We start from the raw sequence: 288,358 nt of genomic DNA on the forward strand, positions 1-288,358 counted from the left end.
TGAATCAGCAGGTGGGTTCTTTACCACTAGTGCTCGTGTAAGATGAGAGTTCGAAGTCAGGGGTCAGAGATGAGGAACAAAATGTTACAAACTTGTTCAAAGACAGTCACAGGCGGGCATCAGTAACCCAGTAATTGAGTCTGGCAGTTCAGTGGCTCTGTGGCCTTCTTTCTGATATGTTTTATAAAAAAGAGGAACCATAAGGTTAAGAGAGTGTTGTAAGGGTAAGCAAAGGATAATAGGTGCAAAATGTAGCTCCTGCAGAGTTAGGGGGCAGAAAAGCAAACTTAGTTACAAACATACAGAGTTAGGAGCAGTTAAAGTAAAAGAAACTAGGAATGTTCAGGCCTGCTCACTGTTCTTTTTATCTCCTTCGTTCTCAGGAAAACTCATTCCTCTTTTTCCTTTCCCCTGCAACAGACACAATTTGCCAAAACTCACACCAGTAGAAATAGACAACTTGAATAGGCCTACATTAATTAAAGAAATTGAATCGATAATTAATAACCTTCTAAAACAGAAAGCACCAGGCCTGAATTCACCAGTCAATTCACCAGATGAAATTCTGACAGACATTTAAGGAGGAAATTGTAACAATTCTCTATAATCTCTTTCAGAAGGTAAAAACAGAGGCAATACTTCCTAACTCATTCTGGGAGGCTGTTATTACCCTATTACCAAAACCAGACAGGGACATTACAAGAAAACTGTAGACCAATACTTCTCATATACGTGTAAAATTTTTCAACAAAATATTATCAAATCAAATCAACAACATATGAAATGAATTACATACCACAGCCAAGCAGGCTTTATCTTAGCTATGCAGGACTGAATCAATATTCAAAAATCCATTAATGCAATCCATCACATGAACAGGCTAAAAAAGACAAATCACATGATCATATTAATAGATGCATTTGACAAAATCCCGATATAATCACAGCACAGAGTTCTTGGTTAAAACTCTCAGGAAACTAGAAATAGAGAGGAACTGCATCAACTTGATAAAGAATGTCTACCAAAAAACCAACAGCTAGCATCGTACTTAGTGGTGAGAATCTCAGGGCTTTCCCACTGATGTCAGGTACAATCAAGGATGTCCTCTCTCATGACTCTGGTACTGAGCATTCTATCTATTCAGTAAGACTAATAAGAAAAAGAAATAACAGGTACACAGATTGGGGAGGAAGGAATAAAACTGTTCACAGACGACATGATCATCTGTACAGGAAAATCTAAACAATCAACAAAAAACTCCTGGAATTAAGTGATTAGAACAAGGTTGCAGGATCCTGGAACTAAGTGATTAGAGCAAGGTTGAAGGATACAAAATTTATTAACTTGACATTAAAGTCTATCACTTTTTTTATACACCAGCAATGAACAAATATAATTTGAAATTAAGAACACAATACCATTTAATTAACACCCTCCAAAATTAAATACATATAGATCTAACAAAATGTCTGCAAAATCTATATGAGGAAAGTACAGAACTTTGATAATGAAATCAAAGAAAAATGAAATAAATGGAGAGATATTCTGTGCTTATAGACAGACTCAGTACTGTCAAGATGTCAGTTCTTCCCAACTTGATCTGTAGATTCTATGCCATCTCAGTCAAAACTCTTATGTTATGGACTTTGGCAAACTGATTCTAAAGTTTATTCATAGGGGCAAAAGACCTAAGATAGCCAACACAACTTTGAAGGAGAAGAACAAATTCAGAAGACTGTCACTACCCAACTTCAGTACTTACTGTAAAGCTACAGCAACCACAGCAGTGTGATATTGGTGAAAGAAAAAGCAAATACATCAATGGAACAGAATACAAAGCTCAGATATAGACCTACCGAAGTATAGTTAGGGCTTCCCTGGTGGCTCAGAGGTTAAAGCGTCTGCCTGCAATACGGGAGACCCGGGTTCGATCCCTGGGTTGGGAAGATCCCCTGGCGAAGGAAATGGCAACCCACTCCAGTACTCTTGCCTGGAGAATCCCATTGAGGGAGGAGCCTGGTAGGCTACAGTCCATGGGGTCGCAAAGAGCCTGACGCGACTTCACTTTCACTTTTCAAGTATAGTTATGCTTTTAAACTGTGGTGTTGAAAAAGACTCTTGAGAGTCCCTTGGACTGCAAGGAGATCCAACCAGTCCATCCTAAAGGAGATCAGTCCTGGGTGTTCATTGGAAGGACTGATGCTGAAGCTGAAACTCCAATACTTTGGCCACCTCATGTGAAGAGTTGACTCATTGGAAAAGACCCTGATGCTGGGAGGGATTGGGGGCAGGAGAACAAGGGGACGACAGAGGATGAGATGACTGGATGGCATCACCGACTCGATGGACTTGAGTTTGAGTGAAATCCGGGAGTTGGTGATGGACAGGGAGGCCTGGAGTGCTGTGATTCATGGGGTCGCAAAGAGTCGGACACGACTGAGCAACTGAACTGAACTGAACTGAAGTATAGTTAGCTGATCTTTGACAAAGGAGCAAAGGTAATACAATGGGACAAAGATGGTCTCTTCAACAAATAGTGCTGGAACAACTGGACATGCACATTAAAACAGACCTTACACCCTTTACAAAAATTAATTCAAAATTATAAAACTCATAGAAGATAACATAGCAGAAGCCCTAGTGGCCGTGGGTATGGTGATGCCTTTTTTGATGCAATGCCAAGGCACCTTCCATGAAAGAAATCATTGATGACCTCAGTTCAGTTCACTCACTCAGTCATGTCTGACTCTTTGCGACCCCATGAATCACAGCACTCCAGGCCTCCCTGTCCATCACCAACTCCTGGAGTTTACCCAAACTCATGCCCATCGAGTCAGTGATGCCATCCAGCCATTTCATCCTCTGTCGTCCCCTTCTCCTCCCACCCTCAATCCTTCCCAGCATCAGGGTCTTTTCCAATGAGTCAACTCTTCACATGAGGTGGCCAAAGTATTGGAGTTTCAGCTTCAGCATCAGTCCTTCCAATGAACACCCAGGACTGATCTCCTTTAGGATGGACTGGTTGGATCTCCTTGCAGTCCAAGGGACTCTCAAGAGTCTTCTCCAACACCACAGTTCAAAAGCATCAATTCTTCAGTGCTCAGCTTTCTTGACAGTCCAACTCTCACATCCATACATGACCACTGAAAAAACCATAGCCTTGACTAGATGGACCTTTGTTGGCAAAGTAATGTCTCTGCTTTTGAATATGCTATCTAGGTTCGTCATAACTTTCCTTCCAAGGAGTAAGCGTCTTTTAATTTCATGGATGCAATCACCATCTGCAGTGATTTTGGAGCCCAGAAAAATAGTCTGAAACTGTTTCTAGTGTTTCCCCATCTATTTCCCATGAAGTGATGGGACCGGATGCCATGATCTTAGTTTTCTGAATGCTGAGCTTTAAGCCAACTTTTTCACTCTTCTCTTTCACCTTCATCAAGAGGTTTTTTAGTTCCTCTTCACTTTCTGCCAAAAGGGTGGTGTCATCTGCATATCTAAGGTTATTGATATTTCTCACAGCAATCTTGATTCCAGCTTGTGCTGCTTCCAGCCCAGCATTTCTCATGATGTACTCTGCATAGAAGTTAAATAAGCAGGGTGACAATATACAGCCTTGATATACTCCTTTTCCTGTTTGCAACCAGTCTGTTGTTCCATGTCCAGTTCTAACTGTTGTTTCCTGACCTGCATACAGGTTTCTCAAGAGACAGGTCAGGTGGTCTGGTATTCCCATCTCTTTCAGAATTTTCCACAGTTTATTGTGATCCACACAGTCAAAGGCTTTGGCATAATCAATAAGGCGGAAATAGATATTTTTCTGGAACTCTCTTGCTTTTTCTATGATCCAACAGATGTTGGCAATTTGATCTCTGGTTCCTCTGCCTTTTCTAAATCCAGCTTGTACACCTGGAAGTTCTCAGCTCATGTACTGTTGAAGTCTACCTTAAGGATTTTGAGCATTACCTTGCTAGCATGTGAAACGAGCTCAATTGTACGGTAGTTTGAACTTTCTTTGGCATTGCCTTTCTTTGGGATTGGAATGAAAACTGACCTTTTCCAGTCCTGTGGCCACTGCTGAGTTTCCCAAATTTGCTGGCATATTGAGCGCAGCACTTTCACAGCATCATCTTTCAGGATTTGAAATAGCTCAACTGGAATTCCATCACCTCCACTAGCTTTGTTCATAGTGATGCTTTCTAAGGCCCACTTGACTTCACATTCCAGGATGTCTGGCTCTAGGTGAGTGATCACACCATCGTGATTATCTGGGTCATGAAGATCTTTTTTGTACAGTTCTTCTGTGTATTCTTGCCATCTCTTCTTAATATCTTCTGCCTCTATTAGGTCCATACCATTTCTGTTGTTTATTGAGCCCATCTTTGAATGAAATGTTGCCTTCGTATCTCTAATTTTCTTGAAGTTTTAATTTTATTGATGACCTAGACTTCACTGGAGAAGGCAATGGCACCCCACTCCAGTACTCTTGCCTGGAAAATCCCATGGACAGAGGAGCCTGGTAGGCTGCAGTCCATGAGGTCGCTAAGAGTAGGATACGACTGAGTGACTTTACTTTCACTTTTCACTTTCCTGCATTGGAGAAGGAAATGGCAACCCACTCCAGTGTTCTTGCCTGGAGAATCCCAGGGATGGGGGAGCCTGGTGGGCTGCCGTCTATGGGATCGCACAGAGTTGGACACGACTGAAGCAACTTAGCAGCAGCAGCAGACTTCATTAAAATTAAATACTCTACCCTGCAAAAGACAATGTCTAGAAAATTATGATAAGCCACAGACCTTTAGCAATCTGATTAAGGACTGTTATCCAAAATATACAAAGAAGTCTTAAAACTTAAAAACAAGGACTTCCCTGGTGGTACAATGCGTAGAAATTTGCCTGCCAATGCAGAGGACATCGGTTTCATCCCTGGTCTGGGAGGATTCCACGTGCCGTGGCGCAGCTAAGCCCTCGGGCCACAAGAGAAATCACCACAATCATAAGCTTGTGCACAGAAATGAGTAGTAGCCTCTGCTCACCACAACTAGAGAAAGCCATGAGCAACGATGACGATCCAGCACAGCCAAAAAGAAATAAAACTAAATAAATAAAAATTGTAAAACTTAACAAGAAAACAACCTGTTAAAAAAGATTAAATACCTTGACACCTCACCAAGGAAGACATACAGATGGCAAATACACATAATAAAAGATGCTTCATATCATATGTCATCAGGGAAATACAAATCTAAATGAAAATGAGATACCAGAACACACTTATTAGAATAACCAGAATCTTCAACATTGCATGGTCCACCTCTCACACCCATACATGACTCCTGGAAAAACCATAGCTCTGACCATACAGACCTTTGTCAGCAAAGTGATATCTCTGTTTTTTTAACATGCTGTCTAGATTGGTCATAGCTCTTCTTCCAAGGAGCAAGCGTCTTTTGATTTCATGGTTGCAGTCACCATCCAGAATGATTTTGGAGCCCAAGAAAATAAAATCTGTCATTGTTTCCACTTTTTCCCTTTTATTTGCCATGAAGTGATGAGACTGGGTGCCATGATCTTAGTTTTTTGAATGTTGAGTTTTTAAGCCAGCTTTTTCACCCTCATCAAGAGGCTCTTTACTCCCTCTTTGCTTGCAGCAGCTTTATTAATAATTGCTCAAACTTGGAAGTAACAGATGTCCTATGTACATGAATGGATAAAGAATCTAGTACATTTAGATAATAGAACATTTCAGTGCTTAAAGGAAGTGGGCTATTAAGTCATAAAAGATAGGGAGAAACCTTAAATGTCTATTACTAAGTTAAGAAAAAAAAAAAAGAAGAAGCTAATCTGAGAAGATCATACACTGTATGGTTCCAACTACGTAACATTCCGGAAAAGGCAAAACTGCAGAGACAATAAAAAGATGGGTGGCTGGGGTGGAGTGGTAGGATGACCAGGCAGGGCAGAGGGGGTTAAGGCAGTGAAATGACTGTGTATGAGGCCATAAAGCTGAGTAGATGCCATTGTCCATTTGTGCAAACCCTCAGTGCCTGCACAACTGAGAAAAAGGCCTAATATAAACGGTGGGCTTTTGGTGTCTTTCATGTGTCAGTTCATTGTAATGATGTGTCGGTTCATCAGTTCTAACAAATATACCCTCTGGGGGGGACGTTGATAACGGGGCAGGCTATCCCTGAGTGGGCGACAGGATATATTGTCAATTTCTGTGTCTTCTTCTCAATTGTGCTGTGAACCTAAAACCGCTCTAAAATTTTCGTGTTAATTGAAAAAAAAAAAACAAAAAAGACATCTAGGATGTTTTGATCCCAGGACATAAAGATGTGGTTGCAAACATCCTCTGCTCCAAACATCCTTCATTTGTAATCTGTGTGGTCAAAAGGAAACAGGTGGTCTTTATTACCATTGATTGTATGCTTCCTTCTCTGTCTCTGATCATTCCCTCCCAGGATCCTGTGGATCCTCTTGTTTCCTGGGTTCTGCCCCTTGAGCCAGCCTCTTGCCCCTCACTCAGGCCAGCCTCATAACCCAGCTCCTGTAGCAGGGTGCCACCCACTCCTGACTTGCTGTCTCTTCCTGTGGGATCACTGGTTCACGCCTTATCCGTGTACTCAGTGTTCACCAGAAACTCATGGAGAAACCCGTTCATGTCAGGCTCTGTTCCAGGTGCTAGTGTCCCAGAGATGCTTACAAGGAGGTCCTGCCTTGGTAGAGCTTATATCCTGCTGAAGGAGACAGACAGTATATAGCTCCCCCAAACAAGGAAGAGAATTTGAACAGGTATAGAGGAGTGAAGAGTGAAGAAGAGTCCTAGGGAGGACTGCTTTGAAAAAGAACCCTTTAGAATTATAGGGTTAGAAATAATATACACATACACACACACACACACACACACACAGAACAACAACAACAAACAACGAATAGGTTTAACAGCAGGTTGGATAGAGCTGAGCATATGATTAGTGAACTGGAGGGAAAGTCAGAAAAAGCTACACAGAGAACAAATAGAGAAAGGGTGAGCAATTTTGGAGAGACACAGTGATAAGATCTCACAGCTGCAGAAGAAGGGAAGTTAGTTTTCAGAAATTTCGGGGCATTTCAATACATCCAGCTGTACAATGGAGAAGGAAATGGCAACCCACTCCAATGTTCTTGCCTGGAGAATCCCAGGGACGGGGGAGCCTGGTGGGCTGCCGTCTATGGGGTCGCACGGAGTCGGACACGACTGAAGCGACTTAGCAGCAGCAGCAGCAGCAGCAGCTGTACAATAAACGAGAAAAATCAGAATTGACTTAGTTGTAAAGAAGTTAAATGTCATTACGTTAAAGAATTTTTTGAAGTCTTAGCATTTTATGTGCTGTGAATTTTTGAGATGGAGAATGAAACTTCGGAAGCAAGGATGTTCATAGATACAAGTAGATGGAACTTAGGGATCATAGTTATTAAAATAGAATTATTAGGAGGCCCTGGAGTTGTCTTAATTGATGAGCTAAATAAGCAGATGAACTTACCGAGGAAGGATGTGTGGAGCCACTTTCAATCCTGGAGAAACTTCGATCACTAACTGATGAACTTCGTGACATCTGATGTTTTACTTCACCATCTGTAAAATGGTTCCGATATCTCCTCTTTAGGCTATTGTGCTGTTTGAAAAAGATTTCTCAGTAAAACATCCAAAACAGAGTGCAGGCTTCGTGGCTGGAGGGTAGTAACGGTTCACGAACCGTCAGCTGAACCCAAAGTTCATGGGGAAAGTAAACATGACCTTATTTATTAACGCAAAACAGAAAAAGCTCACAGACTTAGAGAATGAACTTATAGTTACCAGGGATGAAGAAGGGTGTGGATAGATTGAGACTCTGGGGTTGACATGTACACGTTGCTGTATATAGAATAGATAACCAACAAGGACCTACTACATAGCACAGGGAACTCTGCTCAATACTCTGCAATAACTACATGAGGAAAGAATTTGAAAAAGATGAGATACATGTGTAAAACTGAATCACTTTGCTGTACAGCAGAAATTAATATAACATTCATTGTTAATCAACTATACTCCAATATAAAATAAATTAAAAACAAATTTTTAAAGTTCATGTGGAAAGTAAACATGCACAAATCACTAGAAAATACCTACGTGGAAGGAAATAAGGCAGAAAGAAGAGAACGAAGTCCAGATATGTACAAGATTATCACACACGGCACTTAATATGAGGAAGAGACATTTCAAATCGATGAAGGAAGGTTACCATTCACCAAACAGTGAACAACTGGCTGAGCAGCTGCAGCTTGAATTTCCATCAAAACTTAGTATAGAGGAATCAAATATTTTGATTTAAAAATAAGAAAAGATAGGGGAAAGGGAGGGAGAAAAAGGTCTTTCTAAGCTAAACAAAACTATGAAAAGAAAAATCAAACATGTTTTAGCTGACAAAAGAGAAAAATTTGATATCCAAAGTAAAAACAAACAGGGAACAAAATTTTTTATTACCTGCAATAAGGAACTAATAAATATAAAACTGTAAAAACTGTAATACACACTTTATAATTCTACATCCCTGTGTACAGCAGATGTCCCTCTGTGTAGGAAGGGGGGCTTTGCACTATAACCAAGGTGTTCCCCCCTTGCTATTTTAGTTGCTTCACATCAGAATGTGTTTTAAGGGAAGTCCCTTCTTAAACAGCAGTGCTTTCTCAAAGTAAGCAAGTGAAGGTGAAAATCGAGCAGTAAAAATTTTCCTTGAAAAGCCCTTAAAGGGAGCCATGCACGAACACTGCTAGTGGGTGGGGAGGAGGGGCACATGTCCGTGAACACAGCCTCCAATCCGGGTCTGTTCTGGCAGAATCTCAGGATTACTGATAGACAAGCTCAGCAGTTCTTCTAGGAATTTATTTACTTTTCTTCACTTGTTTGAAACAAGTTGTTTCAAACTTGTTCTATGTGAGAGGTTTTCATTACAGAGTATTAGTCCTAAAAGAAGGTGGAAAAGAAACAGCTGAGTTAGGGAGCTAATAAACGGTGATCCATCCTTGCTGTAGGATGCTCTGCAGGTGTGGAAAGATGAAGAAAATCTCTGTGTGCGCAAGCAGCAGGCTCTCCAAGATATCTTGAGAGGCAAGAGGTGGGTCAGAGTGAGACTATGTTAGTTTAAGTGTTGGCGGGTAGGGATATTCTTTTTTTTTTATTTTATTTTTTTAACTTTACAATATTGTATTGGTTTTGCCATATATCAACATGAATCTGCCACAGGTATACACGTGTTCCCCATCCTGGACCCTCCTCCCTCCTCCCTTCCTGTACCATCCCTCTGGGTCGTCCCAGTGCACCAGCCCCAAGCATCCAGTATCGTGCATCGAACCTGGACTGGCGACTCGTTTCATATATGATATTGTACACGTTTCAATGCCATTCTCCCAAATCATCCCACCCTCTCCCTCTCCCACAGAGTCCAATAACCCTGTATATGAGACAGCAAAAGAGACACTGATGTATAGAACAGTCTTTTGGGATATTCTTATTTAGTTGAATATGTATAAAGAAATTCTGGAAGGACTCCCAAGAAGTTAATAACCTACTAAAAACCTATTGGTTTTCTATTGGGTGGAGAAGATGCAAGAGTAAGGGGGCAATTTATTACTATCAACCTTTTAATATACTTTTAAAAATTGAACCATGGGAACTTCCCTGGTGGTCCAGTGGTTGAGAATCCACCTGCCAATACAGGGGACACAGGTTTGACCTCTGATCCGGGAACTAAGATCACACATGCTGAAGGACAGCTTAGCCCTTGTGGCAAAACTACTGAACCTGAGCTCTAGAGGCTGTGAGCCACAACTTCTGAGCCCGAGTGCCGCAACTACCGAAACCTGTATGGCCAAGCCCGTGTTCCGCTAAGAGAAGCCACTGCAACGAGAAGCCTGCACACTGTAGCTAGAAAGTAGCACCCGCTCGCCGCAACTGGACGCAAGCCTATATGCAGTACTAAACAGCCAGCACAGCCAAAAACAATAAATAACTACAATTTAAAAAATTTTTTAATAAAATTGAACTATATACATGTATTATCTAGTCCACAAATTACTTCTCAGAGCTCCTAACATAATCAGAAAAAAAAAGTTAACAACTTAATAGAAAAGTGTGCAAAGTATATGACTAGATACTTCCTGGGAAAACAAACAGGCACCAATCACAAACGGCTTTTAAACCTATGGAAGTATGCAAAGGCCATCACTTTAACGAGAGAGTCAATTGGAACAATACTAAGTTTTTTCAACAATACGCTGTATAGATCAAAAAGTTGGATAATGTGTCAGGATGGATATGAAAAATTGGGATTCTCGTGTGCTGCTGGCTGGCTTGTAAATAGGTGTAACTTCTCTGTTGAGCTGTGGGGAGTATCTGGTAAAATTCAGAATTCACATACCCTTTAATTCAGTAATTCACTTCTAGGAATTTACTTTAAATCCACCCCTATATGTCTGCCAAGACAGATGCATAAAGGTGTTTCCTGCAGCATTGTTCATAGTAGAAAAGCCTGGGAAAAAAAAACAAAATGCCCTTCCATAGCCTATTTAAAGAATAGAGGACTTCCTTGGTAGTACAGTGGATAAGAATCTGCCTGCCAATGCAGGGGACACAGGTTCAATCTCTCCTCCTGGGTGATCCCACACACCATGGAGCAACTAAGCCCGTGTGCCAAACTACTGAGTTTAGGGCCCAGGAGCCAGAACTACTGAAGCCTGTGTACCTCGAGCCAGTGCTCCGCAACAAGAGAAGCCATTGCAATGAGAAGCCCATGCCTTGCAGCAAAGAGTAGCCCCTGATCACCGCAACTAGAGAAAGCCCAAGCTAAGCAATGGAGATCCAGGGCAGCCAAAAAAGTTTTTTTAAAAAAAGAAAAGGATCACCCAACAATAAAAAATATGGTTAAAAGATCTACAATCCAACAATAAAAGACGGTTCATCAAACAATAAAAAGAATAGAAAAAAATAAAACAACGAAAGAATCCAACGGTAGAAAAGAATACAGGAATCCACTATAACAGGCCAATTCTGTGTGCGCTTGTGTATATAATGCTCTCTGAGATGTTATAACATAAAAGGTAGGTCGTGAAATACCATGTACAAAATTATAGCTTGTGTATAGAAAGGATGAGGGACTCATATGTGGGCTTGGGTGAGATAGCTCTGAAGCCTACAGGAAATGCTTGGGACAGTGGTGGTCTCTGAGAAGGGAACTCTGGACTTGGGGGAAGTACCTGTGAAGGAGAGGGGACTCCTATGAAACAGACTTGCTGGGTGGGGAGGGGCTGTGAGAGGAGAGTTTTGAGAATGAGCTGGTGGCCCAGGAAAGCATGAGGTATGGAGTGGGGATGAAGCAGAGGTTATAGGAGTTTTCAGTGCACATTTATTTTCAAAAAAGTAATGTGGCCTTATACCAGCTTCCCAGGTGGCTCAGACAGTAAAGAATCTGCCTACAGTGTAGGAGACCTGGGTTCCATCCCTGGGTCGGGAAGATCCCCTGGAGAAGGGAATGGCTACCCACTCCAGTCTGCTCCAGGAAATGAAACAGTTTTCACTTTGATGTGTTTCCAGTCTCTTTATATGTACCAGTGTCTACTGTTTCTTCCTGCTTTGCCACTTAACATGTATTTCACGTACATGTTTCATGTGTATTACAAGTAATGAATGCTCCTGACAGCAATCATTTTAAATTCCTTCATAGCGTTACAAGTGGTGACAGAGTAATTTATTTGAACAATAACTCCGTCATTTGTCACTCCCTTAGATTTCATTACCTTTTTCAGTGTTGTGTGTACATGGCATTTCTTCTTTAAAGAAAATTCCTTAGTACAGCTCCCCAGACATGGAACCTATGTTGTGTTGCTAAGGAGAACTTGAGGAAGTTTCTCATAGACAGTGTGAGAATCGGGAGTGGGGTCTGGAGTACGGTGATTACAGCAAACTGAAAGCAAACAGTAACCTAACTAAGTACACTGGAAAGTACAAGACTACAAAAGAAACTATAGAAGACACGAAGAAATGAAAAGACACCCAGTGTTTATAGATCTGAAGGTTTAATATTGTTAAGCTACCCATAGGCTTCCCTGATGGCTCAGACGGTAAAGAACCTTCCTGCAATTGAGGACACCCAGGTTTGATCCCTGAGTTGGGAAGATCCCTTGGAGAAGGAAATAGCAACCCACTCCAGAATTCTTGCCTGGAGATTTCCACAGACAGGGGAGTCTGGCAGGCTACAATAGGGTCTCAAAGAGTCAGACACAACTTAGCAATTAACACACACATACACACACACACACACAAGTCACCTATACTACACAAAAGCAATCTACAGATTCAATGCAATTCCTATCAAAATATTTCTGCTTTTTGCAGAAATAGAAAAATCCATTCTTGGGATCATATGGAATTTGAGTTGATTCTGAACAATTAAAATAACCTTGAAAAAGAAGAATAAAGTTGGAGGGCTCACACTTCCTGATTTCAAAACTTATTATAAAGCAGCAGTCATCCAAAAAGTGTGGTACTGGCATAACAACAGACTAGGAAGTCTTTTCAACAAATGGAGTTGGGAAAAACTGAAAGTCCACATGCAAAAGAATTAAATCAGACCCTTACCTAAAACCATGTACAAGGAAATTAACTTGAAGTGGATTCAAGACCTAAAACTGTAAAACTCTTAGAAGAAAACATAGGAGGAAAGTTTCCTGACACTGGATTTGATAATAATATATTGGGTATGATACCAAAAACACAGGCAACAAAAAGAAAAGTAGATGAGCCAAATAAAAACTACATCAAACAAGACTTCTGCACATCAAAGGGCACAGTCCTCACAGTTAAAACTATGAATTGGGGGAAATATTTGTCAACCATATGTCTGATCATGAGTTAATGTCCAGAATATTTAAAGAACTCCTACAACTCAACAACAACAAAACCAACCAGATTTATTAATAGGCAAATGACCTGAACAGACATTTCTCCAGAGATAATATACAGATAACCAACAAGCTATGAAAAGATGATCAACAATACTGATATATTAGAGACATGGAAATCCAACTACAATGAGCTATCACCTCACATCCTTCAGGATGACTACTATAAAATAAAAATAATATGTTGGTGAGCATGCAGAGAAATTGGAACACTTGTAAAATGGACTTATTAGGCCTGTAAAATGGTGCAGCCACTGTGGAAAACAGTATGGTAGTTCCTCAAAAGAATTAAAATAGAATTACCATATGATCCAGCAATCCCACTTCTGGTACATACCCAAGAGAATTGAAAAGATATTTGCACACCTATGTTCATAGCAGCATCATTTACACTAGCCTAGAGGTGGAAACAACCCAAGTGTTCATCAAGGGACGAACAGATAAAGACAATGTAGCCTATACATATAGTGGAATAGTATTTGGTCTTTTTTTAAATTTTTTATTTTAATTGGAGGCTAATTACTTTACATGAATATTGACAAAGCTATACATTGACATGAATCAGCTATGGGTGTACATGTGTTCCCCATCCTGAACCCCCCTCCCACCTCCCTCCACACCCCATCCCCTGGGTCATCCCAGTGCACCAGCCCTGAGCACCCTGTCTCATGCATCGAACCTGGACTGGCGATCTGTTTCACATATGATAATAGTATTTGGTCTTAAAAAGGACTGAAATCCTGTCTCATACTACAACACAGATAAACCTCAGGTTCATTATACTAAGGGAAATAAGCTGGTCGTAATAAGACAAACACTGTATGATTCCAATTATCTGAGATATCCAAAGTACTCAAAGTCTGAAAACAGAAAATAGAATGGTGGTTACCAGGTGCTAGTGGGGAGGGGATGGGAAGTTGATTAATAGGAGCAAAGTTGTAGTTTTGCACGATAAAAATGTTCTAGAGTTCTGTTGTACAAAAATGTGACTAGTCTTAACATCACTGAACTGTACACTTAAAAGTGTACATTTATTTTAATTTGGTAAAAAGTGATAAATTTTCTGTTAAGAGCACTTTTGACCACATTTTTTTAAAATGAAAGCAAACTCAGAGATAAAAGCTCCATCTCTGAAATGAGGTGAGCTCAAGACAAAGATGAGATGAAACCCACACTCCCTTTAATGAGCTGATGCACAGTGTTTAGCGTAGTTGTTAGGAATAGTTGGGAAATGACTTCTGAGTAGCACCATAGAGCAGCTCAGAAAAGCATCCAGACTGAAATGTGCCATGCTCAAGCCGGTTACCCTTCTGGAGTCCTGGGGTGAAGTGAGTTAAAGTCGCTCACTCGCGTCGGACGGTTTGCCTCTGTAGCCCACCAGGCTCCTCTGTCCATGGACTTCTCCAGGCCAGAATACTGGAGTGGGTAGCCTATTCCTTCTCCAGTGGCTCTTCCAGACCCAGGAATTGATCTGGGGTCTCCTGCATTGCAAATGGATTCTTTTCCAGCTGAACTACCAGGGAAGCTGGAGTCCCAGAGGAGGAGTTAGAGAAGGAATAGAGAAGGAATACAGACCCCTGTCTTCTGGGTGGGTCACAGCCAAGCTTCCTTGGCCCCCCACCACCACCCAGGGTACTTTGGAATCTTCTGGGCTTTCTTAGGGGAGCAGAACTTCAGGAGCCAATAGATCCAGAGGGTGGTGCTCCCTGCCTCTTGGGAACTCTTTTTTCCACAAAAGTGACCAACTGCCCTTGGAGCTTTAACTTGCCCTTGGGAGTCTGAGTCCACCATGACTTTCAAAAGCCCCTACAACCTGATGGATATCTGGAGTGCAAGCCATCTGTGGGTGAGAAGCAGCTCTTTCTCTTTGGAGATGTTGCGTCTTCTGGGAAGCTCACTTCCAACATCTGCTGGCCTCCCGCTCAAGCATGCCTGGCCTCCTGGAAATTCAAGGACCTGCAGCCCTGCCATCCTGACCACGGGGCCTGGGACATTGTTCTGTTTTCCACGATCAACTGCCGGAGTCAAGGAGGAAGCAAGAGGCAGGAGACTGGGCTGTGCAAACAGCAGTGGGCAGAAATTTCTGGAGGAAGTGAAGAGCCTTAGAACAGTGGCTGTGGTGACCTGGACTTTGAACCTGGATTCGGGTGGAACATCTTAAAAACTCAGAATATGGCTATCTTGGCAGTCTCTTGACCTTGAGAGACGTTAATTGGGGTCTAGAGCTGCCAACCATAAAGGGAGGGCGTCCTCCCTTCAGAGCAAAACCCTCTGGTTCTCTCTGATCCCCTAGTCAGCCTGGGCTGCTGACCCAGAGCTCCAGGGCGCCGCCAGCGCACCTGCCGCGCTCACCTGCCCCGCCCTTACCCGCCTGGCACACCAGCACACGCATCTGCCCGCCCTCCTTGCCGCTGGCCTGCCCCCCAGGGCGTGTCGCCCAGTGGTCAGTCCAGCCCTCGAGAAGCTCTCTCGGTCGCCCGGAGCTGCGGCCAAGGGTCAGAAGGGCCCGAGCCGCACCTGGAAAATGCGCCCCGTGGCTGCCGGTGAGTGCAATCCCCCACCGGAAGGAGGCGGGAAGGGGGGCCCCGGCACTGGAGAGTCGCCCGCCCCCTCGCCCTTCCCGGGACCTGCCACGCGGAGCCAGAGGTGGGGGCGGCACGAGGAGGGTCTTCTCTTCCGGGATCAGGGATGCGCGAAGCGAATCCAGCCGCGGCGCGAGTGGGCTGAGGTTTCATCCACCCTCCCGCCTGTCCCCACCGCCCTAGCGGCGTGCAGGGCGGAGCAAAGGGGGGAACCAGTGACTGTGACGCTTTGCCTGGAAAGCAGGCGGTGGCTGAGCGCAGCTGGAGCGGAACCCAGTGAGCCCTTAGGCGGGAGCTGCTCAAGTGCCCCCTCGCTCCTGAGCGGGGAGGGGTCCGCCCGAGCCGGTCAGAGGCCGTTGTGAACTGCACTTGGGGTCCCTCTGGCTGAAGCCAGGGATCCTGAGCCACAGGTCCACCTGACGAACCCAGAGAATTATGAAAAGTGCAGAAACTGAGACTGTTTTAAGTCACCTGTCTGCGGGTGGCTGGGAAGTGGGGGCTCATTATCAAGGAAGGCCCCATTGTCCCTTTTATGACAGTTCTGGTAGCATCTTTTTATAAGACTCCCTACTCCCCACTCCTCACCTCCAAACTACTTGAGCCTGCAGAAGGTTTGGGGAAAAAGTAGGAAAGACACTATTTCATCTCCTAGCACTCGGTTTTCCCAACAGTGGCCTCTGTGCGCCTCGCCCTCCCACCTGCCTGTGAATTCAGGCACTCTGGGGTCCATGTGAACCTCTGGTTCCTGCCACACATTCCCTTTCTAATCGATTTTGCTGTTTCTTCCATAATCTGAGGAATCTAGATTCCTCCCAGAGTATGGCAGCATAGTGGGAAGAAATGAAAAGATCAAAAGCATTCTCCTGGACTCTCTAGAGGTCAGCCCTCCATCCCTGGGTGGCAGGTGATCTCCTTCCTCCCTGAGAGGCTTATGGTTGTATGACCACACTGCAGAGAGTCCCACTCACTGCCTTTCTGCTCCATGCCCAACATGTAGGAAAGCCCAGTTTTAAGATTTTTGTTGTATTTGTGTAAAATATCCGTGCTTTCTACAAAACCATTTTCCTACGAACAGTACTGCTTTGGGTAACTTGCATGGCTTGCCGGATAAATGTGAGACGATGCACCTATTTGCTTGGGGGAAAATATATCTCTTGGGGCACTGACTTTTATTACAGCCATTTTGGAAGAATTTTTTTCATTATTTCTACGTTATATACTTGGGCTTTCCAGGTGACGCTAGTGGTAAAGAATCTGCCTGTCAATGCCAGATACAAAAGAGGCGTGGGTTCAATCCCTAGGTCAGGAAGATCCCCAGGAGGAGGAAATGGCACCCCAGTCTAGCATTCTTTGCAGAAGAATTCCATGGACAGAGGAGCCTGGTGGGCTACAGTCCATGGGGCCACAAAAACTAAGACACAACCGAGCATCTGAGCACAATATGTTATTTGGTATATACTTATCGTATGATTTTGCTGCTGACTGGGTGGAAAATAATTGAATATTATTAGATTGCTTTTCCCCCCACCTACTACTTTTTCACACGCAGTCCTTGTGATTCATTTGTGAGTTATGTGGTCCTTTCATGTCAAGCTTTGAGGTCACACCGAGTTTGCATTTATCTGGGTGTGGCTGCCAGAGAGAATACTCACAAAAGGTCAAGGTTATGCCACTTTTGATTTTGTTAGCTAAGGATCTGGCAGTGTGTGGAAGTAGCATTTCCCTAGACACTTCAGTCAAGCCCCAGATTTGCCCCGGGTAGGGCTCTAGGAAGGATCTAGGAAGGACACCCAGACTGAAGGAGAAGGGCAGCCACCTGGAGGAGTCATCCCAATTCCTTAAAAGTAAGGGCGCTGGCGGGTGAACTCTGAAAGGTGGGTTACCTTGCAAACCTGCCAAGATGCTCAGGTGTGACACTTCCCAGCCCTACTGCCAAAAAGCCTCATTGGCAGGACTGTGACAGTTGTGGCCACTGGGGCTAGCAGGGCCTGGAGCCTCAAAGCTGCTGAAATCCAAGTCTGGTTCACCCACCCCTCAGCGCCCCCAGCCTCTCAAGGACAAGAAGTGCAGGTGTGGCTGCTCCAGGGTCCAGGGGATGTGGGTCCCTGTGGGGAGGCTGCCAGTGACAAACAGCATCCTAGTCCACTTGATGTGGAAGGAATCCCTCTTGAGAGTGCTCTTGTAGGTTCAGGATTGGATGGGCAGGGGGATCCTGAGACCCTCCTCACCAGTATCCTGCCTTAGTGTGCACTGGCTTTGTCCTCCAGCCTAAGTGGTCAGTGCCAGCCTGAAACACCTGAGAATCTGAGGGAGGGCGGCGAGGGTAGGGCATGCACACATGTGCCCTAACAGAGGGTCTCTAAGGAGGAAGTTCCAACTTCCTACCTGTGCCCAGGATGGCCTTTGCTCTAATGCTCACGGGTGACTGCTGGTGGAAGTGCTCAGGACATGTCTGTGGGCTGATGACAACTTTATTGCCTTAGGAGGAAAGGCCAGATCCTGGTCACAGAATCACAGAAGTTCCTGGACTCTGTGTACTTCCTCTGTCTCCTCCTCCACGTCTGAAGGTGCTGGACCTCTCCTGCTGGGGTAGACCTCCCCCTCCCCGCCCCCCGCACCGGGGCTGGTCTTGAGCCCCCACCTTTCCCAAGAGGAATCCTCAGCCATGCTCCCCACGTGGCCCCAGGTGCTAGCTCCACCACCTGCTCGTGCCTCATCTTACCGTAAACTGGTTCCAGTGCGTGCTGTGGGTCTGCCCTCCCTCCCCAGGAGGGATCTGGCTGCAGATCCTGGCTCCTCCCAGCCACTGTGGGAAATCTGGCCTGGGGATCAGCAGCTGCACCCCTCCCCCGGAGTTCCAAGTTCATGATTCTCCACGTAAGGATGTCTGGGCTTTTATTCTCTCTTCATTATCTTCCCTGTCACTGCCACCGGTTTGTCCTTGTTCACCTAAGAACAAAACCATGCCTCCCTTTGGAGTGGGAAGGCATCAGAGAGGTGGCACCCCATTCCCTTTCAGTCTCCTCCAAACCAAAGAGCAACCCTTTGCTCAAAGATCTCACGTGTGACATTGAGAAGATCTGAATAAGCTCCGCTTTGCCAGTTTTCTTCAAGTACGACACTTGTTTGTGAATTGACACATGGGACACAGTGAACTATTGTTTTTGAACCTGAGACTCTTTTGACGCCGAATCCATGTTTCCAGCAGTCGCATCACACGGTTCACTCAGGGCGCATCCAGCAGCCTGTTTGGAACACCCTGTGACCCTCGCACCATCCCAGGTGTGCAGCACAGACCTGGAGGGGAAACATGGTGGGCAGCGCCGATGTGCTGACCTGAGGGTGGCCGTGCAGGCCACACCCAGGAGGCCACAGATCCGCGCGGGGGCCGTTGAAGGAACAGATGGCCAGGGGTCTGGAGGTGGGCACCGTGGGGGCAGAGGGACAAACTCACCCCCAGGGTGCAGATGGAGAGGCCAGCATGGCAGCGGGTCAGCACGGCTGGAGCTCAGAACAGACAGGGGTTTCCGGGACAGCATGCTGGCTTCCCCTGGCCTCTCACTGAGTTTTCTGTGGCTGGTTTTTCCAGCTTGGAGATGTCCCTATGCCAGGGACTGCAATGACCACACTGTCTCAGTCATTTTCCAGCAGGAAGCCTTCTCTGCATTATGCTCTAACCTTCTCAGAAACCGCATGGTTGGAAAAAAGAGGGAATGGATGTTGAAATTATGCACTTGAAAAAAGACTAAATGATCCAGGTGAGGCAGAGGGGCCCTGTTTCACCAGGTGACTACCTAAGCTAACCAGACACACCCCTCCCCAAGCACCTGCAACACTGATGGATATAACCTACCCCATGTTAGTACAGGTCGGCGGGGGAGGGGCAGGGGAGAAGGGAATCTCTAGGTACTAGGAAGGAAGAGGGAGCTGAGATCCGGGGCTCAACACGGCCAGACTGACAGAGGTTTGCATTTCATCATGGCCAGAGAAAGAGGATACCCAGGGCTGGGTTCTGGAGAGTTGGAAAGGGGGCTGGGGAATACCCACTGGTCTCTGCTCAGGGCTCTGGGTGGGGAGTCACCAGCCCTCTGACACGGACTAGGTGTCCAGCCATTCAGTTCACCTCTGACACCCACCACCCACAGGAGGCGCCAGAGCCCAGGCCTTAAGGGCAGTGCCCTCTGCAAAGCTGCCCTGTCTTCAGATGCCAGCCTCAGGGGCCACCCACACTTCTGAGCAGCCGGCTACAAAACTGGGGGTTCCCACAACTCCTGGGTCGGGGTAGGGGGTGGGGTTCTGTAATTTGCTGGAACGGCTCACAGAAACACTGCAAGCACCACTATATTTGCAATTACAGTTTCATCCTTTAGGATACAAATCAGGAGGACCAGCCAAATGCAGGGCTTCCCAGGTAGTACAGTGGTAAAGAATCTTCCTGCAATGCAGGAGACGCAGGTTCCATCCCTGGGTTGGGAAGATCCCCTGGAGGAGGGCATGGCAACCCACTCCAGTATTCTTGCCTAGAGAATCTCCATGGACAGAGGAGCCTGGCGGGCTCCAGTCAGCGTGGTCGAAAAGAGTTAAGACATGACTGAGCAACTAAGCACAGCACAGTGTGTTTACTGAAGTGGGCATTTTGTCTAACTGGGAGTCGGGAAGCTGGTTAGTAATGATCAGGGGGCTTTTGGCAATGGTTACAAAGGGGCTCAGTCAGCTTCAGAGGTGACCTTGATTCGGGGTTCTGCTTCCACTTCCGTGTGATCTGTGCAAAGCCTCGCACCTGTGGCCTGCAGCAGAACTCAACAACATCCTTCGCCAGGAACCGTGAGTGTCCCTCCAGCCTTGTCTGAGGATAATGACAGTCTGGGACCATTTCCAGTGTCACAGGGGTGGCTGCCTGCTCACGGGCACCAGGTACCACCCTCAGCACTGGTGACACGGTAAACACACCAGGGTGCCTCCGCCACCCGCTGGGTTTCTGTTTGCTTCCAGGAGCTTCCTAAGTCCCATGGGCTCTGGAGGGAAGGGCCTCGTCTGTCCTTAGGCCAGGCGTCAGGACCGCCTGACAAGCCCTTGATGTGAGCCCATGAGGAAGCTCTGAGACCCAGCACAGCAGCAGATGGGAACCTCAGCCCGACCGCCTTCACATCCCACTCCTGTCACCCGCTCATGTCCCCTGATCCTGTTCCCCTCAGCAGCTGTGCTCAGAAGCCAATGGGCTCCACTGACTGGCCCCAGGCCCTCGCCGGGCCACCGTCCTGAGGAATTCCCCATGGGGCATTCTGCTAAGACTCAAGGGTGCCATCAGGAAGGCCTGGATGGGGTCAGGAGAGCAGGTGGGGGCACCCACATGCATCTTGTCATCTGTCTGTCCACAGGCACCCTGAAGGCAGTGTTCTTCATCTTCGCCTCCCTGTGTGCCTGGTACTCCGGGTACCTGCTGGCACAACTCATCCCAGACGTGCACCTGTCCAGCGCCGTCTACAGCATCCAGAGCATTGGCAAGAGGCCCGTCCTGAAAGGTGGGTACCACGGTGGGGTCAAGGCAAGGACTTGCAGCCCTGCTGCAGCGGTGAGACTGGGCTGTGGTCTCTACTGCCAATTATGTTGATGAAAAAGAGGAGGAGCAGGAGGAAGAGGAAGAATCCTCTACCATAGTTCCCACTCCATTGCCCTGCTCACACCCCGTGAGACCCCAAGCAAGCCATGATGTTAGGAAAACAAGCTTTGTATGTGGGATGCATTAAAAATTCACACTGGAATTGGGGATGAAGTGAAATTACAAAATATCCACTAAAAGTTACATTGGAAAATGTGTGAGACCCTGAAGTCATCATCTGTACCCTTTTCCACAATCTCATTGTAAATAGGTAGCTGATATATTTTTCACAGAAATAAATGATACAAAATTAATTTTCACACATATAAAGAGCCAGGTAATGATTTTAAAATGTTATAAAAATCATTCCTTTTCAAACTTAATTACCTTTTGTGGCCAGAAAAAAAAAAAAAAGAACTTTTTATGTATTGACTATGACTGAAGTGTTTTTAAGTAGGATTTTTCACAGTGAATTTGCTTGTAATCAGATGGATTTTATTGCATGTGGATTATGGATGAGGCCAGTACCCTGGGGGAGACCCTGAGTGTTCAGGGAATGGATCTGCTTTCAAAGGGCTGACTTTCTCATTTTCTCCAATTTTACACAAAATGGCAAGTCTGTTCTGGCTGAGGGCTTGCCTCCAGGAGCTGCCTCTAACCTGATCTTTTTATGCGGGCTAGTTCACGTGGTTTCTGATTCCCACCAGGGGAAAGGGGAGGCCCTGTCACCCTCCCTCGTGACAAAGCACGTCGAGTTATTGGGAACCAAAGGTAGTGCTGAAAGCCAGCAGCTGTGTCCTGGATCCTACTGGCTTGGAGCCTCTGCTCTGGGGGAACTCATGACTGCTCAGGAGTCTGATGGACCCAGAGTGTGGAGGTTGTATCTTGTGATTCATAGTCTGATGCTCACATGTGTTGACTTAAAAAATATTCACAACCTAAAAGTTGAGAGTTATGTTTTATTTGGTGGGAAATTTTAGGACTTTAGGTCCAGGAGACAGCATCTCAAGTAGCTCTGAGAGAGAAACTCTGAGGAGGCAAGGGGAGGAGTCAGTATATATAGAAGTTTTGCAACAAAAGGCAGGTAGTCTGAACATCAAAAGATGATGGTTAATTAAAGAGAACCAGATATCCCAAGTTAAGGAATTTAGCACTTTAGCACCCAAGAATCTAGGTGCACTGAAATCATTTCCTTTTATTTGCATCTCAGCTCTCTGGGGCCAGTATCCTGTTTTGTGTCCTGAGTTCCTCAGAGCTCACCGTAGGAAGTGGCTTCATTCTGACGGCTGCTAGATGGCAGGTGTTCTTTCCTTCCTGAGTTCCCTCAGGGCTCACCGGCTCTCGTAGGAGGGCTGCAATCGCTGATGACTGTGACATCCTTGTTTACTGATATGGCAGGAAATATTCCATTTCTTACGTGGATAAAAGATTAAAAGGGGACAGCGTCATCCACAGGGTCAGGCTGGCTTTGCGGCCACACTTAGTCTGGGCTGTTATCCACAGTGTGGCTGGGGGAATGGATGCTCCCCAGGGACAGGTGCCCCCTGTCCAGGTGCCACCTTTAGAGCCCCTCTGTGCCTGGCAGACAGGTGGGTAGAGGATGCTTTCCTGGCCTCAGGACCAGGTTCAAAGACAGAGCACAACTCCTGCAGGCCTCAGGGCCCTGGAATCCTCTGTTACTTTGGGCTCCGCACAGAGTTTGACCTACATTCCTCAGTCCCCAAGGCTACGGGCCACTGTGAGTGACACATCCACTCAGAATCAGCAGCAAAGGAAGATCACGTGGAGGTGTGAGGTCAGTGTCGGGCACTGAGCAAAATGAACCTTGAAACTGGGGCTCTGAGCACTGAAACCCTATGGCCAAGGCCCTGGACTGAGACCATCTGCATCCACCACCGTGGGCTCCCACCCCTTCATCCTGGCTTGGCTTTTCCCACTTCATTACCTATTCTCTTAAAATGGCCCATTTCTTGACATAGCTGTGGAGGCCCTTGATCATGGCTTTGGAATTCCATGAAGTTGACCCTTCCCTTTGTAAATCCAGCTCTCCCTGGGTTCACACCATCTGTCAGTAGATTGGGTGTAGCCTCCCCACCATATCCGTGTGATTTTGCATGCATGGGCAAGTCCCACTGACTTGGCTTATTTTCTAGAGCCAGTCTCCTCCTGCTCAGGAACCTGGGCAGTGGTTGGAATCTGCCTGGACGGCAGGTTTTCATCCTCTGGCCTCCCTGCCTCCCCCTGCTGCAGCCAGCACAGCACGTAGGGATCAAAAGTGGTCAACACACAGTTTGGAAAAAGGAAACTAGAGACAGAATTAAAGTTTTAAAGATGGGACCAGGGGACTCATGACCTCTAGGATCAAGGGCCCTGCTGACCAATTCCACATCACTTTTTTTGAGCTCTTAGTATGCATAGGTATCTGGTTTTTAGATAACATAAGGTTCCCATGCCCCTAGTCAAGTCCCAGAGTTCGTGCTCTTCTCTGTGTTTTTATGTTACCTCCTAGTACCAAGGGCATCACACAGCCAAGGTCAGCAATCTTCACAGGAACATCGGAAGAACCATCAGTGTTTCCGCAAGCAGTCTTCTGAACTTGCACTGACCCGGAGTTCCAAGGTCCACACCATGTTCCTCCTTAGCTCAGCAAGGCATGACGAGCCCAGCTAATCAGCCCGATGTATGTTTTCTTTAGATTATACTTAATTGCTCTATCTCACTTTTATTCTTTTCCTATGGTGTTCTTCTCATGACTTAGCCAGAGTAACAGGTAGCTGACTATTAACCCCTGCATTTCCCCCTTTTTGTTTTTGTAGCAGAACATATGTCAATCTCACGACTTCTTTCTTCATTAGTTCTTGGAGGACTTTCATGTGCCTCTGAAGACTAAACAGAAGATTATAGTGAAACAACAAAGCACGTGTAATGTTTTAATGAGACCACCTCTGATACCTTTGATCCACTCAAGAGGACTCAATGAATTAAGGCCCTTTGCTATTCCTTGAAGTATATCTGTTCCTGGTAGTAGTCTAAGAGAAGCATGCTGCATGCCCATGATTTTTGCTTGTTTAATATCTAGAGTAAGGTTGTCAGCCATATAGCCCTGCAAGTGTTGTCTAATATTTTCCCAGGTATGTTCAGATTGCTTATATTCCTGAGGGGGGGGCGGTCACACAGAAATAGTAATGTTCCAGTCACACTTTAAATGCATTTGTAATTTAAGATTTTGCACTTCTTCCCCTAAGAGTAGCACTGCAGGATGTAGGTTCCTTTCTACATCCACCGACCTGTTGTTAATCTCCTCATCTGTATGAGTTTGGGCTCCCCAAGCGGAACTGGCATTTTTATGCCACTCCTGCACAAAAGTGGTGGTTTGTACCATCTGATGGAGAGCTACTCCCACCACTGCCACTGTGGTAGTGATGGCAATAATGACCATTATGGTGGCAATAAGGAGCCCAATGAAACGCTTGGATCTTTTCAAAATGGTATTTAGTACTGTGAGCAAAGTATGCATGTCAGGGGAGAGTTCCTAAAGCCTGCTTTAAGTTACTGGCAGCCAGACTCCTAAACATCTGCGCAACATCACATAGGAATGGTTACAGTTGAATCAAGCAAGTATATAGTTTGCAATCCTGGCAGGTTAGGTTCCTTTCTGTCTTGTTAATAGTTATAGTGCCAGTCATAATCACATATGGATCCCAAACACAAGTTTGAGTATAAAACGTCCAGTTTGTTGATGTATTGAGTGACAGAGTATAAATTGTGGAATGAGAATAATTTCCATCCCAAATTCGATATCTCTTCAGGCTTATGGCCAACTTCCATATTTATGTTTGAGCCCTACCTGATTCGAGCTGTGGCTGTGGTGAAGTCATGCCACTGCCAGGCCAGATAATGGGGTATTCTCAGTGTGTAGTAATAGTAGTGTGATTGCACTCACATACATGCCAATGCAACTTCTTTTAAGGATTGCAGGGTGAGTTACGGTGTAAGCAATTAGAGACTGTATGCCCCTCAGGGGACCAGTCCCGGACAATTCCATAGGAACCATTAAGTCAGATCACCCCCTCAGTCCCGCGACAGGTATCCCATTGTATTTGGTCTTGTCGGTTGGCCCATATGGGTCTGTTCTCACATGGGTCTATCTGATGTGGTAGATTATTTTGATTAGTTTCTCTATATCCAAAGCTCAATCCAGAAAGCAAATACAGTTGAGCCTTAGTGTGATTTCTGTTCAAAGAATTTACAGAAAGCCACGCCCGCATTGATAGATTAAGACAGCCCTGGTCAGCACCCAGGCAAACAGGCCAAGGGTCAAAACCCAAAGTACTATTGTAGGGGGTCCCCTTTTCCTTTTTATGAAGGGCAAACGCTTCTCTTCTGGACCAGGGATCCAGGAGGATTCATTAACATAAATAGGGATAGATCCTTCACCCCAATTAACAGGCCTTAGCAATGGGGGAATTAGGTACACAGGCTCAATAGGTATAATTCTTTGCTTCTGCCAAAGTCAGGAGTATACTCACTGCAATGGTTATCAGGGCAAACATAGCCATGATCAGGTTGCCTGGAGTCACTGATTGTTTCTGCTTGGTTTTACTCTACGAGCTGGAATCCACACAGGTTCTAGACCTTCTCCTGGGGAGATACAAGCAAACGCTCTTCCCCATGTAATTAATGTAATTAATTACAATGTAATTACAATGTAATTAATTCCCATGTAATTAACTTCCCCAGTAACAGCATTTGTTAGTGGATCTGCCACCAAATCACAGGCTTAGTTTTATTTGTGGATGTAGCCTGAAAATGTCACTCAGCTGCAGTTTCCGTAGTTTGTGCTGAAATATTCAAAAATTGAGAGTAAATAAAGCTTTCTTCAATATTATTTATTGTCCTGTGGCATCTCCCCCTTTTTTTGTTTTTGTATCATATGTTTAAGTGATTGATTAGCCCTCTCCACTATGGCCTGTCCTTGTGGATTATAGGGCATTCCAGTAGAATGTTTTATAGACCAAATTTTAAGAAATTGTTGGAATGCTCTACTGGTATAAGCAGGGCCGTTATTAGTTTTTAGAGGTTTTGGTAGTTTTATAACAGCAAAACAAGCATATAAATGTCTTTGTACACATTTTGTAGGCTCACCAGATTGAGTAGTGGTCCATATAAATTGAGAGAATGTATCAATAGTCACATGTATGTAACAGAGATTACCAAAGGAAGATATATGAATTATATCCATTATAACTATGGGTTTCATATGGAACTATATACCATTATTGTATCAGTGGCTTAGTCACACATTTGATAATGTAAGGGACAACACTTTTTGAAACAGGCAATATAGAAAGCAATATAGTTAGCAGTAATAGTAAAATCATAAGTAAGAACTTAAGTCAAGAACTTTCATTAGGTATAGCTCAGTAACATCTCCAGGTCATCTGACTTAGTTTGTTAAATGACTATGGCCTGTTGTTAATTTGCTGGTTGTAGATCCTGGAGCATCTGATCTTCATTCAAAGACTGGTTACTGATATAATCTTTAGAAACAAACTTAGAGTGTCCTTTTAAATAACTTAATTAAACCTCTTAGCAGTGTAACATAACCACGAGGAACTAGCCTTCCAGGCTCATCTGTCCATGAATTCTCCAGTCAAGAGTACTAGAGTGGGTTGCCATTTCCTTCTCCAGGGGATCTTCCCAACCCAGGGATTGAACCCAGGTCTCCCGTATTGCAGGCAGACCTCTATCATCTGAGCCACCAGGGAAGCCCCCTTAGTAAATACAGATCTTATTAACAAAACTAGAACTGAAGATTCAGTGAAACAGATGTTATAGGCCTGACATCAGTTGGGTGGAGATTTCTTTTAGAAATCCTCAGTATACTCTGAGATTTTTGTAAATGTCTGGAAACCGTCCTTTTTACCTTGATGAGGCTGTTCACAACCCAAATGTTTCCAGTTTCTGGAGGGACAAGGTAAAGAGAAAAGAGAAAATGTTTTAATTTTACCCACAGGTGTAAATGACTAAATTGTTTTAAACCATCAGTGACTTGAGGAGAAGAGCTTTTTTATATCTGAAAACAAAAATGAGAAGCCAGTAATATGTCAGACAAAAAGTCATGAAAACTTTAGTCATATTTAGCAGTCTGTTCAATCTCATGTAACCAATCCCTTTGTTCTGTGGTCCTTGCCTGATGACCAAGGACATCAGTAAAAATGATAGTCTGCAAGAAGTTTGTGAAGTTTTTTGCCAATGTCTGTATGACCTGTCCAGCAAAGTGGATGACCCAATCACTGGAGATTGTAGAAAACACATTTTAACCTTTTTTTTTTTTTTTCTATTGTGAGATATCAACCCTGAAGCCAGGAAAGGCTTTAGCTTATGAAATAAAAGTGAGGTTTGAAAGGGACCCAGGAAAAGCCACGTGGCTGTCTTGGACTTCCCATAGCCCTGACTGTTTGGTTTATGCTGCTACTGCTGCTAAGTCGCTTCAGTCGTGTCCGACTCTGTGTGACCCCATAGACGGCAGCCCACCAGGTTCCACCGTCCCTGAGATTCTCCAGGCAAGAACACTGGAGTGGTTTGCCATTTCCTTCTCCAATGCATGAAAGTGAAAAGTGAAAGTGAAGTCGCTCAGTCGTGTCCGATTCTTAGCGACCCCATGGACTGCAGCCTACCAAGCTCCTCTGTCCATGGGATTTTCCAGGCAAGAGTACTGGAGTGGGGTGCCATTGGTTTATAACCATTGTTTATCCTTTTTAAATTTCCTGATGAGGGGTTAATTTTGTAGAAGCAGAATGATCTTTGTCCATGTGTGCCATAGTCTCCATAGATCACTGTGAAATAGCACTCATTCATTTTATCAAAGTAACAAAAGATTTTATAAGCAAGTATGTACTTTGGCCACCTCATGAGAAAAGTTGACTCATTGGAAAAGACTCCGATGCTGGGAGGGATTGGGGGCAGGAGGAAAAGGGGACGACAGAGGATGAGATGGCTGGATGGCATCACCGACTCGAAGGATGTGAGTTTGAGTGAACTCTGGGAGTTGGTGATGGACAGGGAGGCCTGGCGTGCTGCTATTCATGGGGTTGCAAAGAGTCAGACACGACAGAGTGACTGAACTGAACTGATAAATCACTTAAAGACAAAGAAATTTGTATAATCTGTTATCAAAAGCCATATTCCAAACTTTGTTTGGAAGAGAAAACCAAATTCCAGCTTGGTACCAGCTTATATTCACTGTAAAATAATAGCTTTTTTACTTAGTCAAAGTAACAATAAGACTTCAAAGGCAGTTTAATGTCTTAAGAAAATGTACCATGCACAAAACTCTTCTTTCATTTGCTGCAAACCTTTTTCACACTTTTTTGTATTCATCACTTCATTTATCTATTTAGCAAATAACCACCGGTAAGTTTAGGCTCACTTCTTTTTTAATAGACTGTAATTTTATTTTTCATACCTTTTTTTATTAAAAACATAAATCTCATTTTCCTTAAACCATAAACTGTCTTTTATATTAGCATTTTGTAGATTGGTGAACATAAATACCAGTTTTAATTTTTTCTTAACAGAGAACATCTCAGGATGGCACTAAACATATTTATTAATAATCCAAAATCTCTTTAGTTTCTCTGTTAGTGTTCAGTAATTAATGTTTCAAAATCTTAATTTGTTTGGAAATGACCTAGCTATTTAATAAACTTTTATCATTTAGTTTAGCACAACCCTAGAAATTTAAGTTACCCCAGTCCTCAGATTATTTTAGATAGACATTTCTATAATATAATTATTTTAGTAGAGTTTATCTAAAAGTTTTCATCTCATATATATTTGTATGTGTGTGTTATTTTTGAAGTTTCTTCACTCGAGTTACTTTCCTTGTCGACAGATTTAGTTTACATTAAGCCTAGGCACAATCAAAGTATTACACAATGTTGATGACTCAAGACATAATTAGCTTAACAAAAAAAAACATTAATGTTAGATAGTTAATATTGAATATTTCTCAGTTCATGTGAACCTGAAATTAAATAGAGCTCATTTATAAATTAACCTCATATTATCCTAAAACAAAGACACACACTGAGATACAGATAAATTTAGACAGACAGACGGACAGAGATCTCATAGTTTTCCTCTTGAAATTTAAAATGTCTCTTTGCGTCTTCTTTTTTTTTTCTTGGTTTAAGTTCTACCAATTTGTTCATGGCTGGAGTCCCAGATAGAATGGGCTGTGTATCCCAAGGACAAGATAAGAGTTAACTTCAGGTTTTTTCCCAGGCCTGTTTTTGTTTCTCAGGCAGAATTGAAGCTCCAAAAAAGTATTTTAACAAGTCAACTTTTTCCTAATTGTACATGCAAGAAGAACCGGTTTTGCAATTTCAAAAAAGATTTTATTTTAACCAGTTTTCTCTGGAGTCTAAAGAATATCCTGGCCACTCAGTGTCAAAAATGTCATCTCTCTTTTTTGTAGTCATTGTTTCATAGCTAAAAAATAAACCAAAGCGTGTTCAAATGGGCTCTAATGACAGGTGTGGCCTGACTGATAAGATGTTCCAGCAGGGATTGTCTCTCTGGAGCGGTGAGGTCTTCTCTTAAAGTAAAGAAAGCCTGTCCTTTAACCTCTATTTTCTCCCAGGCTCTTCTGTAGTATCGCCTCACCTGTTCTATAGCCTGATCTTCCATAAGCACTTGATCTTAAGTTCTCCCCCAATTTCCACTGCCTATCAATTGATCTGAAGAGATGGGGATCTACCTGACTTGGTCATGAGCTTCCATTATCAAAAGGGAACCCTCAGCTAGTCCCTGCACTATTCCCATGATGAAAGGAGAATTTACTCCATAATTCTGAACAACTTGCTTAGGTTCCTTTAATATTTTGAATCTGCTTGTGTATAGCCTCACATACCCCACTAGGATTATTAGGATCTGTCCCAGGAGCTATCCGTTCATGTATTGTCAATGGAAACGCCCTAGCCATAACCTCCAAATCACCCCTCCTGTCGAGCGCCAAAAAACCTTTCTGGAGGGGTGACAGAACTGCTGTCTGTCCTAAAGAAGCAAAAGCTTGAGCTGCTCCAGCAGTTAAGACAAGAGGGGGAGGAAGAGGAGGCAGAGGAAATTCCTTTCTTAAACAAAGGCGAAAAGGAACTGCAGCTTGTTCTACCCCCTTGGGCTCTGTATATTCAAGTCCTCCCTCTGATGGGGTTTCACATTCATCCTCACTCCCTTCTGAGCTTTTAGGGGTCGGAAGAGGTTCCAAAGCAGATTTTCAGTGTCCAATTGACCTGATAGATGCAGGCAAGGGCACTCCCTTGCAAAGAAGTTTCTCTAATTCACTACCTACCTTCTCCCATGTTCCTAAATCTAAAGAAGGGAACCGCCAGCAATGTTTCTCAATGGTTGGTAAAAGCTCCAATAGCCGGCCCTCACTGATTTTTGTCCCCTCCTCCACCCCGGTGCCTCACCTCTTAAAAGCTGCCTTACAAGGCATATATACAGCGGGTCGGAGAAGGCAGTGGCACCCCACTCCAGTACTCTTGCCTGGAAAATCCCATGGATGGAGGAACCTGGTAGGCTGCAGTCCATGGGGTTGCTAAGAGTCGGACACGACTGAGCGACTTCACTTTCACTTTTCACTTTCACGCATTGGAGAAGGAAATGGCAACCCACTCCAGTGTTCTTGCCTGGAGAATCCCAGGGACAGGGGAGCCTGGTGGGCTGCCGTCTATGGGGTCACACAGAGTCGGACACGACTGAAGTGACTTAGCAGCTAGCAGCATACGGCGGGTATTGTTCCGAGCTTTTTGAATTTCCCATGCTTAACCCCGGTTTCAATGCCTGAGAGAGTGTTACTTACTGCAAAGGGGGATTTCCAGAGGCCTCACCCCACTTTTCCTCGGGACCCTGCTACAATTGTTTAACTTTAGCTTCCCTCTCAGCGATCCTTCACTTTCGAGCCCCACATTGGGCACCACTTGCTGCGGCCAGAGCAGCAGGTAGGGATCGAAAGTGGTTAACGCACAGTTTGGAAAAAGGAAACTAGAGACAGAATTAAAGTTTTTTTAATTAATTTATTCATTTTAATTGGAGGCTAATTACTTTACAATATTGTAGTGGTTTCTGCTGTACATTGACATGAATCAGCCATGGGTGTAGATGTGTTCCCCATCCTGAACCCCCCTCCCACCTCCCTCCCCATCCTATCCCTCCCTTCAGGGTCATCCCAGTGCACCAGCCCTGAGCACCCTGTCTCATGCATCGAACCTGGACTGGTGATCTGTTTCACATGTGATAATTTACATGTTTCAATGCTATTATCTCAAATCATCCTACCCTCGCCTTCTCCCAGAGTCCAAAAGACTGTTCTATATATCTGTGTCTCTTTTGCTGTCTCGTGTATAGGGTCATTGTTACCATCTTTCTAAATTCCATATATATGTGTTAGTATACTGTATTGGTGTTTTAAAGATGGGACCAGGGGACTCATGACCTCTAGGATCAAGAGCCCTGCTGACCGATTCCACATTGCTTTTATTGAGCTCCTGGTATGCAGAAAGTATCTGGTTTTTAGATAACATAAGGTTCCCATGCCCCCAGTCACATCCCAGAATTAATGCTCTTCTCTGTACTTTTATGTTACCTCCTAGTGCCAAGGGCATCACACAGCCGAGGGGCAGCAATCTTCGCAGGAACATCAGAAGAACCATCAGTGTGTGCACAAGCAGCGTTCTGAACTTGCGCTGACCCAGAGTTCCAAGGTCCACACCATGTTCCTCCTTAGCTCAGCAAGGCATGACGAGCCCAACTAATCAGTCCGATGTACTTTTTGTTTAGATTATACTTAGTTGCTATATCTGGCTTATATTCTTTACCTATGCTGTTCTTCTCATGGCTTACCCAGAGCGACAGGTAACTGACTATTAACCCTTGCATCCCCCTTCTCATATTTCACGGGGAGATTAGGACTTTGTGGAAGGTTCTGTGCTCGCCTCCACGACAGGACAAACACACAGTCTCCCTCCCCCTGAGGGGTAAGGCTTCCCACGTCTCTCTTCCTTGACCCACTCCTTCCTTTCCTCCCTGTCGGGCTGTCCCCCAGCAGGCCTACAAGCCCTGCACTTGCCCAGTTTCAAGACCCAAGAAAGCACCCAGAGTCAGCAACACAGACATCATTGGTTTAATGGATGGGGGGCTTACACATTGGAATCAGGGTCCTGGGGTGACACCCACACTCACTGTGCTGCCAAGGGAGCAGGTCCTGGTGGCAGGTTTTGCTCCCGGGGGAAGGGGGAGGTTATCAGTTACAGGGGACACTGAACCAGGTGGGCTCTTCGGTTACCAGGGAAGCCAGCAGAGAGGCAGGCCCCTCACTGCCCCTTTAATAAGAACTGTCACTAGGTGGGCCTGGGACAAGTGTCGTAGGAAGGAAGGTCAGGCAGGTGAGTGGATGGATGTGAGGCAAGCACTGGTGGAGCCAGGGAGGGACAGAGAGCAAGAGGACAGCCATCTTCAGTGGTCAGAACCTCTGGACTAGGAGTAGAGGTGACCTGCCATGGACCAGGCTGCCCTCACTTAATTAACTAATTAATTAAAAAAAAATTTTTATTGGGAAAAAATACAGTGTAGCCTTAGTTTCTGCTGTACGGCAAAGTGAATCAGCCACATATATACATATATCCCTTCCTTGAATTATACTGAGTAGAGTTCCCTGTGCTCTACAGTTGGTTCTTACTAATTATCTATCTCATACATGTGTTTGTGCTCAGTCCCTCAGTCCTGTCCGACTCTTTGCGACCCCATGGACTGTAGCATGCCAGGCTTCTCTGTCCATCACCAACTCCCAGAGATTGCTCAAACCCATGTCCATTGAGTTGGTGATGCCATCCAATCTCATCCTCTGTCATCCCCTTCTCCTCCTGCCTTCAGTCTTTCCCAGCATCAGGGTCTTTTCCAATGAGTCAGTTCTTCACATCAGGTGGCCAAAGGACTGGAGTTTCAGCTTCAGCGTCAGCCTTCCAGTGAATATTCAGGACTGATTTCCTTGAGGATTGACTGATTTGATCTCCTTGCAGTCCAAGGGACTCTCAAGAGTCTTTTCCAACACCACAGTTCAAAAGCATCAATACTTCAGCACTCAGCTTTCTTTATAGTCAAACTCTCACATCCATATGTGACTACTGGAAAAACTATAACTTTGACTAGACGGACCTTTATCAGCAAAGTAATGCCTCTGCTTTTTAATAAGCTGTCTAGATTGGTCATAGCTTTTCTTCCAAGGAGCAAATGTCTTTCAATTTCATGCCTGCAGTCACCATCTGCAATGATTTTTTATTTTCGAGCCCCCCAAAATAAAGTCTTTCACTGCTTCCATTGTTTCCCCATCTATTTGCCATGAAGTGATGGGACTGGCTATCATGATCTTTGATTTTTGAATGTTGAGTCTTAAGCCAGCTTTTTCACTCTCCTCTTTCACTTTCATCAAGAGGCTCTTTCGTTCTTCTTTGCTTTCTGCCATAAGGGTGGTGTCATCTGCATATCTGAGGTTATTGATATTTCTCCCAGCAATCTTGATTCCAGCTTGTGCTTCATCCAGCCCGGCATTTCACATGATGTACTCTGCGTGTAAGTTAAATAAGCAGGGTAACAATATATAGCTTTGAGGCACTCCTTTCCCAAATTGGAATCAGTCTGTTGTTCCATGTCCTGTTCTAACTGTTGCTTCCTGACCTGCATACAGATTTCTCAAGAGGCAGGAAAGATGGTCTGGTATTCCCATCTCTTTAAGAATTTTCCACAGTTTGTGGTGATCCATACAGTCGGAGAAGGCAATGGCACCCCACTCCAGTACTCTTGCCTGGAAAATCCCATGGACGGAGGAGCCTGGTAGGCTGCAGTCCATGGGGTTGCTAAGAGTTGGACACGACTGAGCGACTTCACTTTCACTTTCATGCGTTGGAGAAGGAAATGGCAACCCACTCCAGTGTTCTTGCCTGGAGAATCCCAGGGACGAGGGAGCCTGGTGTGCTGCCATCTATGGGGTCGCACAGAGTCGGACATGACTGAAGCGACTTAGCAGCAGTAGCAGCATACAGTCAAAGGCTTTGGCATAGTCAATAAAACAGAAGTAGATGTTTTTCTGGAACTCTCTTGCTTTTTCAATGATCCAACAGATGTTGGCAATTTGATCTCTGGTTCCTCTGCCTTTTCTAAACCCATCTTGAACATCGGGAAGTTCACAGTTCACATACTGTTGAAGCCTGGCTTGGAGAATTTTGAGCATTACTTTGCTAGTGTGTGAGATGAGTGCAGTTGTGCGGTAGTTTGAACATTCTTTGGGATTGGAATGAAAACTGACCTTTTCCAGTCCTGTGGCCACTGCTGAGTTTTCCAAATTTGCTGGCACGTTGAGTGCAGCACTTTAACAGCATCATCTTTTAGGACCTGAAACAGCTCAGCTGGAATTCCATCACTTCCACTAGCTTTGTTCGTAGTGATGGTTCCTAAGGCCCACTTGACTTTACATTCTAGGGTGTCTGGCTCCAGTTGTGTGAGCACACCATCATGGTTATCTGGGTCATGAAGATCTTTTTTATACAGTTCTTCTGTGTATTCTTGCCACCTCTTCTTAATATCTTCTGCTTCTGTCAGGTCCATATGATTTCTGTCCTTTATTGAGCCCATCTTTGCACGAAATGTTCCCGTGGTATCTCTAATTTTCTTCAAGAGATCTCTAGTCTTTCCCATTCTATTGTTTTCTTCTATTTCTTTGCATCAATCACTGAAGGAGGCTTTCTTATCTTTCCTTGCTCTTCTTTGGAACTCTGCATTCAGGTGGGTATATTTTTCTCCTTTGCCTTCAGCTTCTTTTTTCTCAGCTATTTTATATATACATTATTAATGTGTATCTTATACACAGTAGTGTATATATGTCAATCCTAATCTCCTAATCCATCCTTTCCCCCACTTTCCTCCTTGCTCTCTCATTTTATTTATTTCTCCCTTTATCCCCACTTCCCTCTCTGACATCACCCAGCATCCCCCAGGCCTCTAATGCATCTCCTCCTTGCTCTCTCATTTTATTTATTTCTCCCTTTATCCCCACTTCCCTCTCCAACATCACCCAGTGTCCCCCAGGCCTCTGATGCATCTAATGACACCCTTCTGATGAACACCTACTTGCATGCCAGCTTGTCCTGTTTTGCAGGCGTGCATTTCGGTGCTTCAAGGACCTGGTTCTTGGTGTCGCTCAGCGCCATGCCTGAGGCCCTATCTGGCTGTGGGTGCCTCTCCTCTGAGGCTGCTCAGGCTGCATGGTGCCTGGGGCTTGAGTCTTCGCATTTTCCTCCTCTTTCTCTTGGGAGTGGGGGCCAGCTCCCCGTTGCCTCCAGCTTGTCACCACACAGATGCTGTGTAGCAGACATCCCACAGGTCTCCTCGTGGACATGGCTGAAACTTTTCTTGGTATTTACATACCCAGGAGTGGAACCACACCGCACCTGTCAGTTCAGGTGACTCAGTCGAGCCTGACAGTTTTCCAGAACTGGCTCCTGTCTCCCGCCATCCTCAGCAACAGGCGCAGTTCCCAGCTTCCCAAGTTTCCCAGTGGGACAGGCACAAAGCAGCAAGTTGCCGCTGTGATGAGCATTTCTCAGGCTTCCAATGACCTTTGGAACGTCAAGCCCAATTTAGACAACTACAGTCATCCCCCTTATCTGTGGGAGATTGATTCCAGGACCTCTGCAGATGCCAAAGTGCACAGATGCTCAGGTGCCTTATATAAAATGGCACAATTTCTGCATGTTACCCACCCACATCCTCCTTTATACTTCATCTCTTTTTCTTTCAATTTTATTGCGATATAATTGATATACAGGCGGATTCTTTACCAGCTGAGCTACCAGGGATCCCATAATTGATATACAGCACTGGATATGTTTGGAGGCTTCTCTGGTGGTCAGTAGTAACAAATCCACCTGGCAATGCAAGAGACATGGGTTCAGTCCCTGGGTCAGGCAGATCCCCTGGAGGAGGGCATGGCAACTGACTCCAGTATCCTTGCCTGGATAATCCCATGGACAGAGGAGCCTAGCGGGCTACAGTCCATGGGGTCACAAACAGTCGGACACGACTGAGTGACTAAACAACCAAGTATAAGTTTAAGGTGTGCAGCATGATGACTAGACTTACATACATCATGCGATGGTTTGCACAAGTTAGTAAATATCCACCATCTCATATAAACACAAAGTTAAAGAAATAGAAAAAAAATTGTGATGAGAACTCTGAGCATTTGCTGTCTTAACAACCCTCCTACATACTTTAAATCATAACTAGGTTACATACAATGCCTAGTACAATGTAAATGATATGTCAATAGTTGTAAATACGATGTAAACGCTATGTAAAGCATTGCCTGCCAGACGCAAATTCAAGTTTTGCTTTTCGGGTCTTTCAGAAATTTTAAAAAATCTTTTCAGTTCCTGGTTGGTTGAGTCCAAGATGTGGAATCCACAGAGAGAGGAGGGAGGGCTGACCTTATTTTTCTTTCTGACAGGCAGGAGGAGGAACAAGGGCCAGTTGAGGGAGGAACCCCAACTCCCTGGTGCCCAAGCACGCTAGGCCGTCATGCAGCTGTGCTTCTCAGAGAACTGCCAGCTCCCGCTTTCCTTCCTGCTCTCAGCTGGCAGCCTGCTGCTCCTGCCTCGGGCACCTGTCATGCAGGGGCACGCAGAGGCCAGACCTGGGGCTCAAGGGCCTGTTGCTGCTAGAACCCAGAAAAGAAGGGTGAGGAGTGACTACCCGCTACTTCAGTGTCACAGCTTATTTCTAGGAGAAATAAACTTTATATATATATATATATATATATATATATATATATAAAATATATATGTATGAAAGTGAAAGTGTTAGGCACTGTTTATGACCCCATGGACTATAGCCCACCAGGCTCCTCTGTCCAAGGGATTCTCCAGGTGAAAATTCTGGAGTGGGTTGCCATTTCCTTCTCCAAGGGATCTTCCCAACCCAGGGATCAAACTCAGGCCTCCCATACTACAGGCAGATTCTTTACCATCTGGGCCACCAAGGAAGCCCATAAATATGTATATATAATACATATTATATATAGTATATATTGTATAGAAAACATTATATATAATACATAAACTATAACATTAATATATTAATAAAGTATATTAATACTTTAATATATTGAATATGCTATCATTGAATATACTATATATAGTATATATAATATATTTGATATATTTAACATGTATTTAATATATATAATATAATATACTTAATATACTATATATAATTTAATATACTATACTAATATATTATACTTTAATATAGTATTATACTTTAATAAAGTATAATAATAAAGTATATTAATATTACTATATATAAGGCTCCACTGGTAGAAGTATATATTAATAGATACATATATTAATATATACTATTATTAATATGCATTAATATGTTATATAATGTATTAATATATAGTGTATATAATATATATTAATTATTATAATGTATATGTATACAGGCATACTGTAGTTCATGGGATCACAAAGAGTCCAATATGGCTTAGCAACTGAACAGCAAATATGCATATATATATATGTGTGTGTGTACATACATATATATATATATGTATATATGACTGAAGCACTTTGCCACACACCTGAAACTAACAACATTGTAAATCAACTATGAGCTGTTCTTCCATAAAAAGGAAACCACTCACTGCTATTTTCTCAACATAAAAATGTATTTGAATCTTATTGAAATCATATTAAATACATAAAACTGCATTTGATATGTTTGCAGGCACAGCCCTTAGCTGAATCATAAAAAGACAGGCTATTTTTTAAATCTTCCCAACATTTTTGCAAAACGGGCTCTCTTGCCTTATGGCCTTCTCCTTCCCTGTTACTCAGAAGTTGAATTCCTCACCTGAGTTTAACTTCTCTCTGCTTTCTGGGCTGTGTCATGGAATCCCTTACAGAGCAGGCCTGCTCAGGAGATAGCTAGCACAGGGTTAATGGCTGGGAACATGGTTGGTTACACCCAGGACGTTGTTGATAACCATGGACCCTCAGAAGCAGCATGGGTGATGCTTTGCCCAGGTTCCGGAAGACAGGCTGCCTCTTTCACCCTGTGGGAATATTTGTCCCACTTATTTGTGATGTTACCAGGCCCTGTTTGCTTCTCTTTTTCCAGCTGGCTTAAAAATAGAGTAAAATACCATTTCCGGTTCCACGCCCTGCCTCCCATACTAATCTGCTCTCATTCTGTCTCCAAACTACCACTTCCACTGGGGGTCAGGAGGTACAGTGTCCCCATGACCTTGGGATATTTTAAGCAACACTGGGGCTGGGCCATATTAGACCTTCCATCTTGCTGGTCACACCACAGCTGTCTGCACGTCCAGAACTCGGTGAGGACAAGAGGGTTATGTAGCCAGGGCACCCACCAGCATGGTGATGATGGCAGAGGGCCTGGAAATGTTGCCTTTCTCCAAGAGCAGGGGGAAGAGGAATCTCAAAGAAGTCCTGCCAAGAAGAGCAGGGTCCACTGAGCAAGTCTGTATCCTTGGGAAGAGAAATACAGGTGGCAGGCAGGATGAGTGTGGATCCCACTTTAGGAGTGTTCTCTCTAGACAGTACAGAGTCTCCTTGGCTTACCTTTTTTGAGGGCTGTGCTGGGTCTTCATTGCTGCTCTCGAGCTTTCTCCAGTTGCAGCAAGTGGGGGCCTCTTATTGCAGTGACTGCTCTCCTTGTGGAGCACAGGCTCTAGACATGCAAGCTTCAGTAACTGTGGCTTGTGGGTTCAGTAGTTGTGGCTACAGGCTTAGTTACTCCGTGAATGTAGGATCTTCCTGAAGGAGGGATCAAATCCGAGTCCCCTACATTGGCAGGCTGATTCTTAACCACTGGACCACCAGGGAAGTCCCGCTTCCTTGACTTTACAATAGAGTTGCATCCCAATAAACCTATCGTAAGTTGAAAATATCACAGGTCAAAAATGTATTTAATACACCTGAACATCCTAGCTTAGCCAAGTTTACCTTAACTGGGCACAGAACATGTACATTAGCCTACAGGTGGGCAAATTCATCTATCACAAAGTCTGTTTATAATTGTGTTGATTATCTCCTGTAATTTGCTAAAAACAAAAAAAACAGAATGGCTGTCCACATACCGGTTATTCACCCTTGTGATCATGCGGTTGACTGGGAGGAGCTGTGACTGCCACTGTCCAGCATTACAAAGGCACTGGACCCCACAGCACTAGGTGGGAAAGGATCGTTGTTGTTCAGTCACTGAGTCGTGTCCACTTTCTGCGATCCCATGGACTGCAGCATGCCAGGTTCCTGTGTCCTTTACTATCTCCCAGAGTTTGCTCAAATTCATGTCCATTGAGTTGGCAGTGCTATCTAACCATCTCATCCTCTATCGTCCCCTTCTCCTCCTGCCTTCAATCTTTCCCAGCATCAGGGTCTTTTCCAGTGAGTCAGCTCTTCACATCATGTGGCCAAAGTACTGGAGCTTCAGCAATAGTCCTTCCAATGAATATTCGGGTTCTCTGCCACTGAGCCACCAGGGAAGCCCTGGGAAAGGATAGAAATTCACAATTCAAAGTATAGTTTTCTCTGAATTCATATTTCTTTCACACCATCATAAAGATGAACCATCATAAGTTCATCATAAAGATGAATCATCATAAGGAACCAACTGTACACACTCAGGATATCAGCAGAGTCTGGAAACAGACTTTAGGCAGCGTGTTAGTTACATTTTTAAATATTATGCTCAGTGTGTTTTTAGGTAAACTACCCCTGAATTCAAAGTAATGAGCATTATCATTAATTTTTTAAAAAACTAAAATAAATACACTTTCATGTTCAAAACTGAGAAACATTGAGAAGATACTGTATTTATAGCACTTTCGCATGTTAATAGTTGGACAACTTGCTTTAAATTTAGGTAACTGGAGATTAAGAAAAAATGTATTTAGTATATTATAATATATGAAAATGTAAGTGAGGTAACGTATATGTTCATATATGTTATAGATAAACTGTTTATATATTGTTAATCCATGTTTTCCAACTTTGCAGATGTCCTCTGCAGGCATAGAAAAGTCCAGAAGAAAATATACCAAAAGAGAAAACAGTGATGATTACTTAGAATAATACATAAGACTTTTTCCCTTCTTTTTGCCTTTCTATTACTTTCAATTTTTTTCTTCAGAAATTAGATTAAAAAAGATAAAATCCCAAGGTCCTTTGTTATTACTAAAAGCAAACCAGAGCTGCTGTAGCACATGTACAGAAAGCCCTGACTCCAGGTTGCTCATCCCCTTTGTAGTGGGGGAGCAGGTTCAGTGGCTCTGAGTTTTCTGCCAAAGTAAGTAAAGGTTTCTGCCTCACCAAAGGGCCAGATGTCCATTCACTTGTTACCGAACCAAACCTTGATATGCTCACCTTCTTGCAGTAAAGCCAGTCTGCTGACACTGGGTTGTACTGCAGGAAAGTACAGCATTTATTCCAGGTGCAAAGCAAGGAGTCCAGGCAGCTAGTGCTCAAAAGACTAGACCTTCCTGATGGGTTTCAGGGAAGCATTTTTAAAGGCAACCTGAGGGAAAGAGCCTTAGAGTACATGATCAACTTGTGCACAGTTCTCTGATTGGCTGATAGAGAGGTGACAGGGCAGGGTACCAGGGGTTAACGTAATCACTCCTGAGGCTCCAGTAGGTCTGGAATATACATGCTAATAGTGGTCATCGGGTGACTTCCCAGTGGCACTAGTGGTAAAGAACCTGCTTGCCAGTGCAGAAGATGTAAGAGATGTGGGTTCAGTTCCTGGGTAGGGAAGATCCCCTGGAGGAGGGCATGGCAGCCCACTCCAGTATTCTTGCCTGGAGAATCCCATGGACAGAGAAGCCTGATGGGATGCAGTCCATAGGGTCACAAAGAGTCAGACACGACTGAAGCAACTTAAAACACACACAGTAGTCATTGGGTAGTTAACCTCTTCCTTTTGGTGGTGGTTTTAGAACCTGGAAAACAACTCAGTGATGTGCATGAGATACTGTTAGCCCTGCTGTGGACCTCAGGGAGGAACTAAAGATTCTGTCACTGCCATATGGCTGATTTACTGTTTGAATTGTTACCAGTTCTCCTGGCCCAACTGCTACTTTTGTCACTATACAATCACATACCTTCAGTCATTAATCCTTGAGTCAGGCTTTTGTGACTCTGGGGAGTCCTGGGAGACTAAGCTCTTCTACAGACAAGAGGCAGGCAGAGGACTGTGGGGCCAGGGGGAGAGTGGGGATCTGGCCCAGGAAGACCCCATAGGGTCCTGCTCCGTTACGTATTTGTTCAACATGTTGATGGAGCAGCTGCTTGTGCTGCACACCCACTAGGTGCTGGGGGTGCTGTGAAAATAAACAGATGACATCCTGTCCTCATGCAGAAGCTTTTAAAGAGGGAACTATGGGGTGTTAAACAGTGATGAGCGCTAAGCAAAAGAAAATAAAACAGGGCAAGCTGGACGGTGCGAGGTGGGTTGAAGCTTTGGTTAGTGATGGGGGTAGTGCCAGTGAGGGGAAGAAAGGTGTGAAGAGCTAAGTGCGATGTTGGGGTGCACTCCCCCCAAGAACTCTGTGGCCTCCTGGGCACCAGGACTGGGCATGGACCAGCATCCGCATGATCCCCAAGCAGCTCAGCCCTGGTCCAGCTCAGCCCCATGGCGCTTGGCCATCACAACACTCACGGGTAGTCCTGACTCCCACAGCAGGGCCTCCCAGCCACCCTGCCGGCCGAGCTTTCATCCAGGTAGATGAAACAGAAGAGCACTGCAGGGATCCATAAGGCAGCATGTCCCCACTCAAACTGGAGGAGTGGGAGCACTTTCTGATTTTCATTTTTTTCTGGAGACTCAGGATTACAATTTAAGCCCAGCACAAGACTCTGGGTTCTGTGGGTGATGACAGATAGCTGCACCTGTGAAAGGAGGGAGACACAAGTGATGGCAACGAGGCACCCAGTAGTGGGAGATGCAGGTAGTGCCCAGGGCTGGCTGACCCCATCCTCCCCAACTGCTGCCCTCTATTGCTGGGCAAGACATCTCTGGGGCCTGCCACCACTGACATAGCAGCCCAGGCAGAAAACCTCAGTGTCTCCAGCTTAAGGGAAAGGAGAGAGGTCAGCCAGGGCCAGAGTGGTGTTGTGGAGGCAATCTGAATGTGGGTTGGAAAAGAGTTTCCAGACACAGAGCATCTCAGAAGGGAGTGAGTTTATAGAGACTAAAGAGCAGAGATAATGTGGGTGCTGCGAGCTAGCAGGCTGATACCTCCAGACAGACCAGGGAGAGCCGACCCCTTTCGTGGATTAGTAGCCAATTTTTATAGCCTCAAAACAAAGAAAATTTGTGCTGGAAGGGTGGCATTAGTTGATTGGTTAGGGTGAGCACTGGAAAGGGCATTTTTGCCTAATATGGAGTCAGGAGGCCTGTTCATGAAGATTAAGGGGTGGCTTTTGGCAACGACGAGGTGACCTTGTTTCTGGGCTCTCCTTCTGGCCTTGGTACAAGGTCTTGCACCTGTGGCCTGGGGGCAGGACTAACAGTAGTCAGGAGTGTGTGTGTGTGTGTGTGTGTGTGTGTGTGTGTTTTAGGTATGTAAATTCAGAAGCTGGACAGATGTTCCACAGGCTACTGGTTGGTTCACCATAATACTTAACGATTAAGAGTGATTCCCAACTCCTTTTAAATGGTTCCACCTACTCAGCATCCCCTCCTTTTGCATATTTGGTATTTGAAGACAAAAGCAGGTTCAGTTAGCTTCACATCTTCCCAGTTTTCCTCTACCACTGCTGGCATGGGAGGCCATTCCCTCCTCTGGGGGATCTTCCCAACCCAGGAATTAAACCGAGGTCTTCTGTGTTGTAGGTGGATTCTTCACCATCTGAGCCACCTGAGAAGCCCTCTACCACTCCTGGGATTTGCCAATACGAAGTCCTGGGACAGACAAACTGCCATTCATAGCCAAGCAGTGGTTTCTCCTGATCAGTACTGTGTGGTGCTAACTGTTACATTCTTGTTTGTTGCAGCCCCAACCCCAAAAAGGCAAAAATGTGACCACTGGTCCCCGTGTCCTGAAGACACCTACGCTTACCGGTTGCTCAGCGGGGGTGGCAGGGACAAATACGCCAAGATCTGCTTTGAGGATGAGATGTAAGTATCAGTGCAAGAAAAGAAAGCCTAGCTCCCCTGCGTGGTTGTTTGCCTTCTCTGAGGCTGAAAAGTGAAAATGGAAGTCGCTCAGTTGTGTCTGACTCTTCCTGACCCTATGGACTCCTCTGTCCATGGGATTCTCTAGGGACGAATACTGGAGTGAGTTGCCATTTCCTTCTCCAGGGGATCTTCTCAACCCAGGGATCGAACCCAGGTCTCCCGCTTTGCAGGCAGAATCTGAAACTGACTAGGCAACAAGTCTGTCCCAGGAGAGAAAGGCATGTCTTGGACTTCAGCCAGAGGCTAGGGGCATCCGAGGGGAGCTGAGAAAGCCTGCTGTGCCCATGGTGGGGTGGGGACACATGGATTGTCTCTCGTGGTTTTATGTGTCACATGTTGAGCTTCCATCTGACAGCAGTCAGCACAAAACTCAGGGCTTTCCAGGCGGCACTAGTGGTAAAGAACCCATCTGTTAATGCAGAAGATGTAAGAGACGTGGGAGTTCAGTGCCTAGGTCAGGAAGATCCCCTGGAGAAGGAAATGGCAACCCACTCCAGTATTCTTGCCTGGAGAATCCCATGGACAGAGGAGCCTGGCAGGCTCCAGTCCATAGCATCAGAGTCAGACATAACTGAAGCGAGTAAGCGCGCTTGCACACACACAGCACAAACTTCAGGATATATTTTGCACTCTAGCCATTCAAAATCAGGGAAACACCAAAACTCAGGACATAGCTGTCCTTGCATTTGGGTTTTGAGTCTCACCCTCCTGAATAGTCAGTGTCATCTCTCCCTACAGCCCACACCCCTTGCTCAACTCAGTCCAGGTTCCCTGCAACTGCCTTACCCTTAATAGCCCACTAATCCCTGGCACTTGGAACACTCCTAGCCCAGCGTGTTCCATGACTAGAGCTGCATAACAAAGTACACAGACAGTGCAGCTTAGGCAAGAGACATTCATTCTCTCACACTCTGGAAGCCAAATGCCAAGATCAAGGTGTGGGCAGGGCTGGTTCCTTCTGGGGCTGCTAGGGAATGTCTGTCTCAGGCTCTCCCCTTGACTTGCAGATGCCATTTTCACCCTGGGTCTTCACATCACCTTCCCTCCTTGTGTCTTGGTCCCAGATTCCCCTCTTTGAAAGGACACCGTTCATATTGGATTGTTGTTGTTGCTCAGTTGCTAAGTCATGTTCAATTTGTTGTGACCCCATGGACTGCAGCACACCAGGATCCCTGTTCTTCACTATCTCCTGGAGTTTGCTCAAACTCCTGTTCATTAAGTCGGTGATGCCATCCAACTATCTCATCCTCTGCCACCCCCTTCTCCTGCCTTCAATCTTTCCAGGCATCAGGGTCTTCTCCAATGAGTTGATTCTTTGCATGATGTGGCTAAAGTATTAGAGCTTCAGCTTCAGCATCAGTTCTTCCAAAGAATATTCAGGGTTGATTTCCTTTAGGATTGCCTGATTTGATTTCCTTGCTGTCCAGGTTTGATTTCCTTGCTGTCCAGGGGACTCTCAAGCGTCTTCTCCCACACCACAATTTGAAAGCATTAATTCTTCGATGCTCCTCCTTCCTTATGGTCCAAATCTCACATCCATACATGATGATTGCTGGAAAAACTATAGCTTGGACTAGACAGACCTTTGTCAGCAAAATGATGTCTCTACTTTTTAATACACTGTCTAGGTTTGTCATAACTTTTCTTCCAAGGGTCAAGTGTCTTTTAATTTCATGGCTGCAGTCACCGTCCACAGTGATTTTGGAGCTCAAGAAAATAAAATATGTCACTGTTTCCACATTGTCCCCTTATATTTGCCATGAATTATAGGACCAGATTCCATGATCTTAGTTTTTTGAATGTTGAGTTTTAAGCCAGCTTTTTCACTCTCCTCTTTCACCCTCATCAAGAGGCTATTTCATATTGGATTAGGGTCACTCTAAAGAACTTGTTTTAAATGAGTCATCTCCTCAAAGGTCCTGTGTCCAAATGAGGTCACATTCTGAGGTTCTTAGGATTAGTATAACATTTGAACTTTGAGGGAACACAGGGTAACCCACAACACCCAAATTAAGGATGGTTTGGGTGATTAAGTGATTACTGCAGATAAAAGAAACTGAGTGCTCCTAACCCTGAGTAGGAGGTCATTTGGAATCATCCCACCAATTCCCCCAAAGCCAGGCCAACCCTCCCTTCTTTGTTAGTTACTTGTTGCCTAGAGCACTTGGCTCATTCACATTTTCCTCCCTCCATCTCAGTCACTTGTCTCTGCACACACCTCATCCACCAGGGAGTGGGCAGCATGCTCAGAGAGGGGGTCAGATTCAGTTCCACACGCCTTACTTGGTCCTGGCATATCCTTTGTTCAGTATTTATGAGTTGGGTAGAAATAGCCCCTCTATGGGTCCATCCCTTCTCCAAGCCCCATTCACTCTGCCAGACAGTTTATTGACAAACGTTCATCCACCAATGAACCCCCGGGGGTGAGGCACTCAGTGGAGGGACCCTGACATGGAACATGTGGCTCCTGCCCAAGAAGCTGACATCACAGTTCAGGGTTCGCCACCTCAACCCCATGGCCACAAGGGCCTGCTGGTTCTGTGTGGTGGGGGCCTCACTGGGCATTGCAGGCTTGGCAATTCCCCAGGCCTCCACCCACTGGATGCCATAGAGCCTTCCCCCCTCCCTCTGGCTATGACAACAGCACTCATCCCAGATATTGTCACATGTCCCCAGGGTGGCATAATCCTACTCCCCACCCCATTAAGAACCACTGGTATGGAGAGAACAAGTTGGCAGAGGAGTAGGTGGACGTGGAGTACATCTCTCTCCACAGATACATCAGGAATACACCTTCAGACACAGAAGTGCATGTGGAACACCAGCTGAGAGCCAACAGGAGTACCTGACCAGTGGAAAAGAATATATAAAACCATGCAAAACTCAGTAGCATGAAGGAACTACGGGGAAAAACTGGAGTGTTAGTAGGACTGGACCTCGGCGGGTGGGGGACTGAAGCAGGGGTCCAATCCCCACATCGGGTTAGTTGTCTGAGGCAGAGGAGAGACATTTAGGGCTGAGAGTGAAAAAGCTGATCTGTGGCAGCCTAAATGAAATGAGAATCAGACAGTCCTTGCCACAGCCATACATACCCCGGACAGGGACACAGGTCCTCTGGAAGACACAGCGGCTAGGAGCTGAAGTTTAGGGATTGTGGAGCAATCCCAGGGGGAGGGCTGCTGATGACTATGGAGAGGTGGATTGAGGGGATGTGAGGTAAGAGATTGTGGAGAAAAGATTCCTTTTCCACTGCTCCACTGGGCAGCCATAGGAGCAAGGCGAAACTGCTGAGTCACATGTAGTGGGTGGGGCCATCACCATAGGCTCTCTCTCCCCACATGCCAGCACTGGCAGCTGAACAATAGAGAGGCTGGCCTGTCAAACGCCTGATGCACTGAACTACAGAGCAGGACCCCACTCGGGGTGCTCCTTTAAGTGCCTGATGCGCTGATTTACAGAGTAGGACCCCAGTCAGAGGGGCCCCCTCTGTGTGCCTGAGGCACCAAACAACAGAGAAGGACCTCAGGGAAGGGAGCCCTCTAAGTGTCTGAATGGGCAGAGTTATGGAGAAACACTGGCCAAAGAGGCCTTCTGATTGCCAGCTACAAGAGGCTCGAAAAAAGACTCTGATAGAGCCATAACTCCTGCGGTGGAGGCAGTCTGTGTCTCTGCACACTTGGTGCCGCCAGGGTCGCCTCAAGCCAAGCAGCTGCGCTGCCTTCATGTTCAACTCTCACTGGGGCAGAGCTGCCACAGGCAAAAAAAAGTCTTTCATCCATGTGCGCAGGGTCGCTTCGCTCACGTCTGACTCTTTGTGACCCTGTAGACTGCGGCCTGCCAGGCTTGTCTGTCAGGGAGGGGGTTCTCCAGGCAAGAATACTGGAATGTATTGACCAATACTGGTTGCCATACCCTTCTAGAGCACTGTGTTTCCTGCTGCCCTAGCCGCCAACTCCCCTGAGTTACCTGGTGCTGCCAGAACCCCTGAAACCCAGGCAGCTTCACGACCTCCATACCTGGCCCTCACAGGGGTAAACCCAAGTCCTCCAGGGAAGACTCAGGAGCAAACTTCAGTGGATGACCCACATACAGAGGTGGAAATAAAACCACAATTGAAACCCAGGGGCAGTGTGGCTAAGGAAGACCCAAAACCTTCCCACCAGCTGTACAAGCTGCAGACAAAATCCACACAATCGACTAGGCAGACTCTGTCTATGAAATATATAAAAGGGCACTGAGAGCTCCCACAGAAGAAAACGCACTAGTTCTGATAGCTGTGGACATTGGAGGCAAGAACACACAGGAGAAGGACCAGATTAGAATCTGAGCTGCCCCCACAGCAGGTACAGAGATCAGCACAGTGTTGGAGGGCATTCTAGGGAGGTGAGGTGGACTGTGACTCCAAGCCAAGGAAAGGACTCTGACAGCAGTGACTCAAGAAAAAGGTTTATTATTCTAATGTTTTCACTTGTTCTGTAGATTTTTTGGATTTTTTCCCCCTTTTATCCCCTCTCTGTTGGAGTTGACGATTTTATCAGCACTATGAAATCTAATTAAGCTTTTGAGCTTGTTTTTTTTTTTTTTCTCAGCCACATTTTCTATTGTTGTTATAAACCTCTGCCTCTATGTTGGGCTTTTGCAGTTCTGTGGAGTTTTTTTTTTTTTTTTAATTTCATTTTTATTTTCTCTTTTTTAAATTTAAAATTTTTTAAACCTGTTATTATTTTTTCTACATTTATACCTTTGTTTGGCTTTCTTACTGTTCTTTTCCCCTTTAAATTAATCTTTAATATATATAAATCTTCTTCATCTACCTCGATTTAACCTTGCATGTCTATTCTTTATTTCTTTCCTTTCCTCTCAACATATTTGTTACTTTTGTTTTCATCGCTTTATTTCCCCCTTGGCACCTTGTTTTAGTTTTGTTTTCCAGTTTGTGCTTTAGTTAGCTTTGTTCTTATAACTGGTAAATATAATTTTTGATTTCTTTGTTCACTGGGTCAATCTACTGTACTTTATTTTTGTTGGACTGTTTTATCTTTGCTCATGGGTGTATATGTATATGTGTATATTTCATTTTTTAAATTCTCATTTGCCAGTTTTCTAACTGCCATTTGTCTGCAGTTCATCTTTGGTTTCTCATTTTTGGATATTTGTTTTAATCTCACTTAATGCCATAACAAACCACTTGTGGAATCTTCATTCCTGAAAAGAGATCAAGCCCTGAGCCTTTGGAGTGGGAGCACTGACTCCAAGACCCTAGACTACCAGAGAACTAACTCTGCTGCTGCTGCTAAGTCGATTCAGTCGTGTCCAACTCTGTGCGACCCCATAGACGGCAGCCCACCAGGCTCCGCTGTCCCTGGGATTCTCCAGGCAAGAACACTGGAGTGGGTTGCCATTTCCTTCTCCAATGCATGAAAGTGAAAAGTGAAAGTGAAGTCGCTCAGTCGTGTCCGACTCTTAGCGACCCCATGGACTGCAGCCTACCAGGCTCCTCCATCCATGGGATTTTCCAGGCAAGAGTACTGGAGTGGGGTGCCATTGCCTTCTCCGGAACTAACTCTAGGGAGTATCAAATACTGAGAACTCACATAAAGGAAACCAGTTGAATACAAGACCTGGCATCACCCAACCACCAGTATCACCCTGTGCAGGATGCCTCATCTAAACAAAACAAAACAAAAATGCAAACCCAATCATCAACAGACAGGATTACCACCTAACTCAACCTTGACCATCAGAGGAAAAACAAACAAAAACTCAGCACAAATCTCACCCGAAAAGAAGCTTACACAAACCTCTAAGGACCAGCCTTAGAGGGCAGAAACCAAAAGGAAGAAAGACTTCAACCTTGAAGCCTGGGAAAGTTCAGTTCAGTCTCTCAGTCGTGTCTGACCGACTCTTTGAGACCCCATGAATTGCAGCACCCCAGGCCTCCCTGTCCATCACCAACTCCCGGAGTTCACTCAAACTCACGTCCATCGAGTCAGTGATGCCATCCAGCCATCTTATCCTCTGTCGTCCCCTTCTCCTCCTGCCCCCAACCCCTCCCAGCATCAGGGTCATGAAGTGGCCAAAGTATTGGAGTTTCAGCTTCAACATCAGTCCTTGCAATGAACACCCAGGACTGATCTCCTTTAGTATGGACTGGTTGGATCTCCTTGCAGTCCAAGGGACTCTCAAGAGTCTTCTCCAACACCACAGTTCAAAAGCATCAATTCTTTGGTGCTCAGCTTTCTTTACAGTCCAACTCTCACATCCATACATGACCACTGGAAAAACCATAGCCTTGACTAGATGGACCTTTGTTGGCAAAGTAATATCTCTGCTTTTCAATATGCTATGTAAGTTGGTCATAACTTTCCTTCCAAGGAGTAAGCATCTTTTAATTTCATGGCTGCAATCACCATCTGCAGTGATGTTGGAGCCCAAGAAAATAAAGTCTGAAACTGTTTCCACTGTTTCCCCATCTATCTGCTATGAAGTGATGGGACCAGATGCCATGATCTTCGTTTTCTGAATATTGAGCTTTAAGCCAACTTTTTCACTCTCCTCTTTAACTTTCATCAAGAGTCTTTTGGGAAAAGGAGACCTCAAACATAGTAAGTTTAAAAAAAAATAATGAAAAGGCAGAGAAATGCTACACAAATGAAGGAAAAAAACTAGAAACACAGAAGTACAAGTAAATGAAGAGGAAATAAGCAAACTACCTGAAAAATAATTGAGAGTAATGATAGTAAAAAATGATCAAAACCCCTGAAAACAAAATGGAGAAAATGTAAGAACCAATTAACAAAGACCTAGAAGAATTAAAGAATAAATATACAGAGACAAACAACACAATTACTGAAACTAAAAATACTCTAGAAGGAATCAATAGCAGAACATCTGAGGCAAAAGAATGAATCAGTGAGCTGGAAGATAAAATGGTGGAAATAATTTCTGAAGAGAAAAATAAAGTAAAAAGAATGAAAAGAACTGAGGATAGTCTCAGAGACCTCTGGGACAATATCAAATGCACCAACATTCAAATTATACAGATCCCAGAAGAAGAAGAGAAAAAGAAAGAGTATGATAAAATTTTTTAAGAGATTATAGTTGAAAATTTCCCCAACATGGAAAAGGAAGTAGTCAACCAAGTCCAAGAGGCACAAAGAGTCCCATACAGGATAAACCCAAGGAGAAACATGCCAAGACACATACTAATCAAACTAACAAAGACTAAACACAAAGAAAGAGTATTAAAAGCAACAAGGGAGAAGCCACAAGTAACATACAAGGGAAACCCCATATGCTTAGCAGTTGATCTTTCAGCAGCAACTCTGCAGACCAGAAGGGAATGGCAGGATATAGTTAAAGTACTGAAAGGGAAAAATCTACAACCAAGACTACTGTACCTGTCTAGGATCTCATTCAAAATTGATGGAGAAATAAAAAGCTTTTCAGACAAGCAAAAGTTAAGAGAACTCAGTACCACCAAACCAGCTTTACAACAAATGTTAAAATGGCTTTTATAGTCAAGAAGTACAAGAGAAGAAAAAAAAAAAAAAAGATCTACAAAATCAACTGCAAACAATTAAGAAAATGGCAATAGGAACAAATATATCAATAATTACTTTAAATGTAAATGGATTAAATGTTCTGACCAAAAGACACAGACTGGCTGAATGGATACAAAAACAAAACTCATATATATGCTGTCTACAAGAAACCCACTTCAGACCTAAAAAGCACTTATAGACTGAAAGTGAAAGGATGGGAAAATATATTCCATGCAAATGGGAAGCAAAAGAAAGCTGGAATAGCAATCTTCATATCAGACCTTAAAATAAAGATTACAAGAGATAAGAAAGAACACTACATAATGATCAAGGGATCAATCCAAGAGGAAAACATAACAATTGTAAATATTTATGCACCCAACATAGGAGTACCTCAATACATAAGACAAACACTAACAGACATAAAAGGAGAAATTGACAATAACATAACAATAGTAAACTTTAACACCCCACTCACGTGAATGGACAGATCATCAAAACAGAAAATTAATAAGGAAACACAAGTGTTAAATGACACATATGATGAGATGGATCTCATTGATATCTTCAGGACATTCCATCCAAATGCAGAAGAATACACCTTCTTCTCAAGTGCACATGGAATATTCTCCAGGATAGACTACATCTTGGGTCACAAACCAAACCGCAGTAAATTTTAAAAAATTGAAATCATTTCAAGCATCTTCTCTGACCACAATGCTATGAGACTAGTTATCAATTACAAGAAAAAAGCTGTAAGACACACAAACACATGGAGATTAAACAACGTGTCTCTAAATTACCAACAGGTTACTGAAGAAATCAAAAGGGAAATCAAAAATTTTCTAGAAACAAATGACAATGAAAACACGACAGCTCAAAACCTATGGGATGCAGCAAAAGCAGTTCTAAAAGGGAGGTTTATAGCAATACAGTCCTACCTCAAGAAACAAGAAAAGCACCAAATAGACAACCTAACTTTACACCTAAAACAACTGGAAAAAGAACAACAACAACAACAAAAAAAAAAAACACACCAAAATTAGTAGAAGGAAAGAAATCAAAAACTCCAGCGGAAATAAATGAAAAACAAAAGAAAGAAACAGTAGTAAAGATTAATAAAACTGAAAGCTGGTTCTTTGGGAAGATAAACAAAATTGACAAACTTTTAGCTAGACTCATCAAGAAAAAAAGAGAGAACAGTCAGATCAACAAAATTAGAAATGAAAAAGGAGAGGTTACAACAGACAATGCAGAAATACAAAGGATTATTAGAGACTATTATAAACAACTATATGGCAATAAAAAGGATAACCTGAAAGAAATGGACAGATTCTTAGAAAAGTTGAATCTTCCAAGACTGAACCAGGAAGAGATAGAAATTATGAATAACTCAATTATAAGCATTGAAATTGAAGCTGTGATCAAAAATCCCCCAAAAAACAAATGCCCAGGACCAGATGGCTTCACAGGAGAATTCTGTCAAACATTTAGAGAAGAGCTAATGCCTATCCTTCTAAAAGTCTTTCAAAAAATGGCAGAGGAAGGGACACTTCCAAACTCATTCTACGAGGCCACCATCACCCTGATACCAAAATCAGACAAAGACAACACAGAAAAAGAAAACTACAGGCCAATATCACTGATGAACATAGATGCAAAAATCCTCAGAAAAATTTTAACAAACAGAATTCAGCAATACATCAAAAAGCTCATACACCATGATCAAGTTGGGTTTAGTCCAGGAATGCAAGGATTCTTCAATATATGCAAATCAATCAGTGTGATACACCATATTAACTAATCGAAAGATAAAAATCATATGATAATCTCAATAGATGCAGAAAAAGCCTTTGACAAAATTCAGCACCCATTTATGATTAAAACTCTTCAAAAAATGGGCATAGAAGGAACCTACCTCAACATAGTAAAGGCCATATATGATAAACCTACAGCAAATATTATTTTCAATGGTGAAAAACTGAAAGCATTCTCCCTAAGATCGAAAACAAGACAAGGATGTTCACTTTTACCACTATTATTCAACATAGTTGTGAAAGTCCTAGCTATAACAATCAGAGAAGAAAAGGAAATAAAAGGAGTCTAGATTGGAAAAGAAGAAGTAAAACTCTCACTGTTTCCAGATGACATCAAACTGTACATAGAAAACCTTAAAGATAGTATCAGAAAATTGCTAGAGCTAATCAGTGAATTTAGCAAAGTAGCAGGATACAAAATCAATACACAGAAATCACTTGCATTTCTATATACTAACAATAAAAAATCAGAAAGAGAAATTAAGGAATCAATCCCATTCACCATTGCAACAAAAAAAAATTAAATATCTAGGAATAAACTTACTTAAGGAGACAAAAGAACTGTACACAGAAATTTATAAGACACTAATGAAAGAAATCAAAGATGACATAAACAGATGGAGAGAGATATTCCATGTTCCTGGGTAGGAAGAATCAATATTGTGAAAATGACTGTACTACCAAATGCAATCTACAGATTCAATCTGATCCCTGTCAAATTACCAATAGTATTTTTCACAGAGTTAGAACAAAAAAATTCACAATTCATAGGGAAACACAAAAGACCCTGAATAGCCAAAGCAGTCTTCTTGAGAAAGAAGAATGGAGCTGGAGGAATCATCCTTCCTGACTTCAGATTATACTACAAAGCTACAGTCATCAAGACAGTATGGTACTGGCACAAAAACAGAACTATAGACAAATGGAACAAGACAGAAAGCCCAGAAATAAATTCATGCACCTGTGGGTACCTTATTTTTTTACAAAGGGGGCAAGAATATACAATGGGGCAAAGATAGCCTCTTCAATAAATGGTACTGGAAAAACTGGACAGCTCCATGTAAAAGAATGAAATTAGAGCACTTCCTAAAACCATACACAAAGATAAACTCAAAATGGATTAAAGACCTAAATGTTAGACCAGAAACTATAAAACTCTTAGAGGAAAACATAGGAAGAACACTCGATGTCATATATCAAAGCAGGATCCTCGATGACACACCTCCTAAAGTAATGGAAATAAAAACAAAGTAAACAAGTGGGACCTGATTAAACTTAAAAGCTTTTGTGCAACAAAGGAAACTATAAGCAAGGTGAAAAGACAACCCTCAGAATGGCAGAAAATAATAGCAAATGAAACAACTAACAAAGGATTAATTTCCAAAATACACAAGCAGCTCATACAACTCAATACCAGAAACACAAACAACCCAATCAAAAAGTGGGAAAAATACCTAAACAGACATTTCTCCAAAGAAGACATACAGATGGCTAACAAACACATGAAAAGATGTTCAACATCACTCATTATTAGAGAAATGCAAGTCAGAACTACAATGAGATATCACCTCACACCAGTCAGAATGGCCATCATCAAAAAATCTACAAACAATAAATGCTGGAGAGGGTGTAGAGAAAAGGGAACGCTCTTGCACTGTTGGTGGGAATGTAAATTAATACAGCCACTATGGAAGAAGGTACGGAGATTCCTTAAAAAACTAGGAATAAAACCACCATATGACCCAGCAATCCCACTCCTAGGCATATACCCTGAGGAAACCAAAATTGAAAAAGAGACCTGTATCCCATTGTTCATTGAAGCACTATTTACAATAGCTAGAACATGGAAGCCACCTAGATGACCATGGACAGATGAATGGACAAATAAGTTGTGGTACATATACACCATGGAATATTCAGTTTCAGTTCAGTCGCTCAGTGATGTCCGACTCTTTGCAACCCCGTGAACCACAGCACACCAGGCCTCCCTGTCCAACACCAACTCCCAGAGTTTACCCAAACTCATGTCCATTGAGTCGGTGATGCCATCCAATAATCTCATCCTCTGTCGTCCCCTTCTCCCACCCTCAATCTTTCCTAGCATCAGGGACTTTTCAAATGAGCAGCTCTTTGCATCAGGTGGCCAAAGTATGGGAGTTTCAGCTTCAACATCAGTCCTTCCAATGAACACCCAGGACTGATCTCTTTCAGGATGGACTGGTTAGATCTCCTTGCTGTCCAAGGGACTCTCAAGGGTCTTCTCCAACACCACAGTTCAAAAGCATCAGTTCTTTTGTGCTCGGCTTTCTTTATGGTCCAACTCTCACATCCATACATGACTACTGGAAAAACCATAGCCTTGACTAGACGGACCTTTGTTGGCAAAGTAATATCTCTGCTTTTTAATATGCTATCTAGGTTGGTCATAACTTTCCTTCCAAGGAGTAAGCATCTTATAATTTCATGGCTGCAATCACCATCTGCAGTGATTTTGGAACCCCAAAATAAATTCTGTCTAAGGAAATGGCAACCCACTCCAGTGTTCTTGCCTGGAGAATCCCAGGGACGAATCCCAGAGAATCCCAGGTGGAGCCTGGTGGGCTGCCGTCTATGGGGTCGAACAGAGTCGGACACGACTGAAGCGACTTAGCAGCAGCAGCTGTTTCCATTGTTTCCCCATCTATTTGCCATGAAGTGATGGGACCAGATGTCATGATCTTCGTTTTCTGAATGTTGAGCTTTAAGCCAACTTTTTCACTCTCCTCTTTCACTTTCATCAAGAGGCTCTTTAGTTCTTCACTTTCTGCCATAAGGGTGGTGTCATCTGCATATCTGAGATTATTGATATTTCTCCTGGCATTCTTGATTCCAACTTGTGCTTCATCCAGCCCAGCGTTTCTTATGATGTACTCTGCATATAAATTAAATAAGCATGATGAAATATACAGCCTTGACGTACTCCTTTTCCTATTTCAAACCAGTGTGTTGTTCCATGTCCAGTTCTAACTATTACTTCCTGACCTGCAGACAGGTTTCTCAAGAGGCAGGTTAGGTGGACTGGTATTCTCATCCCTTTCAGAATTTTTCACAGTTTATTGTGATCCACACAGTCAAAAGCTTTGGCATAGTCAATAAAGCATAAATCGATATTTTTCTGAAACTCTCTTGCTTTTTCGATGATCCAGCGGATGTTGGCAATTTGGTCTCTGGTTCCTCTGCTTTTTCTAAAACCAGCTTGAACAACTGGAAGTTCACGGTTCACGTATTGTGAAGCCTGGCTTGGAGAATTTTGAGCATTACTTTACTAGTGTGTGAGATGAGTGCAATTGTGTGGTAGTTTGAGCATTCCTTGACATTGCCTTTCTTTGCGATTGGAATGTAAATTGACTTTTTCCAGTCCTGTGGCTACTGCTGAGTTTTCCAAATTTGCTGGCATATTGAGTGCAGCACTTTCACAGCATCATCTTTCAGGATTTGGAATAGCTCCACTGGAATTCCATCACCTCCACTAGCTTTGTTTGTAGTGATGCTTTCTAAGGCCCATTTGACTTCACATTCCAGGATGTCTGGCTCTAGGTGAGTGATCACACCATCGTGATTATCTGGGTCGTGAAGATCTTTTTTGTACAGTTCTTCTGTGTATTCTTGCCACCTCCTCTTAATATCTTCTGCTTCTGTTAGGTTCATACCATATCTGTTGTTTATTGAGCCCATCTTTGCATGAAATTTTCTCTTGGTATCTCTAATTTTCTTGGAGATCTCTAGTCTTTCCCATTCTGTTGTTTTCCTCTATTTCTTTGCATTGATCACTGACGAAGGCTTTCTTGTCTTTCCTTGCTATTCTTTGGAACTCTGCATTCAAATGGGTATATCTTTCCTTTTCTCCTTTGCTTTTCACTTCTCTTCTTTTCACAGCTATTTGTAAGGCCTCCTCAGACAGCCGTTTTGCTTTTTTGCATTTCTTTTCCATGGGGATGGTCTTGATCCCTGTCTCCTGTACAGTGTCACGAACCTCAGTCCATAGTTCATCAGGCACTGTGTCTATCAGATCTAGTCCCTTAAATCTATTTCTCACTTCCACTGTATAATCATAAGGGATTTGATTTAGGTCATACATGTATGGTCTAGTGGTTTTCCCTGCTTTCTTCAGTTTAAGTCTGAATTTGGCAATAAGGAATTCATGATCTGAACCACAGTCATCTCCCGGTCTTGTTTTTGCTGACTGTATAGAGCTTCTCCATCTTTGGCTGCAAAAAATATAATCAATCTGATTTCAGTGTTGACCATCTTGTGTATTACTCAGAATGGATATTACTCAGCCATAAAAAGGAACACATTTGAGCCAGTTCTGTTGAGGTGGATGAACCTAGAACCTGTTATACAGAATGAAGTGAGTCAGAAAGAGAAAGATAAATATCACATTCTGACACATACATACGAAATCTAGAAGAATGATACTGAAGAACTTATTTACAGGGCAGCAACAGAGAACCAGACATAGAGAATAGATTTATGGACATGGGGAGAGGGGAGGAGAGGGTGAGATGTATGGAAATAGTAACATGGAAATTTACAATACCATATATAAAATAGACAGCGGATGGGAATTTGCCGTATGGCTCAAGTAACTCAAACAGGGGCTCTGTCTCAACCTAGGAGGGTGGGATGGGGAGGGAGATGGGAGGGAGGTTCAAAAGGTAAGGGATGTATCCCTATGGCTGATTCATGGTGAGGTTTGACAGAAAACAACAAAATTCTGTAAAGCAATTATCCTTCAATTAAAAAAAAGAAGAAGAACCATTGGTATAGATGGATAGAACAGAGTTTGCCAATGTCCATGGTAATACTTTCAACAGTACATGAACCGTGAACTTCCAGATGTTCAAACTGGTTTTAGAAAAAGCAGAGGAACCAGAGATCAAATTGCCAACATTCGTTGGATTATCAAAAAAGCAAGAGAGTTCCAGAAAAATATCTATTTTTTCCTTGTTGACTATGCCAAAGCTTCTGACTATGTGGATCACAACAAACTGTGGAAAATTCTAAGATGGGAATACCAGACCACCTGACCTGCCTCTTGAGAAACCTGTATGCAGGTCAGGAAGTAACAGTCAGAACTGGACATGGAAAAACAGACTGGTTCCAAATAGGAAAAGGAGTATGTCAAGGCTGTATACTGTCACCCTGCTTATTTAACTTATATGCAAAGAACATCATAAGAAATGCTGGGCTGGATGAAGCACAAGATGGAATCAAGATTGCCTTGAGAAATAACAATAATCTCAGATATGCAGATGACACCACCCTTATGGCAGAAAATGAAGAACTAAAGAGCCTCTTGATGAAAGTGAAAGAAGAGAGTGAAAAAGTTGGCTTAAAGCTCAACATTCAGAAGACTAAGATCATGGCATCTGGTTCCATCACTTCATGGCAAATAGATAGGAAAACAGTGACAGACTTTATTTTTGAGGATCAAAAATCACTGCAGATGGTGACTGCAGTCATGAAATTAAAAGCACTTACTCTCTGGAAGAAAAGCTATGACCAACCTAGAGAGCATATTAAAAAGCAGCGACATTACTTTGCCAACAAAGGTCCGTCTAGTCAAAGCTATAGTTTTTCCAGTAGTAATGTATGGATGTGAGAGTTGGACCATAAAGAAAGCTGAGCACTGAAGAACTGATGCTTTTGAACTGTGGTGTTGGAGAAAACTTTGAGAGTCGCTTGGACAGCAAGGAAATCCAACCAGTCAATCCTAAAGGAAATCAGCCCTGAATATTCATCGGCAGGACTGATGTTGAAGCTGAAACTCCAATACTTTAGCCACCTGATGCAAAGAACTGACTCATTGGAAAAGGCCTTGATGCTGGGAAAAATTGAAGGCGGGAGGAGAAGGGGATGAAAGATGGTTGGATGGCATCACCAACTCAATGGACATGAGTTTGGGTAAACTCCAGGAGTTGGTGATGGACAGGGAGGCTTGGCATGCTGCAGTCCATAGGTCTCAAATAGTTGGACATGACTGAGCAACTGAACCGGACTGAACTGATGGTTATGCTGTATGGTAATTGTGTGAGTCCCTTGGACTGCAAGGAGATCAAACCAGTCAATCCTAAAGAAATCAGTCCTAAATATTCATTGGAAGGACTGATGCTGATGCTGAAGGTAAAGCTCCGATACTTTGGCCACCTGATGGGAAGAACTAACTCACTGGAAAAGACTGATGCTGGAAAAGATCAAAGGCAGGAGGAGAAGGGAACAACAGAGGATGAGATGGTTGGATGGCATCACTGATTCGATGGACATGAATTTGAGCAAGCTCCTGGTGTTGGTGATGGACAGGGAAGCCTGGCATGCTGCAGTCTATGGGGTTGCAAAGAGTCAGAGTGGACACAACTGAGCAACTGAACTGAACCTAATTGATATAATTTCAGAGGTGATGGCCTAATGAACAGAATTGTCATGAGATATGTTGAAAACTTAGCAGGATCCCTTGGAAAGGAAGAGGTAGGAAGACCTGGGAGGACTGGGCACAGGGGGTCAGGTTGCTTATCTAGAATCACATCATCAGAAGGGGGTTAGTCAGGCTCAGACCCCAGAGCCTAGGAGTCGCCCTGCTCCACAGTTCCGGACACCTTCTCCAGACCATGACATAGGAGTATATCATCCTACCTGGTACACACCACCTCACTTAAACATTAACTTCATATGACTCCCTCTGAGGTAGTTACCATTATGATTCCCATGATACTGACAAGAAAACCAGTCACAGAGAGGTGAGAGGTTCAATCACCTGCCCCCCATCACACAGCTGTTAGTGACAGGGCCAGGATTCCACCCTGGTGAGCGTAGGATCTGCTGAGTGGACCACCTTGAATCCAGTCATCTAAAGGAACCACTAAATCTTTCTATGAATGTGTAGCACCCAAAGATAGCTTGCTTGCTTCCAACAATATTCTAGATGTTTTTCAGAATTCAATGCAGAATAAAGCAGGATAAGCAGAAATAAAAGCAAATTAAAAGGAACAGGAATAAATGCGGGCAGATGCCAAGACATTTGTTTGTGGCTTTAGCATTGTATTTTTCTCGTTACTGACTCCTGGAACAGACAGTTCAGGTTGTAGAGACCTCGTTGTCTTATATAGAAAAGAAGCAGATTTGTGTAGAATGACAAGTATTTTGTTGGTTTTTTTTTTTTTTTTTTGCATTTCCTTCAGCCCTACAAATGTCATGGTCTGGGCACCTGCAGGCACTCCTGCCCCAGGAACAGCCCCTACAGTTGTCAGCAGAGCTCCCTCCTCACTTACATCCCTGCCTCTGATCAGCAAGATTATACCATACTCTCGTTTCCCTGTTTTATCTGCTGCCTTGCCCCAGTAGGTCAGCTCTCTTTCTACTGTGCCACACAATTTCTATTCTCTTTTCTTGGGCTTCCCTTCTGACTCAGATGGTAAAGAATCTACCTGCAATGCAGGACACCTGAGTTTGACCTCTGAGTTGGGAAGATCCCCTGGAGAAGGGAACTTGCCCCTTGGGAGCTTAGCTGTCTTCTATTGTATCACACAATTCCTGTCCACTTTCCTTACCATTGTTCTGATTAATTCACTATACTGTCATCGTGGTTTGAGCAAAATTCATCCTTTACATGATTATAACTGTGAGCATAAAATTCAGAGACCTTTAATTGATTGGAATATTTTACCAAGTGAGAACCCAACTTCTGGCGAACAAGGATACTTCCAGCTGGAAGGTGGTTAGGAGGTGTGGCTCCCAGTGCTCACGACTGGGTTTATAAATCTTGTATGAATAAGTGCCTTGTCTTCTAGTGTGATTTGTTACTAGAAACTTACATGTTTTTGTATTGCATGAGCTGACTTGTTCATAACTGCAAGTTCATGATGACATGAAGAAAGTGTAGGTTTTGTTTAAGGTCAAAGTGAGCACTGGGGGGACGTCAGGAAGGTTTTAAGTTTTGGTTATGTGGCTGTGAGGGTCCGTCTCAGGATATATTCAAACTCTAGCCTCTAGTTTGGTTTTTTACTAATGGGATGAAGCAAATGTTCTTCACGACTGAAGCGTGTTGTGTACAATAATTACGTTTTGTTTGTGGTCGACTCTCTTGGTTTTCCATGAACTTAATGTCAATTTAATCCCTAAATTTCCTCCAGTTAAAATAAATCTCTCACATCAGATATTTGCCAACTTCACCTTGTGAAGCTTCTGTTCCGCTCCAATCAGCCAGGTTGTCCTGAAGCCACTGTGTGTCTGTCATCCCAGGACCCCTCTCTAACACCACTCTGGATGACCTCTGTCTCCTTCTCTGCAGTTGGAGCCCCTGTTTCCTGGATACAGTACCTTCTGCTTTCTTAGTTTTCACCTTTGTTTTGCTGGAGCACACCTTCCAGTAACATCTTGAGAAAAGGGTACAAGGGGAGGTAATTTTTTTTTAAGATTCTTTATGTTTAAAGTGTATTCATTCCCACTCACAATCAACTGATAGTTTGGCTGAGTACAGACTTATTGATTACCGCACACTTACTACAGTGTTACTATATAAGTGGGCTTCCCTGGTAGCTCAGCTGGTAAAGAATCCACCTGCAATGTAGGAGACCCCTGTTTGATTCCGAGGTCGGGACGATCCCCTGGAGAAGGGATAGGCTACCCATTCTAGTATTCATGGGCTTCCCTGGTGGCTCAGACAGTAAAGAATCTGCCTCCAATGCAGGAGATCTGGGTTCAATCCCTAGGTTGGGAAGAGCCCCTGGAGGACGGCATGGCAACCCACTCCAGTATTCTTGCTTGGAGAATCCCATGGACAGAGGAGCCTTGTGGGCTACAATCTGTAGGATCGCAGAGTCGGACATGACTAAGCACAGCACAGCACTGTATAAATAGCATCCACTTTGAATCTTAAGTCATTGCCTGGAATTAAGCAACTGTCCCTCCAGCAACATTTGAGTGAGGTGACTGTGAGATTGCACTTCTCAGATTTCTAGTGGCAGGAAGTTCATTGAGGAAGAGTTCCAGCTGCTGCATTTTGAAATCCCTAGAAGGTTTGCTGGAGACCAGGCTTCCCCTGTCTGCTTCCAGCTAGTGACTGAGGACTGTTACAGAAAAAAAAAAAAAATGTTCATGACATTTTGTGAAAATGGCCAGTCAGACTTTATTCAAGGGAGTGATGGCAGTAGATGTGGGGACAACTGCCGTGAGGTCCTGCAGTGAAGGTGAGAAATAGGATTCAACTCCAGATACATCGTGGGCAAGAAGTGAGAGCCAAGAAACAGTGTGGAGACCATGGATGGAAGCCTACCAAGAGGAAGCACCGGGGATTAGGGCATTCTGGCTAAACAGGCTAACAAAGATTCTTGCTAAAGGCAGGCCATGGTGATCAGACATCACCTAGAGGCTAGGAGGATAAGGAAACTGATTTTATATGGGTGATGATCAGATATCAAAGGGGGGACATTTAACCACACCTTTAAACTGACTTAGCAGAATTCCTACTTAAATTGGAGAATGTGAAGATAAACATCGAAGTTTATCCAAAAGTCAAGCCTAGTTTAAAAAGATTTCAGGGCAGGGCTTCCTTGGTGGCTCAGTAGTGGTAAAGAACCCACCTGGCAATGCAGGAGTTGTTCAGTCACTCAGTCGTGTCCAACTCTTTGCGAGCCCATGAACTTCAGAATTGTAGGAGACACAGGTTCAAATCCCTAATCTGGGAGGATCCCACATGCTGTGGAGCAACTAAGTCCGAATTGATCCTGTGCTGTAGAGCCTGGGAGCCACAGCAACTGAAGCCGGAGCTTCCTAGAACCCATGCTCCAGAGCAAGAGAAGCCACTGCAATGAAAAGCCCACACACCGAAACTAGAGAGTAGCTCCCACTCGCCACAACTAGAGAAAAGTCTGCACAGCAACCAAGACCCAGCACAGCCAAAAATTAAATAAATAAATAAATAAATAAAATTATTTTTAAAATTTAAAAAAGAGCTTGGAGAGCTTGAATACATTTTGGCCAAAAAGATAATAACCCTTGTCAGAACCTAGAAGCAGGAAGCTCCATTCCTGAGAAACATAAGCTCAGCTGAAGGCCAGATTGAGGTCTCAGATGTCCAGTGACCTTGCTGTAACCTCCTGAGACTGCCTAGCAGCCTGGGACATGTCCACCCCAGCTTTTCCTCCCCTTAGAGTCAGGCTTGAGTTGGGGTCTGCCCACCATCCCTGTTATCTTCTCTATTTTCACAACAAAAATTCTTGGCATTTAGCTCTGTTTCATTATCTGCTTCTCAGAGGACTCAGATGAACACAATGAGAATGATGGCTTCCTCATAGTCTGTCCAACAAAGCATGTTGACCCATATTTTTATTTTTTTCCATTCCAAGAGAAGAACGTTCATCTCAGATAGTGTTTTACTCTCATCATTCTTGCTGTGAGTGAACCCAAGTGAATCCAGGGTCTTTTCATGCTAAAAACACCTAGCTGTATGTCAGCTCTCCCCCTCTATGTCTATGATCTGTGCTTGGTTGAATCCACTGATGTGGATCTGGCAGATACAAGGATCAGTTATGCAACTTCAGCACTTGGATTTGGGTGTCCATGGCAAATCCTGGAACCAACTCTTTGCAGAGACTGAAGGAGGATGATATGTCCTGTGAACTGTTCATATCTCTTGCCCATTTTATTACTATCATTGGGCTTCTAAAATTGATTTCTTTATGTATTAAGGTAGTTAGCCCTTTTGTGTTGTAAAACTGTTCTCCATACTTTGCTTTTTATTTTTTAGACACCTTTTTTAAACATGCTTATCCATGAGTTCTTTGGTGGCTCAGATGGTAAAGAATCCACCTGCAATGCAGGAGAGCTGGTTCTGATCCCTGGTTTGGGAAGATCCCCTGGAGGAGGGAATGACAAGCCTCTCCAGTATTCTTGCCTGGAGAATTCCTATGGACAGAGGAGCCTTGTGGGCTACAGTCTATGGGGTCACAAAGAGTCAGGCATGACTGAGTGACTAAGCGCAGCACAACATGATTTAGTTTTGGCTTCCCAGGTAGCCCAGTGGTAAAGAATCCTCCTGCCAGTGCAGGAGCCACGAGAGACATGGGTTCAATCCCTGGGTCAGGAAGATCCTCTAGAGTAGGAAATGGCAACCCACTCCAGCATTCTTGCCTGGGAAGTCCCATGGACAGAGGAGTCCATGGGGTCACAAAGAATTGGACATGACTGAATAACTAAGCATGTCCATGCTGTAGTTAATGTAGGACCTTTAACAAAGCAAATACACCCCATATAGTGAAAGCAAAAGTTTAAATATTTGAAAAGCAATGAAAACAACCCAAGTATAAAAGCATCACACACACACACACACACAAACCAAATATATCTCACATGTTAATAAGTGGCCTATAAACTGCCAAGGTGACTCTTAGATGAATCACAGCACAAAAATCCCAAATTATGCTGTATATTAAAAACATGTACATACAAAATAATTGAGATCACAGGGCAAACCACTACCCTGAAAACTGGAGAGACAGGCAGATTCATAGAATCACAGCTTACCTGGAGCAGAGAGCTCAGCTGGATCCCACATTAGGTAGGAACCCTTAAAGGTGAAGTGACTAACTGCCGGAGATTGAGCTTGGACAGGCTTGAGAAATTAACTCCTGGAAGCCAAGCCTTGGAGGAGCTCCTAAGCCTTCCTGAGTTTTTCCTCCAAGAACCCTAACAGGCTTTCGGAGTGAAAATCAAAAGAAAAAAAAAAATCCCCTTGAGCTTCTGGCAGTGGCAGTGGAAAAGTGCTGTGCTGTGCTGTGCTTTGCTAAGTCGCTCAGTAGTGTCTGACTCTGCAACCCCGTGGACTGTAGCCTGCCAGGCTCCTCTGTCCATGGGGATTTCCCAGGCAAGAATACTGAAATGGGTTCCCATTTCCCACTCCAGGGGATCTTCCCCATCCCAGGAATCAAACTCAGGTCTACCACATTGCAGACCGATTCTTTACCAACTAGGGCTTCCCTGATAGCTCAGTTGGTAAAGAATCCGCCTGCAATACAGGAGACTCTGGTTCAATTCCTGGGTCCAGAAGGTCTGCTGGAGAAGGGATAGGCTACCCACTCCAGTATTCTTGGGCTTCCCTTGTGGCTCAGCTGGTAAAGAATCCACCTGCTATGCAAAAGATGTGGATTCCATCCCTGGGTTGGGAAGATCCCCAGGAGAAGGCGAAAGGCTACCCACTCCAGTATTCTGGCCTGGAGAATTCCATGGATTGTGTAGTTCACAGGGTCACAAAGAGTCGGACATGACTGAGCCACTTTCACTTCTTTACCAACTGGGCTACCAGGGAAGTCCAAGAATACTGGAGGGAATCCCTTCTCCAGGAGATCTTCCCCAACCCAGGAACCTAACTGAGGTCTCCTGCATTGTAGGCGTATTCCTTACCAGCTGAACTTCCAGGGAAGCCAGTAGAAAAATAGCCCTTTTGAAATAAGTTCACAGTGTTCTGTTCTCCTTAACAATAGCCTGCCTTCAAGGGAAGTGGTTTTACCAGAGTCTAACCAATGTAGATTTTAACAAAGGCTGACCTGTGTTGGGGAGGAAAATACCCAACTCCAGGCCCCTCTGGCCTTTCTGTCTCACCTAAGGAGTGAAAGAAAAAATAAGGTCACTTGTGAAGGCCACAACCCAGGGGCACAGGCTCACTGAGAGACTGAGGCCTAGTCACATGACTAGAGAACACGTCCTCATCCGACGTCTCTGTACCACATAATAGGGCTCCCGTAAAATAACAAAGGATTAAAGCTGAGAAGAACCGAAAGTCTCAAACCCAGTGTTAAAGAGTCTGTTGTTGTTCAGTCCCTAAGTCAAGTCTGGCTCTTTGTGACCCCATGGACTGCAACACACCAGGCTTTCCCGTCTTTCACAATCTCTTGGAGCTTGCTCAAATTAATGTCCATTGAGTCAGTGATACTATCTAACCATCTCATCCTCTATCACCCCCTTCTCTTCCTGCACTCAATCTTTCCCAGCATCAGGGTCTAAAAAGCCTATAGGGATACTCAAGAAGGCAGGGAGAAATGTTAGCCTCTGACGCAACCCAACTCTTTGCCAGATGAACATAAAGTTCAGGTTAAACACTGAGTTATCTATGTCTGGCTTTCAGCAAAAAATAACAATGCTTATTAAAAGTAAAAAAAACAACAACAACAATTTAAAGAGACATAAAAAGCATCAGTAGCTTATCCAAATAGAGCAGAGATTTTGGAATTAACACAAAAGGAATATTAAAACAACTATGGTTAATATACTAAGAGCTGTAATGGAAAAAGTGGGCAGAATGCAAGAACAAAATGAGTAATGTAAGCAGAGACATGGAAATCCCAAGGAAGAATCAAAAGGAAAAGGCAGAAATGAAGAACACCTTTGATGGGCTCATTAGTGGACTAGACACATCCAAGGAAAGAATCAGTGAGCTTAAGAATATGTCCGTAATACCTCCCAAACTGAGAAAAGGAGAAGAAAAAAAGAGAAAAACTTGGAAAAACAAAAAAGAAGAGAACATACAACAACTGTGGGACACCTTCAAAAAGTATAATAAATGTAATAAGAATACCAGAAAAAGGAAAAGAGAAAGCAACAGAAATATTTGAAGTAATACTGCTGAGAACTTTTCAAAATTAGACACAGACTCCAAACCACAGATTCAGGAAGCTCATAGAATTCCAAGTAGGATAAATACCCCAAAATGTACACCTAAGTAAACTGTATTCAAACTAGAGAAGATTGAAGACAAAAAAGAAAATCTTGAAACTAGCCGGGGGAGGTGGGAATAGCCACAAAACAAAAAACACCTTACCTGTAAAAGAACAGGATAAGAATTACATCAGACTTTCCTTCAGAAATCATGCAAGCAAGAAGAAACCATGCAAGAAGAAATTGGAGTGAAATATTTAAAGCAAAGTGAGCATACCATTTTAATTCCCTATCTATGTATAAGAGTTACAGTTTAGACACTATATTCACCAGTGCTTGGTATGGTCAGTCTTTCTACTTCGGACATTCTAATAGGTGTGCAGACTGTGGTTTAAATTTGCATTTCTCTAGTTACTAATAATGTTGAGCCTCTTTTCGTGTGTTTATTTGTTGTAAGTGTATTTTGTTTTGTGAAATACCTATTCAAATCAGCTCATTTTTAATTGGGTTGTTTTCTTATCAATTTCGAGGTTTCTTTATATATTTTGTATTCAGGCTCTTTATTAAATATAAGATTTGCATACAGATTTTCCCATTTTGTGTCTTGTGTTCTTCTCCTAGCTGTGTTTATCAAAGCCCAGAGAATCTTAACTCTAATGAAATCTAATTTACCAGTTTTTGTCCTTCTACAGAACATGTGTTTCATGGCATATCTAAAAACATTCTGTCTAACCCAAGGTCACAGATTTTTTCTCCAAAGTGTTCCAAAGTTTCTTTTAAATTTCTGGAATTTTGATAGTTTTAGGTTTTCACTTTATATGAGATGATATATCCATTTTGAATTTTTTTTTTGCAAATGATGTGAAATGTGAATCGTAGTCATTTAAAAATGTGGCTAATTTTCTACAACCATGTGTTCATCACACTGTCTTTCTCTACTGAATCCTCTATGGAAACTCTATTTCCATATGAGTTTTTGAATAAACTTATAAATGTCTATACAAAAAGCCAACTCGCTTTTTTTTTTTTTTAATTGAGATTGTGTTGGATCTCTACATAATTTGGGGGAGATTGACATCTTGGTAATATTGAGTCTTTTACTCAGCTCCATTTATTTAAATCTAATTTGTCTCAGTAATGGTTTGTAGTATTCAGTGTATGCATCTTACAGACCTTTTGCCATTTTTAATCTCTAAACATCTCACACTTTTATGCTATTGTGCATTTTTTTTAAATTAAAACCTACAAAATAAATTTAAATTTTTAATTTCCAATTTTTTGTTGCTAGTATATAAAAGCAGTTGATTTGCATTTCTGTATAATATTGAATTGCATAAATATAGTACAATTTATTTATTCATTCTCCTGTTGAATGACATTTGGGTCATTTATACTCTGGAGTTGTGATTAATCCTGGTGCTATAAATAGTTCTATTCATACTTTTGCTGCATATGTGCATATATTTTGGTTGAGTATTGGGGGAGGGGCATAAACACCCTTAGTTTCAATGACTAGGACTCATAAGACTAAAAAAGAGTTAATACTACAGATAAAATTTGTTACAGCAAAAGACATGGAGCAAAAGCTACTGAATGGTTTGCTGGTGGAGAATTTTCTAAGTTTCAAATCTCTTTATTTGAATGTCTTTTTCAAATATCTTTATTTCATCTTCATTTCTAAAAGATTTTTTTTCTGTGGTGAGTTGGCTATTATTTTTCTTTCAACTCATTCAAGATACCATTCCATCGTCTTCTGGCTTCTATTGTTTCTCTTGAGAGGTCAACCAACAATCTAAAAGCTGATACTGTAAAAGTAACTGTCTTTTTTTCCCCTCCCTCATCACCTTAAAGACTTTTTTCCTTGTCTGTGGTTTTCAGTACTTGCACCTTCTTTGTCTATTGTTTTTGTTGCTTTATCTTGTTTGGAATTTATTTGGCTTCTTAAATATGTGCCTATTGAAGTCCATCATCACATTTAACAAATTCATCATCATTGAATCTTCTGCCCCATTCACTGTCTCCCATACTTCTAGTACTCTTGATGAAACGTATGCCAGACTTGGTTGCTATGTTCTCTGTAAAATCAGTTCAGTTCAGTTCAGTTCAGTTGCTCAGTCGCGTCCGACTCTTTGCAACCCCATGAATCACAGCACGCCAGGCCTCCCTGTCCATCACCAACTCCCGGAGTTCACTCAGACTCACGTCCATCAAGTCAGTGATGCCATCCAGCCATCTCATCCTCTGGTGTCCCCTTCTCCTACTGCCCCCAATCCCTCCCCAGCATCAGAGTCTTTTCCAATGAGTCAACTCTTCGCATGAAGTGGCCAAAGTACTGGAGTTTCAGCTTTAGCATCCTTCCCTCCAAAGAAATCCCAGGGCTGATCTCCTTCAGAATGGACGGTTGGATCTCCTTGCAGTCCAAGGGACTCTCAAGAGTCTTCTCCAACACCACAGTTCAAAAGCATCAATTCTTGGGTGCTCAGCCTTCTTCACAGTCCAACTCTCACATCCATACATGACCACAGGAAAAACCATAGCCTTGACTAGACGAACCTTTGTTGGCAAAGTAATATCTCTGCTTTTGAATATGCTATCTAGGTTGGTCATAACTTTCCTTCCAAGGAGTAAACGTCTTTTAATTTCATGGCTGCAGTCACCATCTGTAGTGATTTTGGAACCCAGAAAAATAAAGTCTGACACTGTTTCCACTGTTTCCCCATCTATTTCCCATGAAGTGATGGGACCGGATGCCATGATCTTCGTTTTCTGAATGTTGAGCTTTAAGCCAACTTTTTCACTCTCCACTTTCACTTTCATCAAGAAGCTTTTGAGTTCCTCTTCACTTTCTGCCATAAGGGTGGTGTCATCTGCATATCTGAGGTTATTGATATTTCTCCTGGCAATCTTGATTCCAGCTTGGGTTTCTTCCAGTCCAGCGCTTCTCATGATGTACTCTGCATATAAGTTAAATAAGCAGGGTGACAATATACAGCCTTGACAAACTCCTTTTCCTATTTGGAACCAGTCTGTTGTTCCATGTCCAGTTCTAACTGTTGCTTCCTGACCTGCATACAGATTTCTCAAGAGGCAGATCAGGTGGTCTGGTATTCCCATCCCTTTCAGAATTTTCCACAGTTTATGGTGATGCACACAGTCAAAGGCTTTGGCATAGTCAATAAAGCAGAAATAGAGGTTTTTCTGGAACTCTCTTGCTTTTTCGATGATCCACCGGATGTTGGCAATTTGATCTCTGGTTCCTCTGCCTTTTCTAAAACCAGCTTGAACATCAGGAAGTTCATGGTTCACATATTACTGAAGCCCGGCTTGGAGAATTTTAAGCATTACTTTACTACCGTGTGAGATGAGTGCAATTGTGTGATAGTTTGAGCATTCTTTGGCATTGCCTTTCTTTGGGATTGGAATGAAAACTGACCATTTCCAGTCCTGTGGCCACTGCTAAGTTTTCCAAATTTGCTGGCATATTGAGTGCAGCACTTTCACAGCATCATCTTTCAGGATTTGGAATAGCTCAACTGGAATTCCATCACCTCCACTAGCTTTGTTTGTAGTGATGCTTTCTAAGGCCCATTTGACTTCACATTCCAGGATGTCTGGCTCTAGGTGAGTGATCACACCATCGTGATTATCTGGGTCGTGAAGATCTTTTTGTACAGTTCTTCTGTGTATTCTTGCCACCTCCTCTTAATATCTTCTGCTTCTGTTAGGTCCATATCATTTCTGTCCTTTATCGAGCCCATCTTTGCATGAAATGTTCCTTTGGTATCTTTGATTTTCTTGGAGATCTCTAGTCTTTCCCATTCTGTTGTTTTCCTCTATTTCTTTGCATTGATCACTGAAGAAGGCTTTCTTATCTCTTCTTGCTATTCTTTGGAACTTTGCATTCCAATGGATATATCTTTCCTTTTCTCCTTTGCTTTTCACTTCTCTTCTTTTCACAGCTCTTTGTAAGACCTCCCCAGACAGCCATTTTGCTTTTTTGCGTTTCTTTTCCATGGGGATCGTCTTGATCCCTGTCTCCTGTACAATGTCACGAACCTCATTCCATAGCTCATCAGGCACTCTATCTATCATATCTAGGCCCTTAATCTATTTCTCACTTCCACTGTATAATCATAAGGGATTTGATTTAGGTCATACCTGAATGGTCTAGTGGTTTTCCCTACTTTCTTCCATTTAAGTCTGAATTTGGCAATAAGGAGTTCATGGTCTGAGCCACAGTCAGCTCCTGGTCTTGTTTTTGCTGACTGTATAGAGTTTCTCCATCTTTGGCTGCAAAGAATATAATCAATCTGATTTCGATGTTGACCATCTTGTGATGTCCATGTATAGAGTCTTCTCTTGTGTTGTTGGAAGAGGGTGCTTGTTATGACTAGTGCATTTTCTTGGCAAAACTCTATTAGTCTTTGCCCTGCTTCATTCCGTATTCCAAGGCCAAATTTGCCTGTTACTTCAGGTGTTTCCTGACTTCCTACTTTTGCATTCCAGTCCCCTATAATGAAAAGGACATCTTTTTTGGGTGTTAGTTCTAAAAGGTCTTGTGGGTCTTCATAGAACCATTCAACTTCAGCTTCTTCAGCATTACTGGTTGGGGCATAGACTTGGATTACTGTGATATTGAATAGTTTGCCTTGGAAACAAACAGATCATTCTGTCGTTTTTGAGATTGCATCCAAGTACTGCATTTTGGACTCTTTTGTTGACCATGATGGCTACTCCATTTCTTCTGAGAGATTCCTGCCCACGGTAGTAGATACAATGGTCATCTGAGTTAAATTTGCCCATTCCAGTCCATTTCAGTTCGCTGATTCCTAGAATGTTGACATTCACTCTTGCCATCTCTTGTTTGACCACTTCTAATTTGCCTTGATTCATGGACCTGACATTCCAGGTTCCTATGCAATATTGTTCTTAACAGCATCGGACCTTGCCTCTATCACCAGTCACATCCACAGCTGGGTACTCTTTTTGCTTTGGCTCCATCCCTTCATTCTTTCTGGAGTTATTTCTCCACTGATCTCCAGTAGCATATTGGGAACCTACTGACCTGGGGAGTTTCTTTTTCAGTATCCTATCATTTTGCGTTTTCATACTGTTCATGGGGTTCTCAAGGCAAGAATACTGAAGTGGTTTGCCATTCCCTTCTCCAGTGGACCACATTCTGTCAGATCTCTCCACCATGACCCACCTACCTTGGGTTGTCCCACGGGCATGGCTTAGTTTCATTGAGTTAGACAAGGCTGTGGTCCTAGTGTGATTAGATTAACTAGTTTTCTGTGAGTATGGTTTCAGTGTGTCTGCCCTCTGATGCCCTCTTGCAACACCTACCATCTTACTTGGGTTTCTCTTACCTTGGGCGTGGGGTATCTCTTCACGGCTACTACAGCAAAGTGCAGCCAATGCTCCTTACCTTGGACGAGGGGTATCTCCTCACCGCCACCCTTCCTGACCTTCAATGTAGGATAGCTCCTCTAGGCCCTCCTGTGCCCAAGCAGTCACGGCGTGGGGTTGGTCTCCCCGGCCACCGCCCCTGGCCTCGGGCTTGGGGTTGCTCCTCCCGGCTGCCGCCCCTGGCCTTGGGTGTGGGGGCATGGGGTAGCTACTCCTACCCGCCGCCCCTGGCCTCAGGCTTAGGGGCGTGGGGTATCTCCTCTCGGCCGCCGCCCTGACCTCTGACACGGGGTAACTCCTCTTGTTGCCGCCCCTGACCTCGGATGCTGGGTATCTCCTCTCAGCCGTTCCTGCGCCATCGCAGTCTGGCACTCTTGGCCGCTGCCCCTGACCTCGGACGTGGGATAATCTGCCGTTAAATTATTAATTTTAAATATTCTATTATCCGAACTTTATTTTTCTAATCTATCTTTCTTTTGTAGTTTCCAGTTCTGAAATCTTCAGTCTTATCTGTCATCTTCTTGAACATATTAAGTATGGTTGTTTGAAAGTCTGTTTGATAATTCTACTATTTGGGGTCCATGAGTCTATCCTTATCATCAGTTTTTTTTTGGTTGTGTTGGTTCTTCTTTATGTTGGCTTCTCTCCTTACATGCAGTATGCCAGAGAGTACATTTGATAAATTGCTTTGCTTTGGGTTTTGTTGTTTGTTTTGTTTTTTACTGAGGCATTAGATGGTATTATCTTCTACTGAGGATTTTTTTTTTTTTTTTTGCTTCTGATAGGGATGCAGAATCTTTAGTAAAACAGAATGATCTGAATATATGTTAAGGATTGAGATTTATTTTTCTGAGCCACCCATTGGACTTAAAACAGCATCACAGCCATGCAAGTTCTTTTTTTTTTTTTTCTGATTCATTTTCACTTCTAGGATTCAATTCTTTTTGACCCCAACCCAAACAAAAGTGGAGGGTTTATCAGGGCCCTCCCTTTGGTTGGCCCTAGCTTCCAACCTTTGTCCTCCTTGCCTCAGATGGTTGTCAGAAATGCTACTCATCTTTTGTACTTTCTCTGAAATCAGCAAATGGTCCTAGTATTAAAGTGACTTTAAATGCTGGTCACCACCTTGAAATTTAGCCTTCTCAAAAATCTTGGCTAAGAATGCTTTACTACTTACTAGGTAATCTAGCATACTTCAGCAGATCTTCTTTTTTTTTTTTTTAAGTTCCATTTAAAAAATTTTCCCTATAAGAGAATAGATTTATAATACCCATTTTTTCTTTCTTCAGATTGTTATAGGATATTCTCTAAAATTGCCCCCTAAAAGCTACTCTCTGCAAAAGGACTTAGTTTGGAAGATCCATGGGGACTTTAGGTAAGCATGGCAAGAACAGAATATTCCAGGGCCGTATTTACTGTTCTAAAGCATGGAAAGAGGAGGACAGCTTTCAAATTCTTTTTATGAAGCTATCGTATCATTGATTCTAAAACTTGACAGAGGATGCGTGCACACATACAGATGGACACACACACACACAATTCCAGAGGTCTTCAGTAATGTTTCCCATTTCCAGGATAGTCAGTTTTCTCCTTGGTTTTAAGGCATAATCCGCTTGAACCTGGGCATTTCATATTCTCCAATTTAAAAGTAAAAATTAAGTGAGATAGTGAATGGAATTTATTTAAGGAGATAAACAGGGTTACTTTTTGTGGTTGGATAAAAGGATTCTTTGTTGTTCAGTCGTTCAGTCATGTTCGACTCATTATGACCCCATGGACTGCAACAGGCCAAGCTTCCCAGGCATCAGCAAAAGCTCTGTCAGAGCAGTGAGCGGAACAGGATGAATAGAAGCTGACACCAGAGTTGGATCAGACCCAGCTCTTTTCATTCACCTCTTGTACCTCATTTTTTCCAGCCAGCCAGGCTGAATGTGTCAGTCATGTTTGCCACCCCCTTCTCTGTGTGTCTCACATCCCACCCATTGTCAAAGCCCAGCAAGTATACATCTTCAATATCTCTTTACTTTGCCATTTCCTTTCTCTTCCTATTTCTCATCTCCTTGTTCATGGTCTAGTAAACTTTCATTAGACTATGCAAGTAACCAGGTAAAGTATGTGTGTGTGTGTCTGTTTGTCTACAGACTTTCTGGCTTCTAATGCATTCTATTGGTGGTTGTTCTCCATATTTATATGGTTGGAAAATGAATGCCCTCCCATGAGGAGGTTAAAGCTTCAGTGAGAGAGTGTTTGCAGAAATGCTGTGCTAAGCAAACACTGGTGTTTCTCTCCCTGGCTGTTTGTGTAGATTATGAGACTATATGCAATTCCCAGATTCCGTGAGGGATTCCATCTACAGACCTGTGTGTGGGAATGGATATGCATACAGCAAGTGTAGGGATGACTTTCAAGGGAGCTGGGCCAAAGCCAGTGTATATCTACAAGGAAATGATAAGTGACAAAGGATAAATAGTAATTCTACCAAGAGAAGATCTTATAGAGCAGGGAGGGCTGCTCACTGCTCAGCGAGAAAGTTCTGTGATTGATGCTTATTTACATTTCAGGCTCATAGGAGAAAAGACTGGGAATGTTGCAAGAGGAATAAACATTGCCATTGTCAACTGTAAGTTATTAAATGTTTTCTTTAAAACACGTCTAAAAGCTTTGTGATTGGGTATTCCGTGGTACCTTGGGTTTCTTTATGATTTTTGCACACAGTCTAGTCTAGGTTTATATTTTAATGCACTTAAGAGTATATATTTAACTATTTTTACAATGCCTCACTCTATAAATTTGTGATTCTTCCCCCCAAAAAATGAAATCGGATATAAATTTACTAAGTTTTATTGGTGTATAATTGCTTTGCAGTGTTGTGTTAGTTTCTGCTGTACGATATAGTGAATCAGCTATGTGTGTATACGTATCCTCTCCCTCTTGGGCTTTGCTCCCTCCATCCCACCCTTCTGGACCACACAGCACCAAGCTGAGCTTCCTGCGCTTTATAGCAGGGTCCCACCAGCTATTTATTTTACATATGGTATTGTATATATGTTCTAAATTTTCAACAACAGATGAATGGATAAAGAAGATGTGGTACAGCCACTGAAAGGAACAAAATAGGGTCATTTGTACAGACATGTGGACCTAGAGTTTTTCATAGGGTGAAGTCAGTCAGAAAGAGAAAAACACATATCCTGTATTCGTGCATATCTGTGGAATCTAAAACGACTTTAAGGAAACAAAGAAGGACCTGCAGAAGTCAGAGCTAAAACAGGATCAGCAGACCTGAGCACACAGACGCCCTGGGGGTGGGCCTCATGTTTGCTCTGCTGCCTAGCAGAGGGTGATACCAGTTCCTACCTTGTCTGATGAAAGGACCTCAGAGAAGCACAGCCTGACCTCCTCTTAGGCCTGGAAAAGAACACCTGTCCCTTTTGCCACTGGGACCCCTGACAGTAAGGACGGTAGCAGGTTTAGGGAAGGGGCTTCCAGTGGTGTCTGTCCCTGTGAGCGAAGTGAGCACAGACTCCTGTGATCGCAGGCTGTAGGATCCTGAGGAATGTGTGCCTGCTCTGATAATCAGGCAGGAAGATATACAGAGGGAGCAGAAAGGGCTGAGGGCGGCCCCAGTGTTCTCAGGAAGAGGCAGGTGCCCTGCGCAAGAGCATAGATGAGAATCTAACTGGAAGCAGGTGGGAGGGAAGCTCTGGGCAGATGAGGAGCCCTACCTTCCTGACCCACATCCTTGGGGGCCCCTCCAGGGAAGGCAGGCCTTTCCTTCAGGTGGGACCAGACATCATGCTTCCTAGAAGACAGGGAGAAGGAACACACCATTTTCAGAACTTTGGTATTATTGTTCAGTCTCTCACTTGTGTCCAACTCTTTTTGACCTCATGGACTATAGCCCTCCAGGCTCCTCTGTCCATGGGATTCTCCAGGCAAAAATCCTGGAGCAGGTTGCCATTTTCTCCCCTGTGGGATCTTCCAGACCCAGGCATTGAACCTGCGTCACCTTCATTGGCAGGCAGGTTCCTTACCCCTGAGCCACCAGGGACGCCCATTTTCAGAACCGCAGTACCACACGTGCACCCTGAGTCTCCATGAACCATCTTTCAAAAGCTGTTTCTTTCATTTCCAGATGTGACTGGGAAAGTGATAGCAACACAGTATTTCGATATGTACGAAGGTGGTAAGAAAACTCTTTTCCTCTTAAATTTAAAATGAATTATATCAAATTAAAATGAATTGAGATTAAAAACCCGCAATCAAAAATGTCAAACGTTCTTATTCTGTCTACCAAGAAAGCTGCCAGAAGTGCACGTGAGTGCTCTAGAATGGTCTGACACAATCCTTGTGGTCTCTAAGTGAGTTTGTTTCAGTTGGAAGGCATGATCTAGAGAGTGTCTCTTCTCTGCTCACACTTGTCCTGGAACTTTGCTTCTGCTCCTTCATCAGATAAAGGAAAAGAGAAAACATCTCTTTTTGTTTTAAACCAGACAGGTAGAATAACGTGCTCAGTGCCCAGTCCTGAATGTCGTCATATATATCGTTGTCTTCCCTGTGATGGGCTTGTTGGTCGGCATGACTTTGGAGACCATGTGCCCACCCTCCTCCAATGATCCCTCCATTCTGGGCTCTGAATCTCCACTGCAGTTATTTTTATTTAACCCTGAGAATTAACAGAAACAACTCTTTGTAAAGGTAATGGAGAGGAACAATTAAGAAGTATCCCAATGCCCTTGGGAATACTGTGTTTTCACTGTGTCATTAAACTTGATCGTAACTATAAATAACAAGCTCCAATGGTAAATAACGGGGTTTGAGCTGAGCCTTTGTTTTCTCCCTGTAAGAAACAGAGGGGTCTCTTAGCAAAGACTTACCTGTCTGGGTCAGGCATGTATGCCTCCTATTGCTCCTCAGTGTCCTAGGGCCACTCAGCTCTAAGATGGTCACACCAGGTCTGGTGCTTTCTCAGTGATTGTAGAGAAAAGCCCACCTGATCTGTGAAGTCATTGCTGGTTGGTTTGAGAGTCAACCACAAGAGTCTTTATGATCTGATCGTGCTGCCCACTTCACGTGGCCCCACCGTGGAACCCAGGTCATTTACATGAGGGCACTAGAGGATCAGGTGCATGGTGGAGAGACAGCTCTATAATCAGAGGTTCAGAACACAGAGCACAGAGCTGAGAGCAGAGCAACCTCTAGGGTCACAGCCTCAGCTGACGGAGAAGGTCCTAAATCTGATGTACGTTGACCCGGCAGATAACTCTGGACTGATGACAAAGTTTATTCAGAGCGCTCCCTCGAAGTCCTTGCTCTTCATGGTAACCCACGATGATGGCAGCAGCAGGTAAGTGTACAGTTGTATCACCGCAGGGGCCAGAGTCAGAGATGCCAGCTGAGGGCAGAGTGCCAGCCTTGTCAGGGTCCCGCAGGACACCCTTTGGGAGAGAACAGAGCTCCAAGGAACAGGAGGCTCCTTCAAGGAGAAGGAATGGGAGGCCACAATGAACAGATTGCATTTCCACAAAAATGATGAGCTGGTGGAGCACATGAATCCTAGAAATAAGAACTATTTCCAGGTAGCAAGACAAACTCATCACTGACAGTAAATAAAATAGCAAAGCTAACCCTTGGCCAGAGAGCTAAACACAGAGTGGGACTTACACACACACACACACACACACACACGTGCACTCAGATACAGTGCTTTTATGAGAGAGAAAGTGACCTGGCTCAGTGTTTCTCCAGATGTGCTCGTCTAAGTAAACATGTGCATCTTCACTGCATAACTTCCGAGAACCTCAAGGTCCTGATTTGCATTGTGACTTCCCAAGATGGGACTACTGAACAAGACATTTCCCAGATGTGTTTGAATTCAGATCTTCTTCTTTAATAGAGTATCTTCCCGGGCGGAAATTATTTGGCATATGCTTTGAAAAACTTGGATTTAGCCCACTTAGGAAAATCTGAGCTTATTTTTTTCTTTTCCTTTCTGCCCTCTTTCCTTTGTGAGCTCTAAATGGCAGCTTTCTACAAAGTAAGATTGTTTAGGGCTTCCCTGGTGGCTCAGCTGGTAAAGAATCCACCTGCAATGCAGGAGACCTGGGTTCAATCCCTGGGTTGATGATCCCCTGGAGAAGGGAATGGCTACCCACTCCAGTATTCTGGCCTGGAGAATTTCATGGACTGTATAGTCCATGGGGTCACAAAGAGTCTTAACGAAACTGAGTGACTTTCACTTTCAAGATGTTTAGGTTTTTTTTTTTTTTTCTTTTTTGATACTGACTTTTGTGAATATGAAAGATACAGTTTTGACATTTGCTTTCATCTTTCAGCATTTTCTGTCTGTTTTATCCTGTGGTCAGTAAACAGGCAGCAGCAAGGACCGGAAATTATGTTGTTTGGGGGTGAGGATAATTGGACCATAAGCCCAGGGCTTTTCAGAATTGAGAATTAAAACTCTGTGCCCAGATTGAATCTAAAACGGTCCTTTGTTGTTGCTGTTCAGTCATTCAGTCACATCTGACTCTTTGTGATCTTCCCTGTCCACTGTCTCCCAGTTTTCTCAAACTCATGTCCATTGAGTTTTTTATTCATCATCTAACCATCTCATCCTCTGTTGCCCCCTTCTCCTCCTGCCCTCCATCTTTTCCAGCATTAGGGTCTTTTCCAAAGAGTCCTGGATGTGGCTTTATGGGTAACTAGAGGCTTCCCAGATGGCTCAAGCAGTAACAAACCTGCCTGCCAATGCAGGAGACACAGGTTCGATCCCTGGGTCAGGAATATCCCATGCAGAAAGAGATGGCAACCCACTCAAGTCTTCTTGCCTGGGAAACCCCATGGACAGAGGAGCCCGGCAGGCTACAGCCCATGGGGTTGCAAAGAGTCGGACACGACTGAGCACACATGCACACAAAGATGTGACACACTCAGCCAGTATTCACGTCTCTCTCCTGCCCTGTGCCCCAGGATAGCAGATGCTGCTTTAGAAACCTGTCCTAGGACCAGACTGTGTTCTAGGGTACACACCCAAGTCTGCAGGTGAGACATTCATAGGCTTCCCCCCTTTGCATCCCTCCAGGCTGAAGGAAGATGCCAAGAAGGCCATAGAAGCCCTGGGAAGTACAGAGATCAGGAACATGCGATTCAGGTCAAGCTGGGTGTTTGTGGCAGCAAAAGGCTTTGAACTTCCTGCAGGAATTCAGAGAGAAAAGGTGAGTGGTTGTTAAACATCCCTTCTTCTCAGACAGTTACCGTATGTCCTAGCAATTCCATTCACAGATGCACAGCCAAGAGAACAAAAACACATATTCGCACAAAAACTTGCGCAGGAATGTGCTATTACTCCTAACAGCAAAAAAGCAGAAACAACCCAAAGATTGGATGAATGGACTTAAAAATGTATAAATAAAATAGATATAAGTGCCCACTGGAACATTATTCAGGCACATAAAGAAATGAAGTATTGATATATGCTGTGACATGAGTGAACCTTGAAAACACACTGAGTGAGGAAAACCAAAACCAAAAGGCCGTATACCGTATGATTCCACGTGTATGAAAGTTCCATAACAGTCAAAACCCAGAGAGAGAAAGTAGATTAGGAGCTGACTGGGCTATGGGGCATGGTGAGTGGATATGGGCTTTCTTATTTCAGGGGTGAAAATGTTTTCGTTTGTGTTTTGCCAGGATGTGGCTTGCAGGGTCTTAGTTCCCTGACCAGGGTTTGAATCCAGGCTCCACCAGTGAAAGCACCAATTCCTTACCACTAGACTGCCAGGGAATTCCCAGAATATGTTTTAAAATTGAGTGTAATGATGGTTGCATGTCTCTGAATATACTGAAAACCACTGAGTAACCACTTTACCATTAAAACCAGTAAAAACCACTTTAAATAGATGAATTTTATAGATATGCAACAAGCAACACAGGTTTACTATATAGTACAGGGAACTATAGTCAATATTTTGTAATAATCTATAACAGAAAATAATCTGAAAAATAATATATGTGTACATGTATAACTGAATCACCTTGCAGTGTACCTGAAACATAAGTCAGTTATCAGTTCAGTAGCTCGGTTGGTCTGACTCTGTGCAAGCCCATGGACTGCAACACGCCAGGCTTCGCTGTCCATCACCAACTCCCGGAGCCTGCTCAAACTCATGTCCACTGAGTCGGTGATGCCATCCAACCGTCTCAGAAGGGGATCCTCTGTCATCCCCTTCTCCTGTCTTTAATCTTTCCCAGCACCAATGTCTTTTCCAATTAGTCATTCGTCGCATCAAGTGGCCAAAGTATTGGAGTTTCAGCTTCAGCCTCAGTCCTTCCAATGAATGTTCAGGCTTGATTTCCTTTAGGATGGACTGGTTGGATCTCCTTGCAGTCCAAGGAACTCTCAAGAGTCTTCTCCAACACCACAGTTCAAAAGCATCAATCCTTCAGCACTCAGCCTTCTTTATGGTCCAACTCTCACATCCATAAGTGACTACTGAGTAGGCTGGAGCAAATCCCATTCTAGGAATTGATCCTCTTTTCTTATTTTGCTCACAGCTGCACATTAAACATTGTTGATTAGATGAATGGATACATTAAATCCTTTTCTTTCCTTTGCACAGATCAACCACTCAGATGATGTGAAGAACAGGTATTCTGGCTGGCCAGCCGAGATCCAGGTAGAAGGCTGCATACCAAAAGGGCCCAGCTAACACTGCCCCGCCTCGATAAATGGGCTTCTTATAGACAAATGCATCCTGAATGGACTACGGCCCTTTTCCAATGGTCAATATTTGATGAATATTTCAGGTTTGTCAACCAACCAATCAAAATATTTGCCAGTTGTATAAAATCTTGTCCCACAGACTTTTTATGCCAGTGTTTATAGAGTGAAGATGTTGAGCTGAAATACACGGGAGTGTTCAAGAGGATTCAGTGACATCACCTGGGAAGCAGCCCCTGCCTGTCCAGGTGTGGAGCTATTTTATCATCAGATCCAAGTTTGACCCATGTGGTCCAGATAGCTCTGCAGAGAGAAAACCTTTATTCTCCGACCACGGAGCACACCCTTGTTATGGACGGTCATCTCATAGGGACAATGAGCAGCAGCCATAGGGCTTAGCTACCTTCTTGGGTCAACCTTCTTGAGCTCTCCCTGCAGGTCCCTGAACTTATTCATTCATCCCACAAATGTGGGTGCGCCTAACTCAGGCACAAGCAATATGATGGTGAAGAGATTCAGTGTCTGCCTCCATGCAGGGGTGTTGCTCCAGTGGCACCTTGTTTAACAGGATGGGGAGGAGGGATCTCTGATGGGCTGGGTGGGCAGGGGCTGCTCTCAGGAGGACCACTGTACAACCCAGACTTCCTAGGAGACACACAGTAGATCCACATACCAAGATGCCCAGTGCCTTGGGGTTAAGAAAACCAAGTCATTGCCAAATGCTCTTTCTGACCTCCCTCCCAAATCTGGCTCCCAGAAACGATAGGAGACTTTGATGCCAGCTTGATAGTGCTTATCCAGCCTCCAGTTTCTCATCTATCCATAGAGGGGTTGGAACAGATGAACGGTTTTCTTTTTTTTTTTTTTTGAATGGTTTTCAAGTACGTTTATCAGCAGGCCTCCTTTTAAAAACATGGCAGTATGTGTCACCCTGAATTTCAGCATCCTTGCAGGACCCGACTCCCCAAGTCTCAGTGGCTGACAGCAGTGCTGAGTCCTCCATGGTTGTAGACGGGCTGCAGGGCAGTGGAGGCTCAATTCTGAGCATGGGGGCCAGGCTGAAGGAGGGTCCCTGTCAGGCATGGAAGCCAGAGAGAGCACAAGTGCAGATGTTTGCCAGAGCTCCTGCCAGGACACATGTGAGCCCTCATCATTGCATCCCGCTGCCAACCAGGGTGAACGTCAGCCTCCTGGCAGTGGCGGGGGGTGACCGTCGGCCCCTCAGGGAGCCTGCGTCTCTTTCTGCAGAGGAGTCTGCAAACCACTCGGTGGGATCTTGGCTGGGGCCCTGTTACAGGCTAGACTCTGTTCCTCCCTGACTCGTGAGTTGAGTCATAACTAATCGGCAGTACCACAGAATGTGACCTTGTGTGGAAATAGGGTCACTCTTGGTGTAATAAGTTCAAGTCAGGTGGCCCCTATCCAGTGTGACTGGTGTCCTAACAAAAAGGAGAAATTTGGACACAAACAGGCCATCAGAGAGAACCCCCTTCTGGGCTCTGAACCACCTTAGAGGAGGCCTGGAAGGGAACTTGAGGGTCACTGAAAAGGCAGCAGAATGGAGATCCCAGGAGGGTGGGGGCTGGAGGAGGGAGGGGTGATCAGGACTTGAAGGGCAGCAGACTCCTCTCAGGACTCACGGTGGGCGCCTGGCATTACACACTTGTCCAGACCCACTGGGCGTCCAACCCCAAGAGTGACCCTACTGTAAACCATGGGCTCTGAGTGATGACAATGTGTCAGTCCCGGGGTCACCCCTCTGGAGGGGGGGGAGGGGGGGTCGACAGAGGGGAGGCTGTGCCTGTGATGGGGGGTGAGGCAGGGAGTCTAGGGGAAATCTCAAAATCTCTGTATCTTCCTCTTTTTACTGTGAACCTAAAACAAATAAAGTCTATTACAAAACAAAGCTGTCAAGGAAACAGACTCAGATGGGCAGCCACCCGTCCTGAGCGTCTGTCCTCTCTCCCCAGACGCCCCACCCTGCCCCCATGTGGAAGTCAGCCTGAGCCTCCCCTACCCCCAGCCCCACCCTAAGAACTTTCCCAGCAGGGCCGCCCCGCCTCTCTCTGCTGCTGGAGAGCGGGTGGACCTGCAAGGACTGCCCCTCCCATGAGAAGGCAGGGCCTCTAACCTCCACCCTGTGAAAGGCAGGCACTTCTGAGCTCTAAGAATCTCTATTACCAATATGCCTGGATTTTTTGACAGGCTTCCCTGGTGGCTCAGCGGTAAAGAATCCGTCTGTCAATGCAGGAGATGCGGGTTCAATCCCTGAGTCGGGAAGATCCCCTGGAGAAGGAAATGGCAACCCACTCCAGTATTTGTGCCTGGAGAATCCCATGGATAGAGGAGCCTGGTGGGCTGCAGTCCAAGGGGTCTTAAAAGAGTGATTGAACACACACACACACACACACACACACACTGGACTTTAGACATCACAGATTCAGAAATGGAGCATGTTCCTGTCTAAGGAGCCGAGCCCCTCTACTGCCCAGCAGCCCTTTGTCACCCCCTAGCCCAGACAGACACTGCCCACCCAGGCCTGTCCTCCGTCCACAGGCACCATGCATGCATGAGGGCAGACAGCCTCCTAGCACCTGCCCTGAGATGGGTCACCATCATCCCCCAGCCCCGCCCCTGCACCGCTGGAGCAAGGGGGGTCCAGACAGTGACAAGTTGGGGGATTTCCACCCACAGAGGCCTCTGCCACTCCACCACCCTGCACAGACACACACTTAGAACTCCTCACCTGTGCACAGGCTCCCAGTTCCTCACCTCCTCAAGCCATTAGTGGGGAAGACACTGCATGGTCTCTGCGCAACCAAGAAAGCAAACTCAGAAGGAGCAGTCCTGCTGAGGGTGTATGAGCACCCGGGCCAGCCCTTCCTCGGAGGGTCAGTGGGCCGGGTGGGATGAGGGACCCCGGCCAGGGTTCATCACCAAGCTCCGGCCTGAAACCCCGGACAGCAGTTTACGAACTAGTCCAGCACCTTGATGCTGCTGAGGCCCTGATCCTTCCCAGAGAGACTTCCTGAAGGGCGTGCCGAGGGGCGCTGCTGTGCTGCTGGGGAGGGTGGGTCCTCAGCCACCTCCTTAGCGAACTTCCCTCGCTGCCTCCATGGAAGTGGTCCCACTTTGTCTGGCCTCTGCAGTGTCTTCCCTGTGCCTTTCCTGGAGCTGCAAAGGCATCCACCCTGTGACACAGTTGATGAATCAGAAAACTCACTGCAAAGTCAGCTGTCCAGTTCTTCCCTCCATCTTCCTCCTCTGCCCAGGGGTCTCTGGATGGATGACCTGGGAATCAGGTCCTGCAGGACGCAGATCCTGGAAACTCCCCCCAGGACCTCTTCATGCCAGGCTTTGAAAACCATCTTTTAAGCCTCCAAATTTCTTCTTTAGAGGAAATTTTGCCCACAAGTCAGGTGAATGAGCAAAAAAGTGCTCGGGATTCATTTTATTAATTTTCTAAGATTTTTTGCTTTGTTTTGGAAAGCCTCATGGGTGTGACGCTGAGACGGAGGCAGAATCCCCCCATCCTGTGCCAGCCCAGAACCCCCAGGTCTCCTTGGGGCCCCCAATACTCTGGTGATGGGAGTGCCCAACTCACCCTCACTTCAGTCACAGCGAAGGGAGGGCTTTGGGACCCCCAGGGGGTGCATACCTGTAGTTTTGCAGGCGAAGTAACCCACACAGGACCAGGAAGTCAGGCTCACTCCTGGGAATCAGCCCAAGTGTGAGGGTACGCACCTCGCGCTTACATGAAGGATGCTGTGGAGGAGCTGTGGATGTCCCTTCCTGGAATGTTCAGAGCTTAATACGGGCAGAGAGTGGCAGCACACAGAATCTCAGAAAGGCCTGGGCAGCGCCATGCTAAGTGACCCATTCTCCAAGTGTGGTCAGCCCCGGCCTGCCGGAGAACCTGTTAGCCCCGTTACCCGCGCCCCCCCACCCCGCCCCTCCCTGTGGTTCACGAGCCCACCAGGAGACTGATGCAGCTGAAGTCAGGATCACTGTGTGAAGCAGCAGGAAATGGATGGACGCTTCAGGTTTCATTTCTGTGGCAGGCTAATGGTTTCGTTTCTAGGGCAAGCCGTTAGTTTCATTTCCCTTACTTCTGGGAAAGCAAGCCACGAGGGCAGGAGGGATCCTATAAAAAGAAAGGGAGGAATGGGCAGAGATGACTTGCCGGCCTCCCTCCTACAAGTGCACAGGTAAGAGCTGGGTCAGTGCGGGGAGGGCTGCTTAATGCGTTTTCCTGCAGCAGATCTGCTTCCTGATAAACGTGGCTTGTGCCAGAAGGCTGGAGGCAGAAAGATGCTGTTTCTGAAGTTGCCTGCGTTGTGCGCTGGTGCTGGCCCCTAGCCATCCCTGCATGCACGCTCTAGAAAGGGAGCGGCGGGACTGGGAACACAGGGGGTCCCCATCTCCCCGAGTCTGGCCAAAGACCTTGTGACCACTCAGAGGTGGCTTCTGGAACCTCCATGGAAGTTGCACATCCTGAGGAGGGGAGAGAGTTTCATGCTCTGTGAAGCTGTGATTTATAATAAGAAATATATTAACTATAGTCACCTTGCTGTACATTGCATCTCCACAGCTAATAATGTGTAGCATTTTAGAAAGTTGCTAAGAGAGTAGAAGGCTTCCCAGGTGGCAGTAGTGGTAAAGAACCCGCCTGCCAATGCAGGAGACTCAGGAGATGCAGGTTCGACCCTCAGGTTGGGAAGATCCCCTGGAGAAGGGCATGGCAACTCACTCCACTATTCTTGCCCGGAGAATCCCATGGACAGAGGAGCCTGGGAGGCTACAGTCCATGGGGCTGCAAAATAGACACGACTTAGAGACTAAACAATAACAACAAAAACAGTAGATCTTAAAAGTCCTCATCGCAAGAAAAAAAAAGTAAGTATGAGGATAGATATTAACTCATCCAGGTGACTATTTCATAATATTCACAATTGTAGGGGAAAAGGAGAGATTATTTGGTCTGTGTCAGTTCCAGCCTAACAGGTGTTCCTAAAACCCTCAGAAGCGAGGAGAGCGTCGGCTTCTGTTATGCTAATCAGGTGATGTCAGGTCCCTGTGTTATGTTAATGAGATGGGAGCCGGTTACCTAGGTGAGCGGTCACGTGACAGAGGACTGGCACTTCCAGCCACTCCCTTCCTCCCGGAAGAGAAGCAGGGCAGGAGGTTGAGTTCAATCTCTGATGGTCAGTGATGAAATCACTCAGGTCTATGCAATGAAGCCGCCTGAAAACCCGAGTGTTTGGAGGGCTTCTGGAGCGCACTGGAGATGCGGGAGAGCAGCGCTCGCAGACGGAGCGTAAGCTCCACCCTCGCCCGGCGCCTGCCATCTGGCTTTTTCCGAGCTGGGCTTCCCTGGCGGCTCAGCTAGTAAAGAATCCACCTGCAATGAGGGAGACCTGGGTTCGATCCCTGGGCTGAGACGATCCCCTGACGAAGGAAAAGGCCACCCACTCCAGTTTTCTGGCCTGGAGAATTCCGTGGACTGTGTAGTCCATGGGGTCTCAAAGACTCGGACGTGACTGAGCGGCTTTCACTTTCACTTCTCCTGAGTTGTGTCTGTGTGCGTGCGATTTCACTCAGTCATGTCCGAATCTTTGTGATCCCACGGACTGTAGCTCAGCAGGCTGTCCATGGAGATTCTCTGGGCAAGAACACTAGAGTGGGTTACCGTGCCCTCCTCCCGGGGATCTTCCCCACCCAGGGTTCCCACCCGTGTCTCTTTTGTCTCCTGCATTGCAGGCAGGTTCTGTAAAGAACTAGCGCCACCTGGGAAATCCTTTTATAATTAACCTGTGATCTAGTCAGTGAAAGGTTTCTGCTCTAGCAGATTATTCAAACCCAAGAGGGGCGGTGGGATGAGGTTGGGGGTGTCTTTGCTAGCAGTTTGCATCTGAAATGGGCAGTGTTGACTGGGGAAAAAATGCACATGAGATTTGTGAGTTAAGTTCTATTTGGGGCAAAATGAGGATGGTAGACTGGGAGACAGCGTTTTGGATAGCTCTGAGGAGCTGCAACAAACAGCTAATGGGGAAGTCAGTAATATCTGATTTTAGTGAAGGGCGTACATGCAATCAAGCACGCATTTCGGCAGAAGCTCACTGCTAGTCATGAGGAGCAGATGTCACTATTACTGATTTTAGTGCTTTTCTAGATATGAGGAGATTCAAGAATTGTGCTCATAAAATCTTCTCCGGAAAATATCTATCTGAATACCTGTTCTGCCAGTTTTTCCCAGAGCACAGAGGGCCTTGTTCCTGATCTCCATCCTGAACTACTTTCAGGGGAGCTACTGCAGTGGCTCAGGATTTAATCCTTGTAGAGTTAGATATGTGTGTGTGTATGTGTGTGTGTGTGTGCTCAGTCACTCAGTTGTGTCCAACTGTGACCCCATGGACTATAGCCCAACAAGCGCCTCTGTTCATGGGATTTCCCAGGCAAGAATACTGGAGTGGGATGCCATTTCCTTCTCCAGGGATCTTCCTGACCCAGGGATCAAACCCAAGTCTCCTGCATTGGCAAGCATATTCTTTGCCACTGTGCCACCCGGGAAGCCTAGAGACAGATGACAAGTGCCCATTTGCAATTGGCAGCAGGATGGGGTGGGGGCAGGTGAGTAGGGTGCACCCCATCTGATAATAGTCTGCTGTCATCTCCCGGTAGATAGTGTCTGAATTGAGTCAACTGTTTGATGATATAGAATGACACACTTTGGAACTCGTATCAGAATTGAAGCCCCAAAGCCTGATCTCAGAGCTTCAGGATCCCTCTTGCTTGAGGCAGTAGTGGCCAAGAGGCCTCCTGACACTGTTTCTCGAGGGGCAAGGACACCTGCTTTCTAGCATTTGCTGATTCCCATTGTAGCATGAACTGGTGGATTATTACACCTTCAGAATTTTAGAATTAGAGACAGATATGATGCCAAGTCCACCCAGCAAAAAAGGCACTTGGGGGGAACAGATTAGGTATAAACCATGATGCTTTTGAACTGTGGGGCTGGAGAAGACTCTTGAGAGTCCCTTGAACAGCAAGGCGATTAAACCAGTCAATCCTAAAGGAAATCAACCCTGAATATTCATTGGAGGGACTGATACTGAAGCTGAAGTTCCAAAAATTTGGCCACCGATGTGAAGAGCCGACTCATTAGAAAAAACCCTGATGCTGGGAAAGGTTGAGGGCAGGAGGAGAAAGGGATGACAGGATGAGATGATTGGATGGCATCACCGATTCAATGGACATGAATTTGAGCAAGCTCCAGGAGACTGTGAAAGAGGGAGCCTGGCATGCTGCAGTCCATGGGGTTGCAGAGAGTCAGACACGACTGAGTGACTGAACAGCAATGGTGTGTGAGTGTCCTAGGGTTGTCATGGCACAGTATCCCAGACTAGAGGGCTTACAAAATGAAAATTTAGTCTTTCCCAGCCCTGGAGGCTGGAAGATTGAGATGGAGGCATTAGCAAATCCTCCTGAGATTCTGCATAGAGTCCATCCCTGTCTCTTCCAGCTTCTGCTCATTGCCAGCACTCCTTGGCACTACTGGGGGAAAATATCTGAGGATGCTGCCAGCAGGATGAAAACCAAAAAGCAGAGGCCTTTTCATGGGATCATACTTTCTCTAGACACTTGCTGAAGGGTCATGTATTTTGTAAGACGAGGAATTTCGTGGAGGAGACTGGCCCCATGGGAAACAATCAGATGCAGAACAGAGAAAAGGCTAAACCTCAGGGACTCAGAGAAATGAAGAATAGAAAGATGCAAAACAGCTGTAAAAACCCAGATTTAGTTTTAGTCCCCAACCAGTGGGAGGGGCTGGCTGAGAGTCTTTTCCTCTAAAGCTAGCCACAGGGCATTTGAGGGCTGCGTGCCAGCAATTCCTGGCCTGGAAGTGCCCGCTTCATCCCCCAGCAGCCCCACACATCGGGAATTGGCTGACCATAGATTGGGGTTACCTGTAAGATTGGCCTTCCACCCAACACTCAGCTGAGCAGTCTTACTGCCCTCATCCACAGGAGGGAACAGAGGTGCTGTCTTAGGATTTCAGCACCGAGATAAGGGTGCTCCCTCCACTGGACAGCCTTTGCAGGGCTCCCCCAGGAGCGGGGCCGAGCCTGGGGGGGTCTCCCTTTCCTTAGGGTCTCCAGGTCAGTGGGGCTGACTGCTCAGAAAAGTGCAGGTAGAAGACTTCTCCACCTCCTTCCAGCCCAAACCCGAATGTCAGGTCTAGCCCCAGCCATGTCAGGAAAGGCCAGGGCACAGCCTGGAAAGAGCAAGGCAGAGAGGACCAGAGGGGCCAGCCCCCAATCCCAAAGAAAGGAGCCGCCCCTGGGCTGGGCTTTCTGAGCCCCCAGGAGACAAGTGTGCTTCTCCCCGTTCCCTGAGCTCATTCTGACCTCAGGACCTTTGCACTTGGACTTGCTCTGCCAGGAAGGTTCCTCCCCAGGTCCTCAAATAATAGTTCCTCTCTTCATTCATTTCCTGTTTTCTGTAAACACGGACACGCCCTCAAACAGCCCCTGCCTCCACCTCTGACACTGACCCCAGCATCTGTCACCCACGCCCTTTCGTCCAGACACTCCATCGTCACCTGGGGTTGCATTACTGCAGGCTTCTTCACTGGTCGGCTTTCTTGTGGTTTTTTTTGGGGGGGTCCCCCTGACAGAATGTGTGTACCGGAGACAGGGACTTCATCTGGCTTGCTCACCACTGAATCCTCATGGCAGGAACCACCTCGCACATAGTTGGTCCTCGTATTAGTTTGCTCAGGCTGCTGTAACGAAGTGCCGCAGGGTAGATGGCTTAGACAACAGAAATTTATTTTCTCCCAGTCTGGAGGTCAGAAGTCCAAGACTAAGGTGTCAGCAGGGTTACTTTCTCCCGAGGCCGCCTGGGCATGGAGACGGCGGTCTCCCCGTGTCCTCATCTGCTCTTGCCTCTGTGTGTATTTGTCCTAATCTGTTTTTTCTAAGACGCCAGTGAGATTGGATTAGTGACCTTGTTTACCTCAATCACCTCTTTAAAGGGCATCTCTCCAGTATAGACATACACCGAGGTCCTAGGGGTTAGGGCTCTGACCTATGAACTTGGGGACACAATTCACCCTGCATCAGTCCTCAAAACACATCTGTTGAATGAATGAATAAGTGAATGAACCACCCGCACTTTTAAAGCTAGGCCAATGGCACACACAAGGCGATGAATGTGCAGATCCAGTTTGAGGGAAGGTAAAAAAACCTGGCCCAGTATTCGAGGTGGCATCAAATAGGAAAAGGTAGGTTAGGACCAAATTCTTTAGGAACTTTGTTCTGAAAGAAAAAGACCCCAGAAGTTTTTAGAAAGCGCAGTGACAGGATGAGCCAGGGTTTAGACGGGAAAGGGCCACAGTGTGTGCAAGGGCGGAACCACTGTTGTGAGGAGGGGATGGATGGAGGGCTGGAAATGGGGCACACATGGATGCCCCAAGGGGCAGCTATGGGGTAGGCACCACCTCGAGACTCCAATCCTCCCCACTGGTTAGTGCCCTGGAGCTGGCCTGACAGATGCCCCCAACTCAGACACACAGGACATCTATTCTCTCCCGGTTCTCAGGCCAGAAATTCCAGGGTGAGGTGTCGGTAGAGTTAGTTCTTCCCAGAGGCTCTGAGGGAAACCCCTTTCAGGCTCCTCTCCCAGCTTCTGGGCCCCTGATCCCCTCGGGGGTCCCTGACGTGGGGCAGCGACCCTCCAGTCTCTGCCTCCGTTGCCCTACAGCCAAGGGGCTCTGAGTCTCAAACCCTCTCCGCCTGTCTCTTCTTGCATTTCGGGCCCACCGTCATCCCCAGATCTGCCTCAATTCCACTGCAAGTAGACTTTTCCAAATAAGGTCACAGTCACATATCCAGGTGGACTCGCATGGGAGGGAGCGAAGCCATCCAACTCACTGTCTCCACTCTGGCCCCAGTAGTGGGGTGGCTGGGGGCTGGGCATAGTGGGAAAATGTTCATGACCCAGAGTCCCTGGCCGGCCTCTGGGCCCTGACTCAGGCCAGTATCTAGACCTCTGCGCTTTACCTTCTTGACCTGAAAAAGTGCATATTAGGCACTGACATGCAGGGTTGCTGTGAAAATAGCATCATAGGTTGCTGTGAAATGAGCATTTCAGAGCAGTGCTGGGTGAGGCCAGCTGTCTCTAGGCGGAAGACCACCTGATTATAGGTCCCACGGAGAAGTAAGAGACCCCAGAAACCTTTTCTCCCAGAATCTCCAGCAGCCTGACCCAGCCTGGGTGAGAAACAGCGATGGCGGGGCAGAGATTGGCTACCAAGGGACCCTGGAGGGGCTCCCTGTCATCTCTCCACGCCTTACTGCTTCCTCTTCGCCCTGAGCTGTAGGTGACGACGCGGAGCCCAGCAGAAGTGACAGCAGAACCTTCAGACTCTCCCGTGGAAGCGTGGAGTCCACTTGTCTCCAGGCTCACCAACGCCCCTTTTGTGTTCTGTGCCCGTTTGCTGCCATCAGCCCCGTCTGCAGACAGGCCTGAGCTGGGCTGCTGGTCTCCCCTGAGTCGGTGAGCAGCAGGTGAGTTGTAAGGGATTAGATGAGGCAGAGCTGGAAGAAATACAGCCCCCAGGAAGGTCTGCTGGGGGACCTCTGGGCCACATTCCCGTCTTGCGTCTTTGCAGAGCTTGCCGAGAGGACCAGAGGCACTGAGCCCCGAAGACCGCACACCCCAGCTCTCTGAGCAGACAGTCATGTCGATGTCCTTCAGGCCTTTGAAGTACAAGAGGCACACTCAGACTTCCACTCAGCACCACCCAAAGCAAGACATTTACTTCCATCAGCAGCCACCAGGGCCACCACTGGGGCAGACAATGAGTCCCCCACAATGGCAGGTGGAAGAGAGCAACCCGGACTTCCTTCCCAACAACTTCAATCAGCTGAATTTGGACCCTCAGCAGCCAGAAGCAAAAGGGAGCCAACAGATGTCAAAGGTAAGGTGAGAGGAGGGTGGGTCAGGAAGGGTGCATGCATGGGGAGGGCTGGGGGGATGTGGAGAGAAGTGTGTGTGTTAGTCACTCAGTCGTGTCCGACTCTTTACGACCCCATGGACCGCAGCCCGCAAGGCTCCTCTGCCCATGGGATTCTCCAGGCAAGAGTACTGGGGTGGGTTGCCGTTTCCTCCCCCAGGGGATGGATCTTTACGACCCAGGGATGGAACCTGGGTCTCCTGCATTGCAGGCAGATTCTTTACCATCTGAAAGAAGGTGGAGGGGTTGGGGGGAAGTGGGGAATAAAACCTACCAGTCTAGTCCAGTCCCCATGGCACAGCTGGTGCCCTCCCCCTCCCCCAACCTTCTGGGCACTTCCAACAAGCCCCAGGGGCAGACACAGTCTCTGGGGCACCATGACCTTCCTGGACATGGATCTGGGGCCTCCATTCTCTGTGCTGGGGTCTCCTGTCTGGGAGCTTTCCCTCCAACTGTGACTGCCACAGTCATACTGCCAGCCACCCCCTACCCCAGCCCTGCAGGCCCGGGGTGGGCTTCTCCCCTCCCTCCAACTGGGAGTGCCTGCCCTCGCAGGGCCATCTCCCAACTCACACGGGCACCTCCACCTCCAGCCCACAGCAGTGGAAGCCAAGCCTCTGCAGGAACAAATGCAGAGGCCTTGCCTCTGGCACACCTGGGTCCGCCTCTCGCCCCTCCTGTCTCCAACCCCACATGAGCAGATTCACCAATTCAGTCGCAAATTCCAGAAAGCGATGGGAGTCCATCAAAGGCCAAGGCTGTGAGTCTGTCTGTCTCCTCCAGGGGCCGGAAAACAACCTGTACAGAAAGTATGAGGAGAAGGTGCGGCCCTGCATTGACCTCATCGACTCCCTACGGGCCCTGGGCGTGGAGCAGGACCTGGCCCTGCCCGCCATTGCCGTTATCGGGGACCAGAGCTCCGGCAAGAGTTCCGTGCTGGAGGCTCTGTCGGGGGTTGCCCTCCCCAGGGGCAGCGGTAAGTACTGCTGGGGCAGCCTCCTGCAAGCCACAGAGCATCCCAGGACCAGTAGGCTCAGGAGAGGTCACGGGAAGCCCCCCTGGACCGGTGATGTGGGCAGGGGGCGGTGGGGGGGTGGACCTGGATGCTCCTGCTGCCCCTAGGTTCTGAGTCCTCTTTCATGTGGCAACAGTCATTGCTGGGCTTTGTATCAGTTGGTTTCTTTCTAGTCCTCTGCTGCTGCTAAGTCACTTCAGTCGTGTCCGACTCTGTGCGACCTCATAGACAGCAGCCCACCGGGCTCCCCCATCCCTGGGATTCTCCAGGCAAGAACACTGGAGTGGGTTGCCATTTCCTTCTCCAATGCATGAAAGTGAAAAGTGAAAGTGAAGTCGCTCAGTCGTGTCTGACACTTAGCGACCCCATGGACTGCAGCCTTCTAGGCTCCTCCATCCATGGGATTTTCCAGGCAAGAGTACTGGAGTGGGGTGCCATTGCCTTCTCTGTCTAGTCCTCTAAGACTCTAGAAACATTTCTATGTTAATTTGTTAGTTTCTGGTAACATGTAAAGTCTTTTTGAAGAATTTTCTCAAATTTGAGAAGCTACTAGCCAGGATCATGGTGTGATAAGACACAACGTTTCATTTTAAAAAAGAAATTTTTTTTTTGGTCACCGTCTCAAGGCATGTGGGCTTTCAGTTTCTCAACAAGGGGTCAAACCTGCACCCCCTGCAATGCGAGTGCAGAGTCTTAACCACTGGACCACCAAGGACGTTCCTGCTTCCTTTCAAAAGAAACAAAAGACAAAAAAATTTAAGCCTGTGTAGAATTAAGCATGGCAACCCACTCCAGTATTCTTGCCTGGAGAATCCCATGGACAGAGGAAACTGGCAGGCTACAGTCCATGGGGTCTCAGAGTCGGACAGAACTAACTAACACTACTACTACTATGATCGTCTGGGCTTCCCTGGTGGCTCAGTCGGTAAAGAATCTGCCTGCAGTGCAGGAGACCTGGGTTCAATCCCTGAGTTGGGAGGATCGCCTGGAGGAGGGCATGGCAACCCACCCCAGTATTCTTGCCTAGAGAATCCCATGGACAGAGGAGCCTGGCCGGCTACAGTCCATGGGGTCACAAAGAGTCAGACATGACTGAAGTGACTTAGTACACACACATTCAAGCACAGAATGAAAAAGCTGTCATACATTCTGACAATGAAAATAATTATAAAGGGGAAAAAAGGATGGAGCTGGCACCCTAAAGTGGGTAGTTTCCCCTGTCCTGATTCCCTCTCATACCCATCTTCTTCCAGCACTGCCCATCCGTCAAAAACAACAGGAACCCAGGGAGCCAGGGCTGCCTCCTGGGCACAGAGGAGGGTATGGGGGCTTCATGGACCCTGCACAGCCCTCAACAACCACCCAGACCAGGAGCCCCGGCCTGTGTGCCCTCCCAAGCATGGGCAGCCGGTCCTTTACTCCAGGGTCTCCTGTGAGATCCCCATCAGCCCAACTCTGGTGTGTGATGGAGTCAGAGTGGACACCAGCAGCTCCTCCTCTCCACCCTGGGTTCAGCATTTCCAGGAGAAAAGCAACAGAGCAAAGCGTCTGGAGGCCGGTGTGGCCCTGGCAGTCTTTCGAGGCAGGCAGGAGCCCCTTACAGTAGTGCTTTGGGCTCCCTCCATGCCCGAGTGTCAGGGGCTGGGAGGGCTGGATGGGGTCAGGTAGATCTCACTGCTTCCCTCCCACTCCTACCCCAGTCCTGGCCCTTGGCTGCCACCTGGACTGTGCCTGAGGCCTTCCTAGGGCCGGGGGTAATTAGTGGGGCTGGACTGAGTCCTCTCTAGAGAGGGATACAGAGTTCAGACAAGGCCTCTGAGGACACTGGGGAGGATAAGAGCAAAGGGTGGGGCTTCCCTGGTTGTCCAGTGGTTAGAACTCCATGCTCCCAGTTCAAGAGATGGGGGTTCGATCCCTGGTCAGGGAACCAAGATTCTACATGTCTTGTGGTGCAGTCAAAAAAGAAAAGAAAAGGGCACCTGTGAATGCTTCTTTTTAAGGGAAACTTAGAGGCTGTTTGGGAAACTCTCTCTCAGGAATCATCACCCGGTGTCCGCTGGTGCTGAAACTGACAAAGCGGGAGTGTGAATGGACCGGGAAAATCACCTACCGCAACATTACGCAGCAGCTGCAAAATCCCTCCGAAGTGGAGTGGGAGATTCGGAGAGGTAGGGCCCTGCGGGCATCTGCAAGTCGGCTCCTTCTCCCCCTGGGGTCATCAGCGGTCACCCAGGCCTCTCCAGCTCCACAGCGAGCACCGTCTCTTCTTTCCAGGCTTTCCCACGTGCCGGCCCTCTGCCTCTCACATGTCCCTCCTCCTTGCTACATAACCCTACCCTTTTGTGACTGTCAGTTTACCTGCCTCTCCTCTGGGAAGTGTCCCGGGCAGCACTCCTGCTTCAGCTACCCTGGTCAGTGCTGGGGACGTGTGTCCTGAGGTGCTGCTCTAACCTGAAGTGTCTGGTTGCCTGTGGCCGCGTCCCTGTCCCCAAGCCCTGAGGTTTTCCCCAAGGCAAGCCCTGCCCACCCATCACTCCTAGAAGTACATCCAGCTCTTGAGATTAGCCTGAGGGAACCACCAAATGAGAAGGCTCAGTTGCTCCTGGAATGTCTTCCCAGGTGGCGCTAGCGGTAAAGAACCCCGCCTGCCAATGCAAGAGACATAAGAGACACAGGTTTGATCCCTGGGTGGGGGAAGATGCCCTGGAAGAGGGCATAGCAACCCCCTCTAGCCTTCTTGCCTGGAGAATCCCATGAACAGAGGAGCCTGGTGGGCTACAGTCCATAGGGTCACAAAGAGTCGGACATGACTGAAGTAGCACGCACACACGCTCCTGGAATCCACTTCCATACCCACTCAGAGGGGACCCTGGAGGTCATCCCCTCGCAGCCCTGCCTCCAAGGTCCCTGAGCCTGCCCACCCCTCCCCAAGGCATCTTCCCCTTCCTGCTCTCAAGCTGGGCTCAGCCAGACAGGCAAAAATTCCCTCTGATCATAACAAGAAACTCTGTGGCCATAGCTTCCATTCTAGGGAGATGGGCTTATGCCTCACTGAGCAGCAAACTGCATCTGAGGCTGGGGTTTTCACATGACTCCTTGGGCTCAGCTCCCTGAGAACCCTGTGTCTCCAGCTAGCTCACCAGAGGGATCACTCCCCAAATTGCAAGGTGCTGCCTCAATTCTAGATCCACCCCCAAAACAGGAACTTCCTGAGATCTTCACCTGGCAAGTTTCCTAGCTTCAAATGATAAAAGCTCTGCACTGCCGTGCCTGCTACACCCATCCTGTCCACATGTGCCCAGCACATCCTTCAGCGTGGCTGAGATCTGCCCAGTCTCTCTAGCTGTGAGCTCTGTGGGCAGGTCTGGGAGGGTACGTTCTGTGAACGTGGATGAATGTTCTGTGTAAGGATGAGTAATGAGCATCTTTAGAACAGCATCTCTAAAGCATCTATAGCATCTGGGAACTCTGGTCCACTGCAGGTAGGAGTGTGAGTTGGTGCAACTACTTTGGAAAATTGACAAAATATCCACTAAGGCTGTGTGCACACCCCATGACACCTCAAAACTCTAATCCTGAGTATCAGTTCAGTTCAGTTGCTCAGTCATTTCCAACTCTTTGCGACCCCATGAACTGCAGCACGCCAGGCCTCCTTGTCCATCACCAACTCCCAGAGTTTACCCAAACTTATGTCCATTGAGTCGGTGATGCCATCCAACCATCTCATCCTCTGTCGTCCCCTTCTCCTCCTGCCCTCAACCTTTCCCAGCATCAGGGTCTTTTCAAATGAGTCAGCTCTTCACATCAGGTGGCCAAAGGATTTCAGTTTCAGCTTCAACATTAGTCCTTCCAATGAACACCCAGGACTGATCTCCTTTAGGATGGACTGGTTGGATCTCCTTGCAGTCTCCAAGGAACTCTTGAGAGTCTTCTCCAACACCGCAGTTCAAAAGCATCAATTCTTCGGCTCTCAGCTTTCTTTATCCCAAGTATACCCCAGCCAAAATGTGCACCCAAAGTCGCTTCTAGAATCTCTATAGCAGCACTATTGTGATACCCAGATGGCGCTGGTGGTAAAAGAATCTGCCTGCCAATGCAGGAGACATAATAGATTCAGTTCCTGGGTCGGGAAGATCCTTTGGAGGAGGGCACAGCAACGCACTCCAGCACTCTTGCCTGGAAAAGCCCATGGACAGAGGAGCCTGGCAGACTCCAGTCCATAGAATCGCAAAGAGTCAGACATGACTGAGTGACTTAGCAAGCAAGCAACTATGATTACCCATCCCCCACCCCCTAGCCCCAACCCCCCCACACCCCACAGACTGGATCAAGACACAGAATGGCAATGAAAAGGAACAGCCCTCAGCCACAAGCACCAGTATAAGGTAATCACACAAACGAAATGTTGAGCTGAGGAAGCAGGACCAAGAGAGGGCTTCCCCAAGTGGCTCAGCAGTGAAGAATCCACCTGTGATGCAGGAGCCACAGGAGACTCGGGTTTGATCCCTGGGTCGGAAAGATCCCCTGGAGGAGGGCATGGCAACCCACTCCAGTAGTCTTGCCTGGAGAATCTCATAGATAGAGGAGCCTTGCAAGGTACAGTCTATGAGGTCGAAAAGAGTCAGACATGACTGAGTGACTTAGCATACATGCACACATGCATGATACTAAGAGAAGACATAGTTTACGATTCCTTTTATAATTAGGTGGGACCACAGGAAAATGCTCGTCTTGTAGGTCAAAAGTGATTATCTATCAGCAAATTCACTTAGCTCAACCAAGTATAAAGTACAAAAATGGGCAAAAGAGTAGATGCTGGTAAAGCTTAAGATAAGCGCTACTTTACCTGAGGGCTAGTGATCCACAGGGAGAGAGGGGCTTTAGCAGGGTAGGGGGCGCTAACCATGTTCTGTTTCTTGATATGTGTTTCTGTGACACCAATGGGTCCCACCTGTGAAACTCACCAAGTCACAGGTTTAAGACAAAGGGTACTTTCCTGTACGTATGTTTCACTTCAATACAGAGTTACAAAATCATAGCTTAAGTAGTGACTGGGCTGCTGCTGCTAAGTCACTTCAGTCGTGTCCGACTCTGTGCGACCCAATGGACAGCAGCCCACCAGGCTCCCCCGTCCCTGGGATTCTCCAGGCAAGAACACTGGAGTGGGTTGCCATTTTCTTCTCCAATGCATGAAAGTGAAAAGTGAAAGTGAAGTTGCTCAGTCGTGTCCGACCCTCATCGACCCCATGGACTGCAGCCTTCCAGGCTCCTCCGTCCATGGGATTCTCCAGGCAAGAGTACTGGAGTGGGGTGCAGTGATAGCTAAAACAGGAAACATTTACAAAGTAGCCTGGTTGCCATCATTCTCCCACCTCATAATCTCTAAAGAACTAGGCAATTCATCAGGGCTGTGCTTAAATTGCCTCCCTGTTTCTCACCTTAGGACTGTCCCCAGATACAGGTGAGACACATAAATAGGTGAGGAACATAAATCTGCCCACAGATTCCACTGCTTTTGCTTGGTTGGGTTCTTCATCTGGACTCAGGGTTTCTCCTCTCTTGGTCTCCACAGCCCAGAACATCATAGCTGGGAATGGACTTGGCATCAGCCATGAGCTCATTAATCTGGAGATCACCTCCCCTGAGGTCCCAGATCTGACCCTCATTGACCTTCCTGGCATCACCAGGGTGGCTGTGGAAAACCAGCCACAAGACATCGGACTGCAGGTGAGCCTCTCTGCAACTTGGGAGTGGGCCCCACGCTCAGCAGGAGGCACTTCTGAGGTCTCTGCCGGTAGCCCCCAGGGCTCTGGTGCACCTTCCCAGCCTGCTCTCAGTAGTTGAGGAAGAGACTGAAGAGGAGAGTCTAGGGATAGGGCCTCATAGTCGGGGTCTGACAAGGGCCCGGCGGCCATGGAAACAGGCAAAGCTGACTCTGTAGGCCTGGAGATGTATAACGCACACCCTGCCCAATGCTGTCCTGTGGAAATATGGATCCAGTGTTACCACTATCCTAATATTTAAAAGAAATCAGACATTGGATTTTTACATGGGATCTGCCAATTTTAGCCACAAGTTTTTTAAGTAATACTACGTAAGTCAATCAGGACACAGATTGTGGTCTCTGGCTGGGGACAAGAAGGCTGGTACAGTGGAGGCATGAGAACCGCAGAGCAGTTCTGACTGATACAAACCAACAGCTGCTGAGCCTGGGGCTTCTTTACCAAAGACCTTCCCACTTAAGGTTGCCTGAGAACATAGTCATCACAGGGATGCCAGAATCACACCTGATCTCTGGCTGGGTCTACCCTGAGACCAGCCTTGTCAAGCCTTGCTAAGCCAGCTCACATGGAGGCCAAGGAGGCAAGGACAGTCTCAGAAGCAGGGTTGCTGTCCAGGGTGTAAAGAGACAGGGTGGAGGAGAGGGAGAAGATGAGATCCTCTTCCCCTGGGACTGAGGTCACAGATGCCCTCTTGCCTTTTCCGAAGCAGGGGAGTGCACTGACAGTGTTGGGAACCCAATTACAGCCCAACTAAGACCATGGCAGTCCCTCTTGGATGGGTCTCTGCTGGCCCCACTGTCTTAGGCACTTGATTACTCTTTCTTCCTCAACATCCAGATCACCATTCTCTGTCTCTGGGAGCCTTGTAATTAGGTCATTCCCCTTCCTGAATTAAGGGACTAATTCCACACTTCTTACCCTGCTTCACTCAGCAAATGGGTGGGATTTCCCAAGGCATGACAAAAATGCTTGCCTGGGGTCAGAGCATGCCTCTTCCTCCTGCTGTCAGCTCAGAAGCATCCCAGGGAAGATCTATCGAGGAAGGAGGGGTCTCATCTGACCACAGGAATCAGGGAGCCTTTGGGAAAGAAGAAATACCAGTGATGAGCTCTGGAGGATAAGCAGGACATCAACAGAGAGCTCAATGGGGGCAGGTGGTCAGACATTCTAGAGGAAGGGTATAGGCTAAGCCAAAGCTCAGAAGTGTGAAAACTGGGTGGTGCTCTGGGATGACCAGCTGTGCTCTTGGGTGACCAGAGATGTGCTCTTCCTTTGTGACTCCCTGGCATCAGATCAAGGCACTCATCAAAAAGTACATCCAGAGGCAGGAGACCATCAACTTGGTGGTAGTCCCCTGCAACGTGGACATCGCCACCACAGAGGCGCTGAGCATGGCCCAGGAGGTGGACCCCGATGGAGACAGGACCATCGGTAAGAAGAAAGCACCAAGCTTCTTAGAGGACAGGAAGCCGGGGGAGACCCCTCAGATATTTGGAAGGTCCTGGATGTAATAGCTCTGTTAGAGGTGCCCACATCCTGCATCAGATACAAACTCTGTTCCCAGGGAAACTCTGTGGGCTCAGGGTGCAGTTGAACACAGCAGACAGGTCACCCTCACTCATGGTCAGGGCTAGATGTATGGCCAATATTTGGAGGTTCTTTGCCCTCCTTCCTATTGTCCCTTATTTGCATTCTCAACCCATTCTGGATCGGGGAGAAGAAATGCCTTATTTTCTCTCCCACAACGGTCCAGAAAGGAGGAAATGACTGGCCCATCAACTCTGCAAGTCCACAGGAAAAATTCTTGTGAGTCTTTGGTTCATGGAAAAGATCCTGCCAGGGCGTGTATGAACGTATTCCGGGAATACACTTACAGGTTTACACTGCAGCACAGGTGTCTACAGAGTTTATATTCAAGTAGAACTCTTCCCTGGGGAGATGGGTGCTCTTAAATTCCTTTTTAAAAAATGTCCCCCACAGAAGGCATTATAGGGGATTTGGTTTAAGAGCACAGATTGCCTGTGTTTCAATCCTTGCTCTACAACTTACTGGCTACATATCCTTGGGCAAATGAGAGCTGCTATTTTTAAAATTCTAATAATATTACTGAATATCACTTCTCCCCAGTCACTTCACTTACCCATTGAGCTTACTTTCCTGAAAACGTGCCAGTCATTTTCTTTGACTAAATGGATACCCAGTATATTACTGCCTTTTCCACTTTTTTTCCAACAAATGCCCAGGTTTCCAATAAGGATAAAAATAACAGTAGGGGAATACAACTCAAGTTTAATGTGTTATTATATGCCAGACTAGACTTGTACCCTGTTACCTGCTGACTTCTACAGGCATCTAGAATACACTGAACCAGAGAGAAAACTCAGGTTTGGGGTCATCCACCATTATGCAATCATAAGTCATTAGGGATGTCTCATTAAGGACCACAGAAGACAGTTTCATCTGTTAAGTAGATAGATCTATTTGGATATCCATCTCTTTATAGAAATTGAGTAATACTTCTTACTAGTAGTTTTCTATTCTTCTCATGGGGCTTCCCAGGTGGCTCAGTGGTAAAAAAAAAAAAATCTGCCTGCCAATGCAGAAGACACAAGAGACATGGGTTTGATCCCTGGGTAGGGAAGATTCCCTGAAGAAGGGAATAGCTACCCACTCCAGCATTCATTAGCCACAAACTCTGATAATCTGTAAGCTTTCACTAAATATTAAGTATTATTGTTGTAAATTCAGTTAAGTACTATACACAAAGAGTGTACACAATAAGGCCTTAGTATATTCCAAACAGCCTTATAACAGTGTGCAAATTTTCCATGCATTCAAGGTTAAGTATAGAAATAGAGAAAAGTATGCTAAATTTAAAAAAAGAAATGGAATATACACTCAAGTACACAGCAGCCAAAAGGTGGAAGCAAACCAAGCATCCACCAAGATCACAGTCGCTTGGAATTCAAAGCCTTCAGTCCAGTGTGAGCGAGAGGAGTAAGGGCAGGAGAGTGGGAGAGGAAGGCAGGGAGGATCTCAAAGGAGGTACCACTAGAGGGGCAGAGTGAGTCTGTGACAGGAGACCCTAGAGAGTCACAGACTCTCCTTACAGTAGGGAGTGATGTGCTTTTGGAGACATGGTGATGGAGTGAGTTGGTTCTGATGATGCCTGCTGCCTTAGTGTTGGGGACTCAGAGGGCACCCAAGAGACATTTGTTAAATAAATTACACAAGGCAATTAATGAGTTGAGTGAATGGATGAGCAAATAAAAATACAAGTGATAGGAATGAAATGGAATGAAAGAATGAGCTGAGAGGCACTGGGCAGAAAAGACTCTTGGTCGTATCAATCTTGATAAAGAAGAAGAAAGTTGGAGGCATCATAATTCCTGATGTTAAGTATATTACAAAGTGACTGCGATTAAAGCAGTATGGTGCTAGCAAAAAGAATAGCAAGCCCAGAAATAAACCCATGTCTGTATAGTTAGCTGATTTGGGGCACAAGTGGTAAGAATATACAATGGGAAAATGATAATCTGCTGGTCTTGGCCAAAAAAGACCCCATAGCCTAGCAGTGTTCAATATATTTGAAGAGAAAATTGACCTTTCCACTGCCCTCCTCTAATCATCTCACAGGGATCCTGACCAAACCAGACCTGGTGGACAAGGGCACCGAGAAAAGTGTCCTGAAGGTCATGCAGAACCTCACCTATCATCTCAAGAAGGGCTATATGATCGTGAAGTGCCGGGGCCAGCAGGATATCACCAACAAGCTGAGCTTGGCAGAGGCAACCAGGAAAGAAACGATGTTCTTTGAGACGCATCCGTATTTCAGGTAAGATTCTTTACGACAGCCTTGGACTCGATGGAAACCAGCCCTGCCTACCAGAATTGGCCAAGATGATTACCATATTTAAAAATTATACAATTAACATCAGTTCAGTTCAGTCACTCAGTTGTGTCCGACTCTTTGTGATCCCATGGACTGCAGCATGCGAGGCCTCCCTATCCATCAATAACTCCTGGAGTTTACTCAAACTCATGTCCATTGAGTTACTGATGCCATCCAACCATCTCATCCTCTGTCGACCCTTTCTCCTCCTGCCTTCAATGTTTCCCAGCATCAGGGTCTTTTCAAATGAGTCAGTTCCTCACATCAGATGGCCAAAGTATTGGTTTCAGCTTCAGCATCAGTCCTTCCAATAAACATCCAGGACTGATTTCCTTTAGGATGGACTGGTTGGATCTCCTTGCAGTCCAAGGGACTCTCAAGAGTCTTCTCCAACACCACAGTTCAAAAGCATCAATTCTTCAGCACTCAGCTTTCTTTATGGTCCAACTCTCACATCCATACATGACCTATTGGAAAAAAGATAGCTTTGACTAGATGGATCTTTGTCGGCAAAGTATTGTCTCTGCTTTTTATTATGTTGTCTAGGTTAGTCATAACTTTTCTTCCAAGGAGCAAGCATCTTTTAATTTCATGGCTGTAGTCACCATCTGCAGTGATTTTGGAGCCCCCAAAAATAAAGTCTGTCACTATTTCCACTGTTTCCCCATCTATTTGCCATGGAGTGATGAGACTGGATGCCATGATTTTAGTTTTCTGAATGTTGAGCATTAAGCCAACTTTTTCACTCTCTTCTTTCACTTTCATCAAGAGGCTCTTTAGTTCTTCTTCACTTCCTGCCATAAGAATGGTGTCATCTGCATATTTAAGGTTATTAATATTTCTCCCGGCAAACCTGATTCCAGCCTGTGCTTCATCCAGCCCAGCATTTCTCATGATGTACTCTGCATATAAGTTAAATAAGCATGGTGACAATATATAGCCTTTTCCTAATTGGAACCAGTCTGTTGGTCCATGTCCAGTTATAACTGTTGCTTCCTGACCTGCATACAGGTTTCTCAAGAGACAGATCAGGTGGTCTGGTATTCTCATCTCTTTCAGAATTTTCCAGTTTGTTGTGATCCACACAGTCAAAGGTTTTGGCATAGTCAATAAAGCAGAAATCGACGTTTTTCTGGAACTCTCTTGCTTTTTCAATGATCAACAGATGTTGGCAATTTGATCTCTAGTTCCTCTGCCTTTTCTAAAACCAGTTTGAACATCTGTAAGTTCACAGTTCACATACTGTTGAAGCCTGGCTTGGTGAATTTTGAGCATTACTTTACAAGCGTGTGAGATGAGTGCAATTGTGCGGTAGTTTGAGCATTCTTTGGGATTGGAATGAAAACTGACCTTTTCCAGTCCTGTGGCCACTGCTGAGTTTTTCATATTTGCTGGCATATTGAGTGCAGCACTTTCACAGCATCATCTTGCAGGATTTGAAATAGCTCAACTGGAATTCCATCACCTCCACTAGCTTTTTTTGTAGTGATGCTTCCTAAGGCCCACTTGACTTCACATTCTAGGATGTCTGGCTCTAGGTAAGTGATCACCCCATCATGATTATCTGGGTCATGAAAATCTTTTTTGTATAGTTCTTCTGTGTATTCTTGCCACCTCTTCATAATATCTTCTGCTTCTGTTAGGTCCATACCATTTCTGTCCTTCATTGAGCCCATCTTTGCATGAAATGTTCCCTTGGTATCTCTAATTTTCTTGAAGAGATCTCTAGTCTTTCCCGTTCTATTGCTTTCCTCTATTTCTTTGCACAGATCACCAAGGAAGGCTTTCTTATCTCTCCTTGCTCTTCTTTGGAACTCTGCATTCAAACGGGTATAACTTTGCTTTTGTCCTTTGTTTTTTGCTTCTCTTCTTTTCACAGCTATTTGTAAGGCCTCCTCAAACAGCCATTTTGCTTTTTTGCATTTCTTTTTCTTGGGGATGGTCTTGATCCCTGTTTGCTATCATGAACCTCCATCCATAGTTCTTCAGGCACTCTATCAGATCTAGTCCCTTGAGTCTATTTCTCACTTCTACTGTATAATCGTAAGGGATTTGATTTAGGTCATATCTGAATGGTCTGGTGGTTTTCCCTACTTTCTTCAATTTCAGTCTGAATTTGGCAATAAGGAGTTCATGATCTGAGCCACAGTCAGCTCCCAGTCTTGTTTTTGCTGACTGTATAGAGCTTCCCCACCATTGGTTGCAAAGAATATAATCAGTCTGATTTTAGTGTTGACCATCTGGTGATGTCCATGTGTAGAATCTTCTCTTGTGTTGTTGAAAGAAGGTGTTTGCTCTTGTGTGTGTTCTCTTGGCAAAACTCTATTAGCCTTTGCCCTGCTTCGTTCTGTACTCCAAGACCAAATTTGCCTGTTACTCCAGATGTTTCCTGACTTCCTACCTTTGCATTCCAGTCCCTTATAATGAAAAGGACATCTCTTTTGGGTGTTAGTTCTAGAAGGTCTTGTAGATCTTCATAGAACCATTCAATTTCAGCTACTTCAGCATTACTGGTTGGATTACTGTGATATTGAATCATTTGCCTTGGAAACGAACAGAGATCATTCTGTCATTTTTGAGATCTCATCCAAGTACTGCATTTCGGACTCTTTTGTTTACTACGATGGCTACTCCATTTCTTCTAAGGGATTCTTTCCCACAGTAGTAGATATAATGGTCATCTGACTTAAATTCACCCATTCCAGTCCATTTTAGTTCGCTGATTCCTAAAATGTGGACATTCACAATTAGCATAACCAACTGTTTTCATTAGTTTGGTATTAAATGCATTGGCTTACTTAAATCATTTTTTCTTGAATTCCGATGATGACACTGATTAAAAATTGAAGTCGAGTATTTCACAGGGCAAGGGTCCCCAACCCCCAGGCCATGGACCATTGCAGGTTTGTGGCCTCTTAGGGACTGGGCCACGTAGCAGGAGGTGACTGATGGGCGAGTGAAGCTTCATCTGTATTTACAACTGCTCCCCATTGCTTATGTTACCACCTAAACTCCATCTCCTGTCAGATTAACAGCAGCATTAGGTTTTCATAGAAGCACAAACTCTACTGTCAACTGCTGATGTGAAGGATCTCGGTTTCAAGATCCTTATGAGAATCATCCCAAAACCATTCCCCTCTGTGGAAAAATTGTCTTCCAGGAAACCAGTCCTTTGTGCCAAAAAGGTTGGGAACCACTGTCATAGGGCATAGCACACTTTGGTTTCCCAAAATGTTTTCCCTTGCTCTCTCTTTTGAGTCCCACAAAGTCTTGAAAGACGTTGGGATTTTTTCCACTGAACTGGATACTTTTTTCCTTTCCTTTTATTTAGGAACTTGCTGTTCCTGAACCATGGGGGAGAGGGTAATAAGATATAGTGGTCACTCCCACTTTAAGGAGTGACTGTGGGAAACTGGTGAATTTTTGCAGACCTGGTTTACTACTTACTCTGTGCCTTTGGGAGATGGCTCAACCTCTCTGAGCTTCTGCTTTTTCATCTGCTCAGAAAGTCCTGCTACTGCTTCATGGGATTAGGTTTAGGATTAAATAACATGGCACATGCAAATGTTCTGGCCAGCACACCATAAATATCACCTTGGTTCCTTCTTTCTCTCTGCTCTGGCCCTGAATGACAGAAATAGAAGGTTTTCAGAAGTATTGAGGGTTACAGCAGAGAAGACTGCTGCCAAGCAAAGAGAAGATTCTGTAACAATCACACACATGGTTTTCAACCCTGAGCAAGCAACAGAATTTGTGGGTTATTGTTGTTCAGTCACTCAGTTGTGTCTGACTCTATGTAACACTAAGGACTATAGCATGCCAGACTTCCCTGTCCTTCACTATCTCCCAGAGTTTGCTCAAACTCATGTCCATTGAGTCAGTGATGCCATCCAACCATCTCATCCTCTGTCATCCCCTTCTCCTTTTGCCCTCAATCTTTCCCACCATCAGGGTCTTTTCCAGTGAGTCAGGGGTTCATATCAGGTGGCCAAAGTATTGGAGCTTCAGCTTCAACATCAGTCCTTCCAATGAGTATTCAAGTTTGATTTCCTTTAGGATTGACTAGTTTGATCTCCTTGCTGTCCAAGGGACTCTCAAGAGTCTTTTCCAGCATCACCATTTGAAAGCACCAATTCTTCAGTGCTCAGTCTTCCTTATGGTCCAACTCTCACACCCTTACATGACAACTGGAAAAACCACAGCTTTGACTCTACAGATTTTGTTGGCAAAGTCATGTCTCTGCTTTTTAATATGCTGTCTAGATCTGTCATAGTTTTTCTTTCAAGGACCAATTTGTGGGAGAGTTTGTTAAAATTCAGCTAGCTGTGCCATCTGAGTTTCTGAGTTCTAAGGTAGGCCCCCAGACTTTCTAACAAGTTCCCAGACTTTCCTGGTGGCTCAGCATGTACAGGATCCACCTGCAATGCTATAGACTTGAGAGACTTGGGTTTGACCCCTGGGTCAGGGAGGTCCCCTGGAGGAGAAAAAATGGCAACCTACTCCAGTATTCTTGCCTAGAAATCCCATGGACAGAGGAGCTTGGCAGGCTACAATCCAAAGTGTCTCAAAGAGTCACATGGCAGTGACTAAGCACAAGCACAATTTCCCAGTTGAGGTCAACGTTGCTGGTCCAGGGACCACACTTTGAAAACCCTCTTCAACGTCTTTGGGAAAGTTAAGGCTTGGATGAAAAAGTGTGCTGAAGTTCTTTGTCACTGAACATCTGCGTTTCAATCCTTGTGTGCCCAAGTGCTGGGACTCAGCTCTTTTACAGCAAAGATGCTCGCAGCAGCACTGGAAAAAATGATCCTACTGGGTCCTTCGTGAATTTATGTTAAAGGTAAACACTTTGCAGCCAGACCACCTGGTCTGTGACTCTGGGCAAGCTGCTTAACATTCCTGTGCCTTTGCCTTTCGCTCTCTAAAATTGGTTGTTCAATGATTAAATATTTGTAAAGCCCTTAGAATGGAATAGGCACTTAGTACAGACCATGTAAACATTTTTTAAATTTAATTTTACTATGGAAAGAACATTTAACATGAGGCTCACCCTCCTAACAAATATTTAAGTGCACAATGTGGTGTTGTTAAGTACAGGCATGATATTGTTCGGCAGCTCTCTAGAATGTGTTTATCTTTCGTAACAAAAACTTTTTGCCCTTTGATTAGCATTCTTCATTTCCTCCTCCCCACAACACCTGGAAACCACCATTCCTCTCTCTGATTGCCTGCGTCTGACTGTTTTAGATAGAGCACATAAATGGGATCATGTAGTATTTGTCTTTCTGTGACTGGTTTATTTCACTTAGCATGACATCTTCAAGGTTAATTCATGTTGTCACATACTGCAAAATTTCCTTCTTGTGAAATGCTGAATTATATCCTATTGCATGTATCTACAATTTTCAATCCATTTATCTTTCCATGAACATTGAGATTGTTTCTACATCTTGGCTCTTGTGAACAGTGCTACAGTGAACAGAGGAGCCCTAATAAATCTGTGAGATCTTAATTTCAATTCTTTTGAATAAATGCCCAGAAGTGGGATTGCTAGATCATATGGTATTTCCATTTTTAATTTTTTACAGTACTTTATTGCTGCTTTCCATAGAGGCTGCATCATTTTGAGTTCCCATCAACAGTATACTAGTGTTGCAATTTCTCCACATCCTTGCCAACACTTGTCTTGTTTGTTTTTTTTTAATATTATCCTAACTGATATGATGTGATATTTAGTTGTGGTTTTGATTTGCATTTCCCAGATAATTAGTGATGCTGATCATCTTTCCATGTGCCTTTTGGCCATTTTTATGTTTTCTTTGAGGAAATCTCTATTCGAGTCTTTTAGCCCATTTTTAAATTGGGTTATTAGGGTTTATTTGCTAGTGAATTGTGGAGTTCCGTGCATATTTTGAAAGTTAACCCCTTATCAGATACAAGGTTTTGCAAGTGTTTTCTCCCACTTTGTATGTTGCCTTTCCTCTGTTGATTGTTCACTTGCAGTACTGGAGTTTTTAGCTGGACATCGTCCTACCAGTCTATTTTTGCTTTTGTTGCCTGTGCTTTTAGTGTCATATTCATGAAATCATTTCCAAGGTCGATATGATGAAGATGATCCCCCATGTTTTCTTCTGGGAGTTTTACAGTTTTGGGTTTTACATTTAAGCGCTTAATCAATTTTCAGTTGACTTTTGTGTCTAGTGTAAGAAGAGGCTCCATTTTGCTGTGGTTATCTAATTTCCCCAACACCATTTGTTCAAGTGGTTATCCTTTTCCCATTGTGTATTCTTGGCACTTTGGCAAGAATCAGTGAACTGCATAGCATGGGTTTGTTTCTGGGCTTGCTATTCTGTCCCATAGGTCTGTGCTGTTGCTGTTTAGTCACTAAGTCATGTCCAACTCTTTGCAACCTCATAGACTCTAGTCGGCCAGGCTCCTCTGCCCATGGAATTTTCCAGATGAGAATACTGGACTATATCTGTCTTTATTCTAGCTCCATACTGCTTTCATTACAGTAGCTTTGCAATATAGTTTAAATCAGAAATGTGATGTCTCTAGCTTTCTTCTTCTTTTCAAGATTGATACACCTAATCAGGGATAAATATTTGCTATAAGAAATAAAATACTAGTTTGGGCAAGTCACTTAACCTCTATGAAATTGTATTGTTTTGCTTTTCCTGAAAAAATGACTTACCACTTGAGTTTATTGGGACACAAAAAGAAAAAAAAAGTAACCTCTCTAGTACTATGCTTGCCTAGGTGTGATCTTGCTCCTTAATTATCAACTGTCCTCATGTACCACCTGGCTTTTCTGATGGTGTGTGTCGCTCCACAGAACGGAGCTCATCTACCCACTGATAAGGTACAGTACTGGAAAGTGATCCTAAGGGCCCTTCTTAAATTCATGTGTGTTCTGTTTTGTTTCAGAGTTCTTCTGGATGAAGGAAAGGCCACAGTGCCTCTTCTGGCAGAAAGACTTACCACCGAGCTCATCTGGCACATCAATGTGAGTCAGTAGTTTAAGTTGCAAGCTATAAAATAAAATGACAGCCTTGGGTACTTCCCTGGTGGTCCAGTGGTTAAGACTTAACCTTCCAATGCAGGCGATACAGGTTCAACCTCTAGCTAAGATCCCACATGCCTTGTGGCCAATAAACCAAACATAAAAGAGAAGCAATATTGTAACGAATTCAATAAAGACTTTAAAAATGATCCACATCAAAAAACAAATCTTAAAAAAAAAAATGACAGCCTGTCCAGGTCACTTTCTTAGTCATGGGTTGACTAGGATACTCCAGTGAAATGTCCAAACCAGCAGATAAATAAGAACATTCTGAAAACCAAATCACTCCTGGTCAGAGGCTCACAAAAGAGCTTCTGAAACAGAAAAGCAGTAACTGCATAGTGTTGAAATAAAGAGTTGAATCTGTCAATTTGGGGCAAGCAAAAAGAGAAGAAAAATTCTAACACCAGGTTAGCAGTGTAAAAAGGAGTGAATATCGAGTTAGCAAATTTTTAATAGTTTGTTAACAATTCACAATATAAAAATCACTTTCCTTTTAGACTTCCTGATGGAACACTGGTTAAGACTTCACCTTCCATTGCAGGGGTGCAGGTTGGATCCCTGGTCAGGGAACTGAGGCCCCATGTGCTTCAAGGCCAAAAATCCAAAACATAATACAGAAGCAATCTTATAACAAATTCAATAAAGACTTTAAAAATGGTTCATCTCAACAAGTCTTTAAACAATAATTTAAAAATATAAATATAAAACATTTTCCTACCTTCAAACTTGTAGGAAATAAATGTTCGGTTTTCAGTGATTCTCAAAATAAGAAAACCACAAAGTTCTCATGATGTCATTGAAGGGGGACTCTGGCTTAGTGCTTATTGAGAAATAGAATATTTATAGCCATCACCATCACCACTGTGGGCTCCAGGACCAGGCACCAGCCACTACATCTGCATACCCCCATCAAGAGGATGACTTGAGAGTTGGACCATAAAGAAGGCTGAGCACCAAAGAATTGATGCTTTCAAATTGTGGTGCTGGAGAAGACTCTTGAGAGTCCATTGGACAGCAAGGAGAGCAAATCAGTCAATCCTAAAGGAAATCAAACCTGAATATTCATTGGAAGGACTGAGGCTGAAGCTGAAGCTCCAATACTTTGGCCATCTGATGTGGAGGGCTGGCTCATTGGAAAAGACCCTGATGCTGGAAAAGATTGAAGGCAAGAAGAGAAGGGTGCGACAGAGGGTGAGATGGTTGGATAGCATCACTGACTCAATGGACATGAGTTTGAGCAAACTCTGGGAGATGGTGGAGAACAGGGAGGCCTGGCATGCTGCAGTCTGCGCAGTTGCAAAGAGTCAGACACAACTTATAGACTGAACAACAACAAATCAAGAGGATAATGGCCAGAACATGCAGAGGAAAGAGTGGCAGGTGTCCATACTAAAAATAGTCCTCCTATTAAAAATATTAAACCCACGCAAGCTACACAAGGACCCTTTCAAAATAGCCCTCTGAGACCACAGTGGATAATCATTTCTCCTAAACTCTCTGAGTAAGAGAAATACAAGTAAAATGAAGATGCAGAAGAGCAACTCTCAATTAAAAGGCCAAGAGAATGCCCCTGAAAGAACAATGAAAGAGACTTCTTCAGTCTCATAGATGCTGAGTTCAAAAGGGAGATAATGAAAATACTGAAGGAATTAAGAAAGGCCATGGATAGAAATGCAGGTTAGTATAAAAAAGGAACTACAAACTATAAAGAGGAGCAAAGAAAAAAATTCATTTGCCAAGATGAAAGCTGATCTAAAGACAATAAATAGCAGAATGAATAATGAAGAAGAATAAACAAGTGATCTGGAAGATAGAATAATGGAAATCACTCAGTCAGAACAATAGAGAGAAAGCCAAATGATAAATGGAATATTTGTCATGCTTGCCTGAACCATTGTACATGAGAAGATGAACCTTGAGAACAGAGGTGGAACCTAAGGGCTGGATCCCAGTCCGTGCTACATTGCACGTTGCATGCAAACAATGAATTCTTTTGAACCAGAAAACACATACTCAAAATATTTGTTTGTAGAGGGGCAGCATTTCTCAAACTGTGTATGGTGCTTGTGGTAAAGAACCTGCTTGCCAGTGCAGGAGACAGATGTAAGAAATGTGGGCTAGATCCCTGGGTTGGGAAGATTGCCTGGAGGAGGGCATGGCGACCCACTCCAGTATTCTTGCCTGGAGAATTTTTGCCTAACACACAGGCAAAAATGTTACCTAGAAAATTTGTTTAAATTCATATTCCTGGGCCCTGGCTGAGCTTCTGAGTCAGTAGGTCTGGTGTGGGGCCCATGAATTTGTTTTTCTCAGGTGGTCTTTGGGAACATACTTGGAGAAGTACTGATTCTGGTGAAATCCCTTCAGTTTGCAGCAGAGAATTCTAAAAGAAATAACCCTGTCTAAAAACTATGCTGCTAGTACTAAATCACTTCAGTTGTGTCCGACTCTTTGTGACCCTATGAACTGTAGCCTGGCAGGTTCCTCTGTCCATGGGATTCTCCAGGTAAGAATACTGGGGTGGGTTTTTGTGCCCTCCTCCAGGGGATCTTCCCAACCCAGGGATCTAACCCACATTTCTTACATCTGTCTCCTGCATTGGCAAGCACTTTCTTTACCACTAGCACTACTGGGGAAGCCCGTCTAAAAGCTATATCTCCTATCTAATTGAGAAAAGCATCTTTTTTAAAAAGATGTTGTATTTTGATAATTTTTTTGAAACAGTTCTCAACATTTAAATATTGAACTTAAAATTTTGAATTTCAGTTTTGTACTATTTTAAATTAATTTTAAAATTTATATCAAGACGCAATCATGATCGTTTGAAATACCAGGAAAAAGATTAATACCTTTCTGCCTACAGATACAAACTGTCCAAAGAGAGAGAGGAGAGACCTTATCAACTTCTTGGTACGCTACTCCACAAACTTCCTCTAAATCCCAATAGCTCATTCTGCCTGGCTAACTACACTAACATCCTTCACTCAGATATCTTTACCTGCAGTTTTTACCTGCTCGGGCTGTAAAGGTGTGAGCAGCTGTGAAGTAAAGTCTGCTGCTTACCACCTCAGTGATGATATCAAACAGTTTGTCTCTCTGAACCTTTTCCTCTCTTGTGAAAAACAGGCAACAAAGTCATGGCTTTGTACCACAGCGCAGGGCTTCACTAAGATGTAAAGGACTTGGAATGATGCTCAACCCAAAGACAACCCTCCTCGGTGCCCTCTCCATCGTTCCTGCTCCTCCACTTTGTTAAATTGTCATCGCAACATTGACTGCTTTGGACCTTTGCCAGCCGACACCAACACATAGGCATAACCTCTTCCAAAGCACCGTTTATCAGTTTATAACACTCAAATGTTATAGGGAACATTTCACTAAGGAAACCTTCCATTATATTCAAAGGTACTTGTTATCTCAACGAAAGCTCTGAGTCAAACAAACAAAAAACCCAAAACTGGCCACCACCGATCCCCTCCCCACTCTGGTCACATGACAGAGCTGCAGAATTCTCAACACCAGATTGTTCAAGCATTGCATCCCGAGTCCTCCTTGAGTTCTTAGCAGGAGTCGCGCTCAACAAGAGTCACAGGACAATAGAAGCTGAATGCTTTCAAACGGGATTCTGCCCATACACCTAAGATACCCGTCAGCTAATTTCAGCAAGCGGCAGCATTTCCTTGTTTGCTCTTATCAGGGAAGATCCCCTGGAGAAGGAAATGGCAATACACTCCAGTGTTCTTGCCTGGGAAATCCCAGAGACGCCTGGCAGGCTACAGTCCCTGGGGTCACAAAAGAGTCAGATAGGACTTAGCGACTTAAAAACAAAACAAGTTCATCACGCTGCAGCCTTTCATTGCTTGCTCTTGTTTTGTTCAGAAATCGCTCCCCTTGTTAGAAAACCAAATAAAGGAGAAGCACCAGAGGGCGACAGAGGAGCTGCAGCAATATGGGGACGACATTCCCAGCGATGAAGGGGATAAAATGTTCTTCCTCATTGAGGTGGGGATTACCCAGGACTCCCTGTTGCTCTGCCCTCCTTGTTTCTCATGAGGTGGTGGGTGTGGGGAGGGGGTAGGGGGTGGGGGATGTATGAGGTGGGTGGTGGGTCATCTCACCCCCTTGGAGCCCCAGCCCCCACCCCACCATGCACAGCTGATCCAGATCCCTGCTCTTTAATACAATTACAGCACAGATTGATGATTTTATCTCATCTTTTCAGAAAATTAAGGTATTTAATGAGGACATTAGAAAGTTAATAGAAGGAGAAGAAATTGTAATGGAGACAGAGTCTCGCTTATGTAACAAAATCAGAGAGGAGTTTACAAGCTGGATACTCATACTTACCACCAATATCGAAAAAGGTAAGTCCTGGGACAGGGCTTCCCCAAAAGCAACATCACGTTTACCAAGACCAGAAGCAACTTCTGGCACATAAAAATTGTGCAAAGAGCCGACTGTGCCCATACTAGGGACCTCTTAGTATCTATAACAGCTTCCCAGCCATTCTTGTGGAGCACGGCCCTTGCCAATTCAATAGTAGACCATTCCACCACCTACTTCCAACTATCTCCTTGCTTCTGTGTTTTGAGGCTCGGCAGTTTCTCTTACCCTGTCTCTTTCCTCCTCTTTACCCCCATTCCGAGATCAGCAAGGTTTATGCTTTGACAACAAACTCCTTACTTCCTCTGGCAGAGTTCCAACTTCTATCTGCTCCAGCCCAAAGGCCAATAGGGTGTGTGCCTGTGTGGTGTTGTAGTGTGTGTATGTGTGTGTATCTTTGCTTTGACACTTTAAAATCCATGTTTATTTATTTATGTTTGGCAGCACTGGGACTTCATTGCTGCACACACGCTTTCTCTAGGTGCAGAGAGTAGGGGCTTCTTTTGTTGTGGAGTACAGACTCTAGGACACTCGGGCTTCAGTCATTGCTGCATGTGGGCTCAGCAGTTGTGATTCATGGGCCCTAGGGCGTGGGCTCAGTGGTTGCGGTGCATGGGCTTAGTTGTCTTGCAGCATGTGGGGTCTACCTGGACCAGGGATCGAACTAGTGTCCCCTGCATTGCAAGGTGGGTTCTTAACCACTGATCCACTGAGGAAGCTCTGTTTTGACATTGAATAAAAGCAGCACTATCCCTTCCATGGTAAGAGCCTTCCAGCTACATGTAGCCTTGGAAGAAGAGCTGTAAGGGCCACAAGAATTTTTTGTTTCTATTTTCATTTAATTAATCAGATTTTTTTCCTACCAATTATAAACACTCAGCTTCTCTCCTGGCATGATGACTCTCAACTGAAACACAATGGAGTATAAAAAGATTTTTGTTTCTTAACAGTCAATATTTCTCAAACTGGCATTATCAGGCCACAGATAATTATTTTCACGATTAAAAGAAACTCTATTTAGAAACATTGCCATAGGATTCGTTGGGTAAGCAAGACTTGAAAAAAATCCCTATCTTTAAACTGTCTGTGAAATTATTAGAATTTATCCTGGTGGTTTGTTTTCGTTGCAGTTAAAAGTGTGCTTAACGAAGAAGTCTCAAAATATGAAAAGAAGTATCGAGGCAAAGAACTTCTCGGATTTGTCAATTACAAGACATTTGAGACTGTCGTGAAGCATTACCTGGGGCAGCTGATAGACCCAGCACTCAAGATGCTCCAGAAGGCCATGGGTGAGGAACTCTCATAAAAAAACTTTCAGATTGTTACCCTTGTACCTCCCATAGGTCTCATTGCTTGGAGGGAGAGATTTGAATGGAAGTATCAAACACAGCCTGCAGATGTTTGTCCACTTAGCGGGAGGGGGAGAGTGTTGTCAAGGCTGTATATTGTCACCCTGCTTATTTAACCTATATGAAGACTATATCATGTGAAATGCCAGGCTGGATGAAGCACAAGCTGGAGTCAAGATTGCTGGGAGAAATATCAATAACCTCACATACACAGATGACACCACCCTTATGGCAGAAAGTGAAGAACTAAAGAGCCTCTTCATGAAAGTGAAAGAGGAGAGTGAAAAAGTTGCCTTAAAACTCAACACTCAAAAAACTAAGATCATGGCATCTGGTCCCATCATTTTATAGCAAATAGATAGGGAAACAATGGAAACAGTGACAGACTTTATTTTGGGGGGCTCCAAAATCACTGCAGATGGTGACTGCAGCCTTGAAATTAAAAGATGCTTGCTCCTTGGAAGAAAAGTTATGACCAACCTAGACAGTGTATAAAAAGCAGAGACATTATTTTACTAACAAAAGTCTGTCTAGTCAAAGCTATGGTTTTTCCAGTAGTCATGTATGGATGTGAGAGTTGGACTATAAAGAAAGCTGAGTGTTGAAGAATTGAAGCTTTTGAACTGTGGTGTTGGAAAAGACTCTTGAGAGTCCTTGGACTGAAAGAGATCCAACCAGTCAATCCTAAAGGAAATCAGTCCTGTATATTCATTGGAAGGACTGATACTATAGCTGAAACTCCAATATTTTGGCCACCTGATGCAAAGAATGGACTCATTGGAAAAGACCCTGATGCTGGGAAAGATTGAAGGCAAGAGGAGAAGGGGACAACAGAGGATGAGATGGTTGGATGGCATCACTGACTTGATGGACATGAGTTTGAGCAGACTCTGGGAGTTAGTGATGGACAGGGATGCCTGGTGTACTGCAGTCCATGGGGTCGCAAAGAGTTGGACATGACTGAGTGACTGAACTGAACTGAACTGAGAGTGTGTATGAGCTTTATGTACCTCTTACCTAAGCCTGGATGACGCAGTGTGTGGAATAATTAGCTGCTAACCCTGCAGAAAGGGGTTCCCAAGTGGCACTAGTGGTAAAGAGTAAGCTTGCCAATGCAGGAGACACAGATGTCGTGGGTTTGATCCCTGGGTCAGGAAGATCCCCTGGAAGAGGAAATGACAACGCACTCCTATTCTTACCTGGAGAATCCCATGGACAGAAGAGCCTGGAAGGCTACCATCCATGGAGTTGCAAAAGAGTTGGACATGACTGGGTGACTAAACAACAGCGGCAATCCTGCCGAGAATGCACACCCAGGAAAGGACCAGAAGTTGACAGGATCTGCTTAGGATGGGGGTGGATTTGGTGTCTCCATGGTATTATGTGCCATCCCGCCTTCTCTCTTGGTCTGTAATCTGAGGAGCTCAGCACCAGAATGGGGCCAGTGTATCATGATTTATCCTCCTGTGTCTTTAACCCATTTCATTCCTGCTTGCATTTTGCTGATGTTTCGTTCTTTCCTTGATCAGAAATTGTCTGGCAAACTTTCAAGGACACAGCCAAAAAGCATTTTGCTGAATTTTGCAATCTGCATCAAACAGTCCAGGTAAGCTCCCGCAGTTTGCTTGCTTATAGTCTGCCTGCCAGTGCAGGAGACGTGGGTTTGATCCCTGCCTGGGAAGATCCTCTGGAGAAGGAAATGGCAACCCACTCCAGTATTCTTACCTGCTGCAAGCATAGGCTGTTCTGGGGCCAGGAAAGTTCAAAGGCCCCTTCCCCTGTAGCATCCTGGAATGAACAGAGGTCTGGGTGAGGGATGAACAGAGGTCTGGGTGCAGCTTCCTGGCTCCCAGCCAGCCACTTCCCTCCACCATCTGTACCTTCTTCTCCTGAGTCTCATCAGAAGCCAGGATCTTGTGTCCTTCCATAAAACTCCTCGTGGAAGTGACGCACAGTCCATTTCTGCTCTCAGGCCCCCAACCTGCAAGGAGAGTGAGTTGTCACATACGTATTTGTGTCCACATACACTCCAACGAAGAACCTGCCCTTGTGAAGCTCTCACTTTCTCTCTTCTCGCAAACCGTTGTCTCTGCCTTCAGTGCACAAAAATCCCTTTGAAACTCAAAAGTCAACCTGTAACCCAGTTCCACCAAGTCATCTCTGCCTTTCCTGGGACACCCTTGCCCATGTGCATGACTCAGGAGTCGCAGGATTTCTGAGAAGCACAGAGATGGCGCTGTTCTCCCATGGTGCTCATTAGCACCGGATGCATTCTTGAATGCTTCGATTCAAGCCAACAACAGAGACAAGAGTGATGGGCTTGAACCTGTGGACTAAACCGTAACTGAGGAAGCAGAAAGGCAGTAACATGCGAGGAAACAGGTTGGGGCCAAGAGAAAGAGCAGACAGGTGCTCGCTTCGGCAGCGTATATACTGACAAACACACAACAGGCAGGAGAGAGGGTGAGCATGGCATGTGCAAGGCGGGGAGCCACAAGAGGCAACAGGTGAGGACACAGTGGAGGGCAAAGTGGGAGCTTCTGAAAATTGCTCGAAAAGTCTCACACCTTCGTTGACCTCGGATTATTTTTAATTCAGTGTTCAACGGTACTATAATAATAGTACAGTATTATAATAAGTAATAATAGTACGGTATTATAATAAGTAATAATAGTACGGTATAATACGGTACTATAGTAATAGTAATAATACTTCCTAAGTTGTTTAAACAGCAGGGGAAGAAAAGGGAAAGTAATGTATTTCTCTTCCTTATTCGACCAGAACAAGATCGAAGACATAAAAACAAAACAAATGGCAGAAGCAGCAAATCTGATCCAACTTCAGTTCAGGATGGAGAAGCTGGTTTTTTGTCAAGACCAGATTTACGGCGTGGTTCTGAACAAAGTCCGAGAAGATATTTTTAATTCCATGGGAAAGGCTTCAGAGACGCCTCAGTCGAAGCAGCCCTTTTTAAATGATCAATCTTCGATTTCCTCCATCGTTGAGATTGGGGTCCACCTGAACGCATATTTCATGGTGAGCATGTAGGGATACAGGTCAGTGTGCTGTGGTCCCTACCGAGCAGAAAGCAGGTATCCTGGTGGACGGCTGCTTAGCTGAGCAAAAAACAGGGCACTGCTGCGTACAAAGCCCTTTAGGCTGTGAAAACCTACTCATATATCATCTCATCATAGTTTTACAGTAACACTGAAAGGGAAAGAGTTAGTTGCTCAGTCACGTCTGACTCTTTTAGACCCCATGGACTATAGCCCTCCAGGCTCCTCTGTCCATGGAATTCTCCAGGCAAGAATACTAGAGTGTGTAGCCATTCCCATCTCCAGGGGATCTTCCCCACCCCAGGATTGAACCCTGGTCTCCCACATTGCAGGCAGATTCTTTACCATCTGAGCCACCAGGGACAGTAACCCTAATAAGACACTTTTAATTAATTTGCCCCAAATCAGATTTTTCATCTTAGCAGAACATGTACTCAAAATTGAAGAAGGCAATGGCACCCCACTCCAGTACTCTTGCCTGGAAAATCCCATGGATGGAGGAGCCTGGTAGTCTATAGTCCATAGGGTCGCTAAGAGTCAGACACGACTGAGCGACTTCACTTTCACTTTTCCCTTTCATGCATTGGAGAAGGAAATGGCAGCCCGCTCCAGTGTTCTTGCCTGGAGAATCCCAGGGATGGGGAGCCTGGTGGGCTGCTGTATATGGGGTTGCACAGAGTCTGACATGACCGAAGTGACTTAGCAGCAGCAGCAGCAGTACTCAAAATTAATTCCAACTCCAAAGTTCATTATATTTTATTCTCTGCATAAATTCCAAAATTACTATGATCAGAATACAGCAAAACATAAGCACTAACTTTACTGGCTATGTTTTAGCTTTCCTGCATGTTCTCAGAGGGTACCCAGAGTGCCTCAAACTCAAACTAAGTCCCACAAAGTGGAAGTGAAAAAGCCTGTCCCTAAATTTTGCGGTCCAGTTGACTTCATGGTTTCTAAGGCTTCATCCATTGATTAAAGTATTAGGGTGCATGGAAAAGAAGGTAGCTTTTTATTTTAGTTGAATTTTTATTTATTTATTTGGTTGCATGGAATCTTAGTTGTGACATATGGGATCTAGTTCCCTGACCAGGGATCGAACCCAGGTTCCCTGCATTGGGAATGCAGAGTCTTAGCCACTGGACTACTAAGGAAGTCCAAGAAGGTAGCTTTTAAACTACCCAACTCCTGAAACCCTTTCTTGATTAGGATAGAAAGTAGAGTGACCCAGATGTGGGGTCCAGCTGTCAGGCAAACTGGAGATGCTGATGAAACGAGTGAATGAAATAAGCATTGAAATATGTCCTGATCATCTCCCAGAAGGGACCTGGGGTTCACTGCCAGGAGATCTCTCCAGGGAGGAGAGTGGAAGTGAGGAGGAGATCCCTTCCAGGAAGACTGGGATGTCCAGAAGGTGGCTGGTTCTGCTGGCCTTCAGGTGGATCTTAGTGTCAGAGGGAATACCTGAGTAGTGAAAATGAGGCAACCCAAATAGATCCTTCCCTTGGTTGGTACTGACCACTGGAGTGGAGGTGGACAGGACCCCAGGACTTAGCATGCATCCAAGGAACTTCTCTCTGCAACCATAGACCCCTCCAGCTGACCCCTTACCCCTTCTTCCAGGAAACCAGCAAACGTCTCGCCAATCAGATCCCATTCATCATTCAGTATTTTATGCTCCAAGAGAATGGTGATAAGGTCCAGAAAGCCATGATGCAGCTACTACAGGACACACAGCACTATTCCTGGCTGCTTCAAGAACAGAGTGATACAGCTACCAAGAGGAAATTCCTGAAGGAGAAGATTTTTCGGCTGACTCAGGCACAGCAAGCTCTCTATGAATTCCCCCATTTCAAGGGGTAAATGCCAAAGGAACAGCAGTACTTCTGGGTTTTGCTTATGTGCATGATCATTAAGGGAGGTGGTCCAGGAATTGGCCTCTTGTGTGGGGCCAGACCTCTCTGCTGCTGTCTGCATCTATCTCTGCTGTACTGCACTCAGAACAAGAGTTTATATCTGAAGTCCTGAGCCGCTCAGAGCTGTCACCTCCTCCAGGAGGTCTTCCCGGTCCTCTGTGAAGAGGGGTCTCTCCAGTCCTTGGGCCCCATAGCTCCCAGTTACAATATTCTTAAATACTACTGCCATTCTTTGTTCACTTGTCACCCCTCCCCATTAGATCAGGAGACCTCAGAGAGGTAAGGTCAGTTCTTATTCTTTTGTATTTCCAGAATCTTGCGTGGCCTCTGGCGCATAGTAGTTCACTTAATAAATATCTCATTGAACAAATGAATGATGGGGATTACCTGAGGCTGTGGCTTAAATCCAGTTTGGTTGTTTGGAATGGTGTCCCTTAGCTGGTCCTTTTCTTATAAATTCAGTCGTACCACCTGCTTCCCATCATTTGCTATGATGGTGTTTCCCAGCCCCCCTAGAGGAAACCAGCTGAGTGATACCATTTTTAATTTAGTTTCTCTGAATGCAGTGAGCTCCATTGCTGTATTAAGTCTTAAAGAGAAATTTAATAATGAAAAACATTTTTTTTTTAAATATAGAGCTTCACAACAGTGGTCATCTCTAGATTGGGGGATTATGGATAATTTTATTTCCTCCCTCGAACTAAGCTAATGACTTCACAACAATTTTAGGAGAGTTAAGTGAAACCATTTTTACAAACTGTGTGTCCCAAAGCAGGTGTTCAAAACTGCCAGCAATTTTTCCCTCTAATTTTTCTTTACCTCTAGGTCTATAGAGAAGTCCTCAGCTCTAAGACTCTTCCAGTCAATTCTTACATTTAGTTCTTTGATATTTTGACAATTTTTGTATATCATGTTAGATAAGCATCCTTTTGCATATGGATATCCAGTTTTCCTAGAACCATTTTTTTTAATGACTGTTCTTTCCCTATTGATCTTAGTTCCCTTGTCAAAAATCATTTGACCATATATGCAAGGACTTGTTTCTGGGCTTTCTGTTCTATTCCATTGGTCTATATGACTGTCTTTATGACATTACCATACTGTTTTGATAATTGTAGACTTGTAAGTTTTGAAATCAGGAACTCTGAGTCCTCCAGCTTTGTCCTTTTTTCCCATGAGTTTTGGCTGTTCAGGTTTCCTTGAAATTCTGTATGAATTTTAGGATGAGTTGTCCTATTTTTGCCAAAAGAAAAGGTCATTGGGATTTTGATAGAAATTGTAATGAATCCATAGATTGCTTTGGGTAGTGCTTGCATCTTAACAATATTAAGTCTTTCAATCCATGAACATAGGATGTCTTTCCATTTATTTGTGTCTTCTTTAATTTCTTTAAGCAATATTTTATAGTTTTCTGTGTACAAGTTTTTCAGTCCCTTAGTTACCAAGTATTTTGGTCTTCTTGTAAATGGAATTGTTAATTTCCTTTTCAAATCATTCACTGCTAATTTACATACATGTAAATTTACATATATCATTTTTATGTGTTGATTTTATATCTTGCTACTTTGTTGAATTCATTCTTAGTTACAATAGTTTTGTGGTATATTTATGGTTTTTCTAATACACACAAGGTCATATCATCTGTGAAGCAAAATCATTTTGATTCTTCATTTCTGACTTGGATGCCTTTTATTTCCATAAATTGCCTAACTACTCTGTCTAGAACTTCCAATACTATGTTAAATAAAAGTGGTACAAGTGGGAATCCATGTCTTACAAATTTACTCTGATTTTAAAGAAGTGTAATATCAAAATTGAAGATTATGAGAAAATTTAAAAGACAAGCATTGGTCTCAGTTTAGGTATCATACTTTTCTTATTTTTGGCTTTCCCTCCTCATTTTATGAATTGGGTCACAGGTACAAATAGTAGCAGAACTAAAGAAAAGAAAAGAATCAAATCCCTTCACAGTATAAATGCAGTTGTGAACAATAGAATCTAAGAAAAATGAAATCTGATGTTATCATTTGTGTCATAACTTGTATAGTCAAAGCTGCCCCTAAATACTTGGTACATTTCACACATGTGTACACATGCATTCACACCTGTGTGCACATGCACACAGCCTCAACCAAGCCTTCTCACTTACCACCTCAGGACTGACCCCAAAACTTAGGTGCGAGGCATCTGGGGAAGATGCTCAGTATCAGGTGTGTAGGTTTCCGGGGACTCCAACACAAGGCACCACGAGCTGGGGGGCTTAAAACAACAGAAGTTTGTCCTCTCACAGTTCTGGACGCCAGGAGTCTGAAATCCAGGTGTGGGCAAGGTTGGTTCCTTCTGGAGGCATTCTTAGTCCACAAGGAGAAGCAAACTTACTCATTTACAGCTGGTGGTAGCAAGCGGGTCAGCCACGGTTGCTTACATTTTGGCAGAAACTCAAGGACAGGCAGAGGAGTGGGAAAGCTTAATAGTGGGGGGGGGGGGGGAGGCGGAAATGAAGGCTCAGATTGCACTGAGAAGCTGCTCCAAAGAGAAAACAGAGAAGCCAGGATATTTATGAACATTTTTTGCTAGGAAAAACATGTGTGTGTGTGCAGGCTCCATCATGTCCAACTCTTTGCAACTCCCTGGACTGTAGCCCATCAGGCTTCTCTGTCCATGGGATTTCCCAGGCAAGAGTACTGGAGTGGGTAGCCATTTCCTCCTCCAGGGGATCTTCCTGACCCAGGGATCAAACCCGGCTCTCCTACATTGGCAGACAGATTCTTTACTGCCTGAGACACCACAGAAGCCCAATAAAAACATGTGGTCAAGCAGAAAATGATTACTGCTGGTCACAAACAACAGATATCTCAAGTTAGTGATTTCAGTGCTTTTCTAAATAGGAGAAGATGCAAGAATCTGGGGCCATTGAAACTTTTCCTTAGTGTACATCTTCACGATTGGTATCTAAGGGCTGGTGTATCTAAGCACAGAGTGCTCCTTGTTTTTTCCCCCTCCTGTGTTCCCCTCAGGTGCACTGTGAGTGGGCAACTGTGGTGCCCAATGGCTTGATCCTTGTAGAACTGGAATGTCAGGCAACAATTCTTTTTCTTTATAGTCTTAAGTTAAAAGTGGGGACAAAAAAGTGAGACTTTATTGGTAGGGACAGAGTAAAAGGAAGAAGGAGGTGATTAAATAGTTAATCCCACTAGGGATTGTAAGTAAAGAAGAAGTATGGGAGACCCTTGTAAGTGAATGATCACTCAAGATAGTGCTCAAGTGGTTTTCGAAACCTCAAAACCAAGCAGGCTCGCTTAGCAACAAAACCATGCAACAGAAACATGAAACGTGCCCCCAAACAAAAATACAATGGTGGCATGAGACTCACATCCTGCCCAGTGAGCTCAGTAAGTTAATAATTCCTAGGATACCATCCTCTGCACTGCTGCTGCTGCTGCTAAGTTACTGCAGTCGTGTCCAACTCTGTGCGACCCCATAGATGGCAGCCCACCAGGCTCCCCCGTCCCTGGGATTCTCCAGGCAAGAACACTGGAGTGGGTTGCCCTTTTCTTCTCCAATGCATGAAAGTGAAGTCGCTCAGTCGTGTCTGACTCTTAGCAACCCCATGGACTGCAGCCTTCCAGGCTCCTCTGTCCATGGGATTTTCCAGGCAAGAGTACTGGAGTGGGGTGCCATTGCTTTCTCCAATATATATATATGGAAAAGGTGACATTATACTAAAACCTAAGCTGATTTTCTATTTTTAGCATATGTTACCACCTTTTTGCTCATTTCTGTTGAACATGACAGTCCAGAATTGACCGTGTAGGCACAAGAAAACTCGCCTGCCTGAAGTGGAGCTGATGATGGAAGTGTGACGTCTATTCAAGAAAGAGGAAGAAAGTGGTCTTTTTCCCCTCCCCGCTTTTCCTTTGATTATAAAACTGGATCCCACTAATTTCTTGAGGTGCAACACCCTCTTGCCTGCCTGCTTATAAGTCACATAAACTTCATATTCTAATAAATCACTTCATATCTATCACACTACCTCTTGCTGAATTCTTTCCTGTGCTCAGACATAAAGGACTTGGAGGCCCCAGAAATGCCATCTGGTGGTTACATAATAACCGAATTGAAACTGTGCACCCCGTTCCTCCTCTGCCCATGGAATTCTCCAGGCAAGAATACTGGAGTGGGTTGCCACTCCCTTCTCCAGGGGATCTTCCTGACCCTGGGATGGAACCTGGGTCTCCCACATTGCAGCCGGATTCTTTACCATGTGAGTCACCCGGGAAGCCCCACACAGAAACCAGTGATAAATGGATTCGTTCCTGCCATATCAGTAAACAGTGATGTCACAGTGATCAGTGACTGCAGCCACAGCTGATGGTGAGTCGGTATCCCCGAGGGAACTCAGGATGGAAAAGAATATCTGCCACCTAGCAACCATCAGACTACAGCTACACCCTAATTGAGCCCTGAGGAAACAGTATGTGAAAACAAAGAATCCTGGCCTCAGATAGGTGAGGTGCATATCAAAGGAATAAGATTTCAGTGAGCCCAAACTCTTGCATCTTCCCATACTTGGAAAAGTGCTCAACTCCTTAACTTGAGACACCTAGTTTTCTTTTAGCAGCAGTAATCTTTTGATGCTCCAAGTACCTGTTTGCTGCAAAAACTTCTACTCATCCTGGCTCCCCCCATTGCCTCCTCAGAGCAGTTCTCTCGGGTTTACTTGAGATCCTGCCTCCCGGGCTTGAAGTCCTAAAAATCCCTGCTGAATAAAATGTAACTCTCAACTTTTAGGTTCTAAATAATTTTTTAGTCAATGTATGCAACCCAGATGTGCCTGTGCAGAATGCCAATGACCTCAGCTTTTTCCTCCATCTCCATCACCTTTCCCCAACTCTAAGACCACCCTGCTTACCCCATAAATATTCCAACTCCCTCATATTCTGGGAGGTGGATCTGAGACTTGTTCTCTCTTCCGCACTCTTGGCTGCTTTGTGAATAAACTCTTTCTCTGCTGCAAACAGACCTGGTTTGGTAACAAATCCCTGGTCATTTGAAGCTAATTGTTCCAGGAGTTACTGTTTGACGTCCCAGACTATTGGAAACAGCGATCTGACTTCCTACAAATTGGCCTGAGACAGGCTGGCTTCCTTGGTTGGCTACCGCAAAAAATGGATTGGTTTCCTAGACAAGTCGCTCCAGCCTAAAGGTCAGATTTTTCACATGTGGTCTGACCATTCACTGTATGTTAAGCCTCTGACAGCTTACAGAGAAGGGAAGGAGGTGAGGAAGTAAAGTAAAAGAAGTCCTGTAAAATATCTCCTGGTTTCACCAGTCTTGGGGAGGGGTAAGTTAATTTCTTCTTTCCTGCAGCCATTCAGAGATGGGTAGGTCCGGGTGTCTCCCTGTGAAATGAACAAAAGCAGTTATATTTAACATCCAGGCAGAGGGGCAGGGTTCCCTGAGATCTTGCGCGGCCTTCCTTTCTCCTCTGCCCTTGGACACTGTAGACCTGCTCCTACAGGTGAAATCTGCTTTGATCAAAATCTGGTGATCTGCCTATGCTTGAATATGATCCCTCCTGAAGCTGATTCCAGCCTCTCTACCCCCACACTGAATTAATTTTTGGAGACAGATTTGGATGAAGTAGAAAAGAACAGCTTTATTGATTTGCCAGGCAAAGGGGGCCACAATAAGCTAATGCCTTCAAAACTGTGTGTCCCAACTTGGAGAGGGTAGTGAGAAGTTTTAGGGTAATGGTTCAAAGAGGACATGGTCAGCTTGTGGACATTCTTCTCATTGGTTGGTGATGAATCAACCTCTGAGGTCTATGCACTTATGGGCAACATACCACTAATTTCTCCCACCTGGCAAGAGTTTCAGTATCTGCAGAACAGCTCAAAGATATTGTTTTATACGTCCCTTGATGGGGAACCAGGACCCTGGTCCAAGGCTGTACTACTGCCTCTCAACTGTTTCTCCCTTGTCTCAGCATCACCTCCCTTCCCTAATCGGCAACTGCTGGAACTCAGGAAGGGAGGCTGAATGAAGCCTAAATGGGGGACACAGAAAGGCTTTTGTGCTCAGCAACCCCACAAGATCCTGCTCAGTATCACTCTCTCCCCTCCCTTCCCTTGAGATTCCATATTGGGGGGGAGGTGGGGTGGGGAAGGAATATTCTCCCCAATTAATGGTGCAGTGATAATATAACAGACAAACTCTGACTCCACGTTGGATCTGTTTCTTTTACTGTGACCTCTGCTTTTCATTGCTTTTGTTCTGTCTATAGCTATGTTGTCATTGTTTAGTCTCTAAGTTGTGTCCAACTCTTTGTGACCTCATGGACTGTATCCCACCAGGCTCCTCTGTTCGTGGCACTTTCCAGGCAAGAATTCTGGGGTGGGTTGCCATTTCTTTCTCCAGGGGATCTTGCCGACCCAGGGACTGAACCCGAGTCTTCTGCATTGCACGCAGGTTCTTTACTGCAGAGCCACCTGGCAAGTCCGTAACGGCCTGCCTTGGGGACCGTGCCCCTCTACCTTAATGTTAAACCAAACTGCCTTTGTTCAGCTCACAAGGAGACACCCTGACCTGCCCACCTCTGAATGGCTGCAGCAAAGAAGAAATTAACACAACTGCTCCCCAAGACTGTGAAACCAGGAGATGTTTTGCAAGACTTGTGGCCTTTTTATTTCACTTCCTCACCTCCTCCCCCTCTCTGTTCTATAAAAGAAATTAGCATCCAGACCCCCGAAAGATGGTCCTCTAGAACTCTACTTCACCGTCTTCCTGGAAGGCTAACTCTTTGATAAAGTCACTATTCTTTGTGATAGCTTACAGCGAATGGTGCCCAGCTCGTGGTATCTAAAGGAGAAAATTTCTCTCCGGGACCAAAGACACAGTCTCAGTCACTCAGAGCTTCGTGCAGCATATATTTTATTAAAGTGAAAGGATAGAGAAAGCTTTTGACATAGACATCAGAAAGAGGTAGAAAGAGCACCCCTTTTTTTGAGGTTAAACGGAGCTTTATACATTTTTCAGTTGGCTACTAAGAATAGGTAAAAGAATACTTCAAGGTTGCAAAACTTTTGCCAGACCTCTTTCTCACAACATATATCTTAGATACTATCACCATAAGATTAGCCAAGGAGAATAGGCTCCGGGCACTGTGTCTTCAAGCGAGAAAGCAGTGATATGGGAAAACAGACTCCAAGGCAAGATTTGTTAAAATTATAATCATTAACGTGGAGCCTAAGAAAAGCATTTTCCACCAGTAAGATATATTGTGATATATCATTAACTCTGGCCTTAAAACCAATTTTCAGACAAGATATATTGCTGCAATACAGAGCTTTAAGAAAAGTATGTCCTTGAGCAAGATGTATTGTTGCTTAAAGGGCCCATGTGACTAAGGCAAAACAATGTGAAAAAAAAAAAAAAGAATGTTTGCCTCCTCCTCCTTAAGGGGCCTTGGACTCTCTTATCAACCTGCCTAACTGTGAACTTCCTGATGTTCAAGCTGGTTTTAGAAAAGGCAGAGGAACCAGAGATCAAATTGCCAACATCCGCTGGATCATGGAAAAAGTAAGAGAGTTCCAGAAAAACATCTATTTCTGCTTTATTGACTATGCCAAAGCCTTTGACTGTGTGCATCACAAGAAACTGTGGAAAATTCTGAAAGAGATGGGAATACTAGACCACCTGACCTGCCTCTTGAGAAATCTGTATGCAGGTCAGGAAGCAACAGTTAGAACTGGACATGGAACAACAGATTGGCTCCAAATCGGGGAAGGAGTACGTCAAGGCTGTATATTGTCACCCTGCTTATTTAACTTCTATGCAGAGTACATCATGAGAAATTGAGAAATGCTCAACTGGAAGAAACATAAGCTGGAATAAAGATTGCCGGGAGAAATATCAATAACCTCAGATATGCAGATGACACCACCCTTATGGCAGAAAGTGAAGAGGAACTCAAAAGCCTCTTGATGAAAGTGAAAGTAGAGAGTGAAACGTTGGCTTAAAGCTCAACATTCGGAAAACGAAGATCATGGCATCCGGTCCCATCACTTCATGGGAAATAGATGGGGAAACAGTGGAAACAATGTCAGACTTTATTTTTCTGGGCTCCAAAATCACTGCAGATGGTGACTGCAGCCATGAAATTAAAAGACGCTTACTCCTTGGAAGGAAAGTTATGACCAACCTAGATAGCATATTCAAAAGCAGAGACATTACTTTGCCAACAAAGGTCTGTCTAGTCAAGGCTATGATTTTTCCAGTGGTCATGTATGGATGTGAGAGTTGGACTGTGAAGAAGGCTGAGCGCCGAAGAATTGATGCTTTTGAACCGTGGTGTTGGAGAAGACTCTTGAGAGTCCCTTGGACTGCAAGGAGATCCAACCAGTCCATTCTGAAGGAGATCAGCCCTGGGATTTCTTTGGAAGGAATGATACTAAAGCTGAAACTCCAGTACTTTGGCCACCTCATGCGAAGAGTTGACTCATTGGAAAAGACTCTGATGCTGGGAGGGATTGGGGGCAGGAGGAGAAGGGGACGACAGAGGATGAGATGGCTGGATGGCATCACTGACTCGATGGACATGAGTCTGAGTGAACTCCGGGAGTTGGTGATAGACAGGGAGGCCTGGCATGCTGTGATTCATGGGGTCGCAAAGGGTTGGACACGACTGAGCGACTGAAATGAACTGAACTGAAGCTTTAACTCTCTCACTTGCCTCAGCACCTCGTCTCCCAAATTATTGGTCTGCTGTGTAGTGAGCACAGCAAGCTTGGACTTAGTAGCTATAAGACAAAGGACTATCCATAAGAGGGTATCTACAGGTAGGATAAACAAATTTGGATTGTCCATATTGTTTCTTCTCCTTGAGGTCCTAAAATGCCCCCTTTGTCATGCATCGGTTCAGTTCAGTTCAGTCGCTCAGTCGTGTCCGACTGACTCTTCGAGACCCCATGAATTGCAGCACGCCAGGCCTCCCTGTCCATCACCAACTCCTGGAGTTCACTCAGACTCACGTCCATCGAGTCAGTGATGCCATCCAACCATCTCATCTTCTGTCGTCCCCTTCTCTTCCTGCCTCCAATCCCTCCCAGTATCAGAGTCTTTTCCAATGAGTCAATTCTTCGCATGAGGTGGCCAAAGTACTGGAGTTTCAGCTTTAGTATCATTCCTTCCAAAGAAATCCCAGGGCTGGTCTCCTTCAGAATAGACTGGTTGCATCTCCTTGCAGTCCAAGGGACTCTCAAAAGTCTTCTCCAACACCACAGTTCAAAAGCATCAATTCTTGGGTGCTCAGCTTTCTTCACAGTCCAACTCTCACATCCATACATGACCACAGGAAAAACCATAGCCTTGAGTAGACAAACCTTTGTTGGCAAAGTAATGTCTCTGCTTTTAAATATGCATAGTGACATGGTATAATGGTTATTATATTTTTACATAACAAATTACTCCAAATTTTAGCCCTGAAATTTCCTCATCATTTCTTGACTCAGGAATTCACATGAGCCTCAGACTGGTGCCTCTGGCCCAGGGTCTTTCCTGAAGTTTCAGTCCAGCCGTGGGCCAGTCAGCTGCACTTGAGGAAGGAGATAGATGGGTTCCAGGTCAGACATTTGAAGATGAAGTTCCAATACCCTGACCACTTGATGTGAAGAGCCGACTCATTGGAAAAGACCCTGATGCTAGGAAAGCTTGAGGGCAGGAGGAGAAGTGGATGATGAGGATGAGATGGTTGGATGGCATCACCAACTCAATGGACATGAGTTTGAGCAAACTCTGGAAGATGGTGAAGGACAGGGAAGCCTAGTGTGCTTCAGTCCACGGGGTCGCAAAGAGTCAGACATGACTTAGCAACTGAACAACAATAGGTTAGACATTTACAGACAGAAATAACTTCCAGATAGAAATAATAACAGGAACAAGGTAAATAGCTGGCTTTGCCTCTAGATACACAATTAAGATTAACAGTAATGGCATTGGCAAGAGCCCTGTCCAGATAAGAGACAAAGACCACATATTTCTCATCCTCAAGGTCAAGGTGACCTTCTTGACTGCACATGCACAGGAAGGCTCCTTGGGGGGTCAAAAACGGAGGTAGTTGGCACCCTCCCTACAGGTAGTGATGTCAACCTACCTGGGGGCCTCTTAGCTGTAATCCAACTTGGCTAAGAGATGTGTGCACACATGGGAGGTTCCCGAGATATACCAAATACAGCCACAGAACCAGGTAAAGCAAGATGATTGGCCAGAGGAAACCTGGAAGAAATGCCCCATGCAAGTAATTCAAACTACCGTAAGGGCGTGACTCTGAGCCCACCCATGTGTGTCTATTCACACCTACTCTTTTTTTCTCCTAATAAACACTTTACTTGTTTTACTCTTTGTGGAAATTTATTTCTACACAGCCAGTGGGCTGGAGCCTTATCACCAGCCACTGGCCCCGGTGGCCTAATGGCTAGGATTCAGTGCTCTCACTGCCGGGGCCTGACCTCACTCTGGCTAGGGAAGCCAAGCCTGCTGCAAGCCGCTGCAGGCCAAGGCCACCCCAGATCAAGTCCGTTTCTCTGAGCTCCATTTCCCTGTTTGATTTATTTTTGCAATCTTCCAGATCGTATGTGTAGACAAATTAGCCCAACGCCTGACGTGGTCACTCCACAGATGCTCCATAACCAAGAGATGGCAATTTTAACACAGAAATTCAACTTTATTCCATAAAGCATGGAACTCAGTTGCAGACAGAGGAGGAACTGAGTTGGAATTTGCAGGAAACTTGTATAAAGGACAGCCTGGATGGACCAATTTCCATTCCCCTGGGGAGAGTTCCCCGGAAGGCAGGTAACATGCACTTTTGCCTCCTCCATTGGAATATCAAACCTTTGCCAAGTGATCACGATGAATGCCAGCTGGACAGCTGGCCCTTATCCAGGACAAAATGATTTTGGAATGGCCACCAACTGTCCCCAGCGACTCCACATTGGGCCACATGAGAGCTTCTCCAGTAGCTCAACAGTAAAGAATCTGTCTGCAACACAGGAGATCTGACAGGAGATGCGAGTTTGATCCCTGGGAGTTCCATTTCTGGGTCAGGAAGATCTCCTGGAGGAAGAAATGACAACCCTCTCCAGTATTTTTCCTGGGAAATCCCTTGGACAAAAACGTCTGGTGGGTTACAGTCCCCGCGGTTGCAGAGTCCAACTGGGCGACTAACACCACCACCAAGTCTCGTCCCAGGGCCACCAACTCAGCTCCACCAGTGACAGACCCTGCGTTTCTAGTAAGCTCCAGGGTGAAGCCGATACTGCCGGCCGGGGTACCTTCCTTTGAGAAGCACGGATATATGTCACCCGCACAGAAGAGAAAACGCGGCAGTGACACCAGACTCAGTCTTCAGCAGGGACTGACAGGGCCCTGACCAGCATCAGAGAGGGGAGCATGACCCTGGTGGGTCGGTTCCCAGGCCCCCCGGAGCCCCGCGCAACCCTGCGCTCCGGAAGAACTGCGTCCGGGCTGGATGCAAGGTCCTAGCAGCAGCGCGGCCACAACGCGCAGCGCACAAGACAGCCAGGCTGCGAAATCATCCGGCGGCGCGGGGTGCGGACCCCTAACTCCACCCCCTCCACCTCCCGCGAGTCCTTCTGTCTCCTGAGGCTCCGCCCCCCACCCCGCGCACCGCCCCCTCCTCTCCGGGTCCCTGGACTCCAGGGCGGCGCCAGTAGGACTTTTCTTTTTTCTGAAACGAGAAGAAGAAACCGAAACCCAACTTGAATAGACTGGGAAACCGGAGATCAGAAACTGAGAGGCCTGGGGGAACTCTCCGGAAGTCATGTAACCTCCGGAGTGGTCATGCAGGCCATTCTGCAGGAACAGAGCCAGTCCCCCGACTCTTCACTCACTCATTCATTCTAGAACATTTATTGAAATGCTATATGTCAGGAACTGTGCTGGATCACAAGGATAGCAACAAACACCACCGACTTGTCCGCCCTGTTGATGGCCTGGTAGCAGACAGGGCGTTCAAGAAAAGACCAAGACGGTGTGATGAAGCCATGGTCCCGGGAAGCCGGAAGCTGGGGCGGGGAGCTCCCAGAAAGCAAGTCCATTAGGCCTGGAGAAGGACGGAGACTGGCTGACTTCTGGGGAGAAGCCCAGGTGGAAGATGAAAGCCCTGAACTGGAAGTTCTTGTGCAGTGAGGAGGCATTACATTCAGGCAATGGAGGTGGAGCAAGGTGAGGCTGGGCATGCCAAGCTGAGCAGGTTGGAATGCCTCTACCCTCTCCCAACCCTGCAGTGGGGCACGGGGGTCCGTTCGCTTCCCACAAGTATCTGAGGAAATGCACCAGTTACAAGTAGGGAGTGATGCATAGAAGACTGCTCAGCCCGGCTTCCCATTAACACCAGTGCACCTCTCCTCTGCAGAGCCAGGCCAGCAGGTGATGAGAGGGCTGGACTAGGGCCAGAGAGACCTACAGAGCCCTGAGCACCCAGGACAGCACAGGCAGAAGGGTTTCTGGAGTCAGCGTGATTTTTTTTGCCTCTGATATGCTTTCCTGGAAAAGACCCTGATGTTAGGAAAGATTGAGGGCAGGAGGAGAAGGGGGAGGCAGAGGATGAGATGATTGGATGGCATCATCGACTCAATGGACATGAGTTTGAGCAAACTCTGGAAGATGGTGAAGGAGAGGGAAGCCTGGCATGCTGCAGTCCATGGGTTGCAAAGAGTAGGGCACGACTGAGCAACTGAACAGCAACAAATGCTTTCCTGTGGATGCTGTGTTTTTGCCAGACACTTTAATGAAGTTAGGAAACAGTAAGAAGAGGGTAGGGGGCTTCCCAGGTGGCGCTAGTGGTAAAGAACCCGCTTGCCAATGCAGGAAACATAAAAGACATGGGTTCAATCCCTGGGTGGGGAAGAGCCCCTGGAGGAGGACATGGCAACCCACTCTAGTATTCTGGCCTGAAAAACCCCCATAGACAGAGGACCCTGGCAGGCTACAGTCCATGAGGTCGCAATGAGTGGGACCCGACTGAGTGACTAACCACACACATGATTACTAAGCAATCACTGTTGGTAAGTAGTTAGGCACTGGAGCATCCAAGCTTGATAGGCTTTTATCAAGATGACAGCCTCATCAAGGAGGTGGCCGTATCCACACTATTCAGAACATCCATCTGAAATGCAAAGCATCTTTGCCTGAGCTAATTAGGCCCACAGAAGGGAAGAGGTGGAAGAGGTGTGACCCAAGCCGGAAGAGGTGTGACCCAGGCTTAGAAGGAGCTGTCCAGGGTAGCTGCAGAGACAGGAAACACACAGCTGGGGCTTGACCAGAAAGGAGCATGTCTCTGGGAGCCCAGGATGACAGTTAGGTCAGCAGAAGTGGGATCAGGGGTGGTGGGTGGTGAGTGGGGTGCTGAGCCTGGAGGGCAACTCTCAAGGGCTAAGAGTTTGACACTTACCTGGTAGACTATAGTGTCTCTCTAGTAGGGGAAGAGTAGTCCACAAGTCAGGTAAAAGGTTGTGAACTTCCCAAGAACAAGAGCTGCATCTTGTCAGCTTTAGCATGGAGAGAAGATGCTAGGGAACTCAGGCTTAAGAATAAATGTCTTGATTACAGTCTAAGTCCCCCACTTCCTAGTCAAGGGGCCCAAGAGTAATCTGACTTGTTGGCCTCAGTCTCCTCATATCTAACATGAGTGTGATGATCTTACTCCCCTCACAGGGTGGTTCTGAGGTGAGTTATTTTCTCAGGGTGGCACCCACATACTATGGCCTAGAGCATACAAGCTATTATTGTCTTATTATTGAATTACATTCCAAACAAAACCCTGGGCTCTTTAGGGAATTACCTTCTAAGGTGCATATAGAAGCAGCAGGTACCAAAATCCCAGACCAGGAGGCAAGAGGGGGAAGAGCCTGAAGCATCTGGGCACCAATGTTAAGGATACACTTGACCTACTGACAGGGAGTGATTCTTTCAACACTGAACTCCAGGCACCTCACTCACCTGTTTCTAGTTCTGGCCCGGGCAGTGACTTTTGCCCTGGCCAATTTTCACTTTTGCCAGTGGCTCTTCCTGAGTTCATTTCTGTACAGGAATCAAGGGGAGAGCCTCCTGTGGTTTGAAGAAGTAGGATCATGCCTCAGATTTAAGTCTTCACTCTTCTTTGTGTCAGCTGAAAAAATACATGCAACCTAAAAGTTTGGAGGTATGCATTATTCAGCAGAAACTTTTAGGACTGCAAGCCCAGGAGACAGCATCTCAAGTGACCCTGGGAAAACTGCTCTGAGAACAAGGGAGCTGGGGAGAAGCCAGGTTATACAGATGTTTTGCAACAAAGGGCAGGTAGTTTGAATTCCAAAAAATTTTTTTATAAATTACAGAAAACCAGATAATTCCAAGTTAAGGAATTTAGCGGCTTTTCTTTGTATGCACCTAGCCCAAGCTATAGTTTTTCCAGTAGTCATGTATGGATGTGAGAGTTGGACCATAAAGAAAGCTGAGCATCAAAGAATTGATGCTTTTGAACTGTGCTGCTGGAGAAGACTCTTGAGAGTCCCTTGGACTGCAAGGAGATCCAAATAGTCCATCTTAAAGGAAATCAGTTCTGAATATTCATTGGAAGGACTGCTGCTGAAGCTGAAACTCCAATACTTTGGCCACCTGATGTGACAAACAGACTCATTGGAAAAGACCCTGATGCTGAGAAAGACTGAAGACAAGAGGAGAAGGGGATGACAGAGGATGAGATGGTTGGATGGCATCACTGACTCAATGGACATGAGTTTGAATAAGCTCTGGGAGTTGGTGATGGACAGGGAGGCCTGGTGTGCTGCAGTCCATGGGGTCACAAAGAGTCGAATACGACTGAACGACTGAACTGAACTGAACTTGAACATTCTTTGGCATTGCCTTTCTTTGGGACTGGAATGAAAACTGGCCTTTTTTAGTCCTGTGGGCACTGCTGAGTTTTCCAAATTTGCTGACATATTGAGTACAGCATTTTAACAGCATCATCTTTTAGAACTTGAAATAGCTCAACTGGAATTCCATCATCTCTACTAGCTTTGTTTGTAGTAGTGTTTCTTAAGGCCCACTTGACTTCACACTCCAAGATGTCTGGCTCTAGGTGAGTGATCACACCATAGTGGTTTTCCAGGTCATTAAGATCTTTTTTGTATAGTTCTTCTGTATATTTTTGCCACCTCTTCTTAATATCTTCTGCTTCTGTTAGGTCCATATCATTTCTGTGCTTTATTGTGCCCATCTTTGCATGAAATGTTCCTTTGGTATCTCTAATTTTCTTGAAGAGATCTCTAGTCTTTCCCATTCTGTTGTTTTCCTTATTTCTTTGCATTGATCACTGAGGAAGGCTTTCTTATCTCTCCTTGCTATTCTTTGGAACTCTGCATTCAGATGGGTTTATTTTTCCTTTTCTCCTTTGCCTTTCACTTCTTTTCTTTTCTCAGCTATTTGTAAGGCCTCCTCAGACAACCATTTTGCCTTTTTGGATTTCTTTTTCTTGGGAATGGTTTTGATCACTGCCTCTTATACAATGGTACGAACCTCTATCCATAATTCTTCAGGCACTGTGTCTATCAGATCTAATCCTTTGAGTCTACTTATCACTTCTACTGTATAATTGTAAGGGGTTTCATGTAGGTCATACCTGAATGGCCTAGTGGTTTTCCCTACTTTCTTCAATTTAAGTCTGAATTTGGCAATAAGGAGTTCATGATCTGAGCCACAGTCAGCTCCTGGTCTTGTTTTTGCAGACTATATAGAGCTTCTCCATCTTTGGCTGCAAAGAATATAATCAATCTGATTTCAGTGTTGACCATTTGATGATGTCCATGAGTAGCATCCTCTCTTGTGTTTTTGGAAGAGAGTACCATGATGGCTGCTAGATGGCAAGTATTCTCCTTCCTGAGTTTCTTTAGGGCTCACCAGTTCACCGTAAGCTGTGGCTACAATGGCTGGTGACTGTGACATCCTTGTTTACTGATATGGCAGGAAATATTCCATTTCTCATTTGTAACTAGGAAGTAACTGAGGCCTGGATGGGTAAGCAGCCATGCAAGGGTTCCTTGAAAATTGCTGGGGAAGCCCGTGTTCTCCCATTAGACCCCAGCAGAGGGCCACATAGCAGACTTCAGGCCAGGGAGCTGCTCTGTGTGGCCCCCGCCCCTTCTTTTGGGTGCCACGACATTGAAATTGGTTCCATCCAAGTTTTCCCGGTGTGGCTGAAGAATGTCACCTGCCATATCAGTAGACAAAAGATATTGCAGCCATCACGCTAGCACCCACTGCATTTTTTGACCTGTGACTGTATGTCCTTCAGGGATTCAGGATGAAGAAAAGCAGGATGCTGGCCCTAGACGGCTAAGGTGCACATCAAAGGAATAATTTCAAGGAGCCCAGACTGTTGCATCTTCCCATACATAGAATAAGTGCTGAATGCATGAACTTGAGATGTCTGGTTTTCCTTTAAGTAACAGTAATTTTGTTAATATTTTCACTACCTGGATTTTGTTGCAAAAACTCCTATATATTCTGGCTCCTCTCTGACCTGTTTGGAGCCATCCCTAAGAGCAGTCTGAGAGGCTGTCTTCCAGGGAAAGTCCTCAGCAAGTCCACCAAGTAAAATATAATTCTCAATGTTTTTAGGTGTGCAGTTTCTTTTTTTTTTTTTTTTTTAAAGTCGACATCTGACCCCAGGACTTGGAAAAGGGGCAGTTCTGGGTCTTTGTGTAGGGCGCAGGAGACGCTCTCTAACCACAGGAGTCTTTGTGGGGAGGACACTTGTCCAGGCTTCTTAGCTGAGCCAAGGAGAATGGAGGTGGGGTGCCAGCCCTTTCCAAAATGAAATTTTACTCCTCACCCCCAAAGCCCTCCGGGAGGGCTCATCTTTGGGTCTATTTGACCTCGGTCCCCCCCCCCTTTCTACTCATTTCCATCCTGAAGAAATCAAATGAGCTAAACTTCAGGGAGGGATTGGGACTTCCCTGGTGGTCCAGGGAACCCTTTGCTTCCAATTCAGGGGGCACAGGTTTGATCCCTGGTCAAGAAACCAAGATCCCACATGACATGCAGAGGGGTCAAGAGATTTAAAGGTGGGGAGAGGGGGCGGTGCTTGAAGAGGATAAGGAAAATTGAGAAAGGAGCCTGATGTAGGTCTGGGTGAGGAGGGGGCTAAGGGGGTAGCTCCCTAGCATGCTTGAGAATCCCTCCGGGGCTGGAATGTTCCCAATGAACCTACAGCAGGAGTTTGATACCCAGTTATCAATGCATCTGTTCAAACAACCAAAGGTTAAGGGACCGGTTCCAAGCTACCTTGGGCTTTGGATGACTCGGGGCTGCTTGAGCAGAGATTCTCAAACTGCCAGGAACTTCAGAAGGGCCGGATAAAGCTCGGGTAGCTGGGTCCTGCGCCCGAGTTTCTGAGGCAGCAGGTCTGGGTGCGGGCCGAGAATCTGCATTTCCCGCAAGCTCCTAGGGATGCTGTTGATGCGGGGCGCACCTAGAATGCCTTTGGGAGAATACAGTTGAGTGTGCGGGGCGCAGCGACCTCGGGAGGCGCCGGTTCGGAAGTGCGCCACCCGTTCGGTTTCGGTTTCCTTTCCGATCCAGCAGCCCTGAAAACTTTCTGAGTTTCGTTTCTCCGAGGCTGGGTAGGAGGTGAGGGACGGGGAGGCGGGGCAGCGAGCTAGGGGCGGGGTTAGCGCTGAATAAAGCCGAGGAGGGTGAGCGCTGGGAGCCTGCCGGTCTCTGCGCTGGGGACGGGTAAGTGTAGCGCTCCTGGGTCTGGGCACTCTCCGCGGGTCGGGGCATTTGGGCGTTGGCTGGGAGTTGAGCGCTCTGGGGTGCCAGTATTGCGCAGACTAGGAGAAGGCGATGGCACCCCACTCCAGTACTCTTGCCTGGAAAATCCCATGGACGGAGGAGCCTGGTAGGCTGCAGTCCATGGGGTCTCGAAAAGTCGGACACCACAGAAGCGACTTAGCAGCAGCAGCAGCAGTAATAGTAAAAATGAAAATGATTAATAGTGATGGCAACCCAGTATTCTTGCCTGGAGAATGCCATGGACAGAGGAACCTGGTGGGCTGCAGTCCATGGGGTCTCAAAGAGTCGGACACGACTGAAGCGACTTAGCACGCAATAGGGATGATGACATGATGATGATGATAATGCAGTGTTGGCTGGGTTCAGAGCATACTTGATTCTGCTTTCCCACCGACACGCTGCTGAGGCTTTTGAGTTACGCGTCAAAAAACAAGCACTGGCGACTTTTCTGCCGGAAGAAATAGGAAGGTGGAGCAGAGCAGGTAAAGAAGGTCTCCGAGGGAGCCAAGGAGTGCAAGCCAAACAACTCTACGCCGGGGGCTGGGAGGTATCCTTGGAAGCGCAACGACCCAGGGGATCTTCCCCAATCTCGCTGCAAAGAGGGATGTTATAGCCAAGGGTCTCCGCGGACAGGTTTTGCCTGCGGGAGCTTCCCTGTAGAAAGCCGGGGCTCTCCGGAGATGGGGCATGCGCTGAAGTGCCCTGCGCGGAGTACAGGTCACCCAGGGGATGGAGAGCTGCTTCCAGCAGCTGTGCAGCGGGATGCGATGGTGTGCGGCCGGCTCAGTTAGTTTTCCGGGTGGAGCGAGGTAGGACCGTACTGGGGGCTGGCCGAAAGCCCAGGCATTGCTGAGACCTGCAACACGCGGAGCAGCCGGGGGTGGCATTCTAGGAATTAATAAGTCAAATTTTAAATCAAGTTTTTGTTGGACTTGGGAAGTAAAAGGAGATGTGTTGATTTCTTCTTTATTGTAGTCATTCACAGGCGGCTGGGTCAGGATGCTTCTTGTGAGCTGAAAAAGTGTTTTAGTTTTACATCCTGCCTTGGGGGCCATTGTGTTTAAGCTGTAGGGAACACCCCTTTAATGATTAACTTGTGGCAAAAGCAATAGTGTTGCAGGAAGCGGGACCCCTTCCAGGGCCGGAAACTGAGCCCTTATCTAACACTCGGAAATGGATTGTCCAAGGAGACACACACATGTGCTGACAAAGCAAGAGATTTTATTGGGAAAGGGCACCCGGGTGGAGAGCCGGAGGGTAAGGGAGCCCAGGAGAACAGCTCCGCCAAGTGGCTCGCAGTCTTGGATTTTATGGTGATGGGGTTAGTTTCCAGGTTGTCTTTAGCCAATCATTCTGACTCAGGGTCCTCCCTGATGGTGCACACCTTATTCAGCCAAGATGGATGCCAGCAAGAAGGATTCTGGGAGGTGGCTGGACGTGTGGTGTCTCCTTCTGACTTTTCCCAAACTCTTTCTGTTGGTGGTGACTTATTAGTTCCCTTTTCTTACCAAGACCTCCTGTCATAAAACAACTGATGCAGATGGTTACTGTGGTGCCTGGCCAGCATGGGCAGTTTCAGTCAGTGTGCTTCCCCTAACAATAGAATATAAAGGGAAAAGTTAAAGAAACAGATCTAATACAGTGTCAGATTTGTTATTCCCTATTACAATCATAAACAATTTAAATGCCAGTGAGTTTTTGGAAGGTGAAACACTTCCATGAGAAAAAGCAAATAGAAGTTCTTAAAGGATTACCTGGACTGAATTATTTGGGCTGTTCAGTTCGACAAGTGCAGCCAGGTGCTGAACGTGACGAGTAAGTAAAACACTGATTTTTATTAGGAGATGGCCTTGCCCCAGAGATCCAAATTGATTTTCAAAGACTATCTGAGATAGGTACAGATGTTTAAGATGTACAGACAAAACTCACAAGACTTGGTTTTCAAGGGAATGTCACTTTATGAAACAAAGATAGAGACTTTTTTGTTCTCAAAGCACCCATGGTCATTGAATGCTAGCCCTGGGGATCAATGATGCCACATGACTGGGCACAGTAAGGTCAGCTGAGGTTGTGGTCTTTAACCCGGGGCCCCAGCTCCAGCCTAGGAGCCCCTGGGCACACGAAATCATGGGGATGGGTGGTGGTTAAGAAATAAATTGCCAGATTCCATAAGTATTCTTTAAAGTTGATCCCTTTCAAAATCACCTTTCACTATAGAGTGAACAGAATCCATCCCTCCCCCGCGCTTTTTTATTTTAAGCAAGCTTGCCCTTTCAACTTGTCCTTTCAAAATCCGAATAGGCCTTGGGGGAGGGTCCCTAGAGAATATACAAAAAGAGCATCAGGAAAAAAAAGTGTTGATTCAGTACACGGACAGCAAGTCTCTCTGCTTTATCCTTCAACCTTAGAATTTAAATATTTAAGGTTTACAAAAGGACTCAGGGAACTGTGAACTTCCTTCAAAGCACATCCCCTCTGCATCTTCACCATTCTCAGCAATGGGATGTATGGCGATGAGCACTGACATGTATTGTGTTTATCGGGTTTTGGTCTAATTTGTATGTTTTGCCTGATTCCAAGGCGGTGTTGGAGCAGAGCTCTGCATTTCTGCCAACTAGTCAGCACTACATTGTCAAGTAAAAGGAAGGTATATTGAGGTAAGTGCTTTGTACTTTTTATAACATTTATTTCAAGTCCTAGGGGAAATATATTTTCATTTACTTTTATCCAAGATTATTACATAAGTCTTAATATTTAGAAGCTTATGGTCCCAGAAAAAAAATTACAATTTTTTAACATATAGTCCAGTGGTTAGGACTCAGCACTTTCATTGCTGGGACCTGAGTTCAAGCCCTGGTCAGGGAACTAAGATCATGCAAGCTATGCTATATATATATATATATATATATATATATATATATATATATATATATATATATAAAATGTTTGGGTATTATCAAATATTTAGAATCCCTCATCTACATTGGAAAGAGTCTTACAGTAATTTTATTTTTAAACGTAAATTTTAAAATGCATTAGAAATTTCATTCTTTGTTGCTATTTAAATTTATGGTGAAAAAAATTTTTGATGTTCACCCTATAAACATGATTGGAAATACAGAGTTTTAAAAAAGCTTTTGACGTCCAGAAACATGTCTTTGAAGACCACTGAGCTGGGATGGAGCGTGTCTTCATCTGACATTTGGTTCCTTGGAGTTCTCCTGTCATTTCTTTCTGATCTCCCACTCTGTCCCAGTGTGTCTTATGGTGGGTTTGGTTCCATGATTGAATGTACCCAGCTCCTGAATTGTGTTAATCCTGATGTTCTTGATTTATGCTGAACTGATAAAGGAAGAAGATGGTTCATTCTGACTTGGGTATCAAAGAACTTGATTCACCTGAATCCAGTCTAAATGGAAGTGAAGATATGGTGAGGGAACATGAAACTGTAAGTTGATGCCTGAAAACCACTGTCCATGTGGACATGAACTGTGTTCACTTGTGGGCTGCCCATTGATAACTGCGATGCCATTGGTGCCCAGGGATGCTCGCTTCCTCATCTCTCCAGGGGCTATATGTGGATGCACAGATGTGTGTGATTCATTCTGCTTGGGCCCTTCTTGCAGCCAAAGGACTTCCCTGGTGGCTCAGACGGTAAAGCGTCTGTCTACAATGTGGGAGACCCGGGTTCGAGCTCTGGGTCGGAAAGATCCCCTGGAGAAGGAAATGGCAATCCACTCTAGTACTGTTGCCTAGAAAATCCCATGGACAGAGGAGCCTCTGGTAAGCTACAGTCTATGGGGTCGCAAAGAGTCGGACACGACTGAGCGACTTCACTTTTCTTACAGCCAAACGCCATTAGTGTTTTGTCTTAGCTGATCCTGAAAGTGAAAGTGTTAGTCACTCAGTCATGTCTGTCTGTGACCCCACGGACTGTAACCTGCCAGGCTCCTCTGTCCATGGGATTCTCCAGGCAAGAATACTGGAGCGGGTAGCCATTCCTTTCTCTAGGGGATCTTCCCAACCAAGGCGTCAAACCAGGGTCTCCTGTATTGCAGGAGGATTCTTTACCATCTCAGCCCCGTGGTTGGGGTGCAATTTTGGTCTGGAAAATCCAGGCAAGAGGCCAATGGGCTGGTGTAAGAATTGGGCCCAGACACTGGGCCCAAGGAGCCCTGTGAGGTCACGTGCCCACATTATAGTTTGGTCTCGAGCTCAAACCTCCTAAGTGTCATTGTGATATCTCCAACAGTGAAGCCATGTGGTGTCTTTTCTCCCAGGAATGAGACATATTTTTGGTGGGAAGCAAACTTGGCTTCTCGAATCAGTTCAACCTGAATTTGATTCCACTGCTGACACGTGCAGCTGTAAGAACTTGGGTGGTTACTCCTCCCTTTAGAAGCTTGGTTTTCCATTTCTAAAATGAAAATAATAAGAGTATTTACTTTGTGCAGCTGTTGAGAGGAGGAGTATTTACTTTGTGCAGCTGTTGCTGAAGCTGAAACTCCAGTACTTGTGGCCACCTCATGTGAAGAGTTGACTCACTGGAAAAGACTCTGATGCTGGGAGTGATGGGGGGCAGGAGGAGAAGGGGATGACGGAGGATGAGATGTCTGGATGGCATCACTGACTCGATGGATGTGAGTCTGAGTGAATTCCGGGAGTTGGTGATGGACAGGGAGGCCTGGCATGCTGCGAATCATGGGGTCGCAAAGAGTTGGACAGGACTGAGCGACTGAACTGAACTGAACTGAGAGGAGGTAGAGTTTGGGCACTTAGAAAGAGCTCTGTTTATTGCTGTCATATGTTTTAAAGCAATGGATCTTCAGCCTCTTTCCAATTGCCTCCATTTTAATCATCAGTGGTTAACAATATTTTAAACAATATTATAAACTACACCAAAGGACACAGAAAAATAAGAAATTCACCCATATTTCCAGCACCATAATATAACTGTTGTCTCTTGCCTGGCTGTAACTGGCAAGGAATAGGGCAGTAGGAACTCATAATGCTCACACCCACATGTTTGAATGTTGTTGTTGTTGTTATTCAGTTGCTAAGTTGTGTCCTACTCTTTGAAACTCCATGGACTGTAGCATGCCAGGCTCCTCTGTCTTCCATCTCCCAGAGTTAAATTCATGTGCATTGAGTCGGTGCATGCTATCTAACCATCTCATCCTCTGCCAAGCTCTTCTCCTTTAGCCTTCAGTCTTTCCCAGCATCAGAATCTTTTACAGTGGGTTGACTCTTCGTATCAGGTGAGTGTAGCTTGGCCTTTCTGGCCAGGTTGAACAAGGTGTATCTTATGACCCAGAAATTCCACTTCTAGATATTGACCTTGGTTCTCAGAGTATGATCCCCAGAGAAGCAACATTAATATCTCTGGGGAAGTTTGAAATGCAAACTATCACCCTCGCACACCCTTCCCCAGACCTAGTGAACTAGAAATTTCAGGGGTGGGACCTACCATCTGTGTTTCTACAAGACTTCTAGGTGGTTTTTCTTTGTGCTGAGGTTTGAGATGCATTTTGCCATGTTTGTACAGCATTTTTTTATAAGCAAAACCAGAAATAACACAAGTGTCCATGAGTAGTGGAATGCATACATAGATTGTGGTATGCAGTAGAATTCCACACAGCAGTGAAAAGTAATGAGCTAGACTTCCAGGGATCATGATGGCTGGGTCTAAAAAACAATGGTGTGGCTGGTGGCTCTATGGTTCGGGCTCAACACTTTAACTGCCATAGGTTGGATTCAATCTGTGGTTGGGGAACTAAGATCCCCTGGAAGCCACATGGCATGGCCCCCCCCAAAAAATAAATAAATTACAATAAATAGACTGTGGTGAATCCCCTAGAATCAGGTCACAGAAGAAATATACTGTATCATTCCATTTATATAAAGATCCAGGCCGCCATAAGCCATGTATTTTTTAGGGAAAGATGGGTGGGGGGTAAAACGAATGAAAAGCAAGGACATCGTTTTCATAAACCTGGAAATAGAGGGACCCTCTAGAGGTAAAGGGGTTTTAGGAGGAAGTTGCCTGGGGAAGGGTGGACAAAGTGTCTCAGGTACAGGGGATATGTGTTTTCTTAACCCAGGTGGTTGGCACATGCATTTTGGCTGATTACCGTTCATGTTTCATAAACTCTTGGGAATGGGTGATATAAAGAAATGAAAACAAAAAGAACTCATAGTGAAAGAAAGTGAAGTCGCTCAGTCATGTACGACTCTTTGCGACCCCATGGGCTATAGCCTACCAGGTTCCTCTGTCCATGGGATTTTCCAGGCAATAGTCCTGGAGTGCATTGCCATTTCCTTCTCCAGGGGATCTTCCCAACCCAGGGATCAAACCCGGGTCTCCCGCATTGTAAACAGACGCTTTACCGTCTGAGCCCCCAGGGAAGTCAATAACCCATAAGGAGGGCTAAAATAAGCCACTGATGAGTAGGAAGGTACAGCCAGGTATGTGCATAGCCCCCACAAGGTTTTCCCTGGGGATTCAAGCTCCAAACCTTTCTTAAGTGAGAAAATTCACACAGGACACTTGTTTAAAAATAGTGGGGAAGATTTTATTCAAGACTATTGCAATAGAGGAGAGGGCTTGAACTTAGTGTGGCTACAAGGACAAGTGGACAGGATAGAGGAGAGGAGAAGGAATTGCCAAGAGTAATTTGGGAAGGGTAAAGGGAGGTGAAGAATTGATGTTTTTGAAGTGTGTTGCTGGAGAAGACTCTTGGGAGTCCCTTGGACTGCAAGGAGATCAAACCAATCAACCCTAAAGAAAATTGGTTACCACAGCTTTAATAATAATTATGGAAATCAGGTCATGTTAACCCTCCAACTCTTTTGTTTTTCAAAGTCATTTGACTATTCTAGGAGTATTTAGACTCTTTAGATTTACTGTGATTGTTAATATAATTGGACTTGGAAAGATATTTTGCTATTTGTTTTCCATTTGCCCTATTCTTCATTTCCTCTTTTTCTGCTTTCTTTTGAATTAACTAAGTTTTTTATGATTTCATTTTATTTCCTTTGTTGGTTTATTGAGTACAACTGTTTTAGGGAGTATATCATGTCTTTAATTTATCAAGTTTACCTTCAAGTACTAATATATTATTTCATATATAATATAAGAACCTTATGATAATATGTGTCCATTTGTCTCCTCCCAGCCTGCATGCCATTTTTGTCATGAGTTTTTATTTTATCAATATTTTAAGCCCCCACATTATACTGTTATCCTTTTGGAAATGGCCAATGTCTTTTAAAGATATCTGTGGCAACAAAGTGGATATTAAGGACAGAAAGGCTAAGGCAAAGTCAGTTGTCTTCCACCGAAAGAAGAATCTTCAGTACTATGACATTTCTGCCAAAAGTAACTACAGCTTTGAAAAGCCCTTCCTCTGGCTTGCTAGAAAACTGATTGGAGACCCTAACTTGGAGTTTGTTGCCATGCCTGCTCTTGCCCTGCCAGAGGTGGTCATGGACCCAGCCTTGGCAGCACGGTATGAGCACGATTTAGAGGTTGCTCAGACAACTGCTCTCCCGGATGAAGATGATGACCTGTGAGAAAGCGAAGCTGGGGCCCAGCGTCGGAAGGCTAGTTTTATAGGCAACTGTCCTGTGACGTCAGCGGTGCAGCGTGTTTGCCACTTTATTATATAGCTAAGCAGAACATGTGCTTAATCTTTGGATGCTGAAGGAGATGGATGGGCTTTGGAGTGAATGTGGTAGTTAAAAAAAAAAATACCTTCATTTTTTGGACCCACATATTTAGGTGTTTTGGATCACAGTTGTTTCCTCCTTGAGTTTCAAATACAAGACTGCTATAGTCACATGACAATATTGAGAGGTGGAATCTTGTTTGTTACTGTCATTCCCATCCCTTTTCATTTAGAATCAGAATAAAGTTGTATTTCAAATATCTAAAATAAATAAATAAAGAGATTTAAGTAATAAAAAAGTATAGTAGTCACCATTTCTGGTGTAAATTCCTTGGTGTAGATTAAAATGTCCATTCAATATCATTTTCCTTTGGCTTGAAGGGCATCCTAAACATTTCCTGTAATGCAGGTCTGCTAGTGATGAATTCATTCATTTTTGTACATCCAGAAAAGTCCTTACTCACTTTCTTATTTTAAAAGATTTTTTTTTTCCAAGTAGAAAATTTTAGGTTGATGATTTTTCTCAGTACTTTAACAAAGTTGCTACACTGTCTTCTCATTTGCATAGTTTCTACTGAGAAATAGGCTATAAATCTCGTGTTTATTCTTCTGTACATAACATGTCATCTTCTGGCTGGCATTCTGTCATTATCACTGATTTTGACCAATTTGACTATAGTGTGCCTTGATATAGTTACTTTATGTTTCCTTTGCTCTGGGCTCATTGAGCTTTGGGGATCTTTGGGTTAATAGTTTTCACCAAGTTTGAGGACATTTATTTCTTCAAATATTTATTTCTGTTTTACCCTCATTCTCTTGATTGGGGAGCTTTAATCACCTGTATACATTAGGATGATTGAAGTTGTCCATCTTTGATGGAACGTGACCTGCAGGTTATGATAGAGATCTCCCATTCTGCCTCTTCCAGGAGTCCAAGAGCAACCTGTACAGCCAATATGAAGAGAAGGTGCGGCCCTGCATTGATCTCATCGACTCCCTGCGGTCCCTGGGCGTGGAGCAGGACCTGGCCCTGCCCGCCATTGCTGTTATCGGGGACCAGAGCTCGGGCAAGAGCTCTGTGCTGGAGGCCCTGTCTGGGGTCGCCCTCCCCAGGGGCAGTGGTAAGCACTTGGCTTCTGTGTTGCTTAGCTCAGGCTGCAGAAACAGAGGACCTCAGACTTGGGCTTAAACAATAGAAGTTTACTTCTCAAAATTTGGGAGGCTAGAAGGCCAAGATCAAGGTATTACCAGGGTTGGTATCTCCTGAGGCCTGTGTCCTCCGCTCACAGATGACTGTCTTCTCCTGTGTCTTCTGGGGGATGGTGGAGGATGTTTGCAGAAGTCTGGGGTTTCCCAATGCAGTGTTACCACCTGGGCTGATGGAAAACACCGGGGTGAAGCAAAAGATCTAAAGTAGGGGATTTCAAGTCAAACTCCATCTGAAATGTACATTCTAGATGCACATTTGTGAGTCACCCCAGATAGCATGCCTCAGAGAGTCAAAGGGTGAGAACAGGGAGTTTGCAGTTTTAGGAGCCTCCCGGATGATTATACAAATTTAAGAACCACTGGTCTAAGACCACCATATAGGACTGTATAGACCTGATGAGTAGTGGTTTCCTAGGTATTGTTACAAGATGTCCTCTTGTGCTGAGGCTGAAAAAACTTGGGAATGAAGACGAGTGGAAAGGCAAAGTCAGCTTCCTGGACAAAGAGATTGAGATTCCAGATGCTTCACAGGTGGAAAAGGAAATCAGTGAAGGTAAGTGTCCCATGTTTGTTCTTCATGCCTATTTGCATATCTGGTCAACGAGGTGAAATAGATGGGGTCTGCCTGTCACTGTTCCCACTCTCCCCTTTCTAGGCCTGTTCTGGTCCCTCAGGAACCTTCCCTTCCCTCCATCAGGCCCCCAGCTCTCTTGTATTTTCTCTTTTTTTTACTCTCATTAAGACCAGTGCTTTGGACAGAATCTGACCTCAGTAATTTATTACTTAGTATGTAAGTATGTATCTGAGCATAATGTGAATTTTGAAGCTTGTCTTCAAATATGGAGTATTTGTCCTTTATTCAAAGGCCTCCCCACTCCACAGATCTGATGTCAGGGTGTGGGTCCAAGGAACACCTTCACCTGTTAACCAGCTTTCCAAAATGCTGACTGGACCATCACTGAATCCTGTTCAGAACTGGAAGTCTTTTTCTTCCAAGAGTGGGATGCATGTGCTTGAATAATCCCAGTTTAGAATAATATATGGCAGGTCTCAGTAAATGCACACCACAGAGATTACTGTATCATTTTGAAACATCTGAAAAGAGAAAATTAACGCTTAATGTCGGAGAAGGCAATGGCACCCCACTACTCCAGTACTCTTGCCTGGAAAATCCCATGGACAGAGGAGCCTGGTAGGCTGCAGTCCATGGGGTCGCTAAGAGTCAGGCAGGACTGAGCGGCTTCACTTTCACTTCTCACTTTCATGCATTGGAGAAGGAAATGGCAACCCACTCTGGTGTTCTTGCCTGGAGAATCCCAGGGATGGGGGAGCCTGGTGGGCTGCCGTCTCTGGGGTCACACGGAGTTGGACACAACTGAAGCGACTTAGCAGCAGCAGCAACGCTTAACGTCAGAGATCAGATCAGTCACTCAGTCGTGTCCGACTCTTTGTGACCCCAAGAATCGCAGCACACCAGGCCTCCCTGTCCATCACCAACTCCCAGAGTTCACTCAGACTCATGTCCATCAAGTCAGTGATGCCATCCAGCCATCTCATCCTCTGTCGTCCCCTTCTCCTCTTGCCCCCAGTCCCTCCCAGCATCAGAGTCTTTTTGAATGAGTCAACTCTTCGCATGAGGTGGCCAAAGTACTGGAGTCTCAGCTTTAGCATCATTCCTTCCAAAGAAATCCCAGGGCTGATCTCCTTCAGAATGGACTGGTTGGATCTCCTTGCAGTCCAAGGGACTCTCAAGAGTCTTCTCCAGCACCACAGTTCAAAAGCATCAATTCTTCGGTGCTCAGCTTTCTTCACAGTCCAACTCTCACATCCATACATGACCACAGGAAAAACCATAGCCTTGACTAGACGAACCTTTGTTGGCAAAGTAATGTCTCTGCTTTTGAATATGTTGTCTAGTTTGGTCATAACTTTCCTTCCAAGGAGTAAGCGTCTTTTAATTTCATGGCTGCAGTCACCATCTGCAGTGATTTTGGAGCCCAGAAAAATAAAGTCTGACACTGTTTCCACTGTTTCCCCATCTATTTCCCATGTAGATAGGGACAAAGTAGTGATATACTTAGTTGCTGCTAAGTGTGAGTGAGATGAGTAAGCAATTTTCCCTTATTGACTTTAATTTCTTCCTAGTATGTCACATAATTAAGTTCTAGTAATTTGGGGAAGATACATAAATGGTATGAACTGATATCCAGCAGTAGGAAAGAATGGATTTGACTCTATAAAAGTGGAAGCACTAACTACCATTTATTGGCTGTTGTGTAAAAATTAAATAATGTTATCATGAAAATGTTATTGTGTGTTTGTTGGGATTAGGTTGCCTGCAGAAAATGCAAAATTAGTGTGTATCAGTTAGTCCTTGGTGTGTAACAAAACAATCTCAAAACCTAATGGCTTGGAACAGTTTATTTCCTGTGATTCAAAGGATCAGCTGGGCAATTCTTTTCCTCTAGGATGATTTGGCTGGGGCCAACAGTCTAGGATGACCTCGGGTACCCACCCAATCCTCGACTGGAATGACCAGACCTTCCCATGGTCTGACAGTGGCCTGTCCCCCCCAGGTGACTGGGTTGGGTTCTTTAACATGTTGGTAGAAGGGTTCCAAGTACCAAGAGACCTGAGTTCGAAGCTCTGATGTGTAAGCATCTTTCAGTGTCTACTGGAATACATTTTGTGACAACCTGTTACTCAAAGAAATTAATGTACTCAGGCCCACTTTCAAGAAGCAAACTCTCTTGATGGGAGAAGTGGCATTCTTTCTATAAAGCAGCGTTCATATGGAGATGGGAAGGAGTATAGAAGCCATTTGTGCAAGCAAGTTACTAACACAGTGGTTTAAACAATGTCAGTTTTATGTCTCTCAGAGCTGATGTAAGGGTTCCAAGGTTATGAACCCAGACTCCTGTCTCATTCCTACACTCTGTGTGGCCTCTGCTCCCAAGGCCCCCTTATCATTTAGTCAAGTGCCCATTCCTGCCAGCTAGTCATTGGCAAAGGACCTATCCCTGTCTTAAGCATATTTCTGGAAGTTACACATAGCATCTTCACATCTATCCCATGGGCCAGACAATTTTATATGACCGAATCTCTGGGAAATGGATTTGGTGGGGTGGGGGGCAGAATTAGCAGATTGTGCTACATATAACATTGTTACTATTATTTCCTTCTACATTCTTGACCGATATAAAGCATACCAAAAAGACATTCCGGATGTATAAAGTAGTCAGCTGGTATTAGCTAAAAGTTTGATGAAGTAAATTCTTATCTTGAAATTTTTATTATTATGGACGAAGGGACATAATTAAATCTCTTAATGGAATATCAACAGCTAATGCTCAGCTTGCCTGAAACAAGCATGTACCACCACCCATAACTTTCCAGGTCATGTTTTAGGAGTCACCATTTATTTTTATTTGTTTTCATTTTACCTCTTTGTTAAGTTCCTAGTGGATGAATGGGAGGAATTTAGGTGTGGCACCAGGAAAAACTTACCTGCTCTGCCAGGTTAAGACTGGTTCAGATGGGTGTCACCTACAGAGGTGTTCTCGCTAGTTCTCTCTGCAGACTATTCTGGCCACTGGCAATGCAAATATGGGATTATCCTTTGATGTCCCTTTTTGTTTTGGAGAAATGAATCTGTTCCAAATATGCCTTACTGTTGAATCACAGCAGGTGGGCGTTGCCTTCAGAAGATTCACTGTAATGAGATATTCCATCCCAAGCTCTATTCCGTTTTTCTTTCTCCTCTTCTCTAGCCCAGATTGCCATCGCTGGGGAAGGCACGGGGATCAGTCATGAGCTGATTAGCCTGGAGGTCAGCTCCCCTCACGTCCCAGATCTGACCCTGATAGACCTTCCTGGCATCACCAGGGTTGCTGTGGGCAACCAGCCACCCGACATTGAATATCAGGTGAAACTTCAGGCTCCATCCTGGCCCAGGTCTTGTGCGGGGGAGGGGCTGCATTAGAGCATCAGTGAGTCCAGGACCAAGCTTGAGGAGTGGGTATGGGGAGGTGGGGAATTTGGAGCATGCATTGGTCAAAATTACTCCACCAAGTTGGATGGAAGCTTCTATGGGAAGAGGCAAAGTTGGGAAAGCATTTTATTTGTGTTTTATGCAGTGACTCATTTTTGGTTATAGTTATACTCTATGCCATATCTAAATTGCATGCATTAGGAAGGGGTTTTATGTGGGAAGAAGGAGCATTAGGAGCAAATATAATGATATTCCTGTATCAGTGAATCTCACCCTGTGGATTAAAGATTTAGGGAATATCAAGCAATTCTTTTGGCATCTTATTTTTCATTGTGACCTTCAGATTTGAGGTCTTGGCAGATGACTCACGAGTTAAAACCTCATAGTGTTCCCTCAGAAAATGTAGTTTTTCTGACTTGTGTTGTCAGCTCATTTCTGTGTTTGCTTCTTGGAAGAAATACCTCTGGGACTTGGAAGGCCAGAAGCAAGTACAAGGTCAGGACCTGTCTCAACTCTCAGACCCTCTAATTTTCTTACAGATCAAGTCTCTCATCAGGAAGTATATCCTTAGGCAGGAGACCATCAACTTGGTGGTGGTCCCTGCTAACGTGGACATCGCTACCACAGAGGCGTTGCGCATGGCTCAGGAGGTGGACCCCCAAGGAGACAGGACCATAGGTGAGAAGAATGAAATTGTTAGTCACTCAGTCATGTCTGACTTTTTGTGGCCCCATGGACTGTAGCTCTCCTAGCTTCGATGTCCTTGGGATTTCTGAGGCAAGAATACTGGAGTGGATTGCCATTCCCTTCTCCAGAGGATCTTCCTGACCCAGGGATTGAACCCGTGTGTCCCCCATCTCCTGCATTGCAGGCAGATTCTTTACCAGCTGAGCTACCAAGGAAGCCCACAGTGGAATAGTTCAGTTCAGTTCAGTCGCTCAATCGTGTCCGACTTTTGCGACCCCATGAACCATAGGATGCCAGGCCTCTCTGTCCATCACCAACTCCTGGAGTTCACTCAAACTCATGTCCATCGAGTCAGTGATGCCATCCAGCCATCTCATCCTCTGTCTTCCCCTTTTCCTCCTGCCCCCAATCCCTCCCAGCATCAGAGTCTTTTCCAATGAGTCAACTCTTTGCATGAGATGGCCAAAGTACTGGAGCTTCAGCTTTAGCATCATTCCTTCCAAAGAACACCCAGGGCTGATTTCCTTTAGAATGGACTGGTTGGATCTCCTTGCAGTCCAAGGGACTCTCAAGAGTCTTTTCCAACACCACAGTTCAAAAGCATCAATTCTTCGGCACTCAGCTTTCTTCACAATCCAACTCTCGCATCCATACATGACCACTGGAAAAACCATAGCCTTGACTAGACGGATCTTTGTTGGCAAAGTAATGTCTCTGCTTTTGAATATGTTATCTAGGTTGGTCATAACTTTCCTTCCAAGGAGTAAGCGTCTTTTAATTTTGTGGCTGCAGTCACCATCTGCAGTGAGCCCAAAAAAATAAAGTCTGACACTGTTTCCACTGTTTCCCCATCTATTTCCCATGAAGTTCGTTTTCTGAATGTTGAGCTTTAAGCCAACTTTTTCACTCTCCACTTTCACTTTCATCAAAAGGCTTTTGAGTTCCTCTTCACTTTCTGCCATAAGGGTGGTGTCATCTGCATATCTGAGGTTATTGATATTTCTCCCGGCAATCTTGATTCCAGCTTGTGCTTCTGCCAGCCCAGCATTTCTCATGATGTACTCTGCATAGAAGTTAAATAAGCAGGGTGACAATATACAGCCTTGACGTACTCCTTTTCTTATTTAGAACCAGTCTATTGTTCCATGTCCAGTTCTAACTGTTGCTTCCTGACCTGCATATAGGTTTCTCAAGAGGCAGGTCAGGTGGTCTGGTATTCCCATTTCTTTCAGAATTTTCCACAGTTTATTGTGATCCATACAGTCAAAGGCTTTGGCATAGTCAATAAAGCAGAAATAGATGCTTTTCTGGAACTCTCTTGCTTTTTCAATGATCCAGCAGATGTTGGCAATTTGATCTCTGGTTCCTCTGCCTTTTCTAAAACCAGCTTGAACATCTGGAAGTTCACAGTTCACATATTGCTGAAGCCTGGCTTGGAGAATTTTGAGCATTACTTTACTAGCATGTGAGATGAGTGCAACTGTGCAGTAGTTTGAGCATTCTTTGGCATTGCCTTTCTTTGGGATTGGAATGAAAACTGACCTTTTCCAGTCCTGTGGCCACTGCTGAGTTTTTCATATTTGCTGGCATATTGAGTGCAGCACTTTCACAGCATCATCTTTCAGGATTTGAAATAGCTCAACTGGAATTCCATCACCTCCACTAGCTTTGTTCGTAGTGATGCTTTCTAAGGCCCACTTGACTTCACATTCCAGGATGTCTGGCTCTAGGTGAGTGATCATACAATCGTGATTATCTTGGGATAGTGGGATAGTATCCAACCTTAAAAAGGAGGGACATTCTGACACCTGCTACAATGAGGATGAACCTTGAAGACACTGGGCTCAGTGACATAAGCCAGTGCCAAAGGACAAATACTGCATGACCTCATCCATATGAGGGACCTAGTGTGGTCAGGTTCATAGACAGGAAGTCAAGTGGGGGAAGGGAGAAATAGGAGTTAGTGTTTGGTGGTTACAGAGTCTCAGCTGGGGAAGAGGAAAAGGTTTTGAAGATGAATAGTGGTCAAGGTTGCCCAACAACGTGAAAGTGTTTCATGCACCTGAAATGTGCATGTAAAAATGGTTAAAATGTTATGTTTGAAAAAATGCATTTGGCTGTAAATAGCAGAGAGCCTGAGGAGAGTGGCTGAAACAAACAGCAATTTATTTTCACACCTAACAAGAAGTCTGGGCAGAGGCTGCTCACCTGCATACCAGTGATGCCGTCAGTCCCTTCCACATTCTGCTCCACCATCCTTAGCTGCAGGTCTCATTCTTTGCTTGTCCTGCTGCCCATCCTGCCTGGGATGAGAATCTCTCAGCCAGGGCTGCGGCTACAAGTGGGCACAGTAAACCTCAGAGTTAATCCTGGGCTGGACAACCGCACGGGGCCTCACATACAGATGGGTCCGTGCTCGGGGCAGTGTTCTGATGCTGCCATCTTGCAATACTTGTTTAAACAGGCATTCTGCATTTTCATTTTGCATTGGGTCCTGCAAATGACCTAGCTGATCCTGGTCAGACCCTTATTTTCCCAAGTGTGAGCCAGGCCCCACCTGCACCAATATTAACTGAAGAATTTTTAGAAATGCAAGTCCCTTGATCCTACCAAATCTGCTGAATCAAAATCTCTGGAGCGGGGCCTTAAGGTGGCTCTGATGTACAGGGAAGTTTGAGACCCATTGCATGAGAGTGAACTCCTTTGCTGAACAGGAGGAACGTAATGGGCCATTACACGCTGCTGTCTCTCTGGCATGAGAGCCAAGGTCTTGGTGAAGTGAACTTAAGGAGCACAGAGAGGCTGAGCCTCGCACCTTCACTAGGCAAGCTGCATTGTCTGCCCCAAGCAGCGTGGGAGCAAGCCCAGGGCTAGGGGACCTCGCTCCCCAGGAGGGGAGCTGACCTTACTCCTCACCCTGCGAAGATGTGAACATTCTGTAAGCAGAGTCTCTGGATTGCAGGAATCTTGACAAAGCCCGATCTGGTGGACAAAGGCACAGAAGACAAGGTCGTGGACGTGGTGAGAAACCTGGTTTTCCACCTGAAGAAGGGCTACATGATCGTCAAGTGCCGTGGCCAGCAGGACATCAAGCATCGGATGAGCCTGGACAAGGCTCTGCAGAGAGAGCGGATATTCTTCGAGGATCACGCACATTTCAGGTATGTGCATGCAGCTTTCCCAGGGAGAACCGAAATTAAGGACCTCCTTCCTCACAGGAGAAATGCATGCTGTCCCAGGTTGGCTGTTGAGAGTATCCGTGTGTGTCTGTTCCTTTACTGTGATCATGGGGAATCTGCCTGGAAGAGGAAAGGAGGAATTCACAAAGTAGGCAAAGAATAAAACTTCAGAAGAAGGCGGAGACTTTTTGCAATAACTTATTATAGTTCTGGAAACAGAATATAAATGTAAGTGTAACAGGATGGAAACAAAGTGGAAAACCCAGAAGTAGGCTCAAGTACATACATTTGGTCTGTGATAAACGTGGCACTTCAAATTCCTGGGCTTTTGTCAGTTTCATTATCAATCAGTGGCACTGAAATAATTATTTAATAGTTGGGAAAGATTAAATTTGTCCTTACTTAACATGGGATACCAAAATAAATATCAGTGGAAGTTTAAAATTAAGTACAAAGAAAGTACCACTTCTCATAAGAAAATATAGGCGGAGAATTAATAATTCCAGGATAAAGGCCTTTCTAACCCTGATGCCAAAAATGAAATTTTTTAAAAAAAGGATGATACTGATAAATTGGTTATTTTGAAATAATGAGAAGGTGTAGAGTTGGTGGGAAAGGAGGGGTGTGGGCTTGCATCTCCGTTGCCAATGGCGTGTGCTGAGATCACACAGGTGTCCCTAAGGCTGAGTTCCATTTCTAGGAATTCCACACAGGCAAGCAATCAGAGATGTGTTCAGTAATGTCCCCTAAAGCATGTTCAGCACAGATTTGTTTTTAATTGTGAAGACTGTGGAATGTACATGTTGAAAATCATGGGATTTGTATGGAGTAAAGAGTAAGAGATCACAGTGCTAGCAACCATTATAGTGCTGTGCCAAGGAGATGCCAATAAAAAGATTCTTATAGGATGTTGAGGAAAAAATGACACATTCACTGAGATCCCTTGTGTGTGCACATGTGTATGTGGGAGGAGACGCATGTCCTTTGTAAACATTATCATATTTGATCTTCCCAGAAGCCTGCAGAGACACATAATTCAGAAGAGATCCTTGCAGTCCTGTGTTCATAGGAGCATTATTCACAATAGCTAAAAAAAAACATGGAAGCAAGCTGAGTGACCACTGATAGATAAACACAATGTTTATCCAAAATGGATTAAAAAAATTCTATCCACACAGTGGAATAGAATTTGGCCTTAGAAAGGAAGAAAATTCTAGCACCTGCTATAACACGGCTGTACCTTGAGGGCAATATGCTCAGTGAAATAAGCCAGTCATGAAAAGACAAGCACTGTATAATTCCTCTAATACAAGGTCCCTAAAGGGGTAAATTCATAGAGACAGGACCTGGGGGAGGGGGTGGAGAGATGTTTAATGGGGACAGAGTTTCAGGTGGGGAAGATGAGCTGTTTCTGGAGGTAGATGGTGGTGATGGTCACACATCAATGTAATTGTACTTAATACCACTGAATGTGTGCCTACAGGCTTCGCAAGTGGCACTCCCTACTTGTGAGTAAAGAACTCACTTGCCAATGCAGGAGATGCAGGTTTGATCCCTGGGTCAGGAAGATCCCCTGGAGGAGGGCATGGCAACCCACTCTAGTATTCCTGCCTGGAGAATCCCATGGACAGAGGAGCCTGGTTGGGCTACCTTCCATGGGGTCACAAAGAGTCAGATATAACTGAAGTGACTTAGCTCACACATGTGCACTTACAAATTATTAAAGTGGTGAATTTTATGTATATTTTCCCACAATTAAAAAATTCGACAGGTACAGAAGCTGAAACTTAGGTATGAGTGTACTCTTGCAAAGATGTGTGTGAACTCATGTTTCCTGGCTGCCCTTCATCCTAAAAAGTCCCTTAACATGTGGAAAACTGTGTAGTAGCTCACTCTACAAACACATATTTGGAAAGAGTGAGAGGAGGGCTTGATCTCCTTCCCCAAGCAGCTCATGGTTTAAGTTGTCATCCCCCAGTTCAGGCTTCACCTGTGTAAATATCTGTCAATATATTTTCATGAAGCCCAATACCAATGCACTGTGTATACAGAAGGGTATGTGCATGTTATGGAAACATATCTCTAGGTGATATGTGAATTTTTATAAAGACCATTTGTAGTCAGGTGTCATAAGACACATTTAATGTATCAGCTGGCAGGGATCATTCTATACCATTTTCGAAATATGCAACATTACAAAAATTCAGTCATGATTCTGTGTGATCCAGTTGCAGGACATGCCATCCAGTGGGAAGTAACTGCACTTACTTTGGCTTTCCCGAGCGACAGAGAGCCAACCTGCGTTTTCTGGCTAGACCCAGGTGGACATGAATGTTGTCTTCTCTTGCAGGGACCTTCTGGAGGAAGGGAAGGCCACTATCCCCTGCCTGGCAGAAAGACTGACCAGTGAACTCATCATGCACATTTGTGTAAGTGCACACAGAACTGAACAGAGTCTTGCAAGTGCAGAGCTGAACAGAGTCTTGCAAGTGCAAAGCTAAACCATGTTGATACACACAGATCGCCTGGACATCTTGTTAAGATGTGGGCTCAGATTCAGGGGCTGTGGATGTGGCCTGGGATGCTCCCAGGGGGTGTGGCTATTGCCTGTCAGAGGATCACATGTTGGGTGGGATGCTGATAAACTACCCACCTGGCCTAATTAAAAATGAGCTTCTTGCAAGCACTGGCCTAACCCTAGCCCTTCCCCATCGCCAACCACAGCTCATTCCCTCTTCGTATTTATGTCTTTCTGTTGTTTTTCTCAGAAAACTCTGCCCCTGTTGGAAAATCAAATAAAGGAGACTCACCAGAGAATAACAGAGGAGTTACAGAAGTATGGCAAGGACATCCCAGAAGAAGAAAGTGAGAAAATGTTCTGTCTGATAGAGGTGAGGACTGCCAGTGGCGCCGAGCCGGGGAGTCGTACATCACTGTCCACAGGGATTGTGGGCGTCACGCTCATCTGTCTTCACTTCCCTAAAGCTGATCCAAACGCATTCTGCCCACTTAGCACCAAAACGGGCCCGGAGTTAGAAGGCGGGCAGGGAGTGGTGGACCACCCCATGCGTGCTATTGGCTCTTCCTCAAGTGCGTTCCCTCACTGGGGACCCCCCCAGGCTGTGAGGGGAGTTTGGGGTTGTCTGCTGCCCAAGCTTCTTCTCTCCTGTCCTCCCATCTGGCCTGAGAGACAGCAAAGACGGACTCACCCATGCACACGACTGCCAAACTCCCTTGCTCTGTTTGGAATATCTCTGCTGATTCTTTTTTTTCTTCTTGGCAGAAAATTGATACATTTAATAAAGAGATCATCTCAACAATAGAAGGGGAGGAATTCGTGGAGCAGTATGACTCCCGACTGTTTACCAAAGTACGAGCCGAGTTCTCCAAATGGAGTGCTGTGGTTGAGAAAAATTTCGAAAAAGGTGAGTCTGAGGCACCACGGTAAACACGTCAAGTTGAGCTGAGTCCAAGGCTGGGGGAGGTGCGTGATGACGGTGGCCAAAGACGGTCAGAGTAAGGACTCGGCAGCGTGAAAGCCACATGTGCTGTTTCAAGTCCCTGAACTCAGGCCAGCAAGCATCAGGTTCAGACTTCAGAGGACACCTGGAGAGAAGATGCAGGTTCAATGGCCCATGCCAGTCATGACTCTTAGAAGACTCAGTTTTCCCTCAACAGGGAGCAGGTGAGCCTGCCATGTATGTCATGCCCTTTGTGTTCCCAGTGGTGCTGCCCCTGAAATAATCCAGTGGGTAATCCACTGAGGCCTTGAAACCTGACGTGTCCTGCAATGGATCTTATAGTCACTGTTTAGTTGCTCATCCGACGCTTTGCAACCCCACGGACTATAGCCTGCCAGGCTCTTCTGTCCGTGGGATTTCCCAGGCAAGATTAATGGAATGGGTTGCCATTTCCTCCTCCAGGGCAACCTCCCAACCCAGGGATCAAACCCATGTCTCCAGGTTGGCAGGTGGATTCTTTACCACTGTGCTACCTGGGAAGCCCTTATAGTTGCAGTGGCGAAAAGAAAATACAGCAGCATCTTGGGTACCACCTTGCATCATCAAATCTTCAAGAGTCTAAGAAAAGTAGAAAATGTGATTTGAAATTTTTTTTTACTATTTTAAGAAGCCTAAAGGACTGCAATACACCAGGCTCCTCTGTCCTTCACGATCTCCCAGAGTTTGCGCAAACTCATGTCCATTGAGTCTGTGATGCCACCCAGCCACCTCATCCTCTGTCATCCCCTGTGCTGCTTACAGAAGCCAAGTCTGTGAGCGGAGAGTTGTACACCTGCTGTGCAGCGTGTTCTTATGTCAGGGAGGGGGAGCACCATGCTAACCCCTTTCAAAGAAAACAACAGTCTTTGGCTTCCAGAGGCTCCCTCGTGGCATTGCCTGGCCAGGTTTTTATGGCAAAAGTGCTTATGGCAGACAGCCTGTGAGAAAAATGGCTCATTTTTTAAAACAATAAATTCCTCCCAACAAATGATCAGTTCCATATCACTGGGTGTCCAAATGTAAGAATTGATTTGGACCCCTACTGCACCTCCTATCCAAAAATAAACTCAAAATGGATCAAAAACCAAAGTGTGCAAGCCAAACCTGTAAAACTCTTAGAAGAAGGCATAGATTTAAAACTTTGTGACCTTGGGATTAGGTAGTGGTCTCTTCAGCTAGGACACCTGAAGCAGAAGCAACACAAGGGAAAAAATGATATATTGGATTTCATCAAAATTTATAACTTGTGTGCATATCAAAGAACACTATCCAGGAACACGATCAAGAAAGTGGAAAGACATTCCACAGAACTGGAGAAAGTATTTAAAAAGCATGTATATGATAAGGGTCTAGTCTTTATAGGACTTCACTTCCTAGGTGGTGCCGGTGGTAAAGAACCTGCCTGGCAATGCAAGAGACCTAGAGTTGTGAGTTTGATCCCTGGTTCTGGAAGATCCCCGGAGAAGGAAATGGCAACCCACTTCAGTATTTTTGCCTGGAAAATCCCCTGGACAGAGGAGCCTGGTGGGCTACAGTCCATAGAGTCACAGAGAGCTGGACACAACTAAAGTGACTTAGTACTCACTCACTTGTATTTATAATATGTGAAGCACTCTTACAGCTCAACAACAAAAAGAGAAATAATTCAATTTAAAGATGGACAAAGGATTGGAATAGACATTCCTCAAAAAAAAGAAAAAATATACAGGTATGGCTAATAAGATTGTCTTCCCAGTGGTCAGTGGTAAAGAATATGCCTGCCGATGCAGGAGACATGAGTTTCCTCCCTGGGTTGGGAAGATCCCGTAGAAGAGGAAATGGCAACCCACTCCAGGATTCTTGCCTGGGAAATCCCATGGACAGAGGAGCCTCAGGGGCTACAGTCCATGATAGGTGGCAAAGAGTCAGACACAACTGAGCACCCGCACACACATGGCTAATAAGCACGTGACAAGATGCACAATATTGTTAGCCATCAGAAATGCAAGTTAAATCCCATCTCACACATACTAGAGTGGCCCTTATGCTAAGTGGAAGAAGTGAGACACAAAAGGCCACAGGATATACAGTTCCATTTACATGAAATGTTCAAGACAGGCAAGTCCATAGAAATAGAAAGTGGATTAGTGGTTTCAGGGGCTGGATAGAGGGAATGGGGAATGAGTGCTGATGGAAACAGGGTTCCCTGGGGTGGTGGAAATGCTTGAGAATTAGATAGTGGTGATGTTTGCACCACTTTGTGAATATAATAAATATATACTTTAATAATGGTGAATTTATGGTATGCCAATTAAATCTTAATTTTTTAAAATGCCTTTCAGAAAGTATCTCCTAACCAAAAGAGGGTAACCAGGCTACCATCCCTGGTTAGTTCTTCAAAAAGAAGGAACCTTAGTCCTTCTGAATCATCCTCCCCCCACCCCATGAAGGAGGTTCTTCACACCCTAGTTTGTTTAGAGTAAAAAGAATTCCAAGAATATAGAGAAAAAATTAAGTGCTTTATGTGGTAAACAGTGATAACATATCACATTAATAATCCAACTGTATTATCCCTCTGGTTTATAAGGACATTTTACTCCTACTGCAACCTGGGAATATATGCTGAGTCACTGACTCCAGCTGGCGTTACGGTCATTTCTTTATTTTTTTTTAAGTGGGTCCACCTCGAGGGGCATGTGGGATGCTAGCTCCCCGACCAGGGATCAAACCCTCGCCCCCTGCACTATGCCCACAGAGTCCTAACCACTGGACCGCCAGGAAAGTCTCCATTTCTGTTTTTTAAAGTGTCTGCAGGTCATAGTATTCTATGATACAATTTTCTTTACAAAATCAAATTTGACTTACCAAATTTCCTACTCAAGTTACCTTTTCCAGAATATGTCTTGGGACTTCCCCAGTGGTCCAGTGGTTAAGACTCCACCTTCCAATGCTGAAGGTGGAGTCCAGCTGAACCAGGGGGCCCTGGTTCAGTTCCTGGTCAAGGAACTAAGATCCCACATGCTGTGGTGTGCAGCCAAAATTTTTTTAAACTGTCTTAGTAAGTTTCTGCATTTGCTATTTTTCAGTGTCCTTCCCTGGCTTTACACATGCCATCTTGAGATGACTAAGGACAGTTATCTCAAAATCTGTTTCTTTATTGCAATCCTTGAATCTTTTTCAATTTGAAAATCAGATTTGATTTTTTTTCTTGCTCCTCTGTATTTTCAGGAAGGTCAGAATGCTACTGTGTTCAGCCAAACCAGCAAGGTTATTTCTGCAAAATAATTCAGAGCTATCCTTTCCTTCTGTAGGTTATGAAGCCATACGTAAAGAAATCAAGCAATTTGAAAATCGGTATCGTGGCAGAGAGTTGCCAGGGTTTGTGAATTACAAGACGTTTGAGACCATCATAAAAAAGCAGGTCAGAGTTCTGGAAGAGCCTGCTGTGGACATGCTGCACACGGTGACAGGTGGGTTCTTGGTTTTACTTTAGGCATTTTATCAATTTTTCTAGGACAGGGTCAAAGCCAGTACCTCCTGCTGGGGTGTTTTCCAACACAAGCAACCCAACCAGTCTTCTCCAGACTGTAACTGGGTGTCCAACAATTCATTCCCCTTCTGACACTAACTGCCTGGAGTTCACACAGACCCACAGTTCAGCTCACAAGACCCGCCTCTGTGGATGGCAGCTCCGTGTCTGAGACTCCTGTACTGCTGAGTGACCAGCTATAAGTCACAGTTCCCACCACCCACTCCTGGGATTCCATACTCAGCTGAAACAGCTCACAGAACTCAGGAGCATACTCTACTTTACTGGTTTGCTATAAAGGATTTGCTTACCTTTACCAGTTTATTAGTGGGGCTTCCCAGGTGGCTCAGTGGTAAGGAATCTGCCTGCCAATGCAGGAGCCGCAAAAGACATGGGGCTTCCATCCCAGGGTCGGGAAGTTCACCTGGAGAAGGGAATGGCAACCCACTCCAGTATTCTTGCCTGGAGAATCCCATGGGCAGAGGAGCCTGGCAGAGATTAGTCCTGGGGTCACAAAGAATGGGACAAGATTGAGTGAGCACACACACACACACCAGTTTACTGGTGTTGGATATGAAAGATTGCAAGTTTGCAACGGAAGTTTGCAGTGAAAGGTTGCAGATGAACGATATGCATAGTGTGTGATGTGGGCGGGTCACAAGTACGTCTGTTGGAGGAGTGGTGACGGCGGGACCACCCTTTCGGCATGTGGTCATGTTCACCAGCCTGGCTATATTTGAGCCTGGTCATTAAGGGTTTTTATGAAGGTATAATCAATTATACAGCTTCCCTGGTGGCTCGGATGGTAAAGAGTCTGCTTGCAATGAGGGAGACCTGGGTTCGATCCCAGCATCAGGAAGATCCCCTTGAGAAGGGAATGGCAACCCATTTCAGTATTCCTGCCTGAAGAATTCCATGGACAGAGGAGCCCCGAGGGCTACAGTCCGTGGGGTCACAAAGAGTCGGACATAACTAAGCTATTAACACACACACACACACACACACACACACACACACAATCAATTATCCCATGGGAGCATAATCAATTTTTAATTCAATCTCCAGCCCTTCCCCTAGCCCCCAGAAGTTGGGGAGAAGGGGGAAGCTGGGTTGGAAGTTCCAGGCTTCTAATCAAAGGCTTGGTCTTTCTGGTGACCAGCCCCATCCTGAAGCTGTCTAGGGCCACCTTGTTAGAACAAGCGATGCGCCCGTCACCCAGGATATTCTAAGGGGTTTAAGAGCTCTGTGTTAGGAACCAGGGACAAGAACCAGATGTATGTTTCTTATCATACCTCACCTCCCTCTACTCCACCACTTTGCATACTTTACAATCTCAAAACACTATTGTTTATTCGAAATCTCTGAGAAGTAAGGTTGACTAAACAGCTGCACATGATGGGAGTGGGCTGTGCCTCTAAAGTGCGGCATGAGCCTGAGACGGTGTCACTGTGGTCACGTGCCGACCGCAAGCCAAGTGGGCACTGTGGAGGAGACGCACAGTCCCCCGCAGTACTCAGCACCCCCTTCTCCTCGAGAATCTTCGCTCCCTGGTTTCCTGTTTACTGCTCTGAGCTTACTGAATCTCTTTTCTGTCATCTCCTTGGCCGACACCCTCCTCACTCAGGCTTCAGCTGTCTCATTTTAGCATCGAGTCGTAATCTTGAGGATCCGTGAACTCGTAGGGGTGAAGGGAGGACAGCCTTTTCACAGTTGATAAGACACGTATTTCTTTTTTGTTTACTTTGCCCTTTTATTTATTTTTGGCCGCACAGGGTCTTCCCTTCTGTGCACAGTCTTTCTCAGTAGCCGCGAGCGGGGGCTACTCTCCGGTTGCCGTGAGCGGGCTTCTCATTTGGGTGGCTTCTCTTGTTGAGGAGCGCGGGCTCTAGGGCCTGTGGGCTTCAGTAGGTGCAGCACGTGGGCTCAGTAGGTGAGGCTCATGGGCCCAGTGGTTGTGGTATACAGGTTTAATTTCTCCTCGGCTTGTGGGATCTTCCTGGACCAGGGATCGAACTTGCGTCCCCTGCGTTGGCAGGCGGACTCTTATCCATTGAGCCACCATGGAAGTCCAAGTGGCTTCCCTGGTATTTCTAACTAAATTTTACCTTCAGGCTTAATAACTATAAACCAGAATCTGTAATTGTGTCTTGATGATCAATTGTGCATTCTTCAGTCAGTCCTAAAGAAAATTCTTGTGTAATGCTTCAAGGCTTTCTGAAAATTCTTCAGAAAACATTAAAAAGTCTATATATACCTATTTCTGTTTAGAAAAATGTGATATGTAGCCAAAAGATTTCCAAGCATAGCAGCCAGTGGTTAGCACTGGTCCAGTGGTTAGGACTCTGCACTTCCATTACAGGGGCGAGGATTCACTCCCTGGTCAGTGAACTAAGATCCCACATGCCTCACAGTGTAGCCAAAAAAAATTTCCAAGCATAAAGATACTGTACATCACACTAAGATAACATTCTGTGAGGAAGTCAAGTGGAGATATCAGTTTCAAAAATGAAATAATGTAAGTTTTCTGATTGAAATGAGAGTTTGTTCACCTATTTGTTTCAAATGGATAACAGAGCTATTTTGATTCCATTGATGTATTTTAAAAAGTGATGTGTTTTACTATAAATATTAATGTATTTATAATAACAGAAATTGCATTCTTTGCAACTATTTATACTTGGGAAGAAAATGTAAACATCAGATAAATATTTCAGTGGACATATAGATTTTTAAAATTCCTCCAGGATGTTTTTGAGTAAGAAAGCACACCTTCTTCCTTCAGAAAGAAAGAGAAGATTGGGGGTGGGGAAGAGGGAGGCAGGGAACTGTTTCTGTTGTTTTACCCTCTTATTTTTTGCAATTTATGAAGTCATGGGTCCTTCCAGCAAGACTTGACTTTTCTTTCTTTCACCAGATATAATCCGGAATACCTTCACAGATGTTTCAGGAAAACACTTTAATGAATTTTTCAACCTCCACCGAACTGCCAAGGTAAAACTGACCATTAAGTTACTTAAAAAAAAAAAATGTAGGCCTGACATTAGAAAACAGATTTCTTAGATTAAGACTGTTCAACCTTTATTATGTATTTGGAGAAGCAAATAGTCAAGATCAATAGTGAATTTAAGATATGAGCGATGATGTCTCGTTAAAGGCAGTAAGAGGGAGAGAAAGAGAGAAACAATTCAGAAGGAAAATATTTAGTCACAGGAACAGAGGAGAGCCACAGTAAGTGTGGAACCCTGTTACAGCTGAAGAGACTGGTCCTGAACCTGGAAACTCATCAAGGAAACCAAATAGGAACGACTCGTCCGATCTAGGAACAGGGGCTCCCCCTTGTCCTGGCTTGGGCTGCATAGCTAATACCACTGCAGACACTTAATATTTCTCATAGTCCAAGAGACTGGAATCCCAGATGGAGGTGCTGGTGGCCTCATTGGCGTCTTCACGAAACAGGAGGCTGGGGGCAGAGGTAGAGAGAGAGGTCCCTGGGATCTCTTCTCAGAGGGTCACTAACCCATTTGTGGGGGCCCCACCCTCATGACCTAATTACCTCCCAAAGGCCCCCCACCTCCAAATTCCATCCTGTTGAGGATTAGGCTTTCAATGCATGAATCTGGTGGGGACACGAACCTTAGACCCAGCACCCAGCAGAGATGGGAAGACTGGCTCTGCCTTTTGCAAGCCAGAGGTCTTGGGGCTTCTTAACCTGCCTGGGCCTCTGATTCCTCATCTACAGACTAGGACTAAGAGTGCCCTCTTAGTCAGAAGGAACATAGAGAAGAAGATTTAGGACCACACTTGGCATCACACTCTTGCATTCAGTGAAGCCAGGGGGTCCAGGTAACTTTCTGTGTGAAGGGTCCCCTCTTTGACTTTCTGGCAGCCAGTTCCTCTAAACCCCAGGAACATGGAATATGTGCAATTTGACTGATGGAATCTGGCTCCCATCTTATCCCTGTGAGCTCTCTGGTAGAAAAATATTTCTCCTCCTCAGATGGAAAAGTCTGTAAAAGGGAAAAGGAAAAAAGCTGGAAATCAGGCCTGAGAACAGAGCCCATGCAGGTTCCCAGGCCCTGGGGATGCACGGTCTGGTCATCTGTGTGGCTCAGGCTTCCTGGGAAACTCTGACCCTCAGCCAGAATAGGAAGTCCCACTCCCTACCCAGAGAAGCTGTTGTGGGGACAGAAGGCTGCTCCAAAGCCACCAGCTCTTTTCTAGATGGCACCTGCTAGGGGTGGCCTTTGCAGTGGAGCTATTGTCCTCTGACCCAATGCTTTGTTTCTAGATGGAAATTCTGTTGTGTTTCTCCTTTGCTATAGTCCAAAATTGAAGACATTCGATTAGAACAAGAAAATGAAGCTGAGAAGTCCATCCGACTACATTTCCAAATGGAGCAGTTGGTCTACTGTCAGGACCAGGTGTACCGGCGTGCATTGCAACAGGTCAGAGAGAAGGAGGCAGAAGAAGAAAAGAACAAAAAATCAAACCATTACTTCCAATCCCAGGTCTCAGAGCCCTCCACAGATGAGATCTTTCAACACCTGACCGCGTACCAGCAGGTGAGTCTGCTAGTCTCAGGACAGTGCTTCTCATCCATTCTCTGTCTCTGAGAATGAAGAGCCTGTCTCTTCAGTCTTATCCCTGTAAGGGGACCACCAGCCCCATCTTTCAGCCCTTGGTAAGCCTCTGTAGGAGCAATTCAATCAGACATGGAAAGAGTTGTTACTTAGAGCCATCTGCATCTGGTTTGGGCTGGCTGTGTGGCCCCAGTCAAGTTATTTAACCTCTCTGAGCCTTAGCTTTCCTCTCTAAAAGGAGGTAAAGTGGTTACCTCCTCCCAGGGTTCTTGTGAATATTCAGCAGGATAAGTGTAGAAGGCAGTGACCACTGGCCCTGGAGAAGCTGCTGTTCACAGAGACTTGTACTTTGATTGCTACCCTACCTTTGGGGCTTCCCAGGTGACACTAGTGGTAAAGAACCCACCTGCCACGGCAGGAGATGTAAGAGACGTGGGTTCAACACCTCAGTCGGGAAGATATCCTGGAGGAGGGCGTGGCAACCTATTCTAGAATTCTTTCCTGGAGAATCCCACGGACAGGGCAGCCTGGCAGGCTGTAGTTCATAGGGTTTCACAAGAGTTGGACATGACTGAGCAATGTAGCACATGCACTTTATGTTTCAAATAACTTGAGGGTCCATCTAATTCATCTGGGGAAGGATGCATAACTCAGAGCCCGGGGGGATGTGAAAGTCTGGACAAGAAGACAAATGGCAACCTCCTGGTTTACCAGATGTCTCCATCACTTCAGGCAGAGCATCTCACACCAACCATGCTCACATGTTTCCAGGATCTTCCAGAGATGCAGATGTAGCAGTAGCGGGGCAGGTCTGAGATGGGGCACAATTCTGCATTACTGACGGGCTCCCAGAGGATGCCATGCTGCTGGATGGGGATACACTCTGAGCAACAAAGCTCAAACGGTCAGACTCTGCAGACCTTGGGATGTGCACGGGTGTGTGTGAAGCCAGTAAAGGGCAAGGCGAGGGCAGCCCTGTGCCCCCTTGGTTTCTCCTGCAGCCAAGCTCACCCCCCAGTGCTGCCTGGCAGAACCTTTGAGAGTGAGTAATACACACACACTCATACACACATATTAAAGCCTTCACCTGATTGGGTGAGGCCCACCCACATTCTTGAGGATGATCTTTTTTTTTTTTTTCTCTCTCTCTTGTATTCTTTGAGTCTTGCTTTCTGTCCTGGTCATCTGATAGTACATCTTATATTTCGTAATAGACTACAGAATACTTGAAGAGTACAATTTAAAGAAACAGAATCATAGAATATAGAAATTTTGACAATTTTCTGCACTATGCTATTGTCAAAAGCAGGAAAGAATGCCAACTAGCAAGGCTTAGGACAGTCTAACAAGAACCATAATGAAGACAAAGAAATTGTGTTAGGAATGAGGCTACAAGTCCATAGTAGCTTTACTTACTTAAAATTGACTGATTGGAGCTATTAACCACATCTACAAAATATCTCCACAGAGATACCTAGATGAGAGTTTCATTGAATAAGTGGGTCTACAACCCAGTCAAGCTGACACATGAAACTGACCATTATATCTAGGGAAAGGCTAGGGCTTGTTTTATATCTATAAGTATAAACAAAGGAACTGGCTTATACAATTATGGAGGCTGGCTCATCAAGTCCAAGGTAGGTAGGACAAGCCATGCAGAAAGCCAGGCAGGTGCCGAATCTGCAGACCACAGGCCAAAGTCCTTCTTCCTCAGAAGAATTTCTACCTGCAGTGGAGGAGTTGACACCTTCGTGCCTTTAAATTTCCTACCCAAGAACATCAGGAGACCCCTGATATTCCTCCTTAAATATCCTTTTGGGGAGTCTCAAAAGTGTTTAAACTTCTCTTTGTGTAGGTGGTACACACGTCTGGAGTTTATTCCTACTTCTTATCTCATCTTTGTACCTCCTATCAATGAGATTCTTCTTCCATGACATCTCATTTGTAGATTTCTGTATGTTGTCTTACATTTGTCAACTGTGCTGATTCTCTTAAACTGTCTGTGGTGGTTTTACATCTGTTTCTCCAAGTTTTCCCAACAAACACTCATCCCTCTGCAGACAGTGGTGGTTTTACACTCTCCCTGATCTTTCCAGTTTTTATATCTCAAACTTTTCTTGCCCCTTTAGTGCGACTTGAAACCACTGTAGACCAGCAGACAGCCTTGCCCTGTCCTGACTTTAATGAGAACGCCCTACTTTTCCTATCAAGTATGATCCTCACTGGATAAAGTCAAGATGTTAGCAGGGCTGGGTGCCTTCTTGAGGGTCTAGAGGGAGAATCTCTTTCTTTGCCTAGTCCAGCAGAAACAAAGGAAAATAGTCAAGTAAAGCAAATTAATATCGGGTTGGCCGAAAAGTTCATTTGGGTGTCTGCCTTTTTTCATTTTTCTGATTAAATTTATTCTTTGGATAATTTTTTTAGTAGACCAAAAGGAAGCAGAGGACGTGGGTGAGGTGGGAAGCAGGTATTGTCTCAGGAAGGACTCCCTCAGGAAGAGGGAGAAAGGAAAGTTGAAAGTGACTTCCAGCGTGCTTAGAACTCAGAGGGCTCCCTTCTGTGGCTTTTGATAGCCCACCTCCTTTTATGCTAAATAATTTCAGCCTTGATTTAAAACAAAAAAAAAAGAGGTTATAGAATCTTTTAGGGAGAGTTGTAAATGATTTTAAAATGCAGGTTTGTTTAAATTTATTTTTAATTGGAGGATAATTGCTTACAATGTCGTGTTGATTTCTGCCATACAACAAGAAGAATCATCTGTAAATACACATATGTCCCCTCCGTCTTGAACCTCCTTCCCATTCCCTCACCCCCATCCTACCCTCTAGGTCATCACAGAGTATGGAGTTGAGCTCCATGTGTTACATAGCAACTTTCCATTAGCTAGGTATTTTACACATGGTAATGCATATGTTTAAATGCTACTCTTAATTCCTCCCACCCACAGACTGTCCACAAGCCTGTCCGCTGTACTTTCTGTACTCCATGCATTTACCTTCCTAGGGCACGTTTTGCCCTCTTGCATCAGAAGTAACCATTTAGTGGTCTGGAGAGGCTGGCGGGAGCCCAGAGTGGGGGTTGGTCCCTAGCCTGGTGCTGCCCAGACCACAGAGGATGCGGGTGGGTTTGAAACCCAAGCGGGGACTGTGCACCCACGGGGTCTGGGTCCCTGCCGGGGTGCCGTGCTGAAGTCAGGGTGTCCTGGCTGCCGCGGCCCCTCACCCTCGTGTGAACTGCGCCTTCCTTCCTCGCAGGAGGTCAGCACCCGCATCTCCGGCCACATCCCCTTGATCATCCAGTTCTTCGTGCTCCGGACGTACGGCGAGCAGCTCAAGAAGAGCATGCTGCAGCTGCTCCAGGACAAGGACCAGTACGACTGGCTGCTGAAGGAGCGCACCGACACCAGAGACAAGAGGAAGTTCCTGAAGGAGCGGCTGGAGCGGCTGACCCGCGCTCGGCAGCGGCTGGCCAAGTTCCCGGGCTGAACCCGCCCTCCGTGTAGCCCCGGGTCTCCAGGGAGCGGACAGCCGACAGCTCCCCTGACGGCTGCACGCCCTCAACTGCCCGTTTCACAGATGCGTCAGTGGTCAGCCTGCGGCCGTAGTCTCTGCTGTCTCTTAGTGGATAAGCACACTGGCTTCAAGCATCAGGTGATTTCCTTCGATGCTTCATGCCCACCCTGCCCCATCCCTGAACTCTCTCCACCCCTCTGTCAGTTAATGATCCCTACACAGCACTGTAGAAGGGTCATTCCAATTGCTGTAATAGCCTTTCACACCCCATGTTTTAGGAACATGAGTGCCATACTTGTGAATGCATACAGAAGCCTATTTCTTCAATTTGTAATACACTTCTTTCTACCAGACATTTCTCTGACACTTTCTTTTCTAATGTTTATTTATTTTATTGTTATTTTGCTCGCACTGAGTCTTCATTGCTGCACTCGGGCTTTCTCTGATTGTGGCGGCTGAGGGCTACTCCGCAGTCATGCTATCTGGGCTTCTTACAGCTGTGGCTTCTCATTGTGGTGGCTTGTCTTGTGGTGCACGGGCTCTAAGGCACGTGGGCTTCAGTACTTGCAACACGTGGGCTCAGTAGTGGCGGTGCATGGGCTTCATTGCTCCTAGGCATACGGGATCTTCCCAGATCAGGGATCAAACCTGTGTCTCCTGCCTTGGCAGGTGGATTCTTACCCACTGTGCCATCAGGAAACCCTCTCTGACACCTTCTTTATTTGGGAGACGTTTGAAAATGACAGCAGGTGGGAATCTGTGGAGCAATCAGTGGACACTAAGGCTGCCCTCTGTACTGGGTCAGGTCAGAAGGAATGGTTGAGCAAAAGAATGTGGTGGGTTATTTATAAGAGGCTAGAAGGGAAATGGGGAATAAAGTTAAAGAAATGGGACAGAAGGTAAAGCAATCAGCATTTGTGGTTTATAATGTATGCTGATCAAGCATCCAGTCTGCTTAATTGCTGGCCACCTAGTGTGGAGCTGAAAGGTGAAAATCTAAGTCGAGAGAGGTCACTGCCCACCTAGGAGGATTTTACAGCAGATGCTGTTCTGGTCTGGGAGGTGAGAAGGCAGAATATTAATCACGTGTTGTCCAGAAGGAGCAGAGCAGGGTCCCGACTGGCCTCCTTGAACTAGGCAGCCATGGGGACATGCAGACACCCAGCCAGAAGGGGAGTGGCTGCCTCATGAGCTGTCCATTCACTCCCAGGCCAAGCTGGACAACAGCTTGTTGGAAGAGGTGGACTAGCTGCACTGTCCCCTCCCATCTAGCCCCTGCCTCACCCCCACCCCTGGCCCCTTCTGACACTCAGGATTCCACAATCCTCAAAGCTTGGGACAATGCAAGAATTTCTGTACAAGATTATTTATGTATTATTTTCTTGGGCTCCGAAATCACCGCAGATGGTGACTGCAGTCATGAAATTAAAGGACGCTTGCTCCTTGGAGGAAAAGCTATGACCAACCTAGACAGCATTTTAAAAAGCAGAGACATTACTTTGCTGACAAAGGTCCGTATAGTCAAAGCTATGGTTTTTCCAGTAGTCACGTATGGATGTGAGAGCTGGACCATAGAGAAGGCAGAGAGTCGAAGAACTGATGCTTTTGAGTTGTGGTGTTGGGGAAGACTCTTGAAGAGTCCCTTGGACAGCAAGGAGATCGAACCAGTCAATCCTAAAGGATATCAGTCCTGAATATTCATTGGAAGGGCTGATGCTGAAGCTAAAGCTCCAATACTTTGGCCACCTGATTCGAAGAGCTAACTTATTAGAAAAGACCCTGATGCTGGTAAAGATTGAAGGCATGAGGAGAAGGGGACGACAGAGGATGAGATGGTTGGATGGCATCACTGACTCAATGAACATGAGTTTGAGCAGGCTCCAAGAGACGGTGGGGGCCAGGGAGGTCTGGCGTGCTGCAGTCCATGGGGTCACAAAGAAATGGACTGAGCGACTGAACAACCAATGTACGAGAAGGGATGCTCTGAGACTTGGGGCTGCTGCCCCCTCGTGGCTGGCTGAGTAACTGCTCCAGTATCAGGCGTCCCATAGAATCTACCTCGACCAGAAAGAGGTGTCACTGTTGCCAAGGATTCTTCTTTGCTGTTGTTATAGTTTTCCTAGAGATTCCTAGATAGATGGGGGGAGAAAGCCGATAATATTTCAGAGAACAGGAATTAACTTGGGGGACAAGCCCACTGGGGACTCACAAGGAGCTCACAAGGTGCTGGGGACTCACAAGGTACTCACTTTCATCAGAAAGAGCAGGTGTCCAGGAATCGCTCAGATCTGTCCTGACTGGCCATCGACAGGGCAGAAGTACACTGGCTCCCCTCCTATCTGTTGAGGAGTCAAGCAGAGGCTGGCCTGGAGTCCGCTCTGTGTGAGTCCATCACTCAGAGGGCAGTGGGGCTCAGGCAAGCGGCTGAACTGCCCCCCATCCTCCAACCCCCACCGCCCCACCCCAGTCCCCCATCTCCTCTGTGAAGGGCAACACCAGGAGCAGAGCCTGCCTCTCGAGATTCTGCTGCTGGCTCCACAGCGCCGGCTTCAAGGTCCATGAACCTGGGCAGACTAAACTAGAGGAGCAATCATGCGTACTCAGGGACCCTCTCTCCAGGCAAGTCTGGGGCTCGGTTGACCCCAGAGTGTGGGGTTGAGTTTGGAGCAGAGCTAGGAGAGGAACTAGATAACATTGAAGTGACAGAACTAGGAAGCCTCGGTTTTCCAGAATACAGGGTCTGCTGGTGCTTAGTAAACGCTGTGGGAGGGAGTGGGCGTAGGAGATGCCAGGCACATGTCCAAGTGACTTGCTGCTTGCTTGACTATCTTCTAAGATGCTACGGAGCAGCTACCTTTATTAGTTTCCTTCTTAGAGCAAAGACAAAAGCAGCCAGCCAGGAAAGTCCCCACCGTCAGTTACTGTGTGGGAGGAAAGGAATCCAATCCAACTGGCAAACCAGGAAGCCCTAAAAGCAGCTAATGAGGCACTGACGTTGGCTTTCCAAGGTTCAGTGGATCCAAGTGATTAGTGGATTTTCAGGGGATTATGAGTTCAGGTTCTTTAATCAAAGCAAAACGATGGCTCAAACACCAATATTTATGGGGTTAATTCATTTAAAATGAAATAGCTGGTACATTATGGGCTTTTGCAGGTGGCCTAGTGGTAAAAAATCTGCCTGCAATGGAGTAGATGTGGGTTTGATATCTGGGCAGGGAAGATCCCCCAGAGAAGGAAATGACAGCCCACTCCAGTATTCTTGCCTGGAGAATCCAATGGACAGAGGAGCCTGGTGGGTTGCAGTCCATGGGGTTGCAGAGTCAGAGAAAGCAGGCACAGCTGGTACATTAGTGACTTTTTAAAACAAAGAACTGATGCTTTTGAACTGTGGTATTGGAGAAGATTCTTCAAAGTCCTGTGGAAAGCAAGGAGATCAAACCAGTCAATCCTAAAGGAAATCAGTCCTGAATATTCATTGGAAGGACTGATGCTGAAGCTGAAGCTCCAATACTCTGGCCATCTGATGTGAAGAACTGACTCACTGAAAAAGACCCTGATGCTGGGAAAGATTGAAGGCAGGAGAAGGGGACGACAGAGGATGAGATGGTTGGATGGCATCACAGACTCAATGGACATGGGTTTGAACAAGCTCCGGGAGTTGGTGATGGACAGGGAAGCCTGGCGTGCTGCAGTCCACGGGGTTGCAAAGAGTCGGACATGACTGAGTGACCAAACTGAACTACTTTGGAAGTAGCATAAATTGCACATTTTTCTTAAAACACTGGGCACACTGGGAGAAGAGCTCTGGCCTGTACCATATCATACATCACCGTCTCTACATCCAGAGCAGAAAAGGACTGCGGCTGGGGGATAGGACTCCAACCGGGAGTATATGTGTGTGTGTGTGGCTCTTCACAAACTCGAGTCCAGGGTGAAGCCTTGGTCAAAAGAATAAAGTTTCTGAATTTCGAGCCAAATCAGGGCAACCCCTGGAGAACAAGGGAGGTGCTGAGAACAGACCAGGTACCTGAGTTTAAGGCAGGACTGTGCCCTCCCCCGTAACAGCTCAGTGAGAATCGAATCAAAGTTAATTCATTCTCTACCCTGGAAACTCACCTACTTCCCCAGCTGCAAGAAGCCACAAAGTGATCAACACAGATTCCACACCTTTAATACTCGTGTGTCCACTTTAGTATTTTGGGTTAATTTATATCAAGCAAATTAATGTTTGTCTCTTGTAAAGGTTTAAATACAGAAATATCTATTTCCCTAGTTTCAGCATTCAGGCTGGATCTTTGTTGTTTATATTTATTCATTTGGCTACGCTAGGTTTTAGTTGCCGCATGCAGGATCTTCGATCTTCTTTGTGGCACGTGGGATCTATTCCACCCTGGGATTAAACCCAGTCCTCCTGTTGGGAATGTAGAGTCTTAGCTACTGGATCACTAGGAAAGTCCCCTCCCTGGCTGGATCTTTTAAGTGAAATCAGCTTCATTCAAAATTAAAGCCACTCATGGGAGGAGGACTGCAAAATGAGAAATACGACTGAAAAAGATGTCAGCTGCCCTGCCACGTGGACACTTTTAGGACACAGTCCATCTTCATTATTCACAGATTCCGTACCGGTAGATCCACCTACTCATTAAAGTTGATCTGTTACCCCAAATGAACACTAGCAGCGCTTTCGTGGACACTGGCAGAGGAGCAAAAACACTGAACGGCTGATTGAGTGTGAAAATGGCTACCCTGCCTTCCTGCTTCAGCTCAGACTGTAAATAAGTATCCTTTTCAGTTTATTTAGCACCTGTTCTTTAGCATTTTTGTATTTTCAGATGGTGATGTCAATGTTGAAATGGCCCCAAGCAGAATGGGAAGTGCTGTCTAATCTAAGTGCAGGAAGGCTGGCTGTGCCCTCCAGACAAAACATGTGTGCTAGGGAAGCGTCCTTCAGGAGTGACTTATGGGGTTGCTGGCCATGAGTTCAGTGTTAATGAATTGACAGTATCTACCAGTAAGGTGTCTTTAAGCAAACATACAGAAAACAAAATTCTATGGCGATCAGGTGACAAAGACTGGTGGCTGGCAGGCACCTGCCCCAACTTGTCCCCTTTCGTTCTTTTGTTGTTCAGTCGCTAAGTCATGTCCAGCTCTTTGCGACCCCATGGACTGCAGCACGCCAGGCTTCCCTGTCCTTCACCATCTCCCGGAGTGATCTGACTCACGTCCATGGAGTTGGTGATGCCATCCAACCATCTCATCTCGTGTCATCCCCTTCTCCTCCTGCCCTCCCCTTCTCCTCCCACCTTCAATCTTTCCCAGCATCAGGGTCTTTCCCAATGAGTCAGCTCTTAGCATCAGGTAGTGAAAGTATTGGAGCCATAGCATAAAAGATTCTAAAGATGGCCCACATCAAAAAAAAAAAAAAAAACTTAAAAAAAATATTATCTAACAAAACACATGTTTTCTTTACTTTTTTATTACAACTTTTACCATAATTTTAACACAAACTGACACAACGCAGACAATTCTCTCCAATCACCTGTTACACATTGGGACCTGCCAGATTTGGGCTATTTGAAGAACATGAGTGGATATCTCTTCCAGGGAGGAAAACATTTACCCTCTCTCTCTCTCTTACCTGTAGTCACAACTCCAGGGGCTGAGACACATGTTAAGGAAGCAGCTCTGCTGCCATGAGCTCACAGGAATTTTAGGGGAGGAGATGCTATACAAGTTTGAGAAGGCAGAATCTGAGGACTCTGGGGTCACTGGGCAGAGAGTTCTAGAAGGGAGTTGGGTCTCAGGGTCCATATCTGGGAGAAATGGGAGGTACAGGTGATGCTCCTTAAGGAGCTTGGTTACCTCCTATAGCAGGGGTCCCCAGCCCCTAGGATCAGTACTGGTCCAGGCTGCACAGCAGGAGGTGAGTGGCGATGGGAAACTTCATCGGCCGCTTCCCATCGCTCCACCTGAACCATCCCAGTTCATGAGAAAATTGTCTTCTATGAAACTGGTCCTCGGTGCCAGAAAGTTGGGGACTGATGCCTTCCCTCGTGGCTCAGACAGTAAAGAATCTGCCAGGAATGCAGGAGACCTGGATTCAATCCCTGGATCGGGAAGATCCCCTGGAGAAGGGAATGGCTACCCACCCCAATCTTCTTCCCTGGAGAATCCCATGGACAGAGGAGCTTGGCAGGCTACAGTCCATGGGGTCACAAAGAGTTGGACATGACTGAGCAATTAACACTTTCACACTTTCACTTTGCTATCCTACAGGACAAGCTGTGGGGGCCAGCAGGGCAGCCAGGAGACCACATCTGCCCCACCCCACCTGACCTCACCCCCTGCCAACCCACCATTCAGGGGCTGCCCTGACATCAAGGCCCAATGCGGAAATGCAGACTGGTTCTGCTTGCCACATGTTTGGAAAAAAAAATGCATAATTTATTTGTTCAGTTTTTCACAATTGAATTTTACAGTTTAAAAAAGATACAAAACAGAGAACAAACAGTGGTCACATAAATTAAAAGAAGCACTAAAGAAGGAATGCTTGCTCACCATGACGACGCTTTTTAAAATCTGACTCGGGAGCAGGCAGGTCAGGATGGCCCCTGGGATGCTGCCGCCCGAGCATCCTGCTAGCGCATCGTCCTGACTTCCACTCCAAGGTCAAGTCCTTGTGCAGAATCACTCAAGTCGTTCTGCGAAACCAGCGTGTCGGAGAGGAGGCAGGACCTCACAGCACCCGTGTTTACGCTTCACACTTGGTCACTGAAGCCTGACTCTCCCCTGCAGGGGAGCTTGAGGAGTGGTTGGAAGGGGCCAGGGGAGGCCCATGCACAGCCCTCTCTCCTTTCTCACAAGCCCAGATGCTGTGCTTCAGGACAACATTTACAGAACATTAAATTGGGAGCAGTCACTTTGTGAAAGTAGCTCAAGTCAGCTACTGCTCACACAAGCAAAGGCAGCAGTAATTTCAAAAAGTAAGAGTAGGACTACGGCCCGGTTTCATGGGCACTGAGGTAGTAACAGGTAGACGCTTTACAGGAAACAGTGTTTCTTTAATTAGTATCCCTGATTTCCCTGGGTGATTTCCAGGTGAATGATTAGCAGGCGTTAAGAGGGTCAGCAGGCACCCTACTCGGGGTGAAGACCTCAGTGGGGGCCTGGGGCATTGCACCATCTTCAAGGGAGGCCAGAGAGAGACTGGAGAATAAGGCGGGTCTCCCTGGGTGGGGGCCCCCAGCAATGCTGGGGGTGATCACATATGTTCCCAGGGCTCTGTCTACACACCCCCCGAAAGAAAAAGGTTTGGGTCCCCTTTCAAGTGTCTATCAAGTCATCACCCATGAAGAGCTGGCCCCTTTATTTCCAGCCAGCACTCTGGGCTGCTAAGAAGGCACTCAAGAATGTTCATCAAATTCCCTCGAGGGAATACCTGGGGCTACCCTAAGTGGCCTCACCAGCAGTGGCCCCAGAGGCTGGCCCCTGCAGGCTCTGCCAGGCTTTTTGCCTTCCTTTCTCAAGCCGTCCAGCAGCTAAGAAGTCGCCAGCCCCCTGTGCATCCAAGAAGGGTCCCTGCAGTGGGGCTCAGAAGGGACACCCCGTGGGGCAGACCCTGTCCCCTTGCTCTGCGCTGGCTCTGCTGTCCATGGCCAGCCAGCCTCCCCGGTCAGATGAGGGGTCTGGAAGAGTGGGCCCGGGGGTAGGGGAGCCACGGGGTCTGCACAGAACTGTGGAAAGGGCCAAGACATACAGGATCATGATCGCATAAAAACAAAAGGACCTGGAATCACTTCAAAAAATACATAATGCGTGGGGATTAACAATCAGCCCCTTCTTTTTCTTGTGCAATGTTGTCAAGGACCCAGGCCGTACAGATTAGCTGTTTGCCTGTTCAAAAAGGAAAAAGAAACGATATTATTTTCTTAAGACAAACAAAGGCAGAAAATTATTTTTCCCCTACATTGACAGGGAGGGCTTCCCTGGTGGCTCAGTGGTAAAGAGTCCACCTGCTAACACAGGAGACATGGGTTCTATCCCTGATCCAGGAAGATACCACATGCTTCGGAGCAATTAAGCCCATGTACCACAACCACTGAGCCTGGGATCTAGAGCCTGTGCTCCACAGCAAGAGTGCATGCTACATTGCTTCAGTCATGCCAGATTCTTTGTGACCTCATGGACTGAAGCCCGTCAGGCTCCTCTATCCATGGGATTCTCTAGGAAAGAATACTGGAGTGGGTTGCTGTGCCCTCCTCCAGGGGATCTTCCCAACCCAGGGATCGAACTCAAGTCTCTTACATCACCCTGCACTGGCAGGCAGGTTCGTTACCACTAGCGTCACCTGGGAAACCCCCCATAAGAGAAGCCACTGCAATGAGAAGCCTGCTCACACCATGAGAGAGTAAACCCCGCTCACCACAATGAGAGAACGTCTGTGCAGCAATAAAGACCCAGCATAGCCAAGAATTAAATAAATAAATAATTTAAAAAATAAGACAAAGGGATATTTTTTTCTACAGCATGAAGGTTGGGTTAGACTGACAATGGAGGAGAACAGTATGTGCAAAGGCTCAGGGACAGGAGGGGCCGGGATGTTGCGGGGGGGGTCCCATCACTCAGCACCGCTGGGACACAGGCATCTCTGGGCCAACCAAGCATGACCTTAGCCACTGAAAGTCATCCATGGTCTACGTAGTCCTGCTTTCTACTCCACTTCCTCTGTTGTCATCCAGCCGACCACCCCCCACCCCCACCACCACTTCCTGCTGCTGAGCCACCAGCATTGCCTAGACACACAGTACCTGTTCGCTCTCTCATCCTGGAGGGACAGTTACCCCATGGCCTGCCTCACCTCCCCCGCCAGTCTCCCCAGGACCCCCTCCCAGCTTGCCTGCATCATGCAGGTCCTCAGTGGGACAGTGGCGGTCATGAATTTCCAGAACTCGGCCCTTTGTGGGGCAGGGACTGGCTGGGCCCCGAGTCACTTGAAGGTGTTAGGTCTTAGGTTTGGGCTCAGGAGAGACACAGGCCATGCCTCACCAGGCACTGCCCTTGGCTTCTGCCCCATCTCCTGGCACCTGGGCACCTTTGGAGACTTGAGGGAGACAGGACTTTCACCTGGAACCTGGCCCTGGAAGGAGCCAAAATCTGTGAGCACTGCCCAGTCCCAAGGCCCCTGCGATGGACAGACATCCAGTCCTCACCCAGGATCCAGACAGGACCCAAGACTGGGCCCCTCTGAGTATCATGCACCAGGCCAGAAGCCAGAGGCAGCAGGGGCACCAGGAACCCCTGGGATCTTTCCCTTCTCATGCCCTCTCCTTGTACCAGAGACCCCAGCTGCTCCCCTGGGTGCCTGTGACAGCCTAGAGAAGGATAGGCCTGAATCATGCCTGGCAGCCTTGCTCTGCTTTCTGCCCATCCCCAGAAGTTTGATGCAATGACATCTGAGTAGGTGAATGGAACTATTAGAGCCAGAAGCAAGCCCATCACAGGTAACCCTGGACCCTGCAAAGCTGGGACCCAGAAGTTTTCATCCAAACGCGTATGGGGAGGGGTGCGACCTGTCACAGGACCACACCTCCTAGACCCCCAGGCTCTGACACAGTGAAGTGGGGAGCCGATCAGGAGGATGGAAAGGTTACCCTCATTTGTTGATAGATCCAGTCTGTGAACACTGTCACGTTCCCGTACACTCCCGGTCGGTACGCCTTGGCACAGCCTGACCCCCAGCTCGTGTCTCCAATCAGCCACCAGACACTGCTCTTCAGTGTGACCAAAGGACCTCCACTGTCACCCTGGGGGACACAGCAGGTTACAGAACAGAAGTCAATCCACAAGCCACACAAGCCAGAGGGCAAGAAGGTGGGATGAGGGCTCAGTAGGGTGATGGGAGAGTCTACAGGTCTCCTCCAACCCCGGGTCCCAGGTAGGGGAGGGACACACTTCATGGGCCCAGTGGGAGCCGGGCAAAGCCCAGCTGGTCATCACCTGGCAGGAGTCGACGGTGCCCCGCAGGTAGCCTGCACAGATCATGGCGGGTGTGATGAGGTTGTCATACATGTACTTGCTGTTGCACTTCCGGGGCTCAATGAGGTGCACCTTGGCCGCATTCAGGTCATCTGAGGTCTTCCCTGCAACAAAAGACAGCATAGCTTTCACAGGAAGCCTGGTCTCCCTCCTGGACACGTGGACATACGGCCACGCCACTCCTACCAAGCCTGCTCCTGGGGAACCCAGGTACCTTTCAACTGCTGGGGCGTGCGTTTAAAGTGGCTCTGGATTGTGTTTGGAGAGGACTAGAGTCACCTGCTCATGGCCCAGCCACGTGGTTCCCTGGGATCACTTCTCCTCCATCGCTCTCTCTCCTCTGGACAGTTCCCAGGCTGACACCAGGAGCTCCTGGGTTTCCACCTCAAGCACCCTAAGCTTTCTCAAGCCCACGCGCTGCTCCACTCCTGACTGCCTGCCCTCGCTCCCTGCATGTGGGAGTGACCAATCACTTGCAGGTCTGTGCTGTCTCCATCACCCACCTGCTACACAGAGGTTTTCTAGGCTCTGTGGCCTTGGGGGCTGAAGCAGAGCCTCTCCTGGAGTGCTTATCCGCCCTAAGCCATGCCACTTGAGCCTCCTCAACTCGGGAAGTGGCCCCATGCCCCACCATGGGGCTCAGATCACGAGCACGAATCAGGCCCCCCGAGACTGCTCACTTTCCCGTGACACTCCATCGATCAACAGATTTGGTGGCTCTGCCCCTACCCCCACACCCACCTCCCTGGTCTGGCCACCTTCTTGTCTCGCAGGATGTGGCAGTGGTCTCCTCTCCATGCTGTCACCTTTTCTGTGAGTCCCTACTTAGCTGTCCAACCATGTCACTCCCTAGCAGCTCCATGGCCCACTTGGATTAGAAGTCAGCACTATCATCATAGCCTACAATACCCTATGCAACCTGACTCCAGACTGCCCCCTCGCTCCTGGTTCATCATGCCCTGGCCACACTGGCCCTTCTGTTCCTAAGACATTCTTGTCATGCTGATTTCAGCTCAAATGTCCCCTCTTCCAGGAAGCCCTCCCTGACCACCTCTCACCGTGACAAGCCTCCACTGTTTGAAAGCACCTAGTTTCTCATTTCCTATCTGAGCACAATCTGCCCCCAGCGCCCACAGGAGAATGCGAAGCTCCTGCAGGCAGAGGTTTTGTTTCAGTTTGCTCACTGTTGCTCTCCCAGCCCTTGGAAGGTGCCCCACAGATCATGGCTGACTTTTCCTTTGGTCTTGGCTGCTGAGGAAACTTGCTCACAACTGGAAGGATCAACCCAGGAGCTTCTCTCGTCCAGATGCCAAGATACTCAGCCCAGTTGCCAGCTCTCCCTTCTTTCTCTAAGTCGCTCCTCCCATGTACTATTCACCTCGCTTTAAACCAGTGGTCCCCAACCTTCCTGGCGCTGGGGGCCAGTTTCGTAGAAGGCAGTTTTTCCATGGACCAGGGAGGTGGGGGGATGGTTTCAGGATGATTCAAGTGCATTACATTTATTGTGCCCTTTGTTTCTATTATTAGAACATTGTGATAATGTGGTAATGAAAGCAATGGGGAGCAGCTATAAATACGATGAAGCTTTGCTTGCTCACCCGCTGCTCACCTCCTCCTGTGTGGCCTGGTTCTTAACAGATCACTGACTAGCACCAATCCATGGCCTGGGGTTTGAGACCCCTGCTTTAAAGAATTCCTTGTAGGTGTGCCCTAAATACTTCTGGAAGGATGTAAACAATATATTAATATAAACGTACCACTAAGCACATCCACATACTCAGCAGTGGCCACAGGACTGGAAAAGGTCAGTTTTCATTCCAATTCCAAAGAAAGGCAATGCCAAAGATTGTTCAAACTATCACACAATTGCACTCATTGCACACACTAGCAAAGTAATGCTCAAAATTCTCCAAGCCAAGCTTAAACAGTGCATGAACCATGAACTTGCAGATGTTCAAGTTGGATTTAGAAAAGGCAAAGGAACCTGAGATCAAATTGCCAACCTTCTTTGGATCACTGAAAAAGCAACAGAGTTCCAGAAAAACATCTAATTCTGCCTTTATTGACTACTCCAAAGACTTTGACTGTGTGGATCACAATAAACTGTGGAAAATTCTTAAAGAGATGGGAATACCAAACCACGTTATCTGCCTCCTGAGAAATCTGTATGCAAGTCAAGAAGAAACAGTTAGAACTGGACATGGAACAACAGACTCGTTCCAAATAGGAAAAGGAGTACGTCAAGGCTGTATACTGTCACCCTGCTTATTTAAGTTATATTCAGAGTACATCATGAGAAATGCTGGGCTGGAAGAAGCACAAGCTGGAATCAAGATTGCTGGGAGAAATATCAAAAACCTCAGATATGCAGATAACACCACCCTTATGGCAGAAAGTGAAGAAGAACTAAAGAGCCTCTTGATGAAAGTGAAAAAGGAGAGTGAAAAGGTTGGCTTAAAACTCAACATTCAGAAAACTAAGATCATGGCATCCAGTCCCATCACTTCAAGGCAAATAGATGGACAAACAGTGGAAACAGTAAGAGACTATTTTGGGGGGCTCCAAAATCACTGCAGATGGTGAATGCAGCCATGAAATTAAAAGACGCTTGCTCTTTGGGAGAAATGCTATGACCACCCTAGATAGCATATTAAAAAGCAGAGACATTATTTTGCCAACAAAGGTACATCTAGTTAAAGATATGTTTTTTCCAGTAGTTATGTATGGATGTGATAATTGGACTATAAAGAAAGCTGAGCATGGAAGAACTGATGCTTTTGGACAGTGGTATTGGAGAAGACTCTTGAGTGTCAATCAAACCAGTCCATCCTAAAGGAAATCAGTCCTGAATATTCATTGGAAGGACTGATGCTGAAGCTGAAGCTCCAATACTTTGGCCACCTGATGTGAAGAACTGACTCCTTAGAAAAGACCCTGATGCTGGGAAAGATTGAGGGCAGGAGGAGAAGGGGACGACAGAGGATGAGATGTTGGATGACATCACCAACTCAAGGGACGTGAGTTTGAGCAAGCCCTGGCAATTGGTGATGGACAGGGAAGCCTGGTGTGCTGCAGTCCATGGGGTTGCAAAGAGTCAGACAGGACTGAGTGACTGAACTGAACTGAAGCACATCCAATGCTCTGTATAAAGGAAACAGCCTGGATCTCTTCATTTGAAAAAGGTTATCAGACATGAAACCAAATTATAACTGAAGGCAGCAGGGCCAGCCTGCGTCAGGAGAGTCTAGAGCTTCTTCCCCTCTGTGTGGTCAGGGCAGGAGGACTAGGCTTTGATGACTTGCAGCCAGTCGCTGCCAGTCACACAGGCCCATCCTCACTGAGACCATTATCCTCGCATCAAAGGCCAGCAGACTTCCAGGCAGCCCGTTAATGACTCTGTGACTTGAACATGGTGGGCCATGTGCCTCTCACGTTTAGGTGCCCTCTACACTCCAAAACGCAGTTTCCACTCACTGTTCCACTTGATTTGTTTTTTTAATTAATTTTTTGATGTGGACCAGTTTTTAAAAAGCCTTTATTGAATTTGTTACAGTATTGTTTCTGCTTATATTTGGTTTTTTGACCACGAGGCATGTGGGATCTTAGCTACCTGATGAGGGATTGAACCCACACCCCTTGCCCTGGAAAATGAAGTTTTAACCATTGGACCACTAGGGAAGTCTTTGCATTTGACCTTAATCAGGGCACTGTGGTAGGTAGGGCAGCTAGGATTTTCCCATCTAACATATAGAGAACCTGAGGCAAACAGCCTGGGTGAATCACCCAAAAATCATCCAATCATTCAGTGGTAGAACCAAGATCAAAACCTAGATCTCCCACTTCTGAACCCATGCTCTGATTCATGGGACCTGCAGACCCTGGGCAGGGAGACTCACCTTTCTCGTAGGTGGCCCCCCACCCGGAAATCCAGCAGGACTGAGTTGGCTCCAGCATCATGCCTGGATTGGGTAGACACACTGGCTTCACTTTGTCTGTTTCATGAAAAGAAAACACCATGAGTGGCTCTGGTCTAACTGAAGGCCTCGGGTGATGGTCTCCACCTGGACCTTTCCGTGTGCATGCACTGGGCCTGGGACCACCACCCTGTGGCCCAGGGAGCCTTCTAGATTCCAATGTGTCCTAGCATCCTCTTCCTCTCCCTGCCGCGACCCTTTTTCTAAGAGACAAGAAGTTCACCTCTGGAAGTTAGGGTTTGGGAAAACTGAAGGTCAACAGTTAACAGCTGAAAGTCAACAGTCAACAGTCCTGTGATGCAAATAGTTGACACTGGGCACGGCAGGGCTGTATCAACTACAGACTAAACTGATCACGATGAAGGTAACTGATCAGTGTATTATAATTAAAGGCACAGTGTCAACTGTCACTGATCAGACCCTGATTATGAAATGACTTTTGTAGATGTGCATGTGTGCTAAGTTGTCACCGTGTGGTGGAGGAAAAACATGGTGGTGACCACATCGCTCAGTGGCCACAAGCACATTTTGGGGTGGCTCAGTCTCTGGAAACCCTCTTCTAGCAGTCATCCCCTCCCCCAGCCCTGCACATTGTAGCTCAATGCACATTTCCTCCATCCAGTCTTCACAGCACGTTTTATTTCCAGTCAGCCTCTTAAGATTTGGTCAAAACTGTTCACACACCCTGGGCTGCTGGAACACAGGTACGCACCGTTGAAAGTCAGAGGCGTCTGCAGCTTCATTAGCGCGATGTCATTGTTCTTGGTCTTGGAATCATAATTTGGGTGGGAAATCACTTTTGCTACTCGGTATCCACTTCCATAGAACATGTAAGATTGTTTCAAGATTCCTGCAAAGGCCACCCAGATCTTGGGATTGTTAAGAGGTCTGGAAGACAGAGAGGAACACCGCTCAGCATGTAAGAATGGCAAATACAAAACACGCATTCCACAGTTCTCAAAAGTCATCAGCCCCCGAGGCGACATGACTTGTCAGAAGCCACACCAGAATGGCCAGGTGGTCTCAGGCTCTTCTCTCTCCCCATCTTACACAGCCTCACCCTCCTACACCCCTCTCCTTTACTTCATCAGTGAATCATTTTCCTCCCATATTTCTGCACCAGCCTGCAAACACTTGCAGTTCCAAGAACACTTATGCGTGTGTGCTAAGTCGCTTCAGTCGTGTCTGACTCTTTGTGACCCTATAGACTATAGCCTGCAATGCTCTTCTGTCCATGGAATTGTCCAGGCAAGCATACTGGAGTGGGTTGCCCTGCCCTCCTCCAGGGGATCTTCCTGACCCAGGGATCAAACCCATGTCTCTTAAGTTTCCTGCATTAGCAGGCAGGATCTTTACCACTAGCGCCACCTGGGAAGCCCAACTTATTCTTGAATCTACGCATCTCCCTGAGGTTTGAAACCTTATTTCCAGCATGACTGGGTCTTACTTATCTTTATATACTAGAACATCTCCTGGCACACAGTAGGTGCTTAATAAATGTGTATCAGGGAGTAGACTCTGAGTCTAATAACCACCCAGGCACTACCTTCTTTTGGGTGCTTCCCTTCTAAGAAAACCCCAAGTCTTAGAGCCCATGGAATCTGGTGGATGGAAGGAAGGGACACTCCTGAGTTATACACACTCCTTCCTTCAACCTTCGCAACAACCCTCAAAACAGCACACCTGACTTACAGGTGCAGACACTACTGTCAGACACCTGGGGTGAACTGTGTGAGGCTAATCAGCCAGGGAACAGCCAAGTTAGGCCCAGCCTCACTCTAAACATGACAAACAGCTCTCATGAGTGAGGGTTTTTCAAAATATCCATGTGACCAAAAAAAATTCCTTGTTTAAGAAAAAGAAGGAAGAACAGTATCGTCTACAAAAGCTAACGCTATAAATGATGGCCACCCTCACCCCTCCCCACCCATCTGTATGGGCAACTCTGGGGCCCAGGCTGCTTAATGGGATCACAGAGAACCTTATGGCAGGACAGCCTGAGGTTTGAGTGTCCCCAAGTTTCTCTGAGTGTCTCTCTGGGGACGAGCATCCAGGGAGCCCAAACTTGTCGAGAGGGCAGCGGCCTCAGGAAGGATAGGACCGAGCTGAGAAGACTGTGGACTGGAATTCGTTCTGATCGTAGCATCACCCCAGCCTTACACTGCATCCCTATGCTGACTCAAAGCGATGGACACACGCTATGGGATGTATTGGCCACAGTTTCACGTGCTTCACAAGTCATCTGACCCTCCCTGTGACGCCAGAGAGGCGCCCTTAGAAGCCCCAGTTGTCCCCAAGGAAACCGGAGCCTGCAGCAGTCAAGGACTTTGCTCAAGGCCTCTGGCAAAGCCGCCTCAGAACCCCAGGCTCCGCCCCCTACTCCTCTGGTTCCGCCCCTTTCCTCAGGCCACGCCCCCTTCCTCAGGCCCCCACCTCCTCGAGACTTACTCCTCTACGCAGTGCGCGGCTGTCACGATCCACTCCGGGGTGATGATGGAGCCCCCACAGACGTGGATGCCCTGAACGTGCAGGCTAACCTGCCAGGGCCATTCGCCCGAGTAAGCATTCGATCCCCCCACGATCCGGCTCTGGCGGCTCGTCTTCACGGAGACCCCACATTCTGAGAGAGACAAGCACAGTGCAGCCGGCGAGTGAGCAAAGCAGGGCCGCCCCCACCCAATCCCACTATGCCCTTTGCCACCCTCCTTCCCGCTTCTCCCGGACACCTGCCATACTGTGTTCCCATCCCAAGGTTCCGGCCTGGCTGCAGGGTGACCGTGATCTCCTCTTGTTCCTGTTTCTTTGGGCTCTGACTTTGGAAAACGCCGCCTGGTCTCTTTAGGCTGGGGTGGGGGGCCAGAGGACACTCCTCCAGCAACCACCCCACCCCCACAGCCACCCCCGGGAAGCACCGCTTCTGATAGCCTGGATGCCACCAGTTGCTTGGCACTTGTGTGATTCCATCAGCATCTCCCAAATACCCATGTAGCAGGGCAGATAACAAAGGCCCTGGAACCCCCTTGAATGCTCAGAGACCCTAAGATTCCTGAACAAAGCTAAGGAGGGCTTTTCTCCTATGCACTGCTCTCAAACCATCACGAGGTGGACAGCGTGGGCAGGAGGGCAGGGCAGGCACCACGCTCTCCTGGTATCTCCTGGTATCTTGAACCAACATGTGTGGGAAGTTACTGCCAGGACCACTGGGGAATGGTGTTCACCCCGGAGCGACTGCTAGCTTCACCTGTTCAAACTGGGAATCCAAGCTTCAGGGCCAAGACCCATACGGGAAGAGGATGGGGCCATACCAGAGAAGGGAGCTCAGGGACAGTATCCTCCATACCCATAAAACGTTTGGAAAATGTGAAAGTGTTAGTTGCTCAGTCATGTCTAACTCTTTGCGACTCCATGGATTGTAGCCCATCAGGTTCCTCTGTCCATGAAATTTTCCAGGTAAGAATACTGGAGTGGGTTGCCATTTCCTTCTCCAAGGGATCTTCCTGACAGAGGGATTGAACTCAGGTCTTCTGCAGTGCAGGCAGATTCTTTACTGTCTGAGCCACCAGGGAAGCCCAAAAGGTTGGAAACTACAAGTAGTCCCAACGCTGGAATGGGGACACCCATGGGTCTCCAGCCCCACAATGTGGATACCACAGAGAGGGCCACATTGTCTGTCTCTGCAGTTTGTCTGTCCTTGGGACAGCTGTTTCTTGGACCAAAGCAATAAGTATCTAAAGTGTATCCAGATTCAAGAACGGGAACCCTTGGGCAGGGTGCTGGGTGTGTCCTGACGCGTTACTCCACCTTCTATCTCCAAGTCCCCCAAAGACACACTGGGATACATTTCAATAAGGTATCAAATTTGATACCATTTGATTTTGGTATCAAATGGGATACCAAAATGCATCCCATTTTAGAAACAGAAAACCAAGAACACTTACCTATACAGCGTAAAGAAACCACTGTTTTTGAAGAACAAACATCGCTGCAAAAGAAGAGGGGAAAATTCTGCTTACTGTAACAGTAAAGACACTTGATTCTCGAAATAATTAGAAATAAATATTTTCTTCCAATGTTCTCACTCCCTGCCTCTTCAGATACAGAAGAGTTTGCAATTGAAGACATGAATAGAGAAAGTAAACCTACATACATAGGGGACAGTAGTAGAGAGTGGACACCAAGTCAAACTGGAGGGTTAAAATCCAAGCTGTGCGACCTTGGGCAAGGCACTTAACCTCTCTGTGCCTTGATTTCCCCATCAACAGAATGGGCGAATGATAGTACCAAAGGTGGTTGTGAAGATAATCACACATTGTGTGTATGTGTGTGTATGTGTGTGTATGTTAGTCATTCAATAGTGTCAAGTCAAAGCACTTATCAGCTGTTATTTTTTTTCTTGTAGTTTAAAATCATCCTTTAATTTTGTAAGGAAGACTTCTGTAAACTTCCAGCTTCTTGTAACTGCTTTATATGAACTGCACAGAAAACTATACAACCATTTGCCTGGGAACAGAAGAAGAGTTACTCCTTGGGAGGCAAACATTCCAGGTTACAGATGAAAAAGAACTAACCAATGCATTCCATTGTACACTGAATTTTCTCCAACATGTTGAAAAGAGAAGCAGCATTGATGCCCAGGTATTTGAAGCTGGCAGTGTTCCTTTTTTTTCTTTCTTTCTTTTTTTCTTTTATTTTTTTAAATTTTATTTTATTTTTAAACTTTACAATATTGTATTGGTTTTGCCAAATATTGAAATGAATCCACCACAGGTATACATGTGTTCCCCATCCCGGACCCTCCTCCCTCCTCCCTCCCCATACCATCCTTCTGGGTCGTCCCAGTGCACCAGCCCCAAGCATCCAGTATCGTGCATCGAACCTGGACTGGTGACTCATTTCATACATGATATTATACATGTTTCAATGTCATTCTCCCAAATCTTCCCACCCTCTCCCTCTCCCACAGAGTCCATAAGACTGTTCTATACATCAGTGTCTCTTTTGCTGTCTCGTACACAGGGTTATTGTTACCATCTTTCTAAATTCCATATATATGCGTTAGTATACTGTATTGGTGTTTTTCTTTCTGGCTTACTTCACTCTGTATAATAGGCTGCAGTCACCATCCATAGTGATTTTGGAGTCTAAGAAAATAAAATCTATCATTGTTTCTAGTTTTTCCCCATCTATTTGCCATAAAGTGATGGGACCAGATGCCATGATCTTCGTTTTTTAAATGTTGACTTTTAAGCCAGCTTTTTCACTCTCCTCTTTCACCCTCATCAAGAGGCCCTTTAGTTCCTCTTCATTTTCTGCCATTAGAGTCACATCACCTGCATATCTGAGGTTGTTGATATTTCTCCCTGCATTCTTGATTCCAGCTTGTAATTCATCCCGTGAACCTGGTCCAAACCTCACAGTGACCAACAGCCCCCTCTGCTGGCTGGCACAAGTGACTGCACTTCTTTGCCAATCCCAGCAGTAGCCTGGCTTCATGCTAGCCCACCTTCTGACAAAAAAGCATTGAGGTACCAACTATAGAATCACCCTCATTTCTGGACAGCATCCAGTCCATGGCCAAGCCTAGCTTCCTGGAACCTTCCCCAAATGACTCAATACAAGCCCACATCCAATTATAAGTCCCTTCTAACACCCTCCCACTGAGACACCCATGGTTCCAAGACAAGGTGTGCCCTGGTGGTCTCTGGCTGGGTGGCACTAGATGCCAAGAGAAGACATGCTCCCATTAAGAGCGGATGTTTTCTAAAGATCATCAGGTCATTCCCCCATTCTGATGGCACACTGAGCAGCCATCAGACCCTGATGCTGGGAAGGATTGAAGGCAGGAGGACAAGGGGGCAACAGAGAAGGAGATGGTTGGATGGCATCACCATCTCAGTGGACATGAGTTTGAGCAAACTCTGAGAGATGGTGAAAGACAGGGAAGCCTGGCGTGCTGCAGTCCATGGGGTCACAAAGAGTCAGACACGACCAAGTGACTGAAGAACAACACAGCATCAGGGCACAAAGCAGTCACTCAGACGAGCCCTACCAGGAGCCCGAGGTTCAAGTATCAAAGTGCTACATCTGAAAGCAAACAGGAAAGAAGTCCTCCCACCCCCTGATGAGCATAGGGGATACCATGTGCCAAGCAATGGCCTCTTTTTTCCTCCAAAGTCTGAAGCCATCTTACGAGTTACCACAAGGTGGCAGCCTTCCCTCCCTTGCTCAGTCCTGGTTCCAAGTAACCAGCAAGACAAAGAGACAGTATTTACAAAGAGCCCAGGCAGCTGTGTTTAGCTCTCAGGGGGACAAACCACGGCCCGCTGTTTTGATGGCCACACCTGGCTATGGGCACCCTTCCTCCTAGGCTCAGCCTGGCATAGGCTCAGGTGCCCCGGGCAGAAGTCAGCCCCCCAGGCCACCAGGAACACAAACCTGCTTCAGTCTCCCACTCACAGAAAAGGAGGGGGAAGCTTGACTTGTCCTTCTTTCCCTAAACACAGCACCTGGCACCTGGCCAGCAGGGAGGGGACGGCATGGTTTGGATGAGTGATGGGGAACTGGGAGCTGAGGAAGCTGTATGTTGTGTGTCTTTTACATGAAAGAACATTCCATTTGGATAACAGTATTCTATACTCCCTGGTGGCTCAGTGGTAAAGAATCTGCCTGCAATGCAGGAGACCCCGGTTTGGTCCTTGGGCCGAGAAGATCCCCCTGGCGGAGGGCATGCCCTCTCCAGTATTCTTGCCTGGAAAAATCCCATGGACAGAGGAGGCTGGAGGGCTACAGTCCATGTGGTCGCCAAAGAGTCAGACACGACTTAGTGACTAAATAACACCAGCATGAATGATTCTAGGAAGACTGCAAACATTTTAAACATACGCAACACAGACTGAGTAGCCTAAGCCTAGCCCTCTCCCCCGACCTCCTAACTAGTCAAACCATCAACCGTGGGACCAACTCACGTTCACGTCCACCCACTGGACACACTGCGACCTTCCCAGCACTGCAAGTTGGCCTCCAGGTATAGGAAACACTGGAGTACTGGAATAGCCGCTAGCTCCAGGCCCACCCCTCACACAGCATCCTCTGACTCTACGGCTGGGGCTGGGGGACCAACCTTCCCCACTGCCTGGGCTGAGAGGACCTCTGGGAAGCAGAGTTTCCAGTGTGAAACCATCAGGGTCCTGTGAAAACCAGGATGAGTTGGTCACCCCAGTGGGGACCACAAGACATTCTTCTGGACCCCTAGACACACACCCTGACACACGCTAAGATGCATCTCTTGTGTCTGCAGAGAGAAGAAAATCGGGAAAGAGGAATCTTCATTTTGTGATGTTACCCAATACCCCGGAGGGCAGAGGGCACACACGGGTGGCCAGCAGACCACAGCTGCTTCCCAAGGTGGCGCTGATGGTAAAGAACCTACCAGCAATGCAGGAGATGTGGGTTTGATCCCTGGGTCTAGAAGATTCCATTGGGGAGGAAACGGCAACCCACTCCAGTATTCTTGCCTAGAGAATCCCATAGACAGAGGAGCCTTGTGGGCTCCAAAGAGTCAAACATGACTGAAGTGACCTAGCACAAACGCCTCCCTAGAATGAACCCAGAGCTGCTCAGAGAGACGGGTCCTACTTAGAGTCCAATCTCCTCCCTGTGAGGAACTCAGACAAATTCTCACCAGCAAGAGAGTAATCAGACTCTAACGGTGATTCTCCCAGACATCCCCTACTCATTTGCAGTTTTTGAAAGGAAAAAAGAAACAACCATGCCCAACACACCCGTGAAAAGATGCTCAACATCACTAATTATTAGAGAAACGCAAATTAAAACAACAATGAGGTATCCCCTCACACTGGTCAGAAGGGCCATCATTAAAAAGCCTCCAAATAACAAAAGAGAACCTTCCTACACTGTGAGGGGGAATGTAAGTTGGTGCAGCCACTCTGGAGAAGAGTGAGGAGATTCCTCAGTTCAATTTAGTTCAGTCACTTAGTCGTGTTTGACTCTTTGTGACTCCATGGCCTGCAGCATGCCAGGCTTCCCTGTCCATCACCAACTCCTGGAGCTAGGTCAAATTAATGTCCATCGAGTCAGTGATGCCATCCAATCATTTCATCCTCTGTTGTCCCCTTCTCCTCCTGCCCTCAATCTTTCCCAGCATCAGGGTCTCTTCCAGTGAGTCAGTTCTTTCCATCAGGTGGCCAAAGGATTGGAGTTTCAGCTTCAGCATCAGTCCTTCCAATGAATATTCAGAACTGATTTCTTTTAGAATGGACTGGTTGGATCTCCTTGCAGTCCAAGGGACTCTCAAGAGTCTTCTCCAATACCACAGTTCAAAAGCATCAATTCTTCAGTTCTCAGCTTTCTTTGTAATCCAACTCACACGTTCATACGTGACTACTGGAAAAACCATAGCTTTTACTAGACGGACCTTTGTTGGCAAAGTAATGTCTCTGCTTTTTAATATGCTATCTAGGTTGGTCATAGATTTTCTTCCAAGGAGCAAGCAACTTTTAATTTCATGGCTGCAGTCACCATCTGCAGTGATTTTGGAGCCCAAAGAAATAAAGCCTCTCACTGTTTCCCCATCTATTTGCCATGAAATTATAAGAACAGATGCCATGATCTTAGTTTTCTGAATATTGAGTTTTAATCCAAATTTTCACTCTCCTCTTTCACTTTCATCAAGAGGCTGTGATGTTTTCTTCACTTTCTGCCATTAGGGTGGTGTCATCTGCATATCTGAGGTTATTGATATTTCTCCCAGCAATCCTGATTCCAGCTTGTGTTTCATCCAGCCTGACATTTTGCATGATGGAGTCTGCATATAAGTTAAATAAGCAGAGTGACAATATACAGCCTTGATGCACTCCTTTCCCTATTTGGAACTAGTCTATTGTTCCATGTCCAGTTCTAACTGTTGCTTCTTGACCGGCATACAGATTTCTCAGGAGGCAGGTAAAGTGGTCTGGTATTCCCATCTCTTTAAGAATCTTCCACAGTTTGCTGTGATCCACACAGTCAAAGGTTTTGGCATAGTCAATAAAGCAGAAGTAGATGGTTTTCTGGAACCTCTCTTGCTTTTTTAATGATCCAACAGATGTTGGCAATTTGATTTCTGGTTCCTCTGCCTTTTCAGCTTGAACATCATGTTCATGTATTGTTAAAGCCTGGCTTGGAGAATTTTGAGCATTACTCCAGGGATGGGGGAGCCTGGTGGGCTGCCGTCTACGAGGTCACACAGAGTTGGACACAACTGAAGTGACTTAGCAGCAGCAGCAGTTGCTAGCCTGTGAGATGAGTGTAATTGTGTGATAGTTTGAACATTCTTTGGCATTGCCTTTCCTTGGGATTGGAATGAAAACTGACCTTTTCCAGCCCTGTGGCCACTGCTGAGTTTTCCAAACTTGCTGGCATACTGAGTGCAGCACTTTCACAGCATCATCTTTCAGGATTTGAAATAGCTCAACTGGAATTCCATCACCTCCACTAGCTTTGTTTGTAGTGATGCTTCCTAAGGCCCACTTGACTTCACATTCCAGGATGTCTGCCTGGGTGATCACACCATTGTGGTCATCTGGGTCATGAAGATCTTTTCTGTATAGTTTTTCTGTGTATTCTTGCCATCTCTTCTTAATATCCTCTGCTTCTGTTGAAGTGAAATGAAATGAAGTCTCTCAGTCGTGTCTGACTCTTTGTGACCCCATGGACACCAGGCTCCTCCGTCCATGGGATTTTCTAGGCAAGAGTACTGGAGTGGGTTGCCATTTCCTTCTCCAGGGAATCTTCCTGACCCAGGGATCAAACCCAGGTCTCCCGCATTGTAGACAGACGCTTTACCAACTGAGCCACTGGGGAAGTCCACTGCTTCTGTTAGGTCCATACCATTTCTGTCCTTTATTGTGCCCATCTTCGTATGAAATGTTGTTCCCTTGGTATCTCTAATTTCTTAACGAGATCTCTAGTCTTTCCCATTCTATTGTTTTCCTCTATTTCTTTTCATTGATCACTGAGGAAGGCTTTCTTATCTCTCCTTGCTATTCTTTGGGACTCTGCATTCAAATGGGTATATCTTTCCTTTTCTCCTTTGCCTTTAGCTTCTCTTCTTTTTTGAGCTATTTGTGAGGCCTCTCCAGACAACCATTTTTCCTTTTTGCTTTTCTTTTTCTTTGGGATGGTCTTGATCCCTGTCTCCTGTACAGTGTCACGAACCTCTGTCCATAGTTCTTCAGGCAGTCTGTCTTTCAAGTCTAATCCCTTGAATCTGTTTGTCACTTCCACTTTATAATCATAAAGGATTTGATTTAGGTCCTAACTGAATGGTCTAGTGGTTTTCCCTACTTTCTTCAATCTAAGTCTGAATTTGGCAATAAGGAGTTCATGATCTGACCTACAGTCAGCTCCCAGTCTTGTTTTTGCTGACTGTGTAGAGTTTCTCCATCTTTGACTGCAAAGAATATGATCAATCTGATTTTGGTATCGACCATTTGGTGATGTCCATGTGTAGAGTCTTCTCTTGTTTTGTTGGAAGAGGGTGTTTTCTATGGCCAGTGTGTTCTCTTGGCAAAACTCTGTTAGCCTTTGTACTCCAAGGCCAAATGTGCCAGTTACTCCAGGTATCTCTTGACTTCCTACTTTTGCATTCCAGTCCCCTATAATGAAACGGACATCTCTTTTGGGTGTTAGTTCTAGAAGGACTTGTAGGTCTTCATAAAACCATTCAACTTCAGTTTTACTGTTGAGGCATAGACTTGGATTACTATGATATTGAATGGTTTGCCTTGGAAATGAACAGAGACCATTCTGTCCTTTTTGAGATTGCATCCAGGTACTGCATTTTGGACTCTTTTGTTGACTATGAGGGCTATTCCATTTCTTCTAAGGGATTCTTGCCCACAGTAGTGGTCATCTGAGTTAAATTGGCCCATTCCAGTCCATTTTAGTTCACTGATTCCTAAAATGTCGATGTTCACTCTTGCCATCTCCTGTTTGACCACTTCCAATTTACCGTGATTCATGTACCTTACATTCCAGGTTCCTATGCAATAGTGTTCTTTACAGCATCAGACTTTACTTCCATCACCAGTCACATCCTCAACTGGGTATTGTTTTTGCTTTGACTCTGTCTCTTCATTCTTTCTGGAGTTATTTCTCCACTCTCCTCCAGTAGCATACTGGGCACCTACTGACCTGGGGAGTTCATCTTTCAATGTCCTATCTTTTTGCGTTTTCATACTGTTCATGGGGTTCTCAAGGCAAGAATACTGAAGTGGTTTGCCATTCCCTTCTCCAGTGGACCACATTTTGTCAGAACTCTCCACCATGACCCATGCATCTTGGGTTGCCCTACATGGCATGCCTCATAGTTTTGTTGAGTTAGACAAGGCTGTGGTCCATGTGATTAGTTTGATTAATTTTGAGATTTCTCAAAAGACTAAAAATAAAAGTGTCATGTTATCCTGCAATCCCACTCCTGGGCATATACCCACACAAAACTATAATTCAAAAAGATACATGCCCCCCAGTGTTCACTGCAGCACTATTTACAGTGTCAAGACATGAAAGCAGCCTAAATACCCACTGATCGACGAGTGTATAAAGAAGATGAGGTACATACATACAATGGAATACTACTCAACCACAAGAAAAAATGAAATAATTCCTTTTGCAGGAGCATGGATGGACCTAGAAATGATCATCCTAGGGGAAGTAAGCCAGACAGAGAAAGACAAATGCCACATGATATCACTTATATGTGGAATCTAAAATAAGAAACAAATGAATTTGCTTATGGAACATACAGACTCACGGACATAGAAACAGACTTGTGGTTGCCAAGGGGAGGGAAAAGCAGGTAGACTGGAATTTTAGGATTAGCAGATGCAACCTTTATATATAGGATGGTTATAAACAACAAAGTCCTACTGAATACCATGGGGAACTATGTTCAATATCTTATGATAAACCACATGGAAAAGAATGTGGAAAAGAATGCATATATTTGTATAACTGAATCACTTTGCTGTTTGGTGGAAATGAACACAACATTGGAAATCACCCATACTTGAATAAAACAAATTTTTAAGAAAAGGAATCAGCAAATTAAATACCTGTGGTAGAGTTTTTTATAGAGATCGATATCGTTGGCACTTATGTTCAGCTTCATAAAGCTTGTGGCTCCGCTGTCATCTGCTATTCCTTGGCTAGAATAAAAACTGTTCCTAAAAAAGACAGAAAGTCTTACTTAAAATAATAGTTTTTCTGCGAGCATTTGCACATCCTATGCTATAGCTATATCATTGTACTTATCTTATACTACATGCAGGTTAAGAGCATTTTGGAAAACAAAAACACAACTTCTAATTAAGTGACACCCCATTATAACCATCCAATAACCCTGAAGTGTCAAGGGAAAGTCCTCCAACAGTCGTGTTTCGAATCTAATCTGGATCAGGATAAAAAAGCAGTAAGAATATAGATGTGTGAGGACGTATAATGTAACCACACGTCCAAATGCTCCCAGTGATAAAATGCAGCCCCTGAACCGTGATGAGACATCCCTACGTCATTCATAGTGACACACACTGCGACTAGGGAAGAGTGGCATTTGGAAGTAGTTCCCTAGCTGAGATGGCAACTTTTTTATCAAGTGATAATTCATTTTGAAAACTGGCATAGGGTCAACAGGCTGGAATTGCAGAGAAGTCACATGGGGACACGCCCAAGGAAGAGACAGTGGCAGTAAAATGGCCCAGCCTCTCCCTGGAAGGCCGGGCTGGCAGGCGCGCTCCGATGAGCCCCTGGCTGGAACCTTCTCTGGTGGCTACATGAGGGATGTATTCTCTTACCGATAAATCCAATGATCAGCTCTCTGTGTTCAAAAGCCCCCAGTGCCTCCTGCACTCCTGCAGTGAAGCTCTCACATATCTATTCCCTCCGACCTCCCCCGCAGTCCTCCCCACTGGCCCCCCACCCAGGAGGCGAGCTGAGTCAAGGCTTCCACCTTGCACTGGAGTCTCCTCTGGAAACGAGTCTCTTAAGGCCCTCAGCCAGCACCCGGGACCCTGGCGACTTCGGCGCTGGACAGCCCAGAGGAACCAGGAGCAGATGGAGGCCTAGGAGGAGGTGGGGCTGGGGGTGTGGGGCACACGCTCCCCTGCTGGTTCCCTGGGGCAGCTTTGGGAAGAAGACAGAGGTGTGTGGTGTCCGTGGGCTGGCACTTCCGGGGAGGGGCAGAGAGAAGCACTGATTCTATGCTTCTGTGCCTGTCACCATCACAAGGGAGGATGAGGGGCTCGGAACTCACCGGTAGCCCATGTCCTGGCAGGCTGCCCTCCCGTAGCTCTCACTCCAGTCGTCCTGGCACACGGGGTGCCAGGACTTCCTCTGTGCTGAGTACACCTGAAGGATGAAGTTCGGTCCATAGAGGCGAACTGTGGGAAGGGAGGCTCCGGTGAGTCCCAGACCGTGACCTTCATCCTGTCCTCACGCGGGCCCCACCCTCCCCGGACACAGAGGCTCCAGAGGGCTTGGCTCCCTCCCCCCGCTACACAAAGGAGATGCCCGGAATCTAGCCTTTCCTCCCAAAATGTGCCCTTCACCCGACAGAGCTGAAAACATGTATTCAGACAAAAATGAACATTGTGCACACATGTTCATGAGAGCATTATTCACAGGAGCTGGAAGGGGGTAACATCCAAACATTCATCGATGGAGGAGCACACAGAAGGCAGTCCTTGCGCACAATGGAACGCTATTCGTCCATGAAGGGGATCAAACACTGACTCGACTCAACAGGCGTGAACGTTCACACATGATTGATATGCTCCTGACCGAAAGAGGCCAGGCAACAGTCCACACACTGCAGGACCCCATTTCTATGAGACATCTGGAGGAAGAAATCTACGGAGACGGAAAGCAGGTTAGTTGTTGCTTAGGGCCTGACACTCAGGCTCAGGCCGCCGTGGAGCGACCAGCTCGTTTCCTGATGCTTCCGTGGTGAGCGATTCCGTCCACCATGTGAGTGGATAAACCAACTGTAAGCGCATCCAGACAGTGGAATATGATTCAGCCCTAAAGAGACATGAGCCACCAGGCTGTGAAGAGACATAGAGGAAGCTTAAGTGCACGTCAGTCAGTGATGAAAGAAGCCAGTCTGAAAAGCCTGCATACATCCTGTAGGATTCCAACTCACGACACTTGGGAAAAGGCAAAACCATGGAGACAGTAAAAGGATCAGTGGTTTTCTGACCAGAAAGTGGTTTCAAGACAGGGGGGTGAGGGGCTGACAGGTCCAAGCTTCTACCCGTGGCTCAGTCTTTGTGGTGACCAGCGCCCCCAGGAGCCATTCAGGAGCCACCCAGAATCGCCTCATAGAACAAAAGACCCTTCTATCACCCAGGAAATGACAAGGGCCTTAGGAGCTTGGTGTCAGGAGCTGGGGTCAAGGACCAGATATCAGAACAAAAGATGCACCAGGTGGTCTCACCACTTGAAATTCACCATGGTCTCAGGAGCCCTGTGCTGGGAACTGAGGTCAGAGACCAGCACCTGTCCTCTATCTAATCTCACAGTGTATGAGTGTATGTATTAGTATCTGTGAGCATGAGACTGTGTGTGAGTGCATCACGTGAGAGTGTAAGTGAAGTGGTAGGTGAGATTTTTCACTGCCTACCCTTAGCTACTTCCTGAATTTTGATCTATTTGAAGACATTAACTCTTAACAGTATTTAAGTAAATACAACTTCAACATTAAGAAGAGAAAGTCTCTCCAGGCAACATCATGAGTTGGTCTTGCTAGAGTTATTGACACGTGAGTGGACACAGGTATTAAAACATCAAACACCATTCCATCCGATAGAGTAACCACGTCTGCTCAACCTCAGAAACTCTCAACTTTACTTAAGAAAATGGTGACAAATATACTATCACCCATAATGGCAAAGCACTATGTGGATACTTTGCAGAGTGAGTCTGCCAAGTGCAAATCCTCTCCTGTAAGCGAGAACTCCAGGAACTCCCAGTGCAAGGGAATCCACAGGCAGGACAGCAGTGTCTCACACAGGTGCCCTGACCTGGACTTGGGGTATAAAAGAGAACCATCTCCCCAGGACGGCCACAGAAGGATGGACAGCTCTGGGGTGGAGCACAGCCTCTGTCTGCATCACTTGCACTCAAAGTTAACAGCTCCCAGAGCATGCAGCAGGCTTCAGGCTTTGGGTAGGGCCTTCAGCAGATATCAGCACAACCTTCATCCTCAGGCATCATTTCCCTGCTGTACCTACTTTGTGTTCAGTTGCTCAGTCATGTCTGACTCTGTGCAACCCCATGGACTATAATCCACTAGGCTCCTCTGTCCATGGGATTCTCCAGGCAAGAATACTGGAGTGGGTTGCCTTTCCCTTCTCCAGGGATCTTCCCGAACCACGGACCGAACGCATGCCTCTTGCATCTCCTGCACTGGGAGGTGAATTCCTTACCACTAGCACCACCTGGAAAGCCGACAGCTACTGAAAAATTCATTGAAAATAAAAGCAGCAGCAGTGTCCACCCTGTGACACGGACACAGGCCACCCGAAAGGCAGCTTGCTTAGAAAACACAGAGCCCACTCCCAACTTGATATTTTAAACAGTTTGCTGTTTTAGTCATGTTCCGTGGCAGCTGGAGCATGAATGTGGTCTGGCCCTAGGCTGTGGTCTCCCATTCCCTGGCTGTGTGACTCCCGGTGGGAGCTCGCCCCCTCTGAGCCTGTCTCCTCACCTGAAAACTGGGCTTGCATGCAAGGTTCAGCCTCCAGCAATGGAGTCGGTGATGGAGTGATTGACGTGCGGGATACAAGCCTGGCACCGTGTGCCTGCCTTGCTGTGGCCTCTGTGGGGGCCACCCAGTGCCCAAGCCAAATGGCCCCCTCTCACAAGCAGCCCTGCCACTTACCGCAGCGGTTCTCGTCCTCGCCACTGGGGCAGTGCAGGATGCCATCGCACCAGAGAGAGGGGCTAACACAGGTCCCGGAGGAGCCGCACTCCATCCCTGAACACTCGTCCTCCACTTTCAGGGAAACAGAGGGAGACGCTCATCAGGCTGAGAAACCAAGGACACCCTCAGCCCTCGGGACAAGAGACAGCAAGCCGTCCCCCTCTATTTTAAAAGGAGGAGATGGGTACTTGCCAACAGCATATGTCAAAGGAAGCAGGGCTGGCCAGAGCAATGGTGAATCCCCCAGGTTTATTACTTCTGGTCAGAGGCGGGTCCCTAACCTGGGACGTCAGCAGTTCCCCACACTCCCGCCACACAGGTGAGTCCTGTGACCCATGATCCCCGCCCCAGGCTGGTGGAGGAGGCCTGGCTGTGGGTACAGGAGTCCCCGGGGAGGGAAGGCCTCCAGCCACCACCATGTACACTGAAATGCAGGAGACAGGTGTGCCCCCTAGGTGCGGGTGCTCACAAGTGCCAGGCCCCACTCAGGGTCCTAAAGCACAGGATGAACTCAACGTGCTTCTCCCGCATGTGTCAATACCATGCAAAGGACATGGGATCTTGACAACCCACAAATGAGGAGGAAGTATGCCAACAAGACTGGCAGCTTCCAAGAAAGGTTATTCAAGCATCTAGTAGTCAAACAGGAGGAAAGAGATGGGAAACTTCATGAGGGGCTGGGGGTGGGCCCCTGGTCCAGGCACCAGGGCTGCTGAAGGGCCAGCACAATGCAACTCAGCTCTGGCCAGCACTTACTGTACTTCCAGAGGAGGACGGCGGCAAGGATTGCTCCTGCCAGCAGGACCACCAGGGTGAAGGTGATGCACAGGGCTTTCTTAGTCTCTGCAGGAAAGGAAGTGAGTACACAACTTAGTCACCTGGTTTCTTAGACTCTCAAATTTCATGCACTACTTTTATGGTATATCTTATCAAGGAAGAATAATTTTGTATACACTTAAATGGGGCTTCCCTGATAGCTCAGTTGGTAAAGAATCCGCCTGCAATCCAGGAGAGACCGGTTCGATTCCTGGGTCGGGAAGAAGACCCTGGGGAAGGGATAGGCTACTCCCTCCAGTATTCTTGGGTTTCCCTCGTGGCTCAGCTGGTAAAGAATCTGCCTGCAATGCGGGAGACCTGGGTTTGATCCCTGGGATGGGAAGATCCCCTGGAGAAGGGAAAGGCTACCCACCACAGTATTCTGGCATAAAGAATTCCATGGACTGTATAGCCCATGGGGTTGCAAAGAGTCGGACACGACTGAGAGCCTTTCACTTACTTATACACTTAAATATTATTCAGCCATAAAAGGAATGAAATTGGGCCAGCTGTAGTGAGGCAGATGAACCTAGAGCCTATCATACAGAGTGTGAAGTAAGTCAGAAAGAGGAAAACAAATATCATATTTTAAAACATATATATGTAATCTAGAAAAATGGTGCTGATGAAACTATCTGCAAGGCAGGAATAGAGATGCAGACATAGAGAACAGACCTGCGGAGACAGTGGGGGAAGGGAGGGTGGGACGAACAGAGAGCGCAGCGTGGACATATACGCACCAGCATGAGTGAAACAGCTGGTGGGGAGCTGCTGCCGAGCACAGGGAGCTCAGCTCGGCGCCCTGCGATGACCTAGAGGGCTGGGATGGGGGCTCGGTGAGAGGGAGGGCCACGAGGGAGGGGACATGTGTCTACTTGTGGCTGATTCTCATTGTCGTACAGCGGAAACCAACACAACATTGTAAAGCAATTATATTTCCATTTTTTAAAAGTGACTTTTCTCTTTAGGAACATATCCTGTGAGGCCTTATTTCTTCCATAGAGTTGAACTAAAGTTAACTTTTTGGAGAACCAAAGCAGGCAGCCGTGATATAAAGCAAACATACATTGAAGTTAAGCTCTTAAAAAAGTAAGATAGTCTTTTGGTCTTAAGATAGTCCAAAAAATGATGAATGTAAAAAGTTGGTTGAATAAAGGAAATATTCCTTGCTCCAGTAATTACAAGCATAAGCAAAATAATAATAACACTCCCCAAACTGTCATCTCCAGGGACGTCCCTGGCTGTCCAATGGTTAAGACTCCAAGCTTCCAATGCAGGGGGCCCAGGTTTGACCCCTGGTTGGGGAGCTAAGGTTCTGCAAGCCACAAAGCACAGCCATTCTCTCATCTCTGTGTCAGTGGTACTTGAAGCAGAGAGAAAAAAGCCTCTTCCTCAAGGCAGTTTAGGGAATGGATGGGCCAGAGTCACACTGACTCACTGACTCACAGTCACTGGCCTCATGTGGCTATTTTCACTTTAATTAATTCTCATGTTGCTGCTGCTGCTGCTAAGTCGCTTCAGTTGTGTCTGACTCTGTGCGACGCCGTAGACGGCAGCCCACCAGGCTTCCCTGACCCTTTAAATAATATTAAATCATTCTGTAAATTCAACTGCTCGATAGTCCCACATGGCCAGTGGCTGCTGTGCTGGACAGTGAAAAGGAAGGATGATCTATCACTGTGGGAGTATCTACAGCACTAGGGTCGCCCCTCAGGTCTGAGGATAGGAGCTCTGAGCTCACATTTCAGCTAAGAAGACAAGCTGTAGGACAAGGTCACCAGTGTTCTCTGCTGCTGCTGCTGCTGCTTCTAAGTCACTTCAGTCGTGTCCGACTCTGTGCGACCCCATAGACTACAGCCCACCAGGCTCCCCGTCCCTGGGATTCTCCAGGCAAGAACACTGGAGTGGGTTGCCATTTCCGTCTCCAATGCATGAAAGTGAAAAGTGAAAGTGAAGTCGCTCAGTCGTGTCCGACTCTTAGTGACCCCATGGACTGTAGCCCACCAGCCTCCTCCATCCATGGGAGTTTCCAGGCAAGAGTACTGGAGTGGGGTGCCATTTTGAAACAAACTGACACGCGGCTGTTGGTCAGAGCATAAGCCACAAGTCGTGCCGAGCTTCAGAGTAAGATGTCCACCACCGCCAGCCCCAGCAGTTCCTGTTCAGAGAGCACCCCAAGCAGGTGCTTCCCTCGGGAGATGGGCGGACAGGCAGAGGAGAGGAGAGCCAGGGCGAAGGCTCTTATACATCCTACTACTCCTTAGCTCCTACAGGAGGACACTGGGCGCCAGAGGTGGAGCTCATGGGGAGGCCCTGCACCCCACCTGTGCCCATTTTTCCTTCCAGAAGTCTACCAGACCAAGAAGTCCAGTTTCTGGAGTCAACTGAACCACGGGATCTGGGCATGAACCCTCACCCCTCATTTTGTTACCACATTCTGTAAATTCCACAGTTTATGCTCAAACTGGCTTAGGAATCACCTGGCGAGCCTGTCACCCAGAGATTCTGACTCAGCTAGGGGAGAGGAGGTGAGTCTCAGACCTACAGGCTCCTAGGTGAGGTCACCTGCTGGTCTGAAGAGTGCCATGTGACACCAGCCATGTGTTATCAGGGCTTGGTTCATGGTGAATGCTTCTGGCAGCAGGCAAGGTGGGGTCGCCAGGGAGGCTCAGGGGAAATTCCAAATGGTCAATTTGATCCATCAGTAAAGGGTGATTTCTTCCTTTGGGTGACTTCCCTGTGTGTCATAGAATCCAAGATAAGATACCATGCCTGGTGAGTAGAAGGATGTTAAACCAGGTGTCCTGAACCTTTCCTTGGGAGGGTGTCCTGAACTAGGCATCCTGAACCTCTCCTGGACAGGGTGGCAACCCACCCGGCTTTTGCTAGGGGGCCCCAGATCTCACTGCTGCTGGACAATTATTTCAGGATCAGGGTCTGGTCCATCAGGCTGGACTGGGTGCTGGTTTGCAATTGTACCTCTTTGGGTGTAGGTACAACTGACTAATCATTTGCTGTTGTTATTGTTGTTCAGTCCCTAAGTCATGTCCGATTCTTTGCAATTCCATGGACTGCAGCATGTCAGCTTTCTCAGTCCCTCACTATCTTCTGGAGTTTGCTCAGACTCATGTTCATTGAGTTGGTGATGCTATCTAACCATCTCATCCTCTGCCACCCTCTTCTCCCGCCTTCAATCTTTCCCAGCATCAGGGGCTTTTCCAATGAGTCAGCACTTTGCATCAGGTGGCCAAAGTATGGGAGCTTCAGCTTCAGCATCAGTCCTCCCAGTGAATATTCAGGGTTGAATTCCTTTCGGATTGACTGGTTTGATCTCCTTGCAGTACAAGGGACTCTCAAGAGTCTTCTCCGGCACAATTTGAAAGAATCAATTCTTTGGGGCTCAGCCTTCTTTATGGCCCAGCTCTCATATCTGTATATAAGTACTGGAAAAACCATGTGTGTGTGTTAGTTGCTCAGCCGTATCCAGCTCTTTGTGACCCCATGGACTGTAACCCTCCAGGCTCCACTGTCCAGGGGATTCTCCAGGCAAGAGTACTGGAGTGGGTTGCCATTTCCTTCTCCAAGGGATCTTCCCAACCCAGAGATTGAACCTGGGTCTCCCACATTACAGGCAGATTTTTTAGCATCTGAGCCATCAGGGAAGCTTCTGACAGTTTGGACCTCTGTCAGCAAAGTGATGTCTCTGCTTTTTAATACACTGTCTAGGCTTGTCATAGCTTTCCTTCCAAGGAGCAAGCATCTTCTAATTCATGGCTGCAGTCACCATCCAAGGTGATTTTGGAACACAAGAAAATAAAATCTTGTCACTCCTTCCACTTTTTTTCCCTTTTATCCACCATGAAGTAATGGGACCAGATGTCATGTCTTAGTTTTTTTAATGTTGAGCTTCAAGCCGGCTTTTTCACTCTCTTCTTACCTTCATTGTTATCAATTGTTGATGTAGCCCTTCTGTGACCAGTGTCAACTATTTGCCTCACAAGATTGTTGACCTTCAAGCCTCCAAAACCCAAATGCTAACACATGTATTAAGGTTCAATGTGAAAGATCTGGAGAGCCAGGAAGATAAAACAAACAGAGCCAGGAAGATAAAAAGTCCCTTGTACTCTCACTGAGGATCTCTTGACTTTGTGCTTTTTAAGTCACTTGCAAAATACTGTCAGGCTCTGACAGGCTATGTACTGCTGCATGACTCCAACTCTACACTCTAAAAGAGACAAAATTACGGAGACAAATCAGTGGTTGCCAAGAGTTAGGGAAGGATGAGCTAAGACCATGAGGGGCTAAGACCAGCGGTCCTCAGCCTGGGTGCCATGGACATCTTGGCCAGGCCATCCTTGGTGGTGGTCATTCTGTGCACTGGAGGATGTTCAGCATCATCACTGGCGCCTCCCGAGCAGATGCTGGTAGCAACCCCACCCCAGTTATAGCAGCTGAAACTGTCTCCAGACATCGCCAAATGCCCCCGAGGGTCAAAATCACTCCGTTAGGAGCCACCGGTCTCAATCTAACAGCCACCACCAGAAAGACATCAGTGCAGAGACAAGTAATTTATTGAACCAAGACGAACTGATGGAGAGAAAGAAAACCACACAGGAAAGGAGTAGGAGTAATTAAGGAGAAGGGATCACAAAGGGGTAGAAAACACAGGAATGGAAGAGAGTAGCGGTGGGGAGAAGGAAGGATGGAAGAGCCATCTGTGAAGCATGAGGGAGACAAAGGAAAGGACAGAGAGAGAAATACAAGAAGGACGGCAGTTGTGAAGAGCTAGGGAGGTCTAGGGAGGTCTGCGGAGAAGGCAATGGCGCCCCACTCCAGTACTTTCGCCTAGAAAATCCCATGGACGGAGGAGCCTGGTGGGCTGCAGTCCATGGGGTCGCTAGAGTCGGATACGACTGAGCGACTTCACTTTCACTTTTCACTTTCATGCATTGGAGAAGGAAATAGCAACCCACTCCATTGTTCTTGCCTGGAGAATCCCAGGGACGGGGGAGCCTGGTGGGCTGCCGTCTATGGTGTCGCACAGAGTCGGACACGACTGAAGTGACTTAGCAGCAGCAGCAGCAGCAGGGAGGTCTGAGGAGAGGAATCTTCAAAGGGTACAGATATTACCTGATGCCACTGTTTATGGTGTGTTGTTGGCACATAGAAATTCACCCTGTCATAGATCTTTAACTGTGTGAGTTGTGTGTGAGGGTATGTGTATCTCACAAAATAAAATAAAAATGTTATCAATGAAAATGTTCCTTGGGCCAGCCCCTGTACTAGCTCTGTGCTCATATAAGTAACTGGCTGTACTCGTCCTGCCTAGGCAATGCTTACCACATCAACTTGCCTGTGTTACAAGTTAGGGGAGGGGGCACAAAGGGAAGAGATCTGGAGGGAAAGAAGATGAAATGTAAGGAGAGCGGACAAGGACTTCCCTGGTGGTCCAGAGCTTAAGACTCCGTGCTGCCAATGCCAGGGGCACGGGTTCAATCGCTGGTCGCAGAACTAAGATCCTGCAGGCAGCATAATGGGGCCAAAATGATTAACTAATTAATTAAAAGTTTGAACTACTAAAAAAGAAAGCAGACAAATGAGAGGACTTGAAAGACATGGAGTTAAGGTGGTGGGCAGAAGACACACCACCTGCAGTCCCTCATCCTCTCCATGACCTGCTCAGGTCTGCCTACAAGACCCTTCAAGCCATGAGAAAATGTTGCAGATGCTTCTGGGTGACAACCCCACCAGCCACTTTCTTCACTGAATACACAATACTCATCCAGCACCTTGACCGTGACTTGTAGCATCCAGGAAATGGGTACGTAGAGAAAGGTTGTTTCTTCCTGTACCGGGGGCTTGCCATCTACTCAAGATGATACAGTGGTAAACCATGCGGACAAGAAGCAGTTCAGAGAGGCTGGGCTGGCAAGACCACCCTGGGTGGTACAGGCCAAGCTGGTACACGTTAGTGGGAGATGAAGGTCTTAGCAGCTGTGTATGTGTGCTGTGTGCTCAGTCATGTTCGACTCTTTGTGACCCCATGGGCTGTAGCCCGCCAGGCTCCTCTGTCCACGGGATTCTCCAGGCAAGAATACCGGAGTGGGTAGCCATTTCCTCCACCAGGGGATCTTCCCGACCCAGGGATCGAATTCACCACTCTGCCATATCCTGCACTGGCAGGCAGATTCTTTAACACTAGCGCCACCTAGCTAACAGGCTAGCAAAGGCCTCCAGGAGGTGAGAACCAGGGTCCACGACTTTGACCCAGAGACGGAGAAGGGAGAGGCATGCGCACCAGCCCTGCAGACAGAGGAGAGCCGGCACCGAGCTGGTGGGGGCAGAGGGCACCCTGGAGAAGGCAGACCCCAAACTCGGCTCCACTAGAGAAAATACAAGCAAAAAGGGCCCTACTTGAGGTGCACGCTGTCCTGGATGGAGGTTTGGGCTGCCTGTAGATGACAGGTGTCGAGGCGTGCGTCTGAACCCTTGGGGTGTACTGGGGCACCACGGGCGGGTAGTACTGAGCGGGGTACACCTCGAAAGCAGGGGGAGCCGTGGGCAGCTGCTGAGGGTACAAGCTTTCCGGCTGGTATCCATGGTTCTCATAGTAAGGCCCGACACCTGGTGATGATCCCTAAACGATTAAAAAGAAGATGAATGATACAAAGCTGTAATTATTCCAAAGCTTAAATGAACATTCCATGCTGCTGCTGCTGCTAAGTCGCTTCAGTCGTGTCCGACTCTGTGCAACCCCATAGACGGCAGCCCAACAGGTTCCCCCGTCCCTGGGATTCTCCAGGCAAGAATACTGGAGTCGGTTGCCATTTCCTTCCCCAATGCATGAAAGTGAAGAGTGAAAGTGAAGTCACTCAGTCGTGTCCAACTCGGCACTCAGTCAATTCATGGGTTCAGCACTGCAGATTCCTACGTGAAAGTGAAACTCCTAGTGACTCAGTCATGTCTGACTCTTCGAAACCCCATGGACTGTAGCCCATGGATTGATATTCATGGAGTTTTCCAGGTAAGAATACTGGAGTGGGTAGCCAATCCCTTCTCCAGGGGATCTTCCTGACCCAGGGATTGAATCAGAGTCTCCCGCTTTGCAGGCAGATTCTTTACCAAAGATACCAGGGCATCTTGAATCATGTCAAACCCTCACCTAGAATGAAAACTCACCAGGATGTCCAATTAATTGGCAATAGCGTTTGGTTTTGTTTGTTTGCTATTCATTTTTTGAAATAAAGGAAAAATAAATGGCTGACATTGAGATTGCATAACAAACTAAAGAAAAAACATGTGTAGAAGTCTGGGAATGAGCCGGTATCCCGGTCCCGAGGCTGGGGTACCAAGGTATGAACTAGCAATACCAATGAATTACAATGAGAATAATAAAAGCTAACATTAGAAAACTTACCAACTTGGGTATCTGTATTCAAGCCTCCTTAAAGCCTGACCATAACCTCCTAAGACAGAGAAGGCAATGGCAACCCACTCCAGTGTTCTTGCCTGGAGAATCCCAGGGACGGGGGAGCCTGGTGGGCTGCCATCTATGGGGTTGCACAGAGTCGGACACGACTGAAGTGACTTAGCAGCAGCAGCAACCTCCTAAGACGGTACAGGTGTGATGGGTATACTCAGACAGGAACGTGAGTGACAGAGGTTACGAAATCTATCTGAAGGACTTACAGCTGGAGGCAGCTAGCAGCTCTGCTGCCCCAGGCATCTTTCCATGGCACGAGTGTCTGTGTGGGCAGCACCTGGACTCTGGCAGCTCCACCTCTGAGTGGTATTTCTGGGGTGCAGTGTACACACTCACACAGACATAGAAGGGATGCCCAGTCTCTGCATCGCACTCTCAGCTCCATCCTTTGGCTGGTTCCTATCCGACTTTCTTTTTAAAACTATTCTCTTTGTACCTAGCGTTGTTTTCTTATCTACTTGCTTAAAATTAAAGTTTTTGATAACAAACAGGAACATTTTTTCATGAAATGGTAACGATCTGGGGGGAAGGTGTATCTGCTATGCCATAAGTTCTTTCCAAGATTTCAGCAATGCTGAGGTTGGCAACATTGATAAAGGTCCAGGGTCTTCCAGTGTTTACAATCACAGGGTTATGATTATAAAAAAAAATAATATTTTCTTTAACAAGAAGTATTGGTTTATGCTTTTTGCCAAAGTATCCGTTGGAACATTGTGTGTGTGCTAAGCTGCGTCAGTCGTGTCCAACTCTGTGTGACTGTACCCTATCCTCTGTCCATGGGATTCTCCAGGCAAGAATGCTGGAGTGGGTTTGTGTGCCCTCATCCAGGGGATCCTCCCAACCCAGGGATTGAACCTGTGGCTCCTGCATTGCAGGTGGATTCTCTACCCCTGGGCCACCAGGGAAGCCCATTGAAATCTTAGTGTTCTACCAATTAATTTTTGTGAACACTCTATGTAGAAAGTGATAAATCTTTTCTTTAAAATGTATTTTCTAGCTTGTCATTTGCCTTTTAATTTTGGTTTTACTTGTTTTTCTTTTCTTTTTTTCACTTCTCTTCTCCCCTTATGCCTACTTAAAATCTGTCCTTTCCAAATCCTGACCCCCCAAGGCCACTGGGGACCCCAGGAGTTTGTGAACTTGCTGTGCTTCAGACCCACTCCTGCCCCCACAGACCACCCACTGGCTAGGTCACCCTGGGAGCCACACCTGCCCTCTTATCTAAGCGTCCACTTGCAACACTCCTCCCCACTCTGTAATTCCTCCCCTTGTTCCTTGTTGACTGAGAGCTCAGAGAAAACTAGTATTCTGAGCATAGGCGACTTAATGCTGAGAATTTTAAATGAGGCCTCCAGGGCAGCGTGGTTAGAAAACAGTGAGCCAATCTTGAGTTTAATAACTCACCAACGTGCCCCTTCCAGAGTCCGAAGATTGCACCCAAGACCAGAGCAGTAACAGAAAGGGAGAACAGAAGGTAATCTCTTATCTAAATGAGGAAGCCAGAGGCCAAAAAGCAGAACAGGCATCTGGTCTCCATCTGAAGCATCTGAGAACATGGTGACCTTCCCAGGAAAGGTGGCAGTGGGCACGGCGGTCTAACCCTGTGAGTTCCTGTAACATGGGTTTGGAATTTTAAAAGGATCCAATGGAAACTATCAAATACAGGAACGGGGCAAGTGAAGGTCTGCTTTCCAAACAGAGAGATCTCTGTTGTCAACCACAACTTTTAGTAATCTAAATGTAAGATGATAAGTGAGATGCGATGGGGAAGGAACAGCCAGTCAGTCAGTTCAGTCTCAGTCATGTCCAGCTCTTTGTGACCCCATGGACTACAGCACACCAGGCTTCCCTGTTCATCACTAACTCCTGGAGCTTGCTCAAACTCATGTCAGGGATCGAGTCAGGGATGCCATCCAACCATCTCACCCTCTGCTGTGAGAAGGGTTGTCCCCTTCTCCTCCCGCCTTCAATCTTTCCCAGCATCAGGGTCTCTTCCAATGATTCAGTTTTTTGCATCAGGTGGCCAAAGTATTAGAGTCTCAGCTTCAGCAACAGTCCTTCCAATGAACATTCAGAACTGATTTCCTTTAGGATTGCATGGTTGGATCTCCTTGCAGTCCAAGGGACTCTCAAGAGTCTTCTCCAACACCACAGTCCAAAAACATCAATTCTTCAGTGTTCAGCTTTCTTTATAGTCCAAGTCTCACATCTATACATGAGAAGGCAAAGTAATGTCTCTGCTTTTTAATATGCTGTCTCTGTGTTCTTGCCTGGAGAATCCCAGGGATGGGGGAGCCTGGTGGGCTGCCGTCTATGGGGTTGCACAGAGTCGGACAGGACTGAAGCAACTTAGCAGCAGCAGCAGCAGGTTGGTCATAACTTTTCTTCCAAGGAGCAAGCATCTTTTAATTTCATGGCTGCATTCACCATCTGCAGTGATTTTGGAGCCCAAGAAAACAAAGTCTGTCATTATTTCCATTGTTTCCCCATCTATTTGCCATGAAGTGATGGGACCGGATGCCATGATCTTTGTTTTTCGAATGTTGAGTTTTAAGCCAGCTTTTTCACTCTCTTCTTTCACTTTCATTAAGAGGCTCAAATGTAAGGTACATTTGTATCCAAAGTGTGGGGAGGGGGCGGGGGGTATTTCAGGAGGGGGTGGCCAGCCCTTTGCTTCAGCCACGGCCTCTCCCAGGCTACCAGTAAGCGAGGCTACACTGTGCTCTGCTGGCCACTGGTGTCACAGGCACTCTCTTTTAACTGGGAAAGAATCCTCCTGCAATGTGAGAGACCCGTGTTCAATCCCTGGGTGAGAAAGATCCCCTAGAAAAGGAAATGGCAACCCACTCCAGTATTCTTGCCTGGAGAAACCAATGGACAGAGGAACCTGGTGGGCCACATACAGTCCATGGGGTCACAAAGAATCGGACATGCTTGGGCGACTAACACATACACACACACACACTCCCTCTCACCACCATCCTGCCTCTGTCCCCACATCTCACCCCTGCCCCCTGCTCCATCCTGATCAAAGCAGGAAGAACCTCATCACCCACACACCCCCAGCAACTGCACAACTGCCACGCGGCTCCCTGCACCCCACTCCTGCTCACCCTTGAACCCCGGAATGCCTTCACAGCATTCCCAGGGGGCTCAGGCATCCAGCAAGCGGCTCTGACAGTGCTGACCAGCACACACCGCCACTGGAAAGAGCAGAAGAAACCCAGGACAGGGCAAGGCCAGGGAGGTAATGATTAACCACTTACTGAGTTTAAAGCCATCCTGATGTTATCAGCAGCATCGGGTAAAGGGAGGTATTTGGAACGTTCGAGTTGACCTAGAGGAAAGAACAACAGGACTGTTTTGCTTCTGTGCCGGTGAGTTTACGGGAGATGAGACGGGAAAGAACCAGAAGAGGTCCTGGGTGACAGTCAGCTCTCACCACAACCACGGCGGTTCTGCCTGCTCACCTTCACCTTCACCTCATCACCTGCACCCACAGCTGCCCATCCTGAAGGAGCTGGGGACCTACTCGCTTGTAACTTACATTCAGGGCCTGCCTCACTCACCCTGCTCCCACTGAGAGGCCCAGTCTTCCCCAACATTGCCTCCACCAAAATGAGAATCCATTGAAAATGAAACAGGCATGGGGAATTTTCTGCCATCAGGTTCGGCAGAAGTGATGCAGGGCAAAGCCCTGGGTCACCTCCTGACAGTGCCATGTCTCGTGGTGCCCTTGGGCGAGTGACCTCTCTGGATGTCGGGCAGAAGCGAATGCAGCCACCACACTGGCTTGTTTGCATAAGGATTTAACTTGAGAGTGCAGGCAGATACCTCACATGCCCCAGCAGTGGCAGATGTGATGAGATATTGTGGCTCTTCCCTACAGAGCATCCTCAGGGAGAAGGGAGCAGCAGTCCACTCTCCCCTCCCCGAAGTGGTCTAGAGCTTAGACCCAGATGGAGGCCACACCTGACTTTTCAAATAAGCCATCAGGGGCTTTCTTGGTGGTGCAGTGGCTAAGACTCTGCACTCCCAATGCAGGAGGCCCAGGTTGGATCCCTGGTAGGGGTACTAGATCCCACATTCCACAACTAAAGATCCTGTGTGCTGCAAGCAAGACTCAGTGCAGCCAAATAAATAAATAAAGTAGTTTTTTTTTAAAAAAAACAAGCCATATGAAGTGAGAGGGAAGTTCAAGAGGGAGGAGACATATGTATACGTATGGCTGATTCATGTTGATGCTTGGCAGAAACCAACACAATATTGTAAAGCCATTATCCTTCAATTAAAAATAAATAAATTTTAAAAAGCAGAAAACACACACACACACATACAAATAAGCCACATGGAGTCGCTGCAACCTAAACCAACACAAATGTGTAATAATTCTATAAAACACATTTAAACCTACTTGATACTCCACTTACTATTCCCAAATCCAGAAAAGAAGGAAATTCAGGACTAATCATTTGAGTGGTTTCTAAGGATATCAGTCCAAGAGACTTTTTCAAGCAAGAATACTGGAGTAGGTTGCCATTTCCTCTTCCAGGGGGTCTTCCCGGCCCAGAGATTGAACCCAGCATCTTCTGTGTCTCCTACATTGGCAGGTGGATTCTTTAGCACTGAGCCACTTGGGAAGTCCTATACAATATACTTATCAATATATAAGGAAATTGGTCACGAAAAATAAAGCCCTTGGTCACTTTGTTTGCAGACGTTTCTGAACAGTGGTGTCTAGGAAGACCATCAACATAAAAAGCTTTATAGTAAAGGCCCATCTGATGTCACTCTTCCCATCATAAGCAAATAATGGCTTTTGTCCACCACTCCTGGAAGCCTTGAATTGATCAAACAGTAACTCCAAGAAACAGCCTTCACAACCACCCATCCACAGGACCTGTCCCGGGTGAGAAAGCTCTGGGCTTCAAAGCTGGCAGATCTGGTCAGAGCATCTTTCATCCATAAAGTGCCTGGTGCGCAGCCGATGAGGGCAGCACGGCAGGGTGGTTGAGCCCATGACTCCTGGTACCAGACTCTGGATCCAAACCAAACTCACTCACACTAGCCAGGACCTGGGGGCAAGTCTAATAATGCTTCCGGGCCTCAGTTTCCTTGTCTGTAAAACAGGGAAATGGTTTAAGGAATCATTAGGGTTGGTTTGCCTAAATCACTGCTTTTTAAAAGTGGTTTCACTGTACATAATACAGAAGTTATCTAAGACATACTAGAAGCATCTTTCAGAAGAATGTAGTTTGGTATTTATTTAGTATAAGAGGTTTTTTCGCAATGTAGCATAGTGTTTACAAACCTGATTTAAAAAAAAAGGAAGGGGAGGGGATAACAGTGGCACCCAATACAGGGTTGAAAAAGAAATAAAAGGAATCCAAATGGGCAAAGAAGAAGTCAAACTGTCACTGTTTGCAAATGGCATGATTCTTACTATACATAGAAAACCCTAAAGATGCCACCAGAAAACTACTAGAACTACTCAATGAATTCAGCAAAGTCGCAGGATACAAAATTAATACACAGAAATCTCTTGCAGTCCGACACACTAACAATGAAAGATCAGAAAGAGAAATTAAGGAAACAATCCCATTTACCATTGCAACAAAAAGAATAAAATACCTAAGGAATAAACCTACTTAAGGAGGCAAATTGTGGAAAATTCTTAAACAGATGGGGATACCAGACCACTCTACCTGCCTCCTGTGAAACCTGTATACAGGTCAAAAAGCAACAGTTAGAACCAGATACGGAACAACAAACTGGTTCAAAATTGGGAAAGGAGTACATCAAGGCTGTACATACAGAGCTGACTCTGTAGCCCACCAGGGTCCCCTGTCCATGAAATTTTCCATGCAAGACTACTGGAGAGGGTTGCCATTTCTACTCCAGGGAATCTTCCTGACCCAGGGGTTGGACCTATATTTCTTGAGTCTCCTGCATTGACAGGAGGATTCTTTACCACTAGCACCACATGGGAAGCTCTTAAAATTGATCATAAAGCTGATAAATGTTGAACAGCCCATAGAGGCAGGATGGGCCTGATTGGCAGTATTTATAGATTCACAGATCTGCATCTGGAAAGAATGCCCAAGATACCAACAAGAAATCCACCAGCTCTGAAAAATGTACTGGAGCTCCTGCTGGAACTGCCTCTCTGAGTCCCAAGCAAAATTATTATTTGACTCATTACACATTAAAAAAACCTCAAACATTAACTTGGATAAATAAAAATATAAGTAAGGGTGTTTGATCTCAGGAAAACTTGTTGAACAAGTCACAAGAAAGATGTATCAGATCATTCATTTACTTTTCATGTAAAGATAAAATAAAAGAACCAGTTCATGCTGACAGCTTTGAGATTTTTTTTTAAGATTAAAAAAAAAAAAGAGTCAACATGGTTCCAGGTATGAGGGAAAAAACCTGACCCATACACAGGAGGAAGAGATCAGCATGTAGAATATACATGATGTTTACATCTTTACGTGGGTGTGATGATCACATATTAATAACCTTTCCCACTTCTGCTCTGTAACGAGAGACATTCCTGAGACTTGAGAGCAGCACAGAATCCTCTCGTCTAAGCAGTAAAAGCTGGCACCTTTCTTGGATTAGTTTCAGGTGAGTCCTGCCCCGGCCAAGGTTCTCGCCGCTGGTTTCTCTGCCCTCAGTGGTAGGCACTCCCCGGGCCTCTGAGCTATCTCACCAGTTATAGGTTTGGTTGGAGTTTCAGGAAATGAAAATCTGATCTCACTGGCGGCTCTCCCAGTTTAAGAGCCCTCTGAAAGGAGTGATGAATCAGTGCCCAAAATCCACGCTCCCTAGTCATTCAAGATCTCAAGTGAGACCAGGAAGCCAGGAGCTCAGGGGCACCAGGCAGCCGTGAGTTGTCCCCTAAAAGCCCAGCACCCAGAAATAACTGCAGCACAATCCTCTCTCACCCAGAGATCCCACAGCCGGCAGATCCTGAGGACCCAGGACACCAAATGTGCCCAGATGGGCTGCCACGGACTCTGGAAGGGAAGACGAGTCGGAGTGCTCCTAACTGTCAGTGTGTGTGTGTGTTAGTAACTCAGTCATGTCCAACTCTTCGAAACCGCATAGACTGTAGCCTTCCAGGCTCCTCTTCTTTGGAATTCTGCAGGGGGGATACTGGAGTAGGTTGCCATTTCCTCCTCCAGGGGATCTTCCTGACCCAGGGATTGAACCCAAATCTCCTGCACTGCAGGCAGATTCTTTACCATCTGAACTACCAGGGAAGCCTAACTCTCGGTGGCCAGAGACAAAGGAAGGAAGAAAGGTCTCCCCTGGGACCTGGATCTGATGGAGACGCACTGCTGTCCAAAAAGACCAGGGGATCACGTTCTGTGTGATTAATTTCCCAAACAGGCAATTCCACTCCCATACGAAGTAGCAACTCTCTTTAGCTGGTTTCTGAAAGGAACAAGACAATCCAGATGGCAGAGACAATACCGCCTCTCGAATGTTCTCTCCGGTCATCAGAGGACACCCATGAGTGCTCTTGATTCCGGAAAGCCAGCCTCAGGGAAACGCTTTTCCCCAAAGTGACCAAGACTCACGTGAGGCGAAGCTCTGTCCTGCTGCTCCTGGCACGCCTCCACTTCAATGTCGCCCACTGAGTCACATAACAGAGCATGACTGTCCTGGGCCACCCTGGGCTCTCCTTTCAGGGGACTGACTCAAGCCTTGAGTCACCTGCCCGGCCACCACTCAACAGGACAGTTTTGTGCAATACCACCAGTCTCCCATGACGTGATGAAGCTATTTCTAGACAAGGAGGGTCCCTCCTTACAGTATCTTTACTCTGGACCTCAGAACACATTTGCTGGAGATTTATTTTGAAAACTACCAAACCAATGGAAATGAGGTCCGAGAGGTAGATACCGATGCCCAAGCAGGAGTCAGGGGTTTTCCCTATTATGAAGGCTCCACTGACTTTCCCTCACACATCATTCATGTATGGCGCCTGCACTGGGCCCCTTCTAATGCCTTCCAGACACCAGTTGTATGATGAGGCGTGACGGGTGGAAGAAACCCCACCTTCCTGACCTCAGATTCGGTGTGCCTTCTTCAAACTTCTAAGCAAACACCACCAACAGATACTCCCTATCTGAGGGTCCATGACCGGTGGAGCTCCTTATGTCTCAGCCACTGCATACAATCACCTTACATGTGGAGAGGTTCACAAAATGCACTGGGAGAGGGAAGTTAACAGAGACAGTGGTGGATTGAATTAACAGTTCAATGTAAACAGATATAAGACTATCAGAGAAATGGCACACACAGTGACTGACGCAGGAATGAGAAAGACAGAGGGAGGGAGAGAGCCGCTCAGGAGAGGCACTGCCTGCATCATCCAAGTTTCTTTTTCTATGAATGCCTCATTGTCCAAACGAGATTGCAAACTTTTTAGGGCAGGAATTGAATCTGGTCCTTTTTTCTTCAGTCTAGTTTTGTACCATACACAGAAAGTGTTCCAATTTTTTTTTTTTTTTTGCATCCCACCAAAGGCCAAATGAGTAAGATGAAATTTAAGACAGAGAGAGCCAGAAAGCCTGCAGCTGGACAAAGCAGATGCCAAATTGAGGATGTGAGTGACCTTACAGGTCCAGGTGCACAGAACTGACCGAATGCCAGCAGGCAGGCTGGAGAGGTGGCCAGTCCCGCGATAAAGTACAAAAGCCACTGTCTAAGGTTCGAAGAACTTGCCTGAGTCGATCTGTGAAATGGGCATGCATGCAGGTTATGCGTGCTGAGTCACTTCAGTCATGTCCAACTCTTGGCAACCCCATGAACTCTAGCCCGCCAGGCTCCTCTGTCCATGGGATTTCCCAGGCAAGAATACCGGAGTGGGTTGCCATTTGCTTCTCCAAAGGATCTTCCTGACCCAAGGATAGCAGATAAATGGGGTTCTGTCCAGATTAAATGTGTTTGTGGCCTAACACCATGCCCATCACAGGATGAGCCCTCCAGAATAACATAATGACAATAGCTAAGGTTCTGATGTATGGGAAAAGGACTCAATTTTTTTGTGTGAAGATCCAAAGGAAGAACTCAGGATCAAAAAGGTCAGAAATATCAGGAGGGCAGATTTAACTCAATCCAGGGAAACCAAGTTCCAACAATGAGGAAATCTCAGTATCCACTGGGTTCCCTTGTGAGAAACAGTTCCTCAAACCAAAAAAAAAAAAGTCTGATCCAACGCTGAAAGGCTATGTCTACAGCACATTCTAGAACCAAACTGGCTGAGAGGCCAGACATGATGATCTTTTATATTTTGTGGTCAGAAACACAAATCTATCCCTAGAAAACACAGGCTCCACATGCCTGGTGTTCAGATCGAGTCCCAGATGAGGCCAGGTGCTTGCCCTGCCAGGAGGGCCCTTCCGAAATCAGGGAGCTTAAAGCGATGCTGATGTGAGGTGACATCCAAACAAGCCATCATAAAAGCCTAGGCTTCATCTCATCTTCCAGATCAGAGCTCCCTAGAAAATATTTCTCTAATGGACATCCACTAGAAGGCCAACGGAACTCCCAATGATTCTGTCCACTCTGCCTTTGCAGTAGCATCCAAACTTAAGCTTTTGTTGCTATTTACATGCAGCTAGCTGCAAGAATTAATGTGAATTTCAGGGCTTCCATTGTGGCTCAGATGGTAAAAAATCCGACTGCAGTGTGGGAGACCTGGGTTTAATCCCTGGGTTGGGAAGATCCCCTGGAGGAGTGCATGGCAACCCACTCCAGTATTCTTGCCTGGAGAATCCCCATGGATAGAGAGAGAAGCCTGGCAGGCTGCAGTCCACGGGGTTGCACAGAGTCAGACACAACTGAACGACTAAGCACAGCACTTGCTAAGTCATCTCCAACTCCTTGCAACCCCATGAACTGTAGCCCACCAGGCTCCTCTGCCATTTCCTTCTCCATGCCTTTCAAACATTTCCTGCTTCCTTATAACATTTCTGCACCCTCGTCCCTCCTGCACCCCACCCCTACACACAACATAAATGCCTGGAGTTTCCACTCATGGCAAGTCCTTCCCTCCTTCTCCTTGACTGACCTCTAACAAGCATAAAGCTCTGCTTTGAGTCACCTGCCCTCTTCAAGATTCACACTGTTCACAGTTCAAGGAGCTGCCCACATGTCCACCAGAAAATCAGGGTCTGCCATTCTTCCTGGACGTCTCTAAGACTGCCCATGACATTTTTCATGCCCCTGGTTCCTCTTCTCTGGACCTCTGTCCAGTGGCTGGGGCAGACCAAGTCAGAGGTCACTTCCCCTTCCTCCTGATCTCGAGTTCTGCCTCTGGGTTGTTCCTCAGACCTGTCTGTGTGATCAGCTGAGCCCTCTGCTACTGCATTTGGGACCAGGCTGGCCATCGGCACGGTGGGGGCAGGGGCACTGGGAGTTCCCTCCCGCACATCCAGGCCCACAGTCCTGAGCGGCTTTCAAGCCAGATCCCCCAAAATGGCCTATACATAGGGATCCCCAACCTCAAGCTAGGAAGGGACTCACCAAGCCTGGCCCAATTCACTTCTCAGCACCCAGGTGTGTGACACCTCTTCCCTCCCCAGAGGCCCCTTAGCTCATCTTGGGGGTGCCAGGAAGGGCAGCAAAGACTGAGCAATTGTGGGAAGCAAGACCACCCAGCAGACCCAGAGCTGAGAGAGCAGCAGAAGGTGGACGAGCCCTGAGTGCCCCCACCCCCACACCAACAGAGCCGGCTTCCCCTCCGTAATTAAGCAAAGCTGACCAGACACTACTTTGACCCAGTCGCCTTTCTTTTTTCTACTTCCATGCCTAAGGACTGCATAATTCTGGAGGGCTTCGAAAAATAGATTTCCTATTCCATCAGAATCTGATGCAGCAACTGAAACCAGGGCAATGATCCCCAGTGGTCACAGAGGCCCCCAGGACTCCTGCCACAGGCCTAGGTGGAAAAGAGTGAGAGGCACCAGCCTGGAGCCCTGGTTTACACATCCTGGTAGACGCCGTGTCCCAGGCTGGGTCGAGTCTCCGCAACAACCATTATAGTGTCCTTCGCGTGTCTAGGCTTCACCGCCTACAAGACGTTTGTACCCTCGGCCACATCACCAGAGATGGTCAGCCCTATGCACTGCCCCATAAAGGGGCAAGCTGTCCTGCCCAGGTCACCCTGGAAGTGGGCAGCTCGGAGCCAGCGGGGCAGGTGTTGGGGGGGAGGGGGAAGGGAAGAGGCTCTGCTCTTGGATGTTGAGGAAGTCAGCCTGGCCCTAGAGCCACCCCCTTTCCCACGAGGATTCCAGGCCTCACAAAGCTTCCCTGGAGCCATCTGGCCTGCCTGCATCCCCTGATCTCCCTACAGGTCATGGGATCACCTGGGGCAAGTTATTTCCCGACTGCCTTAGTTGCTCTCAACTGAGTTACATGCATCATAAAGAGCCTGGAAGGATGCCCAGTTGGAAGTAAAGGCCACATCCACATGGGCTGTTCCTATGATAACAGGGGTGCAACCCAATGTTCTCCTACAATTAACGCAGGAGTCCAGGGTGGAGCAGCCCAGGGTGAGCAGAGGCCAATCAGCAAGCAATCCTGAGCCCTGTAGGCTCCAGGCAACTACACAACCTTGTAGGAAAAAGACTGACCTTGGAGGTGTCAATAAGAAAGGCATTGCTGGGGATCAAACAAACAAACCTCCCAGTCAAGAACAAAGGACTCCTGCTGCTAGCCAGCTCACGGTTTTAAAAGCGGAGAGGGAGGTGTCCATAGTCAATCTCCAGGAGGAGCCCGCCCCGCAGCTCCCTGACTCCTGTGGTGTGGGCTTGCTGGTGCTGCCCTGGCCTCTCACATTGACCTCAAGGGTCCAGTAAGGTTGGCCGTGGTGGGGGATGCAGGCAGGCCCACCTCTGGAAAAGCTGTGGAAGGGGGGAGCAAACCTCCACCGCCTCCCTGGGTTCCCCAGCCCCTGCACCTCACTCAGCAGCAGCAGCGCCTGCGCCCCCAGGAAGCTGTGTCATGCAAGCCCGGCTCCCACTCCCAGCCCCCACCGTCCTCCAGGGGAGATTGGCTCAGTCCCCACTTCCTGGAGACCTCCCAGGCTAAGTCAACAACCCTCCCCTCACTTCAGGTTTTCTAAACACCTTGAAGTTCTCCTTAGCAGCCTTTGTAATTTTCCATCACTTGGTTGGCTCTCTACAGCCCGGAGCCCAGGACGCCTGCTGTGTGCCGGGTACTACCACGCGGGTCTGAATCCGGCGGGAATCGGGCGGGATTCGCAGGCTAGAGGCAGAGACCCGGGTGACCCCTGCCCGACAGGCAGGTCTCGAGTCACTCTCTTTTCCCTCCCAAACGATCCACTGGGATTCCACCTGACCGGCCTGCAGCCACCTCAGCGTCCGAAACTGAATTCCGGATTTGGGATCACCGGCGGGGTGGGCCCTTCCCAAAAGCCGGGGAGCACGCCAGGGCAGGCAGCCGCCCGCAACCCGTGCTTCCCCTCTGGGGCCTGGAAGTGCGGAATTTGGGGCCATAAGGCAATTCTTATCGGTGCCCACTGCCAAGCTGGTGCGTTCAGCCGCGGTGCCATGGCCCGGGGTCCTGCCAGATGGCATGCAGTGGACCGAAGTGCCCAGGTGTCCGGCCTTGTCCCTGGCATGGAGTGTGCGCCGAGACACCAGGACCGCTCCTTCCCGCACTGGAAGCGCAGGAGACCGGAGCAGGGGCGGGGGGCGTTGCCGGCTGTCCAGGCGGCCCAGCCCTGATCGTGGCCTCCGGGTCGCCGCACTGGGGCCCGTGTTGTGGGAATTGCCTTCCTGGGGCCACCGAGCGGTTCGCACCTCGCCCTGAGGCCCTCCAGGCCCGCCCCCGCCGCGCCGGCGTTATCGCTCCCTGCATCTCCGAGAGTTTCCAGTTTCTCCCCACTTTGGGAGGGAACCAAGAAGCAGTTCAGGTAACACTACGAGGCTGCAGAGATTTTCCCGAAACAAAGAAGCGGATGGACAACCCTCCCTCCGTCCTCGTCCTCGAAGGGAAAAGGCGCACCCCTTGTTCCCAACTCGGAGCTAAAGCGGCCAGGGGAGCATGAGCCGATTTCAGCCAAGGGGACCCACTCCGAGGCACCTTTCCGGCTACCAATTGGCTAAGGACCGGCAGAGTAGCCTGCACCAACCCAGTGATGCCAACAGAGCAGCCTGCGGGGCTCTGACTCCCGTGCCAAGGCGTCCCAGGCGCTCGGAACGCTCCTGACCTCACGCAGGTCGCTTTGCTCGGCTCAGCCCAGTGCGTCCAGACGGCGGGAGGACGGAACTACCGGGCCGGAGCTGCTCACACCTGGCTTCACCTCCCGCTACTCTCACCCAGCCCGGGCGCCCAGGTCCTCCCTTGCTCCCGGGATCTCCAGCACAGAGAACCCGTCGCGCGAGCCACTTACCTGCTGCCCTCCGGGGCAGCTCCCCTCCCCTCGCCCCTTCTTCCTCCTCCTTCTCCTCCGCCTCCTCTGGAGTTCGCTTCTTCCTCGGCCCGGCTCGGAGTCCTCGATCCTCCCCGGCTCTCGCTTTAATCCTGGGAGGCGGTGTCCGAGCGCCCAGGGCAACACCCCCAAGCGCCGGTCCCGGGTCACCTCGGACAGAGGGAGGGGACGGACCGGAACGGCTGTCCCGGGCGGGGCTGGTCGGGGTGAAGGCGGCGAGAGGAGGAGTTTCCTCCAGGGAAAGCCCGGCACGCGCTCCCGGAGGGACCCAGAGGGAGCTCGGGGGACGCTTCCATCCTCGGCGGGCAGTCTAGGGCTGGGGAGGAGTCCGTCTCCCTCCCGCATTCCCCGGGACCGAGCCGGTCGCCGGCGCCTTGTGCCCGAACGCTCAAGTTTGGATTCGGCAAGGGGATTCTGGGGAGCGCTAACCGAGTCTCCTGTGAACCGGCCAAGCCCTGGCGCAGGGGATCCACCTGATCTCTGTGTCCTAGGCGAGGACCCAGGAATCTGGTTCCAGAGGCCGCTGGCCTCGGCGCTAGAGTCCAAGGACCCCAGTCCTATTGGGGGGCCTTTTTCTGCTCTCAGGTCCCAGGTCCCTCCCCTTCCCTCAGAACGTCCCCAGGAGTGGCTTGAGGTCTTCCTGCCCCCAACTAAGGCAGAGGGTGAGGGTAAAGGGTGAAATAAAGCTTAGCTTTCTGCCTCCTTTTAAGAGGCTCTTCCCAATGTCGTTTGCAATACAAATGAATCTGGATTGCTTTAGAATCAGGTAGAGGCAGAAGAAAGCCCGATTCATTCCAAGTCATGTGCTGCCTTGGCACAGCATTCCTTCCTGGGCAGGTGTCCTGGGACTGGACTTGCCTAGAAGTTCTTCCCAGCCTCTCCTGTGGCTCCCGTCCTTTGGCCCATCCTATCTCTCATCCTTCACAGTGTGCAGGTCGTCCAAGTAGAAGACCCTTGAGGACTGCTTCAAGGTGAGTGTCAGGTCACTGCCAGGTTAGGTGGTGACTCATCTATTGCTGTTTTGAACAGTGCATCTGGAGTCTGCTGGGAACGGCACCGTTGTTCACCAGACCTCAGTGTCCACCGCACACCAGGCACTCTGTGCGTCCACCTGCATCCCTTTAGTGCTTATTTTCTCACTATCCATTTCCCCCTCTTTTGTCAACTTTCTGGAACGTTTGTTCCCAGGAGCAAAGGACGAGCTTGGGGAACCACCTCAGTTCTGGAGGTGAGCACATGGCCAGTGTCTGGCTTAGCAGCTAAATCCCATCCTTGCCTGGATTTGTGCTTCAGGGGCCTTCAGAGACCCTCTCCCTTGTGCTTGGAGGAAGAAGCAAGTAGTCACAGGAATTGTTGATACCTGTCTTTCCATCACCAGGGAGCTAGTACCACAACAAAGATAGCTTCTCCACCAAAAACCACAGCATACACCTCACACCAGCCAGAATGGCCATCATTACAAAGTACAAGTAATAAATGCTGGAGAGGGTGTGGAGAAAAAGGAACGCTCCTACACCACTAGTGGGAATGTAAATTAGTGCAGCCACTGTGGAGAACAGTATGGAGGTTCCTTAAAAAGCTAAAGATATAGCTACTATGTGATCCAGAATTCCCACTCTTGGGCATTTGGTGGAGAAAACTCTAACCTGAAAATAAATGTACATCCAATGTTCACTCCAGCTCTACTTAAAATGGCCAAGATATGGAATCAGCCTAAATGTCCATCAACATAGAAATAAAGAAGATGTGGTACACATATATAATGGAATATTCAGTTCAGTTCAGTCGCTCAGTCGTGTCCAACTCTTTGCGACCCCATGAATCACAGCACGCCAGGCCTCCCTGTCCATCACCAACTCCTGGAGTTTACTCAAATGCATGTCCATTGAGTTGGTGATGCCATCCAGCCATCTCACCCTCTGTCATCCCCTTCCTGCCCCCAATCCCTCCCAGCATCAGAGTCTTTTCCAATGAGTCAACTCTTCGAATGAGGTGGCCAAAGTATTGGAGTTTCAGCTTTAGCACCAGTCCTTCCAAAGAACACTCAAGACTGATCTCCTTTAGAATGGACTGGTTGGATCTCCTTGCAGTCCAAGGGACTCTCAAGAGTCTTCTCCAACACCACAGTTCAAAAGCATCAATTCTTTGGCACTCAGCTTTCTTCATAGTCCAACTCTCACATACATACATGACCACTGGAAAAACCATAGCCTTGACTAGACGGACATTTGTTGGCAAAGTAATGTCTCTGCTTTTTAATATGCTATCTAGGTTGGTCATAACTTTCCTTCCAAGGAGTAAGCATCTTTTAATTTAATGACTACAGTCACCATCTGCAGTGATTTTGGAGCCCAAAAAAATAGTCTGACACTGTTTCCACTGTTTCTCCATCCATTTCCCATGAAGTGATAGGACCAGATGCCATGATCTTCATTTTCTGAATGTTGAGCTTTAAGCCAACTTTTTCACTCTCCTCTTTCACTTTCATCAAGAGGCTTTTGAGTTCCTCTTCACTTTCTGCCATAAGGGTGGTGTCATCTGCATATCTGAGGTTATTGATATTTCTCCCGGCAATCTTGATTCCAGCTTGTGCTTCTTCCAGCCCAGTGTTTCTCATGATGTACTCTGCATAGAAGTTAAATAAGCAGGGTGACAATATACAGCCTTGACGCACTCCTTTTCCTATTTGGAACCAGTCTGTCGTTCCATGTCCTGTTCTAACTGTTGCTTCCTGACCTGCATATAGGTTTCCTAAGAGGCAGGTCAGGTGGTCTGATATTCCCATCACTTTCAGAATTTTCCAGTTTATTGTGATCCACACAGTCAAAGGCTTTGGCATAGTCAATAAAGCAGAAATCTATATTTTTTTGGAACTCTCTTGCTTTTTCGATGATCCAGCAGATGTTGGCAATTTGATCTCTGGTTCCTCTGCCTTTTCTAAAACCAGCTTGAACATCTGGAAGTTCAGGGTTCACGTATTGCTGAAGCCTGGCTTGGAGAATTTTGAGCATTACTTTACTAGCGTGTGAGATGAGTGCAATTTTGTGGTATTACTCAGGCATAAAAATGAATTATATAATGTCATTTGCAGCAATATAGATGGACCTAGGGATTACCGTATCAGGTGAAATAAGTCAGAGAGAGGAAGAAAAATATCATATGATACCACTTATATGTGGAATCTAAAAAAAAAAAAAGATACAAATGAACTTATTTACAAAACAGAAATAGATTCACAGACCAAGAAAAGAAACTTATGGTTACTAAAAGGGGATAGAGGAGGGGAGATAAATTAAGAGTCTGGGATTAACATATACAGACTATTACATAAAATAGATAAACAACAAGGACCTGCTATGTATATAGTACAGAGAACTATACTCAGTATCTTGTGATAACTTATAATGGAAAAGAGTCTGAAAAAGAATATGTATATAACTGAGTCACTTTGCTGTACACTTGAAACTAACAGAACACTGTAAATTAATATCAGTTCAGTTCAGTCACTCAGTAATGTCCAACTTTTGACCCCATGGACTGCAGCACACCAGGCTTCCCTGTCCATCACCAACACCCAGAGCTTGCGAAAACTCATGTCTATCGAGTTGGTGATGCCATCCAGCCGTCTCATCCACTGACATCCCCCTTCCTCCTCCTGCTTTCAATCTTTCCCAGCATCAGGGTCTTTAACTATACTTCAGTTTAAAAACAAAAACAAAAACACAGTATAGAGATGACAGGAAACCCTAATTCTTAATGATATCATTGAACCACTGCATCCAACCACTGAAGTTAAGCCTCCTTTACCACATCTTCCATGAGTACTAATAGAAATCAGAATTATCAACCAAGGGGAGTAGCCATATACAATAAAACAAAACAATATTGTTCTATGATAAAAATGTGCTATGCTTAGTCCCTAGGTCGTGTCTGACTCTTTGCAACCCCATGGACTGCAGCACACAAGGCTTCCTGTCCTTCATTATCTCCTGGAGTTTGCTCAAATTCATGTCCATTGAGTCGGTGATGCCATCCAATCATCTCATCCTCTGCCATCCCCTTCTCCTCTTGCTCTCAGTCTTTCCCAGCATCAGAGTCTTTTCCAATGAGTTGGCTCTTCGCATCACATGGCCAAAGTATTGGAACTTGAGCTTCAGCATCAGTCCTTCCAATGAATATTCAGGGTTGCTTAATGGAGGGGGACTAATGCTATACTGAGAATTTACAAGTACCAGCAAGCCCTCTTACAAGAATTCAAGTTTTGAAGCCTAACTCCCACCAAGTTTGCAGTCAGAGAAACATCAAGTCAAGAATTTAATCAAAAGTGGTCCCAGATAGGTAAGGCCCCAGGCAAACGGCAGAAGCAAGCCTCTCTAGTGGAATGTCACTTGTAATGAATAATTTTATGTGTCAACTTGACTAGACTTAAAGGATACCCAGGTAGCTGATAAAATACTATTGCTTGGGGCAATAACACCTTGGTGAAGGTGTTTTTGGAAAAGATTAGCATTTACGTTGTAGATTAAGTAAAGATCTGTCCTCACCAGTGCTGGTGAGCATCATCCAATTCTTTGAGGGCTTAAAATAAAAAAGACAGAGGAAGGGCCAGTTTGCTCTCTCTGCCCAACCTGAGGCATCCATCTTCTGCCTACCAGCATCAATGTTCCTGATTCTTAGACCTTTGGGCACAGACTAAACTATGCCACTGGTTTTCCAGGTTGCAAACAGCGTGTCCCAAGACTTGTCCTCCATAATCTGGTGAGCTAATTCCTATAATAATAAACTCACATATGCATACAAATACACACATAACATATATCTTTTACTGGTTCTGGAGAGTTAATATTTTCTAATGACTGATAAATTCTCCAACCCAGGAAAAATTCCCAGTCAATTAAAATGAGCTTAATTTAATTAAAAATAATTCAAATAAGACAGCGTGCAAAAAATCAACAAGCATAACAATAGCAGAATAAGACCATAGATACTGGCATTATTAGACACAAATGACAAAATAAGTATATCTGCTATATGAAAAAGTAAAGCAGAGACTCTAAAAATGAATAAGAAGCAAGGATTGTTTAAAATTAAGAGAATTGGGGGTAAAATACTAAGTTCAGTTCAGTTCAGTTCAGTCGCTCAGTCGTGTCTGACTCTTTGCGACCCCATGAATCGCAGCAAGCCAGGCCTCCCTGTCCATCACCAACTCCCGGAGTTCACTCAAACTCACGTCCATTGAGTCGATGATGCCATCCAGCCATCTCATCCTCTGTTGTCCCCTTTTCCTCCTGCCCCCAATCCCTCCCAGCATCAGGGTCTTTTCCAATGAGTTAACTCTTCGCATGAGGTGGCCAAAGTATTGGAGTTTCAGCTTTAGTATCAGTCCTTCCAAAGAACACTCAGGGCTGATCTCCTTTAGAATGGACTGGTTGGATCTCCTTGCAGTCCAAGGGACTCTCAAGAGTCTTCTCCAACACCACAGTTCAAAAGCATCAATTTTTCGGCACTCAGCTTTCTTCATAGTCCAACTCTCACATACATACATGACCACTGGAAAAACCATAGCCTCGACTAGATGGACATCTGTTGGCAAAGTAATGTCTCTGCTTTTCAATATGCTATCTAGGTTGGTCATAACTTTCCATGCAAGGAGTAAGTGTTTCATGGCTGCAGTCACCATCTGCAGTGATTTTGGAGCCCAAAAAAATAAAGTCTGACACTGTTTCCACTGTTTCTCCATCTATTTGCCCTGAAGTGATGGGACTGGATGCCATGATCTTCATTTTCTGAATGTTGAGCTTTAAGCCAGCTTTTTCACTCTCTTCTTTCACTTTCATCAAGAGGCTTTTTAGTTCCTCTTCACTTTCTGCCATAAGGGTGGTGTCATCTGCATATCTGAGGTTATTGATATTTCTCCCGGCAATCTTGATTCCAGCTTGTGCTTCTTCCAGCCCAGTGTTTCTCATGATGTACTCTGCATAGAAGTTAAATAAGCAGGGTGACAATATACAGCCTTGACGCACTCCTTTTCCTATTTGGAACCAGTCTGTCGTTCTATGTCCAGTTCTAACTGTTGCTTCCTGACCTGGATATAGGTTTCTCAAGAGGCAGGTCAGGGTAGTCTGATATTCCCATCTCTTTCAGAATTTTCCACAATTTATTGTGATCTACACAGTCAAAGGCTTTGGCATAGTCAATAAAGCAGAAATCTATATTTTTTTGGAACTCTCTTGCTTTTTCGATGATCCAGCAGATGTTGGCAATTTGATCTCTGGTTCCTCTGCCTTTTCTAATACCAGCTTGAACATCTGGAAGTTCAGGGTTCACGTATTGCTGAAGCCTGGCTTGGAGAATTTTGAGCATTACTTTACTAGCATGTGAGATGAGTGCAATTATGTGGTATTCAGTTCAGTCCAGTCACTCAGTTGTATCTGACTCTTTGTGACCCCATGAATCACAGCATGCCAGGCCTCCCTGTCCATCACCAACTCCCAGAGTTCACTCAGACTCACATCCATTGGGTCAGTGATGCCATCCAACCATCTCATCCTCTGTCGTCCCCTTCTCCTCCTGCCCCCAATCCCTCCCAGCATCAGAGTCTTTTCCAATGAGTCAACTCTTCACATGAGGTGGCCAAAGTACTGGAGTTTCAGCCTTAGCATCATTCCTTCCAAAGAAATCCCAGAAATCCCCTATCTCCTTTAGAATGGACTGGTTGGATCTCCTTGCAATCCAAGGGACTCTCAAGAGTCTTCTCCAACACCACAGTTCAAAAGCATCAATTCTTTGGTGCTCAGCTTTCTTCACAGTCCAACTCTCACATACATACATGACCACTGGAAAAACCATAGCCTTGACTAGACAGACCTTTGTTGGCAAAGTAATGTCTCTGCTTTTGAATATGCTATCTAGGTTGGTGGTAACTTTCCTTCCAAGGAGTAAGCGTATTTAATTTCATGGCTGCAGTCACCATCTGCAGTGATTTTGGAGCCCAAAAAATAAAGTCTGACACTGTTTCCACTGTTTCCCCATCTATTTCCCATGAAGTGATGGGACTGGATGCCATGATCTTCATTTTCTGAATGTTGAGCTTTAAGCCAACTTTTTCACTCTCTACTTTCGCTTTCATCAAGAGGCTTTTGAGTTCCTCTTCACTTTCTGCCATAAGGGTGGTGTCATCTGCATATCTGAGGTTACTGATATTTCTCCCGACAATCTTGATTCCAGCTTGTGCTTCACTTCTAGAAACAAACCACAATATAAATTTTCAATAGCTGAAGAGGGAATTAGTGACTTGGAATATATTCCTGAAGAAATTATCCAAAATTCACATAGAAGGATAAAATTATTTTAAAAAATTTAAAATTATAAGAAGCTAAGTGGTATGGAGGGTCAGAAGATCTAATGTACATCTGATTAGACCTCCAAAATGCGATAATGGAGAAAAAATGTTAAAAGCAATAATGATTAATTTTTTCCCCAAAATTGTCCAAAAAAATTCCCCCCAAAAAAGTCATGAATCCTGAGATTACTGAAGCACAACAAATTCTGAGCAGAAAAAAAATGAGGAATCCAGAGTTAAATTGTAATATAGTGAAACTTCAGAACTCTTAAAAGAAAGAAAAGATCTAAAAAACATCCTGAAGCAATAGACCTAGCCCCCAAATGGAAGGCAGAATATGGTGGAATAAAATATTCAAAGTATTTGGACAGAAAAAATGACTGTTAACCTAAAATTTTATATCCTGTAAAATATCCTTCAAGAAAGAGGGAAATGACATTTATAGACAAATTAAGACAGTGTTGATCACAAAAAGAGATTGAAAGTTATGCAATCCAGGAAGAAGAAAAATAATCCCAGAAGGAAAGTCTGACATGCAAAAGGAAATGGTGAAGCAATAAAATGGTAAAAATGCAAATAAATCTCAACAAATATTGACAGCATAAAAAAGGCACCACTGATAATGGTGAATATATGAAGGCAAAGTGATAACAACAAAAAGTAGAACAAAGATATTGGAAAGTGCTTTAATTCTGTTGCTCTAGGTAGGAGAAACAGAATCACAGCATTATAATCATTGCAGTCTTCTGGAGGAGCATAAAGACATGGATTAACATGAGACTTCATTGAGTTAAAAGGAAAATTGGAAAAGAATAAAAATAGAGTGTATGTTAACCTAGTCCAAACCTAACAAAGAAACAATGAGTTAAGGAGGAAAAACACTCAGTGAAATTTAACAAAATAAAGGAAAAAAAGATAAGGAAGGAAGAGAAGCAAAACCAGACCCAGAAAGAAGACAAATAGAAGCACAAAATATAACCTAAAAATATGTACAGATGCATCTGTAATCATAGTACATATAAATACTCCTATCTGTCCTGATAATATGAATAGATTTTTGAAAGATATAAATTATCAGATAGTCTAATTTTTAAAGATAGAAACATGTAATTTGTGAGAACTATGTAGAATGGACATATGAAAAAGAAAGCTGGCTTGGCTAAATTAATAGTGGGTAAAATAGGCTTTTGAAGAAAAGGCTTTATTGACTTTGTCATGGTAAAAGAAACAAGTCACCTGAGAAATGTAACAGTTGTGAACTCACTGCTGCTGCTGCTGCTGCTGCTGCTAAGTCGCTCACTCGTGTCCGACTCTGTGTGACCCCACAGATGGCAGCCCACCAGGCTCCCCCATCCCTGGAATTCTCCAGGCAAGAACACTGGAGTGGGTTGCCATTTCCTTGTACCTAAAAACACAGTCCCCCAAAAATGTACAAAGAAAACTTTATAGAAGAGGGAAAAGATCTTTTCAAATCCACCATCATCTCTCTCAGTAATGACAGGTCAGCCAAACGACAAAAATTTAGTAAAAATATAGATTTGAAGAATAAAGATTTGAGCAAGCTTTATTAACAGACATATATAGATCCATGGACAGGGGAGCCTGGTGGGCTACTATTCATGGCATTGCAAAGAGCTGGGCACAACTGAGTGACTAACACTCACTTGTAGATGCCTACACCAGATAAATGGCCAGAGGCTTTTCCAGGTTAATTCTTTGAAACAGTTAAGAAACACAATATTCCAGTCTTTCAAATGCTTTTTTCCAAGGAATAGGGATATAGAAAATAGTCTCCAACTCATTAGTGCCTAAACCAGCAAAGACAGTTCAAGAAAAGTTATAAACCAATCTAATTCATGAATATAAATGTGAAAATCCTTTTTAAAAATTAAGAAAAAGAATCCAACAGTGTATAAAAAAGACTATGACTAAATTGGGTTTATCCTAGAAATGTAATATTGATTTAACATTAGAAAAGCTGTTCATATAATTAGCACAATAACACATTAGACAGAAAAATTGTCTAAAGTGTTAAATGATAAAAAAATTGTATCCAGTAAAACTAAAATGCATTCATAATAAAAGTCCTCTGCAAAGATGAAATAAAAGGAAGCTTTCTTACCTGATAAAGTATATCTGTGTGTGTGTGTGTCTGTGTGTCTGTGTTAGTCGCTCACTCATGTCCGACTCTTTGCGACCTCATGGACTGGGGCCTGCCAGGCTCCTCTGTCCATGGGATTCTCCAGGCAAGAATATTGGAGTAGGTTGCCATTCCCTTCTCCAGGGGATCTTCCTAACTCGGGGATCGAACCTGGGTCTCCTGCATTACAGACAGAATCCGAGTCCCCTGGTGGCTCAGATTTTTAAAAAAAGGATATTTATAAGTGTCAAAAAATATCCTCAATGGTAAAAGAATTATGATTAGCACCATTTCTGCTCAACATCATACTGAATGCTTTAGCCAGGGTAGTAGATATATGTAAACATATATCCCCTCCCTGTTGGACCTCCCCACGCCCCCTTTCCACCCCTGTAGGTCACCACAGAGCGCTGAGCTGAGCTCTCTGTGCTACACAGCAGCTCCCACTGGTTATTTTCACGTGTAGCATTTATATGTCAGCCGTAATCTCTCAATTCATCCACCTTCTCCTTCCCCCACATGTCTGTTCTCTACATCTAGTTATCTTACACGTGTAGCGTATATATGTCAGCTGTAATCTCTCAATTCATCCACCTTCTCCTTCCCCCACGTGTCTGTCCTCTACATCTGGATCTGTTTCTGCCCTGCTAATAGTTTCATCTGTACCATTTTTCTAGATTCCACATATATGTGTTAGTACACAATAATTGTTTTTCTCTTTCTGATTTACTTTACTCTGTATGACAGACTAGGTCCATCCACATCTCTATAAATGACCCAATTTCATTCCTTTTTATGGCTGAATAATGGAGAACAATATGGCAGTTCCTTAACTAAAAGTAGGACTACTATATGACTGAGCAATTCCGCTACTGGGCATATACCCTGAGAAAACCGTAGTTCAAAAAGACACACAAACCCATGTTCGTTGTAGCACTATTTACAATAGCCAGGACACGGAAGCAAACTAAATGTCTATTGACAGATGACTGGATAAAGAAGATGTGGTACATACATAGAATGGAAATGTAATTTTTAAATGTATCTTTTATTGACACTGGTAGTGTGAATTTTTAGGAGCATACCATTTTTTCAAGTGCTTAGTCACTCAGTCGACTATGTCTGACTCTTTGTGACCCCATGAACTGTAGCCCACCAGGCTCCTCTGTCCATGGGGATTCTCCAGGCAAGAATCCTGGAGTGGGATCCCCATGCCTTCCCTCCAGGGGATCTTCCCAACACAGGGATTGAACCCAGGTCTCCTGCATTGCAGGTGGATTAACTGTCTGAGCCACCAGGAAAACCCATTTTTTTCAAGAGGCATGGGAAAACATTTAGAGGTGAAGTGTCATGATGTTTACAACTTAATTTCAAACAGCGTATCAAGAGAAAAAAAAAGCCACATACAGGAAATTTTAAAAAATCAATGGGTCTAGGAGGAGGGTGTACCTCTATTTATTCTACTAATCTTTCCTATTTTCTGCCTCTTTGAAATGTGTCATCATAAAAAATTGAGGAAAAAAATCACAAGGATAAACCACTTAAGTGGCAAAACAAATTAGTTACCTTGATATAAATATACTAAAATATGTGAACATTCTTATGGAGAAAATTATAAACCCCTATTGGAAGGTATGTCAAGGCTATGGTTTTTCCAGTGGTCATGTATGGATGTGAGAGTTGGACTGTGAAGAAAGCTGAGTGCCAAAGAATTGATGCTTTTGAACTGTGGTGCTGGAGAAGACTCTTGAGAGTCCTTTGGACTGCAAGGAGATCCAACCAGTCCATTCTGAAGGAGATCAGTCCTGGGTGTTCATTGGAAGGACTGATGCTGAAGCTGAAACTCCAATACGTTGGCCACTTCATGTGAAGATTTGACTCATTGGAAAAGACCCTGATGCTGGGAGAGATTGGCAGGCAGGAGGAGAAGGGGATGACAGAGGATAAGATGGCTGGATGGCATCACCGACTTGATGCACAAGAGTTTGGGTGAACTCCGGGAATTGGTGATGGACAGGGAGGCCTGGTGTGCTGTGATTCATGGGGTCACAAAGAGTCAGACATGACTAAGTGATCCAACTGAACTGAACTGATTGGAAGGTATTAAAGACTAAATAGATGGAGACACAAATAATTTGTATATGGAAGATACAGCATTCAAGGATACTAATTATCTCCTCAAGTTGACATAATAGACTGAATACAATTGCAACCAAAATTCTAACATATCTGTTGGAGTTCACTGATGAACTCGGTCTACTATATACTTGCGAGAGCATGAAAGAACAAAAGACCAAAAAGAGTTAAGACACCCATAGAAAAGCAAAGACATGACAAGCTTATTCCCAAACCATTTGTCCCATTCAGAAGGCTAAATGTAGGAGATCAAGACTCCTAATTTCATTCTAGAAAGCTGTGTGATGATATCGGTGTAAGGAGAGGAGGAAACCATGAATGGAAAAGAACAAGGAGCAAGACACAGAACCATATCTACCCGGAGAAATGAAAAGTTACAGGGATACAGGCCATGGGAGACATCTCATGGGATAATCCATTAGCCACATGGGAAAAGATGGAGTTAGAATCTTACATCCCATCATATATGTAAATCAATTCGGATGATTTAAAGACCATATGAGAACCTGAGGATGAAGGGCTTGCGTATGGCTAGAATTTCCTTTCCTATGTGGCTCTCGTTACACTGGGCCATGAGATCTCGGGAGATCTGGGGAGCAGAGGTGAAGCAGGAATTTAAGGTTTTGCTCCCACATTCATTGCTGGCCAGCGGGCCCACTTCATCACACAGGGCAATGTCCAGGCCCTTTCCCCTGACCCTCTCGCTTCTGAGACTCCAGGCGGTGAGTGCTTACCTCTGGATGATGAGCCCCACCCCAGCTTCTGCAGGACACTCCCATCAAGGTCAGGGCCAACAATCCGACCGACCGTGTGGGCTCCAGCTTGTTCTTGTGCTCCCCATTTCACACCTGTTGTGGACTGAATTATGAACCCCAAATGCAGATGCTGAAGCCCCATCCCAACATGATTGGATTTGGAGATAAAACTCTCAGGTAATCAAGGTTTAGTGAGGTCATGGGTAGACTGGTGACTGATAAGATTGATGCTTCTTGTGGAAAGATGTCTCTCACTTTGTACACACGTTGAGGAAAGGCCATGTGAAGACACAGCGAGAAGGCAGCTGTCTACGAGCCAGGAGGAGGGTCCTCACTGGGAACCAAACAGGCTAGCACCCTGATTTGGACTTCCAGCCTCCAGAACCGCAAGGAGTAAATGTCTGTGATGTTTTGTTATGGCAACCTGAGCAGACTGATATGACGGCACTCACTGCCCCATGAAATGCAAGGTGTGGCACCAAATGAGAACCACAAGGGCCACGCAGAAACTGCTTAGACAGCTTCCTCATGTGCAAGGTCAAATCCGCTCACCAACCCTTTTGAAAACACAGAGACACATCATTGTAGAACGTGGAACACAAATTAAAACGGAGTGAGGGTCCAATGCGGGGGAAGCTTGAGGACATAATTGCGGAATGAAACAACCAGACACAAAAACACAAATGCTGTGGGCCTCTGCTTCTATGAGGTCCCCAGAGGAGTCAGATTCCTAGACAGAGAGTAGATGGCGGCTCGCAGGGGCTGGGAACAGGGTGAGTGTTCAGGGGGACTGAGTTTCAGTTGGGGAGATGGAACATTCTGGAAAGTCAGTGGCATTCTGGAGAATGGGGCTGGGATGGGGAACACCCCTTCTCTGGAGCCCACCAGGGGAGGGCCCAAGGATGACCAGCTTGTGGCGGGAAGGAAGAAAGGACTCACATTTTCATTCTGGCAGCGACCGCCGTCCAGGGCAGTTCCTGCCATGTTGTAGCACCTATAATAACAGGTAATATTAGTGAGTGCCTACCAGGTGTCAGGCATTTTTATAAGCTGGTTGCACCACACTGTGAATGCCCTTAAAGCCATTGAACTGCACACCTAAAAATGGTTAAAATGTGAATATTTATGTAATGTATGCTGCTGCTGCTGCTGCTGCTGCTGCTAAGTCGCTTCAGTTGTGTCTGACTCTGTGCGACCCCACAGACGGCAGCCCACCAGGCTCCCCCATCCCTGGTATTCTCCAGGCAAGAACACTGGAGTGGGTTGCCATTTCCTTCTCCAATCCATGAAAGTGAAAAGTGAAAGTGAAGTCACTCAGTTGTGTCCCGTTTCCGACTCTTCGAGACCCCATGGACTGCAGCCTACCAGGCTCCTCTGTCCATGGGAGTTTCCAGGCAAGAGTACTGGAGTGGGGTGCCATTGCCTTCTCCGATGTAATGTATATTTCACCACAAAAACAAAGATACCAGATCAGCAAAAATTAAAGTTACTCAATATCACGTGTGGCCCAAACTGAGTCAGCTGGAGGGGAGGGGAGGGTAAAGGGAGAGGGTGTAACTGGAAACCTTTTCAGAATTCTACAGTAACACTGAAGTTGTTGAAAACCCTTCACCCAGCAATCTCACTCCCAAGTATGTGGCCTGAAGTATTCCTGTGAAGTTTCTACAGAAATGTTTACAGAGGCGCAATTGCTATTGCAAAAACCTGGAAACAACCTAAATATTGACAGGAGTGTCCTGTCAGTTCTTCTCATGGGAAAAGAAATAAGTTTGTGTTGGTCTAATTCACATGATGCAATGAAATTGGGCAAATGATAAGGGTGTGCTTTACTACAAATGAATCTCACAACATGTGGAGCAAAAAAGTGAGCTGCAGGAGAACAACATACAAAGGACTCTCTTTATGTAAAGTTCTAAACATTCAATGTTAAACAATGTTTTTAGAGGTATTTACATATATGGTGAACTGTGTAAAAGAGAAAGAAGAGAAAGAAGTGTAAAAGAGAAAGAAGGAAAAACTCTGTACTGGGGTTTTTCCCCAGTGGGAATGAATGAGGTTCAATAAGGAGGAGAGATGCAAGCTAGGGAAACTGGACATAACGCATAATGTATTGATGACAATATGTTTCTAAGCCTGGTTGGTGACAACATAGGTATTCCCTTTATATGTTCTTTACAGCATTCTGTATTATATATATATTTTAAAAAAGGCTAAGTGCTAAAGAATGGATGCCTTCGATCTACGGTGCTGGAGAAGACTCTTTAGAATCTTTTGGACAGCAAGGAGATCAAACCAGTCCATCCTAAAGGAAATCAACACTGAATATTTATTGGAAGGACTGATGCTGAAGTTGAAGCTCCAATACTTTGGCCACCTGATGCAAAGAGCTGACTCACTGGAAAAGACCTTTATGCTGGGGAAGATTGCAGGCAGGAGAAGGGGACAACAGAGGACAAGATGGTTGAATAGCATCACCGACTCAAAGGATGTGATTTTAAGCTAACTCTGGGAGACAGTGAAGGACAGAGAAGCCTGGCATGCTGCAGTCTAGAGGTCTCAAAGAGTCTGACACGATTGAGCTACTGAACAGCAGTATGCTATTGTTGGGACTTCCCAGGTGGCTCAGTGGTAAAGAACCTGCCTGCCAGTGCAGGAGACATAAGAGATGTGGGTTCAATCCCTGGGTGGGGAAGATCCCCTGGAGGAGGGCAAGGCACCCCACTCCAGTATTCTTGCCTGGAAAATCCCATGGACAGAGGAGCCTGGTTGGCTAGTCCATAAAATGGCAAAGAGTCAGATATGACTGAATCGACTTAGCGTGCAGGCCCACATATGTTATTGTACGTATGGAGTGTTTCATAATTTTACAAATGATGTATGTGTCATTAAACTGTTTTGTTTTTAAAATGTGTATAGCTGAACATGAATGCCTTTTTAAAATATTTATTTCTATTTATTAAGCTGTGCTGGATCTTAGTTGTGACATGCTGGTTCTTTTGTTGCGGCATGTGGGATCTAGTTCCCTGACGAGGGGTCAAACCCAAGCCCCCTGCATTGGGAGCACAGAGGCTTAACTGCTGTACCATTGGGAAGTCCCTGAACATGAATGCCTTGATGAGAATGATGGAGCTGCTCACCATCCAGCGCTAACAAGACCATCTTGGCCCCATGGTGCTTCAGATGGAGAGGATAATTCTGTGTTGTGGTTTTGATGCTCACCAGAGTCCCATGGGTGCCCAGAGTCAGAAGGAGTAAGAAAGAATCAAGTCCCTTGAAAAACAAGGATGCAGGACACACAGGATTTATTCTGAACCAAAATGAGGAGGAGGACTGTGCAGAAGCCGATGCCATGCCCGGTGAGCTCAGGACTTCCGGCCCGTCCTTCCAGAGTTAATGAGGCCCCTCATCAAACCCCACTGCTGAGCAAACAGCATCTCTAGCGGCTGCTTGGCGCGGTCTCCATGCTTTCACCAAGTTCTTTGGGTGAGCCCAGATCCCACTTGTTCACACAAGGACAAAGTTTTCAGTAGTTGTTTCTCGTGACTGAAGCCAGTAGTAAGGCTTTGCGCCAAGGCTCAGCAAGTCCTGAGTCTCTGGCCCTGTAAAAACAACTACCTTTCATTAAACATTTTCTGCACCAGTCATCACGCTGGGGTTTACACTACCTCATTGTGAGAGTGGGGCATTGATTTCCCCATTTTTTACAACTGAGGGTCCTGAGGCTCTGAGGGGGTGCACCAGACATTGCTTCAGCACATAGGTGAGGCTAAGACCAGAACTGGGTTTCTGGCCTCCGCCGTCTCTTGGGCAGTGGCATCAGATAAGGGTAAGGCGCTCCTGGTACCCGGATGTGGGAGGGGCCTGTGTTCCCATCTGTTCCGGGTCTCTGGGCTCCCTTTGCCCCAGAACCCAGAGGGAGGCAATTAATTGCAGGGGCAAAGGGTGTGTGGGGCAGGGGGAGGGGTCGGGAAGAGGGGAACGCCCACAGCAGCTGCAGTGAAGGAGGAGCAGCCCTCCGTCAGCCTCCTCCTGGGCCCTGGTCCTCCGGCCTCCATGAGGAATCACCCTCTCCAGGGACCTAAGCCGGGGCACTGGAGGATGTGCATTCACTCAGGGCAGCAAGCCTCCTTGGCTCTGGGGGCTAAGTTCCCACTCTGTCCCCAGAGGCATCAGATTCATAACAATGGAGCAAAAACAGGACAGTGGCGGGGTGGGGGGGGGGGGGCGGGGAAGCCACTCGGAAAGGGGAGGAGAAGCAGCAGCATTTTATTTGGCGCCCACCCGGCTGTCCCTTACTGCCGTCCCTGCCCTGCTGTCCTGGGAGGTGCTGGTGGTCCCAATTCTGCCCTGGACCCACTTCCTTTTGCCGGTGCAGGTGGGGGCTTCATGGTTTTTCCACGCTGGATGGGGCATCACTGGAGGTGCAGACTCCAGGTCTATGGCCAGCTTGCTGGGCTTCGATTTCCATCAGTCAGTTCTGGTCAGACAGGCTAGACTCAGGCCTGGTCCTTGGCTCTGACTGGCCACTGTCCTGGTGCACAGAGGGAAGAGTGCTGGGGAGGGGTCCCACCACCTCCCGGGACCTCCCCTGAGCCGACCAGACCTGGTGCCTGAGCCAGTCTGGCTCTTTCCATGATTCTGTGACTTTCTCTCACTTGATGCTCTTTCTCCTCTGGAGAAGATGAACTCCCGAGCTGAGAGGTTTATTCACCACTGACTGCCTCCTCTCACAGCCATGAAGAGACAGCCCTGTAACCCTCTAACTGCAGTGCCTCAGAACACACCAGCTCTTCCATGGGGTCCTAGGTGGCTCCTGACCAAATGCCCATCTCCAGCCTGGGGTGCCAGATCGCCTCCCAGGACCCTCCTCTCCCAGGACAGCGTCTGCACCAGAGACAAGTGGGCAGTAGCCCCCACTCCCTGGGGGGTGGCTCAGGCCTCTGGGGGGATGGCATCACAGCTCAGCCCTTCCCTCCATCCAAAGCTGCTTCCTTCACCCCCAAAATGTTTAACACTTCTGAAGAAACTTCCTGTCTCCAGGGAAGCTGACACAGGACAGAAGTCAGCTAATCTCTTAGGGCTGCAGTGGAAAAGCCATAGAGAGAAAGTTGGGTTTCAATGAGAAATGGCATGTAAAAGGTTTAGAAAAAGTATCACTATTATGCAGTCACTACTACTGGTGCTAACTGGCTTTGCATGTGGTGCTCGTGGTAGAGTCTCCTGCCAATGCAGAAGACACAAGAGACGAAGCTTCCATCTCTAGGTCAGGAAGATCCCAAGGAGGAGGAAATGGCAACCCACTCCAGCATTCTTACCTGGAGAATCTCATGGACAGAGGAGCCTGGCGGGTTACAGAGTCAGACACAACTGAGCAACTAAGCATTCACGTACTCCTGGTAGTCCTGCTCGTAATACTCAGGACACACCACTGCCTCCTAGCGCATGCCCTGCTGTGGCTCCAGCAAAACCCCCACCCTGACTCAAACCCACATGCTCACGGCGATGTGTTCCAGATGCTCAAGATGTGCCCATGCATCTAAGGACCATAGATTAAGGATATTCACTGCTTACCTATGTGAACTCATCCATTTCTCATTAATCGACTGTGGAATTAACCGCCTGATGGAGGAACCAGCAACCCCAGTCTGGAGAGTTTCAAGCTCTGTCTCTCATCAAACCACATTTCCAACTTGGAGCACCGAAAATCCTGTTATCATCAGAGCCCCCCTCTATGGACCTTCTGTCAGGAGCCCAGTGGACTGTGTTCACACTGCCTTAGGGACTACAAGATTTTTTTCATCAGGTCAAGACTAATATTTCCATCACATTGTTGAATGCCAACACTTTCAGACAAGAAACCGGAGCAGAAGCACAGGTGAAATACAAATGCCCGCGCATAGGTTAAAGCGTTTTAGTAGATGATCCCCTGCTCTCAGAATAACAGTTTATTGTTAAACAAACTTCCCTAAAGCTTAGCCATCAGAGTTAGTTTCAAGCCCACATCTTGGATTTTCTGAAAACCTCAGCGCTGAATAAAAGGCAAGTTGCTGAGGCATTAAAGGGCGGGACCTTTTTCGGGGAGGTCGTGGTCACAGATGCTTTCCTTTCAAGCTGCATGCTTTCAGAAAAGTGAGACCAGCACCCCTGCTGGCCAGCTTATCCCTTGGAGGCTGACAGCCAACCGGGAGTTCCCAACTGGGACCAGGACTAAGGCTGACAGCCTCGGCAAGGTGGGGGAGGTGGGGACAGTGAGTGGCTCCAGTGGGCGACAGAGACTGCATCCCCAGGCAGGGAGGCCAGGGACCACTGGATATGCCAGGGGAGGACCAGGTCCCATGGGGTGTGGAGCCCATGGTGGGGCCATCCGGGTGATCTGAACTCTCCTTTTCATCCACTGGGTCTGCTGGGTCCATCTTGCAGCATGTGCAAAATTTCACTGGAAATGTGCTGCTGCTTGAGAAACCTTTAAAGGTGGGCTGGGTAAGACTTCCCTGGTGGTACAGTGGATAAGAATCTGCCTGTGCCAACACAGGAGACATGAGTTCGATCCCTGGTCCGGGAAGATCCCACATGCCCCAGAACAGCTAAAGCCCATGTGCTGCCAACTACTGAAGCCCTTGAGCCTAGAGCCTGTGCTTGGCAACAAGAGAAGACTCCGCAATGAGAAGCCCGCACATCGCAATCAGAGAAACCATGTGCAGCCACAAAGACCCAGCACAGCCAAAAATAAACAAATAAATAGTATAATTTTTTAAAAGTGGGCTGGATCAAACCTCAGAGACCTCATAGACCTGTTCAAAGAACTTAGTTGGACCTCAATGCAGGGGCATCCTTGAATAGTTTAAGATGGGAGATGAGATGGATTTGCACCCCTGGTTTCTGCCCCTACTCCCATCCCTGCCCCACCAGGTAAGTGGCAGGAAGGGGAAGATGCTTGTGGGGGAGGGGTGCTCAGTGAGATCAGACACCCTGGAGACTCCTGATAAGTTTCATTTGCTTAACAAATAATATTCCATCCCTCTTACTTTTAGCATTGTATTAAAATTTGTTTCTAAATGAGCAATACAGTTTTTATTATCTTTGCAGGACGCAGCTTAGGTCAAGGGAAATCAAAATGTTTTCATTACCAAATGCAACGTATTTGCAGGAAGATTTTCTGATGAAACCAGCCCCACTGAAACTTAATGTGAGCACTGGGTCTTCACCCTGCTGACACCCCCACACTACAAAGAGGGATATCACTGATCTGGGTAGTTTTCTTCTTTGAAAAAGAGAAAAATTAGAAATGTTATTCCATTCGTAGTAAGTTCTTAAAGATCTAAAAATCAGAGGTTTCGTTTTTCACAAATATTCCTCATTCTAAAACATGCTTGATGTGACTTCCCTGGCGGTCCAGTGGTTAGGACTTGGCCTTTCAATGCAGGGGGGTCTGGGTTTGATCCCTGACTGGGGAGCGGAGATCCCACGTATCTCAAGGCCAAAAACCAAAACACAAAACAGAAGCAATGTTGTAACAAATCCAATTAAGACTTTAAAAATGGTCCACATCAGAAAAATAAAAACATGTGGATTAAAAAGCTTGATTTTTTTCATGTTACACCTGATTTCTCTCTTCTGGCTCAAATCCAGGCAAGTAACTTTTTGGGAAAAGATTAAGCCTGGCCAGTGATGTTACAAGTGCTCTTTTTGGTACTCACGCTTAAATGCCCTTTCAGACTTTGAGGAGACACTGGGGATCCCCAAGCTTCCATGCTCACACCTTGGCACTGGCTGAATTTACCTCCCCCAGTTCCCTCCCTCTACCAAGAGCCCCTGATGCCCTCAGTCAGGAAGGCAGCTTAGCAACCTGCATCTATTTTTTTTTTTTCTTCTGGTAATGGCTGGTTCAAAGGTTCATAAAACCCTTCAATCTCTTTCTCCCCAGAGAAACACAATGTCCAGTCATGAGTCTATGGAGAATGTGAGAGAGACAGCTGCTCTCTTGGGTTGGGGGCCACAGGCTACAAAGCAGAACAAGAGCAACCTGGGGGTGGCCAGCAGCTTCAGGACTGCCTGGTCCTTATCCCACTTCTTCAGGCTCAGGGATGCTCCAGGTGTGGCTACCTCTGCTCAAGAAATGAACTGTAACCGATCAATATGCCACATGATTCATCTGGACTCAAATGCCTCTAGTTCAGTTCAGTTGAGATGTGTGACCCTGCTGAACACAAGTTCAATATCTATGCATGTGTGTGTACTCACGGGGCTGCCCTAGGTGGCTCAGTGGTAAAGAACCCGACTGTCAATGCAGAAGATGTAAGAGACATGCGTTGGATCCCTGGGTGGGGAACAGCCCCTGGAGGAACGAACCCACTCCAGTATTCTTGCCTGGAGAATCCTGTGGACAGAGAAGCCTGGCAGGCCACAGTCCATGAGGTCGCAATGAGTTGGACGTGACTGAGCACACACGGAGAAGGCAATGGCACCCCACTCCAGTACTCTTGCCTGGAAAATCCCATGGGTGGAGGAGCCTGGTGCGCTGCAGTCCATGGGGTCTCTAGGAGTTGGACATGACTGAGTGACTTCACTTTCATTTTTCGCTTTCATGCATTGGAGAAGGAAATGGCAACCCACTCCAGTGTTCTTGCCTGGAGAATCCCAGGGACGGGGGAGCCTGGTGGGCTGCCGTCTATGGGGTCGCACAGAGTCGGACACGACTGAGGCGACTTAGCAGCAGCAGAGCACACACAAAGCCCTGTCGTTGTGTACACACATAGCCTTGTCATGTGTACACATATGTATGTGTGCATGAACCCATACGTGTGCAAACACATCTATACAGTATATGCAATGTGTGTGTATATATATGTAAAGATGAAAATACAAAGATATGCTTTTTTCTCACCGATTTTTAGAAACTGTAGCTGCTTCAGTGACTTTGTTCTTTAAAATATGAACACTGAAACCCCCCATGCCCCATGCCCATGCCTGTCTACATTAACAAGATTTTATCCAACACCTTCATTAGCATGGCTGCTATTCCAGGAAGCTCAGGCAAATTACTTGGTCATTCAATCCAGAAACCTCCCAAAAGGCCTGCTTTCAGTGGGACGTGTCAACAGACAGTTCATGCCCTGAGGTTCTATGAACCCCTGCCTTAAACTTCCTGCCTGGCTCTTCCCACCAATGTGGCTCTGGTAGCATGATCTACATCTAACCTAATCATACCTGTGCCCCCCGGCCCCCCACCTCCTAAGAGCCCCCAATTTCCATTCCAGGGCAAATCTCACCTGCCTCCCTCTGCCACAGAGGTGAGCTCTGCCTTATTGCCAGGACTAGCGAGCTGGTGAGAGGTGTTGAGGAGCCTGAACCTGAAATGGACCAATTTTCTGTAGTTGGACAGAGATAAATTATTCAATAGAGCTAATAAAGAAAATTAAACGGCAATCATGTTCCTGGTTGCAAAGATCTTTCAGTCCTGGGTACAAATCGTCTGCTGTAAAACAGTAAGTTACTGTGCATTAAAGATGAAAGAGGGGACCTCCCTGCTGGCCCAGCAGCTAAGACTCCACACTCCCAATGTAGGGGCCTGGGTTTGATCCCTGGTCAGGAAACTAGATCCCACATGCCGAAACAAAGACCCAGGGCAGCCAAATCAATAAATATAAACATTTTTTTAAAAGATGGAAGAAGACGCAATCTCTTTTCTCCTTTACCAACTATGACCTTCAAGAAGGAATGGCTCCCAGCTCCCCTAGTCATCCCCAGGCAGTGCCTTGGGAGGGACTGGAGATGGCTCCCAGTGCATTCTGGGTGCCAGAACGGGACTGAGAGAACCAACTGCCCAAGAGATGCAAGAGAAGGCCCAGAGACACCAGAGTGGACCCTCCCAGGCCTCCAGGGATCCCTGTGGTCAGAGCACTGAAGTCTGCACTCCCTCTGCTTCTTACTCCTTCTGTAATCTCATAGGCAAATTGCTTACCTAGTTCCTTTATTCACAAAATAGGCATAACAACAAATTTCTGCCTCATGGAACATTAAATTAACCAATGAATGAGGAGAGACTTTGCAAACTGTGAAGAGCTAGGCAAATCCAAGGGTTCATCTTTTCCAAACTGGTGTGCCTCTGGGATGGGCCTCCACACCTAGGGTGTCGTGTGTGGCTGTGTAGGTTGTGGACTGCACAACTCCAGGGGTACCTTTCACATCTGTAGTCATGCGAGATGCATACCTTTAACATGACAGCATCCAGCAGATGGCAGAAAGGATGATTTACTCTAATTCATGTGAGAGTGCTGAGCAAGCTTGGGTTGAGGTTGCCTGTCCAGCAGCATCTGGTAAGATGGGAGGAACGAACCCTAATGGCAATATTCTCCTCTACCAGGTTCACAAAGTTAAATCACTGTTTTAGTGTCCTAACTGTTCTGTGACTTAACTATATGGCTACAGGCCAGAAGGAAAACCATCAGTCACTTTAAAACTGTGTCAAGTCACTTTAGACTGATCTGCTGCTGCTGCTAAGTCGCTTCAGTCGTGTCCGACTCTGTGCAACCCCATAGACGGCAGCCCACCAGGCTCCCCCGTCCCTGGAATTCTCCAGGCAAGAACACTGGAGTGGGTTGCCATTTTCTTCTCCAGTGCATGAAAGTGAAAAGAGAAAGTGAAGTCGCTCAGTCGTGTCCGACTCTAGTAGTGGTCAATCCAGGCATGACTCATCCTTCCAGAAACACAGAATTCTAAAACCATTTTGAAACAACATTTTAAAATAGGGAGACTTCACAGAAATCCAGCTCTCTATCTTTTTTTGAGAGATCTGGCTGCTTGGGCCCTATACCTTTTAGATGGAGCAGGGGTGGCCCCAGCTGCCCTGAACCTGTCAACTTAAAGAAAAAAATGCAAGGCTCCCCAGGTGGTCTAGTAGTTAAAAATCTGCCTGCCAATGCAGGGGACACAGGTTTGACTTCTGTTCCAGGAAGATCCCACATGCCACCGAGCAAGAAAGCCCTAGAGTGCTACATCTACTGAGCTTGTGCTTTAGAGCCCGGGAGCCGCAGCTACTGAAGCCCTCATGCCTAGAGGCTGTGCCCCTTGACAAGAGAAGCCACTGCAGTGAGAACCTGCACCCCAAAACAAGAGAAAACAAGAGCAGCCCCCACGGGCTGAAACAAGAGAAAAGCCTGTTGTGCAGCAACAAAAACCTGGCACAGCTAAAAATCAACAAATACATCTTTTTTAAAAAGAAAGGAAAAAAAAAATGCAACACAGCAGAGCTGAGTTTAAATTTTATCCAGGGACTTCCTGAGTCCAGGATACAGCCTATAGCAGCTCTGAGCGAACTGCCCCCAAGAGGTTGGGGAGAAGCTGGTTTATACATTATTTTTCAGCTGGAAAATACCTGCAGTCAATCATACATTTTGATAAAAGGTTATCCACTGCTGGTCACAAAGAACAGATATTTAGAGTAAGTGATGTTAGTACTTTTCTATATATGGGAAGATGCAGGAAACTGGGGTCATTGACATTCTTCCTGAGACACGCATGGAGCTATATAGGGGCAGCTTGTCCACAGTACAGGGCATCTTCTCCCATGGGTACCTTCCTTCCTCTCAGTGCCCAGTCAGTGGACACTGCCATAGGTTGCAACTCCACCCTTGTAGAACTGAGCGCTGAGCAGTCTTTGCTGTCCTCTATGTGGGCATCTGTGTGGCTGCTCCTGGCATGGAGGACCCTTGGGACCACTGGACAACCTGTTCCAGAAGCTCTGGGGTCCGGTCAGTGCTGAACGTACAGCACTGAGCTTCGGATACCTGTCTCCCTGGAGCTGAGACCAGAAGCTGCTGCCAATGCCCCCACCTTCTTCTGTGTGGCCTCCCTACTCCTCATGTCCCTACTTAGTGGGATGAGGAAAACAGAGGAGGGCCCCCACCCCTTCGCCTGCTTCTGCTCTTGGACGCCCCCGCAATTACTGAACATCTGCCGCGCGCCAGACCTGTGCTGGGGGCTCAGGGAGGACTTGTCCTTGTGCAACTGTTTTTCCACCAGAAAAGGCCGAAATTCACAAGCAATAAACACATAGTGTGGAGTGGGACTAAAAGCAAAAAAGAAAAATTAAACCAGGGCAAGGGGGCAGAGAGAGGCTCCTTCTCACATGGGAGTCAGGGAGGCCCTGACAAGAGGCTGGAGAGAAATGGGTGCCCCTGTGTAGGGCAATAGCTTTCCAGGTAAAGGCTCAGAGAGCAGCCCTAGGGGCCGCATGGGAGAACAAGCAGGAACCATGAAAGATGAGATAAGAGATGGGAGATGGAGGCAGGTTGTGGGAGGTCTTGGGGCCTCGGGAAGAATGCGGGTTACATTCTGAGTTGGATGGAAGCTGAGACATCACAGGGCTTGGTTTACACTTGGAAGGAGCACTCTGCTGTCTGCCATGTTCAGAATAAATTACGGGTGAGCCACGTGGATGAGGGAGGTCCGCGTTTGGTGGGGCCAAGAATCCTGGAGGCTGTGACAGTGACAGAGTGATGGGATCGGCCTTAGTGAGTGGATGAGAGGCAAGTGGGGAGTCAGAGAGGACCCTGAAAATAACCCCTGGAAGGGAAGGGCCACTTACCAAGACAAGGAAGCAAATTTGGGGATGGCTAAGAATGTGGTCTTGGGAAGATTGAGTTTCAGGTGCTTTTATGGGCTGAATTGTGTCCATTCGCAATTCACATGGTGAAGCCCTAACCCCCAGGACTTTGTCCTGCATTTGGAGGTTGGGCCTTTAAAGAGTTGATTCAGTGAAGATGACACTATTCCCATCTGATTGGACTCCTCACGAGGAGAATCTGGACACAGAACAGGGATGTGATAGAAGACCACTGAGGACACAGCGAGAAGACAGCCAGCCACCCACAAGCCAAGGAGAGAGGCTCAAGAGAAACCAGACCTGCCGACACCTTGAGCTTGGGTTTCCGGCCTCCAGGTTGTAAGCAGCTGTGTTGTTCAATTCCTCAAAGCACATGGTATTTAGTGACGGGTCCCAGGAAATTGACACGGCTGCCAACTGAGTCTCTTAAGTGGAGATGGTTACTCTGTGTCAGAGCCGAGGGAAAGGACACTCAAGGCTGGAGTCACCAGCAGAGGATGATACTGAGACCCCAGGTCTCTACGGGTCCCGGGGTAGGGAGTGTCCCCCACGAATGGAGCTGGTGTGGGGCAGGGGGTACTCAGGGGAAGGAGGATAAGAGGGAAGAGCCTGAGATGGGAGCAGGAGGGACCAAGCGGGGAGAAGTCCTGGGAGGCAGAACAAAGAAGGGGTTCCAGGCAGAAGGAGCAGCTGGCCTGTGATGTGAGGGTGGACCAGTTGGATCCCAGCCTGATCCAGGGACCACAGTGAGGGTGATTCCAGTGACGACACAGATCTGGTTGCTGGGGAGTTGACAGAGTGAGTGGAAAGGATGAGGCGACACCTCAAGTTCTTTAGAGGCACAATCTTAAGGCCCATCCAATATTGGAGGGTTTTCTTCTATCTTATTTACAGAAGGAAAACCCAGCCTAGGAATGGGCACTGCTGTGGGCTCTTCCTGCGGGAGTGGACCCCTCATCACACACAGTCCTGTCTGTGTCTGGTGGAAAGATGTATCTAATCTGGTTCTTCTGGGAAGGACCCTCAGCTCCCAAGAACTGCTGGGCTGCCCCAATCATCCTTGGTTTCCAGGAAGCTCAGAAACAAGCTTGCTGTGCTCACCTCTACAGCCGGCGTGCTCTGCTTCCTCTTTATCCTTCTAGTTTGCTTGTTAACTCTAACTTCCTTATTGCTCATGTCTTTTTATTCTCTTTTGCAACCTTGCATCAGACTTTTGTGACAGGTGGCATATAAACCGATCCCAGCAAATGGAACACCTGTCCAGTCTGCCCAGGTATCCTTGGAGGGACTCTGAATCCTGAGTTTTCTTTTCAGGATATGTTTCATTATCATGATGACTACATTAAATTCTCAAATTTTCAAACCAAATGAATCTACTTATTTCAATATAAAACTTTAAAGATAGGTTCCAGGTCCCTCCTGCCCCCAACCACAGGCTCTGCCGTCTTATGCTGCTCCCCTGGCTTCCCCCCGACACACCAGCGCCATCCGTGATGGCCATTCCCTTCCTGGGGACCTGTCTAGACCCTAGTTCTCAGTAGCATCCTCTACCCTGGGGATCCGTTGGTTAAGACTTTGTCTTCCTGTGCAGGGGGAGCAGGGGGAGCAGGTTAGATACTTGGTTGGGCAGCTAAGATCCCACATGCCTTGTGGCCAAAAATGAAACAACCTGTAAAACAGAAGCAATATTGTAACGAATTTAATAAGGACTTAAAATGACAATAATATTTTTTAAATAAATAAAAATAGATACCGTGCAATCCCATAGAAAGAAAGGTACAAAGGTAAAGAACAGTTGGAGATAAGGAATCACTGCTGGTAGCTGCCTCCATGGGCCCCATGGTACTGGGAGACGCCCCATCTGGGGAAAAGGCAAAACCAACAGAACCACAGCACTTACTACTCAGGATGCCTGACTGTGTAACCGTCTCAAACAGAAACCCAGATCCCCGTGGAGAAGGCGACCAGAGGTCTATAAAGAGGAAGCTGAAACGCTCCTCTCTACTTAGAAAAGGGCAGAGTATAGACACAAAGCACTGCACCCCGGTCCTCTCTTCTTCTCAGCAAATTCTCTCCTCCTTTCAGTTTACAGCCTTTTAAAAGAATGCTCCATAAATAGTTCTCCTAGGGATTTAGACTTTGGGACTAAAAAAAAAACCGGAAAGAACCACTTCTGGTCACTTCTCTCCATCTGCCACCTCCTTTTCCAGGAAATAAAAGTCCACAGCCCGCTCTAGCCAGGATGAGGCAGGAAAGGGGAGGTGTAAGAAAATATGATTAATATCTCAACATATGTAACCTGGAAAAGCTACTGAAACTTCTAAGCCTCAGTTATCTCACCCACGATGTGGGATGAGCAGCTTCTGCCGCCATGGGGTTGTTGCAAAGACTGCAGGACACAAGCTGTGTAGCAGCCATGGCGCTGTGCTTGCTAGGCTCTGCACAGGCAGCCTGTTATTACTACACGTGGACAGCATCTGACGATTGTTTCACCCTGTTCTCAGGTTCCAGTTCACCTATGAGGATGGAGCCACAAGGAAAGGGTCTTACTACCTTGAGGAAATAGCAGTGATGATGGTTTGAAGCAGAATGAAAGGATAGGAGCATGTGGGGCACCAGCCTGAGAAATCGAAATGCCAAAGGCCAGGTCTCAGGAAAGAAGCCAGTGGTCCAATTCTCAAGACCTGAACATTTTTGTCTGGTTGCTCATCAACATCAAACTCGTCGTCTCACCCACAGCTTTGGTGATGTGAACATAGAGCAGAGCTCCTACCTGATGATCGTCTGACTTCCGTGTATTAAGTATCTCCCCTCACCCTGAAATTTAACAAAGAGAACTGAGAGGAGGACCACATGTGTTATGCTTTCTGGCAAAGCCTGCGCTAATGTAATTTCCTGTAAGAAGGCATTTACTAAGCATCATTTTATCGGGCAGGATTTTGGGAGAATAAATGAATTCCCATGTTGATTCTTATTCGATGATAGCAAACAAAGGACACCCAAAGCAATGGGAAAAGTATTATAGAAAGGAGTGTTTTTAAAATATTGAAAAATAATTTATTTTATTTAAAAAATATTTATGTATGTATTTTTGTGGTTCACTGGGTCTTCATTGTGGTACATGGGGTTCTCTCTAGTTACCCCATGGCATGTGTAATCTTAGTGCCCTGACCAGAGATCAAACCAGCGTTCCCTGAATTGCAAGGTGAATTTTTAACCACTGGACCACCAGGGAAGGCCCCATGGTCAATATTTTTGGAAAATACAATCTTTTGTACCAATGGTACTAAGTAACAACAATAAATATTCAAATCTCTATTTCAGATTAAAAATTCTCATTATGTATAATGGAATTGTAATCACATAGGTGCTATAGATTTGTTTGAAAGTGTTAGTCACTCAGTCGAATCCAACTCTTTGCAAGCCCATGGACTTTGTAGCCCACCAGGCTCCTCTGTCCGTGGAATTCTCCAGGCAAGAATACTGAACTGGGTAGCCATTCCCTTCCCCATGGAATCTTCCCGACCTAGGGATTGAACCCAGTCTGCTGCATTGCAGGTAGATTCTTTACCATCTGTTCCACCAGGGAAGTCCATAGATTTGTTTGTGTTCCCCCAAAATTCATGTGTTGAATTGTCAACCAAAAAATATATATATATACAAAAACCTAGAGATTGTCATGAGTCCTACAGAGAAAGACAAATATCATGTGATACCACTTATATATGAAATCTTAAAAAGTGATACAAATGAACTTATTTACAAAACAGATCCACAGACATAGAAAACAAACTTATGGTTACTGAAGAGGAAGTGGGGAGGGATAAATTTGGAGTTTGGAATTAACAGATACACACCTGTATATACAAAATAGATAAACAGCAAGGGCCTACAGTATAGCTCAGGGAACTACATTTAATATCTTGTAATAACCTGTAGCAGAAAAGAATCTGAAAAAGAATGTATCTATATCTATGTAGGAATCTCTTTACTACAAAAAGCAAGTAGCTGGAACACCAAAAGATTACTGTTAATTTAGTGTTTTTCTTTATATGGGAAGATGCAAGAGTCTAGGCTCATTGAAATCATTCTCTTGATAAGCACCTTAATTATCTAGGGCCAGGGTACATGGAAGTGGGGGACAGGCTGCTGCACTGGCTGATGACTTGATGCCAATAATATCCTTTATTTCACTACCCAATTTCGATACTATAAAGCTACAGTGAAAGAAGGCTGAGCACCGAAAAATTTATGCTTTCAAACTGTGGTGCTGGAGAAGACTCTGGAGAGTCCCTTGGCCTACAAGGAGATCAAACCAGTCAATTCTAAAGAAAATCAACACTGAATATTCATTGGAAGGGCTGTTGCTGAAGCTGAAGCTCTAGTAATTTGGTCATGTGAAGTGAAGAGCCGACTCATTGGAAAAGACCTTGATGCTGGGAAATATTGAAGGCAGGAGAAGGGGATGACAGAGGATGAGATGGTTGGATGGCATCATCGACTCAATGAACATGAGTTCAAGCAAACTGCGGGAGACAGTGAAGAACAGGGAAGCCTGGTGTGCTGCAGTCCCTGGGGTCACAAAGAGTTGGGTACAACTTAGTGACTGAACAAAAACCATTGGCAGGTTGCCTTCTTCATACACAAATCCTGACTCCCAGTGTGATGGTATTAGGAGTAGGGACTCTGGGTGATGAGGTCATGAGGATGAAGTCTTCACGAATGTGGTCAGTGTCTTTATGGAAGAGATCCGGGGGAGCTGAGGACCCAGTGAGAAGTCAGGCATCCACGGACCAAGGAAGCCCTCCTGACCACACACTGAACATGCTGGCAAGCTGATCCTGGTTTCCCTGGCCCCAGCAGGCAGAATTGTGAGAGATGCTTGCTGTGTGAGCCACCCAGTCGTCGGTATTTATGTTATAGCAGCCTAAAGGGACTAAGACAATAGGCTTAATTTTCTTAAGTTTGAAGGACCACCATGTGCTCTGTATGTCTGTGGTGCCTCCTGACTGTTCAGTCCTTGCAAATGTCCCCTAGAAAGGCAAGCCACAGGCAGGGGGATGTGCTAGTTTTACTTCCTTACTGTCCTTCACAGGTGGGCGGCTCAGGTTAGCTCCCTCAGGCAGGCGATTATGTATGCTTACAAAAGTAGCAAGATGTGGATTAAAGTCACAGCAGATCCAGTGTACATTCAAAATTAACCCTTCCCAGTTAAAATTCCCCCCTCTCAACGTGCATCCCAAATCTTGTGGGAGATGGGGGGGACCATTTTGCTTGTCAGATGGATCTTCCTGGGAGTGCCTGCCATTGGTGCTGGAGTTTTAAATGTTGAGACTTGTCTTCTTTTGTTCCTCTTGGAAAAATGCACACTTTACACCTGTAGACTTAGAAATAATGAACTTCAAACATAAGAGGCAGCATCTCAAGTTAAGAAACTTACCTGTTGTCTATGCACGGGGAAGAAAAGACCCTGGAAAAGACCCTCATGCTGGGAAAGATTGAAGGCAGGAGGAGAAGGGGATGACAGAGGATGAGATGGTTGGATGGCATCACTGACTCAGTGGACATGAGTTTTAGCAAGCTCTGGGAGATGGTGAAGGACAGGGAAGCCTGGTGTGTTGCAGTCCATGGGGTCACAAGGAGTCAGACATGATTGAGCGACTGAACAACAACAACAATGTATGGGAAGATGCAAGAGTCAGGGCTCATTAAGTCACATTTTATATATCTTAGCTACCTGGGGCCTGTGGTCCTGCATTCTCAGTTCTTCTCAGGACTCACCATAGGGAGTGGCTGCAATCTGATGACTGCCAGGTGGCAGGGATTCCCCTTCCTCAGGGATCACTAGCTCACATTGCTAGGGCTGCAATTGCTGATCCATTTCTCAGGTCTTCCCCTCTTGGGAGACATTTTATGATCAACTTTTGTTCCAAGGCACTGGGAGGCTCATCCTAGTTCAGGCAAAATTCTTGATATGCCACTCCAGGGGTTAAGTTTTAAATCAAGCCCCACCAGTAATTAAAATTCTCTGGATTCTGTTAATATTACCCCAGAAACACTAGCCTTTGTTGTTTCTTCCCACACCTAGAATCACACTGCTACAATCTTTTCCTCAAAAATGTTTAGTCATCGACGTTATGACGGAGGCCTGATTTACAGATTGTTTACTGTAAGAGACAACAATCTTACAAATTAAACAGGATATAAGTAATGTAGACTATGACATAGTGTAGCACAGAGACACAGAGCATGTTCTGAAAACAAATCTATAATGATTATTATAACTGGCTGTAATCCAGTTACAATGATCAAGTGACACCAGGAACCATAACTGATTTAATGAGCTATCTGCAGTTTCGTTGTACTGGCCATGCACACTTATGCATGGCTTAATCTTTGAGACAAGCATATATTACTGGCAGGATCAACCAGGTACAGAGAAAAAGAAAGATGTTCCAATTGGCATAATCTACCAAACCATTGCAAGTCATAATTAGTTGAAGAAGTATTTTTCTTACATCTGAAAAACACAGATTTAAACTGGTAGTCCTTTGAGATAGAAACCATAAAAATTGCAACCATATTTACCAGTTTATTCAGCTCTCTGTAACCAATCCTTTTTGTTTTGCTTTATGAAGTCATCAGGTTTCTCATTAGAATTCAATTTTTTTTAATTCAGTTCAGTATTATGTTCTGAAAGTTAGAAACTTGTTTTTATCTGAAAGTCCTTTCCATAAATCTTAAAGAAGAGGCATTTTTACAAAGGCCTCAGAGTGAAACCATAACTGTTTATATTAACAAAAACTTAAAGAAGGAAAGTTTAAATTTGATTAAAATGCAATTGACAAAGCAACCTGATTACTGTTATGACATATAACACCTTCAGATAACGAAAAATATGACTAATAACATTCTACCAGTACATATCAGATTCTTAGGTTCTAGAATATCTGTACCATCTACCACAAAATTTGGAGTTTATTATTCATTTGACAACACTTCCCTTGTAGTTTAACATACCAGAAGAACCTGATTTAATATCTCCCTTTGGGGTCCCTCAGAGGCCCTCTGAAGCACCCCAGAGTTAGCTGGAGGTGAAAGGAACTTTATTACAATTTGATTGGGAAGTCTTGTCAAAGGAGTACCAAGTAACATTTTAAAATACAACCAGACCATGGGTCACCATGAAACTTAGCTAAAGCAATAATAGAAGATTTCAAAGGCAAATACAGATTATTTAAAAGGTAACTAGAACTCTGTTATCAAAAGGCAGTTTAACATCTTCAGAAACTTTGTCCATTTTAAGAGAAGGAAAAGTGAAATTTATTTTTCACATTAGCTTAAAGTCTCATTTACTCAGTTAAACTTGTCTAAACCTTAGTCAAACTGACTGATCATGTGCAAGACCATTGTATCATTATCTTAGCACAATTTTAACTTTTAAGTTGTAGAATATCCAAAGAGGTTCTAAAACATTATTTCTAGAAGTTCCTTTACATTTAATGGGGCCTCCACCCACTTAGGTGTATCACTTAGCTTGCTGATGTGTTACAAAGAGTGTGTGTTGAGGCTTAAGGGCCACTGGAAATTGACTAGTCCACCATCCTAGACCTATTTGCTTATATTCAGCCTGTGTGGCAGAAAGTGAAGAGGAACTCAAAAGCCTCTTGATGAAAGTGAAAGAGGAGAGTGAAAAGTTTGGCTTAAAGCTCAACATTCAGAAAACGAAGATCATGGCATCTGGTCCCATCACTTCATAGGAAATAGATGGGGAAACAGTGGAAACAGTGTCAGACTTTATTTTGGGGGCTCCAAAATCACTGCAGATTGTGACTGTAGCCATGAAATGAAAAGACACTTACTCCTCGGAAGGAAAGTTATGACCAAGCTAGGTAGCATATTGACAAGCAGAGATATTACTTTGCTAACAAAGGTCTGTCTAGTCAAGGCTATGGTTTTTCCAGTGGTCATGTATGGATGTGAGAGTTGGACTGTGAAAAAAGCTGAGCGTCAAAGTATTGATGCTTTTGAACTGTGGTGTTGGAGAAGACTTTTGAGAGTCCCTTGGACTGCAAGGAGACCCAACCAGTCCATTCTAAAGGAGATCAGTCCTGGGTGTTCTTTGGAAGGACTGATGCTGAAGCTGAAACTCCAGTACTTTGGCCACCTCATGTGAAGAGTTGACTCATTGGAAAAGACTCTGATGCTGGGAGGGATTGGGGGCAAGAGGAAAAGGGGACGACAGAGGATGAGATGGCTGGATGGCATCATCGACTCGATGGATGTGAGTTTGAGTGAGCTCCAGGAGTTGGTGATGGACAGGGAGGCCTGGCGTGCTGTGATTCATGGGGTCGCAAAGAGTCGGACACGACTGAGTGACTAAACTGAACTGAACGGGACTGAATGTCCTTGGATTATGTCATTCTTTCAGATTGTGTCCTGCCCCCTTTTCTTCTGTTTCATTTCCGCCCCCCTCAGAGATTTTATTCCCATATTCTCATGAGAAGTAAAGGGGTACATACCTTCTGTAGTTGCAGTAAGGCTTAGTGAAGCTTCGACTTGGCCTGTCAGGGAGCAAAACTCCCAGAAGACCTGGTCCAGGGACCCAGGGGCAGGGCAGCCTTGTTTTCATCTGTATGGGCTGGAGTCCTCACACAGTCGTCATTTTCATGTGGAACTGCTGCAGCTGCTCCCGTGAGCTTTCTGTGAATCTCCTGGATAATGAAGCCCTTACTGTAGAGCATCAGAGTACAAAAGCATCTATAAATGACAAAAGACGTCATAGTCACGGTTAAGCCTCTGATCAACTGACAAAGGCATTTGAATAAAACTTAATTCTTAACCAAAGTAACCAGAGATCTCAAAAGCAAATACACATCACTTAAGCAGGCAGGAACATATTTTCTTGGGCTTTCCTGGTGGCTCAGATGGTAAGGAATCTGCCTGCAATGCAGGAGACTTGGGTTCGATCCCTGGGTCAGGAAGATCCTCTGGAGAAGAGAATGACAACCCACTCCAGTATTCTTCCCTGGGAAATCCATAGGACAGAAGAGCCTGGCAGGCTATAGTTTATGGGGTCACAAAAAGCTGGACACGACTGAGGAACTAACTCATACAAAGGCAAAAATCTCACATAATCCATCATCGAAATGACACTCCAGCAAAGCTTTCCTCTGAACAGAAAGAAAAATCAAATCCACATCCTAGCTTACTCCCAAAAAAGACTCATTTACCCAACCAAACTCAACCCAGTCTTAAGAGGTCCTGATCATACATAACTATTCAGCATTTTTTTTATTTCTCACACCTTCTACTGAAAGAACATATCTTAGTATTCTTAAATTTTTTTCCACATTGAGGTACATTTTGGCTCACAAATTTGCAATAGATATAATGCCTCATTTATGCTAAACCTAGGCACAATGAAAGTATTATACTTAATATTAAATTTAATGTGTTGATGACTCAAGACATGTCTATATCATTATTATCAGATCAACAAACTTAAACATTAATACCATGTACTAATTTAATGTCAAATATTTCCCAGTTCACAGGAACCTGAAACTCAAATTAACCGTGGCAATGAGATAAAGAAAAAAAAAAGACACATACAGACACACAGTGAGACCTCAGTTCTTATTTTGGTTTCGATCCTGAGTCAGGTACAGTACTATAAAACCCATTAGTTTGCAAAAAGGTTGGATTGATATTGGGTTATCAGCAGGTTTTTATTTTTCCCGTTCTAAAATTGCATTCCAAAGGACAGCAGAGAGGAGACCAGATAGGACATCTGCATCTCAAAGACACACAGAAATGTACATTTCCATCTAGGGGTTCTCCGTTTTCCTTTAAGGAATCCCCACCGCTGTTTATTTAGATTGTTTTTCCCTCTTCCCTCTGGTGCAGCCGCAGATGGAGTCGTGGTGCCCCATGGGTTGCTGCTGGGGCATGCCAACCTGGGGCACGACCGTGAACGTGACTCAGGCCTCACGCAAGCCTCTGGCCCCAACAAAGTGAAGCGAGGGGCTCAGAGTGGGCGCAGACCCGGATACCTGGTGGGGAGGGAGCCTCAGAGGGGGCTAGCCAGGCACTGGGACACTGGTGAAGACAGAGCATCAAAAGAGGACCAGACTTGGCCCTACCATCATCGGTTCCCCATCATGTGCATGGGACCGGCCCTGCCCCGGACACCATGGGGTGCAGCCAACAGACCACTTGTGGTGCCGGGAAGCTCTCAAGTGGGAAGGAGGGGAGCTGACCACAGAGGCCACGGCTCTATTTTGCCCATTTATCTAACACACGCCCAAGAATGCTTTCCTTTGGGACAGACGGAGTATTCTCCACTTCTATAAGCTTCATAATACCAAAATGCTAAAGACGTACACACATTTCAACAAAAATGGCACAAATTTCAATATCAATGCACCGATGAACCAACGTTCAGAATAGGTGAGTAGACTTCACCCTATAGAACAAATGAACCAATTTTGGCTAGATAGCTTACCCCACAAGAATTAGCTCCCCAAATGAACAGATTCTGGTTCCCACTCAGGTAAATAGGCTTTACCCTAGAGAACAGAGGGCTTTGCTAAATGGCTCAGATGGTGAAGCGTCTACCTGCAACGCAGGAAACCCGGGTTCGATTCCTGGGTCAGGAAGATCCCCTGGAGAAGGAAATGGCAATCCACTCCAGCATTCTTGCCTGAGAAATTCCATGGACAGATGAGCCTGGCAGAGGTTGTGTGGTGTCCATGGGGTTGCAAAGAGTCGGACACAACTGAGCAACTAACACATTCCAAATATGCTACAGAACAGATAATCCAATTCCAACTAGGCATCCTTCAGTTCAGTTCAGTTCAGTTCAGTCACTCAGTCATGTCCTACTCTTTGTGACCCCATGAATCGAAGCATGCCAGGCCTCTGTGTCCATCACCAACTCCCAGAGTTCACTCAGACTCATGTCCATCGAGTCCGTGATGCCATCCAGCCATCTCATCCTCTGTCGTGCCCTTCTTCTCCTGCCCCCAATCCCTCCCAGCATTAGAGTCCTTTCCAATGAGTCAACTCTTCGCATGAGGTGGCCAAAGTATTGGAATTTCAGCTTTAGCATCATTCCTTCCAAAGAACACCCAGGGCTGATCTCCTTCAGAATGGACTGGTTGGATCTCCTTGTAGTCCAAGGGACTCTCAAGAGTCTTCTCCAACACCACAGTTCAAAAGCATCAATTCTTCAGCGCTCAGCTTTTTTCACAGTCCGACTCTCACGTCTATACATGACCACTGGAAAAACCATAGCCTTGACTAGATGGACCTTTGTTGGCAAAGTTATGTCTCTGCTTGTCAATATGCTATCTAGGTTGGTCATAACTTCTTCCAAGGAGAAATTAAAAGTAAGTCTTCTAATTTCATGGCTGCAATCACCATCTGCAGTGATTTTGGAGCCCCAAAAAATAAAGTCTGACACTGTTTCCACTGTTTCCCCATCTATTTCCCATGAAGTGATGGGATTGGATGCCATGATCTTTGTTTTCTGAATGTTGAGCTCTAAGCCAACTTTTTCACTCTCCACTTTCACTTTCTGCCATAAGGGTGGTGTCATCTGCATATCTGAGGTTATTGATATTTGTCCTGGCAATCTTGATTCCAGCTTGTGCTTCTTCCAGCCCAGCATTTCTCATGATGTACTCTGCATAAAAGTTAAATAAGCAGGTAACAATATACAGCCCTGACGTACTCATTTTCTTATTTGGAACCAGTCTGTTGTTCCATGTCCAGTTCTGTTGTTTCCTGACCTGCATATAGGTTTCTCAAGAGGCAGGTCAGGTGGTCTGATATTCCCGTCTCTTTCAGAATTTTCCACAGTTTATTGTGATCCACACAGTCAAAGGCTTTGGCATAGTCAATAAAGCAGAAATAGATGTTTTTCTGGAACTCTCTTGCTTTTTTGATGATCCAGCGGATGTTGGCAATTTGATCTCTGGTTCCTCTACCTTTTCTAAAACCAGCTTGAACATCAGGAAGTTCATGGTTCACGTATTGCTGAAGCCTGGCTTGGAGAATTTTGAGCATTACTTTACTAGCGTGTGCGGAGAAGGCAATGGCACCCCACTCCAGTACTCTTGCCTGGAAAATCCCATGGATGGAGGAGCCTGGTAGGCTGCAATCCATGGGGTCGATGAAAGTCAGATACGACTGAGCAACTTCACTTTCACTTTTCACTTTCCTGCATTGGAGAAGGAAATGGCAACCCACTCCAGTGTTCTTGCCTGGAGAATCCCAGGGATGGGGGAGCCTGGTGGGCTGCCATATCTGGGGTCGCACAGAGTCAGACACGACTGAAGTGACTTAGCTTAGCTTAGCTTACTAGCGTGTGAGATGAGTGCAATTGTGCAGTAGTTTGAGCATTCTTTGGCATTGCCTTTCTTTGGGATTGGAATGAAAACTGACCTTTTCCAGTCCTGTGGCCACTGCTGAGTTTTTCAAATTTGCTGGCATATTGAGGGCAGCAGTTTCACAGCATCACCTTTCAGGATTTGAAATAGCTCAACTGGAATTCCATCACCTCCACTAGCTTTGTTCATAGTGATGCTTTCTAAGGCCCATTTGACTTCACATTCCAGGATGTCTGGCTCTAGGTGAGTGATCACACCATTGTGATTATCTTGGTCCTGAAGATCTTTTTTGTACAGTTCTTCTGTGTATTCTTACCACCTCTTCTTAATATCTTCTGCTTCTGTTAGGTCCATACCATTTCTGTCCTTTATCGAGCCCATCTTTCCATGAAATGTTCCCTTGGTATCTCTAATTTTCTTGAAGAGATCTCTGGTCTTTCCCATTCTGTTCTTTTCCTCTATTTCTCTGCACTGATCGTTGAGAAAGGCTTTCTTATCTCTTCTTGCTATTCTTTGGAACTCTGCATTCAGATGCTTATATCTTCCCTTTTCTCCTTTGCTTTTTGCTTCTCTTCTTTTCACAGCTATTTGTAAGGCATCCTACCCTACAATAATTAGTTCCCAGATGAGCCAGTTCCCACTCAGCTAGTCTAAAAAACACCTTTCCCCTCCAACAGGGTACCCCAACCAAATTAGCCTGTCCTGTAAAGGAAATATATTCCCAGGGTGCACACTGGAGTGATCTATCCTACAAAAATTGAGCCCATCAACTTGTAACACAAAAGCACATGCAAACTACAAGCCAGTTATCGGATTATGTAGACTAACGGAATGGTTACCCACCCCAGTATCCTTGCCAGAAGAATTCCACGGACAGAGGAGCCTGGTAGACTACAGTCCATGGGGTCACAAAGAGGTGGACACAACTGAGAGAGTAACACTTTCACTTTCAATTCACCCTACAAATTAAGTCACTTCCTGGTCCCAAAGGCCAAACGCTGGGGGTAGCCAGCACTGCTTTCAAGGAGTCTTGAAGGAAAGATTCCCCAAACAAATGGTCCTGGCAGCTCCGATATTGGTTTCAATACCCCCTGACCAGGGCTGGCTAGCCACGAACAGCAAGGCTCCTGCACTGGTGCTCCAAATTGTTACCCCAAGTCCTCTCTGCTCACCACAAGGTAAGTCCATGAATCCCAGAGGAAGTGTTGGGATCAGGAAGGGACTTTATTCAGGAGACAAAGAAGACAGCGGGCTAGCACCGCAAAATATCCATCTAGTCTGAACCTGGATGCCAGGTTCTTTTATGGATCAGATATGGGGGGATGTGAGGAAACAAATTTAAAAAGCGATTCAATCCTTGTAAATGTCCCCTAGAATAAGAAGCCTCAGGCAGGGGAATGTGTTAGCTTCACTTCCTTACAGTCCTCCACAGGTGGGTGGCTCAGGTTATCTCCCTGAGGCAGGCCATTCAGTTCAGTTCAGTCACTCAGTCATGTCTGACTCTTTTCAACTCCATGGACTGCAGCACGTCAGGCTCCCTGTCTATCACCAACTCCCAGAGCTTGCTCAAACTCATATCCATTGCGTCGATGATGCCATCCAATCATCTCATCCTCTGTCGTCCCCTTCTCCTGCCTTCAATCTTTCCTACCATCAGGATCTTTTACAGTGAGTCAGTTCTTCTCATCAGGTGAGCAAAGTACTGGAGCTTCAGCTTCAGCATCAGTCCTCCCAATGAATATTCAGGACTGATTTCCTCTAGGATTGACTGGGTGGATCAGTTTCCTTCAGGATTAATTAGTTTGATCTCCTTGCAGCCCATCATGTATATTTATAATAACAAAAGTGGCAAGATGAGGGTTAAAGTCTCAGAAGCAGCTCCAGCATGAATTCAAAATTAACCCTTCCCAGTTACACACTCATGTCCCAGGGTGCTGTCGTCAAAAAGGGTGCCAGGCCAGCACCATACCTAGAGATGGTAGGCCACAAAGTCAAGCCCAGGCCTGAGCCCTGGAGGCCATCCCCCACCCCCAGGTGGCCCAGCACATGGGTGGGCAGGTTCTATGTTCCAAGTTTACTTCTAGGCCACAGAGCAAGTGCTGGCCAGATTGTTAGAAGTGCAGTCCCCTGTCCTGTTTGGAAGATGGGTTGACAGCTAGGAGACTGGATGGGAGCTGGGACTGGTAGAAACGGAGACTCAGCAAGAGACTGAAGTGAGTCCTGACCCTTCCTCGGCAGGGCCTGCGTGGCCGCATCCACAGTTAGGGTTGGGGGCCCTGACCGCCCCCCCGGAAGGACTCCTGTTCTTCCCCCAGTGGACTCGCTGCTTGCTGAATGTTCGCCTTCTCTGCTTCTCCCCTCTCTCACTATCTGCACGAGGAAACACTTTCCCTCTTTCCACTGGCCCATCACCCAGAGCCCAGCCTGCCTGGTTTTTCCAGTTGGACCAGAAACAGCCGGCTGCAGAGGTAATTAACCCCTGGGGCCCCTGGGGTTCTTTCCCTGGGCCTGGAGGAGAGAATGGCTCCCTGAGTAGGCTCTTCCATAGCTGGAAACCTCAGGCAGGGTTCCTTACTGGACATGAACGCGTCCAGGCTGGGACTGTAGTGTCCATACCTGGGTCTGGGTTCCAGCCTCCTAAGTTCCAGGGGTCTAGCTGTTGGCCAGCGACCATGTCCTGCTCTGTAACGCAGGGACTCGGGGGTGAGCCTGTCCCTGCCCGTGGTGCCAACAGTTCCAGGAAACGATGGATCTGAACAGGGTTTGAAAAGACAACAAAGAGCAAACTATTGCACAGTTCAGTTCAGTTCAGTCGCTCAGTTGTGCCCGACTCTTTATGACCCCATGGACTGCAGCACTCCAGGCATGTGCTATTGCACAGAACCAAACAAAACCACCACCCCAGCCAGTAGAGACCAGCACCTGGGCAGGAGGGAAGCCTGGTTTTTTTTTTGGCATCAGCTTGTTCCAGCTCTCCTTCTATGTCAACAAAGCCGCTGTTGACACAGCTCTGGGAACCCAGTGCTGTGTGGAGGGAGATGCATATTTGTAAGAGACTCTACTAAGGCCAGACCCACACCACATGGGGGAGTGGATCTTCTCTGATTTGAAAAGATCCCCTGGAAGGAGCAAAATCCAAAATCCTATATCCAAAAGCAGATAAAAAGCAGATGTCTATTTAAAATGAGAATCCATATTGCAAAGATATCCATTAAAGGAAGTAAAATCAGTGATATAACAATCAAAATTATGATGCTGAAGCTGAAACTCCAATACTTTGGCCACCTAATAGAAAGAGCCAACTCATTGGAAAAGACCCTGATCCTGGGAAAGATTGAAGGCAGGAGGAGAAGGGGACGACAGAGGATGATATGGTTGGATGGCATCACCAACTCAATGGACATGAGTTTGAGCAAGCTTCGGGAGATCTTGATGGACAGGGAAGCCTGGCGTGCTGCAGTCCATGGGGTCGCAAAGAGTTGGAAATGACTGAGCGACTGAATAGCAAAAGAGCTGCTGCTGCTGCTGCTGCTGCTGAGTCGCTTCAGTCGTGTCCGACTCTGCACGACTCCATAGACGGCAACCCACCAGACTCCCCCGTCCCTGGGATTCTCCAGGCAAGAACACTGGAGTGGGTTGCCATTTCCTTCTCCAATGCATGCATGCATGCTAAGGCGCTTCAGTCGTGTCCGACTCTGTGCAACCCCATGGACAGCAGCCCACCAGGCTTCTCTGTCCAGGGGACTCTCCAGGCAAGAACACTGGAGTAGGTTGCCATTTCCTTCTCCAATAACAAAAAAGAGGGAGGAATAATTGAAGTGTTTGAATAAACAAAGTTCTTGTCTATTGGAACAGGAATATGTGCACCTCGATAGTGGTATTTTTGTAGTCTGAAGATAACCACGAAATACCGATACTAGATTTAAGAGTAATTGCGTTGCTTGTAAGAATCTATTCTACAATAAAAGGACTGGAGATATAGTTATTGGCTTTTCATTCCTTTTGTGCTGCTTCATTTTTATACTACATGGCATGAGTTCATTTTTAATATAATAAAACATAGAGCAGAAGTGCTTAGAGATATGATTAAAGTGTTTCATTTCAAAAGAATAAAAAAAAAATGAGTAACCACAATAAACTGGGAATTCTAACAAACAGTACCATGATAGCATAATTCAGAAGAACAGACTAAGGGTTTTATTTACTCTATAATATCTTTTAAACTACATTTTACCAGTTATTTTTTGCTTGCTTCTTATAACAGCAATTTAAAATAACATTTCTTTAAAAAAAATATGTTATGTATTTGTTCATTTGTTTGTCTGTGCAAGGTCTTAGATGTGGCCTGTGGGATCTAGTTCCCTGACCAGTGATTGAACCCAGGCCCCCTGCTTTGGGAGCACGAAGTCCTAGCCAGTAGACCACAGGGAAGTTCCTAAAAACAGCTCTTTTATGGAGAAGAGGAAGAAGCCTCTGCCTTTCCCTAGAAGGGCAGCCTCTGGCTCTGTAGATCTAGAATCTTTGCTCTGCTCCACTTCCCACAAAAGGAGGGGGCTGGGCACCCCGGGACATGCTGCACTCATGTGACAAGGAGACACCTGTCCTGTATCCTTGTACCTTAGCCGGCCCTGTGGGTGGCAGGAGCATCCTAGAAGCCGTTTCCACACCTCACAGTCAACAGCGAACTACCTACACAAGAGCAGACAACATAAAATGTATTCATCCCAACTGAAACATATCCCCTACTCAGCTTCCCCTGAGCATCCATCCAAACATGCCCATGGCAGCTGCAGTATCCCCAGGAAAACTGGACTGGAGGTGAGAGTGAGCGGAGCAGCTCACCATGGCAGCTATAAAGTCTTTCTCATGCAAAACATTCTAGTCATATGAGCACCACCCTCCCAGGGCCCCAAGGCTTGCACCTGATTTGTTGTTCAATCACTCAGTCGTGACGAACTCTCTGTCACCCCATGGACTTAGCATGCCAGGCTCCCCTGTCCTTCACTATCTCCTGGAGTCTGCTCAAACTCATCTGCATTGAGTCGGTGATGCCATCCAACCATCTCATCCTCTGTCGTCCCCTTCTCCTCCTGCATCAGGGTTTTGTTTTTCCAGTGAGTCAGCTGTTCACATTAGGTGGCCAAAGTATTGGAGCTGCAGCTTCAGCAACAGTCTTTCCAATGAAGACATGGGATTTCCACCTCGTTAGGGTCCAGGTAAATCCTCCTCTGTGCTCCAAGGTGAAGCTCTGGAAGCAAGCCCGGCCTCTGTGTAGGGCTGTCAAGTGCTGAGCTTTTGCCAGAGGACAGACGCTGAGCTGGCACAGGCCTGCCAGAAGCATCACGTGGGTGCTAAGGCCCTCCTGCCTCTGCTTCTGCCGGTGATGGGGAGACAGCACCATGCCCAGACAAATCAGCCAGCAGCTCGTCTCTGGGCCTTGATCTACCTGCAGGCTCAAGCGGTTAGTTTAGAAGAAAGGTGTTCAAGCTCATTGCTATGCCCTACTAATTAGTGAGAAGACCAGTCTTATGCCTCAGGGTTCTTCATCTGACCTGTTGGAAGGACAGAGTTGTCATCTACTGAGCTGAGAAGGGGTCAGTTGATGGGGAAATGAAGTCTTGGGTTTGGACAAGTTGCATCTGTGATTCTTGCTTGACATCAGATGGAGACATCACAGAGGGAACTGAGAACTCCAGGCTGGAGCTAGGGAGGGTAGGATGGGAGGGGAAATGTAGGAGTCACTTGTGTACAGAAGTGGAGACAGTGACCTCTAAAGCCTGCAGTCTGGTGGGGTCACCAAGGGGAGGAAATCAGAGAAGGGAGTTCTGGATGGAGGCCCAGGGGCAGCAGAGAACCTGGAAAAAGCCAGGAGGAAAAACAGGCAAGGTGAGGCTATGGACTGAGTTGTGCTCGCTCCCCTCCACCAAATTCACATGTTGAAGCCGTAATCCCCCACCTACCCCAGCACACTGCTGAATGTGACTATATTCAGAGATAGGGTCTTCAAAGAAATGATTCAGATAACATGAGGCAAGACTCCTGGGTGGGTCTCCATCCCATCTTCTGTTCTCAAAATAGATGTGGATTCAGAAAGACCCCAAGGGTGCACGTGTACAGAGAGAAGGCCACATAGGGGCAGAAGTTTTCCCTTCTTCGCTTCTAAATTCTTTGGTCTAATAATTAAATTGATGTAACAGATGAACAGGAGAAAAACAAATTTGATTTTGTATGTATGGGATCCCCATAAAAATATGAGCCCCAAAGGCAGTCCCATAATTGAGGCTGATATACCACTCAGAGTTAAGGACCAGAGCAGGGGCCTGGCCTCCAAAGGGGAGGAGGGTCACTCTCAGGATGCTAAGGAGGTCCTGTCATTGGCTGTTTGCCCTGCTGCTCAGGTAAGTCTGTCAGATAAAAAGTCATCTCTGATAAGAGCTCCCTTTCTAGGTCAGTGTGTGTGTGTACTCAGTCAATCACATACTCAGTCGTGTCCAGCTCTTTGCGACCCCCATGGACTGTAGCCTGCCAGGCTCTTCTGTCCATGGGATTTTCAGGCAAGAATACTGGAGTGGGGTGCCATCTCCTACTCCAAGGGATCTTCCTGACCCAGGGATTGAACCCATGTCTCTTATGTCTCCTGCATTGGCAGGCGGGTTCTTTACCACTGCGCCATCCAGGAAGCCCAAAGCAGGCCCTCTGCCAACATCTTTCAGGCAGTTAAGGGAGAGGTAAAAGTTTTTCATAAGTCAGCTGAGTCTTGATTGCCTTCTGCTCGAAATAATCGACATGGCTAAACGGGCATATTTGGGGGCACTGTATTCTGCTTCCCTCCAACCATGTGGGGACACAGGGAGAAGATAACTGTCTGCAAGCCAGGGAGAGAGGCTGCAGAGGAAACCCACGCTGCCCACACCTTGATCTCTGACTTTCAGAACGATGAGAAAATACATTTTTGTTGTTTAAGCGGCCGGTTTGTGGTCCTTTGTGGCCTGCTCACACTGTTCCAGGTGGGGTCCCTGAGACCCAGGAGAAACTGTGTACTGGGAGGTGAGATTGGTGATGATCAATGGATGCCGTGTCACCAGGGGTCAAGTCAGGTGAGGGCCCAAAACCTGCCTCCTTCCCAGTTTGGGATGGGGAGTTATCCATGTGGACCCAACCTAATCAGGAAAGAATCTTTCCAAGCCAGGTAAGAGAAAGTTGTTAGTATGGAGGAGGGTCAGAGAGACACAGATGGCTGGCTTTGAAGATGCAGAAGAGAGCCACACACGCCAAGATGCTGGAAAAGGCAAGAAAACAGATTCCCTCCTAGGATCTCCAGAAAGGAGCATGATCCTGCAGACACCTTGGTTTTAGCTCAGCGAAACCCGTGTCTGACTTCTGATTTCTGGAACTCTCACGTAACAAATGCATAACATTTAACCAGCCAGTGTGTGGACATCGGTTAGAGCCACAATAGAGAAAAAAAACTAAAAAGAGAGAGGCATGTGTGAGCACACATACACACACTCACATACACACGTTTGTCGTGTGTTTAAAACTGGTTAAGCTGTAGGTGACCACAGTAATGATTAGAGGCTGGGTGTCAGAGTGTCCATGTCTCCTTCAGGAAGGGAATACAAATGTTGGCGTTCTTTATATTTTAAAGAAAATGTGTACTCAAGTCTGTATGTTTAAAAAAAGACCATTGCTAAAGGTCTAGTAGCTGCATCACTTTGGAGCTGTTCAGAGAACCACAGACAGATCAGTGTAATAGAACAGAATACAAAAGAACCACCCCACACATTGGTGGGCAACTCATACAGGCCACAGGTGTCCTGACAACAGCGGGGATTGAGGGACCATCTCATCAGCAGCCCTGGGACTAGCCTGGGGAGGGGACTGGGCTGGGGACACAGTGGGTTTTGAGAATTGGAACCACCTGATCTGCAGCAGAAGAAATCTGTCTGTTTGCTCACCCTAAAAACTCCCCACCCTCAAGAACAAGCTCCTTCTGGAGTGACAGGCATGACTCTGTCAACTGAAAAAAAGCACAACCTGAAAGTTGAGAATTATGTTTTATTCAGTGAACAGTCAGAGGACATAAGCCCAGGACACAGCATCTCAGATCACTCTGACAGACTGGCCCAAAGAGGTCAGGGAGGAGCCAGGATATATAGGACTGTTTACAACAAAGACCAGATAGTCTGAAGATCAAAAGATGACTCTTAAAGAAAACCAGACATATCAAGTTAATAAATGTAGCACTTTTCTAGGTATGGGAAGATGCAAGAGTCTGCACTCACTGCAATCATTCCTTTGACGAGCACCTGTTCTACCTGGGGCCAGAATCCTCTGTTTTCTCATCCTGTGTCTCCTCAAGGTACACCACTGGGAGAGGCTGCAGCGGTTGGCTGCTGGAAGGTGGGGGGCATCCTGTGTCCATCCCGACTTCCCTCAGGGCGCACAGGTCGGGGTGGCTGCAATGTGATGGCTTGATGGCCGCAACCTCCTTTGTTTACTGATAAGGCAGGCAATAATTTTTTCACTCACAGCTCTACAGGAATAGTGGCAGTTAGAGCTAGGTCTGCACTGATACCTGCCCTGGAAGGCTTTGGGCTCAGAGATTGTCAGGAGGCCCAGGGCTGGGCAGAGGCTCTGGGGGGTAGGGTGGGGGACACCTGTCTCCACATCTGGGGTACCCATTTGAAGGCCTGGCCAGTGATGGGCAGGGAATCTCATCCAGGTGCACTTACTGAGCTGCTGCTTCTTTCAGTGGCCAGGTCCCAATCTGAGACCTAGCTGAGTATCTGTTCTGCCTAGGTCTTGCTCTTATGAGATCAGAGGAATGTCTATTTTACCAAGCTGTTTTACTTAACTCAAATATGCTAAGAAGCTTGAGTTGCTGCATACCTTATAAGTGGCTGGGCTGGAGTCTGAGCTGAGGGAACTAAGGGCTCTTTAGGTCTCCATGCCTCCAACAACACAGATCAGCAAACACATCCCTCGATGCACCCCCTTTAAGTGGCTGCCTTCACGTCTGTTGGGAACGCAGCTACAGCCAGCAGAGAGAGGGTCCTTCAGGCCTCTCCCAGGTCACTGCCGAGATGATAGAACAACTAACTGACAGGATGTCTCAGAACTTGGGGAGGTTTTCAGGGAGGGGTAGGCTCTAGGGAAAAAGTGAAAGTGTTAGTCGTTCTGGCATGTCTGACTGTTTGTGAGCCCATGGACTGTAGCCCACCAGGCTCCTCTGTCCATGGGATTCTCCAGGCAAGAATACTGGAGTGGGTTGCCATGCTCTTTTCCAGGGATCGCCCCAACCCAGGGATCGAACCTGCATCTCCTACATTACAGACAGATTCTTTACCATCTGGGGAAAAGACCTGTATTTGAATGCAGACATCCTTTGTTGCTGTCAAAGGAGAAAGACGGCTCAGAGTAAGGCTGCCCCCATGGGGCTGGAAAAAATCCAGGTGAAGCTTGGGGAGATGGGCTCCAGAGTCAGGGGTGACGGAGAGTCACTGATGGCCACTGGGCGAGGGTAGTGTCAAGGTCACTGATGTCCATCTCTTCACCCTCCAAATCTGCCTGCCTACTCAGACTGCTCTCCTGAGAGGCAGCTAAAAACATCCCCCTCCCACCTCCTGACCTCACCCTGTCCCTGTTTGTCGAAAGTGGGAGGAGGTGAGGGTCCAGTTTCCAGGCAGGCTTTAAACACAGGCAGATGAGGGACCTGAGTAGGTCATCAATGAGAGATCACCGAAAGCATGTTGGTAATTATTTATCACTCGGGGGAGCCCCTCGCATGTGCCAGATGCTATTGGTGGACCCACTTACATAGCCCGTGAATCCCCCCACCCCTGGGGGCTGGACAGCACTGAGCCCACCTGGCAGGTGGGGAGACCGGGGCAGGGGGGTGTCATGACCTGTCCTGGGCCACACGACTAGCGAGCCTGGCCGCCTGGGTTACATCATACAACCCTGGCCCAGCGCTCAGAATGAGTTCAAAGATGGACAGGGCGGTTGGACCGGACCTTGTGTTCCCATCTTCTTACTGAGGCCAGCAGGCTTCTCAGCCCTGACATTTGTATAACAAAGAGCAGCAATCCAGTTGTTGCCGACTTCTCACTCTTCTGGAAACCTAAACCAGGTAGGGAAACTGGAGCAGCCTGCCCCCTGTATTCTCATGGCAAGCTAGACCCTGGCTCCCCACGGAGCTAGGCAGTGTAGCAGGAGGCAAGGTCGGGATTTTGTGTGGAAGTCAGGCTGGTGGGAGGGAGAGGGGTTTGATTAGAATTGGGCAAGATGGTAGGGTGGGCAGGAACAGCCAGGAGACGATTTTGAGGTGAGGGGTTTGAAACGATCTTGAGCTGTCTGGACACTTGCCATTGACAGGTTGATGGGCTTCTGGGGAATTTCCTGTATGAAAAGATGGAGCCTTCTGCCTGGGAGCAGGCACCAGGAGGGACAAAACTGTGCTATGAAGACAGCGGGTTTGAAAGGTTTCTGTAGCTGGAGCTGTGGGTTCATGTGTTTCCATTCTCAAATCAGATCATCTCATTAATAGTTGCATTTCCAACAAACAGTTATTAAACATAGAGCTTATAATCACATCAAAGTCTACACTGTATACTTACTTTGTCATCATCAGTGGTATTGCATTAAGCATTGTGACCGAAACTTACAATTCAAGATATTTTTTGACACTCGGTGCCCTACACCTCAGGTAATTTAAAAATTACACTTTCTTCCAAGGAAGTGTGACGGGTTAATCCAAAAACCCATAAACACGTATGGTCAAATCAAAAACAAATTAAATCCAGACCTAGCAAGGAGAGGCCGTATTCGAAAGGCTACTGCAAGGAAGGAAAAAGGCCTCTTGCAATGGGTGGGCTGCTCTGAGCAAAATGTTCAGACATCTCATGATGCCAAAGGGGGTTTCTTGCCTAGACTGGAGAGAACAAAACTAGAAAAGAACAGGGCGCTGGGAAGTGAGGCAGATGAAAGAAGGAGGCTCTGGCGGGGTCCTCAGGAGGGGCTGCCTGACAGCATGGGCCAGGTCCAGGAGCTTGGATGGAGAGAAGCTGCGCTCTGGGTAACCAGTGTTTCGTCCTCATGATCAGTGGAGATAAGTGGTTGAGGTAATCATTTGTGAGGCAAAGAATGGGCGTGTGGGGGTTCTTCACACAGCGTTATCCAGGTAAGCAGCAGAGGCCGCCAGGTGCCTTGCTTCCCATGTGTCTCAGTGGCAAAGAATCCGCCTGCCAATGCAGGAGACGCAGGAGACACAGAAGATGTGGGTTTGATCCCTAGATTGGGAAGATCCCCAGGAGAAGGAAATGGCAGCCCATTCCAGTATTCTTGCCTGGGAAATACCATGGACAGAAGAGCCTGGTGGGCTACAGTCCACGGGGTTGCAAAGAGTCGGACATGACCAAGCACACACATGCCTAGGTGTCTTATTAAGTCTTATGAAGAAGGGAGGGGGTTCCTTGCAATAAGCCATTTTCTGGAATACGAAAGGGTCAGGGGATGTCTAAACCTTCAGGTAGAATTCAACCTTATCAATACGAAATAGATTATTTGGGATGGACCTGAGAGGGTCACAATAGGATGGAAATTCAAGCTCAAGGAGAAAAAAAAAATCCACATGAAATTTCTGACTGTAAAAGAAAAGCTGGTTCTTGTCCTTTCTGAGTGGTCGTCAGTGGGGGTCAGATCCTTAGGTTATTTAGATTCAGCTGGATACATTTTCAGTTCAATTCAGTCATTCAGTCATGTCCGACACTTTGAGACCTCATGGACTGCAGCACACCAGGCTTCACTGTCCACCACTAACTCCCGGAGCTTACTCAAATTCATGTCCATCGAGGCATTGATGCCATCCAATCAACTCATCCTCTGTCATCCCCTTCTCCTCCTGTCTTCGATCTTTCCCAGCATCAGGGTCTTTTCCAATGCGTCAGTTCTTTGCATCAGGTGGCCAAAATATTGGAACTTCAGCTTCAGCATCAGTCCTTCCAATGAATATTCAGGACTGATTAGGATTGACTGGTTGGATCTCCTTGCAGTCCAAGGGACTCTCAAGAGTCTTCTCCAACACCACAGTTCAAAAGCATCAATTCTTTAGCATTCAGCTTTCTTTATAGTCCAACGCTCACGTCTATACATGACTACTGGAAAAACCATAGCTTTGACTAGATGAACCTTTGTTGGCAAAGTAATGTCTCTGCTTTTTAATATGCTGTCTAGGTTGATCATAGCTTTTCTTCCAAGGAGCAAGCATCTTTTAATTTCATGGCTACAGTCACCATCTGCAGTGATTTTGAAGCCTCCCAAAATAATCTCTCACTGTTTCCATTGTTTCCCCTGCTATTTGCCATGAAGTGATGGGACCAGATGCCATGATCTTAGTTTTCTGAATGTGGATTTTCAGGTGATTAAGAAAAACTATTTAAAATGTTGTTATTCAAAATATGGTGGATTCCATGCTTCACTTGTTAGATGTATGACAGTTGTTTCAATGGCAGCTTAGGCAGTGCAAGGGGGCACCTGGTCTCTCAAAAATATTTTAGAAGTTAGAGAAGTAAAAATTTGAAGACCATTGCCAGGAGTGGGGATGGGATTTGAGTCTTATATGTGACTTTCAAAGGCCTCCAGTAGTGGGGTGGGGGTGGGGAGCTGTGGGTTCCCCACTGTCAAGAGGAGAGCCCCTCAGTTTAGGAGAGAGTGGGGGGAATGAGAGGGGTCTGTCAGTCTGGGAGTCAGCCCTCTGGCCTGTGGGCTGCTGGCAATTCTTCTGGACAGACTGGCCTAGCGTCCACCTTCCCTCTGCATCCCTAAGGGAAGCAATTTCCTACCCCAGGCGGTACTCAGCTCTGGCCGCACCTTGCACTCACTGGAGGCTCCAGGGAAACCAGGAGCGCTCAGGCCACACTTGGGCCACTCAGGTCCGAACCACCGGGGACAGGACTTGGGGCTCTGGAGGATTTTCTTCTGCCAGGAGAGCCCAGGGGAGCCCAGTGGCGTGCTTCTGCCTGAAGGGATCTGCTGTACTGAGAGCAAGTGTGTGAGAAAAACACAGTGTGAGTTTTTTGTTATTAAAGGACCCCAGCCCTGAAGCCCCACCTCTCCTGTCTCCACCACTCAGATGCAGGCCCTGCGGTGGTTTCTGTCCTTCCCTCTGGCCTCTCTCTGCTCCCTGTTGGCCCTTCTATCCCCCAAATTCTCACTTTGTCCCTCTTTGGAGGCTGAAGTGGGCAGAAAGAATTAGCCTCTTTTGGGTTCTAACCAGAAAAAGAAGTCTAATTATGTTGACTTTTGTGTTTGTATAAAATAAAAGGCTGTTTACTCGTAGTCTACGAAATGAACTTAAAAAAATTTTTTTCATAGAAGTTCACTTTATTAAATGTTTGATGGTTTGTACCATCCAGAAAATACAGTCTTTATCAATTATCTGCAGAAAATTCACCTGCTTATTTGTTATTTATTCTTAATTTTGAATTTTTTTATTTTTTAATTGCAGTATAGTAGATTTATAATATTATACTAATTTCAGGTGTACAGCACAGTGATTCACTATTGATTATACTCCATTAAACATTATTGGAGAAGGCAATGGCACCCCACTCCAGTACTTTTGCCTAGAAAATCTCATGGAAGGAGGAGCCTGGTAGGCTGCAGTCCATGGGGTCGATAGAGTCAGACATGACTGAGCAACTTTACTTTCACTTTTCACTTTCATGCATTGGAGAAGGAAATAGCAACCCACTCCAGTGTTCTTGCCTGGAGAATCCCAGGGACGGGGAAGCCTGGTGGGCTGCCGTCTATGGGGTTGCACAGAGTCGGACACGACTGAAGCGACTTAGCAGCAGCAAGCATTATTACACAATAATGCTATAATTCCTTGTCCTATACAATATAAATTCATTGCTTATCTATTTTATACACAGTAGTTTGTATCTTTTAACCCCACACACCTAATTTGCCCCTCCACCCTTCCATCTCTCCTTTGGTAACCACTAGTTTGTTTTCTAGGCTTCCCTGATGGCTCAGACGGTGAAGAATCCACCTGCAATGCAAGGGACCTATGTTTGATCCCTGGGTTGGCAAGATTCCCTGGAGGAAGACATGGCAACCCATTCTGTAATCTTGCTTGGAGAATCCCCATGGACAGAGGAGCCTGGCCAGCTGTAGTCCATAGAATTGCAGAGTCGGACATGACTGAGCGACTTAGCACAGCACAGCACAGTTTGTTTTCTTTATCTGTGTTTTTGTTGCTGTTCAGCTGCTAAGTCATCCAGCTCTTTGCAACCCCATGGACTGTAGCCCACCAGGCTTCTCTGTCCATGGGATTATGGGATTCTCCAGGCAAGAATACTGGAGGGTTGCCATTTCCTCCTCCAGGGGATCTTTCCAACCCAGGGATCGAACCCGTTTCTCCTACTTGGTTCTTTACTGCTGAGCCACTGGAGAAGCTCATCTGGACAAAATTAACATATTGCTAATCTACTAAAATTGCTAAAGTAGTATTGTTGTTACACCCCTGAGTGTCCCCTTACTTCATACAGTCACTCAGTTGTGTCCAACTCTTTCTGACCCCATGGACTGCAGCATGCCAGGCCTCCCTGTCCATCACCAACTCCCGGAGTTCACTCAAACTCATGTCCATTGTGTCAGTGATGCCATCCAACCATCTCGTCTTCTGTCGTCCCCTTCTGCTCCTGCCTTCAATCTTTCCCAACATCAGGTCTTTTCAAATGAGTTAGTTCTTCACATCAGGTGGCCAAAGTATTGGAGCTTCCTTCCAGTGAATATTCAGGACAGATTTTCTTTAGGAAGGACTGGCTGGATCTCCCTTCAGTATTCCCTGCTTCACCTAAATTCAGGAAGCTGCCTTATGCCCTTGAAGGTGGTGACCCTGACCATTAAAGATGTTTTCAGAGGAGAAATCTGTAAGAGATGAATAACTCAGATTAAATAGTTAAATCTTTCCCTGAAATACAAAATTTATTGATTTCCTTACACATATTAAAATATCTGGTATTATCTATATCAATTTCAAATGACCATAATGCTGATTTTCCATGCTCCTGTTCAATGAAGTATCTCATTCAAATTCATTACCTGCCTGTTTGTCATGCAGTTTCCTTGTAACTTTTGAGCTCATAGTTTTTCGGGCCACATTGTATGGTTTTCAGTTTTGTCTCAATTCTTTGAGCTCCAGCCAGCCAGCCAACTCAAGCAGGGTGCTGTCACTAGAAACTTTATCTCAAACTGTAACTATCTGTTTACTAACATCAGAACATTGCTTCTTTTTCATTCCTTTTGTAAGCAAATATACATAACATAGATACCCTATTGCTTTTAATGTGGTTTTTAAAAGGCTTGTTTTAACATCCTCGGTCAGTCTCTGTGTGTGAGATCATTCCTTCCAGAATAATTCAATCCCTGTTAAATGTCTTTTCTTCTTTATCTTTTGTAAGTGATTCAACAAGGTGGTTACTTTAAGCCCCGCAACCAAGCCCTGAGCGAGGTCATTTCAGGCTATTGTGTTTTCAGGAGAAAGAAGCTTGCTTTTTGTTAAAAAAAAAAAAAAAAAAAAACAACCGGTGATATATTTCACAATAAAAACTTTAATTTAAAAAGCAAGTATGAGTACCTTGTATTAATAACAAGAGAAACAGTATAAGAACTTAAACTGAAGGCAACCTTATCTTTATTGCGGAAAGAGTTTTTTAGGAAGAGCACTTTATTTAGGGATCTGTGCAGTGATTTCTGAAAATTTTTCTTTCTCAGCATCTTTAGAGGTGTTTTGAGTTGGCTGTGGCTTTCGGTTGCTGCTGTAATTCTGTCTGCTTATAAATTACTGTTTTGGTAGAGTTTTCAGTATCAACTGAACTTGTTTGGGGTTGTTTGGTTATTTAAAGAGTAATGCATCAATAGGACTTTTGGTCTAGAATTTTCTAATAATTAAAACCTGTGCCCTGAGGTTCATGTGTTACCTGGACCCTTCTTGATGAGCAGGGGTGGATGGAGGGCCCAGGGAGCTCTAAGGGGCTGTGACGACGCGCTGACTGTGAATCCGCACGGATGAAAATACCTGCAAAATTCTCTCAAGTTCAGTACACTGAAACTACTGGATTGTTTGAAATTTTATTTGTTGTTGTTCAGTTGCTCTGTCGGTTCCAACTCTTTGCAACCCCATGGACTGCAGCATGCCGGGCTACCCTGTCCTTCACCATCTACCAGAGTTTGCTCAAACTCATGACCATTGAGTCGATGATGCATAATATCAAGTAACGTGAAAGTTGACATTCTTTATTTAAGGGAGACGTATCGACTGAAAAATTATGTACAACCTAAAAGTTGATTATGTTTTATTCAGTGGGAAATTTTAGGACTCCAAGTCTAGAAGACAGCATCTCAAGCAGCCCTGAGATAACTGATCTGAGGAGGTGAGGAGACGAGCCAGGTTATATAGAAGTTGTGCCTCAAAGGGCAGGTAGTCTGTACATCAAAATATTATTGTTAATTAAAGAAAACCAGGAAGCTCAAGTTAAGGAATTTAGCACTTTTCAATGTATGGGAAGATGCAAGAGTCTGGGCTCAATCGTTCCTTTCATATGCACCTCACCTACATGAAGCCAGTATCCTGTATTTTCACATCCTGAGCTCCCATGGGGCTCACTGCAGGGAGTGGCGTAGTCTGATGGCTACTAGATGGAAAAGACCCTGATGCTGGGAAAGACTGAGGGCAGGAAGAGGAAGGAGTGACAGAGAATGAGATGGTTGGATGGCATCATGGACTCAACACTGAACAACATCAACTCATGACTGAACAAAGATAGCAGATAATCTTGTTTCTGAGCTTCCTTAGGGCGCACTGGCTCACACTGGGGGCTGTGATTGCTGGTGACTGTGACATTCTTGTTTACTGATATGGCAGGAAGGGTTCCATTTCTCAGGTGTAAATAGGTGGTTCTTTTACATTTCTGGGGCAAGTTGAATATTTACTTCTCTTCATTTTTGTTGTTGTCACCAAGTTTTTTTCTGCTGCAGAATGAAAATGGGTAGATGTTGGTAGACCTCTGGGTGTTTTGCTCTAAGTCCAGATTGGGATCAAAAGAGATTATGAGTGAGCTGATCTTTAAATTCTACTTTTGGCTTCTAGGAGCCCTAGATATCTATGCATGGTGGAGAGTGCAGTTGTATGTGAACACACACACATGCCCACTGCATATGCAAATACATGCTCATGCCCTCACACCTGTACACCCACATGCATGTACACAGGCAGGCACTTAATTTTACACGTGTACAATTTCTCAAACATGACATCACAATGCAAACACACACACACACCTGTCATTCTTTGTTTTCTTTTTAGCAATTCTATTCTCTGGGTCAAGATTTCCCCAGGGAAAGTGGGTAAGCTTTAATTTTTTATTAGTGTTGCTATTGTTGTTGTTCTTCAGTTGCTAAGTCATGTCGAGTGTTTGCAACCGGATGAACTGCACACTCTAGGCTTCCCTGTCCTTCACCATCTCCTGGAGTTTGCTCAAACTCATGTCCATTGAGTCAGTGATGCCATTTAACCATCTCATCCTCTGTCTCCCCCTTCTTCTCTTTCCCTCAATCTGCCCCAGCATCAGAGTCTTTTCCAATGAGTCGGCTCTTTGCATCAGATGGTCAAAGTATTGGAGCTTCACCTTCAGCATCAGTCCTTCCAATCAGTCCCCTGAATATTCAGGGTTGATTTCCTTTAGGATTGACTGGGTTGATCTCCTTGCAGTCCAAGGGACTCTCAAAAGTCTTCTCCAGCACTGCAGTTCAAAAGCATCAATTATTCCATGCTCAGCCTTCTTTATGGTCCAACTCTCACATCCATACATGACTACTGTAAACACCTTAGGTTTGACTAGACGACTTTTGTCTGCAAAGTGATATCTCTGCTTTTTAGTATGCTGTCTAGGTTTGTCATAGCTTTTCTTCCAAATGTCAGGCGAGTATATGCTCCTCAGTTTTTGTCTCATCACAACAACAATTTGGAGTAACAGCCATTAAAGAAAGCCCCCTCGGAGTGTCACAGCTCTTGGGTCTTGGACAGACCATGTTATAACTCTCAGGTCTCAAACGGACTGTGTTATAGCTCTTAGACAAATCAATGTTACAGCTCAGTGTTACAGCTCTATTTTATTTAGAAGATAGCAGGAAAATCCATCTTCGAGGTGTGAGGGCACGACGATCCAAAGATGCAAAGAGAAGAGTGCCCCAGAGCGTGAGAGAGAGAGAGAGAGAGAGAGAGAGAGAGAGAGAGAGAGAGCGCTAGCTTTGGCTCCTCTTTTTATACGCCCCCTCCCGCCCCCGCCGGGCCTGTCCTATGTAAACTGGGCCAGCCAGGAGTGTTGTTTGTTTTACCTGAGGTTCTCACTCCGGTTTTTGGACCTTCCTTTGTTCTATTTTCGCGGGCTTTTCTCTTCCTTATCTTTTAGCCATCGCCATTCTGGACTCCTTTTCCCTATTTTAACTACCTAACACAAGGAGCAAGTGTCTTTTAATTTCACAGCTGCAGCTGGCATCTTCAGTGATTTTGGAGCCCAAGAAAATAAAATCTGTCACTGTTTCTTCTTTTTTCCCACCTACTAGGTTTAATTTTTATTAAGTTTCATATGCCCCATGATTAAGTCACTTTTATCCTTATATGGAATGATCTGAAATGGTTCATGTAACTTCTCATTTCTTTTCTCATAAAGAAAAGTCCTTAAGTAGTCCATCTTGAAATAAAAATTGCCTCAAGATCAAGTCCCACAGAGAGGGACAGAGGATGTGGCGCCCAACACTTGGCACTCAGTCTGCCTTTGGCCCATCGTAAGCAATCCCCTAAGTCTCTGACAATGGCCCTCGGACTGTTGCCACAGTCGTGCCAAGTCATGGACATCACAGGTTCAGAGGAGCCAGGCCCAGAGCAGTGTGTTATCCAGACTGCTGCCTCCCCACCTGGTGGGATATCCTCACCAGGCTCCAGATCTCGTTCCAGCTTCAAGGCAACCCTCTGTGATGTTCATTCTGTTTCAGGTGAGGAGACTGAAGGCATTTTTCATCTTGGCTATAATCTTGGATTTGGGGATTTATGAAGGATTTAGAAGCCTTTGCTTTCAAATAGCAAGTATCTTCTGAACAGCAAAATTCTGTAGCTGCTAGGCAACGTGCAAAGGGATTTGTCATGGAAACCCACCCTAAGAATCACCATGTCTTTGTCCCATCCCAACTCAGCAGAGGTGATGACTGTCTCTCCTGTCACTCATTTGGTTCCTGCCCCGTCGTGTAGCAGTTGCCCTACGATTGGAGGATGGATCTCAGAGCTGGAAAGTCTAAGCCAATCACATAAATTCCAACTTCCTCAATAGCAATTGGTCAAAACACCCCTGTCTAACCCAAACAATACTTGCTGCTTCCCTGTGGACAGGAATTAGTTCAGGAATGGATATATGACTGATTATGGCCAATGAAATGTCAAGGGAGGTTGGCTGGTGGCTTCTGAAAAAGTCTTTGTTGTCTGAAGGGACATCTTTCTCTCTCACTGGATCCTAACATGTATTTACAATTACTGCCCGTAGCCATCTAATAACAAACCACAGTTAGGAGGAAGCTTGTCCTGTGGATGGCAGATTGAAGCCACAAAATACCTTGATCTCTGTTGACGTTTTACCAGCCAAGTTCCCAGTAGATGGCACATTGAACTAGGAATAATTTGAAGACTTTTTTTTTTTTTTTGCCACGTCATGCTGCTTGCAGGAGTTTAGTTCCCTGAGCAAGGATTGAACCCAGGGCCTTGGCAGTGAAAGTGCAGAGTCCTAACCACTGGACCCTAGTTACTCTATTAAAATCTCCCTTGAAGAGGGAGATTCAATTCAGTTGCTCAGTTGTGTCTGACTCTTTGCGAGCCCATGGACTGCAGTACACCAGGCCTCCCAGTCCATCACCAACTCTCGAAGCTTGCTCAAACTCATGTCCATTGAGTTGTGATGCCAACCATCTCATCCTCTGTCATCCCCTTCTCCTCCTGTCTTCAATCTTTCCCAGCAACAGGGTCTTTTCCAATGAGTCATTTCTTAACAAGATGGCCAGAGGATTGGAGTTTCAGCTTCAGCATCAGTCCTTCAATGAATATTCAGGATTGATTCCCTTTAGGATTGACCGGTTTGATCTCCTTGCTGTTCAAGGGCCTCTCAAGAGTCTTCTTCAACACCACAGTTCAAAAGCATCAATTCTTAGGCTCTCAGCTTTCTTTATAGTCCAACTCTCACATCCATACCTGACTACTGGAAAAACCATAGTTTTGACTAGATGGACCTCTGTTGGCAAAGTAACATCTCTACTTTTTAATATGCTGTATAGGCTAGTCATAGCTTTTCTTCCAAGGAGCAAACATCTTTTAATTTCATGGCTACACTCACTATCTGCAGTGATTTTGGAGCCCCCCAAAATAAAGTCTGACACTGTTTCCATTGTTTCCCATCTGTTTGCCATGAAGTGATGGGACTGGATGCCATGATCTTGGTTTTTTTAATGCTGAGTTTTAAGCCAACTTTTTCACTCTTTGTCTCACTTTCATCAAGAGGCTCTTTAATTCTTCCTCACTTACTGCCATAAGGGTGGTGTCATCTGCATATCTGAAGTCATTGATATTTCTTCCAGCAATGTTGATTCCAGCTTGTGCTTCATCCAGCCCAGCATTTCTCATGATGGACTCTGCATATAAGTTAAATAAAGCATGGTGACAATATACAGCCTTGATGTACTCCTTTCCCAATTAGGAACCAGTCTGTTGTTCCATGACCAGTTCTAACTGTTGCTTATTGACCTGCATACAGATTTCTCAGGAGACAGGTCAGGTGGTCTGGTATTCCCATCTTTAGAATTTCACACAGTTTATTGTGATCCACACACTCAAAAGCTTAATAAAGTAACTGCTTTAAAAACCTCAGAAGAGCTAAGTGTAGTACCCCATTGGAGATAGTGTCAGAGAGGGGAGCTATTCTATCCTGCTCTCCACCCACAAGTCCTGAAGGATGAGAGGAGACTTCTGGAACCTGGGGGCAGAGGCACTGTGTGAAGACACCCTTCTGAGAGGAGTTGGGCTGTATCTGTGGAGGCTGCTGGCCTAAGGGTCCCTGCAGGGAGGGAGCTGAGAGAATAAACACCCCTGTCATTCCCCTTTCCCTCTGGATTTCCTGCTGAAGGTCCCCATCAGCCTCATTTAACTGGAAGGCTATCCAGGAAGGCAGCTGGGGTAGCCCAGGAAGGGCTGGGGCAGTCTGGAAAGAACAGTGGAAGCTTCCAACACATAGCGCAACAACCAGGCAAGAACTGCCAGATATGCAAGTGCAGGACACAATAATTCTTTGTTTTAAGACCACTTTGAGTTGGGTTTTCTGTTTCTTGCTACCAAAACATATGTGTGTGTGTATGTTAGTCTCTCAGTCATGTCTAGCTCTTTGCAACCACATGGACTATAGCCCACGAGGGTCCTCTGACCATGGGATTTCTCAAACAAGAATACTGGAGTGGGTTACCATTCCCTTCTCCAGGGGATCTTCCCCACCAATCGAACCTGGGTCTCCTGCATTGCAAGGAGCTTCTTTATAGTCTGAGCCACCACCGGAGAAGCTCAAAAGTTATATAGAAAATATTTTATTTACACAGTTTTTTTTTTCATATTATGGGCTTAAGAGTGATTGAGGATACTCAGAGAAGAGGCAAAGATTGCCAGCCTATTGGTGTCCAGGCCCAGACTTGGGCAGTGGCACCAAGATTACATATCCTAACTTGGAAAGGACACCAAAGGCACCCAGTGTGTGCATGAAGCCTGGAGCCAGCTCACTCTAGGAAACAAAGAGCAGGGCATGCCTTCCCGCCCAGGCACGAAAAGCTGGACTGTTTTGAGGGTCATTTGCCTGACCTTGGATGGGGTGGAGTGCCAGGTGAGTTAACCCTGAGTCTGTCAGCCACACCAGGGTGAAAGAAGGAAATGGAGAGCTAACAAGCAAAACAACAAGAGCTGTAGGATGATGTTTCAGAGCACAGGAAAAACAAATGCCTAGAAAACATTTCCAACAAGTGCAACAAATGGAAGAACGCTCCTGAGGAAATCCAAGTAACAGATCAATTATTGGAGAACTTTAACTTGCTGTGTGCGCTCTTCAAAGCAACAGAGGAAAGAATAACAGTAGAAACACACACACACAAAAATAGGATTCCATGAAACAAGTGGGCTTCCCTGGTGGCTCAGCAGTAAAGAACCTATCTGTCAAATGCAGGCGATGTTAGTTCGATTCCTGGGTCAGGAAGAACCCATGAAGAGGAAATGGCAACCCATTCCAGTATTGCTGCCTGGAAAATCCCCTGGACAGAAGGAACCTGGCGGGCTACAGTCCATGGAGTCGCAAAGAGTCAGACACGACTTAGCTACTAAATGATAACAATATCAACATGAAACAAGCAGCTGTGAATCAAGAAGAATTAGATTTAAAAACAGTCTGATTGGAGATCCTGGAAATTAAAAATTAAGTTAACCTTAAGAATGCATTCCAGTACACATTCAGTTCAGTTCAGTAGCTTAGTCATGTCCGTCTCTTTGGGACCCCATGAATTGCAGCACTCCAGGCCTCCCTGTCCATCACCAACTCCTGGAGTTCACTCAAACTCACATCCATCGAGTCGGTGATGCCATCCAGCCATTTCATCCTCTGTCATCCCCTTCTCCTCCTGCCCCCAATCCCTCCCAGCACCAGTCTTTTCCAATGAGTCAACTGTTCGCATGAGGTGGCCAAAGTACTGGAGTTTCAGCTTCAGCATCATTCCTTCCAAAGAACACCCAGGACTGATCTCCTTTAGAATGGACTGGTTGGATCTCCTTACAGTCCAAGGGACTCTCAAGAGTCTTCTCCAACATCACAGTTCAAAAGCATCAATTCTTTGGCATTCAGCCTTCTTCACAGTCCAACTCTCACATCCATACATTACCACTGGAAAAACCATAGCCTTGACTAGATGGACCTTTGTTGGCAAAGTAATGTCTCTGCTTTTTAATATGCTGTCTAGGTTGGTCATAACTTTCCTTCCAGGACACATTAGGTACAGGCAAATACTACTTGATTCCATTTATACAAGGTACAGAGAATAGTCAATTCATAAGAACCAGAAAATACATTGGTAGTGACTATATTTAAACTTCACTAAGAATTTGCAGAATTGTTTTGAAATGTAAGAATACAGGTAATTTTGTTGATTCTTTGTTGTTACTAATGAAAGACAGTTTAAAAGTTAGCTAGTGTATATTGTTATGGGTCAGTACTTATTAGTACTTCCAAAATTGAATTTGAAATGCGTGTATTCATTTTTCACTCTGTAAGTGAAATTTTTTACATTGTAAAGTCACTCTTTACAATGACTTTATTTATTAAAGGGCAGCCAGTTAAAATTTTTACAAGATTGTGTGGGCTATTCAAAGTCTTTAACCTCTGAATAGGATATTAGCTTCCAAAACCACAATGGGGATAAAATACAGAAATTCCTTTTAAGTTTCACTGCCATTAAATAAGAACCCTTATAATTCATATTGCCATGAATTTGACCATCTCATTTGCATAAAGTAGTTCATCAATCCGGTTCCAATAGGTTCAAACTAAGAAAAAGACTCCAGTGAATGGACATTATTACTGAGTCTTCTTGCAAGTAGTCATAAATAAACCAAAATAGTATCAGATTTAGATATGAAATTCCACATATGCAAAGTACTATTAAGGTGATACATTTTTTATGGGATTTTTAAATATTTGAAGTATTAGAAAGCATTATCTTTAAGCATCCTAAAAATATAAAACAAATAAAGAAGATACATTGGTAGATGCCAGGGGCCAGAGGGTGGGGGGTGGGATGGGGAACCGAAATGAGGGGTTAATGTTTGATGGGAACAAAGTTTCAGTTTAAGAAGGTGAAAAATTTGGGAGATGGATGATGGCGAGGGTTGCAAACCAGTGTGAACATACTCAGTGACACTGAACTGTATAGTTAAATATAGCTAAAATAGTATGTTTTATATTGTGTGACTTTTATCACAATAAAAAAATTTTAATATATATTGAGATAAACAATAAACTGGATAAGCTCTAACATGTGCTGTGCTGTTCTTAGTCATGTCCGACTCTTTGTGACCCCAAGGACCTTCCAGGCTCCTCTGTCCATGGGGATTCTCCAGGCAAGAATACTGGAGTGGGTTGCATGCCTTCCTCCTGGGGATCTTCCCAACTCAGGGATCGAACCCAGCCCTAACACAGATGTAGTTAAAAAGACAGTTAGCGAAACAGAAGATTTATGAAAGCATTAATGCTAACAGGCTGAGGGGTTTTTTAAAAAAGTAAAAATATGAAAGAGACTTAAATGATGTGTGTGTGTGTGTGTGTGTGTGTGTTTGTCAGTCACTCAGTACTGTCTGACTTTTTATGACCTCATGGACTATAGCCCACCAGACTCTTCTGTCCATGGAATTTTCCGGGCAAGAATACTGGAGTGGGTTGCCATTCCCTTCTCTAGGGGATCTTGCTGATCCAGGGATCAAACCCAGATCTCCTGCATTGCAGGCAGATTCTTTATATCTGAGCCACCAGAGAAGTCCAGACTTAAATAATATGGAAAATAAAATGAGACACTCCAACTTGCATCTAATAGGTGTTCCAGGACTACAGGATATAGGAAAAATTGGGAGAAATATCCAACTTATACTAGAAGATAAGTTTCCAAAATTGAAAAACACGAGTTTTCAAATAGAAACATAACACAGAGGAGCAAGCAGCATACATAAAAATAAATCCACTGTCAGATGCATTTCAGTAAAAATACATTACAAGGTCAAGGAGAAAATCGAAAGGGTAGCAGAGCGAAAAATGGGAGGTGAGCTGTACAAAGCAATGATGATTAGACTAAAAGCTGGCTTTTCAACCTTAAGGAGAGAAGGTGGTGAGTGTAAACTTTGAAAAACCAAAGGAAAATGCCTCTCAACCTGGAATCCTATGAACAATGAAATGATTATCAAGACTGAATGCAGAAGAAAGACTCGGACTTAAAAAGACTGAAGTGTTTAACTCAGACTTTTTTGCAACTTTTTATTTTATACTGCAATATAGCCGATTAATATGTTAATCAGGTGAACAACAAAGGCACTCAGCCATACATATACCAATACATATATCCATTCTCCCCCAAACTCCCCTCCCAACCAGGCTCCCACATAACATTGAGTAGAGTTCCACGTGCTATACAATAGGTCCTTGTTGGTTATCCGTTTTGAATATAGCAGTGTTAACACAGACTTTTGATGAAAGAACTACAGAATGCTGCTGCTTCTGCTGCTAAGTCACCTCAGTCGTGTCCGACTCTTAGCGACCCCATGGACTGCAGCCTACCAGGCTCCTCCATCCATGGGATTCTCCAGGCAAGAGTACTGGAGTGGGGTGCCATTGCCTTCTCCAAACTACAGAATAGTGGCTCCCAAACTTGAATACCACCCCTTATAGTGCCTGGGCAAAAATGTCAAGTGCCAGTGCCCAACCCACACCTCAGAACAAGGCATTGGTTATTTTTGATCTCCATGGGTCATCCTGATGTTCAGCCAGGGTTAAAGTCACTGTGCTATCTAATAACTTCAGGAAGAAGAAAAGCAAATACAGAAGAAGTTAACAAGACCACAGAGATCAGTAAATTGTGTCAGTTAATATAACTGTTGCTTTTGGTGAAATAAAAAATCTGGCAATAATTTCATTGGTTCCAGTGAGCAGTTGTTGGACAATCTGAATTTCATTTGGTTTGTTCTATCCCAAATGAATTTTTCTCATTTGTCAAATATATAAGATTTGTTTGGAGGAGAAAGTCCAGTTTGGGTACGGTCTTATGAATGCAATGGATTGCCATCTTGCTGACTAGATAACACTGGGGCGGTGGGTGGAGAGAGTGTGTAACCCCACTGCTAACACTTGGGTCCACCCCCTGGGGTTCTGCTTTAATTGATAAGGGGTGAGGCCTCTCTGACGGGAGCTTTCAAATCTCTGCCAGGCAGCCAAGTTTGAGAGCCACTGAATTAGGGATTCTATGGGCCAAGAACACCCAAAGAAATGAAGGAAGCCAGAAAGAAGCATTGAGTTCATTGAGCTGTTCTCTTAGGAAGAGCAGGTTGCTGAGTCCTTTAGAAGGTGCAAATATGGCTTATTTCCACGATTATCTTGAATAGAAAATGTACATTAGCCACATGAATGCTTTCTGAACTTCAGAACTGTCTAGAGAACTCATGGACAATTTAAAGATTTGCCTAATCATATATATATATATAATTTTTTTTTTCCTGAGCCTACTTTCTGCTTCTCCTAACTGGAACTATTGTCGGCCCTGGAAGGTGGTTTAGAAATCTTATCTCAGCTATGGTTTTACTTAGCGGACTTTGAACAGATCAGTTCATTGTTCAGTATTCGGTGAGGTTACTTCCTGGGGGAGCCTGACCAATCCCACGTGTATGTGTGGTTATAAAATAATTTGTTCGAGGTGCCTATGGAAGATAAGGTGATTATCTGGGCCTTCCATGGAAACCTGCTGACCTTTGTCCAAGCACTTCGTTTTAATTCATTTCCACAGGCATTTATACGGAGTATCTGTTGTGTCCAGCCTGTTGCCCTGACATAAACTAGCCCAGGAAGGGAAAGAGAGCATCCCAGCCGTGAAACTTGAAATCTGTCTCAAATAACCATTTTTGGAATGAAAATTGCGGAAATAAACACCCAAGTCACCAGACAATCATACTATGGGAATTCGGAAAGCAAGCTGATAGGAGGGTGTTGTTTACTGGGGACTTGAAAATAAGGCCTTCAAGAACACAGCTGTCTACACCAGGGGCATTTCTGGGCTGAATTAAGTGAGACTTTTTCACTAAAATAAAATACAAACTGGCCAACTTTTAAAAACTGATTTCTACTTTATTTATTTTAAAGTTTTTATTGAAGTGTAATTGATTTACAATGTGTTAATTTCTTCTCTACAGCAAAGCGACTCAGTTATACACATACATACATTCTTTTTGATATTCTTTTCCATTATGGTTTATCCCAGGATATTGAATATGATTCCCTGTGCCATATAGAAGGTCCTTGTTGTTTATCCATCCTATATATAATAGTTTGCATCTCTTAATACTAACCTCAAACTCCCTCACTCCTGGAAATATACCCAGGTGGTTTATCCAAAGAAATACGGCCTCTGTGGGTCACCAACAAGAGGCCACGGTACCTGCAGGCGGAAGACACTGCCCACTGTGTCCACCCTGATGCTGCTATGGTCTGATTGTCTGTCTCCCAGATTCACACGTTAAATCCTGCCCTCAAGGTGTTGGTGTTAGGAGGTAGGTCCTTTGGGAGGTGATTAGGCCGTGAGAATAGAACCCTCAGGAATGGGATCAGCATCCTTTTAAAAACAACCCCAGAGGGCTCCCTGACACCTTCCTCTGGGTGAGGACAGAGCAAGAGGACACTGTCCATGAACCTGGGAGATGGGCCTCGCCGGACGCTGCTCAAGACCAGCAACTTGGCCTCGGCCTTCCAGCCTCCAGACTCATGAGAGATCACTGTCAGCTGATTATAAGTTGCCCCATCTCTGGCGTTTCGTCATAGCAACCTGAGCTAAGGCAGACTCTGTCTCTCACCATGCACTTCCTTTCTTCCTGGGCAGACTTCCTGGACTAGCACCTACCCCCTGCAGCGTCTCGCCAGCCTCCGGCTGTCATGTCTTGCCACCCAGCGTCTACCCAGAACTCTGGAAATCGCTCAAAGCTGGCCGGGACCTGGCTTCAGTTTACTGGCTGTTATATGGTCTGCATCCTCCCAGACCCACAGCCCCTCAACTCTGTCTGCACTCACGCCCCTTCCTTCCAGTCAGTCTGTCATTTCTCCTTCAGGCCCCCACCGTGCGCACCCGGAAAGGTTTTGGTTCTCTGCCCCTCACTCCAATTCTCTTCTCATTGGCCTCTGGCCCATTCTGGTTCTGGACCACTGACCATCCACCCACCCTTTGCCCAAACTGTGTCTCTCAGGCAGCCTTGGGACCAGGAAGCTCACCTGCCCCATCCTCTGCGGGAAGCCACCCAGGCTCATCAGAGAGAGAGGGGACAGCCCTGAGGAGAGCTGGACAACACTTTCCAGGGGGCTCAGGAGAGACAGCAGAAGACTGTTCTTGGGGCCACTCATCCCAGCTTCAACCCTGATGATGCCGCCAGGAGCCACCATCTCCCATCTGCCTGTCTCTTCTCTCTTCTCCATCCTCCCTTTGCCTCCATTAGCCCTGGGGTCCAGGCAGCCAGGCCTCCTTGCTTCCTCAGCAGCGGGTCCTGGGAGCCCACTCTGGTAGATGTTCAGCTCCCAGGTTTCAAGGACCCTGCATAGGTGGTGGGGATTCCAACTTGTGGAGAGGACGTGGCTCTGGAAGGAAGGTGTCTTCTCAGCTTTTCACTCTCCAGAAAGTTCCAGTGTCTTGCCAGACATAGGGAGCAGGGATGAGGAGAAGCTGCAGGCTTGAAAAATCTGATGGGAAGGTAGGAAAGAGATCCTCTGAGAACCGGAGGGAGCCAGGTCAGAGAAGAGCCTCAAAGATGGAGAATCCTATAGGTACCGGCATGTTCCACTAAGGTAGGAAGAAGAAGGAAGGCAAGACAGTAGCATCGTGGAGAAAGCAAGGCAAAACTGGGCAGTGACAGAGGAAGAGAGGTGTACAGGCGGCTGGGGGGAGTGGACATGTTCACTCAAGAATATTTGAGACACACACCTGCCCCTTCCTCGTCTTTCTCTCTCTCTCTCCTGAAATGAAAGATTAGGAAAAAGTGACAATGTCAAAATTTCTTTTTTCACTATGCTTCATTTTATGTACCTTCTGGAAAGAAGCAGATACTAGGTAATATTTTCTTTGATTGCACACTTGATATATATTTTCAGTTTGAGGACCGTGGCTTTCTGTTCAGCGAATATTTACAAATATACATTTAGAGGCATCCTGGGTTGGGCTCATGACCTGCATTCAGAAATTCAGAAATCACACCAGCCAGGTGTGCGAGGTTGGCAGTCAGACCTGACCTCAGCGTGAACTCTGCCTCTGGCTTTTCCAGCAGGTGACCATGGGCACCTTCACCTCTCCCAGTCTGTTTCTTGCTCAGCCACACTAGAATAATTGTAATCCTATCACCGGAAATGCCCAGATGCATCTATGATGCCTTTTTGTATTTCTTCATCACAGTATAGTGAAAAACTTAGTTTCCAGGGCTGACTGGTGTGGTTCATGAATCACTTGTCCCTAAAAACCAGAGCAAGGAATAGTCCCCACATGACTGC

General features: G+C 45.9%; 4 protein-coding genes and 2 long non-coding RNA genes across 14 annotated transcripts in view; 3 read left to right on the forward strand and 3 right to left on the reverse strand.

Moving 5' to 3' along the window:
* Window positions 1–4,581, reverse strand: part of LOC133250693 (uncharacterized) — an 11,180-nt gene extending 6,599 nt beyond the window's left edge. The window contains exon 1 of the long non-coding RNA XR_009737404.1: window positions 797–4,581. This is a non-coding gene — a long non-coding RNA (uncharacterized LOC133250693). The remainder of the gene's footprint in view (window positions 1–796) is intronic.
* A 10,787-nt stretch (window positions 4,582–15,368) lies between these two features.
* On the forward strand, window positions 15,369–80,798 carry FAM3B (FAM3 metabolism regulating signaling molecule B). The gene is made up of 8 exons (XM_061422185.1): window positions 15,369–15,521; window positions 20,939–21,082; window positions 43,296–43,419; window positions 74,497–74,555; window positions 76,071–76,121; window positions 77,195–77,282; window positions 79,017–79,149; window positions 80,554–80,798. Exons 1-8 carry the CDS (start codon window positions 15,503–15,505, stop codon window positions 80,641–80,643), a joined length of 708 nt encoding a protein of 235 aa, XP_061278169.1. The 5' UTR covers window positions 15,369–15,502; the 3' UTR covers window positions 80,644–80,798.
* LOC133250685 (uncharacterized) lies at window positions 79,822–84,617 on the reverse strand. 3 transcript variants are annotated; one of them, XR_009737402.1, is made up of 3 exons: window positions 84,313–84,617; window positions 83,642–83,845; window positions 79,822–83,464 (listed from the first exon to the last, which is right to left on the reverse strand). It is a non-coding gene; the product is annotated as an uncharacterized LOC133250685 (long non-coding RNA). The 3 variants fall into 3 exon arrangements; XR_009737403.1 differs by having other exon boundaries at window positions 79,822–82,940; window positions 83,401–83,845; XR_009737400.1 differs by having other exon boundaries at window positions 79,822–83,845.
* Window positions 84,618–84,762: 145 nt separating this feature from the next.
* On the forward strand, window positions 84,763–121,896 carry MX2 (MX dynamin like GTPase 2). Its single transcript, XM_061422069.1, has 15 exons — window positions 84,763–84,862; window positions 91,039–91,225; window positions 91,330–91,638; window positions 92,458–92,650; window positions 94,726–94,857; window positions 98,262–98,416; window positions 99,765–99,903; window positions 102,109–102,307; window positions 109,292–109,370; window positions 113,310–113,432; window positions 113,653–113,794; window positions 114,944–115,102; window positions 116,692–116,768; window positions 117,944–118,198; window positions 119,839–121,896. Exons 3-15 carry the CDS (start codon window positions 91,399–91,401, stop codon window positions 120,076–120,078), a joined length of 2,133 nt encoding a protein of 710 aa, XP_061278053.1. The 5' UTR covers window positions 84,763–84,862; window positions 91,039–91,225; window positions 91,330–91,398; the 3' UTR covers window positions 120,079–121,896.
* Window positions 95,545–221,749, reverse strand: TMPRSS2 (transmembrane serine protease 2). Of its 4 annotated transcripts, none has more exons than XR_009737370.1 (14): window positions 221,546–221,640; window positions 211,377–211,447; window positions 207,042–207,264; window positions 200,568–200,654; window positions 199,770–199,883; window positions 197,142–197,268; window positions 195,946–196,056; window positions 187,771–187,814; window positions 186,281–186,452; window positions 184,545–184,720; window positions 183,755–183,850; window positions 179,820–179,962; window positions 177,425–179,626; window positions 95,545–95,558 (listed from the first exon to the last, which is right to left on the reverse strand). XR_009737370.1 is itself a non-coding variant. In XM_061422136.1 (14 exons), the coding sequence occupies exons 2-14, from the start codon at window positions 211,389–211,391 to the stop codon at window positions 177,705–177,707; spliced, it is 1,473 nt and encodes a 490-aa protein (XP_061278120.1). In that variant the 5' UTR covers window positions 211,392–211,447; window positions 221,546–221,640; the 3' UTR covers window positions 175,282–177,704. The 4 variants fall into 4 exon arrangements, 3 of the variants coding, with proteins under 3 accessions (XP_061278120.1, XP_061278129.1, XP_061278111.1); XM_061422136.1 differs by lacking the exon at window positions 95,545–95,558 and having other exon boundaries at window positions 175,282–177,716; window positions 179,474–179,626; XM_061422145.1 differs by lacking the exon at window positions 95,545–95,558 and having other exon boundaries at window positions 175,282–179,626; window positions 221,546–221,749.
* MX1 (MX dynamin like GTPase 1) lies at window positions 131,928–170,176 on the forward strand. Of its 4 annotated transcripts, XM_061422098.1 has the most exons (16): window positions 137,832–137,930; window positions 140,571–140,647; window positions 141,342–141,420; window positions 142,445–142,630; window positions 146,586–146,778; window positions 147,282–147,419; window positions 150,637–150,791; window positions 151,397–151,535; window positions 154,507–154,705; window positions 157,074–157,152; window positions 157,492–157,614; window positions 158,007–158,148; window positions 161,514–161,672; window positions 164,646–164,722; window positions 166,054–166,293; window positions 169,566–170,176. In XM_061422098.1, exons 4-16 carry the CDS (start codon window positions 142,595–142,597, stop codon window positions 169,794–169,796), a joined length of 1,911 nt encoding a protein of 636 aa, XP_061278082.1. In that variant the 5' UTR covers window positions 137,832–137,930; window positions 140,571–140,647; window positions 141,342–141,420; window positions 142,445–142,594; the 3' UTR covers window positions 169,797–170,176. The 4 variants fall into 4 exon arrangements, with proteins under 4 accessions (XP_061278092.1, XP_061278082.1, XP_061278067.1 ...); XM_061422108.1 differs by lacking the exons at window positions 137,832–137,930; window positions 142,445–142,630 and adding an exon at window positions 131,928–132,377 and having other exon boundaries at window positions 141,342–141,438; XM_061422083.1 differs by lacking the exon at window positions 142,445–142,630 and having other exon boundaries at window positions 141,342–141,438.
* Window positions 221,750–288,358: the final 66,609 nt, after the last annotated feature.

Source organism: Bos javanicus, chromosome 1 (genome assembly GCF_032452875.1).
Source record: "Bos javanicus breed banteng chromosome 1, ARS-OSU_banteng_1.0, whole genome shotgun sequence".
Taxonomy (NCBI): domain Eukaryota; kingdom Metazoa; phylum Chordata; class Mammalia; order Artiodactyla; family Bovidae; genus Bos; species Bos javanicus.

What these genes read in the sequence shown, in the direction of transcription:
- FAM3B (XM_061422185.1), top strand. An exon ending in ATCTGCTTTGAGGATGAGAT is followed by an intron (nt 43,420 to 74,496) that starts GTAAGTATCAGT and finishes TTTACATTTCAG; the next exon opens with GCTCATAGGAGAAAAGACTG. An exon ending in CACGATGATGGCAGCAGCAG is followed by an intron (nt 77,283 to 79,016) that starts GTAAGTGTACAG and finishes GCATCCCTCCAG; the next exon opens with GCTGAAGGAAGATGCCAAGA.
- MX2 (XM_061422069.1), top strand. Translation starts at nt 91,399, where the DNA reads ATGTCGATGTCCTTCAGGCCTTTGAAGTACAAGAGGCACACTCAGACT. An exon ending in AGCTCATCTGGCACATCAAT is followed by an intron (nt 109,371 to 113,309) that starts GTGAGTCAGTAG and finishes TGTTTTGTTCAG; the next exon opens with AAATCGCTCCCCTTGTTAGA. An exon ending in ACCTGAACGCATATTTCATG is followed by an intron (nt 118,199 to 119,838) that starts GTGAGCATGTAG and finishes CCCTTCTTCCAG; the next exon opens with GAAACCAGCAAACGTCTCGC.
- MX1 (XM_061422108.1), top strand. Translation starts at nt 141,349, where the DNA reads ATGGTTCATTCTGACTTGGGTATCAAAGAACTTGATTCACCTGAATCC. An exon ending in CGCCCTCCCCAGGGGCAGTG is followed by an intron (nt 146,779 to 147,281) that starts GTAAGCACTTGG and finishes GTGGTTTCCTAG; the next exon opens with GTATTGTTACAAGATGTCCT. An exon ending in ACCTCCACCGAACTGCCAAG is followed by an intron (nt 164,723 to 166,053) that starts GTAAAACTGACC and finishes CCTTTGCTATAG; the next exon opens with TCCAAAATTGAAGACATTCG.
- TMPRSS2 (XM_061422145.1), bottom strand. An exon ending in CAGGACAGCGTGCACCTCAA is followed by an intron (nt 200,655 to 207,041) that starts GTAGGGCCCTTT and finishes CCTTTCCTGCAG; the next exon opens with AGACTAAGAAAGCCCTGTGC. An exon ending in GCCGCGCACTGCGTAGAGGA is followed by an intron (nt 184,721 to 186,280) that starts GTAAGTCTCGAG and finishes TCTGTCTTCCAG; the next exon opens with ACCTCTTAACAATCCCAAGA.